Source organism: Lytechinus pictus, chromosome 16 (assembly GCF_037042905.1).
Source record: "Lytechinus pictus isolate F3 Inbred chromosome 16, Lp3.0, whole genome shotgun sequence".
NCBI classification, from domain to species: Eukaryota; Metazoa; Echinodermata; class Echinoidea; order Temnopleuroida; family Toxopneustidae; genus Lytechinus; species Lytechinus pictus.
Window position 1 is genome coordinate 8,019,071 of NC_087260.1, and position 254,094 is coordinate 8,273,164.

Consider the following 254,094-nt stretch of genomic DNA (forward strand, 5'->3'; position numbering starts at 1 on the left):
AGAAAATAATATTAATTTTCTTCAAAATGCGAAAAAATATAATGAATTCAAATGCAAGACAAACAGATTTTTGAACAGTGCCCTCCCTAATCCTGTACGTGTGCTTAATATTATAATAGTAACTGTGAATTCATTTCAATTACCATTATTTTATCGTGTGTAAAAGTTGTATCAGGAATAATTTTATCAATTAATTATATGCATTATTTATTACGCAGAAATCAATATGTGGTGATCGATGGTGTCAGATCCCATTTTAGTAATGAATCATGTGGAATTCCATACGGATCTGTATTAGGCCCACTTTTTCTTGTTTTCGTAAATGACATTATTAATTGTTCTCCAAGTCTTAACTTTTCTCTGTTTGCTGACGATACCACTGTTTCAATATCACACAAAAATATACATCATCTTGTATCGTTAGCAAATATTGAATTGGATAAATTAGATAAATGATTTGCTTGCAACAAATTATTCCTCAATCTTGAGAAGACCAAATATATGATTATTCGAACAAAAGGAAGGAATGTTCTTTCTAATCTTCTTGATGTTCACATTGGTGGTAATCTTATCACACGGGTTGACAATATACAATTCCTTGGATCTCTCTTGGAAATCTCATATTATTTATATTAGTACAAAGATATCAAGATCCATTGGTGTTCTGTCCAAGTTACGACATTATTTTCCCAAATCAATTTTCATTACTTTATATAATAGCATCTTACTACCCCATTTGAACTATTGCAATGTTGTCTGGGGCTACACCTTCAAATCACACTTAGATAAACTATGTATTTTACAAAAATAGTAGTTCGCATGATTTCAAACGCTCCCTACCGCACTCATACAAAGCTTATATTTTCTCAACTGAACATAATGCCATTACAGGACTTGATATCTTTTAATTCCCTCGTATTTATGTATAAATTTTATGCTAAAATCTTGCCTCCCCTTTTCAATGACATTTTTGTCAAAAACTCTACAATACACTCTCATTATACTCGTCAAAGCAATCAAATTCATCTACATAAATTCCTTTAAAAATTGTTTTCCTAAGTTATGGAATAACCTTCCCTCTGATATAAAATCCAGTTCAACTTTTTCTAGGTTCAAGAGACTTAGAAAATTATTAGAAAAATATTAACCTGTGTTTAAAAAACCTTCAGTCAATTATTTGTTTTTATCTCATTGAAAGTCCCCCCCCCCCCTTTCCGGTGTACTTAGTGTAATTATCACTATTTATTGTATATTTTCAGTGTACATTTTAACTCGGTGGCCCCTTTTTATAAGCTCTGCTTTCTCCGGGGTCACCAAACCATCATTCTATTGTCATATTTGTATGTATTTATGTAATTGTTTGTACCTGATGATGGTTGGATAAATAAATTGAATTGAAAAAATGTCTTTGGTATGACTCGGCTAGGAATCGAACCCACGACCTCCCGTTCATGGGAAGGACGGTATACCAATGAATCACAAGTATATGCTACGTCTGGTTGATTTTTTTTTTCAAACAAGAGCCACTCCAAGTTAGTAATATCTGGAATACGTTACCTCAGCCTGCAAGCAATGAATTTCGTATCATTCCGCCTAAAGTTGCCTCAACTTATGATTCAACAAAATGTATTTTATTTCTTTTCTTTGGTCATTTCCAGTTGAGTTTGGAATTTTGTATGCAACAATTATGACACGATCATATCTATTCGTCAAGAGTAACGTACGTTGCGCAATCGCTTGCATTCATTAAATCGTCAATACTCCCCTCGCCACCTAAATAACATGTGTTATTGGTTGAATTATATGTGAATGCTTTACAATCGATCACTGAAATACACTTTGAGGCGCAACGCAGCTGGGTGCGTTCATTGTGCTTGGTTAAAAGTACGTTATGAGTTCTGATTGAAGTACCCCTTGTGACCAGACTGAACCGTAGATCACGCGCAGAGGGCGCCCTGCTTGCTGCAACTGTGCTGGAAGCTAATGTGGATGTTGAAACGGATGTCGTTGTCTGTCCTGAAGATGTGGATTCCGATACAGTTGACTGTGTTGAAATAAGTGTTGATGTCACTGTGGAGATTATATCAGTAACCATGGTAACCTCAGGAGATGTCGCAACGGCAGAACTTGTGGTGGATTCCCCGTCGGTAGATGCTACGCTGGTTGTTGTATCAGGAATTGTGGTATCGGGTTCGTGTGTAGTAGTTTCTTCAGGTACTGTCCGGAAAAATGATAATATTGAAAATAATAATATCATTGTTTTTGTTGTTGATTGTTCGATACTATGTTTCGTCGCTAATAGGGAGTTTTCGCATTTACCGCGGGGAGACACTCTCTACAATGCATCGATTCCTTTGAAAAAGCAATTAAAATCACAACGGAGAGCTGAGAGGATTTTGTTGAAAGTTGGTGGACTGGGACAGCATATAATCCGAAGATTTGCAGCGGACGAGCAATTGCAAATATGTCGTCCAGAGTCAAGAGATTCCATTGCTGTCCCGGTCCACCAGATTTCGACAAAAGCCTCTCAGCTCTCCATTTCGATTTGACTTGCATTTTCAAAGGAATTGGTGCGTTGTAGCGAGTGTCTCCGTATTACGTGTGAAGAAAAGTCCGGGATGATAAATATAGTGCTAATGTTACTTAAGCAAAACGATTATGTAGAGGTAGTATGGCTCAGTGAATAAGTCTCCACCCTGGTATGGTAAATGGGAACCCGGTAGGGAGAAATTCCTTGAATGCTGGAGCAATCGATCAGACCAGCCGCGTTATAGTCGGGGTAATAGTATGCTGGAGTAGTACTCGAGTAATATGAGCCGTATTATGGGCGGGAAAATAACTTACAATGCGCTATATGATTATTGCATGGTAGTAGTAGTAGTAGTAGTAGTAGTAGTAATAGTAGTAGTAGAAGTGTATTATTATCATTATCATTATGATGATTATGATGATGACTCTTGACAGGGAAGCAAACGACGGCAATTGGCATGAGCCGTCATATATCTAAAGGTCCACCTGTTATCTCTTACAAACAGTTGTCAGTAAAATAAGAAGATGGATACAAGGGGAAAAGAAGGAGCGGATGGTGATGAGAAGAAGAAGAAGAGGGAGAAGAAAAATGAGAACAACAGCAATAAGAGCAGAAGAATTGCTTATAGATTTACTCACGTGTCTGTGCTTCACATATAACTGCCAACGTATCTGTACAAGGTTGTGTCACATATTCACCCGCTGGTGTAATGGCTGTGCAGTCGGGACCAATCTACATTGAAGAATAAAGATAATTCTAGGAATAAAGGGAATAATCAGATAATGTCAACACTGATCATTTAAGGAATATGCAGTTGGTACGAGTCAAAGTCGGGACTAGATATGAGCATGCCACAGTAATGGATTAGCGGCATACGTCAAAGCCGGCAAAGCTAGCTCTTTGACTTGTGATGGACATTTCCTTAGGTTACGCCGGAAGCTCCTCTTTTCACAGTACAATACTCTCCAAGGGAAGAGGGATGTGCTCTAATGGAAGAAGAAGCAGCAATATGTTCACAAAGTTGGTCTCCACTGCAGAACAAGGAACCAACTGACCAAGCACGGTTCTTTATATTCGGGTATCAGTTGTCTCCTCGTGGATCGGCGAGCATGTTAGGCCCGATGATATTAGGTCAACAAAGTGAACGTAAATTCCGGGCTTTTTTATATCCAAATTAGATATGAAATTGTTGCCCTTCTATGCGAAAACTCGTAAGAATTAATAGACAGTCTAATTTATGGTTATCCTATGTCGATTTGTTCATTAGCGTAACGATTATCTACATGTATTTAAATTTCAGTTTACTTTATTCAGGGTAGCACATTCAGTCATAAAAGTGATTTAAGAGGGGTCCTGCATCGCATTATTATCGTTATCATTATTGTTATCATTATTATTATTATTAGTAGTAGTAATAGTAGTAGTACTAGCTGCCACGGAACGGTTTTCAAAGTGCGGACCATGCAAAAAATTACAATTGTCATTTTTACACGGTTTTGGAAGAAGGGGGGGGGGCTGCATGAAGCCCGCTTCCGCGGCCCCTGTGTAATAGTAGTAGTAGTAGTATAGTAGTAGTAGTAGTATAGTAGTAGTAGTAGTAGTAGTAGTAGTAGTAGTGTAGTAGTAGTAGTAGTATAGTAGTAGTAGTAGTAGTAGTAGTAGTAGTAGTAGTAGTAGTAGTAGTAGTAGTAGTTGTAGTTATATTTGACATTATATCTTCGTAGAAAGAAAAAACTTTCATTCGTTTGAAGGAAGGAATCACAAATCTCACCGAAGGCAAGTTATAGCCAATGTATACAACCCAGGCTTCGGCTCCATAGTGGTTGAACAAACTTTTCAGCTCCAATTTGTCGTTGATAATTGCGATGTTTTTACCGGGCTGCATCATGCAGAATTTCTCACCTTCTACCGCTGAGAAGGGGCCGGTGTGGCGGGAGTAACAAGAATTGTTGATTTCATCCATCCCGTCAGGGCATGCTGTATGAAGAGAAATGAAACGGTGTGATTTAGAGCAGCAACGAACCACAAGCCTTCACAGCACCACCTCAAGTCCTCAACTACTCACATCAGGGCCCCGTCTTACAAAGAGTTGCGATTGATCCGATCAATCGCAACTATGGACGGCAAGCAACGTCAACATGTATTATGCATGCTTGTTCAAAATATTTTCTAGCTATGATGTATATTCATGCATTCTTTGTTTTCTTAAAGATGCACTGTGCTTCTCTTTGTTTACAAGGGAAACTGTGCAAATTTTCTGTAGAAAAATGTATGACACTGATGGATTTCCATAGAATTACGATTGATTGGATCAATCATAACTCTTTGTTAGACAGGCCCCTGGCCAGCATAATACAGCATTCTGAGCTGTATAGTCTTGTAATATAGACCCACTCGAATGATAACATGCTAGTTTACCACTCATTAGATTCATTCCACACTTATTATGTTACCCGGGAGGAACACAAGCATTTTCTTCTACAGAAAAAAAATATATTTGTAGGAATAAAGTTATATGCTTATTCATTTTTTGTATTATTGATTGCCTCAAAATGTATATTTTTAAGACTAATTGTTTACAAGTGAGAATGAATGATTTGGAGAGTCCACCAGGCACCGGCTCTATTCTTCCCCGAATTCACAAAGCCGATTTCTCGTATATTGTATTTTGTTTTATCAAGATGATATATCTTTGGCTTATTTCCAATTCGTCTAATGCCAATTCGTCCAATTGCCAACTCATTTACTATTATTTGGTCTACCATCAGTTCGTCCACTCACCATATGGTCTACTTTCATTTGGTCTAATGGCATTCCGTGTAATAACCAGTTGGTCCAATAGCCATTTAGTCAATTTACCATTTGGTCTAATTGGACTAAGTGTTAAATTGTGCAAAATGAATGAAAGTGAAATGGATATTAGACCAACTGGTTATGAGACGAAATGGTGATTAGACGTAGTGATAATTGGACCAAATGGTTGTTAGACGAAATGTTGATGGACGCAATGGCATTAGACTAAATGAAAGTAGACCATGTAGTGAGTGGACAAGTTGGCAGTAGACGAATCCCTTTTGTTAAACTGAAATATGCCCTCGACCATTTAGGTGCTGTTTATTACGAGAACAAATATCTGTTAAAAAAAAGTCGGCCTCGCAAAACCTTGGCCTCGTAGACGCTCAGCCTCGTGAGAAGACCCCGGATGAGCTATATCGATGTTATGACACTTGAAATTAATATGATATACACAGGGGCCGCGAAACGGTTTTCAAAGTGAGGGGCTGAGCCAAAAGTGGGGGGGGGGCTGACCATGCCCCACCCCCCCCCCCCCCCGCTTCCGCGACCCCTGATACTTACAATGAATACAATTTATTGAGGAAAATCAACGAATTGATAGTGTAGATAAATAAATCAATGAATAAATAATAAATAAATAACTGAAGAGATAGATGAATGCGCGGATAGACAAACAAATATACAAAAATATGAAAAAATAATGAGAAATGATAAGTAAATGGCTCCGTCGTTTTGAGAATGTTGGTGAGGCTATGTAATAATAATAATAGGCATTTGTATAGCACCATCTATCTAGAAACAATATATTCCGAGGCGCATTGTTATTACTATTACCCCGGCTTTAGCTCGAGCTGCCTTTCAGCGCTGGTGCATTCAAGGAATTAATCCTGTCGGACACCCATTCACCTCACCTGGGTCGAGTGCAGCACAATATATCTTAGAGATAAGACATATAAATCACCATTTATTGTGATCATTGTTACATTCATAATTTGTATTCATCATTATCATTGTTACCATCGTCATCATCTTCATCATCACCATCCCCATCATCAATATCATGACCATCATATTTGATTACCGTCATAGTTACCAGTTACCAACGTATTGACCGCTTACATGTATATCAATATTATTATCTTATCATCATCATTATCATGAATATATACTTTGTGAATATTTGTAACTTATGACACACATATCTACTAGATATATTGCTCTAGGCAATCCAATCTTACCCCTGGGCTAGACGTGCTATATCCGGTAGCACAGCATGCAATGAATAACAACACCATCACCATTAGTATTTTTATCATCATTATCACCACCATCATCGTCATCACCATCTTAGCCAACGCCACAATCATCCTCAACACCATGACCATCGTCACTACCACTGACACCACCACCACCATAATTACCACCACCATCGTGATCACACCATCATCATCATCACCACTATCATCATCGCTACTACCACCATCATCATCATCTTCTTCTTCATCAACACCACCACTATCGTAATCATCATCACTGCCACCGACACCACCACCATCATGATCGCCACCATAGCCATCATCATCATCATCACCACCATCATCATCACCACTATCATCATCACTACCATCATCATCTTAATTTCTTCACCACCATTATCGTAATCATCATCACTGCCACCGCCACCACCACCATAATCATCATGATCATCACCAGTACCACCATCTTCATCATCATCATCATCAACACCATCGCCATCACGGATTTCGTCACCACTAACAACACCCCCACCATCATCATCACCTCCATCATCATCATCATCATCATCATCACCTCCATCATCATCACTACCACCACCATCATCATTATATTCATCACCACCACCATTATCGTAATCATCATCATCCTCATCACTGCCACCGACACCACCACCATCATCATCAAGAACCATAAAGATGCAGATCTGATTTCCATTCGACCATGCCTACCTCCTCTATTCGATGGAAGAAAATACATAAGAATTCCAAGGTTGATCAGAGCTTCCACCCTCATAGTAAAAAAAAGCCAACAGTCAATAAAAACCTGCAGTATTGCCAGAGTGACCTAAGACAATGAAGATAACAAACTTAATTGAGTTCCTCCCTTTGGTGAAGTTTGCTTCCCTTCTTGATTCTAGCTCAATGGGTAAAGCGGACTGTCGCAACCGAACAATAAACGAATGTCGACCCGCTGTACGTGCTGCCAGCCGTTTTCCCATTTAATCTCATTTCTTATTTGCGTTATTTTCTGAAAACATGAATGAATTGAATATTTTTTTTTATTTGAGGTTCAAAGTGGCTTTTAGATTACCAATGCAAGCCTCTATTTTGGAGTAAGGCGAATATTTGTTACAAATCGTAGCCTATTTTACATTCGCTTTGACGTCATTGCCATTAGATATTGAATTTCATTTTTTTTTCTTCTAAGAAGGGCACCACTCTCACGGATTCGAAAGTAAATTATGCATAATTATGATGATTTAGAACTTTGCAGATTAACATCATCCACATCTAAACTCAAACGGTTACTTTTATGACGCAGTGTCAAATACATTTAACTACCGATATATAGTTTATTGTGACGTCACAGATTTGGAATATATTGCGGTAATTAATGGCGATGCTTACACAACATGATAAATGGTGTTTTGCTCATTGCTTCAATAGTGGCCTTGCGAAAGAGCCCATGCAATCATTTTTTTGTTTGCAATTTGACATCAACATCGGCAGAAACAAGAGAGAAAGAGTAATAAATGAACAGAACTCGAAATAGAAAAGATAGAAGAGGACATAAAACTGAAGACAAATTGCTTTCCGTTTTCCATTTTCTTTCATTGTTGATTTTTATTAAATGTCTCTTTTTTCAATCCCCAACCAAGCGTAATTAATCCACTGTCTTGAGAACTCGTGAATTAATTCAATGAAACTTTTAAAACCAACATGATATCGACAATTGACATTTTGTTTGGTTTACTGTTTCAAATTTGACTAGAATATTCTCATACAAGTTTTGGAGTTAACTGAGTAGATAACCATCTAAATGCAACCCAGACTGTTTTCTCTCTCATTCAGTATTTATCTATTTTCTTTTCATATTTTTATGTTTTTTTGTGTGTGTTAAACTTGATAAACTAAATTTGATGAATTAATATTAATATTCATATTTAACAAACTAAATTTCATAAATTAATATTGATATTAATTTTTTAGATAAATTAATATTATTTGATCTGTTTTCGTATGTATCAAGAAAAAGGATGGTTAATTTGGTATCTTCCTATATTAACAATGCGAGCGCAACTGGATAATTTTAGCACGTTTTGAATAAAGATCAGGCTGCGTATCTCAATAAACATATGTGCGCTTGTTTTAGAGTTAGACAGAATCTGGGCATTCTGAATACATTCAATACATTTAATTACATTTAATTTTTTATGATGAAAATCAATAATGCGAGCGGAAATATTTTATATTCCGGAATTCCGGTATGAAAAGGATCTAAAACACTGTGTAGGAAAATTGTGAAGAGTACGTGGATAGCACTTAATAAATGATGCGAGTGCGAAGCGCGAGCTGATAATTTTATTATTATTTTGACCTAGGATCTGGACATTATAGGCCTAAGGACATTTTGTCATATGAAAATGATGACTATCTTCCTATTCCTCTTCCTAAGCGCGATACGAAACTTGTCGATATTCCTATCTGAAAGGGGACAATTTAGTTATTAGGAATTCATGAAAATTTTATTATCATATTGATTAATGTAATAAGCCTAATGAGTGAGTGAAATTTGTTGACATTTGAGGCCTGAAAACTGAATATTTAAAAGCACTTTTGTAATCATGAATAGGACTTAAGAGTTTATATATTTTTAACTATTAATGCGAGAGCAAATCGCGAAACGAAATTTTTGATAAACTGTCATAAAAGGGGGATTTTAAGTAGTTTGTTACAGAATTAATATATAAAGAATATTATGGAATAAACAAAGACAATATGTAGGCCTACTTGGCAAATCAAATAATGCGAGCGCACAGCGCAAAAAGCTGCAAATGATATTTACACCGTAAAACGGATTTTACAGCTAGCACTTAAAAAAAAATGTAAATCAAACAATATAATAAAAGCTCGATGTCCGAGCTTAAATATGTTTTGTATATTGACTTCAAAAGTTGATATTTTATGCTATATACATATCAGCCTATTGAGCAAGATATGTATCTCATTGAACAGGTTATACGAGCGCGAAGCGCGAGCAAATTTTAATAAAGTGACATGAAATATATATTTTTAAATCATTTTCCAAGTCTTCCCCTGACCTTATTTTATTCACTTGTATATGTATATATATATATATATTTATATATATATATATATTTATACCCTATATACATTTATATATATATATATATACACACATATATATTAATGAGGCAAAGTGGTAATGCATTGTACTTAGTTCCAACAGTTTATTTTGAATTCCAAATTTTCGACGTTAAACATACGTCTTCCTCAGGGATACAATAAAGCTCACAGAGACAAGAACTGAAATAATAACATTCATGATTGTGGTAGTCATGGAACCGCGCACAAAACAGCATCACCATCATAATAATAATAAAAAAAGCATATTATTTTTTTATTATTATTATGATGGTGATGCTGTTTTGTGCGCGGTTCCATGACTACCACAATCATGAATGTTATTATTTCAGTTCTTGTCTCTGTGAGCTTTATTGTATCCCTGAGGAAGACGTATGTTTAACGTCGAAAATTTGGAATTCAAATTAACTGTTGGAACTAAGTACAATGCATTACCACTTTGCCTCATATCTTCTATGTCCAACACGCGGAACGTAATATCGTTATACACACATATATATATATACATATTATATATATATATATATATATATATATATATATATATATGGAAATCTTAGTTTGGCCATTAGTTTCTCCAAACTCTCAGGTTTCCACAATGCATATTTGATATCATTCAAAAGATCATTTAATTATCTTTAAAATGATGCCATGCTTGTTATGATCATGCCAATACGAAAAGAGCAGGATTCAAAAGTGTTGGATGAGGTCTGAATTGAAAAGCTGCAAAAGAAATGGTTCCTGAAGGGTCAATAACGAACATGATTATTTTGTCTGTACGTGTCAATAAAGATGAAAATCCATTCAAATCCAGCCCCTGCTTCTTTATTTTTGATGTTTTGGTGTGGTTTATGTAGTGATGGTTCTGTGAGATAACATGGTTTGAGTCGTGGTTTGAAATACCCATGCATGTTTGTTTGTTATGTGTTTGCTTGTGCAGAGGTGTATTTGATTCCATGTTAAGGTTCATGAAAACAAAGGAAACCGCTGAGAAACTCACTCATCACCACAGAGTGACTTTCAATATTGTGTCATTTTGCCACTTTTGAATTTTGAACTTGCCCCACATTTCAAGGCACTGCACCTATTTTCTATTATTACATTATTGCACTTATTTTCTATTATTGAATTATGCATGTTTCAGTGTCATTACGGTACTCTTTCACAAAATAATAATGATCCTATTAAGTATGCACAAGATCAATAACGTACTGTGACAGATATAGGTGTAAGACTACCTTATATTCAGAAGTGTAATAAGCAACGACCTCATGAGCATACTACAGCTTTGAAATTTTCCATACTGTTCTACCGTTAGGATAAAACTAGTAAAAGAAAAAAGGTCGGTGAAAACAAGAAAAAGGGTCGGCGAAATTTATGAAAGACATTTGAACCGCTCTAATTAAAAGCAAGGCGGAAATGCGAGCATTGTGGGAGAACAATAAAACCCGGGGAAACGTATTGACTACCCCGACTGGTTCCATTAATGAAATGACAGATGACCCTTAATTACATGCCATTTTTTTTTTATTAAATTACATGGCATTTTAATTTTCCTCATGTATTTTCCAGGTAACTCCATTGATAATACGAGCGGGTATTGGATTCCATAGGAGTTCGACGGGGGGGGGGGGGGGGCGCCGGGATCGCTCGACTGCCAGAGGGAGGCAAGATTACCAATAGATGAATGTATATGCGTTTTATTTATATATGCAGAAATTGTACAGCGCGTCCCCAAAAATGTCCCTTTGATATGCGGCTAAATTACTTCCAAAAATAAACATTATTCTCAATGAAATGTATAGAACTACGAAGCTCATCTCATGTTCTAACTTCTATTTAAAAAAAAATCATTGGTCTCGCTTCAGTGGTTTTGAATAAACAGTGTACTATGTAAAAGTGGTGCTTTTCAGCTTATTCCAAGTTTGCATGCATGCAGCACTGCTGTGTGTTCTACACTTTATAGCATATCACCCCCTTTGACCATTCTGACCAAGGAATTCCCTGATCTGACCAAGGAAATCTGCATGATCTAGCCAGGCTCATCAAATCACAACCTTCATCACAGAGGCGTCGATCCGGGGGGAGGGGGCGATCGCCCACCAATGAAAATATTGGGGGGCAAACATATCGCTTTGCCCCCCCCCCAATAATTCCGTACGTGCAAAAATAAAATAAGATTGTAATGTTACACATAAATCAGCAAGCGAGATTGAGATACACAACTCGTTTTTTATTCAAAATCATGCTGAAAATGTCCACTTTTTCAGATTGGATTATAAAACTTTTCAGCTCGCGCTTAGCGCTCGCATCGTTTCTGTAGCAGAAACCCATAGTTTTCATGATTAAATAGGTGAATAGAATGTCCCGTTTTCAGTTCTAAACCTCAAAAGAGCTCCCGCTTCGATTTGCAATAATTGAAACTTTATTTACCACAATCTTCATAAAAAAACATACAAATCAAGAAATAGAATTATTTCAATAAAATACATTATAACACAAGTGAGTATATTCAAGAATAGTGGAAGGATCACTGAAAAGTTACAAGGAACTTATAAATTAGTGATCCTGAAATTAACACAAAACAACACAATTAATGTTATATTTCGCAATATAACATTCTCAACCTCTATTATGCACAAACGTGTCGTCAACGAATATGAATACATGACTGATTTGTTGAAAGGAATAGGCAGATATCCTAACAGGCATATCTTGCGGCGGGATCCACCTCTGACACATACAAAATATGATTATACACATTTTTGGTATGTTTTTTTCTTTACTACTTTGTACTTTTGCTTTGAACAGAATATTGGCAGATGTCAATGATGTTTCAATAAGTTCAATTCAATTCACTTTCACTGTTAAAAATAATTCAAACAAAGCTATTTACTATTTGAATCGCACAGTACTTGTTTAAACATTTTAAACAAGTGCTTAAAGTCTTAAACAACAAAGTTTAAACTCTAATATCTAATTATCAATAAATCAAGCATGGTTGATTAAGATTTTAAACACCTTTTAAACTGTTTAAACAACTACTGTTTGATTTACGTATAGTAAACAGCGTTGTTTAAATTATTTTTAACAGTGTTGAGAGAGTTTAGAAAAATATTTTGAATTTGAATTTTCATTCAAATTAAACAAATTAATATGCTATTTCGTTTTAATCATTAAAACAGGTACAGTTTATAAGGAGTTCAGAACATAAAATGTCTCTGAAAAATATTCATATGACTATAATTGTAATTATTTGCAAATCTCGTTCGTTTTCGATTTGATTTTAATGTTTTCCTTTCTGAATCATTTGCGAATCATGGAATGAAAGTAAATTGGTAAATGTTGTTTTTACCAATAAAAAAAAAGAGAGATGGCGCATTTTAGATATGAATATTGGCCCCTTATTTCTACCGTCAAGTACAGAATAAAAATTCAGATAATCTAACTAGAAAACTTCAAGAAAGGACCGAAGACAAACCCATGAATTGCTATTCAAAAGGACATTCGTTATACGTTTATTTATCACCACGATAAAAACCTGGGGGGGGGGCCTTTCATGAAAGAGCTTGTCGGACGTTTTATCCGACAAGTCCCATTTTATCCAACAGTTACCATAGTAACAGTACCTCTTAGCCAATCAACATCAGAGAAAGATGTCAGATCTGACAACTTGTCGGATGAAAATGTTGATGAAACACTCCCCAGGGCCCCGTCTTACAAAGAGTTACGATTGATCTGATCAAACTCAACTATGGAAAGCCAGCAACACCAACATCTAAAATACATGTTTGTTAATTTTTTTTCTGGATATGATGTATATTCATACATTCATCGTTTTCTTGACAATTTGGTGCGTTCGCCTTTGGTTACAAGGGACATCTTGCAAATTTCCTGTAGAAAAATTACGACACCGATGGATTTCCATAGAGTAACGAATGATTGGATCAGTCGTAACTCTTTGTAAGACGGGGCCCAGTTGTTCTAGTTCGTATTTAAATGTGAAACGGAATAGATGATGGTACTGATGGAATCAAATTGATATCTTCACTTTGACACTAATTGCCATTCTCGATTACAGTAATGAGTGGAGCGTGTTTATTCTCTCTCACCACCCCCTCTCCCTCCATCCCTTTATTTCTATTTCTCTACTTATCCCAGCGTTTTCCATATGATAAGCTACCGAACACCTAATTAAAATACAGATACATGCATAAAGAGATTTATATAAATTTATATAAAAATAAAGATAAAGACTTTTAGGAATAAGGTGTTTTATGAATTTCTTTGATTTGTCTGTAGAGTTTGTGGATATAATGAGAGGATATTTTTTGTTGCATCATTTTAGATGCAGTTGCAATAAAATGTACGATTGCCGGTTTCTGTGCGATTTTTATTGATGGCAAGCAAAAATACATCTTTAAATCTGTGTTTATCTCTCTCTCTCTCTCTCTTTATCTATACTCCTCTCTCTATCTACCTTTAATACTTATTCTTCTGCATGTTGATTTCATCATTCTACCCCTTTGTTTATCTCTTTATTTTAGTCTTTCTATTTGTCTCTTTCGGACTAAAACTCCCCCTCTCTCTTTGACAAGAAAATAAGCGTATAAGACAAAACAATGCATCTCATTCTAAGAATTATACTGACTTCCACATCTAACAGATTGGTTTTGCAAATCAATCGATTAAGAAGTTCATCAAGTTCCAAACATTATTATTTTCATAGATATTTCTTATTACTTCGATTATTTTTAATGTATTAAAATGCCGATAATATCCCATTTTCATGATTTTAGTCTATACGTGTTACTACCCGAATCATCGTATAGAAAGCGCATCTCCCCTGCAGCTCCTAGATGGCAACTCTGATTGGCTGCCGAGTGCGTGAACACGTGACAACCAGAAAATGCGCCGCACTTCACTGCGCAGCGCAATGGAGTTCGGACGGTGTCGAACGTTCTTATCCAGCCATGTTCCTGCAGGGATTGCCCGATGCTGGCTAATGTAAACGAATGCTCTCTGCCCTTGGCTATTGCGGCAGACGTTGATGGCATCATGGTTGATGTTGTAGTGGTTGATATGGCAGACGACGTAAGGGAATTATCGTGGGCGGTTGTAGGGTAATTCGCGGTTGTTGTGGGTGATGTCGTCGATGACATTACAGTGGTTGGCCCTTCTTGAATAGTACTTGTATGACCTTCAATTGTAATAGATGTTGTAATGGTTGAAGTTGTTAGGTCGGTGGTTGAAGGACTGACAGCAGATGTCATATCAGATTTTGTTGAGCTGGACCCTGTAGTCAATGGTTCGGTGCTTATAGGGTCCGTTGTTTGAGCGATCGTTGTTAATTTTTCCGTGGTTGTTACCACCGCTGTGGTTATCAGTTCAGTTGTACTATCTGCAAAACAATTGCAAAGCAACTCTATTAAATTTACGGACATGAAAACGTTTTACGGTCAACATCGACAGAGATTCAGACTCCCCCCAATAATCTAGATATACATGCATACCACATAAGCAGTATGATTTTTTAAAAAAATGAAAGTAGTTGTAATGACCTGTAGTTGTAATAGCTTTTGTAGTGGTTGGTGAAGTTGTTTGTCCGGTGGTTGAAGGATTGTCAGTTGACACATCAGATGTTGTTGAGCTGTACCATGTAGTCGATGATTCGGTGCTTGGTAGGTCCGTTGTTGAAGCGATTGTTGTTGATGTTTCTGCAGTAGTTATCAGTTCATTTGTAATATCTGCAAAACAACAGCAAAACAACTCTATCAAATTTACGGACACGAAAATGCGTTACAGCCCAAATCGATAGAGATTTACACTCCCACCAAAACAAAATTCTAAAATCTGAGTACAAATGCATACCACATTACCACCATGAATCTAAAAGGGAAATGAATATATGACCTTCAGTTGCATCAGCTGTTGTAATGGGTGACGTTGTAAGCTCGGTGGTTGAAAGTTTGTCAGTTGTCACATCAGATGTTGTTGAGCTGGACCATGTGGTTTTCAATGATTCGGTGCTTGGTAGGTCCGTTGTTGAAGCGATTGTTGTTGATGTTTCTGCAGTTGTTACCAGTTCAGTTGTAATATCTGCAAAACAACAGCAAAACAACTCTATCAAATTTACGGACATAAAAATGTGTTACAGTCAGAATCGATAGAGATTTACACTCCCACCAAAAAAATTCTAAAATCTGACCACAAATGCATACTACATTACCACCATGATTCTAAAAGGGAAATTAATATATGACCTTCAGTTGCAACAGCTGTTGTAATGGGTGACGTTGTAAGCTCGGTGGTTGAAAGATTGTCAGTTGTCACATCAGATGTTGTTGAGCTGGGCCGTGTGGTAGTCAATGATTCGGTGCTTGGTAGGTCCGTTGTTGAAGCGATTGTTGTTGATGTTTCTGCAGTTGTTATCAGTTCAGTTGTAATATCTGCAAAACAACAGCAAAACAACTCTATCAAATTTACGGACATGAAAATGTGTTACAGTCAGAATCGCTAGATATTTACACTCCCACCAAACCAAAAAATTCTAAAATCTGACTACAAATGCATACCACATTACCACCACGATTCTAAAAGGGAAATGAATATATGACCTTCAGTTGCAACATCTGTTGTAATGGGTGACGTTGTAAGCTCGGTGGTTGAAAGATTGTCAGTTGACACATCAGATGTTGTTGAGCTGGGCCATGTGGTAGTCGATGATTCGGTGCTTGGTAGGTCCGTTGTTGAAGCGATTGTTGTTGATGTTTCTGCAGTTGTTATCAGTTCAGTTGTAATATCTGCAAAACAACAGCAAAGCGAGTCTATCAAATCTACGGACATGAAAATGTGTTACAGTCAGAATCGATAGAGATTTAGACTCCCACCAAAAACAATATTCTACTTAAATAATCTTATTATGCGTAGCACATACACTGTAAAAACTGCGGTGTTAAAACTGACACCAGTTGGTGTTAATAGAGGACCACACCCCGAGGTGTTAAAATTATACCCTAGAGATTAAAAATAACACCAAAGCGTGTAAATGTAACAACCAAAGGTGTTGTAATGACACCTATAGGTGTAAAACTAACACCACCAATTCAACACCGGTGTAAAATAACTGGTGTGGTCCTCTATGTACACCGGTTAACACCACAATTTTTGCTGTGTAGCCATTAGGATTCTAAAAAAGGAGTTATAGGACCTTCAGCAGTGGTAGCTGTGGTTGAAGGATTGCCAGTTGTCAATGATTCGGTGCTTGTAGGATCGGATGCTAATGTTTCCGTAGTTGTCGCCACAGCTGTGGTTATCAGCTCAGTTGTTAGTCCCTCTAGAAAGTAACAGCAAAACGACTTTGGTCAGATTTATGGACATAAAAATGTGGTACAGTCAGAATCGGTTTGGATTTAGACTCCCCCACAATAATTATAATGATAATGATGATGATGATGATAATAATAATGATAATGATAGCAATAATAGTAATAATAATAATAATAATAAAATAAATATAATGATAATCATAACAATATACAGTCATGTAAATATATGAATAGATAAAGAAAAATATTAAGAAAAGAAAATAGACTTGAATAGAATAAACTATATGAAAGAGATAAATGAATAAATAAAATAGAATAAATTACCCAAAAAATCGCTATCTCAATCTAATAAAATGATCTGACTCTACATGAATACTACATAACCAGCCGAATTCTAGAAAAGTCATTTGAATTGAAGTAAAAAATAATATTACCCAAATCATCTCAATTTTAATCATGCATCATTTTCATATTGGCTCAGTTGTGCTCAGGGGGAAATATCTTCATAGTCGTTCATTCAAAAATATATTGTAACTATAAACTTTTTTTTATGAAATTGTTACTTTCAAGATAATTATAGTATATATTTTCCTTTAAAGTCTCCAGGGATGAACGTGCGTCAATATCTTATGGAGAAACCTTCTTGAAGACACTAATAAATTCACCTATTTACAGATAAATATATAATGATATATAATTGAAATTATACAAGACGACTTCCCGTGCCCTAATAATTAGACTTAATGGATTCGAAATGGAGACGATTAAAGGAGAATAAAACCTTTGAAACAAGTAGGCTTGTGTCGAAACATAAAAATCAAAGAATAAGAACAAAGAAACTTTGAGAAAAATCGGACAAATAATGAGAAAGTTATGAGCATTTGAATATTGCAATCACTAATGCTATGGAGATCCTCCCATTTAATGCGACAAGGATGTGTGATGTCACATGTGAACAACTTTCCCTTTGATGGACTATAAAATACCCCCCAAATGTCTCTTTTTTGGTTTTCTTTATGGTGATACAAACTCTTTATCCATGATGTATTCTTCAAAAATCTGTATAACATGCACTCCTATCATGCCTATAGAAAGAACACATGGTCTACTAATCGATGTGATAAAAGAGGCAGTTTTAAGTGAAATATATACTAAAGTAATGAGGAGAGTTGTTCACAAGTGACATTTCTGTTTTTCCACAAGCTATCTTGTTCCAAAGGTTTCATTCTCCTTTAATGATCTTTTCAATCTCCGTAACGATTTTCGGGGTTGAAAATTACACCAAAAAGTGGGGCACGATCAATACATTCCCGCTATCAAATCTAAAATCTCTGTATATTTTATCTTATCCTTTCTCTGCAATGTATTCTACATAATCAATGTTTTGGGAACTGTGCATGTGCAATGCCTCTTTGCAGTTACCCATTTCATTTTCATTTTTACTTTTGATTGTTTATAGTTTGTATCATGTATATTTGTTTGTTTGTTTTATTTTTATTTCTGCGTTCACAATACATTATCAAAAATATTTACATTGTTTGCGATATACAAAATAATCCATAAGGTATACAATATAAACATAATACATAATTAGTAAAAAAAATGGTGTGGGCGTATACTTCACATTTTGATAATAATAAAAAGGAACATTAACAAATGATCGCAGGAGACCGCCATCGTGAGCGGTTAAGCTTGTAGTTGATGGCGGCCTCATAAAAAGGGTTATGTTTATAACCGAGAATGACATAAATGCGAATTGAAACTGAAAATTGAAATACGCAGTAGATGCAAAAGAACCTACCTAGATCAGCCTCGCATATGAAGCCATGGGGCGTACTACACACCTCAGATTGTAGAGTTGGACCAGTCACAATCATCGAACAGCCATTCCCGTCCTGTAAGATCGATATATCAACTAATCAATTATGAATTGTTCCTGTGGCATTCAGTGAAAGTAGGCCGGTTTGTGCCACAAGCCAGCCAAACTGTATGGAGTAAACTACTAAAGAGTATTTTTATTAACGGTTACAAGTAGAGTATTTATTTTCCATTAAAGAAATACAAAACGGATAATTCAGTTTTGTCAACATGACAATACTGTTCTTCCGTGGGGTCCACATGCATGTATAGATAAATAAAAAAAAACGCATATGAAAAGAATCATGCAGTAAATCAAAATAAAGAAAAAAATATTATAACCTGTTAATGACAGGAATTAATAGATCATGAAATTCAATGTGATGATTTGGCAAGATTTTACAAGAAACAGCTTACCAACAACAGAAATGCGTTATGCTGATATAAAAATTATGGACAAAGTTTTAAATCATGATCAAGGAGCGAAATAAATAAAACTGTGATAAGTCACAAATGGTCATATCAAGCTGGTGTTGGATCAATTATACATAAGCAATCACCAAATCAAAATGAAGATGGTCCTGTTGAACATTCCACAAAGGTGTTGCACAATTCATATTGTGACTTGGCTCATTTTGTTAAAACGCAAGAAATATTGAAGGTCAAGAACAGACCTTAGTTTGAATTGTGCCTCTAGCAACGACATAAATTCGAAATCGCACGGTTTATGCGGCATCGGTTTAATGCAGGTTAATTTTTATTTCTAATTATTTTCGGCAACAAAAAGTATAACATTCATACATATAGCATAACAATTAAAGTAGAATACATGCAATATAAATTTTCTATTATAGACTTAAACCAAAATTAATGAACACTCGTTGCAATCCGAAATCTATCACGGTGAATTATTCATATTTCGCTAAAAATGGAGAGGGGCGGTAAGGTACAGGGGCGGCGGCCGAGAGAAACAGGGCAAGGCCCCTCGCCCTTATACATGATAGTATTGAAAAAGAGTAGAAAGTACGACAAAAGAGAGAAGATGGTAAAAAAGTCTGCCTTTATAAAAATTACCCTGGAGCTGCCCCAGTTAATGTCCATTCATTAATTGATAGTAAATTATTTCAGGTAACAATCAACATACCGAAGGTAAACCAACAGAAGGATCTACGACCCAAACATCCTGAAAAGTAGTAGGATGCGAAGCTCCGAAGTGATTGTAGACTTCTACCAGTTCCACCGGAGATCCTATCGAAGCCATGTAACGACCGGGGCGACCAGGGCAGGTGGTCTCGACTTCTTCGGCCGTTTTTCCAAATTGGTAGAATATGTAGCAAGATCCAGCAATTTCATGCATCCCAGGCTGACAAGCTTTAATAAATATATATAAATAAATATATAATATATATATATATATATATATATATATATATATATATATATATATATATATATATATATATATATATATATATATTATATGTATATATAGTTCTAGAAGAATGGGGTAAATTATAAAGGTAAAATGACAATGCTTTAAACATAAAGGGTGCTGTCAAGGACCTTTGTCGTGATCTTTGTTCTCTCTACCCAGACCGGAATCAGACACCCCCACTCACCCCCTTCATCATCATGATTGGCAATAAAAGTGTGTGTGAGAGAGAGGGGGTGCATGAGAGGGAGAGAGAGGGAGGGGCAAAAGAGAAAGCTTTAGAGGGTGAGGGGACTCAGAAGGGAGGGTACAAGGGGTCGTTTGCCCATCCCATTCCATTGCTCCTGTTCACTCTTTCATACACTAAAAATCCAGAAAGCTTTCAATAAATAGGCACTTTTACTACGTCATTATCATTAGCATTACTACTATATTATGATCACAATCATATTATTATTATTATTATTATTATTTGTTTAGCGTCACCTGTGCCTGGGAGGCGAAAGCGAACTGAATCACTATGACCCGCAGGTCTCTCCTCCCGATATAACTAATTGGGGGGGAATGCAGGTGGACCACTACACCGGGGTTTCCCCCTACTCTTATACGAATCGTGCAGTGGGTTCTTAACGTGCAAAGGTGGTGACTCTCCTCTACATGGGGCCTCCATTAAACAGGGGTATTATATTCTTTTGAATTATATTATATTCTTTTGAATTGTGTTTTTCATCAACTCTACACAAAAAACCCTATATTACCATTACTTTATCATTATATTACTATAATTATTATTGATAATATATTACAATTTATTTTAATATTGCATGAAATTCTACTTCAATATCGTATTTTCATGATACTAACATGAATTTTGTACCTTTATTGGAAATGAGAAAAATAAAAAATGACTACTGAATTACATTATAGGATGAACAATATTAAAGTAATGATTAGTGATAAACAAAGATACATACCTCCACTTACGATTCCAAACATGAAATCACATATCAGAAGTACCACCAACTGAACGGTGTGAACAAAGTCGAAAGACACCATGATGCTTTATTTCTCTTCTTGTTCCAAGTCAATGACTTGTATGAACAAAGCATCAGTATGAAAGTGTGTTCAGTCATTGGCTATCATGTAGCCTATACATGTGAGTGGGACACCAATAAGCCAGTTCGGAGTTCCATTCTGCGCATGATCAGAAGAAGGTCATTTGTACTAAAGTGACATGGTGGTTTAATATTCAATGAGATAAGCACTGACTTTGATATCTTGATTATTCATAAAATGTTTTGAATCGTGTTTTTGATTAGCTCCACAAAAAACCAATGCATCCACGACTAGCGACGGGTATTTCACAGTTGGCCAAGTACATTGTTATAACAACACACTAATGCATTCAAAGTAGAAATCCAAAAAATACCTTCATAGAGTGTTCATTGGTGTGTTATTCTAGTCACCTGGTATATTCAATTTCTGCATCCTGCTATGTAAGACATGCTTACATGATACCATGCTTTGATGTCTGCCTCTTATACTAAAAGAAATAAAAGGTCATTTGACCTAAATTGCCCAACAGCTGGTAACTCCGAACTGGTATATTTCTGAAAGTGAACAATATGAAATATATAATGGCGATACTTGAAGTACAGTCACATCGGCGAAATGACTCCAGGGGGGCGTTTCATGAAAGGACTTGTCAGACGTTTTATCCGACAAATCTCATTTTATCCGACAGTTACCATAGGAACAATGCCTCTCAACCAATCAAAATCAGGAAAAGATGTCAGATCTGACAACTTGTCGGATGAAAATGTTGATGAAACGCTCCCCAGAGCGACAGAAGCTATTATGCTACTTGCATGTGTATAATATCGATCGGTATGGAATCGGTATCGTTTGCAACGGTGGTGTGGCTGCAGCATTATGCTGAAATACATGTATGACAGATTTGTCGGAGGTTTGCAGGTATATGATATCGATCAATATGGAATCGGTATCGTTTGCATTGTTGATGCGAATGTTGTTGATGTGGATGAGCATTATGCCGTGATAACATGCATTGCTTGAAGGTTTCATATTCAAGGTTTAGGTTAAGTTTAATTAGTACTCTGTCTCACTATGACGTGAATTCCTTGCTCAACCTTTATTTGCTCTGACCTCTGGAACAATTGACCAGATATTGATAATTAAAAGCAATTAAAAATGACTATGATCTTTAGGAATATTTAGCATTCCATTTGATTGACTGTATTTCATTTGTTGAACGTAAAAAAAAATCCTCATCATGTATTTTGGATATCGATTGACAAAAACGTTGCTAGTAAGAGTGAATGAATTAATATTTTCTAAAGTAATTTACATATTGTTTTGATGCATTATAACACAAATACGTTTTTCTCTCATAATGACTCAGACTCGAACAATGCACATTAAAGAGAACATGAAAAGAATGTCTAACTTATATTAATTTTATCTATATGCTTATGTCAATTGTTCCCCTACCGTTATTTGTCAATTCCATATTACAATTCTTTCTTTTGATCATATAGGAAAATATTGAAAAAGTATGCTTTTATCATAAAATATAGGAATGAACCCATAGAAAATGTAAATATAATAAAATACCTGGGTGTGACACTTGACTCTGGTATGGCGTGGGGAGAACATGTATCTCTTATCATTGTTGAAATACTCGTACGATAGGTTGTATAGAAAGAATCAAACAATTCCTTCCGCCTAGGATTCTTAAGAATATAAATTTTACCTCACATTGATTATTGTTGTACATCTTGGGGAAGCTGTGCAAAACCAACAAGTATAGGACTAAAAAAAACAGCAGAATAAGTATGCCCGGATAATGTTGAATAAGGACTACACTCTAAAAATATTGGGTAAAAGCGCTCCATGAGGGTAATGTGTTGGGATCGGTAATTATAATTTAGGAAGGAAGCGTAATGATTCATTACAGTTGTACAGTTCAAGATCACCGGGTATTTAATAATCAATTATCTGCTACAGTTTACAATTCGAAGTAGATGAAAATATCAATGAAGAAAAAAAAAGAAAAAAAAACAGGAGACGATGAATATAAAAATTTCGAAGTATAAGATTAAAATTCTGAAGTCACTCGGTCTACATGGTAGAGTATGGGTCTAGTATTCTATCTCTAATAATCAAGAAGTCTTATTTATATCATTAGTTTTGGAGGTGTAACAACTTAAAGGTCAAGTCCACCCCAGGAAAACGTTGAATTGAATAAATAGGGAAAAATCAAACAAGCATTTCGCTGAAAATTTCATCAAAATCGGATGTAAAATGAGAAAGTTATGGCATTTTAAAAATTTCGCTTATTTTTAACAAAACAGTGATATGCATAACTCAGTGGTATGCAAATGAGTCAGTCGATGATGTCTATCACTCACTATTTCTTTTGTTTTTTATTGTTTGAATTATACAATTTTTCATTTTTTACAGATTTGACAATAAGGACCAACTTGATTGAACCATATAGTATTGCACAATGCTAATTCTTGATATTCAGAGAGGAATTAATCGTTGTTTCACTTGACATTAGGAGAAAATTAGAATATTTCATATTTCATATAATAAAATACAAAAGAAATAGTGAGTGGATGACGTCATCAGTCTCCTCATTTGCATACCAGCCAGGATGTGCATATAACTGTTTTGTGAAATTAAGCGAAAATTTAAAATGTCATAACTTTCTTATTTTACATCCGATTTCGATGAAATTTTCGGTCTTAAGCTTGTTGGATTTTTCTCTTTTTATTCAAATGAACTTTCTGTTGGAGTGGACTTGTCCTTTAAGGTGGGAGGGATCTAAACTTGCTCTGATTGGTCTACAGGTAACTGTCTATCAAACTTTCTCTGGTATAAGGGGTGTGGTGATGCTCTGTGCAAGTGACTGGGGCTAGAAGTGTGAGTCATACTTCTTAGAACTTTTGTTCCTTGAAGTTAGCTGACGTCACTGGGGGTTGGTCATTTATGGTCAGGGTTAAGGAGTTAAATGGCATTGGGGGTTTAGGAATTCAAGTGAAGCTGAATGACTGAAATGATAACAGGAAGTTAAATACATACTACCTAACAGTAATTATGTGTCCAACCAACATTGAGCATTCCTTTTGGGCATTTTTATTTATCAAAAGAAAGTTTATTGATAATTCTAAAGTAATTGCTGCTTGTATTTTAACCTTACTGGACAATATGCTTCCCCCATTGGGCAAAATACTGCCCCAAATTGGTTGGACACATAATTACCCTCGTGCTGGTTAAGATTTTACCCAATATTTTAATGGGTTTTTTTTATCTTACTCCCCAAAATGAATTGTTGTCTACACTCAAATGGCAAACAGGAACGTATCACATATCAATATTGTGTTCTTGCTTTCAAAATACAAAACGATTTAGCACCAGCCTATCTGGAACCACTTATCTGCAAACGTAATATAACTTATAAAACACGATATTCTGAACAATGTCCCCTTCAAATACCCTGCCCAAGGACGGATTATAAAAGAAAATCTTATGAATATGTTGCTGCCGTCTTATTTAATTCGTTCCCTTGTGATATACATGTTCAAAAATGCACGTCCCTCCATACATTAAAAAAAGACACTGTAAATCATTAAAATTCTGACTGTCATACATGTAATTACACTGAAATACTTGATGTAATGATTCCATAATACTTTTTGATTCACTCTATAATATGTATATATTCTGTTTTTACTTTATTATATGTTACATACATTGAATTGCTATGATGTTGAGCTATTTGTTAAACTGCAGGGCGCCTTTGTAAAGCAGTTTTGCATAACTGAACAGGCCTCCCCTGCAGTATAGAATAAAGAAAACAAATAAATAAATAAATGAATAAATTAATTAAAAAACAATGAATTGTCAAAAAAAAAATCGGAAGAAAGTTCATTTGTTAACCAGGAAGTTGCTCCAACCCAACCTTCGTGGTTTCCGTGGGCAATTCATCGCGAAGTAGATAATTATAAATTTTATTGGTAGCTCCCATTGTCATAGCGACAGTAATGTCGCTTCACTATATTGATCATGTATTGAAATGAAATGTATGGAATCTGTATCACTTATCTAACGTTATTTGTATTCTCCCCGTCGAAATTAGCTGAAAGCACTCCAAAGAATTATGTGACAGAAAGAGTCTTGTTTTTAGTATATCATCTCTGTGGAGAAAGTGTGTGATGATGTCTTTGTATTGTGTGCTGGGGGTGCGTATTTATGTAAAACATATATTAATTGAAGAAAGGGCTAAAGAAGCTCAAATATTTCACTATAATTACACGGTTGTAGTTTCCTTTTATTTCCTCAGATAGTAAATAAATGATATGAACCGAACAGAACCATACAAAACGTGCTAAAAATCACATGAAAACACACAAAAGACACAGCGCCTTGGATAAAAACGCGCTATATAAATCCAATCATTCTTTATTATTTCATGCGCTCAATATCTATTGAGCGCATGAAATGATAAGAATAGCAACGAAATATTTTATGTCATCAGTACATTATTATTAGGAGACATTTTACTATCATTCTTTCATTATTGTCTACATAGTTACACTCATTAAAAGTGTAACTTAACAGACATGCATATATTAAACAAATATATCGGGCTTTGAGAAAGTATAGTGGAATTATTTATTCGAGGCTGGTCTGGCAATTACTATTTTTCCCCGAGGGGCGAAGCCCCGAGGGAAATATAGTAGTTTTGCCAGTCCAGCCGAGGATTAATAATTCCCACTATGCTTTCGAATGAAACGCCTGATATATTTGTTTTATATCCTACTTTTAATAATTCATAACCAAAATCTATGCGCTGAGCTTGCAAATTCCGGTTACTTGCGTTGAATTACCTACTTTTCTCCGAGCCACCGCGCTCAGCGGAACGCAGATTAGTGCCTGCGCCGACGCATCGCTGGACTTGGCCGGGAGAGAGAGCGCGCTGGCCGGTGCGCCCGAGAGTTTAGCTAGATATCCAGTTTTGCGAAATAATGACGTCAGACCTCGATATATCCAAAAATATATCGAGGTCTGACGTCACGCAACATCATAGTTGAAATATATCAGGTCACATGATGCTACTTGAACCAATCACTATACAGGATTTACTCTATGTAGGATATAAAACAAATTATGAACATACTATTTAGTATATCACTATATACATCACTATATCACTCAGTATTAAGTCACCTTGTGGTAATCACTGTGACTGATTTTTCCTTTTCTTTTTAATAAAACTGATAAATGAAATGGTGCAATCATTATGGAGCACCTTCATGGCTACATTATCATTATTATTATTAATCGTGGGGGCACATTTTCCCGAGGAAAAACTTGGCTAGCAAAAAAAAAGGTTTTCAACAGAAAATTTAAAATTAAGTACATTTCGTGCACGAAATAATTTGACAAGCAAAAAATTAAAAAAGATCCTCACTTTCAAAGGGGGGCACAGTTGTGTTTTAACGGCATGTTCACATTACAAATTTTTATTGTCCCTCTCAAAAGGGGGCACGAGTCGGTTGTGCCCCCCCCCCCCCCTCTCCCCGTGAATCCGCCAGTGGTACGTCCCTTCACCCTAGTGAAGAAATACGCCAAAACATTTCATATGTATTACACTCCGAGTCATCCTCTAAATAGTCCATACCCCCTGCATCGCCTAGATAGCACTTCTGATTGGCTGCCGAATAGGAGAACACGTGGCATCCGTTCGCTGAAGCGCACTTCACCGCGCAGCGTAAAGGAGTACGTGTAGCGCCAATTGTCCCTATCAATACAACGTTAGAAATAGATCTACCAGCGCCAGTTAAGACGAATAAAGACAATCGATTTCTAGGTGTTGTGGCAGTTGATATCATGGTGGCAGATGTTGATGATGTTGTAGATGATGTGGTTGTATCATGACCAGTAGTTGTAGAAGGTTCTGTTGAAGCTGTAGCCGCTGTGGTCGTTATTGGGGTGACCGATGTTGATGAAGGGCTCGATTGCTGGTTTGTGGTTATAGTTTCAGTGACAACAGTTGTAGATATATCTGAAATAAAGTAAAAGGATATTTATGACAAAGAAATACATATCGGGGCTCAACAATGTATTCATAGTCCGGGCTGGTGGCAGGGTATTTTGATAGGTGGGGCAAGGCTATCCATTTTACTCAATTGAATCACAGGGGCCGGTAAGACATGGGTAATATCGAGCGTAAATCCATATAGAAATACATTACACAACCTATGCCTCTCGGTTTATGCGCTTCTTTTAATCTTTCTTCTCCCCCTCCCCCTTTCATTCTATTGTTTTTCTCCTCTTCCTGTTTCCGTCGCTACACAGGGAGGCGGTTACCTCCTGCCCCTCATGAGGCGCCACGCAGTCAAAGTCTGTTAAAAGACTTGTTTGCACATGGCGTTTCTGAAAACTGGCTACCTTGACACAGCAAAGGGGATACAATTTGGGTCGAGAAAGCTCACTTCTAATGTCGTAGTCACACCTATACTAAACCGACTTCAAAGCGAACAATGGTTTATCATTGAAAATAGGGCATTAATTTTGTGCGAGTGTGTGTGTGTGGGGGGGGGGTAATTGGTTACTTGGCCGAGTAGTCTAAGGCCCCCGCCTTCTCCATAGAAGTCCGCTGTTCGATTCCTGGCGCGGCCCTTCAAGCAAAGCATGTTAATCTACATTGCTCTTTTATTTTTCGTCCAATAAATTAAAATGCATTACTGATACCAACGTGTATACACGAGTTTAGTTTTCAAAGGAAAAAAGTGGGGCGTGTGTGTGTGAGGAAGGGTGGATGTGTAAAATAGTTGGTTAGTGTGTGTGAGAGGGAGATGAGAGTCATTGTCGGTAAGGGTGTGTGTGTGTGTGAGTGTGCGAGGGTGGGTGTGTAAGAAGGTTAATATCATGCAATATACTCACCCATATCCCTTTCAAACAAAAAGTGGGGCGTGTGTGTGTGAGGAAGGGTGGATGTGTAAAATAGTTGGTTAGTGTGTGTGGGAGAGATGAGAGTGAGTGTGGGTGAGGGTGTCTGTGAGTGTGTGATAGTGGGTGTGTGATAGTGGGTGTGTAAGAAGGTTAATATCATACAATGTACTCACCCATATCCCTTTCACACAAGAATGTATGTTGCATGGCACAATCCTCATTCCGAAGCACCGATCCATAGGCGATGACTACGCATCCATTACCGTCCTGAAATTATGAAGACATATTTCAAATTCTCAAATCTTTGTAAGTTTCTTTATTTTATTTAGTTTTTGTTAAAAACAGAAAAATATCTTTAAAATTTAATTGAAGAATTTGACGAAGACTGCTATTTCATTTTCATTTCAATAATATGGATAGGGGGATTGTGCAATTGCAATGCATTATAATAGGGTACCGGCAATTTGAGGGTGCTGAGTCATTCATTGCAACTTAACCGATTACAATTTTGTTAAGACAAAGTCCACGCGCATGCGTAGCCTTATTTCGAAGACAAAAGTCATGAATATTCATATTGATATGGCAAACGCAGTGGGAAAAATAATTTCGCACCCTGGCCCAGGAATTCCGAACGGTGTGACGAAATGGAGAACTGTAACGAGAATGCACTTTATTTCTAACAGAAAGCTTTTTTTTTTGCTTGTCGGATTGGTAGGAATTAAAATAACCTTCCCTTTTTTTCGCTCGTCAAATTTCTCTGGACGAAAATGATTTTCCATTTAGAGTGAAACCTCTTTTTTTTTGCTTGTCAAATTGACATCAGCACTCCCCGGTCAAATAAAAATCTTTCCCAGGGCCCTGTCTGTAGGCCTACATTGTTTTGATTTTTTATACGGTACTAGGGTGATCTAAATATAGATATTTTAAAGCATAAATCTAGTTCTCAAATTAAAAACTTTGTAAACTGTCTTTTTAGTAATTTTTTCTCCCTATAATTCATCGGCCCACCAGAATTACACAAACAAGTGCTACCCTTTTAGATGTTTTGACAAATCAATTTGATTTACATACTTTAGGTGGACTGTTATACTCAAACGTGTCAGATCACTTACCAATATTTCACGTAACCGACATGAATGTTATTAAAATTAAATCGAAAGATCACGCAGTACCTCGTAGGGCTTTTACGACAGTACATATTGCGAAATTTAAAAATGAAATGGAAAATTCAAATTTGGGTGACATTTTAGATATGCAAGATGCGAATCAAGCAAATGAAACATTCATAACCAAATTCCGTGCAATGGATGATAGCAATTTCCCATTGAAATTAAACTTAAATGCTGGATGACCGATGGCTTGCTTCAATCTATTGGTTATAAAAACAGTCTTTATAAAAAAATATATCCATAAACCAACAGTTCGAAACGAAATTAATACAAAGATTCTCTTAAAAACGTTAACTATTTGAAACGGCAGGCTAAAAAATGTTATCATAAATGTAAATCTGAAGAATATAAAAATAATATAAACCGTACGTGGCAATTGATCAAATCAATATCGAATAAAAAAAGAAAAACCACCCCCAACTCTCTAGTTTGTGATGGAAGTGTATCGACAGACCCACTCCAAATAGCATATACTTGTAATTATTTTTTTGTTGAAATTGGTCCTAGGCTAGCTAACACCACTCCTCAAAATTATACAGATTTCAAAACGTATCTATCTGAACCAAATTCTAAATCATTGTTTTTCAGTCCGTTAACCCAACGTGAAATATGTAATATTGTCATGCGTTTTGGTAACAACAAGGCCCCTGGTCTAGATGATTGCTCTCCTAAGATTGTCAAACTTGTAATCGAATTAATAAGCGAACCTTTCTGTCATATATTTAATCTATCACTTGCCTCTGGGATATTTCCAGATAAAATGAAAACTGCAAGAATTTCTCAAATTTTTAAAACCGGTAATAGAGAACAGGTTAATAATTACAGGCCCATATCAGTCCTCTCTATTTTTTCTAAAATATTGGAAAAGGTTATTTATAAAAGGACCTATAACTTTCTTTTTTTTTAATAATTGTCTTTTTAAATCTCAATACGGTTTCCGTTGTGACCATTCAACAGAACTGGCTCTCCTTGAATTAACAAAAAAATTATTGACTCTTTTGAACGCGATTCATTCGCGATTGGAATATTTATTGACCTGTCAAAAGCCTTTGACACGATTGATCATACTATACTTTTATCAAAATTAAATATCTATGGTATTCGTGGGACTGCCCTTGATCTTTTCTCTAGTTACCTCTTAAATCGTAAGCAATGTACTTTATATAACTCTGTTCAGTCCGAATATAGGACAATTACATGTGGAGTCACAGGGGCCATTACTTGGCCCGCTCTTATTTATTTTATTTATCAACGACATATATCGGTCATCAAACCTTCTTTCCTTTATCATGTACGCTGACGATACAAACATAGTTTATTCTGATAAAAATCTTTACCACTTGTGTGAAATTGTTAATACCGAATTGAGCAATGTCTGTAAATGGTTCTGTGCAAATAAACTCACAATCAATTATAAAAAATGCAATTACATTATATTCCGTAACTCTACAAGGCATATAGATTTTAATCATGTTGAAGTTAGGCTTAATAACCAAATTATTCCCAAAGTTGAAAATACAAAATTTCTTGGTATTATCATTGACAGTAATTTAACTTGGTCACACTACATAAATGAAATTGAAAACAAGGTAGCGAAAAATATCGGAATTATATATCGCCTAAGCTTTTATCTTCCTAAACCGGTCCTACGTACATTATATTGCTTTCTAATCCTGCCATATTTTCATTATTGTAATTTGGTCTGGGCTAACACATACCAAACCCATCTTAAAAAATTATGTTCCCTTCAAAATAAAATTGTGCTTATAATTTCTGAGAACGACATCATACCACCAACAGACACGAAATCTTTATTTCATTGCTGAAATTAAACGACATCAATAGACTTCAGTAATGTAATTTTATAAACAGGTGTTTGAATTCTCAAATTCCAGAAAATTTTCATAATTTCTTTACGCATGTATCAAATATACACCATTTTGATACCCGAACAAATAACCAAATATATATTCCTAAACATAGAAAGATTATCTTTCAACACAACGTCCGTTATTCTGGCCCGAAAATATGGAATGATCTTCCGGACTACATAAAAAAATCCTTGTCAGCAACTAGCTTAAAATTTAAGATTAACAAATGATTTTCTCATCCTATGCATGAATATCCTCATACCTTATATTCATTTTGATCTTAAAGGGATGGTCCGGACTGAAAATATTTATATCGTAATACATAGAGTAGAATTCACTGAGCAAAATGACGAAAATTTCATGAAAATCGGATAACAGATAATTAAGTTATTGAAGTTTAAAGTTTAGCAATATTTTGTGAAAACAGTCGTCATGAATATTCATTAGGTGGGCTGATACTGTCACATTCCCACTTTCTGTTTTCTTATGTTATTACATAAAATCACAATTTTTTCATTATTTCATACTTGTGTGAATAATAAGTCACCCTTATAATGAAATAAGATGCAGCAATAAATATGTTATGCACTAAATCAGTTGTCAATCCAATTTTCCTAGTTCTTGGAGGAAAAAAATTGAATTAACCTAATTTCATATAATAAATACAACCGAACAAGTGGGGATGTGACATCATCAGCCCATCTATTGAATATTCATGACAACTGTTTTCACAAAATATTGCTAAACTTTAAAATTCAATAACTTTGTTGTTTGTTATCCGATTTTGATGAAATTATCGGCATTTTGCTCAGTGAATGCTACTCTTATTTATTAAGTTATAAATACTTTCAGCCCGGACCATCCCTTTAAGTTAACATGATAACATGAACTGTTGCTGCGGCATAATTTTTTTATCTCTCCCTCTCTTCTCCATCATACATTGTTGTACGCTCTATTTGCTCGGTACTCGCTAATTCATGCCCGCCTTCCTGCTCCCTTCTCCCTCTCTCGTTTTCTTCCCTTCTTCTCTTCTCTTTTTCTAGCCCTTCTTATCTTTGTATTGTATTTTGTGTATTGTATTATATTTTTATGTCCACAGGCGTATCCCGCCACATGCATGTGCTTCTAGGGACCTACGCCTTCTTCTGTACGCATAGGTTGTATATATTTATATTATTTATGGTAAGTGATTTCATATGAATTCTTGTTAACAAAAATGATGAAATTTTTTTAAATGGAGGAAAATAAATGTTTATTTGAAATTGAAATGAAAATAAATGAAAATAAAACCAAACCAAACTAACTAACACCATTCCCGGTACTATTACAGGATACAGAAATAAAATCCAAGGTTTCAACAGCTCATCATTTACAAAATAATGGGGTTATAATTCTGTACAAATTTAGGTCCATGAAAAAAGGGGTGGTGAAATTACCGAAGGTAAGCCTATTGACGCATTGGTAGCCCATACAGCAAGCGCTGGAGACACACCGTTCAACGAACTGAAGAAGGTATAGACTGCGTCAAGCTCCGACTGAGAGGCGAACGCTGCGAGATATTGACCGGGGTTGACCGCGGGGATGACCGGACACTCCGTCTCGGCTTGGTACGCTGTTTTCATCACTCTCTGGTGAAAGTAGCAAGACCCTTCGATCTCGTGCATACCAGTGTCACAACCTGATAATGAAATGGGTACCGGGTTGATTATTTTCCCCGAGGTTCAGGGGCTGCTCAAGAATATTTTAGAATAGGATGGCAAGACCAGGCGCGGATCCATGTGGGCCGAGGGGGCCTTGCCCCCCCTCCCCCCCCCCCCCCGCTCAAAAAAAGAGGGAGGAAGAGGGGAAAGGAAGAAAAAAAAGAGATTGAGGAAAAAGGGGAAAGAAAAGAAGGAAAAACAGAGAGAGAAAGAGGGGAAAAGGAAACGAAGAAAAAAGAGAAAAGAGGGGAAAAGAAAGAGAAGAAAAAAGACAGGAAGAGGGGGGGAAGAAAAGCAAAAAGAGAGAAAGAGTTGGCAAGGAAGAGAGAGGAAGAGGGGGAAATTTAGGAAAAGAAAAAAAGAGAGAGGAATGGGGAAATAAAGAGAAGAAAGAGAGAGAGAGGCAGAAAAGGGAAAGATGAGAAAAAAGGAGGAAGAGGGGGAAACAAAGAAAAAAGGACAAAGGGGAAAGAAGAGGAGAAAAGAGAGAGATACAGAGGGGGAAAGAAAAAAAGAGAGAGGAAGAGGAGGAAAGAAAAGGAGGAAGAGGGGGGGACAGAAGAAAAAAAGATAAGAAAAGGGGGAGAAAAGAAGAAAAAGAGAGAGGGGGTTAAAGGGAGAGAAGAAAGAAGAGAGGAATAGGGGAAAGACGAGAAGAAGAGAGAGAGAGAGAGAGGAGGAGGGGGAAAGAAGATAAGAAGAAAAAGAGAGAGGAAGCGGGGCAAGAAAGAACAGAAAATGAGAGAGGAAGAGGGGGTAAGAAAGAGAAAAGGAAAAAAGAAGATAGAAGAGGAAGGAGAAAGGAAACAAGGAAAAAGAAGAGGGGGAAATAAATGGGCGGAATCGCACATTTGATGTTGACCGGGCGCCGACTTGATGTTCGAATTAGGGGCGCCAAATTGATGTTTGTACTAGGGGGCATCGAATTGATGTTCGAACTAGAGGCGGGTGGGCAAATTGATGTTTGAACTAGGGGGAGCCAAAATGATGTTTAAAATAAGGGGTGCCAAATTGATATTTGAACTAGGGGTTACCAAATTGATGTTCAAACTAGGAACGCCAAATTGATGTTTGAAGGGGAGGGGGCGAATAGATGTTCAAACTATATACAGGATATAGGGGGATCCAAATTGATGTTTGAACTGGGGGCGAATTGATGTTCAAACTAGGAGGCGCTTAATTGATGTTTAAACTAGGGGGCGCCAAATTGATGTTCGAATCAGGGGGCGCCGAATGGATGTTGACTAGCTAGGGGCACTGAATTGGTGTTTGAACTATGGGTGGGGGCGCCGGATTGATGTTCGAACTAAAGGGTGCGCCAAATTGATGTTCGAGTTAGGGAGCGCAAAATGGATGTTTGAACTAGGGGAGCGCCGATTTGATGTTTGACCATAGGCGACAAATTCATGTTTTTAGGAGGGGGTGGCAAAGTCATATTTCACACGGGGGCGCCAAATTCATGTTCAACCGAGGGCCCCATGTTGACCTTAAACTAAGGGGGATGCAAATTCATGTACGACCGGGGGCGAAACATTGCTCGTATTGCCTGTTTATAGTGAGATAGATGTCCTGCCCAATAAGGTTAAATGCGGCCGAATGAAAATATCCCTTTTCTACGATAATAGACAAAAACAATGTGCTCGCGTTTGAAGTCTGTTAATGTATCCTGTTCAGCATGGCCCTGGTCAGGGAAGCGGAAGTGCAGGGGGTGCTGAAACACCCCAGGAATTTTTCTTGGGGGTGCTGCGTGTGTTATTTTACATAGGCAGCACCCACTGGATGTCTGGTAGGTATGATAAATGACAGAAATATAAATGTAAATGAACGACGTTTTGTGGGAACCCCCCCCCCCCCCCCACATTAAATAACGACAAGTTTTGGAACATCGCATAATCAACATTTTTCCAGTTGTTTTGCTGAAGACGAGAATGAGAAGAAGGAGCATGAGGAGGAGAAGGAAGAGACGGTTCGGGAGGAGAGAGTATAGAGTGAAAAATCGGTGTACTGTGCCGAGAAAAGTTCGATTTTTTAAAAGCATAAAACCATCAACATGTATACGAAAGTTCTATGGCGATACTTACCTCCACTAGCTGAGCGGAACAGCATGGCACAAATTACCATGGCAACTTGAATTTCAGGTAAATACTCCATCTCATCCAATGTACCTTTAATGTATCCACTGCATCTAGCGACTATCCAGAGCAGACGATTAATATGATGTGTGAAATGTCACTATTCTACACTACTTTTATTTCATTTGCAGAAAGAGGACCGAGTTGGCAGAAATATTTTTTTTAATTAGCTCGAACGTTCGTCTCCAATTATCCACGTTCATTTAAGACTTCATTTAGACGAAACATGTCGATCACTGTCGTATAGAAGAGGGTTTGCCCCCCCCCCCCCCCGAGGCGTAATGAGCTATAAAAAAAATTGAGGGGCTATATGGTCGTCTTTCTCATAATCTCATTCATTATTATTTTGCTCTTATATTCTTTTCATTTATACATGCCTCTATTTGTTTTCTATTCTTACTTACTGTTTGTTTATTATGTTATCAATTTCAAAGTTTTGTATATTCTGTGTATGTTAACAGAAAAGAAAGACACATAAATTTGAACTTGATATGGCGTATCGCGTAAAATCAATAAGAAGTTGCCAGCGAACAAGCAAAAATCTAGACATTTTTGTTACAAAAAGTTTGTGATAGATTATTTTGACATGATATTTGGAAAATAATATCACTGCCAATATTTTACCCTTATATACCTTTCCTTATCTTTTGTTTTTTCTTGGTCGTGAAAATGTGGGGGGAGGGCAAGAGCCCCCCATCTTTACACCCATGCCCACCCCCCCCCCCCCCCTCCCCCCGAAAAAATGTTCTATGATTAAAAAAATAGAGTGGAAATGAGAGAAAAGCGTGTGATGATTTTACTTATTAAATATATTGTCAAAATTAGCTGTTCGTATTATATAAGATCAAACTTTTTGATTGTTTCTCTCACTTGCGGTGTTTTATAAATTTGCACCATTATGTTGGGCCACAACATTTTCATTTACTCATTTCGTCATTGAATTAGATTATGGCTTTAGTTTCAAACCCTATTTCCGTAACCTTTCTTCATTATATTCCAGAGTTATGGGAGCTAGGCGTCATCTGCGTGGTGGTCTGGCTCTCGCTCTCTGGGTCGTGGGTTCGGCGAATCCTAGCCATGGCGTGTTTTCCTTCAGCAAGAAATTTATCCACACTGTGCTGCACTCGACCCAGGTGAGGTAAATGGGTACCGGCAGGAAGTAATTCCTCAAAAAGCTGTGCGCACCAGAATCGGTAGACTAGCTTAGCCATATAGAAGCGCCTTGAGCACCTAGCAAGGTGGATACGTGCGCATATTATCATTATTAGAAGGATGCGGGTTCGATTCTCAGCCATGGCGTATTTTCTTTCAGCAAGAAAATGGATCCACATTGTGCTGCGCTCGACCAAGGTAAGATTAAGGGGTGCCGACATGCAATATTTATTCCGTGTTGCTTACTGGGTCGAGCACAGCACAATGTGTAGAAATTTATCCACACTGCGCTGCACTCGACCCAGGTGAGGTGAATGCAGGGGCGGATCCAGCCTTCGCCAATGGGGGGGGGGGGCCGGAATTTTTTTCAGCCACATTTTCCCCGATCGGCTGCTCGAAAATGATTTTTGGTTTCTTTGAAGGGGTAGTCCTATTAGTCACTTTTTAGTTTTATCCTTATAAATCAACATAAATATATAATATCATAATCCTCATTTAAATAATGCGAGCGCGAAGCGCGAGCAGAAATGAACTGATGGAAAAGGTACCTGTTCAAGACTGCTTGCAGTTAGCCGCGAAGACGTTACATATTTTGAAAATCAAATAATGCGAGCGCGAAGCGAGAGCTGAATTTTTTGACATTTTTACCCACAGAATGGAAATTCTAAGCACTTTTGTAACTTTAACAGAATAGGTATATAACTAAACAATTGATGCGAGCGCGAAGCGCGAGCGGAAAATTTCGAGATTTAGACCTACTGAACGAGATACTCTATTCATGTTTTGTAAATCATGAAAATTGGGGATCTTCCTTACAATGATAATGCGAGCGCAAAGCGCGAGCAGACATTTTTTATATGTATACCATTTCTAAGTGATCGAAAAGGTACCTGTTAACTGCTTGCACTTAGCCATGAAGACGTTACATATTTCAACAATCAAATAATGCGAGCGCGAAGCGCGAGCTGAATTTTTTTTACATTTTTACATAAAGAATGGAAAATTTTAATCAATTTTTGTATTCGTGAAGAGGATAGCTATAACAAAACAATTTATGCGAGCGCGTAGCGCAAGCGGAAAAAATCGAGATTTAGACCTAAAAACGGGACACTATATTCATGTTATGTAAATCATGAAAAGAATGAGTAATAAGGTATTTTCCTACCTTGATAATGCGAGCACAACGCGCGAGCAAAAAAAAATTGATATTGTAATCTGAAACTGGATAATGATTTAAATAGATTAAACTATTTGATATTCCGACTGAAAAAAGAGTTAATTTCTGGTCTATATTTCAAGCACTTTCTAGGAAAATTGTGAGGTGGATATGGATCGCACTTAATAAAGAGGTGATATGTTCCATTATTATTACTTTGAGTTTTGACATATAGGACCGGGACATCCTTAGGACATGTTTGTTGTATAATCAATATTGAGACATACATAACTATCCAATCAAAATGCGAGCACAGCGCTAGCTGATACGTTTTGACAATCAGACCTGAAAAGGGATATTTTGAAAACTTTATGGAACACACGAAAATAATAGTAGGCCTACCTGACAGGGGCCGCGGAACGGTTTTCAAAGTGAGGGGGGGCTGACCATGCAAAAAAATCACAATCATATGGTCATTTTTACGTTTTGTACACGGTTTTTGAAAAAAGTGGGGGGCTGAAGCCCCCCCCCCCCCCCCGCTTCCGAGGCCCCTGCCTGATAAATCAAAATTTGCGAGTGCGCAGCGCAAGCAGAAAATGTTAATATTCAGACCATAAAACTGATATTTTTACAGAGCACTTTTTTAAAATAAATTTGTAAATGACACAAAATAATGAAAGTTCGATTTCTGAGGTGAAATATGTTTTGTATATTGACTTCCAAACTTGATATTTAAACTCCATATTGAACAAGATATGAAAATCATCTGACAGGCAATGCGAGCGCAAAGCGCGAGCGAAAATGTTATATAGTGACATATGAACGATTCTTTTTATTTTCCAAGTCTTTCCCTCATCTTATTTTATGCACTCGTCTTCCTCCTCTTCTTTTTCTCCTTTCTTTTCCCTCCTTTTTTTTTTTTCTTCTTTTTTTCGCTCCGCCAATAGGGGGGCCCGGGGCCCTCGGGCCCGCCCCTGGATCCGCATGGGTACCCGGCAGGAGAAATTCCTTGCATGCACTGATCATCGAGCGCCGGTGATGATAGGAAATCCCTCGCCCTTCGCTCGGGAAGCAGCCGCCAAGCCTCGACAAAAGGCTACGGTGATGGTAGCTCGAGATAAAGCCGGGGTAATAATAGCAGCGCCGGGAGCAGCGCTTTGTATCCTCTGGCAAAAAGCGCTTAATAAATCCAGCTATTATTTTTATTTATTATTATTACAAAACAGTAGAGAACGGGGCGTCGATCGTGGTCTGGTAGTACTCGATTTTGGAACCAAGGATCGAGGGTTCGAATCCCATCTATGGCGTTATTTCCTCCAGCAAGAAATTGATCCAAAATGTGCTGCACTCAGTTGTAAATGAGTGTCGGTATGGATTAATTCCTTAAAAAGCAGTGAGCAGCGAAATCGGTAGCCTGATAGCCGAGGATATATGAGCGAAATATATATTTTTTCTTTTCTGACCAAAATCACACACATATATATATATATTTATTTATATATACAGGAAGCGCGATAGCTCAGTCGGTAGAGCGGGGGTTTCGGATTCCGGTGACCCAGGTTCGATTCCCAAGTGATGTGCTAGTGCCCTTTGGTAAGGCATTTATCCTCATCACCAGGTCCCTCGGAGAGGACCTTAAGCCGTCGGTCCCCTGGTTGCTTGCTCACAGGCACTCGTGCTTTCTTAGCAGTCAGGTAAAAACCTCGGTATAACATATATATATATATATATATATATATAATCACAAATGGTTTAGAAAATGCCGTAGAAATAAAATCGTAGATTTTAAAAGGAGCATAGCTCTCAAAAATGAAAGGTAAAGTCACACTCTTCGTCAGTGCCCATGATGTGACAAAAAAAAAGAGAATTCAAAATCCGTTTAATGTGACATGCAGAGTATTGTTTTCGTCTTGTCTCCGTTTAGACCTCTCCAATTTCTCTCTCTTTCCCCTTCTTCCTTCATCTAACCTTTTTCTGTTTTTCTCATTCTGTGCTTGCAGGCTAAAGGGCATGTATTTAGCCTGATATTCTTAGCTTAAACGTTCCCTTTGTTATGCATTTTGTTAATTACTGTCAGTCAGTGCAATTATTTCGTACCCCAGTTTCTTAACTCTATGTTCCTCTTTTTTTTTCTTCTTCTTCTGATTCTCTCCCCTCCCCACCTCTCTCTCTCTCTGAATATTGTATACATGTATCTGACATGTTTTTTGCTTTTTGTGTTACTTTGTAACATGATCATGATGATCACTGTTGTCAAGCTCGACTACTATCATGACTATTGTGTATTATCTGATAATGGTAACATTTAAGTTCTCACAATATTGTTATGTAATATGTATTTTACTTCATGTTATCCTTTCAGCCATTCACCTTCACTTGTTTACAAACTCCCCAATGTCATCTAAGAATTCTCAAACCCCCAATACCATTTAACTCCTAAACCTTGACCATAAAAATACCAACCCTCAGTGACGTCAGCTAACTTCAAGGAACAAAAGTTCTAAGAAGTATGACTCACACTTCCAGCCCCAGTCACTTACACAGAGCATCACCACACCCCTATACCAGAGAAAGTTTGATAGACAGTTACCTGTAGACCAATCAGATCAAGTTTAGAGATCACTCCCACCTTAAATTGTTACACCCCCAAAACTAATGATATAAATAAGACTTCTTGATTATTGGAGATAGAGGATTCAACAGTAGAATACTAAACCCACACTTATCCAGATAGACGGACTGACTTCAAGACTTAGACGTCCATATTATCTTAAATTCACAATCTCAATCTTAAACTTCTAAATTATTTTATATTCATCGTCTCTTGTTATATCTGAATCTTCATGTACTTCGAACTGTAGCTGAATAATGATGATTAAATATCTAGTGATTTGAACTGTATAACTTTCTCCAAAGTTTCCTTATTACGCTTCCCTTCTTATAATTACCGATCCCAACGCGACAATATATGCAACTACACCTCCCGAGTTTAACACTGTTTATTCAAATACATGAACATTTAATATTGACAGGATATTATAATTTCACATGGAAACAAACACTCTTTATTAGGTTCTTTGTTTAATATGCTATGCATCCAAACATATATTGCCATTGTATACCAATTTTATTTTTGTATATTTGTAAACCCCTACCAAGGGCGGAAATCTCTCCCCAAAGGTAGGGGGACCAGGCGCTGAAAATTTGACAAGCAAAAAAAAAAGGTTATCACCCAAAAAGTTAGGTCATCTCGTCCAAAATACATGTTTTGCTTTGATTTTTAATGATGTATTTCTCTCCTTCGTAAAAAGACCAAAAACAGTAGGGGGACATTTGATATTATGTCCCCCTACTATTTTTAGTAGGGGGCGTGGGGGCGGCCGCGCGTCCCCCTGTCCCCCCTGGGATTTCCGCCCATGACCCCTACTAGTGAGAAGAGCTTCATAACAGAAAATAAATTTTCTTTTAGTCATCCTCAGGCACGAATCGGTGGTAATTTATTCCTCTTGTATATATTCTTGTTGTCTTTTGCCTGGAAATAAAATAAATAAAATTTTTAAAAAAATCTACAAGGCTAAAGTTGACTTTATTTCCTTTTGCTATTTGCTCTTTAATGATTACCGTATTGTATGTAGTTGTTAATAGAAACACTTGTCTTGGCTTGGCCCTTGGCCCTGGGGAAAACCAAATGTCTATTTTAAGATATTTTGATTTCGTCAGTCATGAGTATTTCGTATACGGTGGGTGGGAAATCCCTAACTCACTCAAGGCAAAGGAAAGGGGTAGCAGATCGAGAGAAAGACGAGAGAAACAGAGCTAAAACTTCAACATTATCGTCAACAAAATCGCCAGCAACTGTTCAACGGCAACGCCAACGGGGAGGCAAGCGCAACTCGACGGGAGAGGAGCCCGGAAATCGTAAGGCTGGATCAGGGACAGGATCTGGCGCTCAGCAGGGAGCTGTGGCTACAGTCAGAAAACCTCATGAAACTTCCACCTCCGCCATTGTCACGCTTTCTGACTTGAATAATCGACAAAGAAAAACTAAAACTCAGAGCGATATTGATTCATCACCCCACAAGAGCAGCAATAAAACAGCAATAACTGGCGGAAGAAAATTAGGAATAGGAGGTTGTATTTCTGACTCGCAAAAGTCTCATCAATTTCATGGACAAATACTAGACAAACCATTGCCACCACCTTCAATTTCAAGTAGATCTAGTAGTACTAGAAGTACACACCAAAGCAAAACTACCTCAAAGTCAAATCAATTACCGAGTGATGTGAGTAGGACTTCAAAAAATTCAATCAATTTGAAAACGGGGACTAGCAATATTATTATTAATAAAACGAGATCAACATTGGGGAGAGGAAGAGGATTGAAAGATAGGGGTTCATCTAGTGTTGGAACAATGGCATACAACAATGGCAGATACACATCCAGCAGTGGTTTGTACTCTTCTAACTCTCAGCAAGTTGGCCAAGCTCGTTCAGGTGCAGACGACGGGCATCAACAGCAGGCCCCTGGAACATCATCTCAGGGGAGCTCCCAGCAACCTCAGGCTCAGACGGAAAGGTAATGATGAATGCAAGGAATGCTCCCCAGGGAGTGGAAATTGTGCACTTTTCTTGCGGGATTGAAATGAATCCACTGACGGGAGTAATAATATGCTGTAACGCGCCATTCTGGGAAAAGCGCTTTATAAAAATTGGCTATTATTATTATTAATGGTTTTTCTTGATTTTCAGGCCATCATGCATACAACCTGGGGCTGTTTCATAAAGAGTTTCATTCCAACAGTGACAACTTTGCCAGTATAGCAATTATCACATTTTGCAGCCAGTGCTCAGCAGCCAATCACAATTACAAGCATAAAGAGGCATAGGGGGTGAACAGCCCTGCCAAGTTTTCAAATTCTTTTTTTGCATCAAAAATAAAATGTTACATCTGTTGCATTTCTTCCCCCTCATTCCTACATTGAATGAGCATATATAATAATTTTTTCTAAATTTCTGAATCAGGTTAAACAAAATATAACATATGATAAAACAAATAGACCAATTCGTCAAAGTTACATAACATAGTTCCACATGTAAAAAAGATTACTGTTCTTCCTTGCTTAAAGTAATGGCTCCTCGACAAGTGATAAACATTTCAAAATGCTCTATTCCCAAGCTTGTCACATGAAGAATTAATTTTATTTCATTTGTTGCATCATATTTTTATATTTCAAACTGCTTTCTTATTCGGTTCTACCATTCATATAGCACTGCATCAAGTTACAGTGTTATTCCACCAAACTCTACAAAGAGGCAGCAGATGCTGACTAGTAAGTATTGGTTCTACATAGTTTGCAGTTATTACAAGGAATAAAGAAGGGAAGAGGGGGGGGTCAAAGAGCGAGAGAGGGATGCAGTTTGCGAGAGGGAGATGGGAGGAGGGGGAAAGAGGAAAGGGGAGGGGAGAGAGATGGAGAGAAAGTGGGAATGGAAAAATATTGAGTTAAATAATATGCTCAAAATAATGATTGAGGGGAAAAAAAGTGGAAATCGTGAGGTAGAAACGGGAAATATCTGTCTTGAACTGTCTATACATTAAATATTTGAGATTAGGATTACAAATTTAAAATTTATGCAAAATCATGTGTGAATCAGGTGTGAAAGGCATTTTAGGTTCTTATTTTTTTAAATAACATTTGTGTTTTCTTGTTATGGACTGAAGGTAGAGATATTGGCATAGTGTGGTGGTGGTGGGGTAATAGCTCCAAAACCCTTTTGGACAAAATTAAAGGACAAGTCCACCCCAACAAAAAGTTGATTTGAATAAAAAGCGAAAAATCAAACAAGCATAACACTGAAATTTCATCAAAATCGGATGTAAAGTAAGAAAGTTATGACATTTTAAAGTTTCGCCTAATTTCACAAAACAGTTATCCTGGCTTGTATGCAAATGAGGAGACTATGACTTCATCCACTCACTATTTCTTTTGTATTTTATTATATGAAATATGAAATATTCTAATTTTCTCCTCATTGTCAAGTGATACAACGATTATTTCCTCCCTGAACATGTGGAATTAGCAATTGTTTAATACTATATGGTTCAGTCAAGTTGGTCCTTATTGTCAAATCTATAAAAAATGAAATATTGTATCATTCAAACAATAAAAAACAAAAGAAATAGTGAGTGATGGACATCATCGACTGACTCACCTAGTTGTGCATATCACTGTTTTGTGAAAAATAAGCGAAACTGTAAAATGTTATAACTTTCTTATTTTACATCCGATTTTGATGAAATTTTCAGCACTATGCTAGTTTGATTTTTCTCTATTTATTCAAGCCAGCATTTTCCTAGGGTGGACTTGACCTTTAACATTGTCCAAAAGCATGTTATAAGAATAATCAATAATGCTGGATTTTGTGCTCATACAAATGACCTTTTCTATAATTGCAAAATTCCGTCTTTTTTGGTTGTTTTTGGTTCATTTTCATTTTATCTTACTACTTGTTCTAAACTTGTTCTAGAAATTGGGCATTGTTAAATTCACTAGTAAACAGATCCCTGGACTCATTGATTTATATTTTGTGATTTTGAACACCAGAATCTTCACAAGAATTAAAGGCACTAGAAGATTACAGGGCTGCCAAGAAACCAACCTATGTATCGGGAGAAGCTCAGAGTACAGGTACGTGTATGACCCTGTTCTCATTATACACGTAAGTTCTAAAACTAGATTACTGGAAACCGGTTTAGGAAACCAGATTGGAAGATTGTTTTGCTGGCATTCCCATCTGACCAGCCAAAAGTGGTTTTCAAGACCACTGCACGTTAAGTGGTCTTGTTGCTAGGGGGATGCTGTCCGTGGGGTGATATGTTTTGCAAAAAATTCGAAATCGTAGCATAGACATTCTACATAAAGTGTGATGAGTAGTGCACTCGAAATGTGGGAAGATCTCTTCATGAAGAACTGATTCAGGAGATTGCTTCCAAGACTGCTTTGACCGTTCTCATTGTATATTAGACTATTTAACACTAAACTAGTTTCCATTAAACTCGTTTTTTGACAGTAATGAGAACGGGGTCTATGGGGTGTTGCAAGAAAATATTTGCAATCAAATGCAAATTTTCTGTTGCAATTTTACAATCATCAGACCAATTTTAGCTGTAGCAAATCAGATTACACTCCTTGTTTAAAGAAGCAGATTACTAATCAATCATGAATTTACAATTAATTACAAGACATATGATTGATTTAGGGACTGAAAATAGACTTGATTGCAAGTTTCTTGCAACGCCCCATATGTCCCATAAGGAAGATTAAAGGCTTCTCATTCGCTAATTTGCATTGCAAGTATAAATATTCCTTGACTATTACTAGTTTTAGTAGTTCTGATGATGACTGTGAAAAAAGTGGATTATTTTATAGCTGTCAAATCTGTTTGCAACTTATGAAATTGTTGTTGTAACTGTCTAGAAATAATACAATGGATAAATTTTTATCAAATCCATGAAAATTGAAAGGTTTGTAAATTTTCTTTATAAAGTGAGTGTGGGACATCACTGTTGCCTGTAGACCTTTTTAATTTTTATACTACCTATTCCATGCTTAAATCTTTTTAAAGGAAACTACGAAAAACTATATTATTCTTACTGATATACCTTGAAATTTGATGACCTTTTTCAGTAGCGCATTTATTCAAATTGAGTTGATGTTCGGAACATTTTCATGACCTTTTTCTTTGACCCCCTTTCCAGTTTCCACCCCTGAATAAATTTAATTAAGTGACATGTTTTTGTCAACCAGGTTTTTTTTTATTCTCTGCAAATTGCTCATTTCAGGAGGACGTAAAAGCCTAGAGGAAGCAAGATTGGCAATGGAAAGGCAACACCGAAACAAGAAATATGAACAGATTGTAAGAAATTCTTTTTTTCTTCATATAATTGAACTCAGTGCTGTTACTATGGTAACTGGAATAAAGCATGACGTGTTGGATAAAATGTCTGACAAGTCCTTTTAAGAAGCACTCCCACGATAGCTTTAAATAGGAAGGCTGTGCAACGCGTTTAGTTCTGGTCAAGTATATGACATTCATTTGTACTTATAGACAATGGATACAAAATAGAAGAAGGGCAACAACAGAAAATTAAGAACAGGGGGATTCAACTTTCAAAGGCTGAGATATTTTTTGTGATTTGAAATTTCTACAGCTCAGTAGTGATAGAAAGATAACGATCATATTTAGCAACAAAACAAACCCAACTTCAATACTTTGTTTTTGCAGTTTTGAAGATGAAGACTTGTGGCTGTATTTAATGGAAGCTAAGATTTCCATCATTGAGCAAACCAGATGAAATGTCATTATTTTAGCTGCCTCAAAAAGCTAAAATTCCTGTAATTTTTCCTTTCTACATTAGTAGAGCAAGAAAATGTTTATTGCACACTGACCTATTTGTTATCCGCCAATTATAATCTTATCATTTTTTTTTTCATAATGGTATTTTGGACCTCTTGCCACCCAAGCCTTTTAACTTACTTCCACTACCCTTTGTCAAATGTGACCAGCTACCCCCAAAGCGTAGGAAGGTTCTCTGCAAATAGCCAAAATAGTACTCTGGTCTTCAAAAAGGAAAAATTAGCATATCGGCTTATCTCAAAGAATCACCCTTCTTCTTCGTACTGTAAATATACATGTACACAACAAAAAAAGTAAGTCCCCCCTTAAACATCCATAATTTTTGAACCACTGGAAGTTTTTAATATATTTTTACACGAGCGTGTAGGTCATTTTATAAGCTACCCTCTGAGTGAATGTTATGGACATATTCTATGTCATGCTTCAGTGAGCATGCACTGAAAGAAGGCAAAATTGTCACTTTATAAAAGTCCCAAGCCAAATATCATGACTTTGATTCCACTTTATTGGAACAAATTCTACATTATAATCATGAAAAATAGTCGGAAGGCTTGCAAAAGTTACTTTCTAAAAGACGATACAACTTTTTGGGCTAAATTTCACGGTTGAATAAACACAAGTCAAAACTTGCTATAATCGGATTTTCTACACATTGTATTGATAAAAATGATCGAATATGATGACAGTTATTTATGGTAAAAGTTACAGCAATTTGATTAAGGGGGGAGTCCGGGACTGACTTTTTGTTGTGTATATTGTGTATGTTGTAAATTTAAGTACACGTAAAAGATTAGGTACAGGAGTTTTTCGTAAATAATTTTTTCCTGTACAGCTTGGAAGTTTCATAGAGATGGCACGGTGAGCACATCTCATGCTTGAGTGAACCGCAAACTTGACCCTTGTTTTCTCCTTTTTCTTTGAACCTCTTCCTGGATATCCTCTGGTTGCACAGGCCTAAAACATTTCCCATAGACTCATGTGTTAATTTGGCACTTTCAAAAAAAAAAAAAAAATAAGGATGAAATTTGAGGGCTCAATGTTTACTACCAGTGGATAGGGTATATGCATTCCATATCTGACCAGAAAAGGGTACCTTGACCCGCTCATTTTAAAAATAAATCAGCATTTATGAAGACTACGCTTGACAGGATCAAATTCAGCATCTGAGACAGTAAAATGGCCCTTATTCTTCCGCCAGTAAAATTTAGTTCCAAATTGGTGATATATCTTCCCAATTTGGGAAAAGGATGTTCAGTAGTTACCAAAAATAGAATCTGTGTTTGATGGACAATCATACTCATTCACTTTTTCAATCAGCTATATCAAACTCAAACATTTAGAATGGGTTGGCTCGAATGAATATCTTTTGCCTGCCAGTTGTAACCCTCTACATTCCATCAAGTAGTTATACATCATTTTAAAGCTTAGCCTTAGGTTGTGCTTTATCAAGCTCAATTAAAATTCAAACTTTATTTTTCGTGACTTAATCGTTGTTGGCTTTGAGGTAGTAGGTCACACATATCATGTATCATCACAATCTGACATTGACAATGAACTTTTCCAACCTGTAGTATTGATATTTCTGTCCCATTTTTTTTTTCCAAACAGCTAAAGAAAGAAAAAAGAGATAAAGAAAAGAGGGAAAGAGAAGCAAAGGAAAATGAAGAGAAGAAAGCCAGAGCTCGTAAAACGGTAAGAATTGGTAATGGTGACAGCTTAAAACTGACTTCTAGTTTTTCATAGCAAACTAAATCAAAACAATTTCAAACCTTTGAATACAATTGAATGGTGTGTTTCCACTCAGGGAATGGTTTTCCCAGTATCATTTTATCACATCAATTTTATTTTTATTTTTTATGCAATTAACTCTTTGTGCGCTGGACCATGAACCCATCTGTAGTGAATTATTTTCAGGGAGGGAAACAATGCATTGTTTGTTGAGTGTGAAATGCAAAGTTCGCACGGCACCGAGTGTGCATTGGTGCGAAGTACGCGTGGAAAGGGTTAACAAAATTTCTTTTTTGTAATAATTTTTACGTAGGACTGTGTAGAACATAGCTGAAATATTTTCTTTTACAACCAGAAACACTAGAAATCGAGATGTAAATTATTCTCCACTACTCATGATTTTCAGAGAAATTAGTGTATTTCTGAAATGGAATTTGAAATCATCTCTTTGACCTGTGTGGAGCGTTGTGGCCCAGTGGATTAGTCTCCGGACTTTGAAACAGAGGCTTGTGGGTTCGAAGCCCAGCAATTGCGTAATTTCCTTCGGCAAGAAATTTATCCACATAGTGCTGCACTCAACCCAGGTGAGGTGAATGGGTACCCAGTAGGATTTATTCCTTGAATGCTTTAGCGCCTATTAATATGGCGGCTTAGCTACAGCCGGAGTAATAATATGATACCAAGTATCAAAGAGCAGTTGAGTATATAAAGTAACTGTGCTATATAAATGGACATACATGTATCATTACTATTTCTGTGTAATATGTAGTATGTACTTCTATGTATTGCAAGGAAACCCTTCATAGTTAGGACTTTGGATTATAAATATAATCATAAATATAATCCATGTACAGCATTGCATAATAGTGAGAATCATCTTGAATTTGGTTGCATTTGACCAGTTAATTTTGGAAGGTGATGTTATGATTTTTTTTTCAGGCCGAAGAAAATGAGCACAGGAGAAAGGAGAGAGAAGAAAATGTCTTGAAAAATGACCATTCCAGGTGGGTGAAAATTCACATTATTCTCTTCTCTTTTGCCTCCTCCATTGACCAGTTTAAGAAAACCATTATAGGGATGGTCCGGGCTGAAAATATTTATATCTTAACAAATAGAGTAAAATTCACAGAGCAGAATGCTGAAAATTTCATTAAAATCGGATAACAAATAACGAAGTTATGAATTTTAAAGTTTGTCAATATTTTGTAAAAACAGTTATATGCACATTGTCATGAATATTCATTAGGTGGGCTGATGATGTCACATCACCACGTTCCCTTTTCTTATGTTATTATATGGATCATGAATGTTTCATTTTTTCATACATGTGTTAGTGATGTGTCTCCATTATGATGAAATAAGTTGTGACAAATAACTAATGCAGTTAATCTGCAGTTGTCAATCCAATTGTTTTAGTTCTTGGTAGAATTTTTTTTAATAAACCTAATTTCATGTAATTAAATACAAAAGAACAAGTGGGGATATGACATCATCAGCACATCTTATGAATATTCATTAAGACCTGCCTAGAACTGTTTCACCGGAATAATGCAAATCTTTAAAATTCAATAACTTTGTTATTATCCAATTTTGATCAAATTTTCAGCACTATGCTTTGTGAATTTTACTCTATTTATTGAGACATAAATATCTCCAGCCTGGACCATCCCTTTAAATCCCATCTATGCAATGGACTGCATGGAATAAGCTGATCTGAAGTGTTGAATTACTGTTTTAGAGGCCCAAATATGGAGTGGTGTATGGACAGTGCTTTGTAACCAAAAGGAAAATGCGTGTTATCAAATGACTATTGGATTGGATTCTTCATTCCTCTTCTCTCTTTCTCTTTTTCTATATCTTCCCCCCCCCCCACCCCCTCTGATGCTGATCATCGTTTCCAAGCATTAGGACAAATCCTCTCAGTTGTCGAACTGTCGACCATTGAAATCAATTCATGATTGTGCAAACAAATTCAAAACTTGGTAGAGCTATCAAAACAAACTATGAAATTCACACCTTCACAATCAGCTGCTGTAGCTAGCTGTAAATGGTAGTGTTGATCGGCTGCTGCGCTAACTGTTACCAGGGGCGGTATTCTGAGGTCATTTTATCTTTAAAATATTTTATTTTATCTCTTAAAATGAAATTGGCATTCTGAGATGACATTTTATCTCTCAGATAAAATTTTAGATTTTATCTTGCGTATAAGTTCCTGTGCAGACATACCCATCGCGTATCTGGCCATTGCAACGCGGATGATGTGCTTGCGCCCATATTACTTTGAAGCCAGATAAAACGAACTTAAAAGAGGGTAGGGGCTATTTTATCTCTGCGACATTGATTTCATCGCAAGCGTATAGTGCAAGCGTATTTGAAGTCAATAAATTGACGCAATCTCATTCCTTTGCCACATCTCCTGGCGGAATGGATTTCCATTGGTTGAGTGATATGAGAGAGCTATAAAAGCGCGTTTCTAATTGGATATTGATTAAAAAGTAGGTGTGTCTTACAGAGATAAATGGAGATAAAATTGTTCTCAGAATACCAATTCGGAGAGATTTGAAGGGTATTTTATCTCACTGATTTTAACGGAGATAAAATATTTTATTTTATCTGAGATAAAATGGATCTCAGAATACCACCCCAGAACTGCATGTCCCAACAAATTACGTGGGATAGTTGATATCGCTGATTGTACATGTACAACTCCCAAGATTGTTCTGTAATCTGATGGGTCCAAATCGGATCACATGATATTCAGCGAATTGCACTATTGCATCCAAAATGCACTATCCTGCACTCTGACATCAGAGTGCAGGATAGTGCGAGTTCTGGAATTGTCTAGAATTATCTAGAATTTAGATCAAATGTAGCATTCGGGGCAACTCAGTAACATGGGTGAGTGGGGGTTTGTATAAAACACAACAATACACGCATTCTTGGGCATAGAGGACGTAAATAATGAAGTCTGTGCTCGACTCGCCAAATGGATATACCGCACGCGGTCCTGCGGACCTCGGTGCGGTATATCCATTGGCTCTTCTCGCACATCGTTCATTATTTGGCCCTGCATGCACGCGCTTACGTGCATTATTTGTATAGTATCACATACATGCAATAAGGAGGATTGATGTATGTGTGAACCTCAATGCCTTCCGCTAGCCTGGTGATGAAGTGTGTTTATACATCACTTGAATGATAATAATATGTTCCATTTATATAGTGCAGCTACTATGATTGCCTTTACTCTACTGCGCTGGATACTTGGTATCAGCTGCTGAGCCACCATATAGGTGCTAAAGCATTCAAGGAATAAATCCTACTGGGTACCCATTCACCTCACCTGGGTCAAGTGCAGCACAATGTGGGTAAATTTCTTGCTGAAGGAAAACGCGCCATGGCTGGGGGTAGTATTTTCTAGACCAGATATTATAATGCTTTTGTTTTCTCTCTTTGTTTTTGAAATAGAACTAATGAAACATTCCTGAGAAAGCTGGAGACAGGAGCAAAACTAGAACAGAGTAAGTAACACAAACAGCTTAAAGTTAAAGGTCAAGTCCACCCCAGAAAATTGTTGATCTGAATAAATAGAGAAAAATCAAACTAGCATAATGCTGAAAATTTGTATCATAATCGGATATAAAATAAGAAAATTATGGCATTTTGAAGATTGGCTTATTTTTCACAAAACATTGATTTGCACAACTCGGTGACATGCAAATGAGACAGTCAGAAGTTACAATATGGCATATCAGTACACAAATTGTACCATGCAATAATAATGCTTTTATGTGTCATATTAGGTCAAACATCAGTCTCGCAAAGTCCAGAACTTCAAGAGCTACTGGAGATGTTTCCAAACAAGAAGCCTTCCAAGCTTCAAGAACTGCTTAACCTGACAGACAATGATGTGGAGAAAGTCGTAGACCTCCTATTGGATTGAAGATGACAATGGATGGTGGAGGATGTACATACATGTAGGTCTTCCAGTAGATATGATTGACCCTACAGAAGACCTTAGACCTCTAAAATGCATGTTTTTTTCAAAATGTTTTCTAGGTATGATGTATATTCATGCATTCATCATTCTCTTGAAGATTCAGTGTGATTCTTTTTGTTTACTAAGGAAATTAAGCAAATTTCCTGCAGATGAAATTATGGTATGGATGGAATTCCATACAGTTGAGATTGATCGGATCAATCGAAACTGTTTGTAAGACAGGGCCCTGGCCCTTTGTCATAGAAATCTCAATTGGGAATGCTACTCTAAAGTTGCATAGTGCCTCTTTAGATGGTTTCATGATGAGTGAAGTGGCACAGATTTATTGACCTGAATTTAGAAAGGTGGTTTTTTATTCTATTGTTATAAACCATGATTTATGGATATTTAATCCACTAAAAGCGAGTTTTTGCAATTCGGTGGATTCACAATACGGTGCGCCACCTATCGAGTGGAAGCAGATAGGCCAATTTCTAACTGCGCAGGCTAGGCGCAGCCAGCGCATAGTGCTGGTGTAAAGATGCTTAAAAAATGAAAACCATATGATAAGCAGAGGAAGAATTCACCGAAAACGGTCTAAATTCCCAAAGAAATCTGCAGCGAAATTCTCTCTCACCTCCTAGACCCTGGTCGGTCAGCGCATAATCGCATGCATATGCACTAGCGTGCTCAGCAGATAAGTGTCGACTTATTCCCAAGTGGATTAATTAATTCAAACAGTTGGCTCCTTAATGCTGTAATCTTAATTACAAGCATGAATTTTGCGCAATGTGCATTTATTGGAAACTTTCTCAATATACACACTGAATGAAGCGTAATTATTGTTTGAAATCTGCATAAACCATTATTTAAAACCACTGATTCAAATAGGGAGTCATTTCGGGGCCCCCCTCTATTGCAGAGATCTGTCAGTAGCCCTTTAAGATAAGAATTCAGATGGATAACTCTGGACTGTTGTTAATGGAATGGGTTTTTTTTTAATCCAAATGAAAGGACTTGTTTAGAAGATTTCACTAACTCAATAATTTTTATCATCATTCTAAGAAACAGTTGGTGTGTGGTGTTGTATTCATTCATTCATCAATTTCCATGATAACCATACATGTAGTAATGCTTTCTCTTTATTTTTTTACTTTATTGCCTCTTGTTTTTAATAGATTATTTTAAGCCCATCTCGGCTATTTGAATATTGGTTATGACTTATGAATCAAATCATGTCATGAAAATGTGGCGTGGGCAGGAATTGTACAGTTTTTGATAGTACTAAGCAGTTTGCATACATTGTCTGATGTAAAATCAAACTTTTTAAAATTATCTGCATATTTATTTTTTTCTTTTTAGAGCAATTTTTTATTATCATAAATTGTGTATATCATCTTTGGTATGTTGTCTTTATGTATTCTTACGGGGCATTCCAAGAAAATTGTGATCAATTGCAAGTCTATTGTTGGTCTTTAATTGAATCATGTCTTGCCATTGATTAAAATTTGTGATGATTGCTTATCTGCTTAAAACAAGGAGCGTATCTGATTTGCTACAGTTAGAATCGATCTTATCAACTGTAAAATTACAACAGAATATTTGCAATTGATAGAAAACATTTTCTTGCAACACCCCTTGTATCGATTTCTAAATGCTTGCATTTCAAAAGGATTTGAAAATAATTTTTTTTGTATACCGGTATGAAAGTACCTTTCTCTTTTTCATATTTGTGAAGCACTGTAAAATATGCATTCCCAGCACATGTGTATGTGTAGCTTCTGTACTCTAAGCAACTGTTATTGTTAAACAGAATCAAACTTTTCCTTTTTAAGACATTTAGTATAACATCAAGCTATGCGTATTCCTATTCACATGTAGTTATAGATCCTTACTTAGGCTATCTGTATCTCAATTATGAATAATGTTACTCACGGCATGTGTATTATTGAGTTCACACGGCTGGGAAGGGGAGGGGGGTTCAGGTGCCTTGGCCTCACCTGCTAATCAGACCATACTGCGTATGCTTTTAATTTACCCCGAATTTAACCTGAAAGAGTGTGCTTCGGGTTGGTATAAATGCACAACATAATTATCTGGTATTTTTTAGCCTGAACAAGCTCTCATGATTTAATGGGGTACTCTGGCACTCGAGGCGGTCTGAATGGGGTTTGATTACCTAATGTGTAACTCTCACACAACTGTTTCAGTTTCTGTTCATTTCATGATATTTTGTTGTTGTTGATTCTGTTTCAAATACTGTCAGTACTTCAAGTTCCTCATAACATTGTAACCATCTTGATCCTCTATTGTATTCTAAAATATTCAAATACTGTCAGTACTTCAAGTTCCTCATAACATTGTAACCATCTTGATCCTCTATTGTATTCTAAAGAAGCAGAAGACAAAGAATTTGATATCAACAGTACTCTTTTTTTTTTTTAAAGAAAAATTGTGAATATATAGGATAGGATATAATCCTGTAATCAAAGGGGCCGTAATGTAATATGAAGTTTCCTAGTCTATTCGTTTTCAACCTATTGCCTTCTGGGACGGGAGGTATCCCTTTTCAAGTCTAGTTACGGGGAATTACCCATGGGAGTGATAATGATCGCAGTCAAAGTTCCTTTAATCCACCGTGGACAACTGATGACTAGTCTGCATGCACAGGCTCAAATTTGACACTTAAACCAAAAAAGATCCATACTTATCATACCATGTCTGGAGTGGAGACTAGACTCCAAACTGTCAGTCTTTGTCAAATAAGAGTCAGCCACAGTACATAGTGAATATAGTCTCACTACTTCAGACTCTGCATTATGCACTATGTGAATTGCAAAAACCAAACTTAAGGTCTGTGCCTGCAGACTAACTGATGACTGTCATTTGATGTTGGTGTGGTATACATATAGAAATAAACTTTGTATATTGTTTTAGGGTATAAACAATTTGTGAATAATTTTTCTCTTGCCCGAGTCTCCTTTATCAGTGTCCCGTTTCGTAAAGACTTGTTATGATAACAAATACAGAATGTCTATAACAAATTTACCATCAGCCAATCAGGTTGAAGGATTTCAGTAGCTTTTAACTGTTATTGTAATTTGTTATTATAACAAGTTTTATGAAACCCTGATGTCAAAGATGACATTGAATTGTTGCAGCCTGTTTATTATTATTATTTTTATTATTATTCAGGTTATGGAATAGATGATGCCAATTTTTGTTTTTAGATGAAATATTATATCTTATCTTCAGTCTGCTATAATGTTAGGAAATGTTAATTTGTTAGGGAAAACAAATAAGATGTATTCTTGGAATTCATATTGCAATAAATGAATAATCCTAATGGAAAAAACGGTCTCCTTTGTTCTTTACAAGTTGTTAAAGGACAAGTCCACCCCAACAAAAGTTTGATTTGAATAAAAAGAGAAAAATCCAACAAGCATAACACTGAAAATTTCATCAAAATCGGATGTAAAATAAGAAAGTTATGACATCTTAAAGTTTCACTTAATTTCACAAAACAATTATATGCACATCTTGGTGGGTATGCAATTGAGGAGACTATGATGTCATCCACTCACTATTTCTTTTGTATTTTATTATATGAATTATGAAATATTCCAATTTTCTCCTCATTGCCAAGTGATACAACGATTAATTCCTCCCTGAACATGTGGAATTAGCATTGTTAATACTATATGGTTCAGTCAAGTTGGTCCTTATTGTCAAATCTGTAAAAAATGAAATATTGTATCATTCAAACAATAAAAAACAAAAGAAATAGTGAGTGATTGACATCATCGACTGACTCACCTAGTTGTGCATTTCACCGTTTTGTGAAAAATAAGCGAAACTTTAAAATGTCATAACTTTCTTATTTTACATCCGATTTTGATGAAATTTTCAGCACTATGCTAGTTTTATTTTTCTCTATTTATTCAAGTCAGTATTTTTCTGGGGTGGACTTGACCTTTAAAGTGCACAGAGAAAAAGGGTGGAGTTTCTCGAATTATAATTGAAGTGAGGATGTCTGAGATATAAAATGATGTTATGCCCACCGCCAGGGTTGGGCTCAATCACAAAGTAATCAATCAATTACATAATTGATTACAATTTTTAGTAATTGTAATTGTAATCGGAAAAAAGTAATTTAATTAAAAAGTAATTGTAATTGAACGATTTTCAATTATGTAATTGTAACTCAAAGTGATTGAGCTAAACCCTCCCCACCACCACCCCCCCCCCAGAAAGCCAACATATGTTTTCAAGGAATCAAGCTCACTGTTTACTCACCCCCCCCCCCCCCCCATCAATATTGTGATTAAGCTATATCACATTTCAAATACAAAGTGTTTCAACAATGAACACACCAAACTTTTGACAATGAATAGAAAAAAGATAAAAAGAAGTTAAAGAGAAAGCTATTAGAGTATAGAATTTTTATAGGATTTTAATTATATAAGGATAGTTGAATTTCAGTGGCAGCACCAGGCAATTTTTTTTGAAGGGCGGCAATCAAGATGACCTGACAACCCTTTTTTCAATTGAATGATGGGTAACAACACTGGTGGGGGCATTCAGGGCTGCGGACCCCAGGTAGGCAAAAGGGGAGAAAGGAAAATGCATTTTATTTATTCATTTATTGGTATATATGCACATAAAACTTGACCAGCAGCACATGCTGGAAGGGTCAATTTACAAAAATTCATGAAGTACAATGTAACAAAGCAAATCACAGATAAATCATCAGAGGTATGGGAAACGAAGAAAGAGATAAAGAAAGAAAAAAAGGGGGAAGGAGAAAAAATAGAAAGGAAGGAGAATGAAAAAAGAGGATCGAGTTTGAAGTTCAATATACAAAACATATTTCACCTCGGAAATCGAACTTTCATTCTTTTATGTGATTTATTTTTAAAAAGTGCTCTGTAAAAATGTCAGTTTTATGGTCTGAATATTAACATTTCTAATCGCGCTGTGCGTTCGTAAATTTTGATTATCAGGTACCTATTATTTTCGTGTATTCCATAAAGTTTTCAAAATACCCTTTTCATCAGGTCTGATTGTCAAAACGTATCAGCTTGCGCTGCACGCTCGCATTTTGATTGGTGACTATGTATCTTAATATTGATTATACAACAAACTACTTAAAATCCTTTTTCATGACAGTTTATCAAAAATTTTGGCTCGCGATTTGCGCTCGCATTAATAGTTAAAATATATTAACTGATATATCCTATTTATAATTACAAAGTGCTTGAAATGTCCAGTTTTCAGGCAGATTTCGCGCCCTCGATCATTAGAGGCATTAATGAATAAGATATTAATTTAATAATTAAATTGTCTCTTTTGTTTCATCTCGCCCTTAGCAAGAGAAATGGGAAGATAGTCATCATTTTTCATATGCATGTCCTAATAGGATGTCCCGTTCCTATGTTAAAACTCAAAGTAATAATAATGACAAATATCAGCTCTTTATTAAGTGCGATCCATATCCACCTCACAATTTTCCTAAAAAGTGCTTAAAATATAGAGCTGAAATTTACTTTTTTTTTCAGATCAGAATATCAAATAGTTTAAGCTCGCGATTCGCGCTCGCTTTGATTTTGATGATAAAAAAACTATTTAGAATGCCTATAGATTCTAGGTCTAAATATGAAACACGCGCGCGCATGTTTATTTAGATACTCAACTTGTTCTCTATTTAAATCATTATCCAGTTTCAGATCACAATATCAAAAATTTTCTGCTCGCGCTTTATGCTCATATTATTAATGTAGGAAGATCCCCTATTACTCATTCTCTTCATGATTTACAAAACATGAATAGAGTGTCCCGTTTTTAGGTCTAAATCTCGATTTTTTTTCCCGCTCGCGCTTGCATCAATAATTGTTTATAGTTATACCTATCTTGTTCACAACTACAAAAATTGATTAAAATTTTACATTCTTTATGTAGAAATGTCAAAATATTTCAGCTCGCTTGCGTAAAAATTGTTATAATAATTATGTAACGTCTTCATGGCTGAGTCAAACTCGCATTAATGTAAGGATTAAGATCCCCAATTAATCATCCTTTGCATGATTTACAAAACTTGAATAGAGTGTCTCGTTCAGTATAGGTCTAAATCTCTAAATTTTCCGCTCGCGCTTCGCGCTCGCATCAGTTTATTTTTATTTATATACCTATCTGTTTAAATTACAAAAAGTGCTTAGAATTTTCATTCCTTAGGTAAAAATGTCAAGAACTGATTTCAGCTCGCGTTTCGCGCTCGCATTATTTTATTAAAACGTCTTCATGGCTAACTGCAAGCAGTCTTTAACAGGTACCTTTTCCATCAGTTCATTTCTGCTCGCGCTTCATCAATTACATACACATCTTTTTCAGGATAGCAAACATTGCCCAGAATGTTAAAAATTTTAGGAAAAAATACATAATATTTCTATTACAAATTAGCTCGCGCTTCGCGCTCGCATTATATAAATAAGGATTAATAAATTACATATTTGTTTATTCATAAGAATAAAGCTAAGAAGTGACTATATTAGGACTATCCCTTCAAAGAAACCAAAAAATCATCTTCGAGCGTCCGATCGGCGAAAATATGGCTGAAAAAAAATCCGGCCCCCTATTGGCGAAGGCTGGATCCACCCCTGTATACCCCATTCCTTCTCTTTTTGATTTTTCTCCTTTCTTTCTTTCTTTCTTTCTTTCTTTCTTTCTTTCTTTCTTTCTTTCTTTCCTTCATTCATCCCTTCCTTCTTTCTTTCTTTGTTCCTTCACTTCTTTCTTTTGTTTTTTCCTTTTTTCTTCCTTCATTTCTCTTCTTTCCCGTTTTCTTTCCTCTGATCTCCTTTTTTTTCTTTTTCCCGACGGCGAACGCTGATTTACCGACGATATCATAGCGACACCCCCCCCCCCCCCCCCCCTTTTTAGCGACGGCCCTGCTTGGTGCGCTAATTAAAGTCCAAACAAGGGTCTGGGAGAGAATTTTGAAGAAGGGTATACTGGTTCGTTAAAATAGGTTTGACAACAATCCCCCCCCCCAAAAAAAAAAAAAAAAAATCTCTAAATTTAAGCCTTATTAAAGGACAAAGAGAAAAATCCAACAAACATAACACTGAAAATGTCATAAAAATCGGATGTAAAATAAGAAAGTTATGACATTTCAAAGTTTCGCTTAATTTTACAAAACAGTTATCCTGGTCTGTATGCAAATGGTGAGACTGATGACGTCATCCACTCACTTTTTCTTTTGTATTTTATTATATGAAATATTCTAATTTTCTCCTCATAGCCAAGTGAAACAACGATTAATTCCTCCCTGAACATGTGGCATTAGCATTGTTTAATACTATATGGTTCAGTCAAGTCGGTCCTTATTGTCAAATTTGTAAAAAATGAAATATTGTATAAAGAAATAGTGAGTGAGGGACATCATCGACTATCTCATTCGCATGCCACTCAGTTGTGCATATCACTATTATGTGAAAAATAATCGAAACTTTAAAATGTCATAACTTTCTTATTTACATCCGATTTTGATGAAATTTTCAGTGTTGTGCTAGTTTGATTTTTCTCTATTTATTCAAATCAACATTTTTCTTAGGTGGACAATTGACCTTTAAAGATGACCGATTTTGGTAAAAATATATTTTCCAAGCAAAAATAACAAATGAAAAGATAAAGGGGGGGGGGGGGTGAAACGCATGTCATATATCACCAACCACATTCTAGGAAACCTAAGACTTTTAATTAGATCCCCATCATCACCTCCGCCCCCCCCCCCTGCAGATCCTGCATATTGATTGACGTAGACGGACCCATATATTATAACATAAGACTTTTAATTAGATCCCCATCATCACCTCCGCCCCCCCCCCCCTGCAGATCCTGCATATTGATTGACGTAGACGGACGGACCCATATCCGCTCTGACTTGGAAATCGTACAGTTGTTAATGTTGGTTCAAGTGAACGAAATAGAGGATTGTTGCTCAAGGAATTTCCTATTCGATTTTAGTCAGTCGTTTATCCTCATACAAGTCATTGGTGAGTATGACTTTCAATAATTTCTTCTTTTTCAAGATGATTAAGTTAGGTAGTTTCACAGTTTAGGTCGATATTAACAATCATCGTTCGGATCGGGAACGTTGTGTGTGACACCGCCGACGCAGCCGCAGAGCAATTAAGTGAGCAAACTGCTAACTTAATAGACAGCTGGCAGCCGTCTGTTTCGAGGAGTTTTTTTAACATTTAATTTTTTTTTTAATTTCTCCTCGTACACAGACGGTTCGCTATCGTGCAGCCACCATTAGGGGGTTAACAATGCAAAATCCCCCCCCCCTCCCCGACGGGGCTCATCAATTTTTGTCTTTATTTCATAAAAATATACAAAAAACTGGCAAGACTTCCAATTTCCATGTCCCCTCCACTAAAATTGAACAAAAAAAAAAGGAGAAGGTTTAGCAAGAATTATCTAACAATAACATATATCTAAGAGATTTAGGAAGGAAAAGTTGGATACATACCAAAATATGGCTTTATTCCGTCAAAATCTTGAGTGTGCACGTGTGTGTAATTTCCAATGGCATCGGTTTATTTAGTCAGAAAAATAAATACCCAATACCGGTACTCTTGGAGAGTAGACTAGTCGTAATATCAGTTGATAACTGGGCGTTGTGGCGTGCGCCTGTAATACAAGCTATGTGGGGAAGTTACAAATTGATGCAGAGGTTCGAGCCCTGGTCACGTCTATCGAGTATCGGATGGTGACGTTAAAGGTCGGTCCCAGACGTAAATAATCATATCTGATTGATACACATCTGACAAAACTCAAATACACACACACACACACACACGATAACCGTTATGAAACCCATGGCTTTCAACAATTACAGCTAGCTTGTCTTGTCTTGTCTTGGGTTAAGTCGGCATATGCAGACTTGCTGTACTCCGCCAACTTTATTGATGTGTGTGAAATCACCAAGTAAGCAGGTCACTTGCTAGGTTTTTGATTGAGTTTGGATTTGAAAGAGTCTAATGAGTTTATCAATGTTGTGTCCATGTTTAACTCGTTCCAATCTTTGGTAGTTCGAGGGAAGAAGCTGTATCTATGAACATCCCTTTTGACTAGTAGACCAGCGTTCTCGCCAGGATTTTTCTTACGCGTGTCGGAAACCCGCCGATTCGGCGGTGGCCAAATTTGCACGTGATGTTTTGATTTTCACATGCGCTGCGCTTTGATCCGATCCAAAGTCAAGTTTCATTGCCGATCCGCGAAGTTCAATAGATGATGTAATGCTGTTTTAATCGGCGGCGGACACCAACCTAAAACTGATATCGGCGAAAATATTGGAATGTTAAGTTGTTATTTATCTCAAAATTTAGGGGTCTTTTTTTGTCTGGATATGTTTTAAACTGTTTTGAGGTGTTAATGAGTTAAAATGTATTTCATATACCTTTCGTTATGGACTCCCGTTCTCCGAGAAGAAATATATATCACGCATTATTCGTAAATTTCTTACAACGGCGGAAAAGAAAATAAAACAAAATAGAAGTCACAAACATCTCAGATTAATGAGCGATCGATTTGGGAATGTTTTTAAATTGTTTTTGAGGTCCTAACGAAATGAAATATATTTATATACCTTTCGCTATGACCTCTCTAAGAAATGCACTATTCTGACAACGGTGGAAAGGATTATAAAACAGAATAGAAGTCACAAACATCTCAGATTAATTGACGATTTATCAGGACATTTTAACATTGTTTTGAAGTGTTAATGAGTTAAAATATTTTTAATATACCTTTCGTTACGGACTCCCGTTCTCCGAGAAGAAATATAAATCACGTATTATTCTTAAATTTCTTACAACGGCGGAAAAGAAAATAAAACAAAATAGAAGTCATAAACATCTCAGATTAATGAACGATCGATGTGGCAATGTTTTTTAATTGTTTTTGAGGTCCTAACGAGTTGAAATAAATTCATATACCTTTCGCTATGACCTCTCTAAGAAATGTACTATTCTGACAACGGTGGAAAGGATTATAAAACAGAATAGAAGTCACAAACATCTCAGATTAATGAAAGATATATCAGGACATTTTAACATTGTTTTGAAGTGTTAATGAGTTAAAATATTTTTAATATACCTTTCGTTACGGACTCCCGTTCTCCGAGAAGAAATATAAATCACGTATTATTCTTAAATTTCTTACAACGGCGGAAAAGAAAATAAAACAAAATAGAAGTCATAAACATCTCAGATTAATGAACGATCGATGTGGCAATGTTTTTTAATTGTTTTTGAGGTCCTAACGAGTTGAAATAAATTCATATACCTTTCGCTATGACCTCTCTAAGAAATGTACTATTCTGACAACGGTGGAAAGGATTATAAAACAGAATAGAAGTCACAAACATCTCAGATTAATGAAAGATATATCAGGACATTTTAACATTGTTTTGAAGTGTTAATGAGTTAAAATATTTTTAATATACCTTTCGTTACGGACTCCCGTTCTCCGAGAAGAAATATAAATCACGCATTATTCTTAAATTTCTTACAACGGCGGAAAAGAAAATAAAACAAAATAGAAGTCATAAACATCTCAGATTAATGAACGATCGATGTGGCAATGTTTTTTAATTGTTTTTGAGGTCCTAACGAGTTGAAATAAATTCATATACCTTTCGCTATGACCTCTCTAAGAAATGCACTATTCTGACAACGGTGGAAAGGATTATAAAACAGAATAGAAGTCAGATTAATGAACGATATATCAGGACATTTTAACATTGTTTTGAAGTGTTAATGAGTTAAAATATTTTTAATATACCTTTCGTTACGGACTCCCGCTTTCCGAGAAGAAATATAAATCACGCATTATTCTTAAATTTCTTACAACGGCGGAAAAGAAAATAAAACAAAATAGAAGTCATAAACATTTCAGATTAATGAACGATCAATTTGGGAATGTTTTAAAATTGTTTTTGAGGTCCTAACGAGTTGAAATATATTTATATACCTTTCGCTATGAACTCTCTAAGAAATGCACTATTCTGACAAGTTAGTGACAACGGTGGAAAGGATTATAAAACAGAATAGAAGTCACAAACATCTCAGATTAATTGACGATCTATCAGGACATTTTTAACATTGTTTTGAGGTGTTAATGAGTTAAAATATATTTGATATACCTTTCGTTGCGGACTCCCGTTCTCCGAGAAGAAATATAAATCACGCATTTTTCTTAAATTTCTTACAATGGCGGAAAAGTAAATAAAACAAAATAGAAGTCACAAACATCTCAGATTAATGAACGATCGATTTCGGCATGTTTTTAAAAAAAATTTGAGGTCCTAACGAGTTGAAATAAATTTATGTACCTTTCGCTATGACCTCTCTAAGAAATGCACTATTCTGACAACGGTGGAAAGGATTATAAAACAGAATAGAAGTCACAAACATCTCAGATTAATGAACGATATATCAGGACATTTTAACATTGTTTTGAAGTGTTAATGAGTTAAAATATTTTTAATATACCTTTCGTTACGGACTCCCTCTCTCCGAGAAGAAATATAATTCACGCATTATTCTTAAATTTCTTACAACGGCGGAAGAGAAAATAAAACAAAATAGAAGTCATAAACACTTCAGATTAATGAACGATCAATTTGGGAATGTTTCAAAATTGTTTTTGAGGTCCCAACAAGTTGAAATATATTTATATACCTTTCGCTATGAACTCTCTAAGAAATGCACTATTCTTACAAGTGACAACGTTGGAAAGGACTATAAAACAGAATAGAAGTCACAAACATCTCAGATTAATTGACGATATATCAGGACATTTTTAACATTGTTTTGAGGTGTTAATGAGTTAAAATATATTTGATATACCTTTCGTTACGGACTCCCGTTCTCAGAGAAGAAATATAAATCACGCATTATTCTTAAATTTCTTACAACGGCGAAAAAGAAAATAAGACAAAATAGAAGTCACAAACATCTCAGATTAATGAATGATCGATCTGGGAATGTTTTAAAATTGTTTTTGAGGTCCTAACGAGTTAAAATATATTTATATACCTTTCGCTATATGAACTCTCTAAGAAATATAAATGACACATTTATTCTGACAACAGCGGAAATGTAAATAAAATAGAACAGAATTCACAAACATATCACTAAACAGATCACTTAGATTGTGAAGCGTCTTGGCTTGATAGGGAGGTATAAACCGGGATATAAATGATAGTCTTTAATAAAATTGTTGATGATTCATAATATATTTGTAAAGAGTTTTGATGTGATAACGACATGATTTATGATATAAAATCATTCTTCGAAAACCAAAATGAAGCTCACAGCCAAAGCAATTGATACCTCCTTCGACATAAGGTACATTACGTAATACCTTGGATGACCAAGCTGGGCCAAGTCTGTCATCAAGACACTCGACAAAATATTGAGATAATCTGTCGAGATTTGCTGAACCATTAAATCAGGTAAACAAGAGATAAAAATCGTTTCTCTTGGGACTCATTTGGGCAGCCACTGAGGTGATTTTGAAACATGAGCCACGCGAGCAATTGCCTTGGGTGGTGATGGACATTTCATTGATTTCTTTTTTAATCAGCGACTTTACAAATAAAAAATAATAATACATATTCTAATAACTTTTTAAATCTTTGATGGATTTTCCTCAAACTTTCACCAATATTTATCTTTTTTTTTCTCCTATCTGTACTATAAATTTTTTGTCGGGGTGAACTCCCCCTTTAATGTTTGGTCACTTGAAAATGAAACCTACGTATCATGAACGTGTTTTCAGTTGGGAAAATTTGGAAATTGCAAAATCACTTATCGTTTATTTCTACCATGTTTATTTTTTAAAGAAAATTGACACTTCGAAAAAGTGTTTTTGACCATTTTCATCATTTTGCAATTCAAATTCCCTTTAGAAAGATGTTGCAAAGTCTTATGGATATTTCTGATCTGTACGATGCAGGATCTAGGGGCGGGGGAGTTTTTTTTTTGTATGGTAGTTTTTATTTGACAACTTCAGTTCATATACAAAATAAAATACATATAAGAAATAGAAGTTGGATGTCTTTACAAATTGATAAATACCTTGACAACTCATAAATTTAACACAATTTTTTTCCCTTTAGTGTTATAATAAAACACAATGTCAGACATCTTCCAATACATAATTATAAATAACATTGATGATGATTATAACATGAAGCTATTAAGCTCTTGATAGCTTCATGATTATAATATGCATTAAGAATAAAAACTTCTACAATAAATTCAACATATTGATTTTTTCCAGTGTCAAATATCAACATAAAAAAGAGATTTTCCAAATACACATTGGCATGACATATCGATTAGAAATACCTAAAAATATATTTTTAGATATTTCTAATCGATGTGTCGATCATGCGGTTTCATGCCAACCCCCCCCCCCCCCGCCCCTAGATTATTATTCAATAGAAGAAACTGTACACACATGTAAAAAACAATACAAGAAATTATAGTCTGTTTTAGATGAAAGAATGAAAAATAAACGTTAAAAACAAGCAATTAGCCGTCAAACAAATAACATTAACTTTACATCTCGCTCCCGCGCCCGGGATCTCGTTTTTCTCCTTTGACAAAATCATGCACACACGTATGTCGCCCTAAGCCCCATTTCCAGCAAGCTAGCCACCGGGGCTAGCCAACACTCATTGTGAGTAACTTGTGACATGACAGCAGATGACATAAGAAATTGAGAATGAACGTTAAGAATATTACTTAGAAAGTAATTAGCGGGAAAATTATGAGGAACAATTCATTTCATGATAAAAATTTCTTGAAAACTATCGGAAAACGGTATCATGTAAATAAATGAAAGGCTACGTCGGACCCGAGTCGCACCGCGGACAATTCAGTTCTAACATACATTGTAGCATGCATGTCCGGCTCAGCTAGGCGCGCTGCCAACGCTAGTGTGGCTGCTCAGGCTTGGCTGGCTGGCTGGCTCGCCGGCCGGCTGGAAGTGGAAATGCGCCAGTTTCTACGCATGGATATTTTCCGGTCATCAATAATAACATCGTAGTTTGTCTGTTGCCGAAATGATTCTGAAACATCCTTTACTTTTGAGGATTGATGATGAATGATGCAACAATTATTTCCGATGACTTTTCCCCACTTTTTATGATTTTTTAAAATTTATTTTTTTTGCCTGTGTCGCTCGCGTTTTGCACGTGACGCATATAGAGCTTGTGGAATTTACGTGTGTCGCATGTGACGCGTGTGTTCTACACTGGCGAGAACGTTGTAGTAGACGCTGGAGCTTGATACTATTTCCTCTAGTCTGCCGGGTGTTTTGCTGGATGAAGTTTTTGGGGTTGATGGCAACAAGACCTTTGATTATTTGGAACGTTAGGCTCAGTCTACTGTATTTCCGTCTGTCTTCCAATGAGTCCCATTCTAAGGCCCGTAACATGGTTGTGACGCTACTGGTTTGTCTGTAGTTCCCCATACAGAAACGAGCTGCCTTTCTCTGAATGGCTTCTATTTTCTGGGTATCCTTCTTGTAATGGGGATCCCATGCAGGGGAGGCGTATTCCAGGATTGGTCTCACCAACGTTTGGTAGGAAAGTTGTTTTATTTCCTTGGGAGCAGACCAAAAGTTCCTTCTCAGGAAACCGAGTACTCTGGAAGCTTTGGAGCAGACTTTGTTGATCTGGGCGTCCCAGCGCATCCTGTTATCCATTTCAACACCAAGGTAAGAGCATGTAGACACTTCTTGTAGTTTTTGGCCACAGAAGGTGTAATCTCTTTCTGTTGGAATCTGTACTGCCTTGGATGGTATTTTCATGATGACACATTTGGCTGGATTGAAGGACATGGCCCATTTATTCTGCCACTCTTCTAGTTTTGACAGATCGTCTTGGAGGATTTGAAAGTCATTAGAATTTGTGCCAGAAGTGTAAATGACACAATCATCGGCAAACAGCCTTGTCGTTGACAGGAGGCCATCAGGTAGATCATTGATGTACATAAGAAAATCTAGTGGGCCGGTTACTGTGCCCTGGGGCACTCCTGAGAGCACTGGCAACTCCTCGGAGGGAGATCCATTGACCAAGACTGTTTGGAAGCATCCTGTGAGGAAGTGTCTTTCCCACTTTAGGAGCGATCCAGTAATGCCATATGATTGGAGTTTTCTCAGTAGTCGTTCGTGTGGAACCTTATCGAACGCTTTGGCAAAGTCTAGGAAAGCTACATGTACAGATTTTCCTTTCTCAAGAGCATTTGTTATGTCATGGATAGTAAGTACTAATTGGGTGGTAGTAGAACGTTTTGCTCTAAAACCATGTTGGTTGTCAACCAAGATTTCATGCATTTCCAAATGCTTCATAATATGGGAATGTACAATGTGTTCGAGGATCTTACAAGCAATACAAGTCAATGATACTCCTCTATAATTATTTGGATCTGACTTTTCCCCTTTTTTAAAGATAGGACAAATATTAGCCCTTTTCCACTGTAAAGGTACATAACCCTCATTTACTGAGGACTGATATACATCAGTTAAAATTGGGGTTATTTCCTTTGCTACCATTTTAAAGAACCACGGAGGAAGGTCATCTGGTCCAGATGCCTTGTTAGGATTAATGTTCTGTAGTTGTTTAAGTACTCCAGATTCACTAATAACAAGTTTTTGTATTTCCGGTAGTTGAGTAGAGATTAGTGGTACATTTGTTACATCCTCTTTTGTGAAGTTGCTTACAAATACCTTGCTAAGAAGCACAGCTTTCTCTTTATCAGCACTTATTATTTTATTATTGATTAGAAAGTCATCAATACCAGTACTTTCTTTCTTTAATTTTGCAAATATAGACCAAAAAACCTTTGGGTTTTCTTTTAATGACATTAGTAAATTGTCTGTTATATACTCTGATTTAGATTTATTTAATTCTTTTCTAATTACATTGCAAAACTTTTTGAAGATATCCCAATCTTTGGGCAAACCAGATCTCTTTGCTTTATTATACAATCTTTGTTTTTTCCTACACATTCTCCTATGTGTTCTTGTGAACCATGGTAAATTTCGTCTATTAGAAGCCAACTTTACTGGTACATGGTCCTTCATTATGGATTTCAGCTCTTTTTCCAAGTTATCCCATTTATCCTGCGTTGAGCAGTTCATATAACTTTCCCTGTACTTCTTACAAAACTGGTTTATTCTTTCTTTAATTCTTTCCTCATCAGCTTTCTGTCTTTGGAAAATTACTCGTTTAGGTTTACAATTCCTTCTTACTTTGACATTGATACTTGATTCTACTATATCATGATCACTAAGCCCTGCGATGACATTTACGTCTTGGACGACAGCAATGTTATTTGAAAAGAAGAGGTCTAATATATTGTTTTCCCTTGTTGGGCTATTTACTAACTGTTCTAAGCCATTGCTAATTGTAACATCTAATAATGCTTCAGCAGTTTCTTTTGAGGCTGAACTTGTTTGCAATACAATTGCCTCTTTCCAGTCAATGTTACTTTGATTAAAATCTCCTTGGATGATGACATCATAAGGCTTAACATGAGTGAGTAGCTCAGTGAGTAAGGCGACAGACTGGAGATACTTCATTCTGCAGCGAGAGGTTCGAATCAAAGATCCAACCGGAAGTAAGAAGAAAAAAAAGAAGAAGAAAGGACGAAAGAAGCAGTGTTTTGGAGAAGTATTTTTTAAATTAGTGGAGGGGACATGGGACATAAAGAAGTCTTTCCGAACTGTACCAAAATAAAAATTATTATTCCGTTTTGGCCTGAAATGCACCAAAACGGGGAAAAATAAACTTAAAAGGGGAAAAAACAGTGACTTACTTCGGCTGTCGCACAAGTTCACTTCCCTGTTTTATCCGAACTTAGCCAACAGAGTTCAGCGGAACAACCAACATAACAGAGACCGAAGCTTTTGGTCTAACCGCTAACATGACTGGGCTTCCACTGATGCTGGACTATAAACGAATTAAAATATATCTTTCGTTATGAACTCCTGTTCTCCCAGAAGAAACTTAATTGACGAATTATTCCAACAACCTCGGAAAGAAAAAATAAAACAGAATTGAAGTTGATAACCTGTCAGATTAGTTGGCCTTTTGGCGATCTTTTAGGACATGTTTTATAATTGTTTTGAACGGCTAACAAGTTAAAATATATTTTATATATCTTTCGTTATGAACTCCCGTTCTCCCAGAAAAAATATAATTGACGAATTATTCCAACGTCCGAAAGGAAAATAAAACAGAATTGAAGTTGGTAACATCACAGATTAGTTGCCGATCTATCAGGACATATTTTAAAATTGTTTTGAGGAGCTAACGAGTTCAAATATATTTCATGTACATTTCGTTATGACCCCTTTTTCTCCGTTAAGAACTATTAAAGACGCATTTTCTCGTCAATGTTGGAAACGTAAATAAAACAAAATAGAAGAATTAGAAGTTGGAAACATCTTAGATTAGTTGGCGATCTATCAGGACATGTTTTAAAATTGTTTTGAACGGCTAACGAGTTAAAATATATTTCATATATCTTTCGCTATGAACTCTCGTTCTCCCAGAAGAAATATAAATGACGAGTTATTCCAACATCGTCGGAAAGGAAAACAAAAATGAATCGGATGCCGATCCGATGATCAGTTACAGTGTTCCTTATTGAGTTCAGCCTCCGCTAGCACTATCACCACGAGGTTGAAGAGAAGATATCGTAAACATATCATCAGAGACAATAGCGAAATACACGTATTGCATTGCATTATAGCTCGATTATGCACCACGCAGCACTTGCACGCACGAGACATCACACTTCAGAGTCTAGTCCGAATCTGACTTTTTACTCTGACAAAGGTGCGTCAAGGAGACGGTCGTGGTTAGTCAAAATCTTGAACTGGTGCGAGTGCGTCACTTTTTTCTTTCTTGGCAGGGTCAAGGTGCGTCGTTGTTAAGACACACATGTGCGTCATGGTACCATAAAATCTGACTCACGTTTGACAAGTGACGCACCATTCCCGGGGGTCGAGGGGTGCGTCTTACAATTGATAGGTGCATAACTGTAACGTGAGGATCTGGATGTATACGATGCAGGGCCCTCCTGGGCATAAACGCATCAGGTACTTGACCTGAATTTTGCCGGGGACCGGCAGGTGCAATACAGCGGGTGAACCCCCTACTCTTTGACGAATAGTGATTAGTGTACCGGGTTAGCCTTGAGGACTCCATGATGATATTTTTAAATATTTTGACATATACTTCTTCATCATGGAGCCTTGAACCGCCTCCCATATAAGAGACACATCATAACAAATCCATCTTGAAGATAGAAATCACGTAAATGTTTGTGATTTTACTTATTTTTACACCTTCATCCACCTATGTGTACCGCTGCACCCCGACCATTCGCCATACAGGGAAATGTACGGGGTGCTCTGTTCTGAGACCAGTGCCACTTCCAGTCTTATTTATTCAGTAGGAACGCATGAAGTAAAAGAGTCTGACTTACCAATTCTTGTGTTGACCCAAACGTAGATTTTGGTTCTTAAACAGGATTCCAATGTCCAATAAGTGAAATATCGTCCTTGATTGTAAGATTTTTTCAAAATCGTGTAAAATCATCAGGAAATTTTTCATTATTCTTGTCTGGCCCATAGTCTCCTACGTAAGTACCTCAACACGCCCTCTTGTGCTGAATAAAAGAAAGCTACCCACTGAACAGTGGCGACCACAGAGCTGGATAAAATATTATTAAAGCTCCTACCTGTTTCCGGTGAAGCATAATATTAGGAAGCTCCGTGATCCAGCGACTAGTCTTTTTCTCACCTGACACTGAATATTTTGTTCACTATTTTTTTTTTTACACAAGAATTATTGTTGTCACAGGCGGCAGAGGGGGGGGGTACACATACAATACCCCTTGAATGTCAGGAGGGGAGAGTTCCCCCTAAAGAAATAAAGAATAAAAGAAACAAAGAACAAAGACTGAGAAAAAAGGAAGAAATAAAAAATCAAAAGAAACTCAAATACGCTTGGAAGAAAAAAAGAAAGAAAGGGTAAGGGAAGAGGAAAGTAGACAAATGATGCTTTGGATATAGAACTAGAAATATTATAGATAAGCCAAAAAAAATAGCCATTTGGACTTTTTTATTCTTAAAAAACATGTTTATCTAGACGAAACAAACTTGCCAATCTGTCGAGGCTATCGAGACATGTTTATCAGAATGCATCACGAGTAGTGTTTCGTCCATCTGGGTGGATGAACCTCTATGGCTTTGTGATATTTTTTTCTTTTTTCGATTTGTCACGATCAAACACCATTGAATGAACCAAGAGTACTCACCGGAGGTGGAAAAATCAATGAGTTTTTACTAATTTTTCACATGATTTTCAGCAATTAGATGATCTTTCTAATAAATATAAAGTTATGTCAAGTATCACACTTGATCTACATGTAGTTCGATAAGGTAGTGATATTTGGGGCGAGGGATGGGGAGGAAAATAGTCAATGCTTTTTTTGTCCATGCTACGGTATACTGCCAAGAACAAGGTTATATTGGTTATACCTTGTTCATAGGATGAGTGTGCGTATGAAGGTTCCAAAAATTGGTTAATAAAGAGGTGAAAAATTGAAGGTTTCTTTCCAGACCGATCTCGTGTAGATCCCTTTATCCGTTTGTCAACAAAGCAAATACCATAGGTCTGACCCTTGAACCGCTTCGTTATGACGTACCTTCGATTAGCGATGTTACAAAATGCCGTTTTGAAGAACAATTTATAGATAAAAATTATTATTCAACAAATACTAGAAATTAATATGTGATTATGAATAATTATTATGTGATTATGAATGATTATTATTATTATAACAATTATTTATAATTACGTATTAAATTTTAGTATTTGGTCATTTTAGTATTACAGGTCAGCATATGAGCATGTAAAGAAAAATAGCTCACACTTTGCGTTTACATATTTTGTTTATGAATAAGATATGAGAAATCACTCAGGAAAACAATGAGAACGCGAAGCGCGAGTTGACTTTAAATACTGACCTAGAAATTGAGCATTTTAAGCATCATTAAATTCATTGCCTTGGCCCAAAATTAAATTGAATTCTTGAAATTTATTTTTTTCTAATTAAAAAGAGTCTGTGGAGATGAAGTATACCGTAATATTAAACTATATATAAAAAAAAAAAATCACCTTTAGATCTAGGTCATTTTGCCCTCCCCCCCCCCCACCAATAAGATATCCTGCCACACAGGCTTGCTGCCACACCTCTCCAGAAGCTTTGTGAATAATTGTTTCTCCTACAAAAAGTCTGAGATGGTTTCTCAAGATTCTACAATATATCTCTCCCACTTCCACCCATTACTAAAAAGTAGCACCATTTTTCATCTTTCATCTTTTTCTGTTCTCCTTGTCTGCGCAATAATAGAGTACCGGTACTGTATCTCTCATTGAACTTTGCAGTACTGTCTAAAAGCATTAATAGTGAGAGTACAAGACTATTTTTTGTTTAAAATTAAAATCTGAACTCTGTTTTATTTGCATGTACATACGGTTCCCCGTACATACATGTATGTAGGCCTACATGTACATGTACATGTTTTAAAAAAATAATGGAAAATGTAGCTGTGTTTAATGGGATATTTCATAGCATGAACAATAGGTGTACAGTACATGTACATGGATATACTGGCATTGGCTTATGTGCATGTACACAATATCCTTTGGTTTTGATATTTAATTTGGATAACTCGCTATTGAATTTGGATAATGGCATTGGGTAATGTGCATGTACACAATATCATTTGGTTTTGATATTTAATTTGGATAAATGTGAAAAAAAATTCTTAAATCAAATTTTCCTTTTGTTAATAAAATCCAATATGAACATACATGTACATGTACTATGTATTGTATGTACCTGTTGCCGGGGGGGGGGGGGGGGGGGAGCACTCACATAATTTGGTGGTACGGGGTCATGTCCATTTGATGACCCCCTTTTTCAGACCTAATTTTCAGTTCTCTAGATACTGCGAATGACAAAAGTTCAGTTCAGAGGCCACCCAGTCCCGCTCGCAAGACCCCCGTCACGAGACATCTCAGTTCCCTAGCCCTGACAACATTGTCAAGCGCGAGCACCGCATGTGAGAGATGCATGTACGGCTTCGCAACTCCCTACATATAATAACTAGTAGCCGCTCCATGCATGGCTAGCACATGCACAGCGCTATGGTGCAACGTACCTGCAGTATGCCGCGATCCCGTTCTGTAGAACCTGTTTTTCACACTGCACGGTAGTTCCTAAGGCCCTGTATTTTAGTCAGTTCCTTCATACAGGTCCATGGTTCCTTAGACCCCCCATTTCAGAGTTTCGTGAGGCACACCCCCATCAAAAATTAATTTGAGTGCCTCCCCCCGGGCCTGTGGCTAACAGAAAAAGGTGGCCATTGTGGACAGGTGACCATTATAGACAGGTTGTAAAACAATTCCTTTCAAATAATCCCTGTAGCCACTAAACTTGACTTCAGATTCATGTAGGTTCTCAGTACAGGCTTGACTGTACATGTTTAGAGGATTTTAGAGGAACAGTGTATGTGAACAGTGACTTTTTAATAAAATGTTGGAGCACACGTATAATGCTTGTCTGTTTAGTATGCGCAGGTGATGGCCAAGCCTCTCCCATGTGACATCCAATATTCATCCACCTTCCTACATCTACATGTACATACAGATAGAAATGCTTATGCACGCAGAATTCATGGTTTTAGTAAAAAAATTCTGTATCTCTTGTCCTAGTGTTGGCCTATATTTTCTGCATGATTGATTGCAGAGCTCTTGCTTGCACATACATGTACATGTACATGTAGTTTGCATTCTATGTCAGGGAAGAATTTTGCTTTACAAATTTGAATAGCATTTTTGGTCATAAGAGAAAAGCTCTCAACTATAAAGTAATGTACAGTCCTATGTAAAAATATGCTATACGAAAGACTTAATAGCAGTCTTTAAAAAATGTGGAGTAAATTGCGATGCGATACCAGGAAAATTATTCCCTGCATTGTACATGTACATGTACATAATTAATGGAAGAATAACCCAAGTCCATGTAGTTCATTTCAAGTAATTCCTGAAAAATTACAAATATTTTTGTTTATACCAATTAGGATTTGGGTCATTTTTTTTCCATTTATTGGGGGGGGGGCGTCTCGGTGGAATTGAAGAATGTACGTACATATACAAGCAACAGTTCCCGACACAATAGCCAAAATATATGTTGTACTTTAGATGTATACTCAATTCTTTGGTCTTAAAAACATGCAAACAGGAATGTTTGACATGAAATTCTGCAAAAAAATTTCATGAACAGCATTTTGCAAATTTGCAAATAGATCTATGCTATTGTTATGTTGTATTTTGCCATTTTTGTTGATCCTGTATGAAAGTGAAATATTTTTACTTTTAGTTGTACATAAACAATTTTTCAAAAGGCCAAATTCATGTTGCTCCAAATGCTATTCCCATCTTTGCAAAAATCAAGTTACTTCTCAGTGATGGTAGTGTAAAAATACCATATCGAACATGGTACTGCCTTTTCAATCAATTAACTAGCTAACCCAACTGGTAAAAAAATCTCTTCTCCATGTATTTTTTCATGAGGAATTTATTTTTATTTAGTGATTTACTACATGTACATGTAGGATTACGGATGGAGTTATGACTTCTACAGTAGTGTAGAATCTTGATTGCAGTATCACGGGTGCAAGATTCATGTGCCAAACGATTGTTGCTTTGCATGGAGATGATCCCTTTGCTTTGTTTTATTATTCTCTCAATTGACAGACATATGGTTGAGATCACAGGTCAAGTTTAAATTTATTACCATGTAGTTGAACTTAGCCACCACTGTAGGTCTCTTTCTAGTGTTTTTAATGTTGACGAGCCCTTTAGATAGAAGATAGATTTTTGAAAATGTGATACATGTAGATGTGTTGTACATACAAGAACTGATACATAGTATGTATTTTTTTTTGCTCCTGCTGTAGATGGAAATGTTGATCATTGAGGATATCCAAGCCAAGAAACCAATCCTGAAGACAAGACTGAACCTTTTGTGACATCACACTCTTGTCGCTTATCCCCTCATTTCTCCATCGTCATGGTTACTGAGAAAGTACCTCCGCACCCTTCCCTCCATAGGGATCCAAGCAAGGTTCCTGTGGTACTTCCCTGCGACCTAGAGACATGGCCCTTGGTCCAGGGAGCCCTGACCAGACTGAAGAGGGTGTCCAACGTGTCGGAAGCCATACCTATCATGGATCACATCTACGCCCTTATCCATGGTGGTGCTAAGTCGGCAGATACTCGCAGGACCAGGGCAGCGACAGTCCTGGCTGGATTGGTCAATTTCCTGGAGGTCATCGCAACGCGGGAGGAGCGGATACTGTTCTTTGACCAAACCTTACCCATGATAGTAGATCTCGCTTTGGCTCTTGGAGAACTGAAGCCGAAGGAGGGCTTTTTCTACAGTGTTCAACAAATAGGTAATATTGTATGACCCTTATTACATGTATACATACCTTTTTAATCAAACATCAATATACTGTACGTCTGTAGTGCATACAGTACAAATAAAGATTCATGACGAACAGGTTTGGATTGAAGATTGGAAGAAAGATTATTGGAAGAATACTCCTGACTGATACATGTAGACCATCACTGCTCTTCTTTTTGCCTGTTGATAATCATGTTGTATTACATTTTATATGGTGAATAAATAATTGTTGCTTTTGAAACAGCGCTTAAGACCTGCCAACCAGTACGTTTTAGCCGTATTTAGTACGTTTTTGCAACCAAAATACGGCAGTACGTTTTTTCTTTGAATTTTTTTTTTTAAAAACTAAATCGTAATTTATTGAGAAAAATAATCTCTATATGTCTCTATTTCATAAAACGTGCACAAATATGGTTATTAGATCAATGTAATTTCAGGTAACTTGTTTTTTTTTCAATCATTTTTTTCAAACCAGGGTGAAGATATACACATGTTTTAATGTTTTTTTTTCATCTGCAAGAGCAGTGCGCATTTTAGCTTGCATGCAGCTTGAGCGCCGCGATGAGCGAGTGCGCCAAGCATTTTATTATGAAATACACTTTTTTGGGGAAAAATACATTTTTTTTTATCACAGAATACAGTTTTTCATTCCCAGAGGTTGGCAGGTCTGCGCTTTATAATCCAGTTGACCTTTACAGTTTATACTCTGTAGCTTTGCCATGTCTATAGAATTATACACAAACATTGCTACTGAACAGTGCTTAAAGGTCAAGTCCACCTCAGAAAAATGTTGATTTGAATAAATAGAGAAAAATCAGACAAGCACAATGCTGAAAATTTCATCAAAATCGGATGTAAAATAAGAAAGTTATGACATTTCAAAGTTTCGCTTATTTTTAACGAAATAGTTATATGAACGAGCCAGTTACATCCAATTGAGAGAGTCGATGATGTCACTCACTCACTATTTCTTTTGTTTTTTATTGTTTGAATTGTACAATATTTCAATTTTTATGAATTTGATGATTAGGACCCGCTTGCCAGAAGCACAAAATGTTAAAAGAATGGAATTCCACGTGTTCAGGGAAGAATAAAACTTCATTTCACATAACAATGACGAGAAAATCAAAATATTTCATATTTCATATAATAAAATACAAAAGAAATAGTGAGTGAATGATGTCATCAGTTCCCTCATTTGCATACCGACCGAGATGTGCATATAACTGTTTTGTGAAACAAAGCGAAATTTTAAAATGTCATAACTTTCTTATTTTACATCCGATTTTGATGAAATTTTCAGTGTTATGCTTGTTGAATTTTTCTCTTTTTACTCAAATCAAGTTTTTGTTGGGGTGGACTTCTCCTTTAAGAAAGCTCTAATTAGCAACAAAATGTTTATTATGAGCACAATTAGATCAGTATTCAGACTGAAATTTAATCCTGAAAACAAATTGTATGGGTTGCTTTAATTATGGAGTTTACATACATGTACATGTATGTAGCTGTACGCCCTTTATAGTGCACAATTGTACGTATTAGCCTCCAGAGTGGAGGCACTTGTGGCATACAGAGTATGGAGAGACTTTGTAGTAGAATTCCGCTTATTTGTGTGCGTTTGATTTTACATGCAAGGTGTATCAACAATTTCATGTACTTCTGCTTCAAATTTACATGACAAATATTAATTGTTTATATTTTTTAATCAATTAATTATGCAAATAAGCATATGAAATTTACCCTAAATTTGTTTTTTTTGTGTATGTTTTTGCCTTTAACTCAATTTATTTACCTACATGTAGTAGAATGCTAATTTTGGTGAGAGTATCAATTTTTACATTTATAACAAATATCTACGAAAAAATTGCAAAAAATATAATTTATGTATTTTTCGTTTTTAAATAAATTCACTTTGTTCTTTCGAACCTATGTTTTTTTCTGATGAACTATGGCGGGATCCTTTTGCGATCATAAATAGCATAAAATAAATCCATTTGAACCAACAAAAGTATAAAAAAAATAATCATACATTTATGATTATTGGTTGAAAGACACAATTTGCATTGACCTTGTACATTTTGGGTCCGACATGCACATACAAAATGTTGTGTAATTTCAAAACCGCGCACCCAGGCATCGCAAATTTGGTCTCAAATGATGCGCAAGACTTGAAAGTAAAAAGTCAGCGAGCGGTGCAGTCAAAAAATTTCGCGCGGCGGCGTAGTGACAAAATTTGTCGAGAGGGGGGGGGCTCAAATTGACCCCCCCCCCCCAGTTTGAATAAATTGTATTAGGGGCCTACAATAGACCTTCAATGCACACTCAGACCTAACTGAGAAACAAAACAAGCATGGCTTTAATAGACATGTTCAAAAGAGTAAGAAACACTGTATACATTTTTTTCTCATATCCAATGTTTTTATTCATAATTATGTTTGGGGTAAGTTGGAACATGTTCCAAATAGCCCCTTCAATTTTGTTCTTACTAACCCCTAATTTTTCAGACTTTCCCTATTTTTAAATTTGCATATTGCCTCATTCTGAGCATAACATATGTCATGGGAAAATATAATTCACACCACATACATGTATGTCAATGTCAGGAGGAGATGATGTACAAATAAAGGGGAAAATCTGAAAATTTGTGTACAAAACAAATAGAGAGTTGTCCACAAAATTAGTCATTTTGAAGCATGTTTGCCAATTTGAGGATCCCCATAGAATTAGAAAGTACAACAAGGCTTTTTAAATGCCCATAACTTGCCTATTTCATTAAACCGATTTTGATGAAACTTGTTTTAAATTGTTCCTCTTGTTTTACTCTTTCCAATAAGATTGCTTCTCTTCTTGGGTTTTGGTTTCCTTTAAATATGATCTTTTGAAAAGCGGCCTTGCCCTACAGTTGTACATATATATATATGCATAAAAAAATATAAACATTTAAGGCATCTATAGATTGTGTGTTGAATATTGCACCTTTCTTCTACCTCCGTAATTACACTCTACTAATTACATTTATTTATAGTCAAATTGTTGCTAGTAAAAATACATGTACTTTGTAGCACGCATGAATCTTGTTTTGATGGAAATAAGATGGAAATTCACCCTGATTGATAGATCTGCATGAGTTACCATCATCGTTAAAGTTCTTTGACATTAAAGGTAAGCCCTGGTGATCATGACACATAAATTATTCATGGGGCCATTATCCCCTTGTCTGAATGCCAAGGGTGATATCAGCCTTTGCAACAGTTGAGATTCATGTTCTGCACGTTCTCATGTTTTCAAGTGCACATGTACAGCACAGGGCCGTACATTAGTCTGCAGGCACAGACCCTGACTGAAACTTTGATCAGCAAGTGTGTCTCCACGCAAAGACTAGCACATACAAAACTTGCTGTTTCAGTTGGCCTTCAGTACACAAGGCAGGAGTAGGCTGCACATTCAGACCCTTAAGTCGAGTGAAGGGTATGCACAGCAGACTACGTACATGTACATGTTGTATGTTCTTAAGAGTAATTAAAGGACAAGTCCACCCCAACAAAAAGTTGATTTGAATAAAAAGAGAAAAATCCAACAAGCAGAACACTGAAAATTTCATCAAAATACGATTTAAAATAAGAAAGTTAAGACATTTTAAAGTTTCACTTAATTTCACAAAACAGTTATGTATATGCACATCCTGGTCGGTATGCAAATGAGGAGACTGATGACATCATCCACTCACTATTTGTTTTGTATTTTATTATATGAAATATGAAATATTCTAATTTTTTCCTCATTGTCAATTGAATCAACGATTAATTTCTCTCTAAACATGTAGAATTAGTATTGTTTAATACTATATGGTTCAGTCAAGTCACTCAAATCTGTAAAATATGAAATATTGTATCATTCAAACAATACAAAACAAAAGAAATAGTGAGTGATGGATATTATCGACTGACTCATTTGCATGTCACTGAGTTGCGCATATCACTGTTTTGTGAAAAATAAGCAAAACTTTAAAATGCCATAACTTTCTTATTTTACATCCGATTCTGATGAAATTTTCAGCGTTATGCTAGTTTTATTTTTCTCTATTTTATTCAAATCAACATTTTTCTGGGGTGGACTTGACCTTTAATGTATAGTCTGTCTCTGGCGTGCAGTTGGGGGGGGGGGGCTTGGGGGCTATGGACGCCTAAACATCTTCATAAAATAAAGGAGATATAGCAAGAAAAGGAATAGAAAAAAGGTAAAACCTGACATTATTCCCTGAAAATTATGTCGGAATCCATGATAAGAAAATTACATTTTCGTTACATTTTCGTACTATTGTAGATCAAAATTTTGCTTCGCTCACTGGCATCTTAATAATTTTTGTTCCATAAGTCATTTCTGGTTCATTGCACCACTGAGTCTATTTTATAGACAAACTGTCACTTTGCAGTTGTTTCAAGAAAAAATATTGTTTGCCATAACAGAGGGAAAAATAAGGGTTGGTTAGTCATTTTTGTCTCACTTGCATACACCTAGCAGAGTGAGACTATAGGCGCTGCTTTTCCAACGGCGACGGCGGCGGCGTCAACACCAAATCTTAAACGAAGGTTAAGTTTTTGAAATGACAGCGTAACATAGAAAGTATATGGATCTGATTCATAAAACTTGGACATAAAAGTAATCAAGTATCACTGAACATCCTGTGCAAGTTTTAGGTTGCATGACCAAGGTCAAAGGTCAATGAACTTTGGCCATGTTGGGGGTATTTGTTGAATAACCATCATAATTCTGAATGTGTATGGATCTAGTTCATAAGACTTGGACATAAGAATAATCACGTATCAATGAACATCTCATGCGAGTTTCGGGTCACAAGACCAAAGTCAAAGGTCATTTAAGATCAATTTACTTTGGCTATTTTGGAAGTACATGTAATTATTAGATTGCTGTCATAACTTTCAAAGTTTATAGATATAGTTTATATAAAATCTGGATATAATGTAGGGGTAATCAAGTATCACTGACAAGTCTTAAAGGGATGGTCCGGGCTGAAAATATTTATATCTTAACAAATAGAGTAAAATTCACAGAGCAGAATGCTGAAAATTTCATTCAAATCGGATAACAAATAACAAAGTTATTGAATTTTAAACTTTATCAATATTTTGTGAAAACAGCTATATGCACATGGTCGTGAATATTCATTAGGTGGGCTGATGATGTCACATCTCCACTTTCCTTTTTGTTATGTATTACATGAAATCATAAATGTTTCATTTTTTCATACATGTGTAAATGATGTGTCTCCATTATGATGAAATAAGTTGCGGCAATAAATAACTAATGGACTTAATCAGTTGTCAATCCAATTGATTTAGTTCTTGATAGAAAATGTTGAATAAACCTAATTTGATATAATAAAATACAAAAGAACAAATGGAGATATGACATCAGCCCACCTACCGGTAATGAATATTCATGAAGACATGCCTAGAACTGTTTCACCGGAATAATGCAATAGATCTTTAAAATTCAGTAACTTCCTTATTTGTGATCCGATTTTGATCAAACTTTCAGCATTTTGCTCTGTGAATTTTACTCTATGTATTGAGATATAAATATTTCGAGCCTGGACCATCCCTTTAAGTCGCATGATCAAAGTCAAATGTCATTTATTGTCAATGAACATACAGTACATGTAGTATTGTATCATAATATATTATGAATGGTGTTTTTTGTGAATGATCATTTTATAGTAAAATTAATGTAGTTTTCAAAGTCAGCACTGCTGCTTTTCGCATACTGTAATGCAGGCGAGACTGCCAGAGGTGCTCCACTTGTTTTCAATTAGAAATGCCAGGAGGTCTGTCCTACATCATGAACATTACTATGGATATTAAAAAACACCTGCATTTTTGTACATTTCACAATCTGCCCTAATCGTGGACAGTAAATACACTGTACATGTACATACAATGAAGAATGCATACTGCTTTGACAATATTGCATGATAAATTCCAGTCGTGAGTACAATTTATAGACTCTTTGGAAGTGCATTGACTCGCTGGCAGAGTCGTTTGATAATAAAAACATCAATTTTCTCACCACCTACCATTATCATAAAATGTATTTTACATGTACAGTATGATATACTGAGCTTGCCCCTAAAAAGTGCAATTTCACATTACTTTCTACAAATTTACATCAGAATGTTCATCACTTCGAATTGAAAGTACAATGAGTTGTGAATTCAAACTTAGGCCTTTTCAGACCACCTCGAGGTTCAAGAATATTCTCTGATGGGAGAAATTTTCCCTGATCTACCCTGCTGTTTTGGCCAATGTGAGAGCAAATTAGGCGTCTCTTGAAGGTCAAGTCAACCGAAGAAAATTGTTGATTTGAATCGCTAGAGAAAAATCAAACAAGCATAAAGTAAATATTAAAGAAAGTTATGACATTTTAAAGTTCGCTTATTTTTCACAAAACGGCTATATATATGCATAACTCAGTGATATGCAAATGAGAGAGTGGATGATGTCCTTCACTCACTATTTCTTTTGTTTTTTATTGTTTGTATTATACAATATTTCAATTTTTACAGATTTGATAAGGACCAACTTGACTTAACATTGAAATAATGATAATTCCACATGTTCAGGGAGGAATACAAATTTTAAAGAATTTTTCATATTTCATGTAATAGAATACAAAAGAAATAGTGAGTGGGTGACGTCATCAGTCTGCTCATTTGCATACCGACTGGGATGTGCATAAAACTGTTTCCTGAAATTAAGTTAAATTTTAAAATGTCATAACTTTCTTATTTTACATCCGATTTTGATGAAATTTTCAGTGTTATGCTTGTTGGATTTTTCTCATTTTAATTCAAATTAACTCTCTTTTGGGGTGGACTTGTCCTTTGATATTATTCACAAATATAGAAAATGTATGCAAAACAGTGTAGGTACTCTTCAAAATTACAAGAAATTTGTCCAGGGATTTTCCCAAGGTTGTGGATATTTTGGAAGTGTGATATCAAAGCCATGTTGAATCCCATTGTAATCATAAGAACCCTATCAATGCATTTAAATTAAAAGAAAAACAGCTCCTCCATAAACATCTCCCTGATTAGAATAACTGCTATAATACTGTACATGTATGTAGCTTGTGGTTTTAAGATCATTCAGAAGAATTATGATAATTTCATTAAATTAAATCTTAAAATGACGATACATGTACATCCATCCCAACACTCTACTAAAGGAATGAAGCCAGAATCAGTGAGTGTGAGGCGAGGTTTTCCTCAATCAATATTTATTAAATTGATGTTTTTATCATACGGCTTCTCCCTGAAGCTCAGCTCAAATAACACCGAATCTCTCCAGCTTATCATCCCAACCATGGATCTTATGAGTTGTATTAGTCTTTCAGAACAGACCCTGAGTGATGGAACCTGAACTGGTACATCGTGTACTGTAGATGGGGTTAGGGGGCACCAGCTGGGGAGAGGGGGGGGGGATTATATTTTGATGGGGGTGTGCCTCAAGAAACCCCTTAAATTGGGTCTAAGGAACTGACTACAAGGGTAAAATATAGGGTCTTGGGAACTATTAAAGGGGCACTAGTAGGCCCCCTGAAAGCTTCATTTGGTGAATAAACTTGTTCATGTATACTGAAACTAAAATGTGCTGATAATGCTTCTATGCAAAAAGATCTATCATTACCAATACAACTATGTGCAGAGAAAGTGTGATTTACCTCAGGGGCGGATCCAGGATTTTCCAAAAGGGGGGGTGGAGCAAATTGTTCAGAGGAAAATTTTGACATGCAAGAAAAAAAAAATTCAACCACAAATTAAGGATATTTCGTACCCGAAAAAATTTGACAAGCAAAACAATAAAAAAAAGGTCTTCAATTACAAACCTCTGTTTTAATGCCATTTTTACATTTTTAATTTTAATTCTGCTTCTCAAAAGGGGGGGGGGGGGGCACCTGCCTCCTGCGTCCCCTGGATCTACCAGTGATTTACCTGCACATTTTGGACAATATGTGACCAGCCAGTCCAAAACTACCTCTGGCGATGGTTCGTGTACATGTAGGCTCCACCACACTTCACTAGCGCTACCCTCCGCTACACCTACCCGAACCATCGGGCAATAACTCGCTCTTAAAAACCAGTGACAAACTGTGTAACTTTTTGGTAAAAAAGGCACTGCGTCATAAAAAAAGACATTTTAAAGCGTACCGGTACTCTACCATGACTAAATTTACCATCGGACACAGACTCACTCTTTGCCCTTTCTTGTAAACGTCTCAAAATCATTGATTTGAAGTCGGTTCGCATTTCCTCACATGTATTCACTGCCTGCCGAATCCAACATGGCAAACGCTAATTGCACTACCGTGACCACGGAAATAAAAGGAAGTGACCGCGACCCCTGCGGTAGTGGGTTCAATAAAGAAACAAAAGAAATATTGATTCTCTTATTTGCATATCCCTGAGTTGTGCATATAACTGTTTTGTGAAAAATAAGTAAAACTTAAAAATGTCATAACTTTTTTATTTTACCTCAGATTTCTGTACTCAAAAATTTAAAGTACCTTATTTTGAAGATTGTGTATCATGCAGTATTATGTTTTTAATTATCTTGTTTCACTCTCTCTTTCTTTGTTTCAATCATCTCTTCCTCTTTCTTTCTTTCTCACTCATATCTTCCCCTCTCCTCCCCCTTCCTCCCCTCCCTCTCTCCCTTTCTCCCCTCTCCCTCATACCCTCTGTCCACTTTCTCCCCTCTTCTCTCCCATCTCTCTCTCTCTCTCCCATCTCTCTCTCTCTTTAATAGGAGGTGAAACTCGACTACCTAGAAGGTTTGTTGCAAGCCTGATCTCCCATCTGTTCCTGAGCACGCTACCCAAGCCATCGAGCCTCTCACTCAACCTAACTCACTTTGCAATCTTCTTCAGCGAAGTAAACATGTAAGTTAAATCATCAGTGATTCAAAGTTGTTTAATGGGATTGTTTACATCTAACTCCATTGGGGGAGATTTCAAGTTCAGTGTTGACCTTTTAGTGTTGGTGTTAGGTCAATTTTTACATTAGTATATAAACACCAAACATGAAATGAAGATGGTCCTGAAAATTCATTCACTAGGTGTCAAGCACATTGTGATCCGGATTATTTGTGTAAACTCGGAATAGGTTTTGAAGCTACATCTACATGTAGGGAACGCAATCAAAATTGTGCTTCTAACACCAACACCGGACATGAAATGACCCGTTCAGGATCTACAGTAGAAATATTGTTTTTCTGTTGCAGCTTATGTTGTAGTGATTGCAAATCTGTAGGTCATACCATTTCTTTCTACATGTACCTCCATGGTCAGACAGGAATCAACTGAACTTTTTAAGCTAATCGATCGCTTAATTGTTGCAATAATGACTACTGTATAAAAGACATCAGCATCCATATGTGTGCTTTGATTATACCTCAGGCTATGGAGGGAAAATAATCACATTATTTATTTATTTCAGTTTTCTTTTACCAGGGAAGCCCCCTTCAGTTTTACTTAAAGGGGAATCCAGCCTTGGCCATAAAATGCTGTGTGGGGAAGGAGAAAAATAAATGAAACAGAATGGTGAAACTTTGAAAGAAATCAGACAAGCAATATAAAAGTTATAGCTGCTTTAAAATTGAGATCACTAATACTATGTAGATTTCAAATTGGCAACTGGGTAAGTAAATTATGACAAGGGGCAAGGACAACTTTCCAATAGGCCATGTACTTTATTATCAGGGATTTTTGGTTTTCTCCTATAAGTACCCATTCCCCTGGGGCAGTAATCCAAATATAACCCATGTAGTATATTGTTTTATGTCCTCATGAAAGAAAAATATAATTTGAAATAAAACTTTTGGGAAAAATGACATTTTAGCCATAATATGTATTGGAGTACATGGAAGAGTAGTCCTTGCCTTACATCACTATGACATCCCATATGCGGCCAATTTGAAGTCTCCATGGGTATAGTGATTACCAATATTTACAAGTTTTAAAAATTCATAACTTTCTTGTTGTTTGTCCAATATTGTCAAAACTTTCACCTACATGTACATGTATCAACTTGTCTGATTTTTCTTTTAATTATAAAAACAAGTTTTTATTTGGGTTGGATTCCCCTTTAAACTTATTTACAAGAGGGCCCTGGGATCCTAAAGACACGAAAACATACTGATTGTGAAGTATATAATAGTGCTTATTAGTTTACAGAATTGCCTCTTGAGAATTATGACATGCACTGCCAAACTCACAACACAGATTGTTTGAGCTCATTAGCGATGCCTTGGCTTGCCTCACAATTTTCTCGTGATCAGACAGCGTTACTGCTCGATTTACTTCGCTTTAGCTTGTATCACCTCCTTTTACGGCGTGCAACTTTGTACAAGCTTGTCATAGCTCGTAGGCAATAGTATGATTTGCAACCAAATATTTTGCAGCGTGGTATGCTGTGTTGGGCTACATATTGCATTTTGGGGGGGCTAATGCACCATAGAACATAAAGGGATGGTCCAGGTTGGAAAAACTTTATCTCAATAAATAGAGTAAAATTCACAGAGCAGAATGCTGAAAATTTGATCAAAATCAGATAACAAATAACAAAGTTATTGAATTTTAAACATTTGCATTATTCTGATGAAACAGTTTAATAGGCATGTCTTTATGAATATTTATTAGGTGGGCTGGTGATGTCATATCCCCACTTGTTCTTTTGCTTTTTATTATCTGAAAATGAAATTAGGTTTATTCAACATTTTTCTACCAAGAACTAAAACAGTTGAATTGATAACTGATTAAGTGCATTAGTTATTTATTGCCGCAACTTATTTTATCATAATGGAGACACATCATTTACACATGTATGAAAAAATGAAACAATTATGATTTCATGTAATAACAAGGAAAAGGAAAGTGGGGATGTGACATCATCAGCCCACCTAATGACGATGATGATGTGCATAACTGTTTTTAAAAAATATCGATAACCTTTAAAATTCAATAACTCCGTTATTTGTTATCCGATTTTGATGAAATTTTCAACATTTTGCTCTGTGAATTTTACTGTATTTATTTAGATATAAATATTTTCAGCCCGGACCATCCCTTTAACTCATCGTTTCATTGATGGTTTTCTGCAGGTCAAATGAAGAAGATTCCCAGACAGCTAAGCTCCGGTGTATTTTGAACTACTTTAATCGTTTAGCAACCGACTTCTCAGCCAGTGGGCCGCCTGGGAGCATTACGTTCACGAGAAAGGTTGGTTCTTCATCATCCTTTGTGGTGGTGTTGATGATGATGAGAATGATGGTGACTATAATGATGTTGCCTGTGATGGTGATGTGGTGGTGATGATGGTGGAGTTGGTGGTGGAGGTGGTGGTGATGATGATGATGGTGGTGATGATGGTGGTGGTGGTGGGGGCAGTGGTGATGACTGGTGATGATGATGGTGTTGATGATGATGAAGATGATACTAATGATTTTAATGATGATAATGGTGTGGTTGAAGATGAAGGTGATGATGATGGGTATGATGCTATAAACACAGTATCTTGATTTCAAAATACGAAGAGTTTGGTTGCAAAAGGGGTTAGGTCCACTTTGGACCATTTTGAGAAATATCATGTTTTTTTATTCTCACTTATTGCAATATTCTAAATAAGAAACTAAATTGTCATGATTTACTACCCTATCATATGGGTATAAAATAAATCTACCTGTCTTCAATTTTTTTTCTATATATTTAAAAAAAAAATCATCATTGTGGACCTAACCCCTTTTGCAAGCAAACTTAAATGAATCCAATCTCTTTTGAACAAAAAAGTGATTTTTTCTTTGCCACTTTTTTCACGCTTTAGTGTGAATTTCAAATTTTCTTTGGTATCATCATAGCGACTAGAAATCTATAGGTTTTGAGACAGAAAACAATAAAATTTATGAAAAATTGACTTAACCCCTTTTGACAAATGAGCTCTTCGGAAGAGTTTGGTTGCAAAAGGGGTTACATGTAGGTCCACTCCAAGGAAATCATTTTTTTATTCTCCCATATTGCATCATTCTTATAAATGCGAAACAAAATTTTCATGACACGCTACCATGTGAACATAAGATTGGGTATAAAAGAAATCTACCTGTCTTCATATATTTTTTAATATTCTTTTCCAAAAAAAATCTTTTTGGACCCAACCCCTTTTGCCACCAAACTGAAATGAAACCCCTTAAAAAGAAGTGATTTTTCTTTGCCATTTTTTTTCACTTTTTAATGGGAATTTCAACTTTTCTTTGTTATCATCTTTATATAGAGCTACTAAAAATCTATACATTGAGACAAAAAAAAATAAATCAAATTTGATGAAAAATGGACCTAACCCGTTTTGCAACTGAGCTCTTCATACATATACATGTATATGAAAAAAATAAAGAAAAAAAATCTGAAGATTTTGTAATATAACTCTGTCTAGAAGCAGACATGTCTGGATGCAGTGATTTATTTTGGGATGTTCAGAAATAATGAATATTGAAGATCCTTTGATAATCAAATTTAATACCTGTACCCCCCATTTACACTTTACATGTACATGTTCATGTATCTAAAGTGAAATCTGCTATCAACTCATCTTCAATCGGAATCCACAGTTGATATCTCAAACACTCCCAATATCTCGTCGTAATCTTTAGCTTCCTGGGGAATCACGTCATATATTTCATTCCTTCCTGTTTCAAGTAGACCTGCTTGTGGCTATTTTAATCTTCACACATACATGTGCGAAGACGATACTTTGAAGGAAGTTCGAAAGTTTTAATGCTCATGGAGGTCGGTTTAAAAATGATATCATGCAAAATCTAATAAAATAACCGCCCAAGTGTCTATACATGAATGTAAGAAATTTTGTAATTGCAGATAAATTAGCAAAATTGTGCTTGACATTCGAACCACTGTTGGGTATTTTCCCCAAGCAATAATTATGCACTGTCCCACATGTACTGATCTGTGTTGGTGGTCTTCAGTACGTGTGATCATTTTAGCTCATGACTTCACAAAATGTAATTGTATCATATCTACATGTAGATGTACGATGATATGGTGGCAATTAATCTTGGTTTCACAGACTTTCACATGAAATAGGTGTTCAGTGCAACTACTTTCATTTATCTTTAATCAGAGGGTCGTGAGTTCAACTCTAACTGTATGCTGCCTGTGTCATTTCTTGAACTGGCAGATCAAGCTAAAGCTGGGGTATTTGAATTGAATTGAATGTATTTGTTCCACTTTTACAACAAATAACATATATGTATACATTAAATATATTGTCAAGTAGTGTTTAAAGAATAAATTAAGTATTCAACATAAGCTACTCAACAGTATATAATAGTAGTGGGGAGCCGAAATAAAAAGCAGAGCTTGTAGAAAATGAGGCTCGAATTGGGAGAAACATAAGTTGTTACAGTAATAATAATAATATTAATATTAATAATAATAATAATGACAATAATAATGATAATAATAATAATAATAATAGCTGGATTTATAAAGCGCTTTTTGCCTGAGGATACAAAGCGCTGCTATTATTACCCCTGCCTTAGCTTGAGCTACCATCATCAGCGCTCAGTGCATGCAAGGAATTACTCCTGCCGGGTCCCCATTCACCTCACCTGGGTCGAGTGCAGCACAGTGAGGATAAATTTCTTGCTGAAGGAAAACACGCCATGGCTAGGATTCGAACCCATGACCCTCTGTTTTCAAAGGCGAGAGTCAGATGATGAATAATAATAATGAAACTATATAAATGTCTATTTCTATCAATATTCATTATTCATATTACTTCAGGTATTAGCCAGGGATGAGATGCCGATGCTTGAGACCTGGAAGGATAGCAGACTCCAACTGTGCCCTCTTGTGGTCCGACCTGATGGATCGATCGAGGAGGCTGGAAGTAGCTCACTTCAGGTCAGTCTTCATTTGTTTCACATGAGATGGATAGATGTTGTGGAATGAAGCAGCTTAAAGGAATGGTCCAGACTGGAAATATTTAAATCTCAATAAATAGAGTAAAATTCACAGAGCAAAATGCTGAAAATTTGTTCAAAATCGCATGACAAATAACAAATAAGTTATTGAATTTTAGAGATTTGCATTATTCCTGTGAAACAGTTCTAGGCATGTCTTCATGAATATTCATTAGGTGGGCTGATGATGTCATATCCCCACTTGTTCTTTCGTATGATATTATATGAAATTAGGTTTATTCAAAATGTTTCTACCAAGAACTAAAACAATTGGATTGACAACTGATTAAGCGCATTAGTTATTTATTGCCGCAACTTATTTCATCATAATAGAGACACATCATTTACACATGTATGAAAAATGAAACATTTATGATTTCATGTAATAACATAAGAAAACGGAAAGTGGGGATGTGACATCATCAGACCACCTAATAAATATTCATGACGATGTGCATATAACTGTTCATAAAACATTGATAAACTTTAACATTCAATAATGAAATTTTCAGCATTGTGCTCTGAATTTTTTTAGATATGAATATTTTCAGCTCGGATCATCCCTTTAAATGTATAATGCATTAAACCATGTTTATAAAGAACATCCAAGGGAGACAAGAATGTGGTCTCTGTTGATAGCAGGGGGTTGTTACAGACAGAATCCTGTAATAAAGTGAAACCTGTATAATTATAAACACCATCTGATGGAGAGAAGAAAAACAAATATTATGGACAGGTCCCTATTATAGAGTGAAACCTGTATAAAAATAGGCCACCCAATGGTGTAGTAAATGGGTGCCAAGTAGGAAGAAATTCCTTGAACGCTCGAGCGTCCGATAAGAGAAGCTGTGCTAAAGCTGGGGTAATAGTATGCAGCGCTTAGTAACATTTGTATTAAGCGCTATATAAATGTTGCATATCATTATTATTATTGTTATCAATATCTCTTCCTTTGGAATGCTTGTAGGTTGACTTTGCCAATGAGTACATCGGAGGTGGAGTCCTAGAGGCGGGGTGTGTCCAGGAAGAGATCCGCTTCTCCATCTGCCCGGAACTCTTGGTGAGCCTGATCTTCATGGAAAGCATGGAAGAAAACGAAGCCATCTCTATCGGTGGGTTTGAGCAGTTTTCGTCCTACTCTAGCTATGGCTGGGGACTCAAATATGCAGGAGACTTCAGAGACAGTGCTCAGGTTAGTCAATTATTTACTTCTAGTTCGTTAGTTAGTTAGTCAGTCAGTCAGTTCAGTAGGTAGTTAGTAGAAGTAGTGGAAACAGTAGTAGTAGTAGCAGTAGTAGTAGTATTAGTAGTAGTAGTAGCAGTAGTAGGAGTAGTAGTAGGTAGACAGTGCTCAGGTTAGTTGGGTAATAGTAGTAGAAGTAGTTGTAGTAGTAGTAGTAGAAGTAGTAGAAGTAGTAGAAGTAGTAGTAGTTATAGTAATAGTAGCAGTAGTAGTATCAATATAAGCAGCAGTAAAAACAGTAGTAGTAGGTAATTGTAGTTCTACCCGTTCATGAGCCTGTACTCTTACCAAATAATCATCATACACTTTTTGGTATCAATTACCGCAACCGCCCCAAATCACCTTGTTTTCCCCATCCACAGATCACCAACAGTGGCGACATCAAGACATCTCTCGTAGCCATTGACGCTTCCTGCAACCCTGGTGATGACCAGTACAAGGATACACTTCTCTTAAGAGATCTCAACAAGGCTTACGTAGGCTTCCTCCAGAATGAGCTCTCCATGATCAGTCAGATGGGCGGCGAGCTTAATAGTGAGAGCATCTATCTCGACGCCATGGACCAGTCGCAGATGTCGACGGAAGGTGACTTTGAGACAGCTTCTGAAGGTCTTGATAGCCATCCTAGTAAGTAATATTTGCATTGCAGTGATTCACATGAAGAGTTGCAATATATCAGTGTTTCATGATTACCTTTGTTTATGATGGCAAAAGGACGAACTTATATTTCTTGAAGTGAAAATTCGGAAGGAACCAGTGATATCTTAACCCAGCAGTTTTACGCAAATGATGTCATCCAACTATCTTTCTTTCTTTTTTTTCTGATTATCAGGATCTGTTACACCATGCATCTCAACCATATCTGACTACAGCAACTCTCTGAGCCGAGCTATCACTGACATAGCAGTCAAGGACTACTGCCAGGGAAAGCGAGACCAGGCAACCCAAAGTGAGCCCTCTATTGACTTGGAAATTACAGGAAAGGGTGACGGTCGATTTGGATGCCACCACGATGGCCTGAACAACTTTGCATCCTCGATAGCTGGTAATGTGGTAAGGGAGGGGTACGTGAATGCTTCTAGGAGATCAACATCGGAGAGAGCCGAGGGCGACCATGGACAGGCTGTCGAAGGTATTGCTGAAGACATCTCCAATACTCTGATAACTGATGCTATCAACTCCCACTTAGGCGATGGCCAGTCTCATGACCGCGTCATATGGAAGAATGGTCATGGAGGCCCTCATGGGGATGGAGATGGTATCACCCAGAATCTTGGTGCAATCATTGACGACATCGTAGGTGTGGTCATCAAGGAAGCTTTGGCAGAAATCGCTGGGATGTGCGTATCGGAAACCAGCAGTACCCGAGGCCCAAGCTTGGAAGGCTACAGTGTGATATCCACATGGTCGTCATCCAAGTCAGACAGCTTTGTCCGGATCGATATGGATAGCGAATTCAGCGCCAGTGGCACTCGAAGTGTAGGCAGTCTGTCAAGTGTGGGGTCTGAGAGGGTTGGCATGACTGTGGAGACGTACGTGTCTAATGTTGTTGCTGGGGCAATGCAAAAGATGAAAAACGGCGATGTGAGTGAGGAACAACAAAAAACTCAAAATGCAGAACCGATTGACTCTGGGTATGACATTAATGCCACAGCAGAAAGGATTGTCGGTGGAGTGATGGAGGAAGCTAAGAAAAAGTTGCAAAGGGATGATGAGAATGGGTTGAGAAATTCCTACTTCAAACCTGTGGTGTCAGCAGGACTTGATGCATTTGCTACAAGTATTACCGATTCTGCTTTCAAGGATGCTCTTAAAGAGATGACTGCATCGGTACCTGATCAAAGGTTTCAGTACTCACAGTATTCAACCATTCCATCAACTCCACCTCCATCTCCTTCCAATGCATCCACGGGGAGCTCAAAGCGATTCAGTTTAGAGGATCCTACGCAATTAGAGGAATTTGCAGAAAAGCTCCTTAGTTCAATAACCCCAGAATCGGCCTCCACAAGACAGCAGGGCACCAGGGCAAGTGATGGATACTCAAGGTTCCAGGAAATTGAGAGCTTTGCCAACAGCCTGGTGTCCAAGGCAGTTAGTGATTCGACCCAGATAGTCAGTTCATGCGGACAGTTCAGAAGAGAGAGTAGTTCAGGCTGCATCAGTTCAAGAAGTTCCTTGACAGTTCCTTCTGGCAGTTCCAAGAGGTCAAGTATGGACAGCTTTACAGAGGATCTCCTTCGCATCGGTAACATTGACCCAACTGGGAGGAGACCAAGTAAGACTGAAGAGAACATAGCTTTTTTCTCTCAAGAGCTCACTCGTGTGGCAGAAGTGGAAGAAAAGTTGGGCCAGAGAAGAAAGTCAGACTTGGAAGATTTCCAGCATGAACTGTGCCAAACTTCTATTTCTAGTAGTGCTAGTCAAAAGAATGAAGTCACTCAGTCCAAAATCCATGCTGCAAGCCGACTTGCCAACCGACTTTCAGATGACATCATCTGCGATGCCTTTCTGCAGCTGTATGGTGCAACTCCCTTCCGGGAACTCATACGCCTTGACTCTCTGTCAGACCTCGATTCCGGTGGAGGAAATAGGCGAAGGAGCTACCCCCGTCGTGGCTTCAGAACATCATCAGTATCCTCTGCTTCTCTGTCTGTCAGGAGTACCATTTCTGAAATGGACCTGGTCACCCTGGCCACCAACCTAGCGAACTCTATCATTGAGTCAGCACTGCAGACGTACAGAGACGAGTACTTGACAGCACAGAGACTGGCAGCTGAGAGCACCACCGAGGATGTGGACAGTCAGATCCAGGACACAATGGATGAAGTCTCCATCCTGGCCACCTACGACGGGTCCAACCTTGACCGGCAGGAGACAGCCTGCACAAGTCTTGCAGGAGAGCTGCCACCTGTCCTCTCAATCCAGGAAACGGCTGGATGCATCGTAGAGAAGGCTGTCCAAGATGCGGTGTTGTTGTACCAGGCCTCCTTGTCAAGCACCACAGGGGTTTCTCGGCACCCTGTTGGCACGCCTGCTCGGAGGCCTATAGCTACTGGTAACTGGGGTTGTGGAGCCTTTGGCGGGGATCCCCAGCTGAAATCTCTTCTTCAGTGGGTGGCTGCATCACAGTGTAGGGCGCCCTCGTTGTTCTACTACAGCTTCAATGACAAGAGAGTACAGCAGGTGAGGTGTATTTCATTCTTACTTTGTAAAATAAATGCCCCAAGGGTTCCATGACATTTGCTCAGGCGATAATTACACCGTTGGAAAATCTGCACGTTAAGCAAAACGAAAAACCAAACCTCCAAAAAATAAAAACCCTTATCCTTATCTTTAAAATCATTATAATCCTAGCTCTCACCCTATGCCCTGTTAAGATATTAAGACTGGAGCAAATGTTGCCTGAGCAAATGTTGCAAGGGCAAGTGTCATGTCTCCACTCAAAGAGCCATTTATAAAGAAAAAAATCCAAGACATTGCTGAGGGATGGTGGTAGAACAATGCCAAATTTGAATTTTAACTGTGGAAAATGGTTCAATGGTCCCTACAATTGTGTATGATTAGAATATTGAAATGGTACTTCAGTATATTTCACATAATTGACCCTTTACCTAAGCCTTAGTCGGCCTTCGACCCTCAAAGGACCGGGCTATTTGAGATGTTTTGAGGACTAGGGGGGGGGGGGGGGAACACGATCGTTCCGAAATTTGGCATGCACATTCTTTTCAATAAAAACTACATGTACAAGCCAGTATAAAAAGGAAATTGAAAAATAATTATTTTTCATTATTTTCAATTAAATATGCAAATTTATTCATGAAAAACATTATTTGCATATTGAATATTGTGCTTGTACATTGTATCATTTTTCTTGTACATGTACCTCCAGCTTGAGCAAGTCACATTGAAGATACAAACCAAACGTTGGAGCGTCGGCGACCTGATGCGTATTGTTCTTGAATACTGCCATCATGTGACGACGTCTGGAGAAGAATCCGGGAAGCTTGGCCTGTTCGACTACATCTTGGGTTTGCAATGTTAAGATTAATCTTTTGAAATCAAGATATACATGTGATATTGTAATGTCCTTCTTCCTCTATCGTGTGTTATAAAATAAGGCAATGAGTATCCCGACACCTAGCAATCACTACTTTTCATTTTTTTTTTGTCATGGTCCAATATTGCAACTTTGTATAGTGCTATGGAATGCATGTTAATGTGGAATATGTATTCAATGTGTATGGGTAATGATGTTTCATCAGAACGAAAAAAATCAGTGATAATTCTGCGCAATGATGTATGTTTTATACAATGAATGGATTATGGTTTTCGTTCTTCAAGTTCTTTTTCATCCCCTGTGGTCTTCTCTTCAATTTTACTGTGACTGTGACTGTAATTCGAATGTGAAGAGTTTTTTTTTTACGCTTTAAAAAGATGTATAGCATTTTGCTGTTAGAGTAAGGTATAACTGACTGGAATCACATTATGCCTAGCAATCGGGTTTGGAAAATGTTGCTGGAATATTACCCATGGAGGGGGGAAAGTGGATGCATCGTTTTCGGGCAAGCAAGAATCAGGTGTTTGTGATAATGATATATCTACAAAGTGCTTAGGGATGTCATTCCTTGAAAATAAGCTCTACATGTAAGTGGAATATTGTCATCATTATTATCATTATGAATAACTCACAATCTTCTATACGTAAAGTGGGCCTTCATTTTTTATCCATATTTGTAGACGGGGGGGGGGGGGGATATTTCTTATGAAGGTCTGTATCCTACATGGTTCTCAGTTTGCTGTTTTGTCAAACAAGTCCTCAAAATGTTTTAGCCAGTTTTATCTCTACATTTATTTGACGTACGCCCATATTCCTTTGTAACGTGTAGAAATAATCCCGATGACAGATTGTCTTAACCCTTATCAAACTGGGGGGAATCCCCCCCTCAACAAATTTTGCCGCTACGTCACCGCGCAAATTTTTTTGACCGGTAGACTTCTGCAGTAAGTAGTAGAAGTAATGAGAGAGCATGCTATGATATGAATGTATGAAAAGCCCAGATTTTCCTCTTTTATTTAATGCATTTCTGAGATGATTTCAGATTTATCATTTATACACAAGAGGAGTGATTGTATGAGGAACAACTTCCTGTATTTAGCTCAATTTCGCCGAAAATTGGACTTGGGTCGTTTTTATGTTCAGATACTCATTTATCTCAAGGTAAATGCAGTTGTCCACACTAAGCTTACTGCGAAAATTGGTTTGTGATGTTGATATAACTTCATAGGTGATGGATATCACATCATGGCTGTGGTCTGTTGGTTCTGAATCATCTTGTAAATCAAGAGGGTCGTGGGTACGAATCCCACCTCTGATATGTTTTTCTTCAGCAAGAAATTACCCAAATTGTGCTGCACTCCACCCAGGTGAAGTGAATGGGTACATGTACAACTGTTCATGTACCTGGCACAAGTGATTGGTCAAATGCCCTTGGCAGTGGAAATGTCAGCTTGAGCTAAAGCAGGGGTAATAATGGAAGCATGCCTCAGAATAGATTATTTCTAAATAAATGGCACCATATCAATTACTATTATTACTATTGTCATTGTTATGATTAGAAAAAAAAAGCGATCTGTGCCAAAAACTTTTCAGATTTATATGACTTCCTTGCCATAAAGTTTCATTTCACGTCACACAGAAAAAATTAAGCATTGAGTGATTACAATAGTGAGAAAGCTTTCATTGCTCCTTCTTATCGGTCATTTTTTTTGGGAAAATCACAAAAAAAGCTGGCATTAATAGCTATCTAGAACAAGATTTTTCCAGAGGTTTACGTCTTGTTGTGTACAGATGAATCAGTGATGCTCCATCTTGGTGTATCTTGGCTGTACATGTATGTTGTCTAGCGCCATCTTGTGGTAAAGCTTTGCTAGTCCTATATGAACATTAATTGAACACATCATCAACTTTACTGGTACATGTAAATGAATCGAAACAATGCTGACTCATGTCACAAAGATGATGGTGATAAGTAAACTGAATGGCCCGTATTCTGAAGTCAGGTTTAACTTAAACTCAGGTTTAAAGTTGTGGTTTAAGTATGTGGTTTAAGTATCAAATTTGTTTTTATTAAGTTGTATGTTTCTTATGTTTAGTGTGCTCTTTCCTGATTCATTGATGGTGAAGACAATAATCTTTTTTTACTTCCTAGACAATTATGAATGATTTGAGAGCTAAATGAGCTGAATTATGATACATGTATCTCTACTGTTAGTGATTTATGTAACAATTGGCTTTCCATACTTAAACCACAACTTTAAACCTGAGTTTAAGTTAAACCCGACTTCAGAGTACGGGCCAAGAGGTTTAAACTTAAGTCAAACAACATCTGTATAGTAATAAAAATTGGATAAATGAGGAGAAAAGGAAGAAACAGGGAAGAAAGAAGAAAGGGGAGCATAAAATAGGATTGTTGTGGGATATTGAACTCTATAATATCCATATCATTCAATAAAATAAACAATTATGTCCCCTTGAGGCTTTCTCCTCCCCCATCATAAAACCTCTGGAGCTGCCCCCTGTGCAATACTTATAAAGAGATATATAAACATTGTACAGAAAAGAAAAGACATAATAATAATAATAATAATAGTACAGTTCTTAATACGCATAACACCTACAGGTCTCTATGCGTGAGGAAAGCAAGAAATGTGGTTAGAATTGTAAATTTAGAAATTAGACATCAAATAATTAATGCATAACATCAAAGGACATTCAACATGGATTGAACCTACAAACTACATGTAAGTTAAACATTCTAAAAGAGGTGGGTTTTAAATTGTACTTTGAATTTCTCAAGCTGGGTAATATTCCGTCATGTCGGTGGTAGAGAATTCCATTGTGCTGGTGCAGCTTTTTGGTAAGCCCAATCCCCATATGATTAGGTCTTGACAGTAATATCAGAGAGAAGATTCTGTGAGCCAGAACGAAGATTACGCTTGGGTTTATGAATCTGGACAAGTTCTTGAAGATAAGCAGGGGCAATACCATGAATACATTTGAATGTTAATATGAGAAGTTTATATTTCACAACGATGCATTATGCAACATACAGTACATTAAATAAATGAAAACTACAGTGGATATAATAACATAAAAATACTTTGAATACAGGTGAGATAATAATAATATTTGGCAATTATACATGTATAGCACTTTATCAATCTACAACTGCTTAAAGCGATTCACAATTATTATTACCCGGTCACTGGATTCATAGCATTTCAAGCAGCCTGTTAGGCGCACACTTGCTAAACCAACCACAATGACGGTTGTTTCTTACCGGTACCCAATTAGCACCTGGGTGAGAGTGGCAAAGTGTGGATTGACGCCGTGCCAAAGGACGCTAGGCCATGGTGGGATTCAAACACACGACCCTCTGATTACAAGGCGAGAGTCAGAACCGCTACACCACAGCGCTTCCACCAGATAAGCTACAGTATAGCCAAACTACAGCTTTTGAATGTTTAAGTAAATTATAGACATGTGCAGTGCATGAATACAGTCAGAGATATTTAAAAATAAATGCTATTCTTTTCCTTCTAAATTCTATGATTCTACGCAGAGTTGTGATACGGGTTTTGAAATCCAGTATTGTGTTCATTCAGCTTGGATACACAAACATGTGCTTGCTCTAATTTTCAAAATACATTAACATTGTATGTGCTATTTTATGATTAATATTTATTCATATATATATTATATTTCCAAAATGTGATATTCACTTTATTAGCATATATAAGATTGATTGTAAGGGCGTGGGATTCGGACCGATCGCCAAATCATCAGTGAATTTTCTAAACACATGTATGACAAAAAAGTACATGTGGGGGATAGTTCTTGCAGATCTATCTTCTCCGCTGTTTTAGAATAATGTTCATGAAATTTGACACACATAATGTAATGATTGGTCGTTGCGTGTGTGCCGGGGGGGGGGGGCATAGTGTCACGAAATGTAATTGTCATTTAATGACAAAAAATGGTAGTATTGAGATTTAGGTGATTCTTTCCAGCAGTGCTATTGCATGTTGGTCTACTGTAAATGTACTGCAATTACCCTCCCGACCAATACTGGAAATATATCTTGTTATTTAAACATGTGCTTTAAAAGGCTAAATCACCATAATATTGGTGTAAAATACTTCAACTTCAAAACACCTCAACAGTGAAATATGCAGTGCTGCATATACATGTGAAGCCTCTCAAATTTATGAAACACATGATTTGATACTGTACATAAGGAAGAAATATCTGATAATGTAAAGTTACATGCAAAAATGATTGAAGTGTTGCTTACTAAATAATTCAGAACTGATTATCAAATATTCTGTTCTTATAGTGAAGTTTTATGTACTGTAGTATTTTCCATGTAATTGTAATATCTGTACTGTACCTCAAGTATACATGTGCCTGTTTGTTATGTGCAATGTGTAGTCATGTACATGTACTGAGAATGCAAAATGTTTTGAAATTATCGCCTGGGTTCTAAAACAGATTATTTGGCTACCATCACTTCATTTTGCATCTGGAGTGATGTGCTCACTAGAACGATGTGCTCACAATGATGCCATGAAAATCAAACCATGCAGCCTACAGTTTATGAATGATTGTAGGAAATAAAGAGGGCACCATCATTGTATCCCCCGAAAAGAGTTTGGGGATACTATGGATTTGGCCTCGTCGCGCCGCCGCCGCGTCCAGTAAGGTTAAGTTTTTGAAATTTCGTCATAACTTTGACAGTTCATAGATCTGATTCATAAAACTTGGACATAAGAGTAATCAAGTATCACTGAATATCCTTTTTTGAGTTTTAGGTCACCTGACCAAGGTCAAATGTCATAAGGTCAATAAAACTTGGCCAAGTTGGGGGTACATGTATTTGTTGAATTGCCATAAATTTGAAAGTTTATGGATCTGATTCATAAAAGGTGGACACAAGAGTAGTATCACTGAAAATCCTTTTCGTGTGCGTTTCAGGTTACATGACCAAAGTCAAAGGTCATCAATGAACTTTGGCCATGTTGGAGGTAATTATTAAATTGCTGTCATAACTTTCAAAGTTTATGGATATATAATTAATGAAATGTGGACATACATGTAGGGGTAATCAAGTATCACTGAAAAGTCTTAGGGCACATGATCAAGGTCAAATATCGTTTAGGGTCAATGAACAGACATGTACATGTAGTATTGTATCATTATATGAATGGTGTTTTTTGTGAATAATTATTTTAAAGTTGTTTTCAATGTCAGCACTGCTGCTATATTGAATCGCGTAATGCAGGTGAGACTGCCAGAGGCGCTCCACTTGTTACAATTAACTTTTGTATCCCTCATTTGCTCTATGTGCTGCAAAATGTGTTAGAAAAAAATATATTTTAGTAGTAAAACTTGTAAGAAAGAGAATACTCTTGATTTTTTTGTGCAAACTATTTATTCTTTGATTTTCAAGGTGCTACTGTATTTATTGGTCCAAATTCTTTTGAAATTTAAACCTGACATCAGGCTTAGGCTTTGTGTGAAGTTAGGATTTCAGTGGACAAACCTTTCCTAGGGGGATTCACACACAAAGATTTTCACTCTTTAAAGGACAAGTCCACCCCAACCAGAAGTTGATTTGAATAAAAAGAGAAAAATCCATGAAGCATAACACTGAAAATTTCATCAAAATCGGATGTAAAATAAGAAAGTTATGACATTTTAAAGTTTCGCTTAATTTCACACAACAGTCCTATGCACATCCTGGTCGGTATGTAAATGAGGAGACTGATGACGTCATCCACTCACGTTTTCTTTTGTATTTTATTATATGAAATATTCTAATTTTATCCTCAGTGTCAAGTGAAACAATGATTAATTTCTCCCTAAACAGCTGGAATTAGCATTGTTTAATACTATATTGTTAAGTCGAGTTGGTCCTTATTGTCAAATCTGTAAAAAATGAAATATTGTATAATTCAAACAATAAAAAACAAAAGAAATAGTGAGTGAGGGACATCATCGTCTGTCTCATTTGCATGTCACTGAGTTGTGCATATCACTGTTTTGTGAAAAATAAGCGAAACTTTAAAATGTCATAACTTTCTTATTTTACATCTGATTTTGATGAAATTTCTAGCATTATGCTAGTTTGATTTTTCTCTATTTATTCAAAACAACATTTTTCTAGAGTGGACTTGACCTTTAAGTCTTGACTAGTTGTGATTAATGCCATGTCATAATGATTTCATTACTTATAAAAGGGGTTATGAATAATGTCATTAGTTTATCAGTGAATCTGTGGACAGATTATTTTGCTCTTGTTTTCATTTTTGAAGAATTCAAGACATTAACTGGCATAAAGTTTTGTTGCTTTTTTGTGCTTTTTTTTTTTAAAGTTCATTTATTTATTTGTTTATTTTTTTTTTTTTTTGGGGGGGGTTGAGGCATTGAAACAAAACGAAAAAAGTTGCTTATTTCTACACATTTTGATGCCTGATATTCCATCAACCTTATACACGAAAATGTTGCTGAATTTGACACTTTTGCTGCCACACCATCATTGCGTTATTTCAGAAAATTCTCTTGTTGAAACACTAAAAAACAGATTGCGATTCAAGTAAACTTTTTTTTCTCCACTTTGTATGTGTGTGAATTCCCTAACATTGCTGTTCCTATTGTCAAGGTTATAACGTATACATGGAATAGGGACCATATCTTTCTAATTTTGAAGCAATATGAAATAATAATTTACAGATCATCATATGTACATGTATATGTATACGGCATATGGTATTTGTATGTGAAGAATTTTATTTGTAAGCGAATTATTTTATAAGTTCTGAAACCACTAAAATTGAATTTTACTTCATTGCGTATGAAATTTGATATGTAAATGGAAGTTTTCAAGTAATTGATATGAATTGAGTATTGGCTTCTGACAGGTAAATTGTATATTGAGTAGAAAAGACTAGCTCATTTATCTACATGTACATGTACATGTATAAACTGCATTTATAGGTACAGTATAAAAGTGATCATTTTACCATTGACTTGAATATGTTATTCTACACTTTGTTTTCATGCAAGCATTTATAATGATTATTGTTTCACTGGTAGATGAATACAAATCCTTTTGTTGATTTTGTGCCAATTTACTTCATGAATTTATGTCATGATAAGGGTATTTATTGTGTGTGTATTGAGGCAAGAACCTGTCACTCACTCTAGGGTCTTCTGATTCTCCATCTAACTCAGCAACTTTCAATTTGTGCGTTTCATAATACATGTGAACGGGTCGCACCCTCATTGTGACATCACTCATACGCGTACGCATTTATCCTGAGAAATGGGTCAACCACCGTGTACTCAACAGCCAGCATGCATTGATGATCACCGTGTTACTCTTTCAAAGTGATCACAAATCTCCTTTAAGCTCTTCAGTCCCGGGGGCGGGTAGTCAAATTATAATATGATACCTACATGTATGTGCCACACCAAAATTGAAAATATGGGGCTCTTGAACTACATGTAAATCTTGGTCTTAAAACGGGGGCCTCCTGAACGGCTCTTGGATCGACGATCACTGAAAATGCGATTCTCTGCAACTGAGCTCATAAAAAAAGGGGGTCTCTGGAACTCATCAGATAGTAGGCATAGCATGGTACATGTAGCGGCTGTGTAAAACGTGCGCATGTCTTGCTAGATTAATATCGGGCTAGCTAGCTGCAGACGCGGGGTGCTTGGGCGGCCCGGCATATGGCTCCACGCCGATCGAGGTTGCCACTCTGACCGGCTGAGTAGTCCATGATGGGCGTGCACCGGTACGAGGAACCAAAAATTTGAGGGTCTCCGGAATGGGGGAAAAAATAGGAATTTCTATGGCTTTCTAAATTGGCGATGCTCTGGAACAAAAATTTAGGCTGAAAATTGGGGTCTTGACCACGGCACATACATACAATACATATCATACATTTATGCTAAGTGCCCCTACCCCCCCCCCCCCGGGTCTTCAGTTTCCTAGGATTTCTACTGATTAACTCTCATTCTTCTCTGCGCTTGGGACTCTTCGTTCAACTCGATATTTCCTCAATTTTTCAATTGTCACTCACAGCCTGTGCTATTTTGTAGTCTGCGGGTACACACCCTTATTGAAACTTTGATCAACAAGTGGGTCTCCACGCAAAGACCAGCACATGTAAAACAAACATGACAGTCTGTTGTGATTCTCCCAAAATTGCGCAAATAATGCAGCGCCACACCTCCCTTTTATTGAATTGATATGAATAAAGAAAAATTATAGAAAATTTACTGCAAATTATGCTAGCGCAATTATTCACTACTGAATGATATGCGCCGTAGAAGCTAAAACAACAACTTGCTTTTACAATTTAGGGTGAAGGCCTTCAGTACACAAGGCATTATACTTATAGGCTGCTCTTTCAGACCCTTAACTCGATCGAGTAAAGAGTTTGCACAGCAGACTATCTTATTTTGTATGTCTTTAAAGTTCTTGACCCGCAAACCTCTCATGATAATAAATTCATCCAAATTTCTGAATTGGATGAATAAAGACAAACCTGGGCTCTGTAACACAACGCAATGATTTGCAAATATGAAAGAACCGCATTGATTGGTCCCTGGTCAGTATTTTAAACCTAATGCGTGTGTAACATTGATATTGATTGGTCAATTCATTTAGCGATTGATCACTAATATTTGTGTTACAGAGCCCTGAACGTGGTGGCTCACATGTATATATGAAATGCTCAAATTGAATAGTACATGTAGTATTAGAATTTTCAAATTGTGGACAAAATGGAGCCACAGTTCTTTTTTTTTCATGAAGTGAGTGAAATAACAGATGATCACTGATTTATAATTTATTTGAAAACTGTAAGCTTTGAATGGACAATAAAGAAAACACAAACTATAACCAATATGAGGAATGTTATTCCATCTTTGAAGTGATCAATGACTTTGTTTTGTACTAAAGAGGGTAATTGCAGATTTACCAACACGAGCAATAGTTATGCAGACATGCCAACCGTTCCTCTTTTTTGCTATGAATACACCAATACTTTTTTTGTATGATTTGTTACTTTTTTTAGAAATTTCCGATCATGGTGTATCTATTATACACAGCGCGTGACACTAGCGCCGGTGTGACAGTCTTGACCAGTAAAAATCACTGTCGGGCCAGTAAATTGTTGCATGAAAAGAACAAGTAAATTCTTGCCTACGAGCACATGTTTACAGTGTAAAAGGGTGAAATATCAAGTAGAGTCATTTCACATGTTTTTTACCGATCTCACTACAACAGGCTGGTGATTGTTACGTTGAGACAAATTTTCAAAAAATGCTCTTTTTTGTCAATTTTTTTTCTTTTTTTTCTTTTAAGAATACTTTTTTTTTGTAGAGGGTTGGCAGGTCTGGTTAGGGCTAACGAACATTAGAGAATGTAGAATGTTGACGTGAAAATGCAGGCACACGTGTCACTTGAATAGGCGACGTCGATAAAGAATCTCAAAGTGGTTTCAGTCTACTCTTGGCGTACGAGTACTAACACCAGCCAAATTGCAGGCTTTAGGCCGGTTCGAAAGCCGGCATTGGACGAGGCTTTGTGCATACCTACACTGTAAAAACTGTGGTGTTAAAACTGACACCAGTTGGTGTTAATAGAGGACCACACCCTGAGGTGTTAAAATTACACCCTCGAGATTTACCATAACACCAAATAGTGTAAATGTAACAACCAATGGTGTTGCAATAACACCTATAGGTGTTAAAATAACACTGTCAATTTAACACCGGTGTAAAATAAGTGGAGTGGTCCTCTATGTACACCGGTTAACACCAAAGTTTTTGCTGTGTAACGCATGTTTATCTTGGGCCTCACTCGTGTCACCATGGAAGAGAATTGTGATTTAGGTGAGGTTAATAGCCCACTTTACGAAAATGCTGTGAGAAAAGAAAGTGGGCTTAGCCTAACCCTGATATTAGTTGGGGTATGATTTATCTCCATGTACGATACATATGTAATGCCCTTTTCTCACAGGCAAAATTTTGGTCCAGGCTGGAAATATATATATCTTAATAAATAGAGTAAAATTCACAGAGCAAAATGCTGAAATGTCATCAAAATCGGATAACAAATAACAAATTTATTGAATTTTAGAGTATATCAATATTTTTTGAAAAAAGTTATATGCACATTGTCATGAATATTCATTAGGTGGGCTGATGATGTCATATCCCCACTTTCCTCTTTCTTATGTTATTACATGAAATCATAATTGTTTCATTTTTTCATACATCTGTAAATGATGTGTCTCCATTATGATGAAATAAGTTGCGGCAATAAATAAGTAATGCACTTAATCAGTTTTCAATCCAATTGTTTTAGTTCTTGGTAGAAAATTTTTGAATAAACCTAATTTCATATAATAAAATACAAAAGAACAAGTGGGGATATGACATCATCAGCCCATCTCATGAATATTCATGAAGATATGCCTAGAACTGTTTTACTGGAATAATGCAAATCTTTAAAATTCATTATTTGATATCCAATTTTGATCAAATTTTCAGCATTTTGCTCTGTAAATTTTACTCTATTTAATAATATGAAAATTTCTAATGCGCCGGTATCCATCATAAAAAGATGCTCATGGTGAAATAAAGAAAAGAAAAGAAAAAGAAAAAGAAAGGAAAATAGAAAACCTGAACAGAGGGGTGAAATAACAATTACCTACATAAAAGCTTGTGTGAATAACCAGGTTTTCAGAGAAGTGGTGAGACAAGAAACATTGCGGATTTCTTTTGGAAGTTTATTCCATAGGAATGGCCCAGCATGTTGAAATGATCGATCCCCCATGAATTATGAGATGGTGGTACAGCAAGTACATGTAAGGATGAACTAGAAGTATGCTTTTCACACTGCACTTTTTTTCCTTAACCCCGGGAAATTGGTGAGGCTAAGGGGGGGTCTTAGCCCCACCAATTTCCCGGGGTTAAGCTTAGCCCACTTCGTTTTCACATTACGTTTTAGCAAAGTGGGCTAGCACGGTAAATAGTACGGTACTATCTGGCCCTGCAAAAAAGCAGGGTTAGCCGGCTTATTGTGGTGCTAGCACCACAATTGCGGTGCTAAGAGAATGCAGTGTGAAAACAAACAGGGCTAAGGAAAGTGGGGCTAAGCATTTAGCCAATCACGGAAGTCGAATTGCACGTTAATCACGCTCTGTATGGTAAAATCATCAATATTCATGAGCTGAGGGATAGTCCGGGGTTAATGCATTATCCCCGGCTGAGCAGATAGTATGGGGTTAAGAAAGACAGTGTGAATCGAAAAAAAGATTTTTTTTTTTTTTTTTTTTTTCCTCCAATTAGAGGATTTATTTACACCATCGCAACATAACACATCATACAAATGAACATACATGAGATGACATGACATTTAAAAAAAATTATATCAATACAAAACAATTACATAATTATGCAATCATCCAAAAGTCTTACATGAGTTATAACATATTGAATACATCAGTGAAAACAAAAGATTTACTGAGTTTCATACATATTCGGTAATTTCTCTGGGTAAATAAACATATCTTTTCCTGTGCCGAGCTTTCATTTCTACTCTACTTTCTATTTCTCTTAAAAATATAAATTTCAGATTATCTCTCTTTTCTTTTCCGGATATGTTTCTAGAAACAATGACTTTGTGAATGCACCAAAGTGCAATGGTCAGAAGTAAAACCAAATTTTCATCTACTTCATGTTTAAACAGAATTTTGTAATTGATTTCTAAATCTTTATGAAATAATTTTTTAGTCAGTTCTTTCAAATATTCAAAAAATGATTTATTCAAATCACAAGAAATTAAAGCGTGTTGGATATCTTCCTCCATTCCACAATACGAACATAGGTTATCATTCACTAAACCCCATTTGTGTAGGTTTCTTCTTACGGGTAATAGGTCATAAAGAAGTTTAAAATTAAATTCGCGTAACTTGCACTCATGAACTTGATTTAGATTATAAAAAAATTGTAAAAAAAGATAGTATGGGGTTAAGTATAGTCCGGGGTTAAGGATAGTATGGGGTTAAGGAAATGCAGTGTGAAAAGCATATAGAAGACCTAAGGTTGCGAGAGGGATTGTAAGAGATATTTCCAGCCTGGACTAAAATTTAGCCTGTGAGAAAAGGGAATTACATTATGTATCATACATGGCGATACATCTTGTAACGATTCCCTCTCTATGAAAGGTTACAATGGGAAGAACCTCGTACCAAATCTCTCACATGGCTAATTGAAACGCCTTGATAGTAAGCATTATCCAATCAAGCTTGTCCTCTATTGCTGTTACTATTAGTGTGAAGCAGTATCTTCTCTTGTAAACATACAGTATCTTATCTCTTGTTGGTCCTCTGTAAATAGCTCTGCCTTGATCTGGTAGTGACTTAGTGACTGTATGATGTGGTGATGTATTGATTGTGATTGAATTAGAGGACTCTCTGGTTATGAAGTGTTATGGTTTTTAAACAAAAACTTTGAATTAAAAATTGGGAATAACAACTCACTATTGCAAAGGTTCAGAGATAATGAATTGGATCTTTAGGGTGAATGATTAATATGTTGAAAGGGAGGACTGTATGATTATCCTCCCCCTCCCTTTCCCCTTGCCGATTCACGCAATCATCAATTTATGAACTTTATTGTGACCATCATTATCATCACCATCGTCATCATATCGTATTCTTCTTCTTATTCTTCTTCATTATCTTCATTATCATTGTTATAATCATCATTATCATCTTTATCATCATTTTCATCATTATCATCCTCATCATTATCATCATCATCAACATCTTTATCATCATCATCATCATCATCTCCATCATCATTTTCTTCTCCTTCTTCTTCTTCATTATCATCATCATAATCATCTTAATCATCCTCATCTTCATTATCATCATCAACATCCTCCTCCTCATCATCATCTTTATCATCTCCATCATCATCAGCAGCAGCAGAAGTATATTACATGATTATGATGATGATCATCATAATCATCACCACCACCAACACTATATTTTTTTTTCTTCTTCTTCTTCATCATTATCTTCACTATCATCGTCATAATCATCATTTATCACCATTATCATCATCTTTATCATCATCCTCATTATCATCATCATCATTATCCTCATCATCATTATCATTATCCTCATCATTATCATCATCATTATCATCCTTATCATCATCCTCATCATTATTATCCTCATCATTATCAGTATCATCATCAACTTCCTCATTATTATCATTATCATCATCTTTATCATCATCATCATCTTTATCATCATCTCCATTATCATTATCAGCCGTAGCAGAAGTATTATGATGATGATGATCATCATCATAATCATCACCACCACCACCACTATATCAGTAGCTTCATCATTCAGAGAAACTTCTTTCCATAAATTGGTGGAATAATCATCATTATCATCATCTTTATCATCATCCTCATCATTATCATCCTCATCATTAGCAGCCAGCAGCAGCAGAAGTATATTACATGATTATGATGATTATCATAATCATCACCACCACCACTAAATCAGTAGCTTCATCATTTAGAGAAACATCTTTCCATAAATTGGTGGAATAATCATCATTATCATCATCTTTATCATCATCCTCATCATTATCAGCATCCTCATCATCATCTTCATCTTTATCATCAACTCCATCATCATTAGCAGCAGCAGCAGCAGAAGTATATTACATGATTATGATGATTATCATAATCATCACCACCACCACAATATCAATAGCTTCATCATTCAGAGAAACTTCTTTCCACAAATTGAAAATTAAATATGTAATGACATCAAATTTCCATATAAATATGACTTCAATTATATAGGGCTTGTCAATACCATAGCATAAATACTGTTATAAGATAATTATATTGAATTAATTGCAATGTATACACATGTATTATATATTCAGAGATTTGTACAACCGATAAAGGGTTTTTGTTTGAACGAATTTTGACCCTGTATTATGATTTTCAATACTATTTTGTAATTGAAAATATTTTTGGTTACTCCCTGAAAAAAAGATAATCCATGGCAAAGTCCTCCAAGTTATTTGTTTTACTAATTTAGGAACCGAAACAAAGAACTGGTATTATCGAGTCAAGTAATAGATAGTCTTCAATCAAAACATGATTGTAATATTTTCTTTTGAAGTTCAGTTGCCATGTGTGTGAAAAAAATGGGCAATTACTTTGTAACTTTCATCAGCAGTAATCAGTTTTTATTGAAACAAAAATAATCATCTCAATCACATAAACTGTAAATGTAATACGTGTACATGAAAAGATGTTTTGTTTTAAGCAATAGCTTGGATTGACATTTTAAGGGGGAATCCACTATATTTCTGTATACATGAACAACAACAAAAAAAAAATGTAAAAAAGTATTTTTTCAGGTTGGAGTGCAAGCCACACATAACATATTAATGGTGCCAATAATGCCAAATATCTTTTTGGGGGGAAATTGAAGTAAATGGGAAAAGGTCTACATGAATTTCTAGTTTTGTTTAGACTTACATTTTTCATATAAACATGTACATGTATATACAGTATCTGCACTGAATGATCAAAGGCATCTTCATGTCAATTGATTAAAGTCACGATGCTTGAGAAGAGACTAAGATCTGTCCCTATTTCTGGGTTAGCATGTGCAGTAGCCTCACCAGTGAGCGTTGCCATGGGAACTTAAATCGAGCATCGGTAAGCCATTGCTCAAATTTACACGACACCCAGGCTCGGACGATCTTTGGATGCTTGCGCCGGGCGAAGATCGCAGCGAAGGAAAGATAGCACTTTATCAGGAGCCTACTTCAAGAAAGACTCATGATCATATTGACCCCAAGAAAAGGTACATGTAACAGTGTATTCTGATATTCAAAGTACTGTACTGTAAAGTCCACAAATTATTATCCAATAATATGTGTTTTTGTTAACTTATCAAGTAATACACAAGACCAATGGACGTATATTTATGTATATAGACAGTTTATACAGATATTCAAAGTACTTTTATGTAAATTCTAGAAATTATCATCCAACAATTACCGGTATATGTTTTTGATAGCTTTACCCAAGAACAATGGACGTATATGTATGTATGTAGGCAATTTTACTAATATTCAAAGTACTTTAATGTAAATTCCAGAAATTATTATCCAACAATTATGTTTTTGATAACTTATATAATACCCAAGAACAATGGATGTATATGTACATGTATGTATATAGGCAGCCTTGTAAATTGTTTATTTTTGTTTATTTTAAGTCTAATTTCTCAATAGTTTTTTGGAATGTTTTTTTAGTTTGGAAACTTCAGATCTACACGATGTATCAAGTCAAGGTTTATTTCAGAATTTAAGGTCATTGGGAAATCTTGCGGATATTTGACTTATATATTTATATATTTTTCAGTAGTATTTCAATATTATTTTTTCTTTGATTTGAAGCGAGTATGAAATGATGTGTCTGATGATATAATGAATGCACATTTAAAAATCATTGTCAATTTTCTGAGAAAATTGATTTTTGTGGAATTCATCTCATGAGGGAGCTGTTTGCATGTGATATCACAAAACCAGACCTTTGAAAAAAAAACATAACTCTCTTATTCTATGATCAGTTTTTGGCCAAATCTTGACCAATACATGTATATTTCTTTTGTTTCCTGTTATTAAAAAATTTTCTTCTCGGTAGGGTAAACTTCCCCTTTAATAACAGTCCCAAACCCTATCTTACATCTTCTGATTCTCTGAAATTCTGTGAAAAATCAATAAGCAAGGTAAATAGGTTTCTACATGTACCTCACATTCTTATTCAATTAGCCAGAACATTTGACATTGAAAACCACAATAATTCTTCCAAACCAAAAGTTGCCACGTTGTCTTCGTCTTCTTTCCATTTGATCTAATGATCGCATTCCAATTGGTCTAATCCTAGTTTGTCTTCAGCCAGTTGGTCTACTACCAGTTGGTCTACTAACTAGTTGGTCTAATTGCCATTTAGTTTGGCCCATCTACCACTATGTCTAATTTCCAATTCGGCTATACCAGGGGTGGATCCAGGATTTTCCAAAAGGTGGGGCACATTTTCCAGAGGAAAATTTGACAAGCAAAAATAAAAAAAAGGTCTTCACCAAAAATTGAAGGTCACTTCCTCCAGGTAAAATTTAACGAGCAAAAGAAAAAAAAAGGTCCTCACTTGTGTATGAGCAACATATTCCCATTAAAAATACATGCTGTGACTTTCAAGGGGGGGGGGCACACTTGTGTAAAAACGGCATATTTACATAATTTTCATTTATTATGGTTCTCAAGAAGGGGGGCACAGGCCGGATGGGGATCTGGGGTTGTCATTTTTCCCCCAGCAATCTGCTTGTGATGAAAATCCATCTCTAGCAAATTGTGAATACTACAATAACTCAGTAGTAGATCATATTTGTGCAGAAAGATTTTTTGTAAATTTTTGTCTACATGATTCATGCCCCCCAAAACAGTAATCAGTGTTATGTTTGTTATGTAATGAAAAAATGTATTATACGAATGATATGAACAAGAAAGGAAGAAAACAAATCAAATCAAAATACGGAATTTGATGTTTATAACAAAGTACACAGAATTTGCATTTTGGAAAATGAAAACTTGGGGCCTTTAAATTAGACCATGCATCTGCCTAAATTAGACCTTCTGCCCGAAGACCAAGTGGATAGAATCTTCTCCAATGATATATGTGGTCAGTGTGTGAATGGGAGGATGCCGACGCCCATCTCCAACCTTTGTCTCCTCTTATCTCCACCCCTCATACACTCATTAACCAAGCCCAATCTTGATCCTAACACCCCCCCCCCACCACCACAAGGTGAGCTGTCTTACTCAACAATGCAATGATGAAGAATCAGGACTGTACCATTCAGAGAGCGGGGAGGAGATGGAGCACAATCAAGGAGGGGAAGAAAAGGGAAAGCATCTCTGAAATAGGTACTTATCAATGACATAGCCACTTTACTTATTTTAAATTCTCATTAACATTTGATTATTAACGTTTGATCTTATTAACATTTGATCGGGTACAAATATGTTTTGCACGATAGTATGGCCTTGAAGCTTCATGTTTTTGTGTGTGTTTTTAAATGAATATTCAATCTTTTTTAATTGTTTTATCACTTTGAAAAGCTTTGGTTTGTTTTAAATCATTAGTGCTATTTACGTTAAAGAGATATAATTATGTCAATATTTTTAAATAGTCAAAATGGCAAAATCTTGTTTTTCAATCATTCCTTATTTAATGATGAAGATAATTCCATTTAATGAATGACTGAATTTATTTATATTTTACAGTATTGTATTGGTTTATTCCCTCTTGATGATTGTTGTTGTCGTTTTTCTTTTCATTTGAAATACTTGAAATGATATCAGAGTCAAAGTTTAGTTCCAAATTTCTCCAAACATCTTTTCCCTTCAATTTTGAATTTTGAGTGACAGATTGAAGTGTGGCATGGAAATTGCCCGGAACTAGTTATATTTTCATGATAAACTTTTACAAGAAGTAAGATTTGCTCTCTTGAACTCTTGATACTTAAAGTTAAAGCCTTTTTAATGTTTTGATAGCTATCCCCAAAAGTTCCTGTTATTCTTCCTATTCATTACTAGATTACATGAATCCAAAACAGTAATCTTGTGAAGGATACACGTGTAAAATCAAATGTCTTTTTTTGGGGGATACATTTTTGTAATTTTACATGCAAATTTATTTGGGTGCCCAGTCAAAATGGAAATAGGAAGGAGATATGTTTGTGTGTTCTCTTTGCGCGCTGATGTTGCAATTTTGCACATTCGTACAATTAAATTCAACAATTGTAATAATTAGTTTTCTCCCCTATCTTCAAATTAGATAAGCTAATAAAAGGCAGTAGTTCTTGAATAACATCTATATAATAATTATAAGTAAACTTGGTGCAATATGGATATCTTGAATTGAAGAAAATAACATGGAAATAATTGTCATTAATTTCCCTCAAAAATTAATTCAGCGTGCAAATTAATTTCCCAAGCAAGGAAGGGTCTAATTTTTTTGCATATACATTTGTCTATAGCTTTCTGATAGGCAATCACTAAATTTGTTGAATAAGTGCCCTATGTGCCCTTAAAAAAAAAGAGAATGAAACATGAGGCCCCTTGATATACAAAAAGATCAAAATAAAAATTTCAATTGATAATAAATGGATGACAAAAGATCCAACTCCTCCTGCTACCCATTTGATATTGGAATGTTATATGATGATGCTCGAGTATGATTCATATGTTTGGAATTTTACCAAAACTTAAGATGGGCTTTAACACAAATGCCAATTCATTTTATTCTTGATTATCAAATGGAATGATCAATTATTCAAACCTATGCAATGGCATTGACAAGTATAACAAGAAAAGAAGGGCAGCAAACAGAATACGATTGAAAAGTTAAAATAAAAACCTTCCAAATTACAAGCCCTTAGATGAAAGGAAGGAAGGAAGGAAGGAAGAACTTGAATATTGCAGCTATGACCACAAATCTGTAGCAATAAATTGTGACAATCATAGTAAATGAATATTTACAGACAAATTATCAAAGACTCTTAAACTTTTAATCAAACATTGGAATCAAGGATTAATTTTCACCACCCTCTACCCCTCCGTTTATATCGCACCCCTGCAGGTGGAATGGTACAGTCATATACCATGCACAGAACAATGTGCTGTTAACTTCTGATGCAGTTTTTTTCTAGCAGGCCACAAAATACACCACCAAATCCTTGAGGACTTCAGTCATATATTAACTCTCTTTGGAAGAGTATAGCTATCATATCTTCCTCCCTCTTCAAGTTTTTTTCGATTTTGGACTGTTTTTCCCAGGTTTTCCCCAAGATGGAAGAAGAGTTTGTGTGATCAGCTGACTTCGAACTGCCGTTTTATTTTACGAGCCATAAAACACAAGTGGATTTCAAGAGGTTAGTTGTCTAATTATTACTACCCAGTCAGTAATTGCCATTGATGTTCGTGTGTGAAGATGATTATGTCTTAACCGTTACATTTTTGCAATTTTTTCCCCTTTTCCATTTCTTCAGCTCTCCTTTGACTTGTATACTGCCCTTAAATGTTCGAGTTAATCATTTCTTTTGCTATTTTTCATTTGGGTGCCTGATTTTTAATTTTATTTTCATAAAACAGTGTAATTCAATATAACCTGTGTAAAATTGACTTTATAAGTTTTTGTCTTGTGTTAAATCATAAGTTACAACATGCAAACAAATTCATTTCTTTGTAATAAAGCAACAGCCATGGAATACAAAAGTTTGTTTTAATATCAAAATGGATTGGAAAATTCATAAACTGAATTTTTTAAAAAGTACATGTATGACTTTTAATTTCTCATGATGAATGCAGTTCTAAGAAACATATATGAATAATATTTTTTTATTATCAATGCAGATAAAATTGAAAAGGTAATGCACCTTCCTTCTTTCAAAATGAATATTACATTTAGAGGGATTCTTTTTTATTGTATGATGGTTGTACGTGTATGTTTACATTTTATTTGATAATTTCATAGTTTGGATAAACTTTAAAATTTGGTCTTCAGACTGTAAGATAAGATATACGGTTTATTCATTCTATGTTGATCCAACTTAACGTATGAAAGTATAACAAACTGATGCATCTACAGTAATGTAATATTCACAGAATATGTGAATGTATTGAGTGCAAAGGAATCGTACATCTTTTTAGAATTACCTTTCTAACTGTTTTACTATTCTACCATTGTAAGTATGCCTACACACATTTTCATCTTTCCCACTTTTTGTACAATAATGGTACTCTCCATTACTAGCTGTTAGTGTCTGAGCAAATAGCTTAATAATAGTAGTAATTCTCACAAACTTTGATATTTTCTTAAAAAGCTGGCAAGCATTAGCAGAATCAAACAATTAGGACATTTGTTCCAATCTTTGTCTCGGTCTATTTTCATACAGGAGTTATGTATTTTGTTATTGATAAATACATGGCCTTTTGTATTGAGGAGAATTGTGTACATGTATATTGCATTGAATCGAGAACTGTAATTTATTTATTATTCATTTTGTGGGTGTTCTTGGGCATGATCAAAATTTGCCTCTTCGTGAATGATAAATGTTTGTAAATTTGAGTTAACAAGATAATACTTTCATATCTGGAGAAGATAATTGTTTTCATATTCCATTTCTTTTTTTGGGGAGGGTGGAGGGGGGGGGGTTATTTCTTTAGATTAAATTTTTTTGGAGTTTCTGCTTTTATTGAAGAATTGATGTATTCTTTATTCAATAACATTATAAAGCAATTTAATTATAATGTAATGACAAGGAAATACCACATTATTTCAATGTGTGAGGTTATAGAACAATTAATGCAGGGGGAGACTATCATCAATATGTTTGTTCGAGTTAAAAGCAACCATTTCATTAGGATTTTTCAAATCCTAAACCTGATTAAAACTGACATTTATGAAACAATGTTAAATATGAATTAAATGATAGCATATAGATATAGTTCATTTCATACTTCTTCAATAGTAATGTTGATAATCCCGTAATATCTCAACCTCAAAAGTATCCATTTGTCAAATATAGACTTTAAATTGTATTTCTTTGTACAAAATACATGTTGCTCATTTTTCCAATGCAAATTGTGATGCTAAACTGATAACCTAATTGTAGGGGTTTAATGCCGCATTTAGCTCCCCATATTAGATAAACCACTTTAGATTACATGGTAGTTAAACCAGTGTTCAGAATTATGGGCCAGTGGGTAAAATTGTGATAGGTATAAGTTGCATCATGTGGAGCGTTGTGGCCCAGTGGATTAGTCTCCGGACTTTGAAACAGAGGGTCGTGGGTTCAAATCCCAGCCATGGCGTAGTTTCCTTCAGCAAGAAATTAATCCACATTGTGCTGCACTCAACCCAGGTGAGGTGAATGGGTACCTGGCAGGAATTCATTCCTTGAAATGCCGAGCGCTGGAAGCTAGCTGCTAGAGCTACAGACGGGGTAATAATATCCAAGTCCTTTGGAAGCGCATAGAGACGTTATTCATGTGTTATGCGCTATACAAGAACTGACTATATTGTTATTATTCTTGTAAATTAACTGTTTGCAATTTATAACAAATATTTATCAAGATAAATCTCCCTGAAGTAAAATTTCTGACTGAGGTACATATGACTACTGGCAGGATTAAGATACATGATTATTAGTCTAGATTGGGAGAGAGCGATGGGGGGGGGGGGGGTTAGAAAGAGTGAGAGGGGGGGCACTCTATGTCACTGTATGAATGAAATAAAAACCAGAAAATAAATTTATCAATAGTGATAGGAAAGAGGGAGATATGAAACCAATAATAGACTGAGAGCTATAAATGATATTGGGATATGATATCGTCACTGGGCTGTTAAAACCTCGTATCTCAAAATCACGAAGTTTTGAAGAAAGCTCAGAAAAAAGCTCTACTCTACCGTGATTGCATAAGTGGCAACCTTCTTTTGCCTAGAAAGAATTCTCCCCTGGAATTTGGAGAATGTTCGGACAATATGATGTTGCTGAAATTGCCATAATTCCAATAATATATATTAATATATATATTTTGAGATACAAAGTTTAACAGCCCACCCAATTTGAAAAAAAAATCTACTGACACCTGTGTACAATTGAAAACTGGAAACAGATCAAACCATACATAGAGAAAGAGTGAGATAGCAAGAGAAAGAGAGAGCGAGAGAGAGTAAGATAGCAAGAGAGAGGGAGAGATAGCAAGAGAGGAAGAGGGAGAGACAAAGACAGACAGAGAGATAATTTAACACTTGTGTTAGGGTCACTCTGTACAGTGTTATGAGAGTCCCTTGGGTTAATCATCGAGGAAATCCTTCCGAGGAAATTGATTTTTTTTACAACCATCATTCTCCAGTAACCCCAAGCTGAATCAGGATGTTAGGACTCATTCTGCCTTTATTCATACAATTCTAGGAAGTTACGCTATTATTTTCATAATTCAGGTTGGGTTTCATGTTTTTAAGATGCCTACATGTACATGATGGCGGGGGGGGGGGGGGATTTTCAATAAGGATATGTAAAGATGATTTTAATGGTTCGTGAAAAATTGAGGCATTGCATAGAAAGTTTTCCTACAAACGGCTTTTAAAAAGTAACCATAATTTGATATAACTTATATAATGATATTAATAATAGTAGTATTAGTAGTAGACTAGTAGTAGTAGTAGTAGTAGTAGTAGTAGTAGTAGAAGAAGAATAAGTAGTAGTAATAGTAGTAGTAGTAGTAGAAGTATTAGTAGTAGTAGTAGTAGTAGTATTAGTAGTAGTAGTAGAAGTAGTAGTAGTAGTAGTAGTAGTAGATGTAGTAGTAGAAGTAGCAGTAGTAGTAGTAGTAGTAGTAGTAGAAGTAGCAGTAGTAGTCGTAGTAGTAGTAGTAATAAAATTATAATAATAATAGTATTAATTATAATATTGATGATGATGATGATGATATTAATTATGGTAATAAATATACTAATTATGATAACAATAAAAAGTATGTAGTTATTATAACCATTTTATTTTATTTTCTTTTCCAGACTGAATGTTTGATTGAGATTGGCAAATTTCTTTGCTTCAGAGAAATGAATACTTACGAGCAACAAACATTTTCAAATCACTATGAATTTTAAGATTTAAAGCAAACTATTATCTTCAAAGCTTTCAAACAGTAGAAAGAATGTACACGTATGTAAATTATTGGTGATATACTCTAGTAATGAGAGGAAGGGTTACTTGCTCATTAAAAGTAAAGATTAATTGTTTGGTTTTAGAGTGTCTATCAATCACTCTATGAAGGCCTAGGATTGAAGCATTTATGGACGACGGTGAGGGCTATACAGTCCGACAACGGAGATATTAACAAAGATATCCATGGTTCACCATGCACTGGGGGGGGGGGGGTGATATTAAAGGGGAAGTTCACCCTGAAGAAAAGTTTGTTGTAAAAATAGCAGAACAAATAATTAAAAATATTGGTGAAGGTTTGAGGAAAATTCATTTAAGATATGGAAAGTTATTAGAATTTAAAGTTTTGGATTTGTGACGTCATAGACAGCAGCTGTCCGATACATGTATGTTAATGTTATGTAATATAAAATGCATAAATTTCAATTTTTTAATGGTTCCTGGTGACCAATTTATGTTTCTTTTTAGAAGTGGGTGTGAAATGATTTGTCTAACAATATACTGAAGATACAGTAAAAACCATTTTCAATTTTATGAGAAAATGACATTTCATTGCTTTTTTACCATATGATATGTAGGAAAGCTGCTCTCATATGACGTCAGAAATCAAGTAATTAAAGGGATGCTCCGGGCTGAAGATATTTATATCTGAATAAAAAGAGTGAAATTCACAGAGCAAAATTCTGACATTTTCATCAAAATCGGACAACAAATAATGAAGTTATTGAATTTTAAAGATTTGCATTATTCTGGTGAAGAGGTTCTAGGCAGGTCTTCATGAATATTCATTAAATTTATATTTATATTTGGGGAGTACTTTTCACAACCTTCTGCCTAGATCTACAACATCGGATAAGCTTTACTTATATTGCAACGAATGTTGATTTTCCGGGGCTTTTACAAATTTCTGGGGTACTTTTCTGTGCTTTTTTTTTGTGTGTGTGGGGGGTGTCCTATGTAATTTTTCCCTGATGGGGATAATCCTAAATGGAATATCCTCAATACTGATTACATTTTTTTTTCCAAGTTGATATATTGTGAATTTACATTCATTCTTAAAATTTCAAATGTTATAGTAGTACTACCTTCAGTATTAATAATACTATTACAGTCCATGATAGAAGTAAAAGTAGTTACTGTAGTAGTTGCTTCTATTGGATAACTTTTTCAGTATCCAATGGCTGATTTGCTGCAAGGTCCATTGTAATTTTTTTCTAATAGTTCAAAGACTTTTTCCATTTTGAAAAATATTTTTCTGTCACATTCTGGTGTCTCTATTGAATTGTTGATTCCTCATTTTTTGAATTATTAATATCATTATCTAAACTCCATTTGTCCTCTTTGGAGCTGGTTAAAACAATTCATGATTAATGATGAATGGTTGCATGACTGTGTTCAATTGGTTCAAAGAAGATAGCATTTAGTGTTTCTATGAACTGTATCTGATTGATCTGTTCACACGTTGCCTTGAGGTCCAAAGGGCACTCTGTATAGGGTTCATACCAAAACCTGATTGATGTTAACCGACCCTGGTCAGACCACGCGCTTAGTAGTTATATCGTGAGTTAGCATTTAACTCATTAAACACAGGATCTTTATTTGTGTATAGGATTTAAACAATCAATCTCATTAAGAGAGCTCAATTTGAAAAGCATCAATGGTATCTTTTCTGTACTTGTTGCAGGGTGGAAGTTGGTCATTCGATTAGAGTGTGGAATTCAGAGCGGAGCACTTGTCGCCGCCGGAGCAAATTTCATGGAACCATTAATGACAGCCATCCTGTAAACTGTCTCACATCAGTATCGTTAAATATTTTTCACTCGCTCACTGCAAAAAAATCTCGCAACGACTCAATTGGGACTCATTCGTTGAGTTGTTGAGAGATTTTTGCAGTGAGCGAGTGAAAAATATTTTATGATACTGATGTGAGGGAGTAAGGGGAGACAGTGTACAGGATGGCTGTTATTAATGGTTCCATGACGTTTGCTCCGGCGACAATTGCTCTGCTCTAAATTCCACACTCTACCGAATGGCCAACTTCAACCCTGGGTTAAATGCTATACAGTACCCTAAACTAACATAAAACCCTATTGCAATCCTAACGCCAACCCTTCATCTTTTAAGCCCGGAGCAATAGTCACAGGAGCAATTGTCGCAGGAGCAAATGTTGTGTCACTGCTTTGAATACCTTTCTGTGAAGCATGCAGTGCTCATTTCTGCTAGATGATCTGATATCAATTGACCGGCTTTTTGAACATTAATCATTACAATTTGATTTGGTGTATTTTAGGAAATAATCACTGTTGTAAGAAAATATTTATTTCCTGCCAGTGATTGTTTCAGTATCTATATGATATCCTGTGACCATTAGGATAAGCTCAAGAAGTTTATCAGGTGAAGTAGCGAAGATGGTCTTCTTAAGGACGACGCAGATGGAATAAAAGGAAGAGAGACAGACAGGGAGAGAAAGAGAGAGAGAGAGGGGGTAAGAGGATGCAGACTGATGTGGACGGGGAGGGGGTGAGACTGGAGAGGAGAGAGGGAGGGATGAGGGAAGGGGAAGGAGGGGTAGATGGACATGGAATGGGACAAGAGGGAGAGGTTAGGAAGGGAGAGATGAAGAGAGAGAAATGGAAGAAAAGAATGGGAGAAGAGGGAGGAGGATTAAGAGAAGAAAGAGAGAGTGGAGAGAGGACTGGGGGAGGAGGGAAGGAGTAGCAGATGGATAGGGAATGAGACAGGAGAGAGGTGTTAGAAAGAAAGAGATATAAAGAGAGAAGAGAAAGATTTGATTCTTGAGAAGAGGGTGTGAACTGGTGGGAGAGGGGAGGGGAGGAGGGGCAATTGAAGAAAGGATGGAGGGGTTAGAAAGAAAGAAAGAAAGAAAGAGAGAAGAAGGGAGAAAAGAGGATGAGAAGAGAGGGAGAGAGAGTAAGGGGATGAGAAAGATGAAAGGAGAATTGATGGGATCTATATAAAGATATAAGCAGAGAGAGAGAGAGATAGAGATGGAATGAGGGATGGGAAGAAAGTGAGAGTAGAGAGAGAAGGTAAAATGGATAAAAGGAGGAATGAGAGTGTGAAGTACTTGCCGTAAACTAGATGCTCAATTTGACGCTGACAATGATAAATGGTTTGTGGTACTTGGTTGTCTTGTAAAACTGTTTATTAGCAACATGCAGTGTTTCACTCTTAATCACATAATGGTCTCGACTTGGATCTACAGTACCATTCATCTACTCCTTTGTTTAGATTGAATGAGCATTCTGACTTTTATTTAACATGAATGTTCTATATTGACATATCTATCAAGATTTCTGCCATCCTTTTCTCCTATCTCTCTCTCTCTCTCCATTTATCTCTTCTTCTCTCTCTGTCTATCTGTCTCTCCATACATGTATCTCTATCTCTCTCACACACACTCACACACACACATGCACCCGCACTCACTGACATACATATATACTCTCTTTCTTTTTCTTCCTCTGCAATATATTAATTCACCATGTCCCCCCTTCCCTCTCTCACACCATCTATCCATTTCTCACTCCCTCTCTCGTTCTTATATCATCTCTCCCATAATGTAAGTGCCCATCTTTTCTGCAACTCACAGTTATGGTAAATTCAATGATGTAATGTGACGTTCACCATACAAGATTAATCACTAACTTAAAAAAAACAATTGCAACATACTGTTCATACATTTCTTTTTGTTATCTTGTTTTTATTTTTGCAGGATCTTTATACAAGTGTTCGTTCTCCAAATATAGACATTTCTTACACTTATATTTCGGACAGGGTCTTGCTGTTAACTGCTGGAAAGGTAACTTGAATTGTTTTACATTGATCATATCATTGTTCTCACTCTTTTATATTGCATAAAGGTATAAAAAGGTCATAAAATGGTTTGTTTTTAAGAAACATATTTCATACAAATGATAAAACGACTGTTTTTGACTCGCTGCAGTATGCCCATCGTTGGCGAAATGTGATTACGCCATTATATATCTAGTTCTTGATGATATTTTGTATTTCCAAATACTGTTAAATCATTTCCTACAATTTATTATTACAAATTCGATGAAAGATCTTTAAAAATGGTTTTATGAAACACTGCATTTACTTTTTCATAGATCCCCTTGTTTCTGTATTATTTGAAATTTGAATGTTGCATATTATTATTATATTTCTGATTTCCTTTGGTGTACAGGGCAGTTACTGACCTGTTGCCAAGGATGCCCACCACAACGGTAGGCGCAACCAAGAACGGCAAGTCATCAGGGGTAGGTGGGTTCATCTCGGCGTTACCGGCCGACCTGATTGACAATGCCGCCCTCGCTGAGATCGAGACGGAGGAAGGGGTGGAGCTCATCCCCGAGGTGACATACCGTGACTTGAAGAAGAAGAAGAAAGGTGTTGCCAAATACAAGGACCCGCTAAAGGTCTTTATTCCCATCAGGAAAAAACCCAAGTAAGTTATCAAAACCTACATGTATACATGCCTGGCTGGAAACCTGTCTATCATGTCTATAGTGACCACTGATGTGTATACATATTGGGTATTATGAAATTGGTTACAGATAGGCCTACAGGTATATATCTATTTTTCTTCTACATGACAATATACATGTACTGTAGCATAAATATAACAAATACATTTTATTAATAAATCAGACATATATATCATTGAACATAAATCAGTTGCAGAAGATGGATTCCCAGGGGGGCCAGTCAAATATATTGCTGTACACACGCGTGACCAAGGAATTTCCAAACACCCCCTAAACGAGTTTTTCTTTGTGTTAAAAATAACCCCCTAAACAAGTTTTTCGCAGGCTTTATTTACACATTTTGGCCCCTAAACAAGTTGTCGCCAAAATATGACCTCTTGGGGAAAAAAAACATACCCTAAACACGTTTGGCTAGTTAAAAAAAAAAAGCTTTTGGGGAAAAACATACCCTAAATACGTTTGACCCCGCGATTGACCATTGACCAGTCTTTCAAAACCACCCTTTTTCTTGAAAATCTGTGTTTTTGATACCCTTAACGAATCCACACGCGGACCGCGTCCAAAACTGAAAAAACACCCCTTTAAACGCGTTTTTTTTGGTCATGCGTGTGTACAGCAATATATTTGACTGGCCCCCCCCCCCCCGGGGATGGATTGCCATTGTAAGCAAAAAAATGCTTGAAAATATGACAAACAGAAACATATACTAATCATATAATCATATTATGAGCAGAATGGATGACTACGAATTATTAAAGTATCAATTATGTAAAAAGAAAAAAAATCAAACAGACAATTGCTAATATGATTAACTATTCTTGAAATAGTCTTAAGAGAAAAATTTTTGTATCTTTTTTTTTTCTTGTATCTTTCACTGAGCGTGTATAATGTTAGCGCTATAATGATGCATAAAGTAACAAAAAATGGCACATGATATACATGTATCTCTGTTTCATCAGAGGGGCAAGGGAAATTGCGCCTCATGTCAAATTAATGTTTTATAGAAGAAATGCTTCATTGGTTGACCTAAGCATGTAACAATTAAAATTATTGGTTGATGATGAAATATTGGGCGTATCAGAGATAAAAATAGGGGAGTTTTTACAGAGATAAGACAATTTTCGGAATAGCATTTTAAGATAATTTAGGCCAGCTGTTATCTTGGTGAATTACAATAATATTTACAAGAAAAGTTCAGAGAATTTTCAGAATACTACCCCAGAAGTGTAATACATGCAGTTATCAAATAAAGTCAAATATATGTAGAATAGGACCTCAGAGGAAATCTTAGGGTTGGCTTGAAATGCTAATCATGAGTTAAATCATGAATAATTTACCACCGCCCCCAAGATTTTAATTTCATAAAGAGAATCTGAGTGTAGATTTTTTAATTTCTCTGCTTGATTTGTGAGTGTCTTTTGTGTGGTTTATTTATTTATTCATTTATTATTTATTCATGTTTTATTTATTATAATCGATAAAAAAAAAACAGTGGAGGGTAGTCCGGCTCAGTTTAAAAACTGCTTAACAACAGAACCCTCCACGAATAAAAGAACATAAACATAACAAAATAAATAGCATAAACATGGTAAATGATTAAATAACAGAAAATGAATATGATGAAATGATAACATAAATAAAAACATAAACTATAATTAAGTGCGGCTGCACGTGGTATACTACCCCCCCTCCCCTCCTTCCCAAACTGGGCCAAGTTGTAAAATTAGAGCATGTTTAATACATTGTAGTTGATAACATCTGTCTATTAGAAATATAAGAAATTCTGAATTAGAGTAAATATTATATGTATATTCATGGTTTATTCATTTCATTAACACCAATACACATATGGCAGCCAATGGCTGAAATGTAAAATTTTTTTTACAAAAGGTTTATATATAAAAAAAAGGAAAATACAGATTCACAATAATACTGTACATGTAATAGAACCGGTAAGATTGTAAAAAAAAATTAATCGTAAACCTCAGAATTCGGCAGGAGACATACTCTTTTGAATAGATCAATACTGACTTTATCACATGTTCATAGAGAAAAGTTTTGTATTGGCTACTCTGTCACATCAGTGTGTATACATGTAAGTTAATTTTTCTGTTTTCTGTGATGGACTTGGATTTTTGGTCAAACTCTAATTAAATCTACACATATCTTTTATTATCAATTAAAATGCAATGTTTATTCCAACATAATCCTTGACTTGTTCAATTTGATTTCTGTTTTTATTATCTAATAAAGAGATAAACTCCCGATGCATTTTACAGACAATATGTGTATACTCTAAACAAATAAATGCTCTTGGTATTGTCACCCACTGACTTCAAAACAGGTCATATGGGTTAATACAAAGGCTCAGAAACTCTTGGGTGAACTAAAAGTTACGGGGTATCCTTAATAGGTTTTAATCAGCTCCCCTCTTTATCAACAAAGCAAACACGGCTTTATGCTGTAAGTAGCAAGAATAGTCAACAGGCAAAGAAACAACAAGCATCGTTTGTCTTATCATGAAGTATTTGACCAAAGTTCATTAATTAGTGGCCCTGCCTTTTTCGTAGTTCTGCTGACTTACTGTCGAGTGTTTTATGGTGTAATATGTTTGTGTGGCGTCTGGGGTTAATTTTTTGTGAAACAGTTTGAAGTGAGGAATGCGTGGTACAGTAGTATGATTTAATAGGGTGGAATCTCAATATGAACAAGTACATGTAGATGAATGATTATATTCATGCATTTATAAATCTGATGTCATAATGATTCATGATAAGCTTGTTGAGGAAATTGAAATTGAGGTATTTTCCTGACCTTTTCAAATGTTTGCTCCCCCTTTGTGCACTTTGAGCATCTCTAACAAAATTGATATGGCACCTTATTTATTGCATTTATTATTAATATTATTATTATTTGTTCCTGATGGTTTCTACAGTCTATGCATAATACAGAGAAGTAACATTTTCCTGCATGATATATACATATATCCTGTATGATATATACATATATTTATATATATGCTACAGATTTTTATATGCATGAAACTAAATAAAAAAAGATCACATGTATGTTGTAGTTGTTTAGGTAGTGGTTTAAATCGAGTGTTATGAAATTAGATAGGAATTGATTTTTTTTTTAATCCAGTACATACATACTTGTAAACAAATAATTATTTGATCCTTTCCCCTTTCTTTTGCCCCTCCAGAGAAGAGAACTACTCCCCCCTTGACCATTATGGACTGTTCTCCTTCCTCACCGTCAACTGGTTGACAAAACTCTTTGTGAAAGCAGTCAAGAACAACCTTGAATTTGATGACCTCTACGACCAATCGGAACTTGATACTGGATACCTGAACGGATTGAGGTTAGGATCAATGAAATTGGAAGAAATTTTGAGATTATTTGATCATGTGGATCGTGGTGATGATAATAGTAATGTTGGTGGTGATGATAAATATGACATAAGTATGGATTGTTGTTTGGACATGAAACAGAGCTGGTTGTTAGGGGTGTGTGGATATTAATAGGTAATGCGATCTGAGAGTGATGATGGTGATGATAAATATGGATAATCATGATGATGATGATGTTGATGATGATGATGATGATGAAATGATGATGCTGCTGATGATGATAATGATGATACATGTAATTATGATATTAATGGTGATAATCATGATGATGATGATGATGATGGCAATGGTAATGATGATGAGGATGATGATGGTGATGGTGATGATAAAATGATAAATCCATAATTTATTGTTCGAAATAGACATGAAATGAAATACTCCGAAACTTGCTTTGCCCAATTGATCGTGGGCCCGGCAGCCGCTGTGCAGCGCCAGATCGACGAGGCTCTATCCCTTTAATCATTGAACGCCAAACAGGGTAGCAGCAACTCCCATCTTTTAATGTCTTTTGGTCTGACGCCGCCGGGGTTTGAACCCCCGACCTCCCGGTTGTGAGACGGACGCTCTACCAACTGAGCCACCACACCGGTTATGATGGTGATGTTAATGATGATTTGATGATGAGGAGGAGGAGGATTATGGTGGGGATGACTATAGTGGTGGTGATGGTGATGATGATGGTGGTTATGATGATGATGATGGTGCTGATGATGATAATGAACATGGTAATGATGATGATTACGATTTAATATGCAGGGGAGCATTTCATCAATACTTTTGTCCGACAAGATGCCAGATCTGACAACTTTCCTCGATGTTGATTGGCCAGAAAGCAGTGTTACTATGGTAACTGTCGGATAAAATGGGACTTGTCGGATAAAACGTCCGACAACTCCTTTCATGAAACGCTCCTCAGGTGATGATAATAGTGATGATGATAGTGGTTGTGATTGGGATGGCGATGATGATGTTGATGGTGAAACTGTTGTTGATGATATTGACAATTATGAGTGTGATTATGATTATGATAGTGATGATGGTGATGATGATTAAGATGATGATACCTGTAGGGGTTATGGTAATGATGATGATAATAATGTGATGATAATGACAATAATGATGACGATGAAGTTGTTGATTATAGAGATGATGATGGTGACAGGGGCGTCGATCCATTTTTCAGATTGGGGGGGCGAAATCATTAACGTTCCAAAGGCGCTCGATCGTACAAAACACCCACCCACACACACACACACACATACATATATATATATATTATATATACACACACACACACACACACACACATATATATATATATATATGTATATATGTATATATCTATATATATGTATGACTCATGAGACACAGACACGTATCTCACTACACAGTTAGTACGAGTGCCGAGAGTGAGCTCAAATTTCTTTATATTCTGAGCTGAAAACTTGATATTCTAAGCATTTTTGGTACCAATGATTAAGATTTGTATCTAAAAGAGAATAGATGCGAGCGCGAAGCGCGAGCTGAAAATTTTGATATTTCGATCTGAAAAAATGACAGTTTACTGGACGTTTTTGATAAAGAACAAGCTATATATCCAAGAAAAGATGATTGCAAATTGAAGCAGTTCTTTTGAGGCTTAGAACTGAAAATGGGACATTTACATTCACCAATTTAATCATGAAAAGTATGGGTTTTCGCTACAGAAATGATGCGAGCGCGAAGCGCGAGCTGAAAATTTTTATATTCCAATCTGAAAAGCTGACATTTTGAGCACGATTTTAAATAAAGAACGAGTTGTGTATCTCAATCTCGCTTGCTGAACATTGCAATCTTGTTTTTTTTTAATGCATATCCGGAATTATTGGGGGGGCAAAATGATATGTTTGCCCCCCCAATATTTTCATTGGTGGGGCGATCGCCCCCCCCTGCCCCCCCAGGATCGACGCCTCTGGATGGTGATGGTAAATATTATAATAGTGATGATTTAAGATGAGCAGCAATGTACCCCCAACTTTCTGCTCTAAATTAAGCATTATTTAAAGCTCAAGTCCACCCCAGAAAAATGTTGATTTGAATAAATAGAGAAATATCAAACTAGCAAAACGCTAAAAATTTCATCGAAATCGGATGTAAAATAAGGAAGTTCTGACATTTTAAAGTTTTGCTTAATTTCACAAAACAGTTGTATGCACATCCTAGTCGGTATGCATATTAGGGGACTAATGATGTCATCCACTCACTATTTCTTTTGTATTTTATTATATGAAATAGGCAATATTCTATTTTTCTCCTCATTGTCAAGTGAAACAATGATTAATTCTTCCCTGAACATGTGGAATGAGCATTGATTAATACTACAGTACATGATTCAATCAAGTTGGTCCTTATTGTCAAATCTATAAAAAAAATGAATATTGTATAATTCAAACAATAAAAACAAAAGAAATAGTGAGTGAGGGACATCATCGACTGTCTCATTTGAGTTGTACATACAGTGTATCACTGTTTTGTGAAAAATAGGCAAAACTTTAAAATGTCATAACTTTCTTATTTTACATTCGATTTTGATGAAATTTTCAGCATTTTGCTAGTTTGATTTTTCTCTATTTATTCAAATCAACATTTTTCTGGGATGGACTTGACCTTTAAGCAATATTTAATAATCAAACCTCCATCTCATCACCATTCCAGATTTGAGAAGATGTGGGATGAAGAAGTTGCTAAGGTGGGCCAGGAGAAGGTCAGTATGGGTAAGATTGCCATGAAGTTTGTTCGGACTCGACTCGTCATCATCATCTCCGCTCTCCTTGGATATGCTGGTTGCCTCATTGTCATTTCCGTAAGTTGAAAACATCTCTGTCCTCTATAAATTGTGTATCTCAAATTTTTCTTTCTTCCTCTTGTTTTCTCAGACTTTCCTACTTTAAAGGATATACATAATTCTTTTTAAATGAAAATCCCTCAATTATTGTTCGAAAATAGAAATCTGACACAGAAATGCTCTTAAAATTCATTTTGCCCAATTGATTGTGGGCCTGACAGCCACTGTGCAGCGCCAGATCAGCTTTGCTCTATCCCTTGAATCGTTGAGCGCCGAACAGGGTAGCAGCAACTCCCATCTCTTTTTGTCTGACACGTCCAGGATTGGAACTCCCGACCTCCCGGTTGTGAGGCGACGCTCTACCAACCGAGCCAACACACCAGTATTTCTTTCTTGTTTTCTTTTTCTCAGTCATTCTTACTTTATAAAATGTTTATCTAAAACCTTTCTTTGTTGCTCTTTTTTCCTCAGTCTTACCTTGTGCAAGAGCTGCTGGTGTTCACCGACGACGTAGACGCACCGATGTCCCGTGGCTATATCCTGGTCTGTTGTATCCTAGGCGTTAACATCATCCGTATCATCAGCGATGTGACGTTCTGGATGACCTCCATGAGAACGGCCACCAGGCTTAGGAGTGGTATCCTCTCTTTCGTCTTCAAGAAGATCGCCAGACTGAGGAATCTCCAGGATAGGAGCGTAGGAGAGGTAGGTTCATGGCTTTACGTCCGCTTATGGGGCATTTCAAGAAATTTTTGGTCGCTGAATCAATCATAAGCCTTGCAATTAATTGGGATTTTGTGATTGATTGCTAATCTGCTTTTTGAAACAAGGAGTGTACGTAGTCTGATTTGCTACAGTTAGATTGCTGTCCTAACTTTCAAAGTTTATAGGTTTAGTGTATAAAATGTGGATATAGGGGTAATCAAGTATCACTGACAAGTTTTAGGTCACATGATCAAGGTCCAATGTCAATGAACGTACAGTATTGTATCATTATATGAATGGTGTTTTTGTGAATAATTAGTTAAATTGTGTTTTTCAAAGTCAGCACTGCTGCTATATTGAATCGCGTGATGCAGGTGAGACCGCCAGAGGCATTCCACTTGTTTAGTTAGATGCGTACTACTTTATTTTTCCAAAGTGACAATGTCTACATTTCCTGTATGAAAAATGATGATATTGATGCATTGCCATAGTCGAGACTGATGGATCACATCATCTCTCCTTTTCTTCGTAGATTGTGAACATCTGTGCCAACGACAGTCAGCGTCTGTTTGACGTCTGCGTCTATGGCAACTTCCTGTTTGTATCGATCGTCCTGATTGTAGCCGTCCTGATCGCCGCAAGTCTCATCATCGGATGGGCTGCTATCTGCGGTGTCCTCTTGACTTTCGTCTTCTTCTGGCCGCTTCAGGTAAATTTACATGGACGTGTTATGATTTAGGCAGTAAAATGAAAATATGGGTGAAGTGGTGATTCTCATTTAAAAAAAAATATAGATATGGTTAAAAGATCATTTAATCATATTTCATGTGCAATTGCTAACATTCATGAAAAAAAGAGAAACTGCATAAGTTTCTCTTGAAGTAGCCAGCATAGTTGTGAAATGTCACCTTGGTTTTGACATTACAACGGTCTTATTTTAAACAGATCCAGTACCGTGATGTGTGCTGTACTTGTATTCAATCCTGTTCATATGGATAACAATGAAATCATGATGAAAAGAAAATCAGATTCCCGCAGGCACTCTCAAGATATCTGTGACTGTGATATCATCATTTAATTTATCTGCTTTGGATTCTAAGGCCTGTATTCTGAAGTCAGGTTTAACTTAGACCAAGGTCTAACTCTGTGCTAAATTTATGGGGAGCCAAAAACTCAAAAATTATCCTTATATTGTATAATTCTTATATATACTATATTACTGTTTCCCTTTTCTTTCATAATGAAGAAAATATTTCAGTATTCATTCTCAGACAGTTATAAATGATTTGAGTCTCATAAGTGTTAATGAATTGAACATGTACTAATAGAGATTTTTGCCCCAATTGGCTCTCCACAGTTAAACTACAACTATAAACCAGGGTTTTCATTTAAACCAGAGTTCAGAATACGGGCCTGATTGTAAAAACTTCGGATGGGGTTTCAAGTCACTTATTTCACTCTTTTTGAAGCCCAATGATGATTATCAGGTGCAGTTTTTCAGGGATTTATTTTTACAACCTATCACAGGCACTGGTGACAAACGGAACCTTGAAACTCAGATTTTTGAAAAGTCAAATCAATATTAACCAATGCCCTTGTACATGTATTTTTCAGATGATCTTCGGTAAAATCACATCCATCCTCCGAGACCGCTGTATCTCGGTGACCGACGAGCGCGTCCAGAAGATGAACGAAGTGCTCACCTATGTCAAGCTCATCAAGATGTACGCCTGGGAGGTGCCCTTCTCCAAAGCCATATCAGGTAACTTGCTTCATCAACAAGTTGGGCAAACGTCCAGGGGATTCCTCTACTCCTTGAAAACCACTTAGAAATATTTTCTCCACCCATCTGTGTTTTTCCCAAAACATTGAAGAGTTAGATTTGGTATTCATGATTTTACATGGAGTGTTGTGTCTACAATAAGGGATGATTTCTCCTTTTCCAAATTTTCTTTTTGCAACACATATGAAAGTGTCAAATCACTGGTCATTCAATGCTGGGTTTGTATATCCCACCGCTGCCACCAAACCATTAAAGTCGGAAAGACACCAGTGTAAATAACCCTACGGGTCAATTGTGACGCCTGGTAGAAGACCCGTAGCTCATGCCATGGGTTAATGCGTAGGCCGATTTTCATTGCAATCGTGTGGTCAACGGCCAAGATCATAAGGGGGGGAGGCTGGATCAGCCCCCACCCCCAATCTTACTAGGGTTAACTCAACAAATTGAAGTCTAACACTTGACTTTATACAGAGCTGAATAGTTTGTGACATACTGTGGGAGCCTGAGCCTTTAAATGGTTTCTTTACAGATAAATGGCGCTACACATATGCTGTTTATCATAATCATCAGAGTTAGCCGGAAATAGGCAGTGAAATCTGCGCACATGGTTAATTATTTTTGGTTTTCTTTAAATTTGATATGTATAACCCTGTCCGAGAGAGGGCAGCAAAGTACAGTGGACTTAATTTTGTCATGTCTAATTTTCTTTCCCTGTCAGCTATCAGGAACTTGGAGCGCTCCCTTCTTGAGAAAGCAGGATACATGCAGAGCTTCAGTTTGTCAGTGTCTCCCATCACCCCAAACATCGCTACCGTTCTCACTATCGTCATCTTCCTCTCCACTGCCTACGAAGAGCCTCTCACATCAACAAAGGTGCTTTTATGTTTCCTTCCACTTCAGCTATTAATCCAGGGTCCCGTTTTCCAAAGAGTTGCGATCGATCCAATCAACCACAAATATGGAAAGCGAGCAACGTCAACATCTAAAATGCAAATTAGTACAAAATATTTTCTAGATATGATGTATATTCATACATTCATCATTCTCTGGAAGATTCAGTGTGATTCTCTTTGTTTTCAAAGGACATGGTGCAAATGCCCTAAAGAAAAAATGATGGCATTGTTGGATTACCTTATACTTGAGGTAGATCAGATCAATTGTAACTCTTTGTAAGATGGGGGCCCATATTTCTGTTTTCTAAAATGCAGATTCTGTGTTCTTCGCTGAGGTACATGTACGAAATGTGATAAAGCAATTGTATATATGAGTATATTTTAGGAAAGCATAATTTTCCCTGCAGATGAGGTTTAGCAGATACATACTTAACTCTGTGAACACTCAGATGTATTAGCCCTAATTGAACGACACCCCATGCTCTAAATATACATGTACAGCATGAACGTGTACACTTGGACATCCTCTTATTAGCACACACACACACACACACAAACATATCTGCCAGAATTATTCATATCTATGGCATTTTCCAAAGAAGAAGATACACACTAACACCAACATCCTCAAAAGTATTTGCTGTGAGGCAATTCCATAAAATGATCCTTTTTGTACGTCCGACCCCTATTTTCTCAAGTCTTACTTCACCGAACTCTCATTGGACAGGACAACTTATAAATCTTGTAGAATCTCTGTGTGAGTATTTGACCTCATATTTTCTTTCTACTGTAGGCTTTCACCTTAGTGGCCATTTTGAATACTCTCAGAGCTGTGATTGGACCTACCCCGTGGGCCATCCGATCTCTGGCTGAGGCAAACATCGCCCTGGGCAGGTTAAAGGTATAAACACTTTTCATCAAAAATAGGGTTACCTGGTGGGAGAGGGATCACAAAGCTTGACTTAGAGTCACACTTAAATTTTAGTTGCATCCACTTAATAAGAATAATGGGCATTTATGTAGCGCCATCTATCTAGAAATATTCTATTCCAAGGTGCACAAGAAAAGAAAGAATGAGAAAGTTTGGATGATTGTCAAGGTGCCAATAACCAATACTGTTAGAAAAGATAGACTTCAGTTTAGATAATGGACATGGTGGCTCAGTGGTAGAGCGCCCACCTCATGAATAGGACGTCATGGGTTCTATCCCCGGCTGAGCCATACTAAAGATCCCCAAAATGGGAGCTTATGTCTTCTTGTTTAATAGGCGTTTGATGTATTAGAATGGAGAAGGGTAATAATACCATTGTCATGCAGGGACGCGCTGGGAGAACAGTTCATAAGAGCTGAAGTAGCTACCCTGGATAAATGAAGGTAATTATTATCATCATTGTTATTAGTATAATCATTATTTTGGATTGATAAACATTATATAATCATAATCATCTTCCAGAGTGTCTTTGTGATGGACGAGCAGAATCCACTGGACGTCCTCCCACGAAACGACAAGTACGCCGTCATCATCCGAAACGGAGTGTTTGGGTGGGATAGGCTGGAAAGCGGAGAACAGGAAGAGGAGGAGGAGGAGGAGATCAAACTGAAAAGTCGGGCCATCGAGAATGGTAGTGCCAACAACAATGATAGAAAGGTTGCGTACGTCCACACCCGAGAGGTCAATCTGCAGGTCAGTTTAGGGCCCAGTAACATTAAAGGGATCATTGCACTTTGTAATCAGCTGTTTCTGTTTATGGTAACTCCTGTAGGAACTCGGCAGGACAGCATTTTGCTGGTAAACGCCAAGCTGGTATATAACCAATTCCCTAGGAAACATTTTATGTCCAGGTGTGTCAGTCATAGTGGCTGACCTTGTAGATGACAGATATTACTCTTGGGCCTTTTTAACAAAGTGGAGACAATGGCAGAGTGGGGATTCGAACTGACAACCTTGCGATTATGAGTCCAATGCTCTAACCACTGGACCACACGACCCCCTGATTAAAAAAATGATCAAATTATTAAAGATGAAACATGTGTAGTTCTTGTATTTGTCTTCAAAATCCTAAAACACACTATACTATAGGATGAAAAACTATGATTTATACACAAGTAGCAATTTATTTCTGAGACGCATTTAGGTTATGCCCAGTTTTCCCTAATCTTTGTATATACATGTAGGAGCCAACAAATTGCTTTAATTCTTGGGCAACATCTATTATCCCCAATAGAGCTGGGTTATTTGTTTATTTATATATCGCCAAACTGCCAAGTTTAATCTAGATTCAAAGAAAGCTAGTATCATGAAAACACTTTCATTATTTTCCAGAGTTAATTTTCTGCATGCAAAGAATTAAGCTTAGGGACCGATTGTCGGGCTTATTTTATGATCTATTGTGTGATTTGTCATAGACTTGCTATTCAGATTAATCGCAGTATCGATGTTGTTTTATATCATACATGTAGTGCAAGGTCTCTCGGAGTTTGAGCAAATTTCAACTAAATATCCAAAGATACAGACATAATGAAATTATAACCAACCAATTTATTGGCAAATCTGCAATTCTGACAAAACTCCTTCTGGTACCTATAAAATAATCATTTGCTGTCAAAATTCTTCTGTATTGTACTCAATTTTTGCTTGGATTATCATGACCAGGTTGATTTGGATGAAGACACAGACGAAGCTCCCTCTAAGAAGTCGGCCATCACCATCATCGAGCCGGAGAAACCAAACGGAGCCATCGGCAAGAAGACCGATGACGCACAACCAGTCAGGCGATTCAGCATGGCCATGAAACCGGTCACCCTGGCAGAGGCAGGGCTTGATACGATCGCCGTCGACAAACTCATTCAGAAGAGTAAGATCCATCCAAGACCTCGCGTTCCGGACGACAAAGTCTCAAAGGTTCTCTTCGGCATCAACTTTGCTCTAGAAAAGGTGAGAAATTATTGATAACGCGACATTTGCCCTTGCGACAATCGCTCCTCCGATAATTTCTCAGAAGATATATTCATATCTCAGAAGTTATATTAATTTCTACTATGTATGCCCTTCTTGTGAATATATTTTCATCTAGTTTCAATACATAATTCTCTAAATACATTGTATTATTATATTGCCCTGTAACATGATCTTGTTGCTGAGGACCTCATCAGTGTTTTCTTCACCTATCTGTTTCTATTGTAGGGCAAACTAACGGGCGTCTGCGGTTCTGTTGGGGCCGGTAAGACCTCTCTCATCTCGGCAATCCTTGGTCAGATGCACAATATGGAGGGTGACAACTGCGTCAGCGGAAACTTTGCCTATGCGGCCCAAGAGGCATGGATCTTCAACGCAACGGTCAAGAACAACATCCTCTTTGGACTTCCATTCGACGAGGACAAGTATGATATGGTTCTCCATGCTTGCTCTCTCAAACCCGATCTGGCTATCCTACCAATGGGAGACCAAACAGAGGTCAGTTATTCTTGGATTTAGATGATATGCAAAGATTTTACATTTATCTTATAAAGTATGTGTTAAAATTATGCAATGTATGACGGTTTATGATTGCATTGATCTATATCTTATGCATTATTCAAAATAAATGTTTAGAATAATATATAAATATAATAATAATAATTATGATAATGATAATGATGACAATAATAATAATGATAATAATGATGATAATGATAATAATTAGATATGATAATAATAATAATAATAATGAAAATAGATATTCATTTTGTGTCATCGACCTACAAAATAATCTATTCTGAGGTGTGCTCTATCATTATTACCCTGTATAGCTCAAGCTGATTTATGATGGTATTAATCCATCATTTTCTTCCTTGTAATGGGTTTTTTTTCTCGGTCTTATAAGAAGTTCTGACAAATGTACTTAAAGTCATTTTGTGTTTTTCTTTGGTACAAGGTCATAACACTGATGTCTATGGAGGAAGGGGGGGGGGGACTATATATGCACCAAATACTATGTTCTAGACCACTTTTGATGGCATTTAATTTTTTTTTCTAACAATGGGCAGTCCTAGGCCACGTCTTACAAAGAATTGTGATTGATTGAAATCAAGTTTATGTGAATTATCTAATTTTGCATAGATATCTTAGATAAATTGCAATTAGAGTTTGATTTGAATCGAATGTTACTCTTTGTACGTCGGGGCCAAGGTTACCACCATACAGTAACGGGAGAACTTGTATTGAATATCAAACCCTCGCTCTCATTTTCATCTGATTTATTTCTCGACGCAGATTGGAGAGCGTGGCATCAACATGAGCGGAGGTCAGAAGCAACGTATCAGTCTCGCGAGGGCGCTGTATTCCGACCGTGATATCTATCTCCTTGACGACCCTCTCAGCGCTGTGGATGCCCATGTTGGTCTTCATATCTTCACACATTGTATCAGCACGGCTCTCAAGGGAAAGACAGTTCTCTTTGTCACCCATCAGCTTCAGGTAATAGTGAAAAGCTTAAAAGAAAAGAGTCATCTTTAATGGCCTGGGACCCGTTTCATAAATTACTTGTTGTTATAACAAATTTGCAATAACAGTTCATAGCTACTGAAATCCTTCAATCTGATTAGCTGATCGTAAATTTGTTAAGAGAAATTTTGTATTTGTTATTATAACAAGTCTTTGTGGTTAACTTTAGCTTAGAGATGTTCTGGTGTATTTTGCACTGTATAAAACACATTATTATTATTATTTTTAGCATTATTATTATTATTATTATTATTATTATTATTGTTATTGTTATTATCATCATCATCATCATCATCACAGACCCAGACGGTATCATAAAACTAGTATATATTTTTTTTTAAGTTCTTTTTTCAGTTGTGGCTCCTACACTCTGGAATCCACCTCCCTCTATCCTAATACGAAGTCATTCTTTTCCAAGTTGTTTCAAAGTAGCACTTAAAAACTTACGTGTACCTTTCCGAAAGCAGGAATGAGGTTTTGAAATCAAATCAATTAATTCTCACACATTACGTATATATGGAATTATATTGTAAGTAATGTAGTTAAGTAAGTTAAGTTAGGTAGTTTAAATAGTTGTATATTGTAAATCACTTTAGAGATATTGTTAGTTGGGGCTATATACATGTGAATATTGTAATTACCGGAAGTATTATTTTTTATTCATCTCTATTGTTTCGTTCTTTCATTTATTGACAGTACTTGAAGGACTGTGACCTAGTGATGACGATGATGGATGGAAGGATTGTTGAACGCGGTCACCACGACGAGTTGATGGCCGTGGACGGCGTGTACGCAAACCTGATCCAGACCTTCCATTCCAAGCAGGAAGCAGAGGACCTTGAGGACGTTGCCAACCCCGAAGCCGATGAGGACATGCCAGAGCAGGAGGAATCCATGGTGGAGAGGCGAGAGAGGGCGCAATCCCAGCTCAGCTCGCGATCCAGGGCGTCCAGCTTCATCTCGGATGTACCGCCGGATCCGGAACCCGCTGTACCCGTCTCTGACGGTGAGTTTTGTCGAAGATTCCGATGGCGATATCTTATCTGTGCCTTTATATGAGGTGGTCTTTATTGCCATGTCTGTGACAACAGACAACACTACTACAGGAAATTGATTCACTTTATGCTGCACTCAACCCAGGTGAGGTGAATGAGTACCTGCCAGGATTAATTCCTTGAAACGCAGTGTGCGTAACAGCTGCTCTGCTAAAGCCGGGGTAATTATGCTGCATTACTTTATAAGGGTATACAGACTTCTGATAAAGGAAGTGTTAGTCACTATATATTGAGCAAGTACATTATTGCATAAAGTAAGAATAACTTCAGCTGACCTTTTGATGTTGTAATGTTTATACAAACATTTACAATGGCTGAATATGCATCATTTATGATTGGTATGGATGTCTCCATATCCAGTAGTAGATGGTGTCTGCAGACATCAATAAATGGCTCTCGGGATCTCAATTCACCTGCAATCTTAAATTACTTTGACGCCAGATGACGGCACACACTACAGAAAAAGACACCTCCAGTGGCACAGAAATCTACATACATGTATATGCATTGGCGGAAATCCATGATGACATACTATTCAAGTTGGAGGGGGGGGGGATGAATAATGAATATCCCCCCTCCCTGGACAGTAGGTACTCCACTTGAATTTACGGCAGTGCATACATATACATATATGTCTTCCTTCGTGTTTTCCTTTAGCAATAAATTTATCCACACTGTGCTGCTCTTGACCCAGGTGAAGTGAATGGGTACCCGGCAGGATTATTTCCTTGAATGCACTGAGCGCCGGTGATGGTAGCTCGAGCTAAAGCCGGGGTAATAATAGCAGCGCTTTGTATCCTCAGGCAAAAAGCGCTTTATAAATCCAGCTATTATTATTATTTTATGGTACCTCCACTAGCTTAATTCTACGTACCGAATGCTATATCTTTGCAGGTAAACTGATGTCCTCTGAGGAGAAGAGCACTGCGTCTGTTGGCTGGGGCACCTACGCTACGTACGTCAAGTCCATGGGTGGCTATCACATGGGCTTGCTAGTCCTCTTCTGCTTCATCCTGATGTTTGGCTCGATCACGCTCAATAACATGTACCTGTCTTTCTGGCTCAATCAAGGAAATGGAGTAAGTTATGGTTGATAATATGAGTAGGGTTTGGGGTGATAGGCACTCTATAATAGTAGTAATAATAATAATTATAATAATAATAATAATAATATTAAGGATAATTATAATGATGATAATGATAATGATAATAATAATGATAATGATAATAATGATAATAATCATAATAATATTAAGGATAATGATGATAATGATAATGATAATGATGATGATAATGATAATGATAATAATAATAATAATAATAATAATAATAATAATTATAATGATAATGATAATGATAATGATAATGTTGATGATAATGATAATAATTATAATGATAATAATAATAACAACAACAACAACAACAATGTCATATTTACCAAGGATAGCCACTTCAATACTGGGAACTAGTCTCCCAGCGGGCCCTGCTTAACGTGATAATGTTGTTATTACCCCGGCTTTAGCTGGGCTGCCCAGTTGCTCAAGCATTCGAGAAATTTCTTCCTTCCGGGTACCCGTTTACTACACCAGGGTGGAGAGTGGCAAATGTAGATAAGTGCCTTGCCTAAGGACGCAAATGCTATGTTGGGATTTGAACCCTGGACTCTGTGGTTCATAGTCCGGAGACTTACAATGTACATGCATCCTCTCGTCCACAACACCTTTATCTCTCACGATGAAAGAATTGGGGTATGATCTAGAGAGGGAGGGAACGGGATTGGGTTACGGGTTGTAAGGGCTCTATTAAACACAATCAAAGAAATGGGGAAAGTGGAGAGACGCAATTTGGGGTAGGATGTACATGTAAAGGAGGTGTCCTTTTTTTTTGCTACATGAATGATGATTTGTATTCACAATAAATTGCATATTTTCACTGTGTACATTTCTCTTGTTCTTTTCAGACGGATCCCAATGGTGATATTGGTTTGAACCCCGATGTCCAGAGATACCAGCTGATCTACGGTCTGTCTCTTATTGTTATTATGATGTTTGGAGCATTCAAGAGTCTGGTCTTTATGAAGGTATGATAAAATCTTATTTGAGGTATCTTTTCAGTTAAATAATGAATGATAATGCAGTTACTTCAGTGTAACCGAGTCCAAGGCCGCATAACACAAAGGTTAGCTATTAATAACATTAAAAAAAAAAAGGTTAGCTATTAATCCTATGTTTGAGTTTCAGGATTCATTGCACATTGAAGTCAGTGCAATCAATGCCTGAAATACAATCTTATTTCAGGCATCACTTCAGTAATTATGACTGATAACGGTACCGTCACATCAATGAAATCAAGCCCAAGGCCCCCCGTATCACAAAGGTTAGCGATTAATTGTACGCTCGATTTTCACTAGTAATTGTACATTGCAGTCAAAATACAATATGCCTTTGAAAACTTGATTAAATATCAACTAAAATGATTTAAGTCCGAAAGGCCTACTACAGGCAGAGCTGCTCTTACATAATATCAGCTGTTGTTTATGGTCTACCCTGGCTTGCCTGATAAGAGGGATTATCGGCGATACAGGGTTGATAGCGCTTTGAAATGAAATATCATGGATCCTTTCTCTTTCTGTCTCTCTCCCTATCTCCTTTTACGTTTCTGTGTTTCCTCTTATTTTTCCTTCTTAACGTTTAAATTTGTTTCTTTAAATGTTATTCTTTCTTTCCTCTTTCCTTCCTCAGCTCCTATCTTTCTTTCGTCCTTCCTTCCTTCGGCTTCTATTGTTCTTTAATTCTTTCTTTTTTTTATATACGCAGCGTGACAATTCAATCAAACTCTGTGGCCCACCAGCGCATGCAATCATTTTTATTCTCTTTAACAGTTTTGTTTTTTCGGGGCCGATAGTATTCGTTCGAAATTGAAAACAGATTAACATTGAATTTCAAAATAGAATATGCCTTTGAAAACTTGATTAAATATGAAATACAATAATTTAATTCCAAAAGGCCTACTACAGGCAGAGCTGCTCTTACGTAATATCACAGCTGTTGTTTATGGTCTAACCCTCGGGCTTGCGCCTGCGAAGGAGAAACGTTACATATAAGGGATTATTGGGTGATTCAGGGTTGATATCGCTTGGGAATGAAATATCTTGGTTCCTCCAACGAGGATTTTTTTATCGGGGTATAGGACCGTAGCAAATCATGAGCTGGTGCAGTGAATCTGCAACGAGGGTTTGACGTAATGACACTAAAAATAATTTTCCCCCTGGACAAAGGATTTTTGAAATTGTAAGGATGATTATTTTTGGGTACTTTTTTCTTCAAAATTTTAAAGAAAAATTGGATTTTAGGCTTCAATATAGGATAAATACATTGTAGAAAGGAGTAGGATTTTTTTCACAATTAACGTCGGCAGCTCTGTAGTATGATTTAGGAAAGAGAAAAAGAAAATGATGAAAAGAAGTGACAAAAGAAGAAGAGAAAAAGAAGAAATTTGTATCACTTTATGAATTGCCTTCATATTTCATGAGCACAGAAACTTATAAAGAGATACATGTACCAGCATATACAGGGTGTGATTCCTCAATATCTGATAATCTTTCCACATTTAGGTAACCCTGAAAGCTGCCTCTCACATGCATGACACTGTCTTCATCAACGTTTTCCGCTCACCGATGAGTTTCTTTGATACGACACCAACCGGCCGTATTCTGAACCGATTCTCCAAGGATTTAGATGAAGGTGTTTATTTTTTGTATCCATTTTATGAATATGTATGAGGATTTTGAATAAATGATTTTTAAGAGGTGGTCACGTGATAAAACAAATAATTGATATTTTTTCTGGGGCTTTTGAAAAAATATAGAAAACGAATCCTTGAAATACAGTGCACATAATAGCTGCTCTTCTAAAGGGTTATTGCATGTAGGCTGCATTACAGAAGAGTGCTTAGAGACTTGGGATAAAGTGATAAGCACTATAAGAGCAAGTATAATTATTATTAATAGTGTAAGTATTATCATTAGAATTGTTATTATAATTATTATTAGTAGTAATAGTAGTAGTGATAGTACCATTATTATTTTTATTCATTGAATGACTTCTTTCTTATAGTTGATGTCCTTTTACCTTTCAACCTGGAACTCTTCCTCCAAAACGTCTTCCTCGTCTCGTTTGCTCTGATCGTCATCTGCATCATCTTCCCCATCTTCATCGCCATCATCATCCCAACGTTCATCATCTTCATCATCATCCTCCGCTACTACCGGAAGGGAATCCGCGATCTGAAGCGTATCGAGAACATCACCCGCTCACCGTGGTTCTCCCACATCTCCGCAACCGTCCAGGGTCTTTCGACGATCCACGCTTACAACAAAACTGACGATTTCATTGTCCGGTTCCGGATGCTGCTCGATGGCAACGCCCTACCGTACATGTTCTTTAGGATGTCCGCCCGATGGGCCGGTGTCCGATTAGAGACTCTTGTTATCCTTCTTGCGTTCATCTGCCATCTCCTCGTCGTCTTGTATCACGGAGAGATTGATTCCTCAGTGGCCGGTCTTGCTGTTTCATATACTATTCAGGTAATTCATCGATTTTGTTATTTTCTCACATAGTCTCTAACAAACAATCTAAACAAAATATTCCCCAGGGAGTGGAGGATGTGCGTACGTTGTATGTGGGAATGACTGATTGAATCTGATAACCGGGGTAATAATAGATCTGTAAGCACTTAGATACGTACAATGTATGTCTTAAAGGCTATAACCATATTCTTATATTGTTTACAGAATGGTCTGTCAATACCTGAAAGAATTCATTATTTCTGATGAAGATTTTGATGGTTTTATATCAGCATAAAATGCTGATATACTTTGAATTATATGATATCATAAGCATTCTGTAATCAATGAACAGTGAATGTATTCATGTTTATTTTCGTTGTTTTCTAGTTTTCTTTTTTTGGGTGAAATTAAACATATCTTACTGCTGTCATCATAATTATCATTATGCGTGGATGATTTTCTGAACTTTATACGTTTTGATCCGTTTACAGTTGACTGGTATGTTCCAGATGTTGGTTCTCATGGCTTCGGAGACAGAGGCTCGGTTCACATCGGTAGAAAGAATCCAGAGCTACATGAAGGTAAACTATATAGCTACAGTACACACTGAAATGCCTTTAACTGGTTGACTACTGAATTTATTGATTCACATAGGCTTTGTACAGGGATCACCTGGTTCTAATAGGCAATGGGTTAACATTTTTACCACGATAAAACATTCCTTGATCAGAGCCATCTCTAGAATAAAACTTAATCTTGTCAACTCTACAAGTTTATGTAAATTTGAAAAAAAAAGTTCAATGTTCAATCCTCGTGGACAGTTCTCAACTTAAATGACTGGGTGACTTAAAAATCTTTCTTGACATCCATGTCTTTTGAAGCACAAGTTTGGATAGAACAACATGAATCCTATAAGTTGCCTTCTCTATCTAAACATTGAACATTTGATACCAACAAGATGGTGCAAGATTTACATTCAATTGTAAATCTAGCGTAATTTAGTGTTGCAAGAAAGTTGGGTTTCCATTGAACGCAAATCAAATACAAATTTGTATTTGATCAAACAATTTATTTTTTATCTAGGGACTTGGGCTTTATGATTTGAATCAAAAGTCAGTTTCTTGCAATGCCCCATAAGACTTTGCACAATAATCTCTGATTACTATACAACTTTAGAATAAGGTTAAATTCCTTTCTGTTCATTATCCTTCATTGATTTCCTTGCTACTCTCTAGAATCTAGTCGCGGAGGCACCAAGGGTAATCAAGAACAAACGGCCGGCTAAGCAATGGCCAGATCAAGGACAGATTGAATTCAAAGACTTTAAGATGCGTTACAGGGAAGGGCTCCCTCTTGTATTGAAAGGTGTCAAGCTTGTTGTCAAACCGATGGAGAAGGTTGGCATCGTGGGAAGGACGGGATCAGGTATAATTATTCAATCAATTTCTTTTTTCTATGAATAAGGCGTTACTCCAATGTTGTGGCTCAGCGGATAAAAGGTTTTATTATGAATGATTTTATTTATTGTTATTCATTCATCTTTATCAATGACTTACTGTGCAAATGAATGTGAATAATTTTAATTGTCTCTGTATATTTTTACTATGTTTGATTGATACCCTGTAAAGCATGTGTAATTCAGTTTTTACTGCGATACATACATGTATCTATTGAATAAACCATGAAATGAATGAATGAATAAGTCTCCAGACTTTGAACCACAAGGTCTCATTTCATTTTCAGAGATACAAATGCACATTTTTTAAGTAAAAGTGGTGATGTGCAATGCAATTTCAGCAAATGTTGCCATTACTGCAAACTAAATACCCGCCCAATTGTTCAAAAAATTATTAAGTATTCTAATAGTTATCCTGAACATCAAATAACATCATTCTATATGATTGCATTATAAGAAAATGGTGAAAATTCTGTTTTTTCCACATTGAGTTGTAGACTAGTTGTGAGGTATGTAGTGCCTCCAAAGATAAGACATGGACGACTTTGTGAAATAGATTATGGTCGTTACCAAGGCAACCTCTCGTACCCATGGCAACAGAGCCTATTCAGTTGTGGCTCCTACTCTCTGGAACTTACTTTCCCTTACCTTAAGATCTCATTACTCTCTCAGTTCCTATTAAGTAGCACGTTAAGTAGTTAGGTTTTGTAATGTAAAGCGCTTAGAGAAATTTTAATAGGCGCTATATAAATATTGAATTATTATTACACCCTGATGTTTGATTTGTTTTACAGGTAAATCAACCCTTGGAGTTGCCTTATTTCGGCTGGTAGAGGGCGCCAGTGGCCAGATTGTGATTGACGGTATCAATGTCAAAGAGATTGGTCTTCATGATCTTCGTACTAAGCTATCCATCATTCCCCAAGATCCAGTTCTATTCATCGGAACCGTCAGGTAGGTCCGGAGACACATTACCTCCTTGTACCATTGCTGTACACTTACAGGGGTAACTTATGGGTAGCAATTGCTTCTGTTTTGTTGCAAAGTACGAAAAGACATTTTCAGGTGAAGAATTCAATTATATTCAGTTCAGTTTATGAATGAGAAGGATAGATTTTTATGTCAGTTTTATCAGTTTGAACAGAATATGTAAAACGGATAGGAAAGCTTGAGGTATGAACAGTGGCGGATCCAGCCAGGGTTGGACACCGTGCCATTTCACGGCCTACCTTGTTTGTGCACAATGGGGGGTCTGGCCAAAGTATTCACTACATAAAGATGAAGATTGATAAGTGATGTCCTTATCTATGGCAGGCTGTTTATACCACCTTGCCCTCACCATCACCAAAAACAGACCTTATTTTTTATCAACAATTATGATCTCTTAAGGTGGTAGTAATTATCTTCAACTGCTGTCATGAGACAACAAATAGTCAGAGCAGTCTTGGTGATGGGTAACCATAGTCTCGTGATGCATCTTATCATTGATCAGCACAGACAACTGTAATAAGCTACTGAAATACTTTCATCTGATTGGCTGAGAGTAGATAGATTTGTTAAAGAAAAGATACTGATAAAATACTTCATGGAATACAATGTATTTCCCTAGTTAAAATAGATAGATGGAATGTTCTCCACAGATCAAATTCAACCTCATTTTTACGTTATTTTCTCCTCATGTAGGTATAACCTTGATCCTTTCAATGACCATAGCGACAAGGAACTCTGGGAAGCCCTGGAAAGATCTTATATGAAAGACAGGGTAAGAAAAATATATACATGTATAGGCCTGTTTTTTATTCTAATATTTACAAATTTTAATAAAACCATGTACAATAAATTCAATTACATGATCAATATTTAATCTTTGTGTTAAAGCCCCTGGTCTCGTACGTGTCATGAAGAATATTGCACTCGTCATCTTCAAATAATTTTGGATAAATTCAGCCAAAACGCTGAGAAACTATATTTCTCACTTTAGAGATTTGTCTTTCCTTAATTTGACTAGCTGAGTTATGACCATTGTTATTAGGGTAAAATGCACCATCTCTGAACAAACATCCAAAGTAGCAGGAGCATAATTGCCGATCAAAATCCTAACTATGGACTTTTTGTGGCAGCAGTGGGATCGAAATCTTAAATTGTTCTAATGACAACCTCAGCAAGACATTCTAATGATAACTGCAGCAACTCATTGTTCTAATAATAAACCACTGACAGCAATTCATTATTATAATGATAACTCATTGTTCTGATAATAATCACGGCAATTTATATTGTAGCAGCATAATTGCTGATCAAAATCCTAACTTTGGACTTTTGGTGGCAGCAGTGGGATCGAAATCTGAAATTGTTCTAATGACAACCACAGCAAGTCATACTAATGATAACCGCAGCAACTCATTGTTCTAATAACAATCATAGCAATTTATATCCTGTTAATCATAAAAGTAGATGTGAAACTTGCTCATCTACGGTACTTACAATATCATCTACAGTAAATGGTGTTTACGAACTATGCTTGTAGCATAAGAATAAGAATAGACAATACCGATCTTGTTGCAAAGGGAAGGTGTCAGAATTGGCATACACTGTAGTTGGGCAAATATACTGATGCCTCCTGTTGCCTCTGTTGCAGCCCTTCAGTTTCATATTTAACCCAGGTGGATATTGATTATCATTGGGATATAATGCAATATTAGGTTCTTTTATTCGAGACTAGCCGATTATGCTACAACACACAGGCCCGAATTCACAAAGGTGGTTTTTAAAACCATCGGTTGAACCCATGGTTTATGTAGATTTCCTGTATAAATTACGCTTATTTACTGCATATACTAAAAAGTGTCCAATACTGATTCACGCCTTTGTCAGAGTGCGCCACACTGACGCCTGTTGCCATGGTTAAATACGCTATTTTGTTTATGAGTCCACTGTTTGAAGAGTGGACTCATTAATTAAAAACAGTGGACTCATGAATAAAATAGCGTGGATAATCACGGCAACAGGCGTCAATTTGGCGCACTGTGACAAAAGCGCGCATCAGCATTGGACATTTTTTAATATACGCAGTCAAATAATCGTAATTTATACAGGAAATCTGCATGAACCATGGACTCAACTGGGTTTTCAAAACCACCTTTGTGAATTCAGGCCACATTTTCTTTGGACCCCGGCCGCATATATGCAGGTTGATTCTTTTACACGTATCTCCTTCCAATTTAAACAGGATATAACACCACAAACCCATGAATGATATCTATCCAAAATAAAGTTGACATAAACATTTTGCAGAGAGAACTTAAAAAGTTATCATTACTGCTTGTGTCGATGGACAATCATTGTGTATGCACATTGGTATCATTAAAATTTGACTGTTATTTTTGTTGTGTATTATAGATAAGCGCTCTTGAGAGCGCGCTAGACGCCCCAGTAACAGAGGGTGGGGATAACTTCTCAGTAGGAGAGAGACAACTCATGTGTATGGCTAGGGCTTTACTCAGAGGCAGCAAGGTGAGAATTCATCTCATATAGATTATAAATGATGATGATGATGATGACGATGTTTCTGCTGCTGCTGATGATGATGATGATGATGATGATGGTGATGTTGACATTGATGATGATGATGATGATGATGATGGTGATGTTGACATTGATGACGATGATGATGGTGATGTTGACATTGATGATGATGATGATGATGATGGTGATGTTGACATTGATGATGATGATGATGATGATGATGATGATGGTGATGTTGACATTGATGATGATGATGATGATGATGGTGATGTTGACATTGATGATGATGATGATGATGATGATGATGATGGTGATGTTGACATTGATGATGATGATGATGATGGTGATGTTGACATTGATGATGATGAAGAAGAGGATCTTGGGGGTGATGATGATGTATGTGGTCTGATTTAAAGCAGTCAAGAATAACATTGAATTTGATGACCTCAACGACCAATCGGAACTTGATACTGGATACCTGAACGGATTGAGATTAGGATCGATGAAATTGGAAGAAATTTTGAGATTATCTGATCATGTTGATCGTGGTGATGATAATAGTAATGTTGGTGATGATGAAAAAATATGACATGAGTATGGATTGTTGTTTGGACATGAAACAAAGCTGGTTGTTAGGGGGTTGTTAGGGGGTTAGGATGATGATGATAATGATGTTTCTGCTGCTGCTGCTGATGATGATAATTGTGATGATGATGATGATGGTGATGTTGACATTGATGATGATGAAGAAGAGGATCTTGGGGGTGATGATGATGTATGTGGTCTGATTTAAAGCAGTCAAGAATAACATTGAATTTGATGACCTCAACGACCAATCGGAACTTGATACTGGATACCTGAACGGATTGAGATTAGGATCGATGAAATTGGAAGAAATTTTGAGATTATCTGATCATGTTGATCGTGGTGATGATAATAGTAATGTTGGTGATGATGAAAAAATATGACATGAGTATGGATTGTTGTTTGGACATGAAACAAAGCTGGTTGTTAGGGGGTTGTTAGGGTTAGGATGATGATGATAATGATGTTTCTGCTGCTGCTGTTGATGATGATAATTGTGATCATGATGATGATGATGGTGATGTTGACATTGATGATGATGAAGAAGAGGATCTTGGGGGTGATGATGATGAATGTGGTCTGATTTATTTTCTAATTAGGTCTCAAATGCTTCGCTTTCGATGATCTCTTTCACGATCACGTTTCTTTCTCTTTCTAAAACTTTTTCCAGATTTTGATGTTAGATGAGGCCACGGCAGCCATTGATACCGAGACAGATTCATTGATACAGCAGACGATAAGAGAAGAATTCAAGGACTGTACTATGCTCACAGTAGCTCATAGACTCAATACAATTCTAGATTCAGATAAAGTATTAGTCATGGATGACGGCAGGGTAAGGAAGGCTTGCCACTCTTTCTCGAAAATAAGTTTAGATGGATGGATGGATAGATAGATAGATCTATAGATAGATAGATACATGTAGATAGATAGATAGACAGACAGACAGACAGACAGACAGACAGATAGATAGATAGATAGATAGATAGATAGATAGATAGATAGATAGATAGATAGATAGATAGATAGATAGATAGATAGATAGATAGATAGATAGATAGACAGACAGACAGGCAAACAGATAGATCATTGGATTTTATTAAAATTATCATGTCTCGCAGTTACAGACTGAAATTGAAATTAAGAAGAACCAAAAGACATTAAATGATATAACAGTGGACGACTGGAGGCCATATTTGCAGTGCACTCAAGTTCAATCCAGAAAAATACTAACAAGCACTATTTTCACATGTAAGCTATTTGTAGATTAAACAAAAGAGAGAAAATAAATCAAAGGAAATGGAAATGAAGGAAATTTATCTTTTTAATTTTGAGGAAGAAAACAAACGGCTCACTTCAAAGGCACAGGGATAGGCTGATGGCAACAGGCAAAAAAGTTAAATTATATATGTATAATTTAGGGGCTATTTTTCACAATGTACTGCCTAAATATGCAACTTTGGATGAGCTTTAGCATTGCAGTGAATGGTTTTTTTTTTTTTTTTTTTTTCGGGGGGGGGGGTGCTCTTTTGAGCATTTTGGGGGCAAAATTGTGCTGAGCCCCCATGTCCCCCCCCCCCCTCGATGGCAAGTTAAATTATATAGGGGATTGTCGTTAGGAATACTGTAAAGTGGTATGTGTTGGTAAGCTATTCTGATGAAATCTTTGCCTTCTTTTCTTCCGTACAGGTGGCCGAGTTTGACAAGCCAAGCAATCTCCTAGCTAATCCAAACTCTATGTTCAGCGGTATGGTCGCGGCTGCGGAGTCGGCTCAGAACCGTTAATCTTTGACGTCAGCATGCTCATCCTTCCTACATGTTTGAGTCCAATCTACGTCACAACTGCATGTACTGATGGCGAAATGCTTCAAATGCTGAAGTATTGAATAGTAACGCGGACACGGCTATTTAAACTTGGCGTTCTTGTGGGCCATTTGGAAGCTAAGTTAATTCTGAACATCAGTGATGTCATAGCATTCATGTAATAAACTATTGTGTGAAACCGATTTGGATATTACTCCTGGAACAAAGGCTAGCAATTTTGCAAAATTCTGATTTTTTTTATCCTTCCTATATTTCTTCTGAACCAAAATGAGATCATTTATCATGTTTAAACATTCATATTTGAAGCAAAGAGCCAGTTGTTCCTAAGTCTAGCTACAGTGTGCAGTGCAGATCGGAGACAGAATTTGATGTTCAAACCATAAAGAGATCCATGTTGTCATCACTTTCCTAAGTGTACTTGAAATGTTTTATATTCATATGAGTTTGAATCTGTGAAGTTGCTCCATAACTACAGCAATGTCATGTTTTATTTTGTACTTTATCATGGCTTGAAATTTGATAATAATCCATGTTTATTTTGTAATTTGTGATAAAAGTTCTTTGATGTTTCATCATGAGCTTAATGAAGCTAGCCAGGTTTAACCTCACAGCATAAGTGAGTAAATGTATGCAATGGCAGAAATGCAAAATACCTACTTTTACCTGTCCATTTTAAAGTCCTTTAAATTGATTTAACAAGCATGCGTATTAAAATGATAGTTATATTGCATTAGTTCTTTGTCTATGGACATTCGTGAGCAATATCTTGATAATGATTACAGAAAAAAAATGGTAGGATGCACCTAAATTTTAATCAGAAATTCAGAGAAAATAATTTCTTGTGTGCGTTTTGTCTGTCCACATTAAAAATGGATTTATTTTTTGTATTTAAACCCAAATAAAATACTGTTTAAACTGGCAACTTATTGCATTGGTATTTATTTGAAAGTTAAGTGTATTATGCTGTTAAGTACGGGATATCAATGATGCAGATATAAGACTATCAAGCAGAAATTTTACATACCCGGAGTGTGTTCAAATTTTGTTTCTTTTAAATGTCAACAGAAGTTGTGTTTGTTTTCATACTCAAGAATAAACATGTAATTCATATTTTGATAAATGTTATGTTGTAACAATGACAGAAATAACTCTAAGCACTTTACAAAATATATTATTGCCCCAGTCATCAGATCTTTGCTTGCCTGCATCCAAGTATGACCTTTCTCCACTCCATGTGGAGCATTCCAACAAGAAGTCATTCCTGCATCAAGATTTTATACGTTCTATATTTTCATCTTTTGAAATCAGTAAGATTCTTGTTATAATCTACTAGTTTCCTTTGATGAAAGCAGTTTGCATTTTAGATTCTGTAATGAACCGAACTTTTTAAATTTGTGTCATAGTATCAGCGTCAGACTTCTTCCAATTCTGATCATCTCGTCTATATATTTTTTCTTTCTCCATGTCATGATTTTTTTTTTTAGAAGTATCAAAAATTTTCTCTATAAAAGAGCCCCATCCCCAATCGAATTCAGATTTCAATTTCATAAATACATTTTATAAATGTGTATGTCCTAAAACTGTTATCGTATGGGTTATATGAAATAAAATATATTTTCGTGGATTTTTTTGTGGTGAGTTTAAACTCAAAATTTATTTTCCCTAGGATCTCAAACAAAATAAACATAGCTGTATATTATATATTTTTGGTATACAACCATTTCTGAAGCATGAAATGGGCTTGGAATTTCAGGATGTAATCATTGATTTTAGCTTAATGGAATACTACTAAGATGGTGTTTAAATAGCCTTTTTACAGAAAATATAAACATTAGATATTTTTATGTGTAAAATTCAAATTTTCGCAAAGAATCGACAGATTGGAAAAGATTTTACTGACTGTACACTTTATGTAAAGATTGGAATTTTAGATGAAAAAAATATAATTCTCACTACCAAACCTGTAACAAAGCTTTAGACCTACATGTACTTTAAATTATTCAACTTGTTTAATGACTAAAGTATAGTATTTATACTGTCTTGAATACTTTTGTAAAATACAATCACTTCCAAGAAGATTAAGGAATGGATTGAAAATATTAAAGATGCCAAAGTTATATATTTACCTCTTACCAAGTATATATATATATTTTAATTGTGTATGGTTACAGCAAGGTGATGCCGTGTTTTACTGAAGAATTATGTGCTGAATTATTTGTATATGTTGAAACAGAGAATATAATTCATTTTGAGATCAGTATTATTGTCAAATTGCAGAGAAGATATGAATATATACGATGAATGGTGCTCTGTGTCGAGGTATGAGGTAATAAATTATAGAAACAAGAAACAATTGTGTATGAAGGTGATTTTTGTCTTGTTTCCTTGGGAAGGATGGGAGGGAGAGGGGGCATGGCATGACTGTTATAATATGTGACCAGCTACCCCAAAACCTACAGGAGGTCGCCAGGGAAGGTTCTCTGTAAAAATAGCCAACATAATAATAAATAATAAATAGAGAAAAATCAAACAAGCATTATGCTGAAAATTTCATCAAAATCGGATTTAAAATAAGAAAGTTAAGATATTTTAAAGTTTCGCTTATTTTTCACAAAATAGTGATACATGTATATGCACAGATCGGTGACATGCAATAGAGACGGTTGATGATGTCCCTCACACACACAGAAGAAATGACCAACTTTAACCCTGGATTTAACCCTATGCTCTATCCTAAACTCCAAACCTAATATAAAACCCTATTGCAACCAGACGGAATAAAGCCTTGAGCAATTGTCGCCCGAGCCAATGTTTGTGGCAGCCATGCTGTCAGTCTATTGAATGGATTGCTGTTTACTCCACAGGAGCATATTTTAAGTGTCAGATCTGTACAACTTTTCTAGATTTTGATTGGCCGAGTTTTATTTGTATCAGGACTTCTACGCCAGTCAGAATCAAGTAAAGAAACAAATATTGATGGAATACTCCCCTGATTTCACTCTATCAAGTTTTACTGTATTCATTTTCTTATCCGTCACCCTATAATTTTCCTTCTTAACTTAACATGTGCTGTTTTGCTCCTGTTTGTTATATCTCAGTGTTAACTCATTCAAGCCTTCTCTCCCCCCCCCCCCCCTCTTAACCTCCCCCAACCTACTTCACCTTTTAACTCCCTCTTTCATCTTTCTTCCCCTCTCTTTCCTTCACCTCATACTCTTGCCTACTCACTCTTTCTTTTTTTTTCTTTCTTTCTTCCTGTTTTATCTGTATAAAATCATGTCCAATATGTTTCAACCATCTTCTGATCATTATTCACTTCGTAATTCTCATAACTTTCCTTTTATACCCAAACCCAAAACAGAATACTCTCGTCGCACTATCCAATACAGAGGTGCATCTCATTATAATACTCTTCCCCATCACATTGAATTATTGGAAAATATCGATGCATTCAAAAAAGGCCTTAAAAACATTTTTCCAGACTTCTTGTAATTTTTAGTTCAGATCCCTCATTCTTACTTTATCTTGTATATATATTGTAAATACGTTTTTTCTTACTTTTTCACATTTTGTCAATGTCTTTATCGTAAGTCAACTAAGTTTTTATTTTCCTGTATTATATTTACATGTATATCTATGTAAGGGACCCCTCTGTAAAACAGCGTTGATATTTTATCAACGCTGAGTAGGGCAATCCCTACGTCTTTTTAACGATAATTTCTTTGTAATTGTAAATATATCTATCGTTGTTATAATTTCTAATTGACGGAAAATAAATACAATACAATGTCAAAATCACAAAACACATGTAGTACAACAATAAACCCACTCCTAACTCGGATTTAACTTGGTCATATTTTTCATTTTTTATTGAACCCATCGAAGTGCATTTTGTTTCTCATATTTTAGACTACACGGCATCTTTACATATTACAGAAATCATTAATAAAAATCCAAGAAAAAGAAAGAAAAAATCTAGCAAAAAAGAAAAGAAAATTAAATCTTTCATGTAATTTACACTTTCGGTTTAGATGAACCCAAAATAAAGTCCACCCACAATCACACATGAATAACAGAGAGAGAAGGAGAAGAGGAAATCATACTTCTTTTTACGTCATTGCATCAAAACTTTACACCTTACATTACATAGTGACAGGAAAAGTGTACATCAATCATTCTCAAAAAGTATTTTCAATATAATACATTAATGATTTTTTTATCTACATGTATATCAGTGTACATACCAATGTATGTATCACATTACATGTACATCAATGTATATATATCATTATTAATGTATTTCTCTCATACAATTTCTTACACTGCTATTTCTCATATGCTTCAAGGGAAATAGTTAATATTTCTTTCATATTATTTTCATCCATCATATTTATACACGAGATTTAGAACCGAAATGTAAATATGCAAGAAAAGAACAAGTTAATGGTTCTACAGAAATACTGCAAGCATTCTTAAATCAAATTAGAATGATAATTTTCTTTCAAACATAAATAGAGTGTCTATTGTATATAGCATGCTGCATGTATAGTGTTTGTTAGCCCCACATTGTCTTCAGAATATCGTGTATCATTCTCTAATTCCAACTACATGTATCTGATGAGCATCGGGGGATTTCTACATCAAATTCATGAGGGAGAGCTGGCATATGAAAAACATAAAATAAGGCATGCATGTGTACATGTATGTGACCAATTTATCATGGACTTCAATTTTGTTGCAAAGCCGTTCCCCTATTTGAATGGTATGACGTCGTCTATCTACGTCCATGCAATGGACATGAGAAATTTACGGCATAGTAATTCTTTCTTTTTATCAATCTACCATTTTTTCCTCCGTTCATCCAGTATAGTCTACGCATTTTGATAATTATGGATCATATAAATATTGAGGAAACATATACAAGGATGAATGCTCAAATATTCTCACTATAATATCTAAAATTTCAGTATAATAATCGACAATCCTCCCTGGTTTTGTCTGCGCTTTGGATATTAGATCCCCGTAAATTTGTTAACTACCATTTATAGTTGTTTGGAACAAAACCATACTATGTTTAAAGTTTAAACATTCAAACATCCGTATAGCTGAACAGTTATCTTAATATCCAAAAATTCTTGTAAAAAAAAAGTATATATCCCATACACTTTGTCAGTTCTATTATTGTATTGAACAAATGTTGGCTTGCATTGGCAGGACTACTGACCTGTTTATCAGATCTCTATTGTGTTTTGTATATATACAAGTAACTTTGCCTAAGTCGACTCTTTTGGGAACATAATAAAAACAAAGACATTGTACAGAGATGAAAACAAACTCAAGACTGAGCAAAAGATCTCTAAACCATTTTCACTAAGCTTTGGGCTTACATATACTTTTCTGTAATGAATAAAACAATCCCTAAATCTTTGAAAGCAATTGTGTTATACGTCTTTCTCTCTGTGACCAATATCTAAACTATAAAATGAGCAAGGACACTGAGAAGTACTCTTCACAAAACAATATAATGATCAACTTAAAAAACAATATTTGACTTGCAAAGTGGAAAATACTAGTACCTCATATGATGTGTACGTGTGAACTGAAGTCTGTGACATTGAAAGTGAATACAAAAGATCAATACGCTTTTATTTTCTTGAAGTGCGAATGAATTGCAAATTTCCTCTGTGACTACATAAACTGTAAGACGGAATCATCCCTTTTTGTTTTTCCTTCAACACTTTCAATCTTTATATTAACCAAATTTCTTGAAAAGAACATTAATATGCAAACACAAGGGATCAGGGGCCCATTTCATACAGAGTTACAACTGTTGTAACTTTTGTCATAATGGCAACTACCATGGAAACCTTGATTCTGATTGGCTGCTGAGCCCTGTTACCATGGTACATGTAGTTGCCATTATGGCAAAGTTACAACAGTTGCAAAGTCCTTTATGAAACGGGCCCCAGGACAATCTTATACCTACATGAAACAGCGTTAACTCGACCCTGGTCATTTTATTTGTTATAAAATATACATGTATGAGACAAACTTGCTTCAGACCAATCAAATTCCAGTATTTCAGGAGCTTAAAACAGTAACTGCTAACTTACAGTTGATAACAAGTTTTGTGAAACAGGGTAGTTGGGTTTTCTTTTGCTGCTGTTATCTTCAAAGGGCTCAGCAGCCTATCTTACAAACAATCTCAACTTGCATGGGCGTTATGAGGAGTGAGGAATGAAGTCTAAATGGTTTCCGAGCCCCATAATGCGTTAGGGAATAATTTTCGCAGTTCGCTCCACATTTATATTTTTGACACATTTCTTTTAGGCAATAATCATATTCTGTGCCTTTATCTTCAATGAGCTCTGCAACCTACAGATCCAAATGATCTTAAACTGCATGGACGTTACGAGTGGGTAATACAGTCAAATGGTTTCGTCCCCAGCATACATCAGGGAATCATTTTCCTGGCATCACTTCGCAATTTGCTCATTTTTTTATGACTGCTACACAATATTTCTTTTAGGCAGCATTTTTTTTTTTTTTTTTACATAGGACTGTACAGAACACAGTTGAAAGCTTTTTCTCTTACAACCAGAAATGCTAATCAAATTCAAAAAGTAAAATATTGCCCTGCAGATATTTTAGTACTTGATCCGAGGTCTGATATTTATGATTGATGACATCGACCGTTATTTGCAATCAATTGTACAAACCAACTGTTCAATCAATAAGCTAATGTGTTACAGGTCCCAGACTTACAAAGAGTTGCGATTGATCCGATCAACCACAACTATGGCCGGCCAGCAACGTCAACATCTAAAACGCAAATTTTGTCAAAACATTTTCTAGATATGACATGCATTCATACATTCATCATTCGCTTGAAGATTCAGTGTGATTCTCTTTGTTTGTAAAGGAAATTGCCCAAATTTCCTGTAGAAAAATTATGGTATGAATGGATTTCCATAGAGTTGAGATTGATTGGATCAATCGTAACTCTTTGTAAGATGGGGCCCTGTGGTACCAGGAGATTGGACTTGGGCATAATTACCTGTAAATTCAGTTTGATTATCCATACAGGCTTGGTCAAGCCTTAAAAATAGGAGTCAAATTTTCTAATGTTGGAAGTGTTTCATACACAATGGAGGCTTATACCACTTTACATGAAAAACTGAAGCACCCAAGCTTCGTACACGATAATAGAAATAATGTGAACTAGTTTGAGTGCGCGAGAGTTACATTGCAAATTGAATCTTTGGTGTAATAATATACATATTTTGCTTTAAATGAATAAGACCTTAATATGCAAAACAGAAATCATAATAATCATATGCGATTTACATAGTGGTTAATCCAAATGTTTCTAAGTGCTGCACATTACTACCCAGCTAAGGCATTCTAGGAATGACAAACTATCCCCTGGATCCAGATGTGTCTTTAAATAGTAAGGGGGAAAAAAGAAACATAGATCAACCTACAAATGTCAGAGCAAGTATTCCTATAACATCATAATAAGTTCTCAGTTTCTGAAGACTAACTCCAATGAGCGTTGATTGCAATGTTACATGTGATAATACAGTAGTAGCTTGAGGGTCATCAGGAAAGTAATATTTCCTGTATTATGAGCCAATATAAACTCTGCTCTAGCATGGATGCAGAAATCCAGTCTCTGGCAATTCTTGTAACATACTGTACTGTACATCTACTTAATGATGGCATGTCCCATTTGTTAAAGGGATGCATGGAACGAATACACCATACAAAGAAATGAATGGAGGAATAAATCCGACGTTACGTTCAGATATCTATATGGTTTGTGGGAACATGTTTCTATTCTGAGAAAAGCATACATCTGGCTTGCTCTGTATGTCAATACCGGTAATTAAAATCGTTGGTGATATTTATCTTTTCTCATTAATAATGAGGTTTCTCTGGTGCTGGATCCTCGTCTCAGCTGTTATTTCCCTGGCTCCACATTAGGTCAAGTAGCTCCACATGGATCCTACCAGGAGCTTTGTAATGAGTGGGACAGTGTCCTGGAAAATAACTACAGAATGCTAGACAGCAATCTTCGTGCGATAGTCGAAGACGCCCTCTTAAAGGGTCTGTTACTGGAAGGAATGTTATCTTTGATTTCAGAAGCCTAGGAGCCACCTTGGTGATAGTTCGGCAGATCCTCCAATTGTTAGGTCCTTTGCAGGACAAAGGAACAATATTCGCTTTGAATTGTAACAGCAGACCTACTGCAGCACCCGTCTTAGTGTGCAAGTCACAGAGATCCTTCGCTTGTTCTCCTTGAATGATTACAGAAGACTTGACACCCATCTTGGTGCAAAAGACGTGTTATCCTTCCCTTATTAAATCCTTTGTCCAATTACAGATTAAGTCCCAGTGTCAACTCGGTGTGATAGTCACAAAGAGCCTTCCCTTATTGAATCCTTTGTCCAATTACAGAAGAACCTAGCGTCATCTTGATGTGATAGTCGCAGAGAGCCTTTCCTTATTGAATCCTTTGTCCAATTACAGAAGAACCTAGCGTCATCTTGATGTGATAGTCGCAGAGAGCCTTCCCTTATTGAATCCTTTGTCCAATTACAGAAGAACCTAGCGTCATCTTGATGCGATAGTCGCAGAGAGCCTTTCCTTATTGAATCCTTTGTCCAATTACAGAAGAACCTAGCGTCATCTTGATGTGATAGTCGCAGAGAGCCTTTCCTTATTGAATCCTTTGTCCAATTACAGAAGAACCTAGCGTCATCTTGATGCGATAGTCGCAGAGAGCCTTTCCTTATTAAATCCTTTGTCCAATTACAGAAGACCCAGCGTCATCTCGGTGTGCTAGTCACAATGATCCTTCCCTTATTGAATCCTTTTTACGGTAACAGAAGACCTAGCACCTATCTTGGTGTGATAGTCGAAGGTCATTCCCTTATTGAATCCTTCATATGACTACAGAGAAGCGCATCAATCTTAGTGCGATCTTCATAGAGATCATTACCTCATTGAATTCCTTGTATGATTACAGAAGACCTAGAGTCCATCTAGGTGCGATAAGTCAAAGAAATTGTTCTCTCCAATTACAGAGACCTAGCTTCCATCTTGGTACGACAGTCACCCCTCGTTCCCCTCAAGGAGCCTTTGTTATGATAAATGGAAGGACTGTTGTCCTTCTCGAATGGCTATAGAAAGCTTAGATGCCATGACTTCTCTGGAGCTATAGTCGGGTAGCTTTAGGTAGTTCACACATGTCATCACCGAGGGAAGGAATTTATCCGGGTCCTCGGAGCCTTCGAACATCTTCCTGACGATTGTGAGAGGAGGATTCAAGGACCTGAAACCTGGGGTAACAATGGCAGAAAATAAAGAGGGTCAGATAATTGGAAGATAGTATCAAAAGCAGGCATACTGATGCTTTTTGACATGCTTTCAGAGTAAAAATCGCATGAATGAACAGAACACTAGAACAAAACAATATATAACAATTCTATATAATTTCTTTCTAGCATTCTGTTCATATTGAAAAAGCTCCAGTACGTCCACTTTCAATGCTATCAAAGAGGGTTTATAATGTGGAAGCATTGTAGTGTAGGAATCTGACTTTTCAATCAGTTGTGATTTTACTTCCACTCCATAACTCTTATTTCATTCAGCATTTCATCAAATGAATAAATAAATAAATGAATGAATGAATAAACATATAAATAAATACATAAATAACTAAATAAAATCACATACCTCCTACAGGGAGCTTGGGGCTGCCAGTGACGAACTGAAGAAACTCCCTCTGTTGGCCATCTGTATACGATGCCATCAGCTCAAATAATAGCTTCACGCCACGACTGTGGATGAAGGGAAAAAAAACAATCAATACCAGTTATGCTGCAGTCACATTAACCCTACAGTGTCCGCAAGGGGATCAAAGGCTGCCGTTTTACGCATTTCTATAAGAACCGCATACAGGAAGCTGGAACAAAAATTATAAAACAGCTGTTTTCGACAAGCCCTACCGCCATCATAGGCGAAATGTGACTGCGTCATTAAGCATTGTAAGCAAGGAATCGGTAACAGTGATGATGGAAATAATTATCAGTATTTGCATAAAAGCATAGGAGCCATTCTCCATCATGCTTGTGACCAAAATCCTTTATTAGCGTGGGGGCGTCGTGGTCTAGTGGTTAGGACCCTCGTCTTTCAATCTGAGGGATGTGAATTTGATTTCAAGCCATGTCATGTTTTCCTTCAGGAAGAAATTTACCCACACTTTGCTGCACTTAAATGAAACCAAAAACCAAGAAGAGAAGCAATCTTATTGGAAAGAGTGAAATAAGAGGAACAATTCAAAACAAGTTTCATCAAAATCGGTTGTGAAATATGCAAGTTATGGACGTCTTGTTGTACTTTCTATGGGATCCTCAAATTGGCAAACATGCTTCAAAATGGCTGTTTTTGTGGACAACTCTCCATTTGTTTTGTTCATAATTTCTGCACTTAATCAGGGTGAGGTCATGGTACCCGGTAGGAAGAAATTCCTCGTATTTGATTTGTACTAAAGAATCTCTAGTCATTGATATTATAGGAATCTTAAACCAAACAGATGGTGATATTGCAAATAAATGAGAATTCTATGTTTTTGTTCCATGACAGTGACCTTCAACAAAAGTAAAATTGCCATTTTTTTTTATTCAGAGCAACATTTAATGTGATTCTTTTGAAAATAACTTTGACCTTGGTAAATGTACATAAAAGGCCACAAATAGTGTCTGGACCCCAATTTAGAGGGTCTTGTGTTCGAATCCCACCACAGTCTGGCGTCCTTTGGCAAGGCATGTTAATCCACACTTTGCCACTCTCGACCCAGGTGCTAAATGGGTACCCGGTAGGATGTGAAAGTCATTTTTAGCTTGTCCAGTACTGTGTGCACCTCACCGGCGACTGACTGGAATACTCCCCAGGAAATGGAGGATGTGCACACAGGCTGATAATATATCTGTAAAGCGCTTAGACACGTCATTCAGTTGTATTAAGCGCTATATAAATGCTGATTATTATTATTAATTATGATATTTGGATGTTCAGTTCTTCGTTAAGAGTAGTATTCTGATTCCATGCATAAATTACACACAATTAGCTGAATGAATGAAATTGTACAATTTTTCAGAAAATGAAGTACTTCATTTTAGTAACTTCTTCTATGAACAAATCAGGCCGTCAATTTTCAGCATTATCACGCATTCCACAGCCAAGATCATGGGGGCCTGGGAGCCCCCCCCCCCCCTTTATAATCAACTAATAGCCAGGCCTACGTGTACTTATAGTTAAACCTTACCTATCGTGTGTATAGCCATGATCAGGCCTGCAGCATTCTATTAAGGTCTTGATGTCCCATGGTTCACTTCGATTTCCACAGAAAAGCTGATCCAACTGAAATATTAACAAACACAACATTTCAATCAAATAACTCATTTTCAGTCATAAATATCTCGATAAAATCACACATGAAAATTATTATATTCTTTGGGGCCAATTCATAAGTTTTTTTTTTGTATCTTACCCAAGAATGGTGATCTAATGTGTCACGATATATCACCATAAAGCTAAAAAAAGGGGATATTTTCCAGTTGTGCGTTACTTTTATGAAATACTACTCTGCCTGTTGAATCCCTCAGAGCACCATAGAAATTAACAGACATAAAAATACATTTATTACATCAAGCCTTAAAGGGGAAGTTCACCCTGACAAAAAAGTATATTGTAAAAATAGCAGAAAAAAAAATAAAAATATTGCCAAAGGTTTGAGAAATATCCATCAAAGAATAAGAAAATTATTAGAATTTTAATTATATGATTTGTGACGTCATATGCGAGCAGGTTTCCTACATGTACATATGGTATGGTAAAAAAATCAATCAAATGTCATTTTCTCAAAAAACTGAAAATGATTTTTACTGTACTTGCATTATATCAATATACAAATCATTTCACACCCGTTTCTTAAAAGAAAACAAAAACAAGTTATCACATACCATTAAAAAATTGAAATTTATGCATTTTATATTACATAACATATGGGCCAGCTGTTCGTTTATGATGTCATAAATCCAAAATTTATAATTCCAATGACTTTCTTATTTTTCTCAAATCAATTTGCTCTTTATAAACAAACTTTTCTTCAGGGTGAACTTCCTTTTTAACATGCTTTTACAAAGGCCAGTATAACGGTTCATTAGAAAAAGCCAAATTCTCGTAACAGATGACCAATGTCCAAAACCAAGGCGATGCCCAAACAGTCTTTGGCTATGATAGATTCATAGCCAAATACTGTTTGGGAATCTACTAGAGAAGGCCAAACACCGATTTTAAAATCGATTTGACTCTGGCTGAATCTTGACAAATTAACATTAACCTAGACCATGAAATCATATTTTGTTTTTCTCCGTTCCACTTTGAGCCTCATTTTTTTTTAATCGTCCTTATATCCTTTCTGGGTCTTCAGATGTTTAAATGGGCTTTAGATCAGGGCCCCCATCTTACAAGGAGTTACGATTGATCTGATCAACCGCAACTATGGAAAGCCAGCAACATCAACATCTAAAATGCACGTTTGTTCAAAATATTTTCTAGATATGATGTAAATTCATACATTTATCTTTTTCTTAAAAATTCAGGGTCCTTTTCTTTGCTTACAAAGGACATTGTGCAAATTTCCTGGAGAAAAAATTAGGACATTGTTGGATTTCCATACAGTTTCAGTTGATCGGATCGATCGTAACTCTTTGTAAGACGGGGCCCAGACAGCTACGTGTAATGGTTCTGAGTGAAGAACATGAGAAACTATGGAAAGCCAGCAAAGTCAACATATGAAATGCATGTTTGTTCAAAAATTGTTCTAGATATGAATGTATATCCATAAAGTCATTGATTTCTTGACAATTTGGTGTGTTTTCCTTTGTTTACAAAGGACATTTTGCAAATTTCCTGTAGAAAAAATTATGACACTGATGGATTTCCATAGGGTTATGATTGATTGGATCAATCGTAACTCTTTGTAAGACAGGCTCCAGAGTTCTTAGAAGATCTTACCTCTTCACCGTAGAAGCTTTGTAGATGAGAGAGAGGAAACACCGATTGGAAACCATCTTTAAGGGCCTCAAACTGCCTCGATACGCCTTCATTCAGGGTCCAACGTACAACAAGCTGAAACACAGTAGAAAAAAAAACATGGAAACATGAGTGCACAGATATTTTTTCTCTAAAATTTCTATGATTAAAGGGATGGTCCAGGCTGGAGATATTTATATCTCAATAAATAGAGTAAAATTCACAGAGCAAAATGCTGAAAATTTCATCTGATAACAAATAACAAAGTTATTGAATATTAAACATTTGCATTATTCCAGTGAAACAGTTCTAGGCATGGCTGCATGAATATTCGTTAGGTGGGCTGATGATGTCATATCCCCACTTGTTCATTTGTATTTTATTATATGAAATTAGGTTAATTCAAATTTTTTCTTCCAAGAACTAAAACGATTGGACTGACAACTGATTAAGTGTATCAGTTATTTATTGCCGCAACTTATTTCATCATAATGGAGACACATCATTTACACATGTATGAAAAAATGAAACAATTACGATTTCATGTAATAACATAAGAAAAAGGAAAGTCGGAATATGACATCATCAGCCCACCTAATGAATATTAATGACAATGTGCATATAACTTTTTTCACAAAATATTGATAAACTTTAAAATTCAATGGCTTTGTTATCTGGTTTTGATGAAATTTTCAGCATTTTGCTCGGTGAATTTCGAACAGACTAACAGTCCAACAAACCAACAGGAGAAGTGATTACTAAGTCTCTGCAGAACTTCATCAGGCGAGACAAAAATTGAAATATCACAATCTGTCTTTAAAATTGTGAAAACAATAACTTTTTAAATAGTTACCTTGAATTTTTACTTTTCACCCCCCCCCCCCCCCATATCTGCCAACTTTTCAAAATGAAAAATCATACTGAAACAAGAAAAAATTGCAGGCAATGACCCACTCAAAGTATACATAGATTACTTTTAAAAATCTTACTTTTGCTTTCATTTTGCCGTTTTGAATTAAAAAAAATAAAAAAAATCAAATCTGAAAAAATAAATCTTACTAGTTGGAAGGTATGTTTCAAACAGCCAATCGAAATAGACAACAAAATATCCATGACTCATATTTCTATAATAACATTTGATTGGCACCGACCTTGAGGTACTCATCCAGATTATGAATGGTGACATCGATATCCTTGCCTCCTTTCTTAAGTTCTATATTGGGGTAACCGGGTAGAGTGAAGTCTAGTCCAAGCTCTTCCACTGGGCTACCGTCTATACTCAGTGACTCTAGGGCTAGCTGTAGACTGGCAGCGGTCTGGGGGTAAAGACACATACAAAGAATTAATGACGTTCCCCAGTTATGTTTATGCGCATCCCTATCTGAGCATATTTTACGCCAAGCGCGCTGATGTCGCAATAACTGATAACTGGACAGGTGAGTAGTCAGCTATAGGTATCAGCTGATATTTTTCCAGTCATCGGCACTCTAACAGAAAATGTTGATGCGTTATTTTACGAATATATTAGCTGAAATAATCTGTAGACCAAAAGTTGTCAGTGAAAATCACTGATTGTTTCCTGAAAAGCTCACCTGTTGCCATGTCTTACCTGACGGGTCATCAACAGGCCTTTGGGGAGAGTTTCACAAAGCATCTTATTTTCAATGACAAATTTGCTCTCAGCCAATCAGATTCAAGGATTTCAGTAGCTTATAACAATGTGTCTTACCTGGGAGGGGTCATCAACCAGCCTCTGTTTCTGTTGGCCAAGCTCTTCAAGCTGCTGGAAGGATCGGGCCAAGGTACGGTCGATGTACTGCAGGTCGGCCGAGGTCAACGTAGCCTCCTGTCCCAAGAGCCACTTGTAGAATGGCAGGCTGAGTGGAATGTCAATCTACAAGCAGGAGAAAAGAATGATAGCGTTAATAAAAATCTTTTCTTAGTATCAAACTAGAGGTGTGCAGGCAAAATATTACCAGCTTTTCAAAAGGATAAGCTATTCAAAAAGGCTCTTTAAGTTCATAGGTCAGTATTCTGAAGTCAGGTTTAACTTGGACCACTGTCTAACTCTGTGCTAATATTGAGCCAAAAATTCTGTTTGTATTTTATATTTCTTAAATGTTTACTATTTTGTTTCCTTTTGCTTTAATAATGAAGAAAAGTACTTCAAAATACTTCAGTTATCATTCCCAGACAATTTGGGTGTCATGTAAGTTAACAAATTGGATGTGTTATTCGTAACATGTCATTAAGACGTTACCGCGACTTTAGTGAGTAGCGACAGATCGAGCACGGTGATCAATCACCATTCAGACGTGCGATCTATCCCCACTGGCGACTAATAACTTAACCAATCGCCAGTGGTGTCAACATCAGAAAGGGGAGGGGGGGGAGGTAAGAGAAAGGATGACAAAGAGATCTTACCATTCTAGAATCCATAAGCGCCTTTGCAATGAATCGTCCCATGAAGGTAAACTTGGACTTAATCTTGGCTACTGCTGAAGCCTTGGCATTGCGTCCTATTGGTGACGGGAAGAGGCCATGGGGCGAGTGGATGTACTTCACTCCAGCTTGCTTGCCTATATCAAAGATTGAATAAAAACATGAATGAGATAACAATAATCTTGGCTATGTACAACTGCAGCCTTAAAACAAGCCCTCAGGGGCAAATTGTTGCATATTAAAGATTGATAAGTTGCTGTATCAAAGATTTATATTAATCAGACCTAAAACCAGTTTTGATTTCATATTTATTTTTCGACAGTGTACAGGGTCTGACAGGGATGGTCAGGCACTATAATCAGGGTGCTACATAAGCACTTGCCCGATTACCCGGGGCAAGTAAAAGTTAGAGTCGGGCAAGTGTATTGAAGTAAAGACCAAAACTACTTGCCCAAATTGGGCAAGCAAAATTCTCACAGTAGAATGACCAAAATTAAGGTCGATATGATGATATTGACCCTAATTTTAGTCATGGCAGGCAAGATAAATCACTTTGGAAAAAGAAATGCAATAACAAAGTAGATCAGTTCATGTCAAAGGAGAGAAAAGGGTCAATGATTTATAAAACCGCAAAACTTTCTTTTCGAGAGGTAAAAAAAAAATTCTCAATGATTTTTTTGGGGCAAGTGAAATAGATTTTTGGGCAAGTATATTCCAACTATTAAAAATTTACCTGCCTGACTGGGCAAGTGCTTCTAAAAAGTTCAAATACATTTGAAAATCTATAAAAGTATAAAAGCATCCCCATCATTGACAAAGCATTACACAGGGGTTGATATTCCATGTGGCATTTTTTTTTTTTTTTTTTGGCCCCTCATTCTCATAAATATGTTTTCCGTATGTTGTGACAATGTTTAAGTTATGTATCTAATGTGTGTTTTTCATGTTTTTTTTATTGAGAATGTAAATAAATTTAATCGAAATTGTTTTCCATCAATTTCTTTGCAAGTTTCAAATAATTCATAGACAACAAAAGGGAAGACCTTGTGATATTTGCCAACATAATATAAAAGAATCGTGAAAAAAAAGACACAGACATATACAATTCTATAACTACATGTACATACAAAATTGACTAATTTCAGCATTTTCTGACGATTTGCTCCATTTTAGAGCTCATTCATTATAAAAGATGTATAATTATGAACATATATTGTATAATAATTAATGTATGCTCTTGCATGAATCTGACATAATCAACTTTTGATATAACTAAAACTATAGTTTATTCTGTTAGCTGATACCTGTTATGCCTACAAAACGTACTACTGCATCATTAAAAACTGAACAAGCCAAATTAGATCTGACTTTATCTTGTTGCTTGGAGAAACTGTCACCAATAAGAATGTTTCTATTGTTGAAACATGTGAACTTCAGTCAATATTGAAAACACTTGTTTAAAACACACCATCTTGTTGGCTCATCACAAGGCTTAAAGCAAGCTGGTACTAAGCAGGTACATTCCTATCCTTCCTAACACATTCGATTGCTAGTCTTATTTCTCAGACATGTTTTCAACTTGATCAGATCAAAGATGCAGCAATGAAGCTAGTCATGTGCTAGCAAGGCAATCATGGCTTCAAACAAGACAAGATAATAAAAAGAGAATGATTACCTTTCTGATGTGGTAAAATAAAAAGAAAGATTTGAACCAGATTTTGAAAAATGATTACCTTTAGGGTCTGGTAAAAGAACAGAATCTCCTCTCCACAGATCAAGATCAGCTCGCTGTACCTCTCTCGATACCAAGGCATAGAACTCGAGGGTGGGGCCTAGACCAGTACCAACCTGAGGTTTATAATCAGTGAGAGAGGGAGAGAGTGAGCGAGAGAGAAAGATAGAGAGGGAGAAAGAGGGGAAGAGAGGGAGGGAGAGGGGAAGAGAGGGAAGGAGAGGGGAAGAGAGGGAGGGAGAGGGGGAGAGCGAGGATATAAATTTCAAGGAAAGAATAACGAAAATGGGAACAGAGAATGAGAATAGTAGATAAATTGACAGGAAACAGAAGGGAAAAATAGGGGGATAAATAGTTGAGCAACAAATAAGATATCTCTATTCCAGAATTAATGATTCAAGGCCATATTTTCTTATCTTACATTTATGAAATATCCAAAATCCATTGGAAACATTAGCTCAAAATATGATAGACTACACAAAAATGGCAGTTTGATAAAGTCTCCTGAGTGGAAAGACACTAAGACGAAGAGGAAACTTTGATATTTTTGTTCAAAACAATAACATTTAGTATTTGACTACACTGAAATCAACTGAAAACAAGAGTGTTGCTATGGCAAGCACATAATCGACCTGTCTGTAATGCAGAAAATTGAGTTATTGGTCAAGCAAGAAAAGTGGAAGGTGGCGACTTGACCTTTGCCCTTCTGACCTCAAAATCAATAGAATTCCTGGGATCTATAATAGTATCATACACACCAAATTATATGAGCCTTCACCTCTGGTGGGCGAGACAAATAAAATCAGGTCGCTATAATGCCCTTCTGTTACTAGAAACATACCTCATCCTCGTACTGTATTTCAAGGACCGCTCTTGAGTTTGCTAGGTCCTCCATGACGGACTCGGCTTGTCGCAACAAATCTGCTCTCGATACGCTTCTCTGGAAGGGGGAGACGATATAACAAAATAAAATAATATCATTGTTCAAATAATATTGTCTATTTATATAGTGTAGTACCTATGGGCATATGTATCAATTATAATAATAGCAGTAATTCTAATATTTAGCATTTGTAAGATATCTTTACCTAGTTTCCTGTTCAAAGGCGCGTAATTATTATCAATGGTTTAGTTCCAGCTGAAGATTAGGATTAGGGTTTATTTAGTTTAGGAGGTTAGGTTTTTAAGTTTGGCTCGACATGCAAATTTTCCATTGGAGCAATTGTCGCCGGTGCAAATGTCATGGAATCGGGGACGGCAGGATGTATAAGAAAAAGGAAACAGAATCCAAAAGAAGTCGGCGTGTTTTCCAACTCACTTTCCTCCTGTCCAGTCTAGGAGCGACCCGTTCGCTGTTTTCGGACGTTGACATGTCTGGATTGTTGTCTTGCAGTCTTTGCATGGCTCTATCGCGATCAAACGCCGTGGTGTAGAACAGAAGCTGACGAGTGTCGAACGGCAGTAGGAATGGGCTGAATGAAACATAAGAAATATTGATCAATCTCAGAATTAAGATGAACACTTAAAAAAAGAAAGACTTGAGATTTTTTTTTAACCATAGCACTGTCCAGGAATAAATACAATGGCCCGTATTCTGAAGTCAGGTTTAACTTAGACCGCGGTCTAACTCTGTGCTAAAATTATGGGGAGCCAAAAATTAAAAAATTCTGTTTATATTGTATATTTATTAGGTTTACCATTTTTTCCCTTTTGCTTTCATACGGAAGAAAAATACGTCAGTTGTAATTCCCAGACGATTATGAACAATTTGGGTGTCATGTGAGTTAATAAATTGAATGTGTGCCGTTAGGGATTTGTGTCCCAATTGGCTCTCCATAGATAAACCACAACTGTAAACCAGGGTTTCATTTAAACCCGACTTCAGAATACAGGCCGATCAGTCTTACCATAATTCTTTAGTACACAGTATGTCAAAGACATGGGACTAATATAAAATGTAGGTACAGGGGTATATATATGTCAACAATACATTTATATACCGACTACCAATATCAACTAGCTTTCTTTTTTTTGTAAGCAATCCATAAATTATTCAAACATTTTGTTCACCTACATGTAGTTCACATTTTTCGGTGCTCTAACTTAAAGGGGAATCCAACCCAAATAAAAACTTGTTTTTATAAGGAAAAGAAAAATCAGACAAGTTGATAGGTAAAAGTTTGAACAATATTGGACAAACAACAAGTTATGAATTTTTAAAAGTTGTAAATATCAGTAATCACTATACCCATGGAGACTTCATTGGCCGCATATGGGATGTCATAGTGATGTAAGGCAAGGACTACTCTTCCATGTACTCCAATACATATTATGGCTAAAATGTCATTTTTCCCATAAGTTTTATTTCAAATTATATTTTTCTTTCATGAGGACATAAAACAATTTACTACCTGGGTTAAATTTAGATTACTGCCCCAGAGGAATGGGTACTTAGGAGAAAACCACAAATCCCTGATAATAAAGTACATGGCCTATGGGAAAGTTGTCCTTGCCCCTAGTCATAATTTACTTACCCAGTTGCCAATTTGAAATCTACATAGTATTAGTGATCTCAATTTTAAAGCAGCTATAACTTTCTTATTGCTTGTCGGATTTCTTTCAAACTTTCACCATTCTGTTTAATTTATTTTTCTCCTCTATGGAAATCCATCACTGTCATATTTTTTTATACAGGGAATTCGCACAATCTCCTTAAAATAAAGAGAATCACACTGAATCTTCAAGAGAACGATAAATGTATGGATGTACATCATATCTAGAAAATATATTGAACAAATTTGCATTTTTAGATGTTGACGTTGCTGGCCGTCCATAGTTGTGATTGATCGGATCAATCGTAACTCTTTGAAAGACCGGGCCTAGTTCACAGGTTTCACTGTATATAAGGAAGGTGTCCATAGAGACCACCTGGGCCTTGTCTTACAAAGAGTTACGATTTATCCAATCAATCGTAACTCTATGGAAATCCATCGGTGTCATAATTTTTTCTACAGAAAATTTGCCAAATGTCTTTTGTAAACAAAGGAGAACACACTAAATTGTCAAGAAATCAATGAATTTATGGATATACATTCATATCTAGAACAACTTTTGAACAAACATGCATTTCATATGTTGACTTTGCTGGCTTTCCATAGTTGTGATTGATCGGATCAATCGCAACTCTTCGTAAGACAGGCCCCAGCTCAGGCTTAAAGACCATTTTTCTTGTCTTCCTATGGTGGTCTTCATAGGCGATTTACTCACCATGCCTGTGCGACCGCGTTAAGCCAAGACGGTAGGTTCCCAGTCATGATCACCAAGGGATCCTGTAACTGTCTGTTAGCCTTCGCTGATAGCTTGCTGTTCACAAACTCACTGCTACCTAACGCCTGCTGCGGTAAAGCTCCCTAAAAAAAAAAAAAATGAAACAAACATAATATTCAACAGATGCAACTGCTGGGATCCGATTGATATCAACAATAAAGTACAAAATCATCTATGTTTGATACCACGACCACTACTTACTAAGACTTGTGAAAGATTAAATTTAAACTCAAAGCGTGCTACTTAAAGATCAAGTCCACCCCAGAAAAATGTTTATTTGAATAAATAAAGAAAAATCAAACAAGCAACTTGATTGAACCATACATGTATAGTATTAAACAATGCAAAAATGTTCAGGGAGGAATTAATCGTTGTTTCACACGACAACAGGGGAAAAATTGGAATATTTCATATTTCATATAATAAAATACAAAAGAAATAGTGAGTGAGTGATGTTATCAGTCTCCTCATTTGCATACCGACAAGGATGTGAATATGACTGTTTTGTGAAATTAAGCGAAACTTTTAAATGTCATAACTTTCTTATTTTACATCCGATTTTGATGAAATTTTCAGTGTTATGCTTGTTGGATTTTTCTCTTTAATTAGAATCAATTTTTTGTTGGGGTGGACTTGTCCTTTAACGCCTGCTGCGGTAAAGCTCCCTTTAAAAAAGTGAAACAAACATAATATTCAACAGATGCAACTGATGGGGTCCGATCGATATCTACAATAAAGTAAAAAATCATCTACATTTTAATACCATGACCACTACTTACAAGGACGTGTAAAAACTTCAATTCAAACTCAAAGTGTGAGGGTTCTAAAATTCCTACCTCTGAACTCCGCAGATTTATATCAATCATAATTTGAGATTGGTTTATATCTATTGTGACTCTTTCTAAGACATGGCACAGTTGTAAATCTTTGTAAATTATACCATGGTTTATTCACACGAGCCGCACAGATACAATGTACATACTAGGGATAGATAATTCCAATGTCTAATAGGACGGAGCCAGGGAGATTACAATGTAGGTACTTACCGGGTATAGATTATTCCAATGTCTACTCAGACCATAGAGAACTCTTAGAAGAGTGATAGCTGCACATGAAGGGTCTTCGATAGGGACGGAACCAGGTAGATTACAATGTAGGTACTTATCAAGTTCTTTCTGTATTACTGGACACACACCATCTGAAAATGAACAAAGGAACAGAATAAAGCGATGATCCTGATCAGTATGACAATTGCATCAGTAACCAGTTCAATAAACGTCCTACAAGACAAAAGTCAAGTTGGAATAATATAATACATCGTTCATGCAGTCCTTAGCATGTACACCCCAATTTACTGTATATTAAATAACTTGTAGTTTCCAGGGAATATCATACATTACAGGAATTATGTAAATTAACCCTATGTAATACTGTATACTACAGGATTAATATATATTTCAGGAATAATTGCACAAAGCATTAAGTTGATTCCAACATACCCATCCATAATTCATCATGTTTTCTTCCTTTAGAAGATGATTTAGAAGAGCTTCCTCCCTTGCCTTTCCTAGTGGTGGTTGTGGTGGTAGTTGTACTGCTATTTGATGACGACGACTTTTGAGTGGATATTGAGCCAGCCTCCGGGACAGGATGGTACCTGAACAAGGAAAATATCACAGGTTATCATCCTCTTCATCATCATCATCATCATCATCGCCATCATCATCCTCTTCATCATCATCCTCTTCATCATCATCCTCTTCATCATCCTCTTCATCGTCGTCGTCATCATCGTCATCATCATCATCCTCTTCATCATCATCATCATCATCATCATTCATCATCATCATCACCATCATCATCATCATCATCCTCATCATCCTCATCATCATCATAATCTTCATCATCATCATCATTTTAGTTTGTTTTAAATATTTATAATGAACGACAAGAACAAATGTTGCTGGGAAGGGGGACCTGTGAAAGTTATGCAATGTTCATTTTGGGAATTTTTACCACAAAAAGGGTCATGCGATTGCTTACCATATAGTATGCGTTTTGATCCAGATACCAGCCCGTCCTAACGGGTTACTCTCATCATCCGTATCTCTGTCTTCCTCTGATGCACTGGCTGCGCTACCAAACTGCTTGATTGCCTGGTAGACCGTCATGTTATACGGAAGAACTTGCTCTCCGATCAAGAACTGAAGCTTGTGCTTGATGTTGGTGTTGGAGCTTGAGAAAGCCGTTGCCTGGGAGGAAACGTAAAATAACAGTATGTCTATCGGGGTTCTGTCTTACAAAGAGTTGCGATTGATCCAATTGATCTAAAACTATGGAAGCCAATGGATATCATAATTTCTTGTGCAGAATGCAGAAAAATGTAAACAACTTCCCTTTGAAAACAAAGAGGAGAAAACTGACTGTCAAGACAATGACACATGGATGGGTATACATCATATTCAGAAAACCGTTTGACTAGACAAATGCAGACCTGCCAACCTTCTACAACAAAAAAGGTATTCTAACAAGGGAAAAAAAGTTTTGTTTTTTTTACAAAAAATATAATTTTTAATAATTTGTCTGAACATAACAATCGCCAGCCTGTTGTAGTGAGATCGGTGAAAAAACATGTGAAATGACTCAACTTGAAAACTTGATAATTCACCCTGTTAAACATGTGCTCGTAGGCAAGAATTTACTTGTTCTTTTCATGCAACAAGTTACTGGCCCGACAGTGATTTTACCGGTCTGGGACTGTTGGACCGGCGCTAGTGTCACGTAATGTGTATAGTACATACTCCATGATCAGAAATTTTAAAAAAGTAACAAAACATACAAAAAAGTATTGGTTTATTCATAGCAAAAAAGAGGAACAAATACTCTTAAAAGGGAACGGTAGGCATGTCTTGAGGTTGCTGGCTTGAAAAGTTGTTATTAATCAGATCAATTGCAACTCTTTGTAAGACATGGACCTGGGGCCCATCTTACAAAAAGTTGTGAATCTATTATGCATGTTTGTTCAAAATATTTTCTAACAATGATTTAGAGTCATGCATTCCATGTTTTCTTGAAAATTCAATGTGCTTCTCTTTGTTTACCAAGGACATTGTGCAAATCATACTTACAACCGATTCATCGATCTCATCATCGGATGCGTCATCGTCACTATCCTCGTCATCCTGAAGAAAGATAACAAAAAGATGATTAGCATTGATGCATGAGCTAATAAAATATTGGTTTCATTTCTGCTTGTTTTTCTAATTCAAGAAAAGAACATTCATTTTTCAGGCCATTCCTGCACATTCAAAATTCACAAATTTTTAACAAAATGAATATCCTATCATCTCGATTTTCACATTTTGACATGCATAAATCAACTCTTCATAGAATGCATAAATATGCATGGTGGTGGTTTAACTTTGTTTTAATAAACTAAAACCTTTTATTGTTTACAACTAACCTCTGTCACATACTACCAAACATACGATCATTGCGAATAAGAAAACTTTTACTCTATTTTCAATCACACACAACTCAAGAAATGAAATGCAACTCGCTTTTCAACTCCTCAGCAGCATGCATTTTGGATTTCCATTTGATTTTTCAAGTTGAGTTTGAATGCTACTCTTTCCGGAATGGGCCCTTGGTGGGTTTGTGACACTATCAAGAACACAAAAGGCCCTAATGTTAGAGAAATGGACCCCTTCAAAAAAAAAACAGCCTTTGCTGATAGGGTGTTCCATACCATGAGTCGTAAATAAGTAAATAATACAAATACCACAAAGATAATAATTGCCAATTTTTATATAGTGCTTTTCCCAGAATGGCTCAAAGCGCTTTACAGCATATCACCCCGGTCATTGGATCCATTTCAATTCTGCACGAAAAGTGCACAATATCAACTCCCTGGGGAGCATTCGTTGCATTCATCGCAGCCTCATTATGGCGCTGGCAAATTCAAACATACAATATCCTTCGCATCCTACCGGGTACCCATTTAGCACCTGGGTCGAGAGTGGCAAAGTATGGATTAACGCCTTGCCGAAGGACGCTAGACCGCGGCGGGGTTCGAACACACAACCCTCTGTTTACAAGGCGAGAGTCAGAACCACTACACCACGGCTCAAATATACTGACCTGTCTCATCCGTCCATAGTTCCTGACCATGAGATACCTCTCAATGGCCTGCACCAAGGCCAGAGGGTCAATCTTGACCGGTCCACCCCTCCACTGTCTCAGGTTGGCACAGTCGGGGTGTCTCTGCAGCTGGCACTTCAGCTGGTGTGTGTTGAAGAACTTGAGGGCTTGCGACCCCCTGGTTCCGCCGGACGACCCCCCGGCGCCGGGCAGGTCGTGAACTTTGACCGGGAACTGCTCCAGATGGTTGATGCAGCCGTTGATCTTGGAGACGAGCGATGTGAAAGGCGGATTCTCGGGGATCTCCAGCGATGTGAATGGAGGACTGCCCGGAGCCTAATATTCAGATTTTTAAAAAAAATTGCTGAAATCATCTTAGCTTATTTGATCAAAAAACATCATTCATAATACACACATTTTTCACCAAGGAGTATACAGCAAGAATGCTTGATGAATTCAATTTTCATTTAACCCTTAACAAAATGGGCTATTTCGATGCTCTAAAAGACCGGGGGGGGGGGGGGGGGGGCCTGATTCAGACTCATTGTCATGTGCAGCATATTCACCAAAACAGTTAAGTCAATTTCTCTGCAAAATCTCATTATGAATTATGCTAATTTATGCATAAAATAAAATGTTTGCTCAAACTAAACTGCTAATATTTTTATTTACAAAATACAGATATATAACATTATCACTTGTTGACGAAAATTACTCCAAGAATCAAATGGAAACTAAATACTCACTGGACATTGCAGGAATATATGTAGAAAGCGTTGCAGCCTCAGGTCCCTTGAAACGGGATTGTGGTCACTCTTGTTGGTCATGTATTCTAAGAGCTTGACCACTAGACCACTGTGGAGGATCTCAAAGGCAGATATATCAGAATTGGTGAGAATGTGAGCGATGCTCTCAAGCATTTCACTTCCTTCATCATCCTACGGGGAAAAAACAAAACAAAACAAAAGGCTGTTTAGAATTTCACTTCATTCATCACTCTAGGGCAAAACAAAACAAAAAACCAAGGATTTATTGATAAATGGTAATAGCTAGAGGATAATTTGTCGAAACAGTGCAAGTACTCCCTTAGTACTCCCTTAGCAAAACATTTTTGCGCACTGCATGGGTGCCGAAACGCCCTTATGTCCGATGCACTTCCGCACACTGCTAAGGACATTTTTGCCCACGCAATTCATGAAAGTGAGGTGTTAAAGGCGTTCTTGCACCTATACGACAAATTCATACCTGTCAACCCTGACCGCAACAAAATAGGGAAAAACTACTAAGAAATTTCCAGAAATAGGAAAATTTTTACATCATACGACTGTTTTTTTTTTCCTTCTGAAATACAAGTAGGAACACATGACTGTGTTTCAGTAGAGATTTCCTTTCTCTCAAATTAAGAATGATCTTATTCAATAGGAACACTTGGCAGGTAGGATAATTTACTTTTAGAGGATGTTAGTATTTATAGAGAATTAGCAAGTGAAGACTTAAAATAATAAAATTGACATACTGGTTCTTCCCGCATACATTTTGTACAGAGATTTTTATGGCTCAACTTACCCCAGAAAGTGGCACAACATACCCCACAAATGGGGCAAGTTGAGCCATTTGACATCGTTTTTTCAAAGGTCACAATGACTTTCAGTGTGGGGGTAGAAAGTTATATAGGCCTATAGGTGAAAAATATTTCCAAGAATCAAATTTAAAGGCGAGGTACTTATTTCTACAATATTATTAGTCATATCAATTCTAACATGCAAAATGCAAAAAGTGTCAAAACTTACCCCGCCTTCCCCTACTGTACAAGACTCAATATTGGTATTTTACATATTGTATCCCATCACAGATTGACCAAGATCATTTACCTTTAGTGTAAGTTTGTCTGCGTTAGTACAGAGCTGATTGAGTAACGTGAGAGCCGGGTGTGACTCCCCTTGGTGATCTGTTTGGCTGAAGTACTGACTAATAAATTGAGAGGCTGGAAAAAAAAAGGATCAAAAGGACAAGCTCAATTGTTAAATCCATATACAAGTAGGAGTGAACTATACATGGGTCAAAAATACTTTTTTGGTCATTTTAACACAGCAGCAGTTTTTATTTATTCTTTGAAATGTATCTCAACATGAAATGACAATATTTTTTTATTCAAATCCAAAATGGCTGCCCAAACCCCCCCAAAATCACAGTTTTGGCCACAACTTTTTTATTTGGTGGTCTTTTTCTCTGGTTTTGGTGTCTATTCATATGTTTTTTTGGGTGGGCAGGCAATTCGTTTTTCCTAAAATTAGTACTTTTAAACCATCATTTGTAGAGTTAAGTTGAAATGCTTCACGATGAGTGCTAAGCTTTGTGTTACGAGCCCCTGGTTTGATTGTACGAGGGTTGGAGAGGAGTCCGTACCTTGTTCCTTGATCCACGCTCGAACCTTCTCCTTCTGCGACCCGCTGGCATCCTTCTGCACCCCTAGCAGGGTCTCACTCCCATGTCCCAGTATCCTATCCGACCCGTACCCCATCCCGGCTCCGCCCCTCTGCAGACCCATCTCCCGGCCCGCAGCGGTGTGCAGGTGGTGGTGGTGATGGTGGTGGTGGTGGTGGTCGCTGCCCATGGCCGTATTGCTTTGGGTGGTGTTGGTCGAGGACGGGGAGTTGGACGCACCCCTGCCCCAGCGGGAGAGGTTGAGGCTGGCTAGGAAGGAAGAACGTGAGGAGGTGGAGCCACTGACCATCTTGCCTGTATGTGACGGTGGTAATGAGAGAAGGAAGGATATCAGGGCCCCATCTTACATAAGGTTGCGATAGATCCGATCGACCTTAACTATATGGAAATTCACTCAATTCGATTCAATTTGTATTTATTTCATTCTCGATTATAAAAAACAAATATAAAGCAAGATATGAGAAACTATTTACAAGCAAGATATGAGAAACTATTTATAAGCAAGAGTAAAAATGAAAATGAAATGGGGAACGGCATAAATAAAGCCAAGAGGCCTTGTATAAGCGCAGTTCCCAGAAAATTGATAACATAACATCATTGTCATGATTTTTCATAGAGGAAATTCGCACAATGTCCTTTGTAAACAAAGGAAAAACACCAAATTTATCAAGAAAACAATAAATTGAAGAGTTATATATCATATCTCAAAATAGTTTTGAACAAACATGAATTTTAGGTGATGGCGTTGCTGGTTTTCCATAGTTGTGGTTGATCGGATTAATAGTAACTCTTTAATAGACAGGCCCAGGAATTAAATTATGTTACTGTGATGTAGGTTGATACATGTACATGTATTACTGCCTATCTACACAATAATGCTTTATGCCTAACTCTATGAAGAATCCCCTACTTGCAAAGATTTTGGTAGCTTGTAAATAAAGACCACACCTCAACCAAGTCAGACTTGTCTTTCCAGCCTCTCTGTATCTAACATTAACCTCATATGCATTGATAATATCTCAGTCACAGAAAGTAACAAATTAATTGAGGCAACTGCTCTTGTTACCAATAACATAAAGATTGGCGACTAATCATGGGGCTGTTTCCGATGATTGATGCAATAACTAGTGTATGACCAAAGATTAAAATCAGTGCTACAATTAATCACTACTTTAATATTATCATCATCATTTACTAATGTGTATTAATCAATTGTTAAAATTAGCCCTACAACCTATCATTATGCTTTATTCTATCATGTTTATAATAATTATTTGTAATCGCCTATTATCAATATTACCAATACCATTATTACTATTATTATTATCAGTATAATAATTATCATCATTATTTAGAATCATGTATTAACATTATTATCAATACCATTATTATTACTATTATCATCTGGATCTGGATGTAATACAGTCCAGGGGCCCGTTTCATGAAGAGTTGCAACTGTTGTAGCTTTGTCATTATGGCAACTACCATGGTAACCTTGATTTTGATTGGCTGCTGAGCCCTGTTGCCATGGTAGTTGCTATAATGGCAAAGTTACAACAGAAACTCTTTACGAAACGGGCCCCAGGACCGTTTGGAATAATGCACCGGGTTAGGAGAGGGCGTAGATGGGTTTAGTCCAAACGTACGTGGCTTTCTTTGATCTTGGCTTTAAAACACCTCTGGTGATGTACTGCTGACAACTTCGTTAGGGAGTTGATTCCAGGCCAACGTTGTATTCACAAAAAAAGTTTTTTAATTGCTCCGTGTTGCAATGTCTTATTGAAATAAACACTCAGAGTTGTTTCTTACTTGTCTTTCGACAACATTGGTAGTATCAAAGATTAAAAAGTTGATTTTATGTTGGTGGTGGCACCCTTTCCTATCATTATCATAAATAATATAAATACTATTGACAACTTTGTTTGGGAGTTGACTCCAGTCCAACGTTGTATTCACAAAAAAAGATTCTTAATTGCTCTGTGTTACAATGTCTTATTGAAATAAACACTCAGAGTTGTTTCTTACTTGTCTTTCGACAACATTGGTAGTATCAATGCTTACAAATTTTGATTTCACGTTGGTGGTGGCACCCTTTCCTATCATTATCATAAATATTTTCTATAATATATTACTACATACCTGTGGATCCTTTGCCCTTGCTGACCCCTGTCCTGCCCCCACTGCTGCCCCCTACAGCTCTTGATGAAGGAGGCATTGGCACCGATACTGCGCTCAGTCTACCAGGTGGTGTATCGATAGCATCATAATGGTGGCCGTGACCTCCATGGGATGGCGTGTCGTCGTTGCTAGCGTAGCGGTTACTCTTTCGACCAGGACCTCGCTTCGTGGCACGCTTCAGCTTCAAGGCATCGCTGAGACGTCTGATGAATTGGAATAAAGATCGAAATAATTATTATAAGTGCTTATTTCTATGAACTTTATTCTTTATCAGGATGATGCCAAACAGCTGGGGCAATATTTCTATTTTTAGAATACATCATGGTCCAGATTCCTTTATTTGAATTAGTATTCCTATGTCTGCTGCAATATATGCATATTAGTTTGATGTATGCATGCTGACAATAACAAAGTTCACAATCTCATTAATGCTACCCTTCCCTTCAGTTTTCAGAATTGAAGTGACTTCCCTGGGTAAATATACCTATATTATTATTATTATTCCCTTAACCTGACATTTCACTTTAAAAACCTACTGTAAGACACAATTTTCTAAAAGGACTTTATCTAAACATATTGCTTGCAACGTTCTTCCAATTGCAGTCTTGTACGGACGAACGACCCACCAGGAGGCCGTTTCATAAAGCTGTTCGTAAGTTAAGAGCGACTTTAAGAACGACTGGTGATCCTTTCTTACGCACTTAACCATCGCCAATGAATATATCATGTACCACAAGAAAGGTTCACCAGTCGTTGTTAAAGTCACTCTTAACTTACGAACAGCTTTATGAAACACCCACCAGGACGTACAACTCAGCATAGACTGAATCTATCCTCAACATGAATGTATTTCATAGAGCAAGCATTTGAATGTATTTCATCACTAATGTATGGGGGATAGTACATACCCTTGAGGCACACCATCAGAATCCAAGCCCACATTGATATTGATTGTATCCCTGGGTGACGGGGTATGTGTGGATGATGCAGAGGACGACGCCGATGATGCGGAGGAGGCAGACGATGCTGGGGTGGATGACGACGATGACGAGGAGGGATCCGAAGCTGTGACCTTGGAGGCCGAGAACTTGTCTTTGACTGGAGGGGAACTGTCAGCCGTGATGGTAGCCTCGGCAAGGTTCTTCACTTGATGCATCACACCTGGGTTAGAGGTCAAAGGTCATGACATACTACTCTGTACAACAAATACAGTCAAACCTGTCTAGCAGCCACCTATCTATAGTGAAAATCCATCTTTAGTGGCCACCAAAATTGTCTCCAATTTGAAGGCATATGCGATACGGAACCACCTATCTCCAGTGGCCACTTTCTCTCTTTTCTTTGGGTGGCACTAACAGACAGTTTTGACTGTACATGTATCTGAGGTAGATACAGGGATATACAAATGACATAATCTATAGAGTACCAAACTGATGACATCATCGATTTTCTTTTCCTGCATTTTAGTATGTTTGAAACCTTATCTTGGCAGAACATGATGAAAAGCTTCCATTAGCTGAATTCATTATGAAACTGTCCATGGGCAAACAATGATATCTAAGGCCCGTTGCAGAAAGAGTTACAATCAATCGCAACTCTAAAAATCATGCTAAACTTGATTTTCAACCAATCAACAGTGCGCATTTGGGACTTGCGATTGATTTTTTGACTTGCGTTTAACGCAACTCTTTCTGCAACGGACCCCAGATCACCTAGACTAAGAGGTACAATACCAAGAGGATTTTAGACCAAATGGTTAGTAGACAAACAGGTTGTAGATGAGCTTGGATTAGGCCAAGTGGAATGAGACCAAATTGAAAGAAGATAGAATGAGTGCAGACCAAGTGGGAATTTTGCATCAGTGTTTACCTTCTCTTCGGAAGTAGATGTGGAAGATATCTGGGAGCTTCTGCATCAGTATCTCAGACATCTGAAGGGCACCTACAACAACCTTGAGATCTTGTGATGATAGCATCGCTGCTATGTGACTATAAAGGCATTAGAAAAAAATAACAGTGTGAAAGGGCTCACAGCACCGTTTCGTTGTGACAAGGAAGAGCATTACAATAACAAAAACAACAGTGTGAAAAGGGCTTCTTGAAGAGTGCCAAAATCTGCCCTTGATTGGTGATTGAGACCTTTTAACAACTAAGAATAAGAAAGATGTATTCTTTGGCTGCACACGGTCCTATTTTTGCCTCTGCCATTGCCAAACCAAGAATGAATTACACATAACAAATTTCTTAAAGTTCAAAGAATGGCCTCTGTGACCTTTGACCTTGGGACCTACAAAATTTGATCAGATCATTGTCCTTCATGCATACATGTACATGAACCAAAATTGAAGTTGAACTGTCAAATGGTTCTGTAGTTATCGCAAGACCAAGATATTTCAATACATGTAATGGCCTCTGTAAATTTTGGCAAAATGACCCCCCAAATCTAATCAGATCACCATCCCTCCCACATACACATACATGAGCCAAGTTTGAAGTCGACCCGTCAAATTGTTCTCTCCAGAAAGAAGAACAGCCGAAAAAAATATTGCTTCCGGCAACCACCTACAGTGGGTGGATGCATACAAAAATATTCTGAAATGAATATAAGAATGGTGACCATTTCCTACCTGGATACAGCATGATTCTTCAGCATATCTTTCAGAAGATCTGGTTTTCCAAAGAACACCATTCTTAGTAAGGCCTTCAAACACTTATGCCTGACTGCAGGTCCAGCCTTAAAACCAAACAAGAGTGAAAGAAAGTACCTCTATGTCAATGATGTCAAGGTTGATACTATATGTGCGATATGTGCGCAATATAAATACCCTATATTATTATTATTATTATTATTATATAAACTGATTTCTAGAATTCATGAAAATTTACACCTTAAGCAAGCATTATACACAGGTTGCTAATTTCAAAATTTTCCTTAGGTTAGAAATAACATCTACATGTAAGCGATGGTGATACACAAACGCAATAACTGAAGCTCAAGCATAATGGCCCGCATTCTAAAAAAAGTTACAATAGTATCATGGTACAAAACCATGGACAATACAGATTTCTTGTACAATCACGCTTCATTCAATCACTCTTTGTTGAAGGGGAGCATTTTATAATTGGACTTTTATTGGAGTGCGTGATGAAATATGGCTAACAATGCACGCAAAACCTCCGCAGTCCATGGTTTCTCACCACAGTGCTCTTGTAACCTCTTTTGAGAATACAGGTCTATAATTACTTCTGTCTTTCCCACAACTACAAAATGTATTTACATTTTTACTGTCTGTGTTCTGTTGCATAAAAGTTACTATTATGGTAACTTTGCCATCCAATGGTAACAATGCTCATCAGCCAATCACAATCAAGGAATCCATGAAAGATACCATTGGATGGAAAGTTACCTTTATAATAGTAATATTCCGCAGTTATATAGCGCTTAACATATCGGAATGACGTCTCTAAGCACTTTACAGATATATTATTGCCCCAGTCATTGGATCCTTGCATGCCCACATACAATGTATGCACCTTCTCCACTCCCTGGGGAGCATTCCAACAAGAGTTCCAAGACTCAATTGCTAGGCATACTACATAGGCTTTCGCATCCTACCGGGTACCCATTTAACACCTGGGTGGAGAGTGGCAAATTGTGGATTGATGCCTTGCCAAAGGACGCTAGGCCATGGTGGGATTCGAACACACGACCCTCTGATTACAAGGCGGGGGTCAGAACCGCTACACCACGGCGCTTCCACATCTTTTATGCAACAGGGCCCAGTAATCAGACTCTATAGCTTAGTTCATATTTACCGATGAGCTGTAGACTTCATATAGAACGGCAAAGAGTGATTTGATGAATGCGGCTGACTGCTCACCGTCCTCCTTCATGAACACCACTCTAGCATCTTCCTTAGGAGCAGTCACTGATGAAGCTACAATTTAGGGGAAAGAGGTGATATTAATTACTATTGCCCTATTCGTATGATACCAAATCAACTCATTGAGGTCGTGGTAACAATTATTGCCCATCTTCAGGAGGTGCTACTGATGAAGCGCTGACCAGGTGAAGAAGCATTATCATTTACCATTGCCTGTGTCATATCATACTAAATCAACTGACTGAGGTCATGGTAAAAACTTATGCCCATCTTTATGAGCTACTACTACTGAGGCTACAATCAGCAAATAGGTGATATCAATTACTATTGCCCAATGTATATTGTAACAAATTTATAGACACAGGTCATGGTAAAGAGGCAATGTAAATTAGTATTGCCCAGTTCATATCATACTAGACTGACTGATCAAGGGTCTATCCCCTTAGATGATTAAATTACCTTGACCATGTGACAATCTTTACACTCTTCTGGGGCCGATTGCACGAAAGGGTCTTTGCAAGAACCATCTTTCGTGTCGCCCATTTATTATGATGCGCCACGTGAAACGCATTTAAAATAAATTACCTGCAAACATATTTTATTCATCCGTTAAAGTAAACAAAATCTTTGTTTATAAAATGATGTGATAAATCATGATATTGTATACAAATTGATTTAAATGCTAGCAAACAATTTTTTTTTGTTTATCATACATTTCAGAAATATCCCGCATACAGCACATCATAAAAGATGGGCGACACGAAAGACGGTCCTTGGAAAGACCCTTTCGTGCAATCGGCCCCTGTAACCTAACCAGGAGGAGAGTGAGGGACAACTAGCAATCTCAAGATCTTTGTAACCTTTACTGGGGGGTGTATGGCAGGAGTGTCAATTACATGCCACAATTTGCCAAGGAGAGCAATTTGGCTTGCTCAAATTGAGCTAACTGGATTTTTCAGGCCAGCAATTGTGATTGAGCTCCTGTGATTTTCAAAAATGAAGGACGGAAGAACGTACCAGAAGATGAGCCAGTTCCGGCTGCAGGATTAGGTCTTCTCTGGACCGGTCTAGCAGTACCGGTATCTTCATTAATCTGCTGCATCGCATTGAAATCTATTGTGTAGGTTCGTCCCAAAGTAGATAGAGTCACTTCATCTTCTCCTGCTTGGTGGGCGGCCTAAATCAACAAACAATGATGTATGGTAAGGTCAAGAATTGAACAAACAATGGTGTATGGTAAGCTCAAGAAATGGACAGAAAATGGTATATGGTAAGCTCAAGAAATGAATAGTCAATGGTGTATGGTAAGCTCAAGAAATGGACAGACAATGGTGTATGGTAAGCTCAAGAATTGAAAAAACAACAACGATGGAAGGTATGCTCAAGAAATGAACTGACAATAGTGTATGGTAAGCTCAAGAAATAAAAAGACAATTGTGTATGGCAAGCTAAAGAATAGAACAGACAAATGTATGGTAAGCTTAAGAAATGAACAGACAATGGTATATGGTAAGCTAAAGAAATTAACAAACAATGGTATATTATTGAGACATATTTCATATTGTGACATTAAAAAGAGAGAAAAAAAACTGCAGACTGAGCAGAGTAGTTATTCAATAATCAAAACCAAAAATATTGATCTTTTACCTCAACGATCCTGTTATCAATGCGTGTATAAGGATGCCACATCCCCCTATCGTCTCTCCACTGCCAGAGGGCAGCCTCAGTAATCAGATTGGGTACCTTCTTGAGGTAGGCATCGACAGAGAACAACCCATCACGGGGGAGTCTTGGCATCAGCTCACTGGTAAGAACAAAGGTATATCATAATGATTAAAACGTTGAATAAAGGAGATTATCATCTATATAGAGTGTTCTAGCGTTGCATTAAAAACGCGTATTTTGGTCTGCTGTATCAGAGCGTATCACTAAAAAGGACCGAAATCCGAAGAATATCCCATAGGCTCCTGTACAAAATTTGCTATTGAATATGAGAGCATATTCAACAGTATAGTGCACATGCGCGAATGCGTGAAATATACAACGCGTACAACAATGAAAGCAATGCGGTGCGCAGCATAGAGCACAACTACGCTCGATGACGTCATAATGAACTACATGCAAGTTGCATGTCAACGACCAAAATTGATCATATGAAGTGATAATGGCATAATGTGATAAGTGATATGACTTGTTTAATCAAATTTCTCCCTCTTTTTGATTGCTAGGGGTGGGATACATGTAGATGATAATCATTATATTGGATGGCTTTATTTCATGGAATACCAGAAATATTCCACTCGTTCGGGCCAATATTCGACTCATCTTCGATTCGTGGAATATTTTCCCAAACTCTTGGAATATTTCTGGTATTCCATTCTGAGCCATCCAATATAATATAATTATTTGCATTTCTCAAAGTCAATCAATCTCCCAAGAACTGACATCATTTTACCGTGAAACACACTGGCAACAAATCAAGCTATGCCCTTACTGCATATCCATTGGAATCTAATTTTTGACTCTTACTCATCCCCCCCACCCCCGTCTCTGTTCATCTTTAACTTTCTATAACTTTCCATGTCATGAAATACATCTGGCAAGTCGTTTTTCATTACAAAAACAATTAAATCATTATCATTTTGCATACTGTACTCATGTTTTTAAATCATTTGCTTTGTAATCATATTGTTATTCACATTCACTGATTTGTAATTTGACTCATCCAGCGTATACATGTACTTCTGGTCAATCTGTAAGTATAAATTATGAAAAATCATTAATAAAAAATGTTCTGAATTTGCTGAATATATTTGTTGAAAAAAGATCATGAAAAAATATGTTAACAAAGGTAGCGGTGCTATAGGATAATGGCATTAAATGACTTACCTGATGAGAGAGGTTATTTCATATAATTCCTGGGGGCTTCTTGATACAAGCTGTTTATAAGATAAAAAGGAGTTCGGTGTTTTTTAATACCATGTGCTGCGTAATGACAACTTTTGATAAATTTAATTATGACCATTGATTTAAAAAAAAATTGAATTTGTTTCTGTTTGTATTTCAACTAAACATGTATACAAAACGAGTGGAGTTGTCCAAAGGAATGTGCAAATTCATATTACATCCTTTGACCAACATGAGCGATACACGTTGCCATCATCCATAATATCAATAATATATGTATGTAGTGGCTGCGCTATACAAATCTTATTACATAATTATAGTTTATTATTGTTATTATTATTATCTGATCACTATTATTAGTAGTAGTAATGATTATCATTATTATTACTACTACTACTATCATTATTATTATTATTATTATTACTATTGTTATCATTATTTTCATTATTATTTTGTAATAAAAAAATAACTGACCTCAATATCTAGATTTGAAGAGTCTGAAGCGCCAATCAGAAGGTAACTTATCGTTTCTGCAATATCTGTGAAAGAAAAACAAACAATCAAACTAATGATCACTTGACATGATTTACATCAAAGAACAACAAAAATCGTACGTCCAGTGCAGGTAATGCTGGATTATTGTATGATCTGTTCAATCCGTTTGATCAGGGTCACATCATTAATAAAGGCTTCGTTGATAAGTCAGAAATTTTGAGGTAAACTTTCCAGTGTGTTGAGAGCAAAAGTTTATTTTATCAGTTTTTTCTACACCACTGATAAAATTTCATAAGGGTCCTGGTGGGTGTTTAATGAAGCTGTTCGTAAGATATGAACGACTTTACGCAAGACTGGTGACCCTTTCTTGTGGTACATGATACATCCCTATGTAGCTGACTTGGCACCTTAGAACATGTTCCAGTCGTCAGTAAAGTTGTGCGTACCTTTACAAACAACTTTATGAAACACCCACCTGTTCCTGTTTTATAAAGACTTGTTACAACAGTCTTGAACAATTTCTGTAACAAGTGTGCTTACAGCTAATTAAATTGAATGATTTTAAACTGTTAAGGAAACCTTATCATAAGAAGTTTTATGAAACAGGCTTCAAATCTTACTTTGTTTAAGGAGCTGAACAGCGAGGCTCGGGCAGTTTGCACACATGAGTGATAGCATCCGAATGACCATGATGAACGTCCCCGTGCTGATGATGGGGGGTGTAACGACCAACTACAATAAAAGAAAAGAAACAAAGATGAAATTACAAAATGATTTCTAAGGATTGCAGAGAATAAGTTGACCTGCCATAAATAATCAATTTTCTTTAAGGCCATGTCACATCGTTCCGTACAAGCCTTGCGGGTGAGTTGGCCAATTGTCCGCAACTCACCTGCAACAAAAATTTGAGCTTCTGTGGTTTACTTCTGGTTGGTCAGTCTACTAACCATTGCTCTCCTATATTAGACCTCCCAGACATGCCGGCGTCTATTACACAACACCCCCAGGCATGCAGCAGAGTCAAAGACTTGAATCCCTTCTCTGTTCTGAGATTAGCATTGATTTCCCCATGATTTGTCAATGGAAGGTCGCTTTAATATTACTCATACATACCAGTTGTTGCAGATTGGTAAGCAGTCCATGTTCTGCTATAAGCAAGAGAAGTTTCTCATCATTCTGATAATTATCTACCAGACGGGCAAAGCACAGGCAACAGCTCTCCACTGACTTCTTATCCTGTAAAAAAAAAATCAAGTATATGTGTGTGATTGGTCAAGTAAAAATATAGAATTCCCAGCATTCTGGGATACTGAAAACAGAAAGAATTAAGAATTCACAAAATTTCACAAAAAACATGTTTCAGGCAAAAAAAAAAAAAGACTGATACAATCTGTATGCAGCATCCCACTGATTGATCAATACACCCAATATAAAAGTGAAGTCAACTGAATATTAGCATTATAAATGTATTTCAAATGAAAACAGGCATGTTCTACCTACTGTGCGAAGCCATCCACTTTGATATTGCAACCTTGGGTTGCAAATTTTTATTAATATGGGAAATTTTATAATTGACATTTTTCAAAACAATCCTGATTTTATTCCCTTTAATAGATGCAATATGGGTTAGGGAAATTGCCAGATTTGAGTAGCTGAGGATTTTAGGTAGTGCTATTATGATTTATGCTTTAAGACCAGGGGGGTGTTTCACAAATATTTAAGTATGACTTAGAGTCGCACTTAAATTCAGAGTTGCGTACGGTATGAAAGGCTTGACCGCGTTGGTCAGATCGTGTCATGAGGACGCGCACTCCTGTGTATCTATCAATAAGATTGCGCGTTGAATATCATGTACATGTATGCGTCGGCTTTTAAGTGCGACTAAGGTCATACTTTAATCTTTGTGAAACACCCCCAGGGTTGAAATAAACCAAAATCCTACCTGGTGCTGTAGCCTCCCGGACAGCAGAGGTAACGAGTTAGCCACCAGATGAAACTCATCAGGCCCCATGCTCTGGCAACAGTTTGCTGCTACAGCCAAGGCATTTCGCTGGGCTGTTATGGAGAAGAACTCAATGTACAGGAGGCATGCGCAGAGTCCACCCTAAAAGGAGCAGCAAAACAATTGATGAAAGAAATTGTTAATACAGGGATATCACTTATATGCTTTTCACACTGTACTTTTTTTCCTTAACCCCGGGAAATTTGTGGGGCTAAGGGGGGGCCTTAGCCCCACCAATTCCTGGGGTTAAGCTTAACCCACTTCGTTTTCACACTATGTTTTAGCAAAGTGGGCTAGCATGGTAAATAGTGCGGTACTATCTGGCCCTGCAAAAAAGCAGGGTTAGCCGGCTTATTGTGGTGCTAGCACCACAATTGGGGTGCTAAGAGATGCAGTGTGAAACGAAGCTGGGCTAAGGAAAAGTGGGGCTAAGCAATAGCCAATCACAGAAGTTGAAATTGCACGTTAATCACGCTCTGTATGGTAAAATCATCAATATTCATGAGCTGTGCGATAGTCCGGGGTTAACGCCTTAACCCCGGCTAAGCAGATAGTATGGGAATAAGAAAGACAGTGTGAATCTAAAAAAAAAGATAGTATGGGGTTAAGGATAGTCCGGGGTTAAGGATAGTATGGGGTTAAGGAAATGCAATGTGAAAAGCATATTACAGTTGATAAAAAGTCTGAAAATTAAACTACATGAGCCATTTCATACACAAAATGATGTGTATGACTGAATATAAGTTGATTACGTCTGAATTCCGACTTCAGTCTGAAAATTGGCATCAACTGCTGATTTACTGTAACATTATATGAAAATACATCAAAAAATGAAACACTTGTGATTTAATGGACGCGATTAATTAAGAAAAAGAAATTTGGGAACATGACATCATCAGCCAACCTATTAAATATCCATGACATACATAAGTGTTTTCAAAAAAATATTTCCAAAATTTGAAAATTCAATAACTTCACTATCTTTTTATCAAAAAATTGGATTGACAACTGATTAGTGCATTTGATATTAATTGCTGCAACTTGTTTCATTATTGAGGAGACACATTATTCACACATGTATGAAAAAATGAAATAATTATGATTTCATGTAATAACATAAGAAAAAGGAAAGTGGGGATGTGACATCATCAGCCCATCTAATGAATATTCATTGTGATGTGCATATAACTATTGTCACAAAATAATGCTAAACTTTAAAATTCAATAACTTCCATTATTTGTTATCCGATTTTGATGAAATTTTCAGCACTTTGCTCTGTGAATTTTACTCTATTAACCCTAAAATGGCCGGGGGGGGGGTTGAATCAACACTTTCTGCGATCATTCCGCCGCGCGAAATTTTTTGACCGCGCCACTCGCAGAGTTTATACTTTTAAGTCTCGCGCATCTTTTGAGACCAAATTTCTGACGCCCGGGTACGCGGTTCTGAAAAAACGCAACATTTTGTAAGTGCATGTCAGACCAAAAATTGTTCCAAAACGTGATTTTGTGTACAAAGTCAATGCAAATGGAGTTTTCTCATCTTATTCATACAGATATGATTATTTTTACTTTAAATGGCTGAAAGCAATTGATTTTAGCATAATTATGCTTCAAAAAGGTTGTGCAATAAATCTGGTGAAAAAAAAACCAAAGAACAAAAGGTTGAAAAACAAAGAAATACATAAGAAATTCATAAAACAATAAAATACATAAGAAATTGATTTCCAAACCGAATTTTTTTTCATTTGCCAGTGTTAAGAATGCTACAAAGAATATTTTTACCAAAAATTAGCATTCTAGGAGCTTTATTTAGTGAATTAGAGCAAAAAGTATGATTTATGCATAAATTAGCATAATTAATTCATATAAAATAAAATCTCAAAATTTTACCATACGGCCTTGTAGATTACATCGCACACTACCAGCGTGCAAATTTTTGCGGCGCTCGCGCGATCGGCGGTTGAGATCTCAGGGGGGGGGGGTTGAATCAACCCCCCCCCCCCCCCCCCCCCCCGGCCACAGAACAGCCAAAAAAGCCCGGCCTAGTTAGGGTTAAGACATGAATATTTTCGGCCTAGAGTATCCCTTTAACACATGCACTGTTAGGAACTTACTGCTTGGAGAATGGCTTTGCTATGCCTTCTTGAAAGCATCTCAAGAGCGGTTAATGACTGCTCAGCTACATCCATACACTGGATTACTTGAAGCTACAATCAGAAAGAAAAAAAAACAGATTAAATCTCAAGATAATGGGATCACAAATTCTACAAATAGGTAATCATAACATTATTTCATAACATGAAGGATTTGAAAAGCACTGTTTATCTAGTTGGATATTCAAGTGTGCACTATACTATGGGCACGTCCTGGTCTAGTGCTTCTGACTCTTGCCTTTCAAACAGAGGGTCATGGGTTTGAATCTTAGCCATGGCGTGTTTTCATTCAGCAAGAAATTTATCCACACTGTGCAGCACTCGACCCAGGTGAGGTGAATGGGTACCCGGCAGGATTAATTCCTTGAATGCTTGAGCGCCTAGGCAGCCCAGCTAAAGCCGGGGTAATAATAGCAGAGCCAACTGGGAGAACAGTTTTGGAACTGAAGTGGCTACCCTGGGTAAATATACCGCTATTATTATTATCATTATTAGGCAACTTGTTAAAAGTCTGTACCACATCTCAAGGATGCAGGTGTCTTTTCATGGCAGCTTTCCTGCAGTCCCCATTGTTTTGTCTATGGCGATTGGGATGATTTGTTACAACGCTGCTTGCAGGATTCCCGCGGGAAGAAACATCCTTGACTTTCGATGAGGCACCTTACTCCGGCTGTAGCTATAGCTGCCGTTTCCTGAGCGAAGTCTATCCAAGGAATCAACCCTGTTGGTTTATTTCTTTCATTCACCTAAAGCCCCCGTCACACTTATTTGGAATCAGCAGGAATCAAGCAGAACCAGCCGGAATGAAAAATTTTCAAAATTCGAGCCACATTCGGGAGGGAATTTCGAATTGATCTAAATTTGTAAAAATGCCGTTCGATGACCTCCATGCTCCTCAGTGACTCCTCAGTGCTGACTGACGTTGCAGCAACAGCTAGCCGTGCTTTTATGCGATTCGATTCTCCCATGAATGCGATCGGAATGTTGTTGAAATGTCGTCAGAATATTTGGAATGCAGTCAGAGTGCTGTTGACTGCACTTTGAATGCTGTTCGATATTTTTCCAGTTCGAATGCACCTCAAAAGTTTTGAGCATGAGCAAAACATTATATCCAGGAATGTGCCAAGAATTATCATTCCGGCTCATTCCGCCTCTAGTGTGACTAGGGTATAATCTGAGTGAGGTGCAGCAGAATGTTTGCTAATTTCTTGCTGAATAAAACATGGCTTAGCTGGGACTGGAACCAACGACCTCTGATTGAAAGACGTGAGTCAGAGCACCAGACCACGCTGCCCCAACTTCTCCATAATGAAATAAGATTGCAATGACTGAAGAGTAACATACATGGGTAACCTCAGACCTGCCAACCTCTGGGAATGAAAAACTGTATTCTGTGATACAAAAAACTGTATTCCCCCCAAAAAAAGTGTATTTCATAATAAAATGCTTGGCGCACTCGCCCATCACGGCGCTCAAGCTGCATGCAAGCTAAAATGCGCACTGCTCTTGCAGATTAAAAAAAAAACATTGAAACTTGTGTATATCTCACCCTGGTTTTTACAAAATGATTGGAAAAAAAAACAAGTTACCTGAAATTACATTGATCTAATAACCATATTTGTGTACGTTTTATGAAATAGAGACATATAGAGATGATTTTTCTCAATAAATTACGATTTTGAAAAAAAAAAAAAAAAAAAAAAAAAATTTTTTTTTTTTTTTTTTTTTTTTTTTTTTTTACAAAAAACGTATTTTTTAAAGAAAAAACGTACTGCCGTATTTTGGTTGCAAAAACGTACTTAATACGGCTAAAACGTACTGGTTGGCAGGTCTGTAACCTGATGAAAATATGAAAATTTTAACATTTTGACTGATTTCAAATTTCCTAAAAGTTGCCAATTTGAGAATTTCAAGGATTGTTTAAGTAAAAGTAATCCAGGAAATAGAAAAAAAATAGAACTATCACTGAAGGTGATAAATACCCCCCGCCCTATGCCGTTGCCATGGCAACAGTTTGCAACACATGGAAACAAATATGTCTTGCCCATCTTTACCCAAAGACAATGTGTGAGAAACGCAATTTTCAACACATACGAAAAATGTGTCTTGCACATCTTTACCCAAGACCAATGTGTGGTCCAAATTTCAAGAGAAAAGGTTCAAAATTGAGAAAGTATATTGATGCGCAAGATTTGCACCTGATTTTTTGTATTTTATGCCGTTACCATGGCAATGCAATTTTCAACACGTACAAAAAATGTGTCTTGCACATCTTTACCCCAAAACCAATGTATGGTCAAAATTTCAAGAGAATTGGTTAAAAACTGAGGAAGTAGTTAGTTCGATGTGCAAGATTTGCAACGGACCAACCAACCGTCCGACCGCACACTGATTCCTATATACCCCCTTCAAACTTTGTTTGGCAAGGGTATAAAAATATCGAATAAAATCTTGTGGAGTGTTTGATCAAATGGTTGAACCAGTAGGCCACAGCACCAACAAGCATGTGATTCCAGTCATAAACTCACTTTCTCGAGGAATACTGGTATAGCATCCATGACAACCGAAGATGACCGTGGTAAAGCCTCCATCATGTACGTCAATGCACGGCACGCATGGTTCATCTAAGGTAGGAATTAGAGAAATGATGCTCAATTAATTTAATTACAAATACACAAAAATCATGTTCTTCAGTGTTTTAAACATTACTGCCCGAATTCACAAAAGTGGTTTTGAAAACCCTCGGTTGAATCTGTGATTCATGCAGATTTCCAGTATTAATTACGCTTGATTTACTGCGTGTCGGGCGCGTGTATAAAAAATATTCAATGCTAATGGGCGCTTTTGTCACAGTGCGCCAAATTGACGCCTGTTACCATGGTTAGATACGCTATTTTATCCATGAGTCCACTGTTTGAAGAGTGGACTTATTAATTCAAAACAGTGGACTCATGAATAAAATAGCGTGGATAACCACGGTAACAGGCGTCAATTTGGCGCACTGTGATAAAAGCGTGCATCAGCATTGGACAGTTTTTAATATACGCGGTAAAATAGCGTAATTTATACAGGAAAGCTGCATAAACAATGGACTCTACCGTGGGTTTTCATAACCACCTTTGTGAATTCGGGCCTACATATTCCAACTGTGCGCAACTTACAAACAGCTTTATGAAATACTCACATGGTTATCATTATCACATATACACTTGCATCATGAAAATATTTCCATTAAACATCACTACCAATTGATATAATGAAATGACTGTGCATTATTTGTTAGATGAAAACACTTTCAGTCTGATCATGACATTGGTTGCTAGCAGTTTAGTCACCAGGGACTTATAATTTAAGAGGTGGAAATTTTCTTGTTGGACAACTATCAGCTGGGGTTTTCTAAGGAACAATACTTGCCAATTTTCAAGGCTTAACTATTAGAAATATAAGTTTAATATCCTCTGTCGGTGAGGAAGTTAGTGCCATTAGGTGGGTGTGAGGCACACTGCCTATCGGTCAGAAATTTTGAGTCTTGGAGGGTTCCGATCAGTACCAAACACTATCGTGACAAAACGGTAGCATGTCGGCTCAGGGTTTAATTTACTACCTCTATATGAGGACTGCAAACAATCATAATTATAATTATGTTTATCGATTCTTTCTTTCTTATACTCTCTATTATTTATCCCTTGCCCCCCCCCCCCCCGTCTTTTTTGGTCATTTTTCATTTTCATTCTATCTTACTATTTTTATTTCATTCTTTTACTACTCCATCATTTTCAGGTAACTTGATGCCTTTTGATATATTTTGTGTATAACAATCTACGTAATATTTTCTCCCAATGGGAGCCTAATTTTCTACAAGCTCTGCTTTTTATTTAGGATCCTCACTTTTTTACATTTTGTAGTGAACCTTGTATTAAATACTTATGTTAGATAGTTAATTTGATCATTGATACACTATGTTTCTGAATACATTTGTTATGTATATTACGTTATTTGTTTTAAAAGTGGAATAAATAAATACAATAGAATATATACTCACAATATCAAAGTTATGTTCCATCGAGAGTAAGCTTATGAGGGCGGGTACCACCTGCTTGACGGGGAACCCCCCTAGTGTATCCTCGTTACCCATGACTAATAGCTGACACATCTCAATCACGGCCTGGAGTTGTTGGCTTTCATCCCCCATGGCCTGCAGACCTGATAATAGCTGGTGAGCTTTGGTACCTGGTAAAGGAGATAGGGATATTGGTGAGACATGAATGATTTCCAAGTAAAGAATCCCATCTCAGGCCAGCTGCCCAGTCAACCAGATAGTCAATCAGATGACAATAAAATCAAATTATTTCATGGAAAATACATTGTAATATTACAGTGAGTGAATAAATATCGATAGAATTATGTTAGAAAATAGTTTAGGCTCTGATTTTGTTTGAGAAATAAAAAAAAGTGAAATTCTAGCTAATTTTTTGAATCACTAACTGTACTTTCTAAACCTTATTTTTTGTACATATAAAGGTGCATATCTCAATTTTCTCACTTCACAGGATGTTTTCAATAGCAAAATTTTGCTGTTGGGGACACTGGCACTGACTGATGCACGTGTCAATATTTTTGCGCATTGTTAAATTCGCTGCCGATCGGCAATTCACGAAATCCGCGAAAATAAAACCACCGCGAAAATAACAGCTTATACAGTAATCATCTATTAATCTTTTCCGGGGGGACATTGTTATAATAATATCCAGCTTCAGCTCAAGCAGCCGCTGCATGATCTCCGTGCATTCAAGGAATTAATCCTGTCAGGTTCACCTCATCAATAAGATCAAAGAGCAAATAATACATGTGACGGTTAGTCCATAGGCAGGACCTAACGCCTGCCAGCCCCGCCCCACCCCCTCGGTTTGAAAATCATTACCAGTATCATAGTTGTTCATTATACTTACTAGCTCCGGATCCCATGCTGCGTTGTAGTAGTTGGTGCATGCGAGGACCAAGAGCATTAAAGAGATGGGGAGGCACTCCTCGGGACTCTAGGAGAGCTACAAAAAAAAAGGAACAAAAAGACCGACACTCGCCATGATACGTCTTATACATTTCACTCATGAAAAGGAAGGGAAACTATTCGCTTTCGGCATCGTAGAGTATCTCCCTTCATCCCGCTCCTTTTTTTTTCTTCTCTTCGTTCGCAGTTTTCCTTCATCCTCTCTTACTTTTATTATAGATATATATAATATATCAAAATTGCAAATTCATTAACCTATTTTTTTCATCAGTATTGTTTGAAAAGTATGAAGAAACGACAGCATCGACTTCTATAGAAATACACTGTTTAATTATTACCCATCAACCTTTCCTTTTTCTGTTTGTCCCCTTTTTTATCCTTTTGTATTCTTTCTTTTTGTGTTCAGACTGTCACTTCATTTCAGGTAAAGACTCAGATAATTCATTCACTCATTCATATTGAAAAAGAGTTATTACTTCAGCTCAGAGGGCAGTATATAACTAGGTTATGAAAGGGTAATATATTACCTTGTAGTCTTGTAACTTCAGACTCGTCAGCGTCGCCTTTGCTGCCGGCGGCTAAGGCCGAGGCCCCCGTACTGGATCCTGCAGCTAAAAGACAACATTCAAAATCATTTTTTTTGTATTATTTTCATCTTCAAATTTATACTTGTTAATTATTATCCTCACAATAACCTTAAATAATTAATTTTCATTGCAATATCTTTGACAAGCAGCAAGCAGGAATGGTTACTGCAGATCCCTATCAGACTTAACTAAATAATAATCTTAACTAAATAATAATTGCCAAAAACAAATAAAATCCATAAACAATTACATTAGAAATTCATTTTTCTATAAATTCTTGAGTGCCGATTTTCATATTGATTGTTCAGTCCATAATCGATTTCATGGAGGGGGGGGGGGTAAGTGAGGTACTCAAAATATAGTAAAGTTTATAAAAGGAGATATAGAATTTCAGCAAGCTATATTCATCATTAGCTTCAAGAGCACATATAGTATCCATACTAAATTACAAAGAGAGGCACTCAAATAAGCAGGTAAATTTTGCTTGTCGAGATGCCAACAGTAAGTCATAGATTTCATGTCTGTAGTTCTGGTGAATCAGAGGTCAAAATTTTTCTTATTTAGTTTAAAATCTGCTAATGACCGATACTTAAGACTAGTTCTATTGACTGCTCATGGTTTGGGGAGGAGGTTGGTTTATTAAATAACAAAGACCAATTTCACAAACATCATTTTGCTTGTGCATTAGAATAATTTCCAACACTTGTTACCAGGCATATCAGAATTGTTCCACATCATCAAGGGCATTAGTAAAAATTATATGCTTCCCTGTGCATATAATTTTTACTAATGCCCTCGATGATGTGTATTATTTGTATACCATTGCATCCTTACAAAATTACATTCAAAAGCTCTACAAGCAGGTAAATATTTCTCACTAATCCACAAACAGTAAATAGTATGTGTAGATTTCATGTGTGCAGTTTTGACCAATCAGAGGCCCAAATGTTAAGTATGCAGTGTATAATCGTGCCTATTGCCCCGGACACTTACCAGTGGCTCCCTGTGCTGATTCGTCAGATGCGGTAGGAGCATTGGTTGGGTTGGCGTCAGTGTTAGCATCCCTTCCTCCGGTTCTGCCTTCCTGTCGGCCAGAGCCCCCTGGCCCTCGCTTACTCATGCCCGAGCTGCGCCGGCTCCTAAAACAGTCATTCAAAGTAAATAAATAGCATTCACTGTAAACAAATGGATTGTAAAAGTATTTTCTGGATACAAAACAATAGTTGTGAAAGTAGATCACTATGAAAAGGAAAGAAATCTACATCCACTAACATTCCAACGATCATCAAATAATAATCATGATTAAACCAAGGAAATCTGCAATTGAAAATAAAAATTCTTTTGAGACAGAAATCTAATGTTATACAGATAAGGGACATCTCATAAATCATTTGATGTTTGAATCTCCCTCTCTCTCTCTCTCTCATCTATTTGAGGTATCATAAATGCAATTGTTGCCATGGTAACTTGATAGTTCACAAACCTTGTACTTGCACACGTTCCCGTGGTGGTTTCTGTTGACCTCTGACGGAGAGAATCGGAGCGAGCGGTCGATGACCGGCCCTTTCCCTTCCCTATAAAATAATTATAATAAAAAACAAAGAGAAAAACACCTTACTACATGTACATGCATACTGCGACCTACATGTAGATGTAAAGAACTAGGACATCAAACTTTCATTGAAATTTACAAAGAATAGAATACATGTGTAAAATGAAAGAAAGTAATGAAAATTGAGTGTCAATATAAACAATTCAAGTCGATACTTGAGACATCAACTTGGATTGAACTGATTTGAAGTATGAGCTCCATAAGACAGCTTAAGAATGCCTATCACTCATGGCAGATAAAATACTCCTACCGCAAAACACATATGGGTGCAACGTTCTCGCTACCACGCGTCACGGTTGGCGGGCGCCGCCAACCCTGAAAATTTTCAGGGCAAATCCGCCAACCGTGAACTTCCCCGACAACCGTGGCCGACAACTGTAAAGCAGGCCTAGATCTACACAAAAACTGAATAGTATATTTAAAAAATAATCTGCTTTTCAGATCCTAAAATAAACTTGTCGATTATTTCGTCCACGATTTCTTCCCGGGATTTCTTTGAATCACTCACTACTACTAGTGCGCTATATACGATACGACCTCGACTCGAGGCCCAATCTCTTTTGTGGGAAGCGCGAAGATGTTTACTTCGCATTTGCGTATCGCATTGCTCACATTATTTACGTCTTTAAAATGGTAGTAAATATGCTCAACAAGTGGAATGCCTCTGGCCGTCTCACCTGCATCACGCGATTCAATATAGCAGCAGTGCTGATTTTGAAAACTACTATAACTCGCACAAGATGTTCAGTGATACTTGGTTACTCTTATTTCCACGTTTTATGAACTAGACCAATACACTTATAGAGATATGATGGCAATTCAACAAATACCCCCAACGTGGCCAAAGTTCTTTGACCTTACATGACCTTTGACCTTGATCATGTGACCTGAAACTCGCACAGGATGTTCAGTGATACTTGATTACTATTATGTCCAAGTTTTATGAACTAGACCAACACACTTTCAAATTTATGGCTGTAATTCAACAAATACCCCAATTTGGCCAAAGTTCATTGACCCTAAATGACCTTTGACCTTAATCATGTGACCTGAAACTTGCACAGGATGTTCAGTAATACTTGATTACTATTATGTCCAAGTTTCATGAATCAGATCCATAAACTTTCAAAGTTATGATGGTAATTCAACAGATACCCCCAATTCGGCCAAAGTTCATTGACCCTAAATGACCTTTGACCTTGGTCATGTGATGTGAAACTCATGCAGGATGTTCAGTGATACTTGATTAACCTTATGTATAAGTTTCATGAACTAGGTCCATATATTTTCTAAGTTATGATGACATTTCAAAAACTTAACCTTAGGTTAAGATTTTGATGTTGATTCCCCCAATATGGTCTAAGTTCATTGACCCTAAATGACCTTTGACCTTGGTCATGTGACATGAAACTCATGCAGGATGTTCAGTAGTACTTGATTAACCTTATGGCCAAGTTTCATGAACTAGGTCCATATACTTTCTAAGTTATGCTGTCATTTCAAAAACTTAACCTCAGGTTAAGATTTGGTGTTGACGCCGCCGCCGCTGTCGCCGTCGCCGCCGCCGTCGGAAAAGCGGCGCCTATAGTCTCACTCTGCTATGCAGGTGAGACAAAAACAAGTGATCTATAAACTGTAAGTATAAAATGAGATTAACTTCAATTTTTAAGTTATCAGAAATTGCCTTTCTGCTTCAATCGCAATTCGCGCAACCGTTACGGCTGTGTGGCCGGAGAAGCATTAAATAGACATAAAATGTGGTGCATTTAGCAGCAATCTAAGCTCGTCGATATTGATATTTTCGATAGCTACCCCCCATGCGTGCTTCGCACGCACCGAGGCCGCTGCGCGGCTTGCGTCGCTTCGCGCCGCCAAGCGTCAAAGTGAACCTGGCGAGAACGTTGTATGGGTGAAACAATAAAAAGTGAATCGACACAAATAAACATGATAAATGACAAGTTATCCTGGTTTCTCCAACAATACCACAAAGGTAACACAATATACAAATAGCGAATAGGCACGAGCGCGATGGAGCAAGATTTCGCACGAGGTGAAAGAATGATGCTCTATTCAACGAGGTGTTAGCAGAGTTTAATAGAGTGTTTCTTTCTTTCACCGAATGCGAAATCTCGCACCATTGCACTAATAAGAATATTCGCTATTTGTGTTGTACAACACATCTGAGTTTAGCGAATTTATGGAAAAAAACAGATTTTCCCCTGCAGTAATCTATGAAAAGGGAGCAAAAACATTGAAAGCAAAAGGCAAAATCCCACAAGCGCGCATGACCTCGGGCAGCATTGCGCATTTAGCCAGCAGGCTATACGCGTATTTCACCTTCATTTTTACTGGACGCGGTGAATTGAATCGTATTGTGACGTCGCCTCCTAAAGCCATGCAGCAGTACATTTTGGATGGTACGTCGTGTGTGCAACGGTACGAATGTTTGACATTCAGCCTCCCATTTGCTCACGTACAACAAGCTAAGTAGGCGTTGTACAACAACTGCTATTGTTGTTGTGTTGTGGTATTGTTGTTGTGTTGTGGTATTGTTGGAGAAACATGAAAAACATATCATTTATCTTAATCACCCAACAATGAATCCTTTGATTTGATAACAAACAAACATGCTTTATATGGTTTATAATACAGTACTCTGACAGCATTGAATTACAATGTATTTTCCTTCATTCTCTCTCCAAAAAGAAGTGATCTTTCATTTACATGACAAATCTCAGCATTGATTCTCTATAAAATGTTATCTTACAATTATTTTGTTAATTTTTATATTGGTACATTTTTACATTTTGGATTTGTTTTTGTTTGTTCTCTCTTACTATGTTGGTGTTACTTTTCCATAATACAAAATGGAAATGTCTTTTTATTAGTTAGTTAATTAGGTAAGTTTTAGCTTAAGTGATGGTTGTGGTGGTGACATTTTACACGATTGCTTAGGAAGCAGGAATGCTTGTAAGCAATCAACGAGAGAACGCAAGGCTAAAGGTCCTCTCCGAGGAACCTGGTAGTGAGGATAAATGTCTCACCTGGTGGGTGTTTTACAATGCTGTTCATAAGTTACGAGTGACTTAAAACAACTCGTGATCCTTTCTTAGGGGCTAACTCCACACCTATGAAAATTTGGTGCGCATAATTCACATCAAGAAGGGATCACCATTCGTTTGTCAAGTCGCTTGTAACTTACAAACAGCTTATTGAAACACCTACCAGAGGAGCACTAGTGTACCAAAATCGAAAGGATGGTGAAACCACCCATCTACTTCCTTGAACTGTTTTACCCACCTTTGATAGTTGCTTTGTGGTTGCTACTCTGTCGTCTCTTTGGCGGTGATGCGGAACCTGATGAAGATTGCTTTGTAGAAGCAGACTTGGCAAGTTTCTTATTGCTTTTCCTCTTGGCTTGTGCCGCTTGCACAGGGGCTTTGTTTATTGGGGTTTTAGAGACCGTCCCTTTCGCCTTCTTCGGCCCTGCTTGGTCGCTTGGCGTAAGGCTTTTGTCTTTGCTAGCACTTGTGGTGGTCAGATCGTTCGCTTTGGCTTGAGCTCCACCAAAGGTAACACTGTTCACTTTTGGTTCTTCTGACTTGGTAAAGGAAGTGGAAAGGGTGGTGGTAGTCCTGAGACCTAGTCGGCGTGGGGCGTAGTAGTCCAAGGCCTCAAATTGGTAAGGGTGATTCCTAGAGTATGAGCGTAAGGAACGTGATGTAATATTTATATTCACACGGCCACGTTTTGAATTATCTGAGGAGCTAGGTCCAGAACCCTCTGGCTCCCCTGTGGGAAGGGCTGCGCTTGCTAAAGAACTCCCCGCGAAACAGACGCTGCCTGTTGAGTCTGATAAACTAAAATGACTTGATCCTCCAGAAAGAGAAGACCACGCTGATGAAGCGGAAGACGTGCTCCCGCGTCTGCGCTGCTTCGAGTCCCGCGAGTTTGCGCTCTCGTTGCCACTGACGCTGTTCTGATTAGAGTCCTCGCTCTGCAACAGGTTGCGCTTCGAAAGCTCAACAGTCTTTTTGGATTTCTTCAAGAGGTTGTGACGTTTGCTTTTGAGGGTGGTGACTGGAATGCACACCTCGTGTTTGTGTTTATTGTTCTTGATAAGATGGGCACCACTGCTACCGTCAGCATTTGATGCATCTAACAGGGTAGTTGATACCTTTGATGGAGGGGCTCCGTGGCCCTCAGTAGAAGCTTTCCTTTTGCTTGCACTTGTGATACTTTGCTTCTTGCTGCAGTGAAAAAAGAACCAATAGTACAATAAATTAACTAAGAAATAACAATCATTTACACATCCATAAGGTTATTGTTCATCTCCTATTTAAATACAACTGAAATATCTTAGGTCATCAAGTGCTTACAGCTTACAAGATAGAGGGATGTGCTCATCCTCAGGGATGCAACTTAGAATTCATAAACAAAAAGTCTGCAATTCATCTAGAATGAACCATATACAAAATATAATGTGTTTTCTACAGCTGAAAGTAAATTTTACAAGTCTGAATTCAGACTTTGAACATTGGATCATCAAATTACATCTGAAACATTACTTTGACTTGGGATATCGTTAAACTTACACAATGTCGATGTACGGTAACTTTAGACCAAATGTCTTAAAATATTCCCTTTACTAGTCAGTATACTTACTAGTCAGTATACAATAAGATGTCATTTAACCTGAAATTTCTTGTAAGATTTTCATGGAACTTGTATGGTTTTGTTAGTCTGATTTTACTTAATCTCTTCAAATCATATCATTTCTACGATCATGAAAGTCCATTTTTATAGCCCGCAGTACCCCTTTAACAGACAAACTTGATTGTCATCATTCAGCAGGGTAGGAATTAATAAATTTTTTTTAGGGGCTACTTTTTTTTTACATTGGGGCTACCACTGAATATCTTGGGGCTATTTTCTAATTCATGGGGCTACTTTTTTTTAAATACCAGCTATTACCTTTTGACATTCCGAGACTCAATGTGATGCCTAAAAGCTCAGAACATTTTCAACTGTAATTACTGTAGGCTACAGGCCTTACAATAAACAGTGATCCCACCAGAGCAGTGGCGTACCTAGGATTTTTCACAGGGGGGGGGGGGCAAATTTGTCCGCCCAAAAATGTGACAAGGAAAAAAAAGATATAAAAAAAGGTATTCAACCACAAATACAGGATTTCGTACCAGAAAAAAAATTGACAAGCAAGAAAAATAAAAGTGCATGGGTTGTGACTCGTCAGAGGGGGGGGGGCAGACTGCCCCCTGCCCCTCCCCCCCCCCCTTGTAGGTACGCTAGTGCACCAGAGTCGCCTTCATCTTCACACACTTCAGATTCGAGCCAATGGAGGCCCCAAGACTTTGTTGTCGATTGTCTCTATACAGTACTGTTTCTTTTTCTGTTTCTTTTTTGGCTTATCCTTCTCAACAGTATCTCGATTTGGAGAGGCTTCTGGCGCTGGCTCTGGCCGTTTGGCAGAGCCAGGTTGAACTCGAATTAGAAACTTATCCATCTCCACTCCGACTCGACGATCTCGATATAAATCAGCGCTGTCACAATCACCAGCTGATCGCATACAATTCTGTGCATGCCTAGTACACATAATATACTGTACGATGCACATGGTCTCGTTACCAGCTGTGCAGTCTAATCGTGTACATGTACAGAAGCCATGCGGCAAGTGCGTCAACAATTCTAAAAACCCCGTGCTAAAGACTATGCGTACTCCGCATCCCATATTGCATTGCGCGTTTATTTACAATCGCGAAGCTTCCGGTGTTACGGAAGGTTCGGATATTGCATCGACCGTTCAACTTAAAGCTGGCAAGGGCAATATAAAAGATGCGCTTGCTCCGCCGCCTGAGAACGTAATTATGTGAAGTATTTTTTACATTGTCGATGGTATTTTATTGGGGCGATTCTGAAATAAAAAGTCGCCCGAAAGCAATAGGTTTTGATAATTTTTAGGGGCGGTTTGGGCTGTCATGGGGGCAAAATCGCCCGTCGCCCCCATGTACGGTAATTCTGACCCTGTCATTCAGCATACCTAGATTTGATGCAGGTCTCCTGTCTCGAGGAAACTTGATTCTTCTGATGTTTGGACAAGTCTTGGACAAGACCAGCTGCCGAAGACCCAGCGGTCGAGGAGGTGACAGCGTTGCTTGTGGTGGACGTGGTAGTAGTAGCAGCAGCAGCAGCAGCACCTCGCATTGATCGTCGGTGTTTGGACCCCCCTAATTGGTGGCAGCTAGGGCTCTGGTCGGCCATAATAGGCACCGGTCCTGGGAAGAGACATTCCCAAAGGCTCCTCAGCTCAGGCAAATGATATCTCCTCTCTGAAGAACAGAAATAAACAATAATATGCAACAATTACATGTATATAGAACTTGATACAATGCTTATAAGTCCTGCATATAATTCAATGACTGAACATCCAAGGAATTTCTTCCTACTTGTTACCTATTTACTGTACATGTACCACACCTTGGTGGAGAGAGACAAATGTAGAATAACACCCTGCCAAAGTATGTGAGTGTTGCAGTGGGATTTTGATCCAGGACCTTGTGGTTCAAACCAATGAGACTTATCCACTAAACCACAACACCTCTAAAAATTTATAAGTGAGATACGTTGCTTCAATATAGTCATTTCCTACATGTACATTCAAATTGTATTTTTATGGGGGTGTGCCTCACAAAACCCTGAAATGGAGGTCTAAGGAACTGATCACAAGGGTAAAATACGGGGTCGTAGGAACCAAATATATACCGGGCAGTGTGAAAAACAGGGTCTATGGAACGGGATCGCGGTACAGTATACCGTGCATGCCTAGCGCTGTGCATGTATATGTGGGCGCTACGGGTGAATGGAGTTGCTAGCGGAAGGCGTTGTGAAGCCCAGCATGCGGCTCTCGCATGTGGTGCTCGCGCTGGACAAATCTGGCAGGGCTAGGGAACTGAGATGTTTCGTAACGGGGGTTTTGCGAGCGGGGCGGGACGGCTTCTAAACGGAACTTTTGTCATTCAGAGTATCTAGAGAACTGAAAAAGGGGGTCATCAAAGCGGCATGTCCCCGTACCACCAATATATGTGAGTGCCGTCCCCTCCTCCCGGGACCTCTGGCAACCAAATCTATGGTTGGCATATATACATGTATGCAAGCACATGCAAAATAGGCTGCTCATACATGTACATAGTTTAGAGGTACAGTAGTTTTTACATGTACATGTACAGTCTTCAGCTGGCATTGTTATAGTGACTGTGGCATACGACATGTACTATTACATGATGTTGAAGACAAACAATGCAAACCCAGTACGTACAGTATGTAGTTTTACAACCACCGTTTTTATTGCTTGCGTTGGGCTTGCCATGTCATCTCCAATAAGCAAGCTCTCCATTGTACCCCAATGTACATGTGTGTGTTTTGAAAATATTCATTTATTTGCTCTTCCACGTTGGTCAATTCTAATAAAGTAAAAAAAAAAATTACTTTGTACATTCTGAAGTCCCACTTCACATATAAAACTTCATGTCTCCAAATTAAAATTCATGTACAAATTTACATACATTGGAGCATACATGTACATCAATAGAAACAGTCTGCTTAAGCATATATGAGGAATAAATAATCACAATTGGTTTGGTAAAAAGCCTTAGAAATAATTGTAGACTTTAAAAGGAGCGCACATATATGTATGTAACAGTGCATATTGTTTAAGCTTCCATGATTATGTAGCCCCTCGCAACAAGACGTCGTCTGTCTTGTTAAAATCATCTTTCATAGACTGATAAGATATGTGAGTTTGTGGCTAAAGGATATTATGTTTAGTAGAAAAAATACCTCCTTGAGGGGAATATTGTTGAGTCATTCCTCACAAGTTTGATATTACAATACTGTGTACAACTGCTTGACTCAGATGTACACGAAAGCTATGTACATAATCAGGGGTGGATCCAGGAGATTTTCCATAAGGGGGGGGGGGGCACATATTCCTGAGGAAAAATTTGACAAGCAAAAAAAAAAAAAAGGACAACACTTTCAAAAAGGGGAGCACGGGCCGGCTTTGCCCCCCCCCCCTTGATCCGCCAATGTACATAAGCATGTAATGTACATGTATGTACGTTACTTTTTTTTTTATTTCGTGGGGCTACGTACATGTACCTTTCACAACGTACTTCCTAGATCTGCAACATCATGAGATAAGCTTAAACATTGCTGTGAGTGGGATTTTCTTGGGCTCTTTTTCCATTCTCCATCCCGAGCCCCAGTGTTATTTTTTTTTCCCATAAAGGATGGTACTAGTATATTTTATATTTCCTCTCGACCCTACTCAGCCTTTTGCTCTGCAACATGGGTTGAATAAAAAAGCCTGAACATGTATGCACATGACATTTTAATCCATGACCTCTTTGTGGCATTTACAAACATACTGTGTACATGTACATACACAATGTAGGTTGCAATGTACATACATTATACCCTGTTTACATGCTGCATCGGCTCAAGGTGCAAACCAAAGAGTCGATGCAGACTCGCCTTTTTTTATGCGTGTAAACGCGATTAACTTGAAGCGGCTCGCGTTGCAAGACACAGTAATTTTGCAATACATGTAATGTCTTTTCAGTTTATAATGCTTTCTTCATGTATGCATAATGTGTGTATTAATTGACTTGTTACAAGACATTAGTTTCTTTTTGTTTTGTTACATGTACAACTTGACAAAATATAAAGAAAAAAATGGCCAACACACAGTGTTTAATACTGTACTGTACATGTAGAATAGGCCTGTAACCCGGTGTGTGTTTCATTATGCTGTTTGTACATGTAAGTTACGAGCGACTCTACGAATGACTGGGGATCCTATAGTTTCTTGCGGTAAGTGATACACACCAATGAGAGCGAGGTCTTAGTTCCTAAGAAAGGATCACCAGTCATTCGTAAAGTCACAACTTTTGTGAACAGCTTCATGATAATTTCTTCTGATGACCACTAACACAAAAACGCATATGTGGGACAATGTACATGTACATGATGTATTAATGTTGTTTGGAAAAATAGCAAACATACATTATAATGGAATTACATGCGTAATTTGCTCATATCTCAGCAATTACACATTTTTTCCAGAGCCATTTGCATTTGGCACATATTTTTCAACATACAGTACATGTATGCTTGGGTGGTCACTTTATTGGATTCTGTTCGAACTCATTTTGAGTATTTATCTTTAAATTCCATGAATCTGTGCACTTTTTAGGGAAGACCTATAATTTATATAAATGATAAAACCACGTCATCAAAACATACCTTCTCATCCCACGTCTGTGCTTTCCTTGGCATGTTAATTAGGAATTTAGCCTAATTTGCTAATCCTTTTGTAATCCAAACTTTCGAGCCACACCCTCTTTATGAATGTACAAGCAGACAGCTTGTATTAAAAGGGTTAAATCAGAAGATTAAGCTATTTCTTAAAGCCATGAAATATGAATTTATAACACACAGACAACCGGGAATCTTGGTGAAATTGTAATATCGCATTGCTGTACAAGAAGTTGTAGTGCGGAGGAAGGTTAAAGTGATTGGTTAATATTGGTTTGACTTTTAAAAAATCTGAGCTAGAAGGTCACACTTGTCACCTGTGTCTGTGATATGTTACAAAAATGAAGCCCAGAAAAAATTGCGTTCGAAAATAATTATTTAGTGCTTCAAAAATTGAAATATAAAGTGACCGGAAACACCATCTTAATTTCATCCCATACACTTATGTGTACTATTTAGGCGTCTATAAGACGCCTATTTACAAAATCGGGGTTTGCCTTGTAGTTTTAGCTTTTCATTCTCAATAATGGTTGTTTTCAGGGTTTATTAGTTCTAATACATGCACTTGTACACATGTTTCATCTTGGTTTGAGAATTTTTTAAATCGGCTGCTCACAAAGTTAAACAATACCTTTAAAGGGAGTTTACTGTGGAAGTGGGTCGAGTACATGTAGTTTTGATAAAATTAACCAACTGTTTCGATGGAATCCTAGTAAATTCTGATGAAAAAATTACTCAACTTAATATAAAACAAATATAAGACATGATGGAAATAATATTTGTGAAGATTTGATGAAAATCTGTCAAGGAAGAAGAGAGTTTTGAGGTTTCATTTGTTGAAGCCATATTCAAGGAACTCCCCTATATATTAATTCCATTCCATTTTTTTATGGAACAAGATGAGCTTTTTGGAATGATGTGTCTGATAATTTATTGACCCCACAAATAAAATAACTTTTAATTATTTTCAGAAAATGCATTTTTTTAGAATATCACGAGATACATATTGTATAGCCTACATATAGCCGCTGCTCATCTCTGATATCACCAAAAAAAAATTCATAGCTCTGTTATTCTGTAACAGATTTTCATCAAACCTTCGCCAATATTTATTTTTTCTTGCTTTTATTTAAAACCGACTTGTCACTAGGATGAACTTCCCCTTTAAACACAAAAATGTAGTTTGGGCATGACATCACGCAAATTTATGTCAACTAAAGGTCAACAAGAAACTATATGTATTATGATTCATTATCACACATTATAAGATTCCTTGCATTCTTGCATTACATGTGTCTATTGTCCAATGATACCTCTGCAGGATTTAGTTCAAATCTCAAAGCGACACCCCAATGGTCTCAGTTCAAATATAAAATTGACATTACATGAATAATGGTACCCTTTAGGCAGGCCTGAATCATTATATTGATTTTGACAACGCTTGAGTACTTTCAAATGGGCATGGTTAACTGGCAACGGAGGGGGGGGGGGGCTATAAGTATTAAGTACCCACTAAATTGCTGAAATTTCACATCTCATTATCAATAAAATACCCATTTCCTTGACATTGATTTGATTTAGTTGGAAACCATCGAGAAAATGGGGAATATTCCCTTTTCTTTTTTTCTTGATTCTGAATGATCAATTTCAATTGATTCCACACTATGTACATCTGGGATTGAAATGCCATTTTCTGGCAAGCATATTACAATGTCTTACTACATTGTAAATAATGTAAAGCAATAACTTTTCGTGATGTACATGTACTGTATAACCAGTAGTGTTCCCTGTTGGTCAAGTCCCACCCCCCTTGAAATTTTAACAAGTCTTGCTGCTCCTGCAGATGATGGTGGAGACTTACATGTGAAGACTATATTGTCTTTGATTCGGCAAACTCATAGCCATACAACAAAGGTCAAGTCCACCCCAGAAAAGCAGGATGTGCATATTTAACTGTTTTGTGAAATTAACAGAAAATTTAAAATGTCATGACTTTCTTATTTTCGCGGGAGGCGCGATAGCTCAGTCGGTAGAGCGGGGGTTTCGGATTCCGGTGACCCGGTTTCGATTCCCAAGTGGTGCGCTAGTGCCCTTTGGTAAGGCATTTATCCTCATTACCAGGTCCCTCGGAGAGGACCTTAAGCCGTTGGTCCCCTGGTTGCTTGCTCACAGGCATTTGTGCTTTCTTAGCAGTCAGGTAAAACAACCTCGGTATAAATCGATATTTTCGGTGCTATGCTCATTTGATTTTTCTCTTTTTATTCAAATCAACTTTTTGTTGGGGTGGACTTGTCCTTTATAAAGGGCTAACTCTGTATTGGAGGCTTTGAATCACACTACGATTCTTAGACTACAAATGGTCAAGGGTCACTAAGTCACCGCCAAAGTCCGAAGCGCCCTGGTCGGGGTTAAGCTATTGCATAGTAAAGAAATCGAAAATGATTTTTCAAGGTGAGTCTGCATTCATAGCTTTATTTCACGTAAAAATAAAATAATTGAAAAAAAAAAATTTAATCTGGAAAAAATTATTTAAAAAATTGGAATTCCGATTTAAGTCGGGAGAATATCATGCCTGACCGCGCATCGTTTTACCAATCGCACCACACCAGTCGAGCTGATCGACATGTTGGAAATTACGCTATATTCTGTTCCCATGAATATTCAGGAGGCGTAATCTGACTACATAATTAAACCCTATTGGGATCTGAGTCTGCCGAAATGAAGCAAATACCGCAGATGATTCAGAATAACACAGAGCTTTCTGGATTGCTTTTAATAGATCGTTGTTTTTTACTTTAGAATAATTGTGCAATAATTGCGTAACAAGTATGTACTGCTTATGTAGGCAACACATGACCATTCTTCCTGCCTTCAGTAAGAACACTCGGATGTTTAATATGTAAACACACCCTCAGCCAAGGTGCCCTTCTAAGTATATTCACATTCTGTGCTGTATTCACTTGACACATGTTAAGTATGTACATCCACATGTGTATAAGGAGAATTGTTAGTAAATGATGCATACATGTGCACGGAGGCCTATAATTCTTTTGTTGTGAAGATCTATACACTGACTGTAGCCCCCTCCCTCTTTTTTTGCAGGTACTTCTTTAATCCAGGTCAAATTGACCCCCTTCTCCAGGCCTTATAAATAACACTTGAAGAGCTATAATCTAGAGGATCTTAATGACTCAAATAGTCAGTGATTTTCACTGGTATCATACAGTAAGCTACTGAAATCATTGCTTCTGATGGGCTCTGTGAAAATTGTCAGTGAAAATCACTAGTGCATCTGTTTCATGAAACGCTCCCTTGGAGGATCTCCAGTGTCCATATAATGCATAGCAGAAGATGGGGCTCCAACATGTAGATCACAATATACCATACATTACATGTACATGTATGCCTAGAGACATACATGTATGTAAAGTGGGGTAGTAATAATAACAACAATGCACCTCGAAATAGATGGTGCCATACAAATGCCTATCATTATTATTTTTTAAGTGTACACAAATGACTGTGGTGAATATATGGGTTTTTTTCAATTGGTCCAATGCCAATATGTCCAATTACCAACTTGTCTATCATTTTGTCTACCATCACTTCGTCCACTATCCAAATGGTCTTATTGTCATTTTGCCCCCACACCATTTCTAATAACCAGCTGGTCCAACAGCCTTTACTAAATTAGTTTATACCATTTGGTCTAATTGGACCAAAAGTTGATTGGGCGAAATTAATGAAAATAAAATGGGATATTAGACCAACTGGTTACAAGAAAAATGGTCATCTAGATGAACTGGGGATTAGACGAAGTGATTGGACCAAATGCTTATTGGACCAAATGGTTGTTAGACGAAATGTTGGACAGAATGGCATTAGACTATTCAAATGAGACCATGTGATGAGTGGACAAATTGGCAATAGACGAACTGCCAATTTACCAAATGTATACAGTGTACATGCAAGCTGTGCATGTGCATACATGTACATGTATGACCCTTGATCAAGTTTTAACCCATTCACACACAAAATAGAACTAAAATGTAGTTTATATTGCAGACCCATTAGGGGCCATGACATGAAGTCTGAAAGGGGTCTCCACCAATGCTTCATCTGTAGGCCTACCCCTCCACATAGCATCAATGCAGGACTCCACAGTGACAGACACTCATTCATGTGTTTTGTTACAGGTGAACTTCCCTTTACATCAAACATATATGTAGGAGAATTCCATGAAAGATTTGTCAGTTATTTTCACTAATTTGCTCTCAGCCATTCAGATGCAAGGATTTTGTAACAATACGAATAGTTATTGAAAATCGCTATTCGTTTCATGGTTTACATGTACATGTACTACCCTGGTCATTGGGATATTGGCCAATTTTGGACTCATTCACACTCGAAACATACATGTAATCCACCTTAAAAACTTATGTGAACACTACCCTCAATCTTAGTACAGTTCAACTACTTTAGATTCTTGCTATCACCATCACACTAGACTTGATAAATTTCCAGCGGAGTAACAATTGAATAGTGGCAAATAACCTAGTGGCAAACAAGCAGAACAAATTGGCCGCGCCCATAAGACAATATCATAACATTATGGGCAGATAAGGGCAAAAAAATTGAGAAGTCAAGCATGGTGATTTCATTTTAAGAGTTCCCCTTAACTGATAATATAAGAAACTTTTTAAGAAATCGAGTTGGTAAAATAGTAAGATGTCAAATCTTTTGACAATGAGAATTTCTTAATAGCAGTCCAAAGGTCTGAAGGAAATTGCACCTGTGATCGGCAGTGTCGGCCGGTTTGACTCGGCCTTAATCATTATCATTTTCATCATCACCATCATTAGGGTGTTTTTGCTTTAATGATGCACAATAGATTAAAAAACATAGAAAATCTATCATCAAATGCCCTTCATCAAAACGACCAACTACGAAGAAGTCTTTTTCGAAAAAAAGTGAATCAAAACAGCAGTTTCGTCCTGGACTCTAGAAACTCTGAAACTTATGACGCTACTGCTGTTCTGGTTATTTTCGACAAAGACCTCCCAACTTTTCATTGTCATTTGACAGGCATTTTAAACACATTTACTGAGTCCTTGAATCTGTCATACGTCGTGGATGTGAAAACACCCGATCATCATCATCGTCGTCGTCTTTGTCATCATCATCTTATCATCATAATTGTCAATGTTATCATTATTACATTCTCATTATCACTATGATCAATGATTTCATTTATCATCATCCAAATATCATCACCATCACTATTACCACAATTATCCACTATTACCCTGAATATCTCAGTGAGAAATTAATAAGATATGTCCCTTCACGTAATCTGAGATCTTCACAGAGATATCTGCTCAAGTGTCCAGTTGTTCAGACAAAGTTCTATGGAGAGAGATCATTTTGTCATGCGGCCCCTAAACTTTGGAATATGATCCCTTCTTCCATTAAGGAGGCATCTACATGCTCTGCATTCAAAAGTCGCCTCAAAACTTATTTGTTTAAGCACTTCTATGATTGAGACAGTCTACATAATAGCTTTAATCCTCTCTCTTCTTTGTCTATTTTCCTATTAAGCGCAGAGACGTCCATGGGTAGTGATATGCGCTATACAAGCAACGTCGTATTATTATTATTATTAATTATAGCTGAAGAATGAAAAAAATCAATACATACATGTAGGCTAATATCGGATCATAATTGAACAGCAAACAGTTTTTCAACTAACAGAATCAGCACCGTCAATTATATTGATTAAGGGGGCGGGGCAGGGAAATTTGTATTCTTAATATGGGGCAGGCTAATTAAAGATCTATTACATTCTATAGAACGGGACTCTTGAAGGACCATTGAGAGCCAAAAATCAGAAAAGGTCCTTCAGCAGTCTCCAAGATGACTGAAATTTGTACTCTCTTTCAGATGGCTCTGAAACCCCCTGAAAGATTAAGCAAATTTAATGGTCTTTCAGGGGTCTTGGCTCTCTGTTCCAGAATGAGGTACGATGTACACAAAGTAAAACTACCAACAGACAGGTGTAGACTTACATGTACTCAGTCGAATAATGGACAGAGGCATATCTGCAGAACAATTCCAGCTTCCAGATCTGAATTTAGGAGAGAACAAAAATGAAGAGAATGAAATTACAACAAATTTGTGGAACAGTGGTAAAGGATCTACCTCACAGGTCAAAGGTCAAAACTGCTCGCTGACCCAAGTCAAGGTCAGGATTGTAACTCTTGTAGGTCACATTATTCAATATTGGAGGGATCGCTAACTACATGATCTTCTTGTCGTAGGATAGGTGATCATTGATCAATTCCATGGAAAGATTTTGCAGTATTGAGGAGCTCAGGTACATGTACCTGACCAAACCAGGTACTTGAACCTAACCTGGGTCAAGAATTGCAGAGGGGGGGGGGGGGGGTAACGAATAAAAAGAAAAACAAAAAACTGAAAGCTTCCATTTACACTGATTCTTCAACTATCATCTAGATGCTCCCATTCATTATATTGTGATCCAAAGTTCTCAAGAAAAAAAAGCAGCATCCAGTATGCCCAACAGATTAAAAGTAACGTTCTTGCAAAATGGATCAATTAGTGTTGAGAGCATACATGCACAAGACATAATGCTTTTCGTTTTTAATATATGAATGACATTGAGATGGGGAATCCCAGTTCTTATGCTCTCAACAACAATCTTCCCATTTTCAATCTGTTACTTTTTGCTTTGAACATAAACCTGATGTTTAGATTGAAAATGGCAAGATTGTTTAGAGCATGCAAGCACAAGACAACACGTTTCATTCAATGTGAATGACGTTCAGATGGGGAATCCAAACTTTATTGCTCTAAACCATCTTACAATTTTCAATCTGTTACTTGTTTGCGTTTGACATGATCGGATGCTGATTTTTTCTTTTTCATGGACAAGAAGTCATAATCATGATTTAATTGAGAGCCTTTAAATTCAATTCAAATTGCATGTGTAAATTTATGTTTGGTCAGTTGTTTGCTTTTCTTATAGGGTGTTGCAAGAAACTTGCGATCGATTGAAAGTCTATTTTCATTCTTGAAATCAAGCATATGCCATGCAATCAATTGTAAATTTGCGATTGATTGCTAATCTGCTCCATGAAACAAGAAGTATAATCTGATTCGCTACAGTTAAAAGTGATCAATCAATTGTAAAATTGCAACAAAATATTTGCGATTGATTGCAAATATTTTCTTGCAACACCCCCATAGTCTTAGAATTGTTATTTTTCATCCTTTGCTTTTTCATTTTCATTCATTTTCAAATCAATTCTTGACCCTACATGTAGGCAGCTCAGGCATCTGAGCTCCACTACCTTTGGCAGCAGTTTCCTGAGATTGTGCTGAGCTGAGTGGGAAAGGGTTTTGGAACTCTGCGCTGCTTTTATTTAATTTTGGGGTGGTGCACAAGCATAGCGCCATTGATTGTCCATTCCATGGAAAGAGTTCCTCTTGTGACAGCCACCCAAAATTGCAAGATTGTTGAGACTTAAGGTTCATTTACTTCCTGTTTCTCTATCGTTTTTTTTTTAGTGTTTCTTACCTTAGCTGGGACTCTTAACTCATGCCATCGTAATTGCAGTCAATATTCTTCCCGCTTTGCTAGTGAGAAGAGCCGATACCGAAAGGGGTTTTCTAGCGATCATATGCCGATACTTAACGTTAGGCTTTCAGACCCATTAGTTACTGACTAAATAAACCGATGTCTGTGGACAATTATACGCACTCGATTCTGCTCGAAAATTTGACGGAATAAAGCCATATTTTGTATTTCCACTCTCCCATCATATATGTTCTGTATTAGGGCTGACTTTAGATATATTAATATTATTTTGAACCTTCTCCAAATTTTTATTTTCAATTTTGGGTGGCTGTCGCAAAAGAAAAGTAACTCTTCCCGTTTCCAGCATGAATGATATTGCTAAAGACAAAACAAAAGTACAATATACTTCATGTATTAAAACTTAGATTATCATTTGGTACTTGAATCGCCATGCCTGTCTTGCTGGCTAATAACAATACCCCAATGCAATACTGGGCCAGGATTTGTGCACAAGCCACGAGCCAGGCACAGCGCCCCGGCCCCGGCGAGGCAACACACGTCGACAAATGCAATGCGCAGATAACGCAGACCGGCCTACACAAGCAAGACACTTGGCTTTTCTGATACACAGCTGGCCCTATGGCGCTGGCTGTGACCTCTGCACTATCTGCGTAGCAAGCATCCGGCAAAAAATAATGACAATTACATCACAAATAGACAAAGAAATCACGCACAAAGTCTTCAAACATTCAATATTCATACACTTTATTGATTCATCAATACATCCAAACCATCATCTTAACTTTTAATGGTATTTAATACACCGAAATATGATATTTAAGGCAAAGTTTCTCACCTCATTGATTGATTGTCTACGGAAACCTCGAAAATAATAGCCTGCCCTCTGGAGTCTGTATCCATCGCATCTTTGCAATTGTGGGTGTGTGTTTTGTGTGTGTTTTCATGAGGAAATGCTTGAGTGGACCAGGATGACCAGCTACCCCAAAACGAGCATTACATCGATATGGATCGGTTCTCTTTAAATAGTCAAAATATTTTGTTTTGTTTTTTCAATCTTCAAAAAGCAAAAATTTGGTCATCTGAAAGTGCATTTTTTCTTCTTAAAACTGTCGAAGTTTGACATTATAATATAATAAAAGACAGATACAGGATTTCTTTGACACCTTTTTTATTGCCAACTACTAAAAAGTACATCGAGATTGCACAGTGACAGTGTGTACATATCAGGCTTGAGTGCATCCCGAACTTTTTTTCTCCCTATTATTTATTTTTTAACGCTCTCCCTGATTTTTTTTCTGCATTAAAGAGTACTTGCAGGCCCGAAGCTAGTAAAAAAAGATGTGTATGCAACTAAATAATTACTACGAACGCGAAGCGCGAGCAGAAATGAACTGATGGAAAAGGTACCCGTTAATGACTGCATGCAGTTAGCCATGAAGACGGGCATATCTTAAAAAATCAAATAATGCGAGCGCGAAGCGCGAGCTAAAATTTTTTGACATTTTTACCTAAAGAATGGAAATTCCGAGCACTTTTTGTAATTTAAACAGAATAGTTATATAACTTAACAATAAACGCGAGCGCGAAGCGCGACCAATTATGAAAAGAATGAGTAATATAATCCGAGCGCAAAGCGCGAGCAGAAAATTTGTATATACCTTTTGAACTGATCTAAAAGTTTAAGGACTGCTTGCACTTATAGCCATGAAGACGTACGTTACATATTGCAGCAATCAAATAATGCGAGCCCGAAGCGCTATATAGCTGAAAAATTTTGACATTTCTACATAAAGAATGGACAATTTAATCAATTTTCAATCGTGAACAGAATAGCTATATAACTAAACAATTGATGACAGCGGGAAAATGAGAGATTTAAACCTCAAAAACCAAGAATCTAGGCATTCTAAATGCATCTTTTATCATGAAAATTAAAGCGAGCGCGAAGCGTGAGCTTAAACTATTTGATATTCCGATCTGAAAAAGAGAGTCAATTTCAGCTCTATATTTTAAGCACTTTTTACGAAAATCGTGAGGTGGATATGGATCGCACTTAAAGGGATGATCCGGGCTGAAAATATTTATATCTAAATAAATAGAGTAAAATTCACAAAGCAAAATGCTGAAAATTTCATCAAAATCGGATAACAAATAACGAAGTTATTGAATTTTAAAGTTTATCAAAATTTTGGGAAAACAGTTATATGCACATCGTCATGAATATTCATTAGGTGGGCTGATGATGTCACATCCACACTTTCCTTTTTATTATATATTAACATGAAATCATAAATGTTTCATTTTTGCATGCATGTTTAAATAATTCAATTCAATTATGATAAAATAAGTTGCGGCAGTTAATTACTAATGCACTCATCAGTTGTCAATCCAATTGTTTTAGTTCTTGATAGAAGAATTTTTAATAAATCTAATTTCATATAATATAATACAAAAGAACAAGTGAGGGTATGACATCATCAGCCCACCTAATGAATATTCATGAAGACATGCCTTTCACCGGAATAATGCAAATCTTTAGAATTCAATAACTTCGTTGTTATCCGATTTTGATCAAAATTTCAGCATTTTGCTATGTGAATTTTACTCTATTTATTGAGATAAAAATATCTCCAGCCTAAACCATCCCTTTAATGTAGAGCTGATATTTTTCATTATGATCACGTGTCATCATATGAAAATGATGACTATCTTCCTATTCCTCTTGCCAAGCGCGAGATGAAACAAAAGGGACAATTTAATTTTTAAATTAATATCTTATTCATTAATGCCCAATGAGGGCGCGAAATATATCATGGCCTGAAAACTGGATATTTAAAGCACTTTAATTTGTAATTATAAATAGGATGCATCAGTTAGAATATTTTAACAATTAATGCGAGTGCAAATGGTGAGCCAATTTTTTTTTTATAAATTGTCATGAAAAGGGGATTTTAAGTAGTTTGTTGTATAATCAATATTGAGACATACATAACTCGCCAATCAAAATGCGAGCGTGCAGCGCTCCCCCTTGACCCATTTATGGTACGCATCTTGTTTATGATTATTAAAACCGAATTAACAAAAAACATTGCTTGCGCTTCGAGCTCGCATTATTAGATATTTAACTTTGAGATAGTAAGGATAGAGCTAGGATCCAGTCTTTATTTAAAATAGCCCCTTCAAAATCTTTAAAAAAAGAAAAAGAAAAAGCTTTTAGGAAAGCCGACGAGGTGATTTTTTTAAGCTCGCGCTTCGCCCTCGCATTTATTGTTTAATTAGGTACGCAACTTGTTTATGATTACTAAAACAGAATTAACAAAAAACATTGCTTGCGCTTCGAGATCGCATTATTAGATACTTAACTTTGATAGTAAGGTGTTGCGGCTCAGTGGATAAGTCTTCGGACTTTGAACCACAAAGTCCGGGGTTCAAATCCCACCGCAGCACTGCGTCCTTTGGCAAAGCGTTTATCTACTTTTGCCACCAGGTGTAGTAAATGGGTACCCGGTAGGAAGGAATTCCTTGAATGCTCGATGTGCCCGATCAGGGTAGCCGTGCTAAAGCCGGGGTAATAGTATGCAGCGCTTAGAAACATTTGCGCTATGTTGCATATTATTATTATTATAGGATAGAGCTAGGATTTTAGGAAAGCCGACGAGGTGATGTGACCCCCCCCCTCAGTGGCGTAGCTAGGATTTCTCCTGGGGGGCACCGGGGGTCCTTGCTTTTTCAGGGGGCACCATTTTTTCTGTGTGTGTGTATGTGTCACAAGGGTGAATCCGACTTTCGCCAATATAGGGGATGGGGCCCGAAATTATCTTCACCTATATTTTCCCCGATCAGTCGCTTCTTAGCTTTATTCTTTTAGAATAACATAAATATGAAATAATCTCATAGGCCCTATATAAAAAGTGCGAGCGCGAAGCGCGAGCGAATTTTTGTTTTCTTTCTTTTCTTGAACTTTCATATAGGCCTATGTATTTCGTCCTGAAATTTAACATTATGTGCCCTGTTTGGGATCCTGAACAAGATGCGTATGTTAACTAGACAATTACTGAGAATGCCAAGCACGAGCAGAATTTTTTAATAAGTGTATAAAACGCGTTCTAGCATGCAGCATGATCGGAGAGGGACCTGTTAAGGACTGTTTACAGTTACCCCAAGAAGACTGTACATGTTTCAATAATGGGAACGCGAAGCGCGAGCTAAAAATTGTTGAAATTCCGACCTAAAAAAATTGTCATTCTAAGCACTTTTTGTAATCATAAAATGGGATAGGTATGTAACTAAACAATTTATTGATGCGAGCGCAAAGCGCGAGCAGAAGAAAAATGAGATTTTAGACCCAAAAGCGGGACACTCTATTCATATTTTGTAAGTCATGAATAGGATATGGTTAATTGGGTATCATTAATAATGCGAGCGTGACGCACGAGCAGACAATAATTATTGACATTCTGATCTGAAACTGGATAATTTAAGCACATGCATTTTAAATAAAGAATATGCAGGCTATCGCGCATGTTTTAGATTTAGACCTATAATAGAAATCTGGGCATTCTGAATACATTTGTTTAATCATGGACCTACTAGGTCCATGGTTTAATCATGAAGATCAATAATGCAAGCGCGAGCTGAAAACATTTAATATTCTGATCTGAAAAAGGTCAATTTAAACACTATTTCAAGCACTCAATGAATGATGCGAGCGCGAAGCGCGAGGTGATAGTTTAAAAATCATTTTAACAAAGGATCGGTATATTCTAAGGACATCTTGTTATCATGAAAATGATTATTATCTTCATATTATTCCTAAGCTTGTCGATATGGAAATTCCATTCGAAAAGACCCAATTTAGTTATTAGGAATTTATGAAAATGTTATTTTATTATTTGTTAATCTAATATGCGTAATGACAACGTGAAAGTTGTTGTTTTTAAGGCTTGGACACTTGAAATTTTAAGCATTTTGTAATTATGAATACGCATTACAATGGTTAGTACATTTTTTAAAATTAATGCGAGCGCAAATCGCGGGCTGAATTTTTAAATGAAATGTAATGAAAAGGGGAGCTTCAATTGTTTGGTTATAGAATTGATATGTAGATTACTCACCAATCAAAATGCGAGTGTGCAGCGCTAACTAGCTTATAGGCCTATGTTTGACAATCACATCTGAAAATTGATATTTTGAGAACTTTATGGAATACACGAAGACAGTAGGGACTTAGCAAATCAAATGATGCGACCACGCAGCGTGAGCTTAAAATGTTAATATAAAACGGACATTTTAAAGAGCACTTAAATTTGTAAATGAAAAAAAATAATAAGAGCTCGATGTCCGAGCTGAAATATGTTTTGTATATTGACTTCAAAACAAGATATGAATCTCATCGAACAGGCAATTCGGGCGCGAAGCGCAAGAGATTTTTTTATAGTAACATGATAGATTTGGGTTTTTTTGGCAAGTCTTCCCCTTACATGATTTTATTCCCTCGTATTCCTCCAATTATTTTCCTCTTCTTTTTTCCTTCTTTTCTCCTTTTTTCTTTTCTCCTTTTTTTCTTTTTTTTGCTCCGCCAATTTTTTTCGGGGGGGGGGGGGGGGGCACGTGCCCCTAGGCCCCCCGTAGCTACGCAACTGCCCACCCCCCTCCCCTTCCACAGTTCGCGGAGTGACGCCCATGTCTAGCCAGCTCAATATTATTGGCTCATTGTTCCGTACATCGTAATTTGAAATGCCGTGGCATTTTCCTTAAAGTATACATCCAAAGAAAATTCACGAAAGTGATGATTATAGACAAATTATATTTGAATGGAAAGGTCTTGTCTTTTTATACACAAATATGTCACTAAAAAGTCTTATTGATGTCGTGGAAATGCAAGAAATGAAATTATTAGAGACCCTTCTCAGCCCCCCAGCCGCCCCCAGACCGACAGTTCACGCAGTGAAAACAGTCGAGAATAATGACGTCACACAATCATCGAGCTCATCATCCCTCTGTGCATAATACACTGAATCACCTTACTGACCTGTTCAATATCTTCCGAATTTACCGTTTTCTTCATGTAATGTGACATCCGAATTCTGTTTTCGACAACTTCAGACTATAAGGGAACCAGAACTGTGTTATTTTGCCCGTTTTTTTATTGAATTGTGAACTGGAAAGATCGATTTTGTCCACTCGACAGTCTTCGTTGTGTTGCTCTACTAACTATTGAAAAACTCCAAGCTGCACGGTCCCATTCACTTGCTCCCGATGCATAACAGAATCAAGTCTGGTAAACCAGGACGAACCAAACAGTTTGAAATACAACTGCAGTGTACCACCGGAGAAATTCTGATTACCGGAAAACATCTCTCCCAGTTTGTAGACATTATACTTCCATGGATCTGGCACAAACTGAAACATGACCACGCAAACTTTTTCCAATCATCTGAGCTGTCATGTCTATTTCATGATCTTATTCGTGCTGCCAGTGCAATACAATCAGATCCTAGGAACCATCCCTGTAACTGCTCCTCCAAAGACAGAGCTATATTGTGTCTCCTCTGTGGTAAACACGCTTGTGACAATGCAATTCAGTGCTCCCATTGTGAAAAGTGGTCTCATTTCGATTGTGCTTCTTTGTCCCCCAAAGATATTGATAAGTTTTCCAAGCAAGACAATAATTATTTTTGTAATCACTGCTGTCAACCAACTCAGACGACACATCCTTCGGGACCCTCTGTCCCTGGTCCAGATTTCTTGGATTCTGCTAACCAGATTGATAACTCAATGGCAACTGCCAAGACTCTATCCGGCAACTGCCATTCACTGGAAGCTGCAACGCAAACCTCAATGGTTAGGATCCCTGGCACTAGTTCATACAGGTCGATATCCGTCTCTTCTCAAACAGAAGCTGCAGCTACTTCCCATCAGATGACTTCTTCTACCTCTCAAACCATGCCTCTACCCTCTCTTGTTCAGGACACTCAACCTCCCTGCTCCCGATGCTCAAAGCTTGAAAAGGCATTGAAGACCTCAAGTGAAAAATATGAGGAACAGAAGAGAACCTGTGTTGCAACCCTGGGGGAACATGAAAAGATCGTTTGCAGCCTTGAGCAACTGAAGCGAGAACATGAGTCCTTGAAAATCAGACTAACAAAGGACAGAGACATCATTCGGGAGAAGGAGAAGACTATCACTGATCTGAAACAGAAGTATTACGACACTGAGCAGCAATGTGTTGGTCTCCTGTCAGATAATGACTTTCTCTATGCTACATGTCTACAAAATGGTATTGTTGCTCATGGGCTCAACATTATACCTCAATCTAATATTATCCCTTCACCTCTCCCCACGACTTCTGAGAGCCGCACTGGTGGACATGTTGCAGTTAAGAATGCCTTCAGCGTCCTAAGTGATATGGACGATGACCTCATGGCTCCTACTACAGGTACAAGCAGAAGGGAAAAGATCGCCCCTCCAAAGAAAAGGACTCAACACACAACAATCTCTACTGCCTCGGGTTCTCGTAATAGCATGATCTCTCAGCAGAGAGTCCCGGTTGCAAGGAAGGGGGATTCGCCCAAACTCACTCCTCCCAATCAGTCAACCCGCTACTTCAAACAGAATAGAGTTGGCTCAAACAAAAAGGTTTATGCAAACCATTCAAGCAAATCTTCTTACAATGGCAGAGCCTGTAGATCCCTTCCTTCCTCGCCACTAAGACAATTTGAAATTACACCAGATGATCCTGGTATATCTATACCAATGCCCAGACGTATCTTGAGGTCGGAATCTGTGCCAGAAAACCTGAAGAACTGCACCGGGCTAACTTCTGGTCCCCTCCAGTCTGCTTCCTGTAGAGGTGCCCCTGTCGTGAACTCTGCGGCTGAATCCTTACCTTCCACTTCCTCAGTTCCTCCATCCTCAGTGGGTGAGATCCAGCAATCAAGATCGCATGGAGAACTCTATAAAGATAAACCTGCACAGACTTTCAATTCTTCCTCATGCGCGGGGTCCCAACATCACTCTAAGTCTTATCCCTCCACTGACCCGACCTCTCCTCACGCATCCAAAGCCTTTGTAGACGTTCAATATCAGAACCCACACTCTACTATTGACGAGACACCCGTCCAACTACTAAAGCGTACTTCTTCCAATCAGAAGATTCCTTCTAATACCAATTCCTCATCACAGCATCTCCATAGACCGAGATCGTCACCACATCTTGATACTTCTCGCAAGTCAACCACCTTCAGAGATGGTCACCATCTCGAGTCTAAATCAACTGCCCTGCTCGCTCTACTTCAAAACTTCAGCTCGCTGACGTCGTACTCCCACCCAATGTTGATCACCCTATCGACTCTAGATCTACGTCCACTCATCCTTCTGACAAGAGTGCTCCTCTCCTCCATATGTCTGGTTCAAATATGGCCAAACCCTCTTCCCCTTACGCGACTGTGCCTACACCCTCTGTCGCTGACCCAAGCCATTCGGCATCTCAACAAGAGGAAATCATTTGCATTTCGGATAGTGTTGATGTCACCTACCTCACTGGTCTGCCCTATGATAAGGGGGCCTGCAATCTCCTCCAGACTGAGATGAAACCTGATAATGCTCTGGATACCCCTCCAGCTAAAAGACCTCCGGTTCCTACCCCTCAAGCTCCATGTTTCACCCTACCAGATAGTACATCGCATATCCCACATCCTCAAGCTCCTCAAACTCAGGGTTTTCGTCATGGTCGAGCCTCTACTCTCTCACACATAACTCTTCTGGAGAGAGCCCAATACTCCCTCACAGCATCCTTGCATCTGATGTCGTATCCTATGGCCCGCCAAGACCCAATGATTTCCTCGGAAATCAGAATGCTTCACGAACAAGTGATAGATCTTACACAATCCAGCATGAAACTGCTAAATCTAACTACAGCACAGAGAAAGCAACACAGGAATTAACCAACAAAGACATGGACTCTCAGATTTCCCCAATCCCTAAGCACTTAAGTCACACCAAGGTTACCCTGGACAGCTCCACAAAGTCAAAGTCCTCTCTACATATACCGATCCACAGGACCTTATCCCTCGGTACACTCAATGTCAGGGGTTTTAATACTATCATTACATATATAAAAGATCAACTTCTGAAAATTGACGTTCTGGCCATTCAAGAACATTGGCTGCAAGAGCAAGACTGTAGTTTGCTGAATCTTGTGAGTGATCGACACCTCATCTTCCACAAACCTGCTACGAAAATGAATAGCTCAACCAATCTCTCAACAAGAAGAGGTAAAGGAGGAATTGCCTTATTTGTCAAAAAGTCTCTGATAGAGGAGTGCAGAGAGGTCAGTTGTCCCTCTTCTAGAATTCTTGCTGTCAAAACAAAACTGTTGGAATCCAATGAACGTTTCATCATAATCTGCTGTTACCTTCCTTGTGGGGTGTCAACTTCCGACCAGACTGACTACCATGTTTGTATGTCCCTGCTCTCACAGCTTCTTGAAAACTCGAAGGGGTGTTCTCCAATCATTTCTGGTGACTTCAATGTTGACATGATCCATCCTAACACCAAGAAGACTCTTTGCATTCTCAAAGACTTTCTATCTGAAGAGCATCTCTGTAGTCTCACCTCCATTCATTTCGCTTCCTCTGATTACACTTTTCGCTCAGATGATGGGAGGCACATGTCATGTATAGACTCATTTCTTGTCCCCTCAAGAGACAAGCACCTCTACAGTAATGTTAAGACTTTGAGAGACGACCCAATTAACACCTCAGATCACCTGCTAGTTTCGGCAGCTCGGTCTTTTGATGCAGCACTCAGCACCAGTCCTACGTTAGCTTCTCAATCTGAAACCAAGATTACTTTAAAAAGACTCAAGGTTAAGTGGCAAAGCGTCAGTCAAGACTCCATCAGGACATCCTACACAATTCCCATGGAAAAGGATGCAGCCAAGCTCTTTCGTAACATCCGTGTCTTGAATGATATCCATCCTCAAGATGCTGAAAACCTGCTCCTTTCTCTGGCTGAATCCATGATTTTACATTCAATGGAATTACCACACTCCTTTCCATCTGGGGAAAGAAAAGGCAAACCTGAGTGGAATGCTGCTGTCAACACAGCTTACAATATCGCAAAGGAGGCTAGAAAATCTTGGCTACTATCTTGCCAAGATGATAAAGTCTGCACCAGGAATGATCATATGGCCGCCAAAAAGTCATTCAGGAGAAGCCTTCGGCAATCCAGAGCTCAACAGAGAAATGACCTCATCTCTGAAATCGAGTCTGCATCTTCTTCTTCTAACAGTAAACTATTCTACCACATCGTGAAGAGAAACCGTGATTCAGAAACAGGCCAGACTGGTGTGAGCAAACTTTCTCATGATGGTCATACATATGAAGGTGAAGACATGCTTCTTGGATGGCAGCTATATTTCTCGTCCTTGTCATCTGCTAATGATGTGACTGATACCCTACCTGATGAACCTATATCAAATGTTTCTGAGGAATGCAGTACTGATATAGATCCCTTCTGCAACTATGGATCAGATGATGAATCTTCTGGCAGTATCCACCTTACCTCGGTAGACATCGATGTAGCCATCAAACTTCTCTAATCGGGTAAAGCGGCAGGCATAGACAACATCTCCGCTGAGCATATACAGAATCTTGGGGATACGGCTCGCCGACTCCTACTTGCCTTATTCAATTCCTTCTTACTCCATGCATACTGTCCCAGGGCATTTCAGGAAGGACTCATACTCCCTCTGCATAAGGGAAAAGGTAAAGATCCACATGACCCTCGTAATTACAGAGGCATAACCCTGACATCTGTCCTTTGTAAACTCTTGGAACTGTGCCTTAAGCCCCACATCGAAAGACAACTCTTCACCAGTAATATTCCAGATGAATTGCAATTTGGGTTCAGAAAAGGGTTTTCCTGTCAGCTAACATCCCTATCTCTGGAGCTGGTCATTGAATTGAATACTGCGCAAAAACGGCCAACGTATCTTGCTCTTCTCGATGCCGAAAAGGCCTTTGACACTGTTTGGCACAGAGGTCTTTTCTATAAGCTGAGATTATCAAAGCTAAGCCCATGCATTCAGGACATGTTAGGATCTATGTACAACAGATTAGAAAGCAAGGTCTTTTGGAAGGGTCAAGCCAGTAAGCTGATACCCGTCACCCAAGGGGTGAGGCAAGGTGGGGTCTTATCTCCAACATTATACACTACATATGTTGATGGTCTGATAAAGAAACTCCGTGAAAAGAATCTTGGCTGCACAATAGATGGTCGTTTCTCCGGTCTGGTAGTCCTTGCGGATGACATTGCACTCATCACCTCCTCATCAACAGAGCTGCAGCAAATGTTAGAGGTTGCCTTTAACTATGCTCAACAATGGCACTACAGATTCAATCCTTCCAAATGTGCAGTAGTTGTAACAAACAAGACCAAACAACCTACAAGATCATCCTGGGAAGTCGGTGGTTCCATCATAGAGGAGAGAGATAACCACCCACATCTTGGTGTCATCAAATCAGGAACAAGATTTGATCCTACATATAACATCATTGGAATGGGACTCCGTACCTTCTACGCTCTCTCTGGCACAGGTGCCTATACAGGTGGACTCATCCCCACTATTATATCCAAGCTATGGAAAATCTTTTGTATCCCTAGGATGTTGCAAGGCTCTACTGTATTCAAATTCACGAAATCTATGCTGCAGAAGCTCGACAAGACCCAGTCCCACCTCTTTAAACAAATTCTTGGGGTGCCAAAGTCTGCCGCAGATGAGATTGTATTCCTGCTGACAAATCTCATGCCAGTTTCTTCACAGATTGACCTCGACAGGCTACTGCTACTCGGGCAACTCATTGCTCTTGACCATAGTCGCTTTGAGTTCAGGACACTTCTTGCTGCTCTTAATGCAGGAACACCCACCATACGGGCATTACAAACCACATTGAAGAAGTATGACCTGCCAGATCTGCATAGTCTCATCTCCAATCCACCATCATATCCCGTCTGGAAACGTATGTCTAAATACAAAGTGCTTCATGCTGTAAGACAACTCACTCTACAAGGAATCTGTTGTAAATCTTCACTCAGGCTCTGGATAGACAAGGTCCCACCTTCTGCTAACCTCCTATATCCTAAGTACTCTATATCACCTACAATTCGTCACGCAATTATAGTTAGAGCCCAACTACTGCCCTGTACGTACCTAACTCAAAGTCGTCTATACACTTTGAAGAAATCCTCTACTCGTATCTGCCCCTTATGCAACTCTGCGGATGAAACAGTGGAGCAGCCTGTCCAAATCTCAACCATCTACGTGTGGATTTTGTCAACAAAGCTAAGGAGTGCCTAGTAGACCACACATACTGTCACAACCTCTATGACAGTGATGACCCCCACCAACTTACTTGTGCCACCTTATTATCTTACCATCCTTGCTAAATTGTCATCCGAAGTTCACAATAGCTTACTCCTACTATCCCTCTTTTTTCTACACAAAATCCATACCTCCCGCTCTACGTCTCTTGAAATAACCTAAAACGGATCTGTGATTACATACGTTTACATTCTATCTGGACTCCAGGAATCTCCAAAGAAGTGGAGGGATCAGTTAAGAGAGAGAGAGAGAGATGCATGTTGCAGGCTACGCTGTTTGATCCAGTCAAAAGTCAAGGTAAGCATGTTTGGAAACTGTACTTGTTTTGACGATGCATTCAGGTCAAATGACAGATACAGATCTGATATAAGTTTAGAATCATGCATTTTGGCATAACTACTATTAAAATTAAAAAGTTTTTATTTTAGAAATAATGTTTTTGCACAATTCCAGCAGATTTTTTCTTCAGATTTCTAAAACTGGTCAGGACTCAGGCAGGCGATTAAATTATTTAGGAGCACTGGTATGGACCATGGCTGAAAATCTGCTGTTTCAGAGGAATGTTTAAGTTTTTATTATACACAGAATTATATCACCATGATGCCGATGTCATGAAGCCAGACAAATTTTCAGCAGTGATTACCCTGATTCCTGCCTCCTGGCCAAAATCACTCACACGTATTGCGAGGTTAGTATTAGTATACTAACCTCGCACCACGAACCGCGTTTGGCAGTGGATTTCTAACTAGTGGGTTGCGCGTGCTGGGATCTCACTTCTTGGGTCCACGACTTCTATGGCTTGAATTTTCTGTGCGCGGCGGCATGTAATGAACCCTTGGGTGGGCCAAAATTAGAGTCTGGTGTTTCTTTCTGATTAGAGTGTTGCTGCATATATGTATGCGTAATGCCTTCAACAATGAAGATAAATGCAATCTTTGTAATGACACAGAGACTCAGAGAGCACCGTACCTCAAGTGATGTTCGTGTAGTCTCCACTTCACTACTGCTACAGCCTACATTACGCTACACACCTACCCGGGTAGGTGTGGCGTACATGTACGGTAGTGTAGCGGTAGTGAAGTGGAGTGGGGCCTACACAAACATCACTTGAGGTAGAGCACCAGTGTTCTGAGTGGAACTTTTCAGGTGTCTAAACCTACTATCATTTGTTGTTGACCGAGAATTACATGCCACCGCACGTCATCAATCATCACGATAATTAAATTCATACTTTGATTTGATTATTTAAACTATTTCTTTTTTTCTCTCTTCTACACACATATCTGCACACTTGCTGACTCTGGTGACTTCTGGTCTCTGCTTGCTACCTCAATCTGGGAGATTCCATCATGTCCTTTTACTATGATTTGGATATAGCCATTTTTTTCTTCACTCTTTCCAGGACCTACGGTTTGCAAGTTGTGGACTGATAATGATACAAAAGAAAATTTTTCTTTATCAATCTTGGAAACAATTTTGAGCACAGTTTTGGAGAGAACTAAGAAATTTGACTTGGACAGGAATACAGCTTGTCAAAAATAATAACACATAATTTATACGAAAGAACAATTTTAATGTTACTAGGGCATTTTGCGAGAAATGTTTTACTCAATCACACGTCCCAAATCAAGGGTAAGTCCTTTGATTAAACATGTAGTTGAATTGCGATTGCAACTCGACCTTATTACGCTTGAATTTGAATTTAAGACTTACGCTTGATTTGCAATTGAACATAAGTTTCTTGCAGTGCCCCATAATTATGTTTTGTTATCAGATATTTAACGTGCTGATTTTTCTCGAAAGGTATAATATATTTGTCTTTTTAAACGGTATTTGAATATGGGTACGCCTTTTATTTGTTTTCCACAATATTTATTGCATGTATGAACAGAAGTGAAATATTTATTGTGAAGCACTGTGAATGTTGTGTGATGGTTCATCATTGTTGTTATAAGACTGAAAGCCTGGTGGATGTGAGGAAGTGGCCTGGATGAAAGAAAAGTGAACATGTGTCCAATTACTGATTTGCATATTCTAAGACAATTTTGTTTCTGGATAAATTTTGCTATGCATTCCCTACATTAAGAGTAAAGGAGAAGTCCACGCAATCAAAAATTCATTTGAATTTAAAGAAAAATAACAAGATATTGCAGGAAATTTCATAAAAACTTTGATTCAAATTTATATAATTACTATTTTAACAGTTCTGTAAATATAACCTATTGTGATCAGATGAAGAGTTTCCTATCGTCAAATCTGCAAAGAATAAAAAACAAAATGCCACAAAAAATAGAAACGAATGTGATGTGAGTGACAACTCTAATTTGCATATCATTGTTTTGTGTATATGACTGTTTTGAGTAAAACCAACAAGGGAAATTACTCTATTCAAATAATTTTTAGTTGATGTGGACTTGACTTTTAACTCTACCCCTCCCATCCCAAATAAGAGTAGAAATAATCTAATCAAGAACTTGAAAATCAAAAGCAGCAATTAAGAAGCAAGATTTGATAAATACAGGTCTGAATAGAATTTCACAAGAAAATAAAAAGAGAAAAAAAGATGGGTAGGGACGGGGAAGGAATAAAAAAAAAATACACGGAAAAAAAAATCCGAGTTTCGAACCAGGGTCCTCGCACATGACAAAACAATGGCCAACGCATTTGGCCACAGACCATCGCCCTAACGGTAAGGCATTTTTAAGATATATGAAAAAAACTCCGCTCGCCGCTGTTTCCTAATAATGCTTCGGCAATTCAACTGCAATTTCAGTCATTTCGCGATGGATATTGCCGTGTTTTTTTTTGTGGTTCCTGACTTTGCTACTTAATGAAATTTCATAATTTTTGTTCAGTCATAAAGAAGAATGTCTATGCTTTATATTGACTATAACATTAATGTGACGCAAGTGTGATTTCTACGTGAAAATATGCTTTGTTTATTCACATATATTTCTTGAAAAAAAAAAAAATTCTAAGCTAAATATCGGTTACCAAAATACGTTAAATGTGCACTTTTTTTCACTGTTCAGTAAATTCAAACTTTTATCTATATAACAAGACCAATCTTAAGAGGAATAAACAATTCTAAGAGCAAAAAACGCTGATTGGAAAGATCGTCTCCAATGGGCTGCTGTCAGCTCAGCTGCTCACTGCTCATTGTGTGACGTCACTCAGCTGGAGCTCGCAAGAGGACCGGTGGAAGGCGGAAATATGGCATGAAAATAAATCATTTTTGAGAGCTGATTTCTGCAATCTCTGATCACTATTTTGAAAAGTGAAGTTATATATCTGATTAGTAATACTTCCCCTTTACAATGATGACCACATAAAGTCATTATAAAATACTTTTGATTCTTTGGATGTATACTTTAAGGTTTTCATGCCTTGTCTCTGGGCAATAAAGCATTGGCCTGGGCCTTGGCCAGGGGCGATGGAACGAATTTTTTATTCATTTTTTTTTTTGGGGGGGAGGCAAAACCAAAATAGGGCACTTATATGACAAAATTGGCATTTTGGTGCAAACGGATATTTTCGCATGAGATGATCATCTGTGTGAAGTATATAGTTACGTTTTTAGCAAAGCCTTTCTATATGGTTTCTGGTTAATAAGATGTATAGGCTTAATTTTTTCCGCGAGAGGTTTGGATAAAAAAAAATCAAATCTGATGTTGTGAAACTCGCTTTTTGGTCAATAATGGCGGTTCTTTACATTTCATTTAATAAGACATAAACATTAAACATTCCGAACAGTTTTTGTAATAATGAAAAAGATTTTGTATCTAACTAAAAAATAACGCGAGCGCGAAGCGCGAGATGAAATTTTAATATACTGACAAAAAAGGACCTGTTAAGGACTGCATTAATTTTAATGACTCACGAATAGGATACACATCTCACCAATTGAATAATGAGACCGCAAACGCGAGCTGAGATTAAAATCACTTTTTTATGTTCTCAAATGATGATTACGATGTTGATGATTAGTATAATGAGGATAGTGATAATGATGATGATGATGATTATAGTGATATTTATTTCAAATTACTTCACTCTATGGAAAATGATGACAGACCACCTAATTTGTCCTCATGACGAATTAAAATCTACGATTATTATTATTTAGCTGATTAATAATATGCTAATTTAAAAAACACTATTTGCATTGGATTTGTATACGAATTCACGTTGTCTGCATGCACTTACGAAATGTTGCGTAATTTTGGAACCACGTATACCCGAGGATGGGCGAGGATGGCAATTTTGGTCTCAAAAGTTGCGCGAGACTTGAAAGTAAAAAGTCCGTCAGTGAGTGACGCAGTCAAAAAATTTTGCGCAGCAGATTTATTTTTAAAAATGTCAAGGGGGGGGGGGGGCTAAATCAGCCCCAGTCTTTTTAGGGTTAAAGAACAAGTCCACCCCCAAAACAGTTGATTTGAATAAAAAGAGAAAAATCCAACAAGCATAACACAGGAAATTTCATCAAATCGGATGTAAAATAAGAAAGTTATTACATTTTTATTCGCTTAATGCACATTCCAGTCGGTTTGCAAATGAGGGTACCGATGACATCACTCACTCACTACTTCTTTTGTATTTTATAAATATGAAATATTCTAATTTTCTTCTCATTTTTCAGTAAAACAAAGCTTTATTTCTCCCTGAACATGTGGAATTACCATTGTTTGATATGATTCAATCTAGTTGGTCCTTATTGTCAAATCTGTAAAAAATTAAATATTGTATACATGTAATTCATCAACAGAAAACAAAAGAAATAGTGAGTAAGGGACATTATTGACTCTCATTTGCACGTCACCGTTGACTGAGTTGTGCATATAACTGTTTTTTGAAAAACAAGCGAAGCTTGAAATTGTCGTAACTTTCTTGTTTTACATCCGATTTAGATAAAGTTTTCGGCATTATGCTTTATTGATTAAAATCAATATTTTCATGCACTGCAAAAACTCTGGTGTTTTTTATATACACTGTGAAAACACAGGTGTTAATTTAACACCAGTCTGGTATCTATATCGGTCCACACCCACGCCAGAGAGGTGTTGAAACAAAATCGGTTTGGCGTTATAGGCGAACACCAATTTGGCATAAGCAACACAAATTATAGTGTTAAACCAAAAGTTATTTCATCGCTTCTCTGGTGCGGACCGATATAGATACCAGGCTGGTGTTAAATCAACATCGGTGTTTTTGCAGTGTATGTGGCATTAAAGTTGGTTTTAAAGAGAATGCGCATATTGGCTGGTTCTCCATCTCTTAAAGGACAAGTCCACTCCAACAAAAAGTTGATTTGAATAAAAAAAGAAAAATCAACAAGCACAACACTGAAAATTTCATCAAAATCGGATGTAAAATAAGAAAGTTATGACATTTTAAAGTGTCGCTGAATTTCACAAAACAGTTATATGCACATCCTGGTCGGTATGCAAATGAGGAGACTGGTGACGTCATCCACTCACTATTAATTTCTTTTGTATCTTATTATAAGAAATATGAAATATTCTAATTTTCTCCTCATTGTCAACTGAAACAATGATTAATTTCTCTCTGAACATGTGGAATAGGCATTGTGTAATACTATATGGTTCAGTCAAGTTGGTCCTTATCGTCAAATATGTAAAAAATGAAATATTGTATAATTTAAACAATAAAAAAACAAAAGAAAAAGTGAGTGTAGGGCATCATCGATTTTCTCATTTGCATGTCACTGAATTGTGCGTATCACTGTTTTGTGAAAAATATGCGAAACTTACAAATGTCATAACTTTCTTATTTTACATCCGATTTTGATGAAATTTTCAGCGTTATGCTAGTTTGATTTTTCTCTATTTATTCAAATCAACATTTTTCTGGGGTGGAATTGTCTTTAAAACTCCGAGGGAAACAATCCACAGACAGAACAATGAGTTCAGTGGTATACAATCAGGAGAGATTGAAGAGCGCCATCACACTTCCGTAGATCATTGGATGAGTCCAACTGACTTTCGAACAACGAGTTCTGGGGTTCGAATCCCATGACACGGTCTCGCGACACGGCCCGGTGTCCGTGGAACGGTTCTGCAAATGTGTGTGTGTGTGTGTGTGTGTGTTAGGGGGGGGGGGAGAGGGGGTGAACATGCAAAAATTCAAATATTAACTTTTACATTATTCTATGTACATTAGTAAAGTATTATTGTTTTCTCAGTTTAGGAAAGGGTGTGAAATGATTTGTCTATTGACATTACTGAAGGTACAGTAAAAAAAAACATTTTCAATTTTATGAAAAAAAAAAGACATTTCATTGATGTTTACCATTCGGTATACAGAAGGAAGGCTGCTCGCATATGACGTCACAAATCAAATGATTAAAATTCTATTGGTTTTTTTTTACGGATTTTACTAAAACCATCGGCAATATTTTTTATTATTTTTCTGCTATTTTTACAATATTTTTTTTTGTCAGGGCGAACTTCTCTTTTAATAGCATATATTCCACTATGCTAACAAGAGAGAGAGAGAGAGAGAGAGAGAGAGAGGGAGACAGAGGGGGAGAGAGGGGAAAATGCAATTTGAGCCAAATTTTTTTTCTTTTATTTATCCTCAATTATTTATCCTCAATCTTCATACTATAATATTGCATGAATTTATGTTTCGTATTTGAAAATGTATGCCCATTCTGCTTTATAAATGTATTAATTAATTCAATTAGTATAAGTTTGGGATTGTCATTTTTTTCAAGCAATCTGCTTATGATGACAATCCTTCTCCTGCAAATTGTGAATATCATAGTAGTTAATCATTTTTGTCTGAAATTATCTTTTTAATACTCTTTATTTATGATTCATGCCAAAAATGCTAGCATATTATGTTTATTATGTTATGAAAAATGTATTATACGAATGTTATGGATGCAGAAGAAAACAATAAATCAAATCAAATCAAATCAATTGAGGTACTTAATTGTCCATAAAAAATATCATATATCACACAACAATATTTTACAAAAAATAAGACAAATACAATAAAATATGTTACTTTTGAGCCAAAAATAGGTCCATGATATAACCATACCCCCATCAGCACCCATCTTCCCCATCAATCCATAGTCTGCAGGCACAGACCCTGATTGAAAGTTTGACCAGCTAACGTGTCTCCACGCAAAGACTAGCACATACAAAACTTGCTGTTTCAATTCAGAGAGGGCCTTAAGTACACAAAACATGAGTAGGCTGCACATTCAGACCCTTAACTCGAGTGAAGGGTTTGCACAGCAGACTAGTCAATCCCTTTGTCGACCACCCCTGGACGACGTACGAGGCACTGACTGGGTTCTCTTTTATGCTTTTCACACTACATTTCCTTAACCCCATACTATCCTTAACCCCGGACTATCCTTAACCCCATACTATCTTTTTTCGATTCACACTGTCTTTCTTAACCCCATACTATTTGCTTAGCCGGGGTTAACACCTTAACCCCGGGCAATCACACAGCTCATTCGTGCAATTTCGACTTCTGTGATTGGCTAATGCTTAGCCCCACTTTTCTTTAGCCCGGTTTCGATTCACACTGCATCTCTTAGCACCGCAATTGTGGTGCTATATAGCACCGCAATTGTGGTGCTACTATAGCACCGCAATATGCCGGCTAACCCTGCTTTTTTGCAGGGCCAGATAGCAGGCCTACCGTACTATTTACCGTGCTAGCCCACTTTGCTAAAACGTAGTGTGAAAACGAAGTGGGCTAAGCTTAACCCCGGGAAATTAGTGGGGCTAATAAGACCCCCCCCCTTAGCCCCACCAATCTAGGACAAAAATACCCTTTTTACACAGGATTTTCTTAGCCCCGGACTATCGCTAACCCCGTACTATCCTTAACCCCGTACTATTTTTTTCCCTTTTCACACATGCCAAATTGTTATTGCTAACCCCGGATAAGGAATGCTTGCTATTTTCAGACACGAAACTCGCTAACCCCGGACTAGTGGTTTTTGTCGATTATTCGTAGTACAAGTAGTTCACTCGTACCTTTTTTTACATACGCTAAAATTTCCTTAACCCGGTACAGTATAGGTGGGGCTAAATTGCCATTTAGCCCCACCTATAGTACGGGGTTAAGCTTAGCCCACTTTCGTTTTACACTAGCGATCTTAACCCCGTACTATCGCTCTTAGCACCGCAATTGCTGGGATAACCCTGCTTTTTTGCAGGGCCAAATAATCCCGTACTAAAGGTGGGGTTAGCCCACTTTGCAAAAATGCTGTGTAAAAAGAAAGTGGAAATTTTAGCGTGTGTAAAAAGGGTAAAAGTGCAGTGTGAAAAGCATACATCAGTCATTCAGACCCCTGCTGCCCCCCCCCCACCAAGCTAATACATGCAACCGTTCGACCTCCCTGCAGGTAAACCAATTAATTTGCTACACACACGCGCGCGCGCGAGGATCAAAAGCGAGACACAAACTAACAACACAATAAGGGTAATTTCCCTGCACAAGTACCACTCCACACATTTGATCAACAGTTGAATCCTCCGACACGAGATAACAACAACGTGGCGCATTTTCACCAAAATGGCTGATAAAAATGAGAATGTATCTCCGACACAAGATGTAAAATACCAGAGAGTGGGAAAGACAGAAGGTGTAAAACTCACTGAGGTATGTTGACTGTTTGTTTCATTTTCTTTGTTTTTCAAATGGTCGTACAGCTGCATTTTTTGTCTCGGATGAACGGGACACATCTTGAAGACTAGTGTTTCTGTTTTTATTTTGCGGTTAGCTCATCCATTGAGAAATTGTGGCCGTGATAGCCTTATTCTCCAGCGTGATTGAATATTTCGTGAATTTACAATCGAATTGGCCGCAAACGTAATGAAATTCTATTTCCATTGATTTCCTCCTCCTCTTCATCATACGTGCTGTTCCTAATCCTAGTCCTACAACAACAACAGCAGCAGCAGAACCAACAACTACAACAACAACATCATCAACAACAACAACAACAACAACACAACAACAACAACAACAACAACAACTTCTACTACTACTACTACTACTACTACTACTACTACTACTACTACTACTACTACTACTACTACTACTACTAGTACTACTACTACTAGTACTACTAGTACTTAGTACTACTACTAGTACTACTACTACTACTAATAATAATAATACTACTACTACTGCTACTACGTATACCACTACTACTACTACTACTACCACTACTACTACTACTAGTACTACTACTACTACTACTACTACTACTACTATACTACTACTATACTTGAATAAGCAAGTTATGTATGTGCTAGTCTTCTTTGCGTGGAAACACACTTGCTGATCAAAGTTTCAATCAGGGTCTGTGCCTGCAGACTAAGAGACTCCAGCCCATATAGAGTAAACCTAAACTCTATGCTCCAGTCATTCATGGTCTTGAGATGAGTGAGTGGTATAACTGCGCTGGGGCGTGTCAGAGGCTCGGCTATTGTGACGTTGCTCTCGCTCTCAGAGGGGTAAATTATCAGGAACCTTGGTCATAACGGGAAAAAAATAAAGAAACAGGTGGATCTAGTTTTAAATCTAGAAACAAAATTTATTTCGCTCCCTTGAGATTCTCCCTCCCCCTCCCCTCCTCCTCCGCTCCCCTCCGACTCCTCCTCTTCCTCCATCTTCTCGGTTGCTTTTCTCTTTCTTTCTTTCTTTCTTTCTTTCTCTCTTTTTTCCGCCTTCAATTTCTTCTTCTTCTTTCTTTTCCTCTCCTCGTTTTCTTTCTCTTCTTCGTCCTTTTCCACATCCCTTCCTCCTCCTGTTCTCTAACATTCTTCATATTCTTCTCCTAAACTCTCTTGCGTACAGAGGGGGGGGGGGGCTATTGCCCCCTCAAATTTTTCACGACCAAGAAAAAAAGGAGAAAAGGAAAGGAAAGGAAAGAAAGAGAAAAGAGAGAAGGGTAAATTATGATATTATTTTCTGAATATTATGTCAAAATCTATCATAAAATTTGATTTCTGTATTAATTATGTCAATATATTTTGCTCGCTCACTTCGCTTTCCGTAACGTGCGTGTGTGTGTGTTCCCCATTATGTAGCCTACATGGTTTCATGCCTGCCTGTTTTGCAGAAATTACTCGCGGGAATCGCATGTGCCCCTCATGAAATTCTGGTTACGCCCTCGGAATATAAGGATTTATTTGTCCCTTCCCTTTCATTGGTAGCGTATTTGCTAGTAGGTCCATGGTATTATTCATACAATGACAATGACAATGACAATGATTTTATTTCTTTGACGGCCCCTCCTGGGGGCATAGAAGAAATATAACAACTTACAACAATGGCAATAATAGGCATAAGAATAAAATACCAAGGTAACAAAACAAAAATAGATTAATAAAAAGAAAGAAAAAAAGAATCAAACATGATGATAATAAACATATGTACAAGACAAGAGCAGTATTTTACAACCCTAACGAGAGCCAAATGATAAACATGATGTAAGATAAAACTGAATTCATGATAATCTTCTCATTTAAGGTGGCAAGGGGGGGGGGGGGGCTCCAACAAACATAATTAATAGGTAAGTGTATGTTTTACCATGACCCTACGAGGAATAGAAGTAGGATCCATGATTTTACCAATAAACTGGTCCTTAATTGTATGAGCCGATAAATGTGAATACATACATTAGCACTGCTAAAATCTGTAAATGCTGTAATTATATTCATGTATTGCCGTTGAACCGGAAAGCGTAGATAATCAAACGAGGCCCCTGGAATAATGCACGGGATCATTTTTACTCCCCTGCGAGCAGTCTGTTGTCAAAGCACAGATCCGCTTCGCTGCTTCCATCCAATTTTTCTTTGCAATTTTTTTTTCCAGCGAGACATCATTGACATCAATGGTTCTTGAATAACAACCATGTGAACCAACACTTGTTCGTTGTTGCAGACCGGGGTTGAATTGAAATGGAATAGAATAATTCTCTTTCCTGTATACTATTTCAGCACATCCTGTCAAAGGCACATTCATCATGTTCATAACGGAATCGTGTGCAAACCCTTCGGTGAAGACAGTGCAATCCCACTTACAAAAAGAAGCACCCTTCATCATGAATGAAGGAAAACTCATGCACGCAAAAGTTGCTCTCAGCTCATCGAGGCGGAGGTCAAAGAATTTCGTTTCGTTACTTGTATGGGATCATGATGCAATTCATCATTGCAATATTGGGCCATGGACAGGGCCCTGGGAACGATTTTTTTTCACTGGGGGTGCTGAAATCTTTCCTCAATGTTGTGGGGGACACAATTGAGTCCCCCCACATATATACATGTATGTACATGTATATATATATGACAGTCACTTCTTAGCTTTATGACAGTCACTTCTTAGAAATAAAGAGACGTAGATATACAATTGAATAATGCGAGCGCGAAGCGCGAGCTAATTTTTTTTTAAATTTCATGTTTTTTTCCTGAATATTTAACATGTTGAGTAATGTTTGTGGTCCTGAACAAGATGCGTATGTAACACATAATTACTGCGAGCGCGATCAGATATTTTCGATATACGTTCTGGCCTGATCGAAAAGGGACCTGTTATAAGGACTGTTTCCAGTCACCTATGAAGACGATACATATTTTAACAATCAAATAATGCGAGCGCGAAGCGCGAGCTGAAAATTTTTTACACTTCGACCTGAAAACTGGACATGTTACAAACCTTTGGCAGCGCTCACTGGATGTTGGTATGCTAAAACGTAGAAATTTTACCAAAATTACCTTCATTTTGGAGCAAATTTTTTTTCTTGTCCCCCCCCCCCCCGAACCAGCACTCCTCTTCAAAATTCGTCCCCATGTCTCTCTATGGGTTTGGGAACCGTAGTCCCCCAAAATTCACGACAAAGAAAAAGGAGAAATGGAAAGGAAATGGGTTGAAACATATAATTATGTCACAATCTATACACAAATTTATTATTTATGTAGTAAAATTAAGGTCGAATATTTTGTCCACTCTCAAATTTACCTCATGCCATGTATTTTGCGTCGTTACGCCACTGAGTCAAACTCATTTTGTAAAACATGAATATATCAGTGAACGATTATGTATTTGCAAATATGCATTGAAAGTCAAACCTTGTTATTAGAGCAGATGGTCAACATGGCATCATCAGTTTTTTTTATTACACCAACAGTCGAGGTTATATGCATGTAATCATTGTTCTGTTAAATAAGCTGTTGCATTTGTTTTCAAAGCTGTGACTTCATGGACTTCGAGTCATTTCATTCAAATTTGGACTTAAAAAAATAATATTGGTCGTTTTCTGCGCTTGCCCTTTCAGGACTGCCTCTTTTGGGAAACGAGATCTTCGCGGTCCTCCCCCTCAGCCACTGATAATCCTCCCCCTTTTGTCCGATTTCATTTTACAGTCTAAACAAAGTTGTGACCTTCTAGAAAAAGAAGTCCTAAGCTTTCTTTTTTGTTTGACGGGTCATGGGGGCCGGGAGGGGAAGGGGGAGGCGGAGGGGGAATTTTCTTCCATTTTTGAGGATCGAGAACCATATTTTCAGTTCTTAGAAAATTCTGACAAAATATCTGAGCCCTTACTTTATGAAACCCTGTAGCCACAACCAACTTCTCCGTGGTAACCGGCGTACAGATACGGGGGTGGGGGTGGGGGGGGGGGTATCTTGCCCTCCTAAAGTTCCACCCCGAAAAAAAATCACTGAATTAGTAATTAACACTTGATGTATACAAGTTAAATTGATCATTTGTAATTATTTCTCGATTTTTTTCAGTAGATTTAACTTGTCTTTTAATATACTTTATTCATTTGGGTTCAATATACATTTACGAAAATTCACGTATTGCTAGATCTTGTATATTTCAATTAACGCCTTATTTGAATAATACCTGAATATTCATTTAGAGCAAATAAATGTTATATTTTTAAATAACTGTCATATCTATTTGTGTTTGAAATTGTTATGGATTTTGAATCAAAGAAAGAGCAACATAAAAAAGTCACTCGTCAGAAAATTTCGATTTCTTTTTAGGTTTTCGGAAAATGTTAATATTATTCTCACTGTTTTATTTGTTAGGATGAACCGGTCGCGTATAAAAATAAATGTCAGAACAAATCGTACAGGTAAGATACGTAAAGTCTATTATTTGGATAAAAGATGTCCAAGATGAAAATGATGCCACTGAAAGTGGGACGACGGGGGAGCGGACTTTCGAATCACAAAAGTCCACTCCCCCATTTGTTTTGTTTTTTATTTCAGTGATTGATTTATTTTATTTGATTGAATTTTGTTATTGTAACTTAATTTACTTGAGTAAAATGGATGCAAAGTAAATTTTAAATTACTTAAAACTGCCAAAGCATTTTTTGGCCTCATTTTATTGAGTAATTTCAAATAGTTTTTTTTTACAGTGCACGACTGAGAAAAGGAAATAAATAAGAAATGAAATAAATGGGAAAGGGTTAAAAAATGAATTCGTTTCTCTAGATAGTATTATCTTTCACATAATTGAAACATGTGATTTTTTTTGCTCGCTCGCGAATTTTTAGTAATGAAAGTTTTCTTGTACACCATATTCAGGGGCCTGTGGCAGAAAGAGTTGCAATCAATCGAAACTCTAAAAATCATGCGCAACTTGATTTTCAACCAATCAACAGCGCGCATTCGGGACTTGCGATTGATGTTTAAATGCAACTCTTTCTGCAACGGACCCCAGCCCTTATTGACTTACGATGCCCCATGTGAATCTTGATTTTAGTTTCTTCTTGCACAATGCTAGTAGCCTAGTACTATGCCATGTTTGGTATGTAAATGTAAAGGTAAATCCCTTTTTTGCATATGAAAAACCATAAAGACACCGACTCAGTCAAAAGAGTGAAAACCTTCTCTCCCTTTTGAAGCTCCGCAGAGAACATTCAAATTACGTCCGCATAACGAATTGGTCCAGTCATGCTCTCGTCAATAGACAATGGTCTACCAGGGTCGTTCCCAGGGTCGTTCATCTTTAAAGCATAATGAAGCCTTCTCATTACGCTTTCTGAAACTAGTTTACTGGAAATTGGTCCGATTCAGGAAACCAGTTTGGAAGATCGCTTTGCTAGCGTTCCCACTTAACTTGATCACACGAAAGTGGTTTTCAAAATCACTTCACGTAAAGCGATCTTGTTGCTTTGGAAATGTTCTACGTTCTACGTTCCTAAAACTAGTTTATTGGGAACCGGTTCAGAAAGCCAGTTTGGAAGATCGCTTTGCTAGCGTTCTCACTTGATCACACGAAAGTGGTTTTCAAAATCACTTCACGTAAAGCGCTCTTGTTGCTATGGAAACGCTGTCAGTGGGGTGACACGTTTCGTGCGAAATTCGAAACCGCAGCATAGGCATTCTGCACTTGTCGTGCGGAGTAGCGCGCTCAAAATGTGCGAAGATCGCTTCCCGAAGAACGGTTGTGTCCTCACTTACGCTAAAACCAGTTTAACGAGGCAAAGCGATCTTGAAAACTACATCGCGAGGTGGTTTTCCAAACTGGTTTGGAAGATCGCTTCCAAGACCGCTTTGACCGTTCTCACTACGCGTTAAACTAGTTTCCACTAAACTAGTTTCCAGTAAACTAGTTTTAGGAACGTAGTGAGAACGGCCTCTTAGCGATCTTGAAAACTACATCGCGAGGTGGTTTTCCGAACTGGTTGGAAGATCGCTTCCAAGACCGCTTCGACCGTTCTCACTACGCGTTAGTTTCCAGTTAACTACTTTTAGGAACGTAGTGAGAACGGTGTCAAATTGTATCAAGTTAGCCTGTAATGTAAAAACAGTAAAATTAAAGAAGAAGATCGATGAAAGTTTGGGACCAATTGGACAAACAATAAGAAAGTTATGAGCATTTGAACTACATGCCATAGTGCTATGGACATTCTCCCTTTCGCAATGCGACCAATTAGATTCATTCATCGATAGATTTGTGATGTCACAAGAAGTACAACGCTTCCCTTTTGTATACTATTATACACCCAAAACCTAGGCCTTTATTCTTGCTCATTCTAAAGACATTTCTAAATCTTTGTCCGTGATATATTTCATGAATCCTCAATTACACGTCCTCCCATGAAAACAACACCTGTCCAGTTCTTTTGATAGACTTGATAAAAGACAATTGTTTAAGTGGATATGAAATTATATGCCTATAGAAAAGTAATGGGTTGTAAGACATTTTGGTCGAATCAACTGCCAATGGTAGATAACATTAGTAATCTAAACATCAAAATGCTCAAAACTTTCTTTCGAATGTTAATTTTTCTCAAAGTTTCATTGATTGTTTCTCCGATTTTCTATTTTCACACAAGATGATTCAAGAGTTTCATTCTCCTTCAATGCGTTTAGTTAATGGAGAGGCTCTAAAGATCGAGGTTCCTATGGGCAACACATTCATAAGATTTCGGTTTTTAAAGAAGCACAAGGCATCTTTGTCGAGTAGGCCCAATGTATGTTCGAAGCCACCTTTGATATTTGCTAATGCTCTTTTTTACTACAACGATTGTGGTATGTAAAGGGGTAGGGTGTGGTGATGGCATCACCGTCCTTGAAACTTCGCCCAGTCTGATGATCTGATCGCGCTCATTTTTGTACTACTATAAATATGCAGGGGGGGCACTAGCGTACCTACGGGGGGGGGGGTAGAGGGGGCAGTCTGCCCCCCTGACGAGCCACAACCCATGCAAAGGACGTATCCCTGCCCCCCTGACGAGCTTGAAGCTCTCTTTTTTTTTTGTCAAATTTTTTTCTGGAACGAAATCCTTCATTTGTCATTTGTGATTGAAGACTTTTTTTTTTTTTTTTTTTTTTTTTTGCTTGTCAAATTTTGGGGCGGACGGTTTTGCCCCCCCCTGTGGAAAATCCTAGGTACGCCACTGGGGGGGGGGGGCACTTCCACCATTGACGAGTGGATACCATGCGCGACCATGGGGTCTCGAAAAGCACCCTAAACAAGCATTTTCCATATTCTGAAAATGCACCCCTTAACAAGTATTGGCGTGTGAAACAAAACGATACTCTTTCAGTTGGCAAGTATCCCCTGATAGTCCAGTCAATCTAGCCAGAATAGGGGGGTAACCCACCACTAATTGCAACACGAGATATTCCACTGAAATGCTTTCCAGGAAGGTCCCCTAAACAACATACTAAAAGTCCCAAGAAATCCAAGCAGTGGAAATTTATGAAATTTGCATATTATGCAAATTAGCCATTAAACATTAGAAAAAGAAGGGAAATAATCCAAAGATTACAAATTAAATGTCCAAAATAATTTGATTTGAATGGAAATTCATGATAAATAACTGAATTCAATTTTTTCAATCAAAAGTGCAAAAATTTCTACCTCATTTGCATATTATGCAAATAAGCATCCTTATATGGAAAAAATGTCAAGATATTGGGATTTCTCTTATATAGACTGCTTGAAAACATTTCATTAATGTTGACATTAACATGCTACTATATCACTAAGCATGAGAATTCATCCCAATGCCTGAAAATTAATTTGCATATTATGCAAAGTAGCCATTTAAAAAAATAGAAAATGAGGAAATTAATCCAAAGATTACAAATTAAATGTCCACAGCAAGTAATTTTGAACATGATGAATAAATAAGTTAAATGTCTTTATTTAAAAAAGCTAGCAAATCTGCCTCAGTTGCATATTATGCAAATAAGTATCCTTATATGGAAAATGTCAAGAAATTTAGATTTTTATCACATTGACTGCAGTGAAAACATTTAAGTTTTTCAAATTAATATGCTGCTATCACTAAGCATTCAAATCTATCCTAATATTATTTATATTCAAGGAAAAATACTGGAAATATGTTCTTCGCTTCCTAAGCGTTAGTCTGACAAGATGATGGGATTGGCAAGAACAAAGCACAGTATTTGAATTGGTGTGTAGTTTGTTAGAGTTGACAACCCTTTCTTATATGGATGGGAACGACTTAGACTTTCTTGAAATTTCACCGCATAAACATGATAAAGGGAGGCCAGGAAAAGCAAACTTACGGCAGGTAAGATCTGATGAGTAGTCTCATTAAGAAGTGCAGCAGAGATTCCGTCTGGCCTAGTAGCTTCATGCAGGTTGTTTTCTTTAATAATTTCTTCAGTAGTCTGGCTACACCTGCTTGACTAAACAATATGTTATCTAGCCATATATGGGTCAGGAATGGGTCCCAGGACTTCAGCGTCATCATCATCATGATCAGTGGTGAATACTAAGACTAAAAATCTTTGCCTTCCTTTAATAATGATATTCCAATGTATATTGATATTAAGGGCTCCCAACATGCTAATTGTTACAGCCTGGATCATTGTCAATCCGGTCAACAAATTATGTATTATAGGCTTGTCTACAAACCCTCTTATGGTCCTCTTTAATGCATTGTAACAATTCTGAGCTTTACCTTACTGATGCTTTTGGAGCTCTAAAATGTGCAAGCCTTCCTAGCCTTTCTCTAAAACTCTTGACATCTTCCGACACAACTTATGTCTATTGTCTCATTGAGGCAACTTGTGTCGGAAGAAGACATGGTTAACAGTGTGTTCTTGTTAAAGTCCTCTTGATTAGCATTCAGTCTCCTATGCTCGACTTGTCGGATTTCAGTACAGAGAGTTGTATGATTGTCCAAAGTACATCTGCATGACACTATTAAAGTCAGCATTCCTCCAGAAGAACATCCTTAGTCGTACCATAAAATGTTTATTCCTCTGGATAACCTCACAGTATACCCATGAGTAGCACATTGTGGCAAATAAATCTTGGAAGTGGTACACACTGTCTAATCAATGTTGGATGGTATTTGATGGTGATGTTAAGGGTGTTCCATTATTTTGTGTCCTCTTGTTGGAAAGGCAATACTCTGGCTTAGTTTTCCATCTGGTTTGTTCATTGTCTCACTGAGGAATTTCTGTTTACCATAAATATCAGGAAATTAATATTATTATTTGCATACGACTTACTTAGAAACTATAGCCTTAATATTTGGAGATGGTTGCCATAGGAGATTTATCAAAGAGGAAAGAACAGAAAATGGATGCTTCATCATGAAGCAGCAAAATGCACTTTAAGCCTTCATCATGAATTTATGAATGGCTTTCATGTCGCTCGTATAGGCAAATGCCCTTATTAAGCATGCCCAGAGATCTTGTGATCCAAGCAAGTACTCATATTCACCACCAAGACAAGTGATGATGATGATGATGATGAGTTCTTGTAAAGCGTCGGTATCCGCCTCAGCTGGGCGCTCATTGCGCTTGCTCAAAAATAGGAAATATCTCACAAATTTCAATGTCTTCAAACAGTACTGAGGATCATCATTCAGTTCAAGTACTGTCCTAGTAATGCTACAATTGAGTTATTCTTGTCTTGTGATAATGTTGGAGTGGGGAACAGAAAGGTCTTCAGGTAAGACTCAAAAGTTGATTGGGTCTCTGCTCTCCTGATAAATTTGGGAAGGCTATTCCACAGCTTTGGTCCAGAGATGTAGAAGGCTCTGTCACCCCAGGTTGTGTGGCTGAGAGATTCCCTCAGCAATGCTTGAGCTGCTGATCTGAGACTGCGTGTTGGTCTATGCTGAGATAAGAGCTCTGAGATGTAGGGTGGAGATTTATCGTTAAGCGCTTTAAATACAAGGACCCCAAGTTTATAAGCTAATTGGTGTGCTACAAGGACCAAATATTCGAAGCTAATGGGCTTTTATTTGTACGGGTGTGACATCTTGTGCTGATCACTTGGCAATCCAGGAGTTGCTAGCGTGGACTATACTCGCAAGAAACGCAAAGTCTCTATACAAAGTCAAGAAGAGAGCAAGACTTGGATGGAAATAATGAAACATTCAAGCAGTGGGATCCATGTAGAATTGACTCATCATTGTACAATTTGAGTGGGCTAACTGCTCGTGACAATACTCAATATCAACCAAGCAAGAAGTGTAGGGAATGTCATCATGGTTAATACACATAATCTACATGGAATTTTAGAGGAAAGTATCACTTATGTGTTTCCTTGAATATTTATAGCATGTCGGATGCTTATTTGCATAATATGTAAATTACACTTCAGATATTAAGCTGATTATTAATGTATTTGCCATTCTTAGTGATCAAATCATATTGATCTAGACTGAAATGTTTTCATAACTGCTTTTGTGAGAAAAATCAAAATTTCTGGATTTTTCCATATAAAGATGCTCATATATATGCAAATGAGGTAGATTTATTTACGATTTTTTATTTAAAAACATAAATAAATTTGTAAAACTTGTCATGGGCTTCAGTTCAATTCGTATTGATTGCACTTGATTTCCAATATTTGGATTATTTTCCTTATTTGTAATTTATTATGGCTAATTTGCATAAAATGCAAATTTTGTGATTTTCCCATATGCTTGTATATTTAAGGACTTTTAATATGGTGTTTAGGAAACCTTCCTGTAAGGTATTGCCATATTCCAATTTCAATAGATAATCTACTTGCAATTTTCGAGGGATGTATCACCAGTGTGTTTTCTTGAATATTTATAACATGTTAGATACTTTTATTTGCATAATATGCAAATTACACTACAGACACTATTGAATACAAATGTTTTCAACGTCCTTAGTGATAGCAGCATGTAAATTCCAACATTAATGAAATTTTCAAGCAGATAATGAGAGAAAAATCACAATACCTACACATTTTTCCATATAAGGATGCTTATTTGCATATTATGCAAATGAGGTAGATTTTTTTGCACTTTTGACAAAAAACATTGAATACAGTTATTTATCATGAATTTTCGCTCAAATTAAATTGTTTTGGACACTCAATTTGTAATCTTTGGGCTATTTTCCTTATTTTTATGGCTAATTTGCATAATATGCAAATTTCATAAATTTCCACAGCTTGGATTTCTTGGGACTTTTAGTATGTTGTTTAGGGGACCTTCCTTGAAAGCATTGCAGTGGAATATCTCGTGTTGCAATTAGTGGTGGGTCAAACCCTATATTGACTGGACTATGAATTGAACCCCTAAACAAGTACAGCGATATTTTGATTGTTATGTCACGGACGCGGATTTGCGCCACGATTCAAACGGCGTACTAAACGTAGCGATCTGATCAGGAAAGTAGTGACAATGAATCGTATTGATCGTAGAATTTTTTTTGAATTTTCGCGATCTGTTACGAAAGCAAGGGCAATCGTGGCTGTCGATAAGGATCGCACAACAGTAGGAACGAGACTATTGGCAGAAGAAAAATCCGACCCACTTGAGGAGAAGGGGTGGAGGCCATGGAGGGGGGAGGGGGTGGTAGCAAAGTTTGAGGTGTATACAGTAGCCAAGTCTCAATCGCTTCACTTTGGATCTTTATGATTTGAATCAAGGATAAAAGAGAATTTATGGTCCTTTCAGTTCGAATCTCGGGTTTGTCGATTTATTCCGTGAGCGGTTTTAGATTTTGGCCTAAAAGATTTTATCAGGCGCCTGTCTGATTTAGAAGCATACCTGCCAACCATTCCGATTTTGGCGGAATTATACCGATTTTTTAGCCTCCATTCCGAATTCCGAATTTTTAAACCAAAATTCCGATATTTAGGTCAATCAATATAGTGTTGAAATTATTGAAACGGCTGTATGATGCGACTAACGCATAAGCGGCTGTAACATACGACTAACGCATAAACAACTGGGGCGCACGGCTAAGTGCTAAGTGCACAGTTCCATTGCAATTGCATGTGAAAATTACGAGCAGCGGCCACAGCGGCGCGGCCGATATTAGCGTTGACTTCCGGAACAAAATGGCGGCTGACATCGGCTCGCGAAAGTGCCAGTTTTCAGTGAGGACACGTTTTCAAAATCCACGAACATCGGAAAAACCGTGAAAAATTCACTTTTTTAGACCCCTTGTTTCCTAACTACGATGTATAGAATTAAGGATGGTGATATTTTTGACGCGAAATATGGTGATTTAGTAAGAAAATTTCACTTTTTATTCGAGGTTTTGCTCTTTTCGCCGGATGATTTTGTATTGTGGAATGAGTTAGTGAATGAGTCGTGTACTGGTGTCTAGAGTGTGTTGGTAATATCATTGATGAGTCTGCTTACCGGCGCCTGCTTACCCGGTCGATCGGCCGCGCCGTGCACATCGGGAGGCTCTGCCGCAGTTACTCAAGTTTATCCCTACGCAATGTTAAATTGATCTGTACTTTATTTTTTCGAATAATTGTCAAATTTGTGAGAAAGAAAGCGGCAATTATCAACTTTCGAGTCAAGTTGATCCATCGGAGCCGAACGCCAAATCTACTTGCTTCGCTTGCCTAAACTCCCGGCGCCCGAGTTGCAGCGCCTCAGCCTCCCAGTCTCATCGGCGCACCGCAAGTGCAGTGGTGGGTGCGGGTCGGGCGTATTCCGCCGTATTACTTCGGCTCCGTTTTTGTCATGGCTGAAAATATGCTTTCTTATGCCAACAAGCACTTATCTAATAAAGGTTATGATATAACCTTGTCCTCAGTCACTACTCCTGTGTGGTGAAATATAAACATGAATAAGATGACAATGTTTGGCTTATTTTGATGCATATGATAGACTTGATATAATTATAAATGATAAATAAATGTTCTGGATCTGGATGTATACGATGCAGGGCCTAGGCCCTCCTGGGCATAAACGCATCGGGTGAGAGAGGGCGGGGTGAGGATTAGAAAGCTCTGTCAATGGCCTTCTTGAATGAGCTTGTCGATGTTGAGTTGATGACAGCGTCACTCAAGTGATTCCATCACTTGTTAGATTTTTTTGCACTAAGTTTTTAATACAGTAGGCTAGGCCAACTTGAATCTGAATTAATGATACAAAATATCCCTTGCCCTTGGCCCAAAACTCAATTGAATTCTTGAAATTAGTTTTTTTCTGATTAAAAAGAGAATCTTTCCAGAAACTTTCCAACAATAGAGGGCCTTACAAAAATATGCTCAAAATCAAATTATTCCTAAATCTATATAGATTTCAATGAAAACAAATCACACCTGAATGAAACTGGGTGTATTTTTTTGTCACAAACGTGATATCTTAAAGACCCTTGTTTTAATGTTTGATTGATAAATGATATTATATTACATATAAGTAGACTAACGTTACATGTAGGTCATCCTGTGGTATGGTTAAGAGGGTAAATTTGCTTTAAAAAGGGTAGGGAAATGCTACTTTTACATGCAGAAAATGCAGAGTCCCTACCATGGGAGGGGGAAACCATCTCGCGCGCGACCCGCTCGGCGCCCTCGTGACTTTGATACTGATTTTTTATTATCAAAGGTTGGCAGGTATGTAGAAGGGATAGAGAGAGAGAAAGAGAAAGGGGGGGGGGGAGGGGGATAATGTTAAGAGGAAAATAAGGAAATGTGAGAAAATGGAAGGGTATGATCGATGGGACAGAGAGAAGGGGGGGGGGGGGCAGAGACTGGGGGTGGTTATTCTATCCCCTTTCCGTGTTTAGGGGCACTCTTCAACTTCCTTCTCCATTTCACAGGAGCGGGAGGGGGAAGGGGTGGTGTCCAGGGGCAGTGGGTATTCTCCATCCCTGGAATGTCGATTACAAACATTGGACGCTCAATAACTCCTTGTCTGGAGCTGGAGGTCAGACGCGGTCGAGTCTTGGCTCGGCCATGCATTTTGGGAGTACACAAATATCACAGGGCTATTAGAGAAATCGGAAGCGATGGTTCAAGTCCGGGGTGAAGAAAAACATTATCGTTTTAAAGGGGAAGGTTCACCCTAACCATACATGTTTCAAAGGTCAAGTCCACCCCAGAAAAATGTTGATTTGGATGAATAGAGAAAAATCAAACTTAGTCTAGCATAACGCTGAAAATCTCATCAAATCGGATGTAAAATAAAAAGTTATGGCATTTTAAAGTTTCGCTTATTTTTCATAAAACAGTAATATACACAACTCAGTGACATGCAAATGAGTCAGTCGGTGATGTCCATCACTCACTATTTTTTTTTTATTGTTTGAATTTATATACAATATTTCAATTTTTACAAATTTGACAATAAGGACCAACTTGACTGAACCATATAATATTACACAATGCTAATTCCACGTGTTCGGGGAGGAATTAATCGTTGTTTCACTTGACAATGAGGAGAAAATTAGAATATTTCATATTTCATATAATAAAATACAAAAGAAATAGTGAGTGGATGACGTCATCAGTCTCATTTGCATACCGCCCATGATGTGTATGTAACTGTTTTGTGAAATTGAGCGAAACTCTAAAATGTCATAACTGTCTTATTTTCAGTTTTCAGTGTTATGCTTGTTGGATTTTTCTCTTTTTATCCAAATCAACTTTTTGTTGGGGTGGACTTAGAAAAATTAGAGAAAAATATTGGTGAAGGTTTGACGAAAATCCGCCAAAGTATAACGAATTTTGGAAATTTCGACTTTGTGACGTCACAAACGAGCAACTCCTCCATGCATCTAATGTGATATAAATTTATATTCCACAAAATGCTATTACCAGAAAAAAAACAAAGAAGGTGAATTTATTTGTGCGGTTGTTCGGCAGATGGGATATATCATCAGGCATATCATGTTATATAGTGCAGTCCTTCTATGAGTATGGAATAGGGCCTATATACTCTATACTACTGATATATGGGGGAGCTGCTCGCATATACGACGTCACAAATTAAAAATTTTGAAAATGAAAAATATTTCACCAAACTGTTTTCTAATTTTCTGCTCACATTAAAATCAAATTATCGCTATGGTGAACTTTTCCTTTAAGGGAAGGTTATATAAAGATGAAATGTTTATGGGGATTCAATCGTCAGCCTAGTCTAATTTTGGTTTTGTGAATAAAAGAAAATTTTCTGCTTGCTAATACGGGAAATCTGAAATGGGATGAGTCTTCTGAATGGGAATTAAATGTGTATAAGAAACGGGTAATGTAGCACAAATGGCAATTAGACCAAATTGATACTAATTTGGGTCTTAGGATATGAAAAAAATGGACCGACTGCTTTTCGACCAAATTAGTTAATATATATCGAAGAAGTGATAAAATGAGTGATAATGAAAATGTTTTTATGGTCGATCTATCAAGAGTCGCATAGCAAAAGGTTTGCGAAGAATTTCAAATATGAAAGAACCACTCTGATTGGTTCCTAGACAGTATTTTGAAAGAAATTTCCATGCAACGATGGTCTTGATTGGTTGTTGGCATTGAGTGATTGACTTGAAACCCATGTTACAGAGGCCTGGCCTGGATGATGAAGTGGTACACACAAATCAGATGGTGATTGAGAATCACTTCCACTACAGAAAAACCAAAACGAGGAGCGTAGGGCCTTGATATTGTTCCTGGTAGATAAGTCAGGGACGCTGATCAAGAAACAATATTGTGAAAAACGAGGAGTAATTTAGAATAGAGCAGTTCGTAGTTACTTCATGGACAATTTTGGTCATGTGACCTTTCATTTCTTTCATTATGATAGGCAGATTTCAAAGCAAGATATTACGTAAGCATGCCTTTCATAGCAGTATGAAGAAATTGAATAGACCAGGTGACTAGAATAGCACACCAATGAACACTCTATGAAGGTATTGTTGCATTTCTACTTTGAATGCATGTTGTACAATGTACTTGGCAATCTGTGAAATACCAGTCGTTCGTTGACGCATTGTTGTTTTTTGAGATATAAATGAAAAACACGATGCAAAAGAATATATGAATAATCAAGACATCAAAGTTGGTGCTTATCTCGTTAAAGTTTAAACCACCATGTCACTTTAGTACCAATGACCTCTGATCATGCGCAGAATCTAGATCATGCGCAGAGTGGAACTACGAACCGGCTTGACACGGGGAGGATTTCATTTTCATGCATATTTCTTTTTCTCTCAAACATCTCTTACAAAAGATAGAAATTATAACTTCTCCAATTAAAGGAAACATTTCTCCTTTAAAATGCGTCAGAACCCCAAAACAGATATATAACGCAATTACTGGAAAATAATCAGGGGGCCGTTTCATAAAGCTGTTCGTAAGTTAAGAGCGACTATAAGAACGGCTGGTAAACCTTTCTTACGCGCTTAACCATCGCCAATGTATATATCATTTACCACGAGAAAGGATCACCAGTCGTTCTTAAAGTCGCTCTTAACTTACGAACAGCTTTATGAAACACCCACCAGAGTTGCTTCCTTTTGTCATGGGGCGGCATTAAGTCACTTCGTAGAGTCGACATTTCTGCCAATTTTTACCGAGGGCCCTCAGGGGCACATGCCAGGGCACCGTGCATGGGAAGGAGGGGATGCTGGTTCTTTCCCGATTTCCTTTATACATTTTAATTTTTTATTAGTATCTAAGATATGAATATGCAAAATTACATAGAGATCCTACTCGAGCGACCAGTAATTTGTCTTATAAGTTTCGACGCGATAACTTTGAACGTCTGCATTCAATGAGATTTCAATGTTAAAGGGATTGTCCAGGCTGACAATATTTTTGCTCAATGAATAGAGTAAAATTCACAAAACAATATGCTGAAAATTTCATCAAAATCGGATCACAAAATAACGATGTTATTGAATTTTAAGGATTTGCATTATTCCGGTGAAACAGTTCTAGGCATGTCTTCATGAATATTCATTAGGTGGGCTGATGATGTCATATCCCCACTTGTTCTTTTGTATTTTATTATATAAAATTAGTTTTATCCAAAAAATTTCTGCCAAGAACTAAAACAATTGGATTGACAACTGATTAAGTGCATTGGTTATTTATTGCTGCAACAGATTTCATCATAAAGGAGACACATCTTTTACACATTTATTAAAAAATGAAACAATTATGATTTTATGTAATAACATAAAAAAGGGGTAAGTTGGGATGTCATCAGCCCACCTAATGAATATTCATGAAGACATGCCTAGAACTGTTTCAACGGAAAAATGCAAAAAGCTAAAAAGCACTGGCGTAAATCCTTGCGTCACACCTAATGTATATTCAGGGGGGGGGGTGATCTATTCTTCCATCTACCCCCCCCCCCCACACTTGAATAGCATGACGTCACGGATTTACGAAAGTGCTAAAAGGCCCAGATAAATTAGGGTTAACTCTCCAAGCACAACTTGCGTATCAGGGTCTGCTGCATAAGACTAGCCATGTTAAAGACATTTTGGCATTGATCCAAAACTACCATGATTCGCAGACCGAGATGGATAAAGTGTACCTCTCTGACCGTGTTTACATGTGATCGGCTCGCGCTCAGAACCGCGAGCCGATGCAAAAGCCGATCACATGTAAACACGGTATATGAGGTAGAAGCATTCTTGACATTGAAGAGACATATCCATCTCAAGTGAACCAAGTCTATGACGTCATGATCATCTGATCTGGGTAATTGATGGCGTAATTGCGGGGGGGGGGGGGGGGGTCCTCCCGAACCGAATTCCATATGGACATTAACCTTCAACAAAGGTGCTATCTACCCCCTGATTTTTTTAGACTTGGTTGTATACTTCCAACTACACAGTAATGATTGAAAAACCGGTGATATACATAATTGCAAAAGTGGAACCAGGGACCGATCGAAACGATCGCAGACCCCCCCCCCCTTCATTGCCCATTGACCGCGGTTAAAAGGGGAGGGGAGAATAAGAAAGAACGAGAAAAAAAAACACATTTAACTTCAATAAATGTTATCAACTAGCTTGATTTCATCTTTTGAGGGCGCGGTAAAACCAACTAGATTTACCTTAAAAAAAGCCAGGGTTAGTCCTTCACCAAAACCGAATTCTCCCGAAATTTCGGCCCGCATCGGAGGCGAATAGGAATCGGTCCGGATCGGAACACAATTGCCAGGAATTGACTTTCAAGAATTGCCCAAATGCCTCCCAGAATCCAACCAAATTTCATCCAAATACATCTCGAATGTGGCCCGAATGAAATTTGTCTTGGCCACATTCGGGAGTATTTTGGAGGGTAATTCGGCTGGTTTTGAACATTTCAAAAGTTCAAAACGAGCTGAACCCCTCCATGAATAATCCCGAATCCCTCCCGAATTTTCTAGCATTCGGGAAGGGAGAACAGAATACTCCCGAATCCTCCCAATTTTATTCGGGGAGCTCCCGAATCAGAGACGAATAGGTTCCGAATCCATCCGAATCAGGCCATATTGTTTTCGTGCAGAATCAGTCCGAATTTGTTCGGGAGAATTCGGTATTGGTGTAACCTCGACACTGGCGTAAATCCGTGTTGATGGGTGGGGGGGATGACTGAAATATTTTGGCTTTTTTTTTGCAATCATGTTTTTAGATATGCAAGGAATTGTCATTGATATGTCCACAGTGGCGTACCGAGGGTCACGGCATTGGGGGGCACCAGCAAAATTTTTGAATCACTGAGTGAGTGCGCTAGTGAGCGCGCGAAGAGCGCTCAGTTGCCAGTTATACTGACATAATAGAGACATTGTAAGGACAGTGTCATTAAACGGATATGTATCTCACTGATCAAATAATGCGAGCGCGAAGCGCGAGCTGATTTTTTTTACATTCACACCTAAAAAAATTTGTGTAATCATGA

At 37.1% G+C, this 254,094-nt stretch overlaps 5 protein-coding genes across 6 annotated transcripts; 3 read left to right on the forward strand and 2 right to left on the reverse strand.

Moving 5' to 3' along the window:
* Positions 1-13,131: 13,131 nt before the first annotated feature.
* LOC129278904 (mucin-2-like) lies at positions 13,132-21,430 on the reverse strand. Its single transcript, XM_064111434.1, has 9 exons — positions 21,339-21,430; positions 20,077-20,303; positions 18,877-18,970; positions 16,958-17,083; positions 16,365-16,550; positions 16,011-16,196; positions 15,661-15,846; positions 15,309-15,494; positions 13,132-15,148 (listed from the first exon to the last, which is right to left on the reverse strand). Exons 1-9 carry the CDS (start codon positions 21,418-21,420, stop codon positions 14,535-14,537), a joined length of 1,887 nt encoding a protein of 628 aa, XP_063967504.1. The 5' UTR covers positions 21,421-21,430; the 3' UTR covers positions 13,132-14,534.
* Positions 21,431-41,146: 19,716 nt separating this feature from the next.
* LOC129279208 (rho GTPase-activating protein gacO-like) lies at positions 41,147-54,092 on the forward strand. The gene is made up of 8 exons (XM_064111230.1): positions 41,147-42,103; positions 42,796-42,857; positions 44,133-44,216; positions 45,371-45,444; positions 47,554-47,637; positions 48,613-48,677; positions 51,142-51,194; positions 51,477-54,092. The coding sequence occupies exons 1-8, from the start codon at positions 41,250-41,252 to the stop codon at positions 51,614-51,616; spliced, it is 1,416 nt and encodes a 471-aa protein (XP_063967300.1). The 5' UTR covers positions 41,147-41,249; the 3' UTR covers positions 51,617-54,092.
* A 20,677-nt stretch (positions 54,093-74,769) lies between these two features.
* On the forward strand, positions 74,770-96,974 carry LOC129279206 (uncharacterized). 2 transcript variants are annotated; one of them, XR_010296009.1, is made up of 9 exons: positions 74,770-75,268; positions 84,105-84,237; positions 86,457-86,574; positions 89,146-89,265; positions 90,292-90,516; positions 90,930-91,194; positions 91,400-93,750; positions 94,457-96,622; positions 96,893-96,974. XR_010296009.1 is itself a non-coding variant. In XM_064111051.1 (8 exons), the coding sequence occupies exons 1-8, from the start codon at positions 74,884-74,886 to the stop codon at positions 94,607-94,609; spliced, it is 3,750 nt and encodes a 1,249-aa protein (XP_063967121.1). In that variant the 5' UTR covers positions 74,770-74,883; the 3' UTR covers positions 94,610-96,962. The 2 variants fall into 2 exon arrangements, 1 of the variants encoding a protein (XP_063967121.1); XM_064111051.1 differs by having other exon boundaries at positions 94,457-96,962.
* A 16,340-nt stretch (positions 96,975-113,314) lies between these two features.
* On the forward strand, positions 113,315-149,763 carry LOC129278898 (ATP-binding cassette sub-family C member 5-like). The gene is made up of 26 exons (XM_064111627.1): positions 113,315-113,691; positions 121,226-121,312; positions 121,700-121,960; positions 125,206-125,364; positions 128,108-128,255; positions 128,709-128,942; positions 129,475-129,651; positions 130,557-130,704; positions 131,444-131,598; positions 132,412-132,519; positions 133,072-133,302; positions 134,272-134,553; positions 134,803-135,072; positions 135,871-136,074; positions 136,798-137,107; positions 138,051-138,235; positions 139,117-139,236; positions 140,770-140,899; positions 141,272-141,741; positions 142,215-142,304; positions 142,959-143,148; positions 143,974-144,133; positions 144,863-144,941; positions 146,579-146,692; positions 147,960-148,124; positions 148,979-149,763. Exons 3-26 carry the CDS (start codon positions 121,725-121,727, stop codon positions 149,072-149,074), a joined length of 4,461 nt encoding a protein of 1,486 aa, XP_063967697.1. The 5' UTR covers positions 113,315-113,691; positions 121,226-121,312; positions 121,700-121,724; the 3' UTR covers positions 149,075-149,763.
* A 3,191-nt stretch (positions 149,764-152,954) lies between these two features.
* LOC129278897 (E3 ubiquitin-protein ligase TRIP12-like) lies at positions 152,955-215,000 on the reverse strand. The gene is made up of 42 exons (XM_064111628.1): positions 214,918-215,000; positions 212,530-212,588; positions 203,190-203,478; positions 200,432-201,381; positions 197,003-197,093; positions 196,513-196,658; positions 195,460-195,543; positions 194,874-194,969; positions 193,967-194,154; positions 192,453-192,548; positions 189,886-189,978; positions 187,709-187,870; positions 186,880-187,002; positions 186,387-186,498; positions 185,746-185,810; positions 185,254-185,303; positions 184,012-184,168; positions 183,382-183,541; positions 182,297-182,418; positions 181,108-181,214; positions 180,351-180,469; positions 179,390-179,642; positions 178,443-178,684; positions 176,265-176,597; positions 175,730-175,842; positions 174,605-174,796; positions 173,859-174,194; positions 172,847-172,900; positions 171,762-171,970; positions 171,218-171,375; positions 170,765-170,916; positions 169,659-169,801; positions 167,710-167,863; positions 167,233-167,331; positions 166,393-166,507; positions 164,642-164,796; positions 163,947-164,111; positions 163,369-163,533; positions 162,200-162,313; positions 160,446-160,540; positions 158,855-158,958; positions 152,955-158,457 (listed from the first exon to the last, which is right to left on the reverse strand). The coding sequence occupies exons 3-42, from the start codon at positions 203,408-203,410 to the stop codon at positions 158,261-158,263; spliced, it is 6,690 nt and encodes a 2,229-aa protein (XP_063967698.1). The 5' UTR covers positions 203,411-203,478; positions 212,530-212,588; positions 214,918-215,000; the 3' UTR covers positions 152,955-158,260.
* Positions 215,001-254,094: the final 39,094 nt, after the last annotated feature.

Coding starts and splice junctions, on each gene's coding strand:
- LOC129278904 (XM_064111434.1), bottom strand. CDS start 21,420: ATGGTGTCTTTCGACTTTGTTCACACCGTTCAGTTGGTGGTACTTCTG. Junction 20,304..21,338: donor GTTTGGAATCGTAAGTGGAG/GTATGTATCTTT, acceptor TATTTATTAAAG/CTTGTCAGCCTGGGATGCAT. Junction 18,971..20,076: donor CTTCTGTTGGTTTACCTTCG/GTATGTTGATTG, acceptor TCGATCTTACAG/GACGGGAATGGCTGTTCGAT.
- LOC129279208 (XM_064111230.1), top strand. CDS start 41,250: ATGAGTATTTCGTATACGGTGGGTGGGAAATCCCTAACTCACTCAAGG. Junction 42,104..42,795: donor CCTCAGGCTCAGACGGAAAG/GTAATGATGAAT, acceptor CCATTCATATAG/CACTGCATCAAGTTACAGTG. Junction 48,678..51,141: donor TTGAAAAATGACCATTCCAG/GTGGGTGAAAAT, acceptor TTTTTGAAATAG/AACTAATGAAACATTCCTGA.
- LOC129279206 (XM_064111051.1), top strand. CDS start 74,884: ATGGTTACTGAGAAAGTACCTCCGCACCCTTCCCTCCATAGGGATCCA. Junction 86,575..89,145: donor GCATTACGTTCACGAGAAAG/GTTGGTTCTTCA, acceptor ATATTACTTCAG/GTATTAGCCAGGGATGAGAT. Junction 90,517..90,929: donor ACTTCAGAGACAGTGCTCAG/GTTAGTCAATTA, acceptor CCCCATCCACAG/ATCACCAACAGTGGCGACAT.
- LOC129278898 (XM_064111627.1), top strand. CDS start 121,725: ATGCCCACCACAACGGTAGGCGCAACCAAGAACGGCAAGTCATCAGGG. Junction 132,520..133,071: donor TCGCCCTGGGCAGGTTAAAG/GTATAAACACTT, acceptor ATCATCTTCCAG/AGTGTCTTTGTGATGGACGA. Junction 142,305..142,958: donor GAATCCAGAGCTACATGAAG/GTAAACTATATA, acceptor GCTACTCTCTAG/AATCTAGTCGCGGAGGCACC.
- LOC129278897 (XM_064111628.1), bottom strand. CDS start 203,410: ATGGCCGACCAGAGCCCTAGCTGCCACCAATTAGGGGGGTCCAAACAC. Junction 197,094..200,431: donor CCACAAAGCAACTATCAAAG/GTGGGTAAAACA, acceptor ATTATTTTATAG/GGAAGGGAAAGGGCCGGTCA. Junction 162,314..163,368: donor ATCTGGATGAGTACCTCAAG/GTCGGTGCCAAT, acceptor ACTGTGTTTCAG/CTTGTTGTACGTTGGACCCT.